Genomic DNA, 288,358 nt, shown 5'->3' with positions numbered 1-288,358 from the left:
TCTTTGTAGATTCTGGTTATTAATCCTTTATCTGTAGCATAGTTTGCGAATATTTTTTCCCATTCTGTCGGTTGCCTCTTCACTCTCCTGATTGTTTCTTTTGCAGTACAGAAACTTCTCAATTTGATGCAATCCCAATAGTTAATTTTGGCTTTGACTGCCTGCGCCTCCAGGGTCTTTTCCAGGCAGTCTTTGCCGGTGCCAATATCTTACTGAGTGAAATAAGCCAGCCCCAAAGGGACAAATATCATATGTTCTCCCTGATCGGTGACAACTAACCAAGCGCCAAAAAGGAAACCTGTTAAAGTGAAATGAACACTATGAGAAATGGTGACTTGATCAGCCCTTGCCCTGACTGTTGATGAACAACTTAATACGTTATCCCTCTTAGTATTTTTGTTTGTTTGTTCTACTTAATACTATTGGTTGAATTCTGTAATTAATACACAGTTATTCTTAAGTGTTGAAACTTAACTGAAAAGTAATCCCTGTTAAATATAAGAGTTGGAATAAGAGAGGGAAGAGATTACAATCTGGGACATGCTCAAGCTGACTTGCCCCAAATGGTAGAGTCAGAAACATACCAGGGGATTCCAATTCAATCCCATCAAGGTGGCATGTACCAATGCCATCTCACTAGTCCAAGTGATCAATTTCTGTTCACAGTTGATCATAATGATAGGACTAAGAGTCAAAGGGATCACATAAACAAGACTAGTGTCTGCAAATACTAGCTGATAGAATAAAAAAGGGAGAGAACGATCCAACATGGGAAGTGAGATACACAGCAGACTCATAAAATGGCGGATGTCCTAAACAGCACTCTGGCCTCAGAATCAGCCCTTAAGGCATGCAGATCATGAAAAGCCCATGAGAGTATTTCAGGCATGGAAAGCCAAGACACTCTGTCAAAAAAAAAAAAAAAAAAATGATCTAGTAACCCTGCTTAGAATTTCAATTCCATACCACCTCCAGCATGCATGCACGCTGTATGCACATCATACACACACACACACACACGTCTTTTTTTTTTTTAAGATTTATTTATTTGAAGTCAAAGTTGCAGAGAAGGGGGGGGGGAGAGACTTCTATCCACTGGTTCACTCCCCAAATAACTGCAACGGTTGTAGCTGGGCTAGGCCGAAGCCAGGAGCCAGGAGCTTCCTCTGGGTCTCCCATGTGGGTGCAGGGTCCCAAGGATTTGGTCCATCTCCCAATGCCTTCCCAGGCCATCAGCAGAGAGCTGGATTGGAAGAGGAGCATCCAGGACACAAACTGGTGCCCGTGTGGGATGCTGGCGCTGCAGGAGGAGGCTTAATTTCTGGGTTCACTTAAATAAATTGGCATTCTTTCTGTTTCTACTTTTAGACATATTTTCCAGCTCCTGCTGTTTATACTTGACCCATTTCTCTCATTTTATTTATTTACCTACATAGGTATTTTAGATTGAGTTAAACCACACACACACACATACACACACACACAATGACAACCGTAGAGGCCCATTAATGGCATCTACTGGAGCAGGCCAAGTTTTCACACTGGTTCTAAAGAATTACTTTCTGTCTCAAAAATTTATAAAATGAAAGTTTCTAAATTCAGTAGGTTCAGTAAATCTTCCAAACATCATTTTGCTTCATTCATTGTGGTGGTTGATTTTTTTAAATTATTTTTTAAAATTTTGTTTCTCTTATTCCTTAATTTCTCTTGATTTTAACAGGAAAGAGTGATGAGAAAGGAGATAGGTTGAAAAGAATACTTTCCCCTCCCATGACCTCATTCATTTGGGGTTCAAGGAGGGCTTCGTAACACTGAACTCCACTACTGTCTCGATCCCTGGCACAGTCCTCTGCAGTGGTCATGGAACCACTCAAGCCCTGCATTAAAAATGTGTGAACACTTGGGCTTATGTTTATCATATGTTATGGCTACTATATAACTCATGCGAAAGACTTCCCTCTGCTGGTTAATAAGCACCCAGCCTTCATCTGTATAGGAAAGTATGTAACCATCAGCCAATAGAAAAGACACAGAGAGCTACCTGAATGCCACTGACTTTCCATACTTGCTGCTTCGGATTGGAAGCAAAGAGATAAGGTGCAGGTTATCACTGGCTAGGCAATGACCTCCACAGGGGCAGATAGTATGTCTATTTTACCCACTGTTGTGTTCTTCATGTCTGGCTGTGTAGTTTGCAGAAAGTAGGATAAATGAGGAAAGGAGTGAATGGATTTAGACATTATAGTCATTGCAGAGAGATCAAGTTTTCAGATCTGGTGGGCACTTCCAGGGTTTCCTTGATGGAAGCAAATCTTACACAACAGTGACCTGGAAACGGGTCGTTAATATTCCTGTTCAGTTCAGAGACTTTGTTTTCAGTCATGATTTGCTCTCCCTGCATTTTGTTTGTCTCAAAATGAACAAAATATAAAGGGTACCTGCCTTCTCCTTTATATAGGCTTATCCTTTCCTGAACAGAGAAAACCAGAAATAGAATACAGCCCTTCATTATAGAAATGAATTCCATTTCAGCTCATACCAGAAACTGGTTAAACTGGACCTTCCTCTTTCCTCCTAATTTTAGACATCAGTCCTTAAACATCTGCTCTTTTGCCTCAGAGAATTTCCTCCTGGAGTGTTATATCAATTCCAATTTGAGTTATCTCTAGGCAGATGAGGCTTAGATTTATAGCTAACATAATCCTACAGCCCTGGTTACATACCTAGCATTGTCCATGGGCCAGCTCTCCTGAGCTGTCTTCAGTGTTGCCCCAACCTCATTATGGACTGCTGGATACTGTCTTTATCTTACCCAGTTGCCACAGATCTTTCCATGGAATCACCACTCCCTGACTTGCTTAGAAGATTAACTTTATGTTATCTTTGACTAGCTTTTCTCATTTATCCTTAATCAATAATCATCCTCTAAAATATCTCTGTTTAAAAATTTTTATTTATTTATTTGTTTATTTATTTATTTTTAAGGTGAACAAATTTCTTGTATTTCATATATACAGATTTAGGAGCATAGTGATACTTCTCACCATACCCTCCCTCTTCCTTCTTTTCTCATTTTTTTAAAGATTTCATTTATTTATTTGAGAGGTAGAGTTACAGACAGTGAGAGGAAGACACAGAGAGAAAGGTCTTCCACCTGATGGCTCACTCCCCAAATAGCCGCAACAGATGGAGCTGCACCGATCCGAAGCTGGGAGCCAGGAGCTTCTTCCAGATCTCCCACGCCTGTGCAGGGGCCCAAGGATCTGGGCCATCTTCTACTGCTTTCCCAGGCCATAGCAGAGAGGATTGGAAGAGGAGCAGCTGGGACTAGAACCGGCACCCATTTGGGATGCTGGCGCCACAGGTAGAATATTAACCTACTGCACCATGGCATCGGCCCCTCTCATTCTTTCTGTTAATTTTTACAATGATCTACTTTCAGTTTATTTTATACTCATAAGATTAACCATGCACTAAGTTAAGAATTCAACAAATAAGCAGAAAATAAAACTGTTCCTCAACAATACAGACAAGTGCTATAAATAATCATTGAATCTCAAAATGTCAATTTTGCTCATACACATTACATTTTCTGTACTCGGTTAGTTAACACAGATCAGGGAAACATGCTAACTGTCTTTTTTGAACTGCCTTATTTCAATAAGTAAAACTGTTTCTGGTTTCATCCATTTGTTTTTCTTTGCAAAAGACAAGATTTCATTCTTTTTTTTTTTTCACAGCTGATTTCATTTTCTTTAGGTAAATTCTCAGGAGTGAGATGCCTGGTAATATGGTACATATATTTTCAAATTTCTGAGGTATCCTATACTGTCTTCCATGACCAACAGTGGGAAAGTACCTTTTTCTCCACATCCTCGCCAGAATTTGTTGTTGATTCATTTCTATATGGGAGCCATTCTAACTGGGCTGAATGGTTTTTATTTGCATTTTGGTGATGCCTAGTGATCCTGAGCATTTTTTCATGTGTCTGTTGGCCATTTGAATTTCTTCCCTTGAAGAATGCCTGTTTAAGTCCTTTGCCCATTTCTTAACTGGGTTTCTTGTTTTGTTGTTGTTGAGTTTCTTGAGCTCTTTATAGATTCTAGATATTAATTCTTTACAAGTTGCATAGTTTGCAAATATTTTCTCCCATTCTGTCAGTTGCCTCTTCACTTTCTGAATATTTTCTTTGCAGTGCAGAAGCTTCTTATCTTGATATTATCACATTTGTTTATTTGGCTTTGATTGCCTGTGCTTCTGGGGTTTTTCCAAAAAGTTTTTGCCTATACCAATGTCTTGCAGAGTTTCCCATGTTCCTCTCTGGTAATTTGATGATATCAGGTCATAGATTTAGATCCTTGATCCATTTTGAGTTTATTTTTGTATAAGGTGTAAGGTAGGAATCTTGTTTCATACCTCTGCACCCAGAGATTCAATTTTCCCAACACCATTTGTTGAAGACTATCCTTTCTACAGGGATTGATTACAGCTCCTTTGTCAAAAATTAGTTGGTTATAGATATCTGGATAGATTTCTGGAGTTTCTATTCTATTCACTTGGTCTATATGTCTATTTTTGTGCCAGTTTCAGTTTGTTTTGATTAGAACTGCTCTGTAGTATGTCTTGAAATCTGGTATTGTGATGCCTCCAGCTTTGTTTTTGTTGTTTAAGATTGCTTTAGCTATCTGGGGTCACTTTTGTTTCCATATGAATTTTCAGGTCATTTTTCTAGATCTGAGAAGAATGTCACTGGTATTTTGATTGCAATCACATTAAATCTGTATATTGCTTTTGATATTATGGACATGTTGATGATGTTAATTCTTCCATTAGCAATGGTGAGAGTGGAAATCCTTGCCTGGTTCCAGATCTTAATGGAAATGCTTCCAAATGCTTCCCCATTCAGTATGATGCTGACTGTAGGTTTGTTGTATATTGCATTAATTATGTTGATGAGTGTTCCTTCTATACCCAATTTGCTTAAGGTTTTTGTATTTTATCAAAAGCTCTCTCTGGATCTATTGAGATAACCAAGTGTTTTTTTTTTAATTCATTTAACAGGTAGAGATATAGACAGGGAGAAAGGTCTTCCTTCCATTGGTTCACCCCCCAAATGGCCGCTACAGCCAGTGCTGTGCTGATCTGAAGCCAGGAGCCAGGTGCTTCCTCCTGGTCTCCCATGTGGGTTCAGGGGCCCAAGCACCTGGGCCATCTTCCACTGCCCTCCCAGGCCACAGCAGAGAGCTGGACTGGAAGAGGAGCAACTGGGATTAGAACCCGGCGCCCATATGGGATGCCAGTGCCGCAGGCAGAGGATTAACCAAGTGAGCCACGATGCCGGCCCCTGGTTTTTATTCTTTAATTTGTTAATGTAATGCATCACATTTATGACTTTTATACATTGAATCATCCTTGAATACCAGGGATAAATCTCACTCTGTCTGGGTGAATGATCTTTCTGATGTATTATTGGATTTGATTAGCAAGCATTTTGTTGAGGATTTCTGCATGTATGTTCATCATGGATATTGGTCTATAGTTATCTTTCTTTGTTGTATCTTTTTCTGATTTGTATTTAATCTTTAAATGTCTGGTAGAATTCAACAGCAAAGCCATCTGGTGCTGGGCTTTTCTTTGTTGAGATGGTCTTTATTAGTGATTCAGTATTTGTCTTGGTTATTAGTCCATTTAGGTTTTCTATGTCTTCATGACTCAATTTTGGTAGAGTGTATGTATCCAGGAGTCTATCCATTTCTTCTAGATGTTCCAGTTTTTTGATATGTAGCTGTTTATAGTAATTCCTGTTGATTCTTTTTATGTCTGTGATATCTGTTGTTACGTTTCCTTTTTTTTATCTCTGATTCTGTTGATTTGGGTCTTCTCTCTCTCTCTCTCTTTTTTTTTTCTTGGTTATTTGGGCCAATTGTGTATCAATTTAGTTTATTTTTTCAAAAAAAAAAGCTTTTATTCTCACTGATCTTTTGTATTGGTTTTTGGTTTCAATTTTGTTGATTTCTTTTCTAATTTTTTTCTTTCCTCCTACTAATTTGGGGTTTGATTTGTTGTTTTTTTAGGTGCTTGAGACACATTGATAGCCCACTTATTTGATGTGTTTCTGATTTCATGATGTAGGCACTAATTGCTATAACTTCCCTGTTAGCACTGCTTTTGCTATATCCCAAAAGTTTTGATATATTATGTTGTAATCTTCATTCATTTCCATGAATTTTTTATTTCCCTTTTGATTTCTTCTATGACCCACTATTTATTCGGGAGCATGTTTTTCAGTTTCCATGTGTTTATATATTTTCTAGAGATTCTTAAATTGTAATTTCCAGCATCATTCCATTGTGGTCAAAAAAGATACATAGTATAATTTCAGGTTTTTTTAATTGCTGAGACTTGCTTTATGTCCTAGCATATGTTCTATCTGAGAGAAAGTTCTATGCACTGATGAAAAGAATATGTATTTTTCAACTGTGAGATGAAATGTTCTGTAGATATCAGTTAGGTACATTAGGTCCATAGTGTAGATTAGCTCTGTTGTTTCTTTGCTGATTTTCTGTCTAGTTGATCTGTCCTTGAAGAAAGTGGGGGAGGTAGCTGAAGTCCTCCATTACTATTGTATTGGAGTCTATATCTCCTTTTAGATACATTAACATTCATTTTAAATAGCCAGGTGCCCTGGCATTGGGTGCATGTACATTTATTATAGACACATTTTCCTGTTGAATTGTTCCCTTAATCATTACATAATGCCTTTGTCTCTTTTAACAGTCTATTTTGTCTGATGTTAGGATGGCTACAACTGCTTGTTTTTGCTTTCCATTATAATAGAATATCTTTTTCCACACTTTCACTTTCAGACTTTGTGTATTTTTGTTGGTGAGGTGTGTTTCTCTTTTGTAAGCTTTTATTTATTTATTTGAGAGGCAGAGATACAGACAGAGAGGGAGAGAAAAAGAGAAAGGACTTCCATCCACTGGTTCACTCTCCAAATGTCTGCAGTGGCCAGACCTGGGCCAATCTGAAGCAAGAAACCAGGAGCTTCTTCTAGGTCTCCTACATGGGTTCATGGGCCCAAGCACTTTGGCCATCTTCCACTGCTTTCCCAGGCCATAAGCAGAGAGCTGGAGCAGAAGAGGAACAGCTGGGACACAAACTGGCACCCATTTGGGAAGGTAGCACCACAGATGGAGGCTTAGCCTACTATGCCAGAATGCCAGCCTGAGGTGTGTTTCTCATAGGCAGCAAATAGATGGGTCTTGTTTATTAGTCCATTCAGCTAGTCTGTATCTTTTAATTGGAGAATTTAGGTCATTTACATACAAGTTTATTATTGATAAGTAAGACTTGGCCCTGCCATTTTTCTGTCACTATTCCTATTGTTTGCTTTGGATTCCCTTTGACTTTTACTAGGAGATTTTCTGCCTTCACAGTCTTTCATAATGATGACTGTCTTTCAGTGTTTCTCTGTATAGCACATTCTTAAGCATCTTTTGTAAGACTGAGCAAGTTGTGACACATTCTTTCAATTTCTGTTCGTTGTGGAAGGTCTTTATTTTCACCTTCATTCATATATGATTACTTTGCAGGATACAGTTTTCTGGGTTGAAAATTTTTTCTCTTAAGATTTGGACTATGTCTCTCCATTCTTTCCTAGTCTCTAGGGTTTCTGATCAAAAGTCAGCTGTGAGTCTAGTTGGAGACCCTCTGAAAGTAATCTGACATTGCTCTCATGCACAATTTACAATCCATTCTTTATGTTTTACTGTAGAAAGGTTGACTACAAAGTGATATGGTGAAAATCTTTTCTGGTCTTATCTATTAGGCGTTCTATGTGCTTCCTATATTTGTATATCCCTTTCTTTCTCCAAATTAGGGACGTTTTCTGTTATTATTTCACTGACTAGGCCTTCTAGTCCATTCTCTCTTTCCATACCTTCAGGAACTCTTAAAACAGGTGTATGTTGGGTCATTTGATAGTATCCCATAAATCTCAAACAATGTTTTAAATTTTTCTAATTTTTTCTTTTTTGTGTCTGTGAGATATTTCCAAAGATTGTCTTCTAGTTCAGATATTCTTTCTTCTGCCTCGCCAAATCTGTTGTTAAGGCTTTGCACTGTATTTTTATTTGCCATGTTGAATTCATTTCTGATATTTCGGTTTGATTTCTCTTCAAAATCTCAAGCTCGTAGGAAAGGTTTTCTTTTTTTTTTTTATCTTTTTTTAAATTTATTTGACAGATAGAGTTAGACAGTGAGAGAGAGAGAGACAGAGAGAAAGGTCTTCCTTCCATTGGTTCACCCCCCAAATGGCTGCTACGGCCAGAGCTGCGCTGATCTGAAGCCAGGAGCCAGATGCTTCCTTCTGATCTTTCATGTGGGTGCAGGGGCCCAAGCACTTGGGCCATCCTCCACTGCCTTCCCAGGCCACAGCAGAGAGCTGGACTGGAAGAGGAGCAACTGGGACTAGAACCTGGCGCCCATATGGGATGCCGGCGCCCCAGGCAGAGGATTAACCAAGTGAGCCACGGCACCGGCCCCTCATAGGAAAGTTTTTCACCCATGCCATGTATGGATTTCTTTAACTCATGAAATTGCTTCTCATTGGTTCTGAGTAATCCTTTGATTGTTCTTTTGAATTCTTTTTCAGGCATTTCATCATTCTCTTCATCTTCATGTTCTAATATTGAAATGTTGAGCTTCTTTGGAGGAGTCATGTCTTTTTTGTTCTTGTTTCTTGTGTTTCTGCATTTATTTTTAGGCATTTGTGAAAATACTTTTGTTTTTTCCTCTGATTGATTTTATCATTGAGCTATATATACCTCTGTATCTTAGTGAATTGTCTGCACTTTCAGTGAATACCCAGAGGTGTGTTCTGGGCAGGCTGGGGGACTCTTGTCAATGCTTCAGGGTGGGACAAGAATCTAGAGTGATGTCCAGTTTGGGCATGGTAGATCTCCTCTGTTGTCAGCAGGGGAGAGGGTATAATCATGCCTGTTTTAATCACAACCTCATCTCCTGTCTTCCAAGGTGATCAGTGACTGGGATTAGCCCACAGTTGGTACAATCCCTATCCACACTGGTGCATGAACCACACAAAAGATCTGTGCAGACCTCAGTGTGAGCACAGAACTCTAGTGAACCCACACCAGCCTGACAGAGAGCTTTGAGCCTCTGTCACCAGACTCACTGATTGCCCAGAGACCCAGCTACACCCTGCACCCTGTCGTGCAGTCACATAATTCTCACAGTCACAGCTTGTAAGGCTCCCACAGTCACAGGGTACAGAGGATCTGTTCTGCCCCACTAGCCTGTCCTGTCCACCAAGAGAGTAGAGACATTCCCAGAGCCAACTTCCTGTGGGAGTCTACCTTGGCAGTTTGCACCCTGGAGCCTGCAATATCCTGAGAGGATTGGGGCACCTCGCAGTTCTAAGAGGGTGCCCAGCCCCCTGTCAACCCTCCCAGCCAGACTCAAAGTCAGTGGGGAATGCAGATTTTTTCCCCTCTAGTAAAATCCTCTGGTCATGTGTGCATATAAGAACCACCCACAGCCTCTACTGGTATCAAAAATGGTACCTTCCTCCTGCTGGTCGCCAGGCACCCTTGTTGGGGATGGAGAGAAAGAAATGTGCTTTTATTTCACTGGATTATATGGGTATCCTGCCCACCATGAGGGCTGTAGGCCAGACTCAATGTCTGTGTGGTCCACAGTGTTCTCGCTCAGGCAGCATCACCAGTGGCGCTGGCTGCCACTGTCTACGCTCACCTTGGGCTCAGATGCTGGCGTGTCCTCCAGCCCCCAGCTGTGGGAGTCCCACCTGTGGTGTCCCCACTCACTGTCCACTCCGCACCTTCCACACTGCTCCATAGCATCCCACTTCCTTTTCTAGAATTTCCACGGCAAACTCCTTTCCATCCCTCCCCTGGGAACACACGTCCTCTGATTTTATTCTGCTATTTTCCTCTGGGCGAAGTCAGCATGTCTTTTTCCTTTTCAGCCATCTTGGGATCCCTGAAATATCACTTAGGTTTGCGTTTTGCTCCCATTGCCCATTGCCACCAGCACAGGCCCAACGGTCATTGCTGCATATCTAGACCATAGTGTTGGGTTCCTAACTCTTCCTGTTTTCAGCCACTTTCTCCTCAGTGCCATTATTCTACCACCAGACTAATCTAAAATGGTTGATTTCATTTCCCACTCACTACTGATCAAATTTCCTGTGATTCTTTTTACATATGGGTGTTTTGTGCCATCTCTAACATTTCATTACACATGGTAACTATTTGCTTATTAAGTACTAAAAGTGACTGAAATAAGGAAGCTTTGTCATATGAATTCCCTGAAACTTCATTGGCTATCCTTTGGCCTAGGATATGGAGAATTAGCAGCTGATTCATATCTCTATTTAAAGAAAGGAGAACTTGACCAGAAATATTTTTATATTGTATCTGCAGATAAACAAAGAATTTTCATCCGGGTCTCAGTTTCTTTACCTTAAAATATAGAAAATGCTACTTATATATTGTACTTACTGGAAGAGTTAAATGTGATGTGTTAAGGCACACAGAGTAGGGCAACTAGTAGATGAAAAATAATTGGGACCCCCCCTCAGTTAGGTGTATTAACACATGTTATCTCATTTATTCTTTGAAGTAACCCCATGACACAGCAGAAATTTAGTTGAGGAAAGGAAAATGTGATACCCCGAATATGTTTATATACACCAGAATCAAGATGTGTCACTAAGATTTTTAATTCCAGATCTTTTTCCTTTACCAGGGACCATGCGCCTCAGATATTTTTCTTACAAGATTTTTATTTTTATTTATTTTCTTTAGGTTTGCACTGTTAAAAGGCTCATGACTTTACATTTTTTCTCTTTCATTGAAACATTTGATTCTCACCCTCTTTTATTCTCTGTATGCTTACTTTAAAATATATGGTGATGCCGGCGCCGTGGCTCACTAGGCTAATCCTCCGCCAGCGGCGCCAGCACCCCGGGTTCTAGTCTTGGTTGGAGCACTGGATTCTGTCCCGGTTGCTCCTCTTCCAGTCCAGCTCTCTGCTGTGGCCCAGGAAGGCAGTGGAGGATGGCCCAAGTGCTTGGGCCCTGCACCCGCATGGGAGACCAGGAGGAAGCACCTGGCTCCTGGCTTTGGATTAGCACAGCACGCTTGCGGTAGCAGCCATTTGGGGGGTGAACCAACAGAAGGAAGACCTTTCTCCCTGTCTCTCTCTCTCATTGTCTAACTCTGCCTGCCCCCCCCCCCCAAAAAAAACCCTATGGTGATATGTAGAGTCAAACATATTTGGGAAGCAGCAACAACATATCTCTTTACAAAAGTAGAGGAAATCTTGTATTTCCAGCATGGAGAGCAGAGGTAAGTGATACACATTCATCTTATCTTGCATCTGTTTCAAAGACTGCGTTAATGCAAATAGATTGTAAAATGTCAGTGAATATCTAGGGAGCTGTTGGAAGTTATAGGTAGATGAGTTTTCTACTTTTGTAATGGCTGCAGCCTGTATTGTTTGCTGAATTTCACCACTGAATACCTAGGAATACTATAGAGATAACATTTTTATGTGCGTGACATTTTATGAAAATAAAATTTGCAGCTATAAAGAACCCTTGTTCTTTTATAACTTACCCAGCAATAATAACTGTAATTAGCTTTTATTGCACTGTTATCAGAAAAGGGTGGTAACATTAGCATTAAACAGATGCAAAGTCAACTTTTATATGGGGACTGCATATTACCAATTCTCTAGAAGATCTGTCATGCTTAGAGAATGAATTATAGATTCATATTTCAGTGTCTGATGACTTTGGGTCATTGGTTTAAGCCTTTAAATGCCATATTGTGTATAGAGTCAGTTTGTTCTGTCACCTAATCAAATATGTGCTGTCTTCTGTGTGCAATGCACAGTGTTAGGTGCTGTGGTAGGTTGTAATTCCTGTATTCCATAAACTGACTTTTTGTTGGGAGACATATGTCACGACCCACCATGATGTGCATGTGCCGGCCCCTCTGCCTGAAATGCCCTTTGTCACTTCCTAACCTCCTTTCCTAGACATCTATACTCATACATTTCTCAAGGCCCTGCTGTACATCATTGTCTTGTTTTTTCTTTAATTGGGAACTAAAAGTCATAAAGATTTGTTGTGTACAATATTATATTTTATTGGGGCTGCCACCATGGCTTACTTAGTTAATCCTCCGCCTGTGGCACCAGCTTCCCATATGGGCGCCGGCTGTTCCTCTTCCAGTCCAGCTCTCTGCTGTGGCCCGGGAAGGCAGTGGAGGATGGCCCAAGTGCTTGGGCCCCTGCACCCGCATGGGAGACCAGGAGGAAGCACCTGGCTCCTGGCTTCAGATCGTTGCAGTTCCGGCCATAGCGGCCATTTGGGGAGTGAACTAATGGAAGGAAGACCTTTCTCTCTGTCTCTCTCTCATTGTCTATAACTCTACCTTTCAAATAAACAAAAAAAAATTTTTTTAAATATGATATTTTATGTTTGTGTTGTGGAATGGTTAAATAAAATACATCCATTATCTCACATACTTATTTTGTTTTTTTGTGGAGAGAGCATTTAAAATCTACTTCTTAGGAATTTTCAGGTATATAGTACATTATTATTAACTGTAGTCATCAAGCTGTGTAATAGATCTCTATAATTTAGCTTCAAGCCTACCTGAAATTTAATGCCCTGTGACCAACCTCTCCGCATTTCCTCTACTCCCTAGTCTCTAAATCTTCTCTGTTTCTACCAGTTCAACTTTTCTAGATTCCACACATGAGTGAGAACATTTGGTATCTGTCTCTCTGTACTTGGCTTATTTCACTTAGCATTATCTCCTCCAGGTACATCCATGTTGTTGCACATAATAGAATTTCTTTCTTTAGTAAAGCCGACAAGTCTTCCATTGTGTAGATATATCACATTACAGCTTCTTTATACATTCATCTATTGCTGGACTCTTGGTTATGCCATTTCTTATCTGTTATGAACATGCTGCAGTGAACACAGAGTGCAGATATCTCTTCAACATACTGATTTCATTGCCTTCACATACATTCCCAGAAATGGAATAGCTAGATCATATGGTAGTTCTATTGTTAATTTTTTGAGGAATCTTCTTACTGTTCTCCATATGGCTGTACTGATTTACATCCCACCAACAGAGTACAGAGGTTTATTTTTCTTTACATCCTCACATTTGTTATTTTCTGTCTTTTTTACATAGCCATCATAATGGATGTAAGATAATATCTCATTGTGATTCCAGCTACACATCTTCTAAGATTCCTTCCTGCCTGCCACTCACTCCCATTCTTTCTGGTACCCTATGCATCTTTGGACCACAGAGTTATTACAGGGCATTTTTAAAAAAGAGTATTTATTTATTTATTTATTTGAAAGGTAGAGTTGCAGACAGTGAGACGGAGAGACAGAGAAAAAGATCTTCCTTCCGTTGGTTCACTCCCCAAATGGCTGCAACGGCTGGAGCTGTGCCAATCCGAAGCTAGAATCCAGGAGCTTTTTCTGGGTCTCTCACGTGGGTGCTGGGGCCCAAGGACTTGGGCCATCTTCTACTGCTTCCCCAGGCCATAGCAGAGAGCTGGATTGGAAGAGGGGCAGCCAGGACTTGAACCGGCATTCATATGGGATGCCAGTGCCACAGGCGGAAGATTAATCTACTGTGCCACGGTGCTGGCCCCCATAGGAGTACGGTATTAGAATTGTTGGTATGTTTGGTATCTTCCTGGATTGCAAACTCCTTGAGTTTATGAGACTGGGTCATTTGGTTTTGTTTTCTTAAAGTCTGGAAACCTAATATGTATGTTCCTAATAAGTACTAAATGAATGAAGGTACTATAAACACATTCAGATATATAGTTATAAATACTGACAATGAAAGGTGGCATGCAAAAAACTGCCCAGCATGGCTTATAAACAAGTTCTGTAGTTATGAGACAAAGAAAGAATTGATTGGTGGTGAAGGAAGGCTTCTTGGTCAGGGTACCTTCATTGCTTACAGAGCCTGTGCTCAGAAGGACTTCACACTTGATTTAATGCTCTGCAATAAAAGTCAAGATCTAAACATTTCTTAAAGAATCTCGCATTTTCATTTTTCACTGAGGCCTAAGAATTATACAGTTTGTCCTATTCTTGGTTCTTGGAAAATGTTTCAGATTTATAGAGACAGGAAGTGGGAAGAGCAGGCAGGAACCTCATGAGCATAATGAGAAATGTTCAAGGTGTTTCTGAGGATTAAAGTCAGAATGGCATAAAGGCACTAGAGGGCTTCTGTTGTTAGTGTGAGGCTTGAAAGGTGGGTTGAAGCAGCCTTTGACTGTTATCCTGGAAGTGATGAGCAATTTTGGATGCATAGTGAGCAGGAAAGTTATGGAAAGAAAGTGTAGCTTATGAAGAGTAATGTGAAGCTGATATGCTGGGTGGTTGGAGTGGTGAGATAGGAAATCATGAAGTTAATCTAAATGTAACAAGGCAGAAGGGGCAAAGAAAGAACAAAATTGAGGAAGACTATCGGGAAAAAATAAATGTACTTGGACTATATGTAGTTACTTAGGAGAAAGCAGAAGCCAAGGAATACTCTAGCCCATCCTGGGTCAAAGATATGCTCCTGGCTGAACAAGGGAGGGAATGGATGGGGGAAGCTGCAGCTTACTTGTCAGAAAGACTGTGAATTCAGTTTTAGATATTTGAGATGATGGCGGGATTTCAAAAATAAAACGATCCATTTTCCACTTAAATATCAATTGTTGATGGAGAAAATAGTTTGGAAAAGGAAAGGATATTTAACAAGACCAAATGTTAAAGAAACGACATTGAAGATTGAGTGGAGATGAGTTTCAGAAGAGTGATGAGAGGAGCATCCCAATAAAGATTGTGTGGAAACTGATGAAATAAGGCAGCATTTCATAAATTCATAATGCTCCCCTCCAAACCTTCTGAGTTCCCTGTCTCATTGCACGGCTCCACTCGCCATTACCCAGTTTCCCATTCAGAAGTCGGTCATTCTTGACTGCTCCTTCTTTCTTATTCAAGCTCTTTCTCTATAGTCCTCCCTTCTTGTCTGCCTATTAAATGTCTCTTGAACCTACTCACCTTTTTGTCTCACTGCCACTGTTATCTTATCCCAGCTTAAGACAAAATCCTCTGAGATGGACTGGTCTTTATTCTCCCCATCCCTGCTCCAGTCCTTGCCATCTTATGATTCTCATTGGTGCTAAGGGGAGTCTTCTAAAACACAGGTCAGTTTGTGTCCCTTTCCGTTTATGACTAGTATGAGTTATATCCTGCCCAAAATGTTGAAGTCTTCAATCTCCTGCCTGTGGTTGTGCCCTTATTTGGAAATAGGGTCTTTGCAGATGTTCAGGGTAAGATGAGATCATTAGGCTATGCCCTAATGGCAGGCCTGTCTTCTTTTAAAAAGAGAAACTTCAGACACAGATATATGTGGATAGGAGGCAGAAATAGGGGTGTGGCCTAGGATGTTAAAGATTGCCAACAAACCCTCAGAAGCCAGAAGAGAGGGAAGGAACAAATTCTCTCACAACACTCAGGAGGAACCAGTTCTACCAGCACCTTAGTTTCAGACCTTTGGGATCCAAAATCGTGAAAAAATACATTTATTTTATTTTCAAACCACCCTCTTTGTGGTAGTTTATCGGATCAGCCCTGGAAATGAACACAAACCCTAAAATAGCTCCTTGTTACTCACAGTGTATGACGGTTAATTTTATGTGTTAACTTGACTAGACTATGAGAGACCCAGATATTTGTCCAAACATATTCTGGGTTTCTATGACAGTGTTTTTGGTGAAAGTAATGTATTTGCGAGACTGAGTAAAGAAAATGACCCTTTTCTAGATAGGCAATCCTCTTTCAATCTATTGAAGGCCAAAATAAAACGAAGTTTGACTCTCCTCCCAATAAAAGATCATTGTTTTCTGACTTGCTACTCTCAAACTGGCCCACTGACTTTTTTCTCTGTTCAGATTTAAACTGAAACTTTGGCTCTACGCCTTCAGACAAGAGCTAAACCATTGGCTCTTCTGGGTCTCCCTGCAGATTGTGGGACCTGCCAGTCTCCACCGTCACATGAACCAATTCCCTACCATAAATGCGTGTGTGTGTGTATGCATGCATGCACACATGTGTATACAACCTATTGTCCTGTTTTTCTGGAAAACTTTGACTAACAGGGTAAATCCCAAATTCCCTAATAGGGTTAAAAGATGACACCAGCACCTTTGAACAGGTAAATCTTCCTGCTTTGCCCTCTCTGCACTTACCCCCAACTTTGCACTCTTGACTGCAGTAGTTCCTTGCCCTTGTCAGGTTCTTGATGTACGTCGTTTTCTCTCACCCATAATCATTCACACATGCCATTCCCTGTGCTTAGAGCACATTTTCCCCTTTCCTTTCCATCTCACCCTTCAAGTCTCAGCTTAGACCGCTTCATTAATTTATTCAACAAATATTTTTGAAATACTGGGTACAGCATTTAAGAACTAACAAAACAAGCTCAACTCTGGCTTCATGGAGTTCCAAGTGAGTATTCCAAGGGCCAATATCAAATGAGGCAACAGTACACAAGAGATGGCAACAGATTCTTGGAGGCCATGAAGTAGATAGAAAATACTTTAGCGCACATGACCCATCTGAACCTCGAGCCTAGAGTGAAAAGAGCCAGCAAGAAGCAATGCGAACTCCACAATGAGGGCCCAGCAAAGCCCAGAATTCAGAGGTATTTAGATACCTTTGAAAGCAAAAGTGCAGAATAGAGCTAAAAGCAGGAGGATTGCAGAAAATTTATGTAAGAATCTGACCACTACCTTGCTATTAAAAAAAGCGGGGGGGGGGGGGGGGACATTCAGGAAAAAAAAGAGTTTTTGGCTATTGCTGTGATTAGACTATTTGTCTCCTCCAAAATTCATGTTGAAATTTAATTAAGGGATGGGCTTTTTACGATGTGATTCAGCTCTGATGAATTGCCATTATAAAAGGCAAGTTTGGTCGCCTTACTCCGGCCTTCCGGCAGCAACAAAGACCTTGCTAGATGCCAGCAGTTTGATATGGCTTCCCCATCTCCAGAACTGTGAGCCAATACATATCCAGGTTATTATAAATTACCTAGTCTTTGGTATTCTGTTACAGTGGCACAGAACAAAGAGAAATTTAAACGGTGATAACAGGAATTAAAAATTCAATAGGCATTTTGAAGAAAATGCTGAAAAAGTCTCTGACAGTAAAACTGGAAGGCCAAGAGATTAAAGAAAATTAGAGATCAACCCAAGAGGTACAACATGCAAAAAATGTAATCTCAGGGAAAGAGAACATAAAACTGAGGAAAGGAAGATAAAGACAAAGAATTTTCCAGAACTGGAAGACTGGAATGTCCAGGTTAAAAAAGACAACAAAGTGGCCAGCGCCGTGGCTCAATAGGCTAATCCTCCGCCTTGCGTCGCCGGTACACCGGGTTCTAGTCCCGGTCGGGGCGCCGGATTCTGTCCCGGTTGCCCCTCTTCCAGGCCAGCTCTCTGCTGTGGCCAGGGCCAGGGAGTGCAGTGGAGGATGGCCCAAGTGCTTGGGCCCTGCACCCCATGGGAGACCAGGAGAAGCACCTGACTCCTGCCATCGGATCAGCGCAGTGCGCCGGCTGCAGCGCACAGGCCGCGGCGGCCATTGGAGGGTGAAACAACGGCTAAAGGAAGACCTTTCTCTCTGTCTCTCTCTCTCACTGTCCACTCTGCCTGTCAAAAATAAAAAAAAAAATTAAAAAAAAAAAAAGACAACAAAGTACTTAGCACAATGAATGAAAACAGACAAAAGAACCAAAAAAGTTTCCAGAAAGAAAACAAAAATGGCACACAAAGGACCATAAGGTGGGATAGTATTGGACTTCTCACACTGGAAACCTAGAACATGCTGGAGTATTCTGAGAGAAACTAATTGCTAGGGTGCTTCCAAGAATGATGGAAGATACTACATGTTGTCAGTTGTAACATCTATCAGGAAATTTATGTCCTGCAGGGCTCTACAGGAGGATGTGTTTACTCAAACAAGGAAGTAGACCAAGAAAGTGGAAGGTGTGTGGTCCACCAATAGGCAGTCCAGCCCAGAAGGGGAAGTAGGGTCTCCAGGGTGACGATGGAAGAACCTTCTTAAGGGCAGCTGGGCAACATGGCCAGACAGGAGGACACAGGTGTTTTGTGATAAGATTTGACTTCCAGAACTATATACGGGTATTACTTTGATTACAAAACTGAGGAAATTATGTCCACACCAAAAAGTATAAGTAAATGTTCATAGTAGTATTATTCATAACATCAAAAAAGTAGAAACAGTCACAATGTCTGTCAACTGATGAATGGATAAATAAAACATGATATGTCCATACAAGGGAGAATCGTTTTTCTGTAAAAAGGAATGCAATACCGATATACTTACATCGTGAAAGCATGCTAAGTAAAAGAAACTAGTCACCAAAGACCTGGTGTTAGATGATTCCTTTTCTGTGCAATGTCCAGATTAGGCAAATCTATAGGAACAGAAAATAGACTAGTGGTTGCCTGTGGCTGGGGATTTGAGAAATGAGGGTAAAACAGAAGTAACTGCTAATGGGTACAGGGTTTCTTAGAATTATAAAGTGTAATGGTTGCATAATTATGTTACTACACTAAAAAACACTAAATTGCACTGATTTAAAAGATAAATGTTATGGTATGGGGCTCATATCTCAGTAAATATATTATTTAAAACTTGGCAGAGAAAAGCAAAAATAATACCTAATACATAGGATTGTTACACAGAATGAATGAAACAATGAGTGTGAAGGGTGTGCACCAGGTCAGCGCCTGGTATAAACATTAAAAGATTAGTTAACCTTTACACAGCATTTACCATGCTTCAGACACTCATTCCAAGTTCTCTGCTCGGCACTTGCAACAACTGTATAAACTGATGTACTACTGTGCTCCCTCTTGGGCCCCATGTCTGGGCTCTTCGCTTCTCATCTGCTATGGTTCTGAGAACACTCATTTGCCTTTTTACTTGTCTGTGTCCTTAACTATAGTTGACGTTCTACAAAGGCAGGCACTGGGCCCATCTAAATGAATCTTCCATATGTTGCATATGTTGATGGAGATGCTAGAAAAACGTGAGATACACATGCAGAAATCTACCAACAACAGATGCTGGCGAGGATGTGGGGAAAAAGGGACACTAACCCACTGTTGGTGGGAATGCAAACTGGTCAAGCCACTATGGAAGTCAGTCTGGAGATTCCTCAGAAACCTGAAGATAACCCTACCATTCGACCCAGCCATCCCACTCCTTGGAATTTACCCAAAGGAATTTAAATTGGCAAACAAAAAAGAGGTCTGCACCCTAATGTTTATTGCAGCTCAATTCACAATAGCTAAGACCTGGAACCAACCTAAATGCCCATCAACGATAGACTGGATAAAGAAATTATGGGATATGTACTCTTTAGAATACTATACCGCAGTAAGAAACAACGAAATCCAGTCATTTGCAACAAAATGGAGGAATCTGGAACACATCATGCTGAGTGAAATAAGCCAGTCCCAAAGGGACAAATACCATATGTTCTCCCTGATTGGTGACGACTGACTGAACACCAAGAGGAAAACCTGTTGGAGTGAGGTGGACACTATGGGAAATGGTGGCTTGATCAGCATAGCCCTGACTGTTAATGAACAACTAAATACATTATCCCTCTTAGTAGTTTTTTTATCTGTTCTACTTAATATGACTGGTTTAGATCTGTAATTGATGCACAGTTATTCTTAAGTGTTGAAAATTAACTGAAATGTGATCCCTGTTGAACATAAGAGTGGGAATAAGAGAGGGAAGAGATGTATAATTTGGGACATGCTCAGGCTGACTTGCCCCAAGTGGTGGAGTTGGAAGCATACCAGGGGATTCCAATTCAATCCCATCGAGGTGGCATGTACCAATGCCATCTCACTGTTCCAGGTGATCAGTTTCAGTTCACAGTTGGTCATGGTGAAGGGACTGGGAGTCAAAGGGAGCACATAGACAAGTCTAGTACCTGCTAACGCTAACTGATGGAGTAAATAAAGGGGAGAGTGATCCAACATGGGAAGTGAGATACTCAGCAGACTCATAGAATGGCAGATGTCCTAAATAGCACTCTGGCCTCAGAATCAGCCCTAAAGGCATTCGGAGCTGGCTGAAAAGCTCATGAGAGTATTTCAGGCATGGAAAGCCAAGACACTCTGGCAAAAGATCTCTGCGAGTGAGATGCCAGTGGAAAGAACAGGTCATCAAAGAAGGAGGTACCTTTCTCTGAAGGGAGGAGAGAACCTCCACTTTGACTATGACCTTGTCTAAACAAGATAAGAGTCGGAGAACTCAGAGGGCTTCCATAGCCTTGGAAACTCATGACTGGAGCATAGGGAGATTACTGATGCCATAGACAGGAGTGTCAATTGGTAAAGTCAACAACAGGAGTCACTGTGCACTTACTCCTCATGTAGGATCTCTATCCTTAATGTGCTGTACATTGAGATTTAATGCTATAACGAGTACTCAAACAATATATTTCACTTTGTGTTTCTATGGGGGTGCAAACTGTTGAAATCCTTACTTAATGCATACTAAACTGATCCTCTGTAAAAAAAAAAAAAAAGAAAAGAAATTATCAATTCCCAACTTGACTCTCACTGGGATTAAACATGACAATAGGTCTGATCTGATTTCATCATCATTTAAAAAAATCATCTATTATTTTTCACTTTATGTTTCTGTGTGGGAGCAAACTGTTGAAATCCATACTTAATGTATACTAAGCTGATCTTCTGTATATTAAGATAATCGAAAATGAATCTTGATGTGAATGGAAGGGGAGAGGGAGTGGGAAAGGGGAGGGTTGTGGGTGGGAGGGACGGTATGGGGGGGAAGCCATTGTAACCCATGAGTCGTACTTTGGAAATTTATATGCATTAAATAAAAGTTTAAAAAAAAAAAAAAAAGAAAAACGTGAGATAGTTGACGGGGCAAGGTATCTAAGGAAGCAGCAGAGAAGATTCAGACGGTACTGAGGAACCACAGAAGAAAGGACGCCTGCTCCTTTAAGACTGACCAGGCGGAAATGGTGAACCTGTGAGAGCAGAGAGTAGATGAGGAAGCTCCTTCCAAAGGACTCGGGTCATCACAGTAGATAGGGGACAGCAGAGGGATCTTGGGCCAGGAAAGGGTGTGCGATGGTGGAGTGAGAGGCTGAGGCAGGAGGAGAGACTTTAGAATAGATGCCCAACATTTGGGATCTGTGATATCTTCAATAAATTAATAATATGATGGATGTTTTTCAAAGAAGAAAGCACATACACTATTAGGAACCTAATTTTAGAGGCGTGTGGACCCTGGGCTGAGAATGCCTGTTCTCAGGACTTAAATTGAATGAAAGTATGAGAGGACTTCAAAGTGTGTGTGTGTGTGTGTGTGTGTGTGTCGGGGGAGGAAGGATGGGATTAAGTTTACTTTGGTGCAAATCATTTTAAATCCATTTAAAAAGTTTTTAAATTTTTGTTTTTGTCATTGTACACAGTTTCCATGAACTTCCTGCAGACGCTTCATGTTTCTGAGAAGTCACTGAAGTCAGGCAGCTTGAATGTCTAGCATTCCAAGTCTGTGTCTCTGTGACTTGGCTCAGCAGCCGTCAGAGAGGCCTGAGAGTAGCTGGGGCTCTGGTGTCACGGCCTGAGGCCCAGGGGCGAGATGAAGTCAGGGAGTGCTGGAGCACAGCACAGGCCAGTGAAGGCGTGGGAGAGGCAGCAGCGGAGGTGTGCAGAGGGTGGGGGCCTACAGAGGGTACATTGTCTGTTTTGACTGTAAAAACAGTGATAAAACCAGAAGCCACTCTTCTATTTATTTTTACAATGCACAAGCAATCCCAAACTCTGACAGTGATAAAAGTCTGCTCTCCAAAAATGTCTCAGTCTAAGACCCAAACAACTGCTTCCACCAGGGTAGACCTGGCCACTGAGCAGCAGATACAGAGTTTAAGACTGAGGGAGTAGGGCAGGACTTGAGATGGCCCAGGATGTGGCTAAGGGGGTGGTGGGTGGCTGACGTGGAGCCAGAGCTGATTCGGTGCTATCGTAGAAGAGGAATCTGCCAACTGGGTGCATGTAAGCTGTGCTTAATTCATTGGTTTCATCTTCTACAATCTGGATGTTGTCTGGAATCCTAAATTCTTGTTTTGACTTGACCCAGGTGCTAGACATAACTGCGCATATTTCTCTGTGTTCAAATGTCAGCTCTACTCAAATCTGCATCTGCTTCATGTTGCACTGCCTTTCCGCCCCCTGTGATAGATGCCATGTATCTAATTACGTGGGGAGAACCCCACTAGACTTTGAACTCCCTGACTCCCTGAGAGCGGTAATTGTGTCATTCCTTCTCAGTCACCAGCTCTGACAGTCACTCCCATACCTGTTGAACCAATGCACAAATACATTTTGCTCTCTGCTTTTCAGATTTCTCAGGTCCCAGATGAACAAGCACCGGTAGATCCACCATGTGTCTGTTCTTCTCCTTCTCTCAGGTAAAGGAACCCAATACTGGCTCCCCTTCAATCCATCCTGAAACCACAGGGATGTGGAACTGGACTGGGGAGAGCCACTGCCACTGCCACTGCCCATTTCACCTTGAAAACCGTGAGGACATTGTCCTGGAGTCCTCTGCGGGGACTCTTTCCACCCAAGTGGAGACCACTAGAACTTTGCTGCTTTGTAGTTTGCTCAGAACTGCAACAGCAATGCACAGATGGTCCTCAGGTGTCCTGAAAGAATTTAGGTGCTTCTTGAAACCTCTTGCGAAATACTGATTGGAAGTAATTATGCAATGGAAAAATCTTGGTGCAATTCACCCCTGGGGAATCACGATGGGGTTGGTGTTACTCTACGAGGTGAGCCATTTCTAGAATCTCTGACATCTCTTCCCATTCTTCTGCCCTCTTGCCTCCCCTGGATGTTCTCCTGTGGGCTGCTGACTAAGAAGCTGTTACACCACTGGCTAATGGAGTACATCAACCAGTAAACCAATTAAAATTTGAGGTTAGAAACAGGAACTTTCTAGAGGAGAAATCAAAGAAGCAAAGAAAGTATAAGGGTAGCTCTCCAACCAGTCAGAATCCTGCTACCCCTTAACAGCTCCACAGCCCCTAGCAAATTAGAAAGCACACGACATGATCAGATGTCCTCAGCTCACCGTCTCACCTGGGAGCACAATGATAGAATGTATCTTCATTTCTAAACGGCAGATTCACGACTGACTCACCACAAGTGGTCTCTGGGCAATGTGAGACCCTGTTTAATATTTAGTAAGTGTCACTCGGGGTGGGACACGTTCTTCACAGTTGCTGTGAGCATTTGAGGATGTTTCATTTGATGATGAGAATTCGCCCTCAAGTCAAGCATCTGGGCTTTGAGCATGGAACAGAACTCCCCCAACCTCTGCTAATTTTATAAAATACACATTTAAAAAAATCGGGTCTATCTGAAGGAATTAAGCTTCCATTTCACTATAGCAGCCACCTGTGTGTGCAACTGCTGCTTTTTATAGGAAACATCTAAATAATTGAAATCTTTAATTGGGTTAAAGAGATCCTTAGTATATAGGTGTTCTATAAATAAAAGAGTGCGTAAATAATATAGAAACCTTCCCTTTCATGTCTTTCTGTTCAAGAGATCATTTTGTTTTGTTTGCACCAATAAGATCATTGTTAGGGGACTCACAAAGGAGGTTTGCTTTCAGCTTGAGTGGGGCTCTCCCAAGGAAATCCTTATCAATTTGTTTCAGGTGCTACCATCTTTAGAGTTTTTTGCCTTTTTTTTTTTTTTTTTGGCCCTTTCACTAAAAGTGAGTAATTTGTTTACTTCTGCTGTATGCACATGGGTTTTGCCTTTGCAAATAGAATCAGACAAGTAAGTCAGGTAGCAGGCTGACCTTGCCTTGCTGTCTGCAGTCAGAAAGGTGTAAGAAGCCTGCCTACAGAGAGCAGGAGAAGGAAGAGAAGGAGAGCAAAAATGTTTCTTATAAAGAGGAAGTGGTAAGAGGCGTCTGCATTTCAGTGTGACCTGTTCTGTCAGGTGATTTTGGGGGGAGGAGGAGACATGAAAAAAAAAAGTTAAGTAAAATGTCCTTATAAAGACAAAATCTATTTCTTTCCTGGCTGATGATTTGTCATTCTAGTCACTTCCTGCCTTGTGACCACACACCCCAGCTTGACAGAGCTGTTCTGCAGATCAGAAGGAAGGAGGTTCCTGGTCCCACACCAGTCGCAGAACTGCCAAGGAGAGTTTTCTACAAGGTAACTTTGCTTCTTGTCTCTTGGTCCTGTCTCTGCACCTGTGATGCTCTTTGGCTCTGTTGGGATTGTAGATTTTGCTGCCCCGGGGACTTGACATCTGAGCACCTGTCACCTAAGCTTGCTGTGAGCCCTACTGCCATCCCACTAGCCAGGCGATCGGCACTCACCTTGGGTGCCCAGCCAGGAGGGAGCCCCTTGGCTTTCAGGATTGGGTTCTTCTTGACTTCTCCACAGTGATCGTGCCCCCAAAACTAAGATTTATTTTTTCTCTTTAAACCAAACTGCGTTCTGATTTATTTCTGTTGCTTTATTTCAGGAAGGCTATTTACTGTGATTTTATCTACTTTAAAATGTTTTCAGCAAAGTGCATATTGATCATTTAGATGGTGCTACTCATTGGCCTAATGGGGCTAGTTTAATTTTAGCTCCTGTGGTTCTATTTTTCTAAAAACTGCCTTATGGTACTTTAGTGGATATATTAACATCTCAAGTCATACGTTACTGGATGTGATACTGGTTTTTTTGAGTGGTTTTTGGCGCCAAGAGTCTTTAATGGGTGTGCTTAATAACCACATGGAATTTAAGACCTCTTTTTTTCCATTTAGTCTCTAAAAATAAAAGTGATCTGTGTTGCTTAATTGTACTGTTTTATAAAATTGTCTGAATTATTTTTTATGCTTATGACCATATAAATGAATGTTTTAGTTAAATTCCTGGGGAAAGACTTCTGTCTATAATACAAATTCTTACAAAGTTAATCTGGAATATTTATTCCAAAAACTTTGCCAAAATTGGAGACTTTGGATCTCATAGTATCTGGTTTGATTTTATTATTACAGCCAAACAATACTGTGATCCATCAAGAGTCATTTGGAGGGGAAAAGGAGACATTAATTGGCATATTTATTAAAGTCCATTTTTTTTCTTAATCAAATATTACTAACTTGTTTTCTAAATTACTCCCTCAGAACAACTATTTTAAAAACCCTCCATGGACAAATAAAGGAGGCTTATCTGTACCCTCTTGATTTATAATTTACACAAATTCATCATAATTGGTTTCCATTAAGTAAAAAGTGTTTAAAGAATGTCTGTGCCAGCATATTTGAATGGAATTAAGCATTACCTATAACTGTGAGTTTCTCAAATTTGCAAAGTGGATTCATCAATATTATTTTGTGCATCTCACCTGAATAGTTATAAAGTATCAAAAATGTGGAATCAGTGGAGAGAGACTTCAAGCCCAGAAAAGAACAAACTAAAAAATATGCTGTGTCTTATTTGCAGTAAACACTTGAAGAATAAAATGAACTAGAATGTGAAGGAATGGCAGTATTTTTTCTTAGCATTTGGGAAAGAAGAAAAAGGCATATGACAAAGCTACCTCAATGTTGAATAAAGTCATTTTGTAAAATCAAGTTTAGGTTGCCAAGGCGTCATCTGGCTCAGTCCCCAGGCCATCAGGGAAGAACTTTCTGGGCTGTGCTCTCTGAACCAGTGCCGCTGTGGTGGGAGGGAGTTGTGCTTAGGATGATGTCTCACTGCCAACCTCAGGGGCGATTTCCTTGTAGCCGTTTCAATTTTGTCTCCTTCATAAATTGTACCTGGAAACAATCAGTGATTTGGGAAATAATTCCAGCGTTTTACTTCATGTATAAATCTCTCTGAAATCTTTGGAGAAGGGAAGGCCAGCAATTAAAGAGGTATTGAAAGTTTCATAGAATAGTAGGATAAAGACCAATTTTCTTTTCATTACTATATGATTTTAGTAAAAAAAAAAAATTGCACCTTCATAAACTTGTTTCAGCTCACTTCCCCAACCTCGTTTCTTGTGACTTCCTTCTGGTCTCACCACCTGCCCATCCCCCACTCATTTACCCACTTTCTGGGTACACCAGACCACAAGCCACCAGAAAGTTCCATGCTCTTTCACTCCTTTTCATGCCAATTGCTCCTTTAACTGCTTTATTCTTTACTTGTAAAGCCTCTGGTCACTTTTCAAAACTAGCTTCCAGAAACATGCCCCTTCGGGCCTTCCCTGCTTCTCCCCATGCCCACTAACTGTTCCTTGGGTGTGTGTTAGCTTGATGCTTTGACCTTGGAGTGAGTGCAGCACTGATCATATTATTTTTCCTAGTAGTCCCTATTTGCTGGTAGACTTGAGCTCCTTCTCCATCTCTCCTGGCTCATAGTAGGTGCTAATTTATTTACAGAATTGAAAATTTGTCATGTGTTCTTTCTTAGTTCCTTGTTAACTGAAAACCTACTGATCTTTCATGGGGATTGATACCATGCTTCATCTTTGCCAAAGCCCTATTCTTCATTTTAATCTCAAATACCATAAGGACATTGACCTCAAGGAATCTGTGAAATTGTACAGTGACCTTAACATACCAGCAAAATGATAATCTCATTATTTCAGCCTAAATACATTCATTGAGCTATACCAAAACTATGTAACGGGCTTCTCTGATAACAGACAGCACAAGAATAAAAATCACTAGCTTTTATTTAGTCTCTTTGGGTTATTGCTAGAAAGTTCTCAAGTCAATTTCTTGTTACCTAAAGAGTATAGGACCCTCTGTGTATGCAGGAGAAATGGCAAACATGTTTTGTGATCAGATTAGGTAAAATAAAATTAAGAAATTTGCTCACCAAATTATATTTATGAAGTCAAAATTTGTAAAGGTAAATTACAAAGCCAGTGAATTTTATAGCTAGTAGCAGATTTTATTGCTGAGTGACATTAGTTTCATCTAATTTTCTTCCTAGGGTTTGTTGATTTGGTAGTTTCTCAACTCAAAAATATCAAATGAAATGATCCTATTCATTTACGTCCTGCATACTGCAGAAATAAAAATTGGAATTAGAGCCCATCAAAATATAAAACTAATCAGTGTCTGCAGATCTGAGAGTTTCCTGTCTGCCTATTATGCCAGTTGGCAATGCACTTCTTCAGTCAAAGTGACCTTGCTTCCCTAAGAAATTAGGATTAGATGTTCAGTCCTAGGCCATCTCCCTCCAGCTGCGGGAGCCTTGACTCTCCCCAGAGAGCATCTCCCTGTTGCTTTCCTCAGTTCCCTTCTGATCCCACTTCCTGTCTGACACTATTGACTGTTCTGTTGTTTTGCTTTGCCAATTCCAATCATTACATCAGTCTTCCCAGCAATTGCACAATCACCCCATCTTGTAAGATGTTGCAAGCAGCATAGGGAAGGGGAGAAGAGTTTCAGCTTAGTACCCTGATAATAACAGCTGCTAATTACATACTACTGTCTTTTAATTAGATATTTTTCTAAGTGCTTACTAGCCATATTAAAGCCTTTAATCATCACAAGATAGTTACTTACTATTGACAGGGGTTCATTCATTCACATATTTTATTTAATTTTCTACAATTGCATAAATGTGTTATATTAGCTGTCAAAGTCCAAGGTAAGCTCCAAGAATAAACAGGCAGCAAATGATGGTGCTTATTTGTACCAAAGCCCTCAAGTAGAGTTCTAGTAATCATTGTTTCCCCCGAACAAGAGCATTCATATTACGACTGCTTTTATGAAGCAGGCCAATCTGTGTCACCAACCAGCGTCATCAGGAGTATTTATTCAGCTTCTCTGCACACCTAAATGGGTAGCTGGTTGTTAGCAATTTAGAGACCTCTGCACGGATCACAAAGCATGATCTCTACTCTCAAAACCTTAAAAATGTTCTTAGTCTCAGAATTTTAGGATAATTTTCTTTCTTCAAGTGACCTTCACATTTTCTAGTCTGTTGTGATGGACACAAATAAATTTTAAAAATTAAGAACTTAGAGTCAAGTACATATATCTATAATTGTATCATAATGGTTAATGTAGATGTCCTAGAAACTGAAAGAATGAAAGATTGTTTTAGTTGTGAGTCAAAAGAACAAAGGTAAAAAATGACCCAGTTACTGAGTTAAAATAAGTTTGCTTAACTTCAGAGTCGTGGCTGTCAGCCCCACTTACAAGTTGCAAGGAGGCTGTTTCTCAAATATGGTCGGTTGGTTTTTCTAGCGGAAGGAAAAGCTAAGATGTTAAATTGAGGAACTAGCAAAGCCACAGTTTTGTGGGTGCAGCATTGATTCTCATTTTAGTCCAGCAGCAATAGGCATTCTCTCTCTCTTTCTCTCTCTGTCTCACACACACACCCCTTTTTGACTGCCTGAGCTGAAGTGAAAAGAGATTGCATTCTCCCCAGTAGGACACCAAATTCAGCAGGCAGATGAATTATGCATGGGAATTGCCATCTCCTAGATAATTTGTTTTTCTTTTTTCTCTGGTTGCATTTTCAAGAAGGAAGTGAATTGATGAAATAATTACCTTGTATTTTAATAATTACCCTGCATTTTGATTCCTCAATCTGGTGATAGCCACTAAAATGTATCCAAATGTATGAAATAAACAGATACCCAAATATATTGATACAAAATTTGCAAAATTTCCCTGTTCGCCATTCCTCAGGCAAGAGTTAGAGTTCGCTGTGCATTCTGTGAACCTCAGATGGAGCGTTGTAAAATACGGGTCCTTTATGCCTCAATCATGTCATCAGCCCATTTTCCTGCATCCTAAGGACCTGCTTAAAGAAAGAAGTTCCTAAAGGAGAAAGCTAAGTAATCGGTACAAAGTGAAAATTAGTAAAAACTGAAGAATATGTATGCAGTTTTGCATGGTTTGACACCCATTCTTCATCTTAAAAATGGAACTTGAATCTCTGTTGCTGTTTCCTACGCTGAATAGACACCTTACAGCTTTCCCTTTGGAAAGAGAGGAGGGTGGGCCCCTGGAGGATCTTTTCAGGCTTCACCCCCCCCCATTGTCTTTCATGTTGAGACTTTTCTTCAGATTATCACCAATTCCATCTCTCTCCTGCGACCACTGAGAGTGACAGTTGTGGCACCACCTGTGTGGTGATGATCACTCCGTTTCCTTCTCACCCCACACCCATCCTGTTGTCTTTCAGGGCCACCATTCTTCCTAGCACGTGTCAAGTTTTTTAAGCTTATACACCTTCTACTGTTACTTTCTCTCTCTCTCCCCCTTTCTTTTTTAAAGATTTATTTATTTATTTATTTATTTATTTATTTGAAATTCAGAGTTACAGAGAAAGAGAGACAGAGAGATCTTCCATCCACTGGTTCACTCCCCCAGATAGCTGCAATGACTGGGGTTGGGCAAGGCTGAAGCTGAGGAGCCAGGAGTTTCATCTGGGTCTCCCACGTGGGTGGCAGAGGTCCAAACACTTGGGGCCAACTTCTGCTACTTTTCCCAAGCCATTAGCTGGGAGCTGGATTGCAAGTAGAGCAGCCAGGACTTGAACTGGTGTCCTTATGGGATGCCAGCATTGCAGATGGAGGCTTCCTTGCTTGCTTGCTTTCTATACCTACCTTCCTTCCTTCCTTTCTTCCTTCCTTCCTTCCTTCCTTCCTTCCTTCCTTCCTTCCTTCCTTCCTTCCTTCCATTTGAGAGGTGGAGAGACAGAGAGCCTCATTCTTCTGGTTACCTCCCCAAATTCCCACAAAAGCTAGAATCAAACCAGGCCAAAGCCAGGAGCTGGAAACCCAATAAAGATCTCGCATGTGGGTACTTGAGCCATCTTCTGCCTCCCAGGGTGTGCATTAGCAGAAAGCTAGAGTCAAGAGTGGAGCCAGGACTCAAAGCCAGGAACTCCAGTGTGGGATACAACACTGTACCCGTAACTGGTGACTTAGCTGCTAGGCCAAGCACCCGCCGCTGCAGTCTCTTAAAGCAGACTGTCTGGCATTCCTCTGCATGAAAGGGGCAGACAAAGTATAAAGAAAGGGGAACAAATGTAGAGACAGATCTGGATGTACATCCTAGCCATTTGCCAAACGTGGAGACTTAGCAGTCCCTTGAGCCTCTGAAACTCGGTTTCTGCAGCTGTAGAACTTGGCAGGTTCTATCAGCTTAGTAGATATGGACCTGGGTTCATTGTTCCCTTTCATTTTCCCCTATTGTGCACCCATGTGTGTATCTGCCACACCTAACGTCGCAACGTGGGCATTGTGCCAGGCACTTGAATTAGAATTGCTCTTTTGAGTCTACAGATAGCTATGTAAAGTTAACGTTATTGTTCCCTTATTACAGATAGGCACACTGAGGTGGGGGCTGGGTAAAAAGACGTGTCTAAGGCCATAGAGCCTGTCAATGGCAGAATCAAGATACACACCTGCCTCTTTTCTCCTTTATGTGGGCAATTTCTTAAAGGTGTGAACCATGTCTGTTTACATTGCATTGTATTTGCTAATGTGATCCTTCATTTTTTTTCTGATAAGAAGTCTAAATATTTCTCTCTGTGATTGAGTACTGATTGGTTACTCCCAATGCCATATTTTCTATTGGGAGGAGATCCTCACTGGGTCTGGTGGTGTACCAAGCATACTTGAAAGACAAATATAGAAATACTTCAAGATATTATGGTACAAAGGCCTTAAGATAGCAGCTATGAAAGTATGAGATTAGACTGTTTAGCCATATAAAATTTTGATGAAAGAAATGTTACAGTGTAGCCCATTGTAAGTCAGTATTGGTAAGCTGTAAGTTTAAAAAAATGTGAAGATAAGTTTAACCCATCAAACTAATACAGATTTATTCCCTCTGTATTTTTTAAAAAAGATTGATTTTATTTATGTGAAAGACAGTTACAGAGAGAGGTAGAGTCAGGGAGATAGAGGTCTTCCATTCCACTGGTTCAATCCCCAAATGACCACAAAGGCCAGAGCTGAGCTGATCTGAAGCCAGGAGCCAGGATCTTCCTCCCCCAAGCACTTAGGCCATCTTCTACTGCTTTCCCAGGCCACAGCAAAGAGCTGGATCAGAAGAGGAGCAGCCAGGACTCGAACGGGTGCCCATATGGAGAGCCGCAGGCTAGGGCTTTAACCTGCTGTGCCACAGTGCCAGCCCTCCCTCTGTATTTATCTGTAACTCATCATTTTTTTGGTGTTATTTACTTTCTGAAAATGGGCTTGGCATTAGAGAGTTCAGAAGAACAATTCCAGGGATCCTATTGAAAATGAGATCACATTATTAAGAATAAATAAAAGCTTTTTCTGCTAATGCTCATATACAAATGTCTGCTGCACGCCATCTACCTGTTGTTAAGCTCAAATTGCAGTGGGGAAACTGCTGGAGAGTTAGAGAGCAAAGATTAGATAGAAATAGAATATGGGCTGGCTGAATCGATTCCTGGGCACCCATGACCCTGAGAAGGAGGAGGTGTTGCCCATCACAGATGCCCAAAGATCCCTTAGCTTTTCATGACTCACGATGGATGTGGCTGGGCTTCTCTTAAGATTGTTGCACATTTTTCTACTCTGGCCACACTTCCTCAACTATTAGAAGGTACTTTCTGCTGTCAGTACCTCAGACAGGCAAAGTCCATTGCTCTTGATCACTGAACGTGAGGGCAGCTAATACCCATGCTGTTGGCTTCTAGAGGCTATCATCTTACAGCTTTGCAGGACCTGTGGGAGTTGTGGATTCCAGGACTTTGGATGAGGAATCTGATGCAAGAGCCAAAACAAGCCAGGCTAAGAGAGAGCATGGATATGAAATCTGGATGTGCACTCATACACAAATGTGTACAGACATATGGTACACAATTAAGTGTGGCTTTTAGAGAGTGACTCTGTGTAGTATTTTATGTAATTCATAATAGAAATTGGGATTTATTCACCAAGATAACCTTGGAAAAAAAGAAATGGCCCCCTCCTTTCCTTGCTTCCTTCCTTCCTCCCTTCTTCTCTCCCTCCTCTGCCAGGCACCTTTGTGGGCACTTTAAGCCCTTTGTCTCACTCCTTTCTAACACAATGCTATGAAGTCAGCACTGTTGAATTATCGATATTCCATCTTTACAGACGAAGAAACGGAGACTCGGAAAACTTATGTAACATGCAAAAAACACACAGCAAGAAGCAGTTGAGTTGAATAATCCAGCATCTTTTCACCCTACCACGTTGCCTCTGGCTCATTTGCTTTTTCAGTATATTCTGATCCTAATTTCCTAAAGGCAAACAGGATCGTTAGTTTTTGAGTGTGGTTAATGGGAAGCCTGAAATGCCTTTACACTAGCTCAGACAGGGAGAGAGGCAGGCTGTGCTCTAGCATGGGTCATCTGAGGATTTACATCTTAGCTCCGTGTATCTGCAATGTAAAGTGTGGTTCATGAACTGTGCATCTGAAGATGTTTTTAAAAATCTTTTTGTTCTTTAAATGCTGCTTGATTTGTTTTTTTCCTTTGCCTTGGCTAAACCCAAAGTAAGAATCCTGTGGATTCTACTTCCCGTTCTGAACTAGTCAGTGGCTCACTTTGAGACTTCTGGAAGTAACTTCCCTCTCTAGGCCCCCATTTTCCCATTTCTAACATGTCTACTTCCCTCCTCGTTTTACAGTGGTTTTTTTTTTTTTTACTTATTTTTTGGTTATTATTTATTTGAAAGGCATACACACACACACACACACACACACACACACTTATGAGAGAGGGGGAAAGAGCACGTTCCCATTTGCAGGTTCACTCCCTAAATCTGCACAATGGCCAGACGGTGCTGAAAACAGAGCTGGGAGCTGAGAGCTCAATCCGGGTCCCATGTGGGTGGCAGTAACTCAGTCTGCTCAGCTATCACTCTCGCCTTCCAAGCTCCTAATTAACAGGAAACTGGAGTCTGGAATCACAGGAGGATACCTGCTCTACATCACAGGCCCCTTAATCAGCATCTTAACCACTAGGCCTTAAATGCCCACCACTATTTTGTAAGTAGAGGACAGTGGAATAAAGAGGGATCTGGATGCATACAAACCAAAATGGCCTCTAAACAGAATCATCTGGGTTTTTTGCATTCATAATACCTGCAGTAAGTATAGGAAGCACCATGACTGAAGATAACAAGTAGTATATTCCAGATCACTGAGGTTTTGCTTTTAGAAACAAGAGCTAGTGAGGAAGAAAACCACACTGGTACTGTCCCTACCTCCCACTCAGGCCATGAGATAGAAGGACAGGTTAATTCTGCTGCTACTATATGGCAACACTGCAAGGCATATGGGAAAAAACACAGTATGTGTACCTGTGTACATACATCCGTGTGTGTGTGCGCGCGTGTGTGTGTATATGTGTGCATGTGTGTCATTTGGTGCACTCTCAGTTTCAGGCATCCACTGGGGTCTTGGAATGTGGATAAGGCAGTGCTCTGTTCATCATGTGTGCCAGACACTGAGGTAGTGCTGTGAGCTCTTAGTCTCCTGAGTGCAATGGACTGGAAGCAGGGAGCACATTGCAGAAGTCGGAGTGTAAGCTCAGAGGAGGGAGGGCCCTCTGATTCCCACCTCCCACCAGGGAAACTGACTGCCTGAAACCATGAGGACTGCAGTTCTAAGTGCAACCGTATCATTGTAGTATTCATTTCTGAATTTGTCTTTTGGCTGTTTCATCTCATGTTGAGTCGTTTTGATCTGGTTTGCTTTTGGGTTGCTAAGGAAAATCAGAAGGCCTTTAATGCAAAGTCAAAAATCAATATACCGACAAAAGCAGGGAGCATTCACTCACCTTTAGGTGCCCTTGTGCATGGTATTTGTATACACAATTTGGCACATTACTTGCAGCCCATACCTAGAGGGAGCCTCTGCAATACCCAGATTCTGTTCCCCTTCATATGCAGGAAACGTAGATGAAATTGTAGTCATAGGATACTTGAAATCATGGGGCATTTTGTTCCCCTTGTGTTGGAAAGGTCTTTCTTAAAGACCAAAGGTCTATCTTAAGGTTTTAAAACTTACGATAGAGAAGAGAAAAAATTGGGTCCTGATCCTAGTCCCAGGCAGGACCCCAGTGTGTCCCGTGGGGCTTGGGAAGTCCTTTAACTTGGGTGTCGTTTCATGCTTTTGCAATAGGAGCATGGTCACATAGATAACCTCTGAGGTCCCTTCACCCCTGTATCATGTAACTGATACTTATTTTAATGGATTACTTATTTTGGAATAATGTAAGGAGTTAACAAAGAAGTTGAAAAGTTATGCACTTTTCCCTTAAACCCCTCACTCAATTTAATTTCCTCTATTGTTTTTTGTTTGGTTGGCTTGGTTCAGGAACTTTTTTCTTGGGCTTTTTTTCCCCACAAACTTTTAATTGACATATAAAGTTCTACATATTTATCATGTACAACATAATGTTTTGAAGTGTATATACATTGTAAAGTGTTAAGTGTGTTAACTAACAAGTGCATAATTTTGTGCAGTTCTCACTTCTGTGACAGAGCACATCACGTCTGCTGTCTTTCTTTTTTTCAAGTACACAATTTGTTGCTATTAACTGTGGTAACCTTTCTGTCCAATTGCTCCCTGGAACGTTTTCCTTCTAACAGTAATTATGACATCTCTCCAAACCCCTCAACCCTCCTCCAGCCCCGAGTAACCACCCTTCTACTCTGTACTTCTATGAGATCAACTTTTTTTTTTTTTAAGATTCCACATTCATATGAGTGAGATCATAGGTATTTATGCTGCTGTGCCTGGCTTATTTCACTTAACATAACACCCTCCAGTTTCAGCCACGTTTCTGGACATGACAGAATCTCATTCTTGTTTACTGCTGAATAGTATTCCATTTTGTACATATATCACATTGTCTTTATCCATTCATCCATCGTTGGACATTTAGGTTAATTCCATATCTTGGCTATTATGACTAATCTTCAGTAAACATAGGGGTACAGATATTTCTTTGACATACTGATTTCATTGCTTTGAATATATACCCTGTAATGGGATGGGTTATATGCTAGATCTATTTTTAATTGTTTGAGGAACTTCCATACTGTTTTCTATAATACTTGAAAAAGAACCAAGATGATACCAAAGAAAACTATTAAAGATTTATAAGAAAATAAGTCCTAAAAAAAAAAAAAGAGCAGGTTATAAGAATGAAAAAGAAAGACCTGATGCGGATACCACAGCATGTGATGGGATTTTTATGAATTGAACAGCTCCTGTAATTCCCTCTGAGACTCTAACCCAAGAAAGGGAAGCTTTAATCGTATCAGACAAGATTTAGGTTACCGGGTAGATATATGAGACACCAGGGAGGTTGTAGAGTTTCCTTATTTGGATATTTTTAAGAAAATAGTAGGTGGCTCTCTTTCTGGGACAGTTTGTGCGATGTTTTACCTGAAAACGCGAGTGAACTGGATCAGCATGTCTTACACTGTAAGTGAGGACCTCCCAGAAGACGGGCCCCGCGTGCTGCTCTGCTCATTTCCCGGTGCCGTGCTGAGCAGCAGAGCCTCAGAGCGCTGAGCAGCGGGCGTTTGCCGGGGTCAGCAAAGAGGATGCGTCTCAGAAAGCTCTACACGCCGCTGAGGTAAGGGCAGGAACAGAGGCCCCCAGCCTCTGGGAGCCAGGCTGGGCCAGGCCAGGCGTGCCCACTCCCCGGCTTGCTCATGTCACAGGCAGCACTTCCGGGCCCCAGCCGTGGCTTGCTGATGGTGTCACTTCCTATTTCTAGGCTCCTGTCAGTGCAGCCTAACCTGGCTTTCGTTAGCCCATACATATAGCAGCTCCGGAATAGAACTTTGGGGTTTTTAACAAGCAGGGACTTCACTTCTCAATGTACGGGTGAGGAAAGGGAGACTGAGAGGCCAAAGGGAGCCTGAAGTTGGCACAGATGGATCACACCCTAGGTCTCCTGCCTGCCAGGCTTGCTGCTGCTTCCCCTTTTCGGCCAGTTATTTCAGCCCTGGCTCCTTTGGAGGTGTTCGTGTATATTAATTGCCCCAGTGCCTTTATGCTTTAGATGCTTGATGTTTTCATTTTTTGATGTGCCTTGTGCTGATTTCTTACTTGTATCTGATTTTTTTTGTCACAACCCTGTCTAATCTTTTTACTTGTTCATTATTGATCTTCAGAAATTTTTTTCTTTTTAAAAAATGTATTTTAAAAATTTTATTTGAAAGGCAGAGAGACAGAGAAACAGAGCTCTACATCCATCTCCCACTCCCCAGATACTGAGAACAGCTAGGCCTGCTCTAGGTTGTAGCCAGGAAATGGTAATTCAATCCAGGTCTCCCACGGGGGTGCGAGGGACCCAACCACTTGACCCATTTCCTGTGGTCTTCCAGGGTACACATTATTAAGAAGCTGGAATTTGGAGGGGATTTTTTATTTACTTATTTATTTTCAGTTTATTTGAAAGGCAGAGAGATTAAGACAGAGGGAAGGGGTAAAGCGGGGAGAGAGAGAAAGAGATCCTCCATCTACTGGTTTATTCCCCTAGATGCCCATAACAGAGTCAGGCCAGGTTGAAACCAGGAGCCTGGGACTCCATCCACATCTCCCAGGTGGGTGGCAGGGACCCAAGCATCTGAGCTGTTAATCTGCTGCCTCCCAGAGCACACAACAGCAGGAAGCTGGACTGAAGGCAGAGGAACCAGGACTGGAACCAGGCCCTCCAACATGGGCTGTAGGCGTCCCAAGAGGCAACTTAACCCTGTACCAAATGCCTGCCTCCATAGGTGTTTTCATTGTATTAGCCATTTTGCAATAAAATAGCTGTGATCTCTGTGCTGCATTTGACATGCCACTTACCTGTAGACTTCATAAATCTCCAGTTTTTTGTCCCCCATGCTTGTGGCCCCCAGCCCATGCCCCAGCAACCAGAATGGGCCTTGCACAACACATGTAGGTGAAGTGAAAGAATGAATGTAGGACATTAGAAATTAAGATAACAATGCAATAGGGAATAACCAGCTAGTGCATACAATTAGCCAACTTTTTAGAAAAAAAGACGACGGATATTTTTCCTAGAGAAAAGTACCTATATGGAATTATAAATATAATTTGAGAGGTCCGTGTGCCTCAGAGTGAGAGTGCCTGGCCTCAAGAATAAAAGAAATTGAATTAAAGTATAAGAGGACTTCAAAAAGTTTGGGGAGGGGGCGAATATGGAATTAGAAGAGAAGTCTATTTTAGGACAAAACCTTGTGAAACCAATGCAGTGTTTTTCACAGTACACATTTTTTCATGAACTTTCTGCAGACCCCTCGTATTTCTCAGAAGTCACTGAAATCAAGCAGCCTGAATTCCTAGGGTTCCAGGTCGGTGTTTTTGTGACTTTTTCAGTGGCATTCAGAGGCCTCAGAGTAGCAGGTGATCTGGTGTCAGGGCCTGAGTCCGTGGGCCTCAGGGAGAAAATGCACTGGGGAGTCCCTGAGCCCTCAGTAGGGGCGAAGTCTGGATCGTAAAGTCCCTGTGGTCAAGCCCCAAATGGAGAGGGGCTGTGGATTTTCCAGATGTAGCATGGCGAGCATCACTGTCTACAGCCTAGGGAAGGAGAGAGGAGCTGAGTCACCGAGAAGCCCCAGCCTGGAGTGTCCCCTTTCTCACAAGAGCTTGGCTGTGTGTCACTAGGGCTGGTTATCAGGAATGGGGGAGGTATCAGAAATGTGGCTGGCAATGTCGGGGTCGGGGGGAGGTATCAGAGGGCAGGAGGCAAGGATGAGAACTCCGTGGTCGGTGAGGGGGCCCGCGCCTGTGTGCCTGACTCCACACGGCTTCAGGAGCCCCTCCGTGGAGTGCTCAATGCCACAGAGGCTCCCAGTGTAGTCCCGGGCTCATCAGGCTTGGAGCAACCAGCCGCTGGCTTCCCGTGAGTCTGCACCACCCGGAGGGTGTCCGAGGAGAATCTCTGTGCCCAGCCTTGTCTGCCCTTCCACGTGAGGCAGAGATTAGAAGGCTGCACTCTGGCACAGACCAGGGGAGAGCAGCACGCCCACAGGACGAGGAAGACAACCTAGAGGAGACCGTGGCTTCAGGAATGGCTCAGGAGTGTCCCTTTAGATGGCTGAGGCCACGTAAGGCCATTTGGTTTTTGAAAATGAGGTTATTTTTAAAATGTACTTTCAGAATCATCCTTTACCCAAAAGTCAGGCAACCCCGTATCCATCCGGGAAATGGTCTCCCGAGAATACAGAGTAAGCTACTGCGTATTCTCAAAGTCGGAGCCCCTCCTGCAGGCTGCTTTGTAACACGAAGAAGGTGGGATTAAGTGAAAGCAAAGATTTTTTTTTCCTTATTTGGTTGTATCTTGATGGCTTTCTATAAGAGTATATGGGTACTTTATTTTGCTTCCGAGTACTATATGTTTTATGTTTCATTTCTTTAGTCATCCTAGTCTAATGCTAAAGATTGCGATATTCGTGTTGTTCTAGATGCCATGGTGTTTTGGATTACTCATTAAGCCTTGAGGAGTTTGGAAGCTGGATAATTCCACTGTGCTGGATGTGTACTAAAAATATTGAGGTAGAGCTTCAGGAATTTGAGTCCTGAGTATCCAGTTTTACTTTAACCACCGAGTCAGGTTGCAGGAAAAGTGGGACACATTCAAAAGAGTTCCTTGGTGTTAGAAGGCCAGGTTACAGGTGCCTCCCTGATCCTGCCAGGTTATGTAACTGGGCATCTGTGTATTGAATCACAACATGGCCAGCACAGCACTGCCAGCTTCCAGGAGTGGTTGTCACCCGGGAGCATCTCACTCCTTTCTCTCTCCTTTCTTCTGTGTTCATGATCAGTTCTGAAACTCCTCAGAGAAATTCCAGTTACACTTTTACATGCACGTCAGAGGCTTCACTTCCTCCTGTAAATTCTGCAGCACTGCGTTCGATAATAAACTCCTGCAAGTAGTTTCTCTATTCAGACTTCAGGAACCTTGTGTCGAGTACTTTCATAATAACCATTCTCAGAAATTCCCTTTCACTGCCGATCTGGGAAGTACCAGCTCCCTTTAAGCAGAAACTCAAACTTTACTGTCCTAAGGGAATTGAAATTTTTTAAAATGATCTTATCAGTTTTTTTAAAAGTGAATGCTTGGTACATTCTTTGACCAAACGTCTTGGGGTCTACAGCTACTGGGTTTTTTTTAAGATTTTATTTATTTTTCTATTTATTTGAGAGGTGGAGTTAGAGAGAGAGAGAGGGAGAGAGGCAGAGAGAGAGGTCTTCCATCTGCTGGTTCACTCCCCAGATGGCTTCAGTGGCTGGAGCTAAGCCGATCTGAGCTTCCTCCAGTATCCCACACAGGTGCAGGGCCCAAGCGCTTGGGCCATCTTCTACTGCTTTCCCAGGCCATAGCAGAGAGCTGGATCAGAAGAGGCACAGCTACAGCTACTGATTTAATAAATGTAAGTGCTCACAGAAAGCACTCTAGCAACCAGACATGATGTGGATGGATGATCTGAGATTTGTCTTCTTAGATTTATGATGTCGGCATTAAGTCAGAAGCAGAGTTCCAAAATTTACCACTGATGCACAAGAGAACTTAAGATGTCAAACTTAGGGCAGGGCAAACTTAGACGATGCAGTCATTAAATAAGGGCCAGCGTGGATGCAGAGCAGTAAAGCAACTCTGAAAGAACTGCCTGCTCACGCCTTGGACGACCCGTGCCCTCTGCAGCCCTCTGCTCAGGCTCCCAACACCACACGTAACACTGCACGTGACCCATGACTGCAGTGGTCTCTCCAGTTTGCTGCCAATATAGTGCCAGCGATTTGCAAACTGTAGCTCTCACCAGTTATCCTTACTAATTTTACTAATGTTCTGGTAACTCACACCTTGAAATAAGCATGAATTAAATTGGATGCTTTTCCCCCAGGCAAAGGCAGACTATGTAACCAGTGTTTGTTTCTAACACCAACAGTATTCTTCGAAATGGCCTGACCTGCATGTTTTTTAAGTTAATTATGTTCTCTTCCTGTTGCTCTGCTTTCTGCAAATGCACATTCAGTTCAATTAGCTAAAGGGTCTCTTCTCTGTTGTGGACGTTAATGGCCCTGGGAATTCTATCCTTTCCCTGCTCTGCCCCTTTGCCACTGCCCGCCTGGCACTGCCTTAAGGAATGTGTGCATAGACAGCATCTCGTCTCATTGTACCTTTCATTTCCTTCTCTTATGAAAGGAGGGAGTTGAAATAAGTTATTCCTAAGCTTCCTTATGTTCCTAAAAGTTAGGTTGTGTTTCCATGACTCAATGCTCCTGGAATGGTAAAAAAAAAAAAAGACTCTACCCAGATACCTATTTGTGTTTGGGTCCAACAACAACAAACTGTGTCACAGCAACTTAGCCATTGGCCAGTCCTTCTCCAGTTCATCTTTTAAACTAATTCAATCCACTTCTCTTTTGCTTTAGCTGTTAAGTCAGTGAAGGGTTGGATTTTTGTGATTTGACATACTTCTCACTAGGTGGTTTCTGTCTGATGATCCTCCCCACTCACAAATGTGTTAGCAAAGTGTTGTTACAGATGCTGAAAATTTTGCATATTGACCTGTCTGCCATGGTTTAAAAACCACACGGTGGGGATGGCATTTAGTCTCAGGGTAAGATGCCCGTTAGGACACCCACTTCCCATATCAGTGCCTGGGTTCAAGTCCTGGCTCTGTTCTTGAATACAGTTTCCTGCTAATGTGCACCTGGGGAGCAGTAGTAATGGCTGAAACAGTTGAGTCCCTGCCTCTTATGTGGCAGAACTGGATGGAGTTGAAGGCTGTTGTCTTCAACCTGGCCCCATTGTGGGCATGTGGGGAGTGAACCAGCAGATGGGAGCCTACTCTCTCTCTGTTATTATCTCTCCCCCTCAAATAAATAAATTATAGATTCAAAGGACATGATTTTAAAATAACCTGTTTTTTTCTTCATCTGTTTTTATTTGAATGGGTCATACAATGTTGGTGTTAATGCTGAAATATTTGCTTTACTTTTTTCACTATACCATAATCTTTTTTAAATTTTTTAAAGATTTTCATTATTACCCAGCACTGCACTTCTTTTGTTTCTTCTCTGACCCTGCTCTTGACACTTAACAAATGGTTTCATTCCCTACTGGTGCTTCGCTTTCTCACCAGTCTCTTACAGGGCTCTAAAATCTAACATTCCTACACCAAAGGGCAGGGCAGGTTGAGATCCAGAGATTCTGTTTTTCCTCCTTGCTTCTAGGGTTACTAACTGACTCAGTATAGACTTGTTTCATGTTGAATGAAGAACAGTGCCTGCTTATAGTGGGTAGTCATAAAACGTGTTAATGAACAGATATATCTCATGGTCCCATGAACACCTAGGAATCAAGAGGTTAAGACACTGAATGTATGAAGTGCAAGCCAGCTGTAGGGTTTAGGCCAGATTTTACCACAAGATGTTCCTTCTGTTCATGGGGGAGCCTTCTGTTAATGCATTTGTGGAGCATGGGTGTAAGCGAGAGGCAAGTGAAATCAGTCACCAAAATTTAACAGCATACCCAGAATTGTACACTAATGTCTTCAACCAGAAGCCTGATCCCTTAGCCTATGAGTGCAGAAGGATCCTCAGTTGGAATGCTTAGGCTCATTACAGGTTATTTTTGAATTCTTCCATGGGGCCATACATACTCTAGACATTTAATGCATAATTGCTGAGTGAATGAAGGAGTGGGTAGAATGAGTGTCTAGTTTTGAATTTGAAGGTGTGGAAGCTGAGTAGATGGTGTAGGAGAGGAGTGAAGACTTGAGACTGGGTCCTGACTGTGCCTCTGCCCAGCTGTGTGATCTGAGATACAGATCTTAGCCCCTCCGAGCTTGTTTCCTACTCTATAAAATGAGAATATGCCATCATCCTACAGAGAGGGACATTATAAGAAAAACAAAGCTTTTGTTTATTGCACCCCCAGCATCCTCTTCTTAAAGCCTAGATGAAGATTTTGTTGTCAGACCTCAGTTCTGTTGCCTGAAGGAATGGGTTTGTTTGTCTCACACGGATGGAGGGAATCACAGAACTGATGACACTTTGCTCTTTGCATTAGCCCATGGAGAACCTGAGTTAGATTTTCAGCCTACGTCTGCCAAAGCATGCAGGATCTCTGTGTGTGTATTTTAAGTAAAGTCTCTCCCTGCCGTCATCTTATTTCACCTGCACACTACTTTCCTTTTCATCAGTTGCATCATTTAGTCAGCTTAACCCTTGGCTTTGGATATATCCTTGTGTCTTAGCTCAAAATTATTTGTAGATAAAGCCGAGAGAGAGTGAGAGAGGAGAGAGAGAGAAAGAAAGAAAGAAGACAGAAGGAAGGAGGGAGGGTAGGAAGGAAGGAGACAAAAACTGAACTAGTCAGTATCTGCCTCTGTGTTATTATAATATATAAATGAGATTTTGTTTATTTCTACAATTAAGATCTCAAAAATGTTTATTTTCCTTCAGATAACCCAATGGGTTACTATATTCTTAGATATATAAAGCAAATAATAAAAATAAAAATTGTATTGATAAAACATTGGATTTTAATTGAATTAATATATAGTTCTCGGGCCGGCGCCGCGGCTCAATAGGCTAATCCTCCACCTAGCGGCGCTGGCACACCGGGTTCTAGTCCCGGTCAGGGCGCCGGATTCTGTCCCGGTTGCCCCTCTTCCAGGCCAGCTCTCTGCTGTGGCCAGGGAGTGCAGTGGAGGATGGCCCAAGTACTTGGGCCCTGCACCCCATGGGAGACCAGGAGAAGCACCTGGCTCCTGCCTTCAGATCAGCGCGGTGCGCCGGCCGCGGCGGCCATTGGAGGGTGAACCAACGGCAAAGGAAGACCTTTCTCTCTGTCTCTCTCTCTCACTATCCACTCTGCCTGTAAAAAAAAAATATATATATATATATATATATATAGTTCTCATAGACCAATCAGGTAACAAGAAAATAAGATGAAGGGAGTGCCAAGGACATTTGTATTATTTTCAAACAAAGACTCTCAAAATTGCTGTTTTGTAAAGACTCAAAATTCCAGCTTTGTTGGCTTTATATCAATGTGACATTTTTGTCAATAAAGAGTTGCTTGGGGAAGCAAAAGTTTGAAAACACCAACATATGTATGCAGCAGGATAATAAGTTGGTGGATAATGGATGTGGATTTGTAAAATCGAGTGTCATATATTTGGGGTCTATAGGTTTCAGTGTTAAAAATGCTTCCTTTTTTGTGTGCTTGTAAGTTGCCATCAAGAACAAAACAACAATATAGAATGGTACAAAAATACCAAGATGAAATCAATTTAAAACAGCTTGTCACAAATTTAAAGTATTTGGAAAATCATTTCCACTAAAGTATCCACAAAATATAATTATAGATTGAAATACTCCATCCTCCACTCTCACCATTCCACTTAACTCTTCCCACCAGGAGATCCAATAAGCCTATTGGAAACCTGCAGGTGTGGATTAGCTAAGGGCCTGGGAAAGAGAATGTACTTTCTGTTTCATTCTCTTTCTCCCCACTAGAGGACAGCAATAATGCACACAGGGAAAAGGAACTTAGTCAAGGACCAGCATTGTCTGTCAGCAAGACTAGCTTTCTTCAAAGGAAACAAACAGTGCCCCCAAATGCAATATATGAATTATTAAAGGGTCAGATTCCCTTCATTCATCCATAAATATATAGACAACTGGCTCCATTTGAAGTTATAAAATGTACTTGTTGGCTTTGCTAAACATGTCATTTGTACTATGAATATGAAGACATTTATGTAAAAGTGTGTAAAAAAGACATGTATGTCAAAGTGTGTTAGTTGTGTATTGCTGTATGACAAACTACAAAAATATTTCTGTATTCTGATTGAGCACAGCTCAGTGGCTTTGCTGCTCCATGTGATGTTGGCTGGGACCATGGTTATTTAGGTCAGATGGGCTCTCAGGTGGCTGCTAGTTGATGCTGGCTGTCATCTGGGAGCTCAACAAGGACTGTCAATCAAAGCACCCAGTTCTCATTCATTGACTTCTTTGTGTGGCTTCAGCATCTCACAGCACAGCAGTGTGGTACCAAGAGGGAGTATCCTAATCCAAAAGGAAGGAGGCCAAGATTTCCAGTTTCAGATGTTCTTCACATCACCTGCTGTCAAAGCAACCGCAAGCCCAGCCCTTAACTGAGGGGAGAGGAATAAGCTGTAGCTCTTGATGTGAAAAGCAATGTGTATACATGGCGGGAGGGGGTAAATTGTTGAGGGTCATGCTCGGAGACCACCGCATGCAGGACTGAGAAAAAGCCTACCTCTGACTTACTTTCTTTTTTTAAAGATTTATTTATTTATTTGAAAGTGTTACACAGAGAGAGAAGGAGAGGCAGAGAGAGAGAGAGAGAAATCTTCCATCTGCTGCTTCACTCCCCAATTGGCCACAATGGCTAAAGCTGCACTGCCAGGAGCCAGGAGCTTCTTCCGGGTCTCCCACGTGGGTGCAGCAGCCCAAGTACTTGATTCATCTTCCACTGCTTTCCCAGGCCACAGCAGAGAGCTGGATTGGAAGTAGAGCAACTGGGACTTGAACCGGCGCCCATATGGGATACTGGCACTGCAGGTGGTGGCTTTACCCGCCATGTCACAGCGCTGGCCCCGAACTTACTTTTGCAAGGATACTTACACACCATGAGAGATGCAAAAGACTATTTCTCCATTAAGTAAACAGGAATCACCGCTTCGTGTGGTACTTTAGAATTAACTTGCACAGATCTCAATCCTGTATTCTCTTCCTCCCCAGTTAGGTTGCCTAAAGCAATAATTAAAAAAAAAAAAAATGGCCAGAGGATCAGTGTCCGATGAGGAGATGATGGAGCTCAGAGAGGCTTTTGCCAAAGTTGGTGAGTAGACCTGGTACCTCAAGTCGCAAAGTTCTCGTCTCTGTTAGCTTGGCACCTGGAATTCTTACTGAGGCCAGTGTCAGTGAGAGGATGCCATGAGCCAAATAGCATAGTTCTGGGAAACCAGTGTGGTATCGGATAAAGGAGCTGGAGAACCTATTTTTGAAAGATGATATAGACTCCTTCCCACCTGTATTTTTTTTTCCTGGAAATTACCCCCAATATATCTTCCTATGCTTGGTTTCCTTCTCTTACTCTTTATCACTACATCTGTGACTGACCCAGGAGCTTCTATAAGGAGTTCTTTCAGATTCAATTGCCAGAACCTCTGCTTTGAGATCAGAACTCTTCTGTGGAAGTTGGAAGTGATGCTAATGCCCATATCCAATAGCAACAGGCCTCTTGTGAAGTTCTGACTCTTTCATAGGGTCAGGCCATGGCCCCCTAGTGATTGCCTCCCCGTCCCCTCACCTGCTCGCTAGTGCCCCCTTGCCTCTGTGCGCTCAGCCTGAATGGTCCCACGGCTTCAGTGCGTCCTTTGCGTTACAGATACCGATGGCAATGGATATATCAGCTGCAATGAGTTGAATGATTTGTTCAAGGCTGCTTGCTTGCCTCTGCCTGGGTACAGAGTAAGAGAAATCACAGAAAACCTGATGGCCACAGGTGATCTGGACCAAGATGGGAAGATCAGCTTTGATGAGTTTATCAAGGTGAGTGTATTTGAATACAAGGAGATGCATTTGAAACTTAGAACTTAATTCAGTTTTGAGAAATATAGACATTCCTTCCTATTCTTCTTGCTTCAAAATTCTATACTCTTTCCTTTGTGATTTTCTTGATCCCTGCTTGGTTTTCTCAAGATTTATTGTATTTTGGCAGATTTTCCATGGCCTAAAAAGCACAGAGGTTGCCAAGACATTCAGAAAAGCAATCAATAAGAAAGAAGGGATTTGTGCAATTGGTGGTACTTCAGAACAGTCTAGCATTGGCACCCAGCATTCCTATTCAGGTAGGCTCTGTTGATGGGTGGGAATCGGGTGGAGAAGGTCTCGGGATGCTGACGGAGCTGAGGGTTGGAAGAGAGGGAAAGGGGTAGAGAGAGTCCATGCCTACAGGGATTGTAACTCTCAGCTTGGTATTCAAACATAAGGGAGGCAAGCAGTGACAGAAGCCAGCACCACTTCATGGCCTCCTACCTGTTTTCCTGTGTGTCAGGGGGTCAATTCTTGGCACATGATATAGGAGCAGTCCTTTTTCGATGTAGAATCTGATACTAGATAATCTCACCAGCACTTAGAAAATAAAAAAGGCTGCCAACATTCCTTCGTAAATTTTATGCACAAAATCGGCTGCTCAGGTTTCTGTCTTTAGACTTCATGATTGTTCTGGACACCTGCTGAGGGGTCAAAAAATTGTGTTTTTATCAATTTGGAAGAAGCTTGTATATTGATTCTGAAAGCTACCATCCAACAGCATTAATGGAAACTTCTAGTAGCTTAAGTAGTGTAGTAATCTCACATCTCCTAAACCGAATTCTTTAAAACAGGTAGTTGATCTGAGAGATACCTGCCTGTGGTGGCTAAGACAAAGTGTAGCTTTTTATTTATGGATACAGGAATTTCCAGAGCCTTTGTTCAGTCAGATGTCCATTATGAGTCTGTGTGACACTGAAACATAATGCAGTGTGACACAAGCTGATGACTCGGGCTTCTTCCAAAGGACACTCGTTTTTAGTGACACACAATTTGAGAAAGGCAGTGCTGGACTATAAGACACAGCTTGAGTTTGTGTTAAAGCTTCTAAGACCTACTCATGGCAGCTTTCCTGATAGGAAAGAAATGTAGTATCACAAATGATTTCATTTCATTGCAACTTCACTGGAATTATATAAAGAAGTTCAGAGATAACTCCAAGTATTATCCATATCATACAACATTTACATCAGCAAAGCTACAGGAAGAGCCCAGTGTTTTAGCCTGTATGCATTGGATCACAATTATATTTGGAGTATATCTCTAGCACAAGTATTTATTATATATACATATACATACAATATAAATATAACTAGGTATATATTTGCTTCTAAATGTAGTATATCTGCAAATATATTTTATATAGTTGTTGCTTTGTTCTAAATCTGTATGTTTTATGATCTAGAATTAACACAGATTTGTATCTATTTCCCAAGTGGTTTGAGATTTTTAAAAGCCAATAAATGTGAGACATTGAGATAATGGACTGGATAATCTTGTAACGCTTCTCCTGGGTATAAGAATCTGAGCTCCCTGTGGATAATTTTGTTTATTTGAAACTTTCACTTTGCCAATGAGTCTTTGTGATCATTTACCTGCAGAGGAAGAAAAGTATGCCTTTGTCAACTGGATAAACAAAGCCCTGGAACATGATCCCGACTGTCGGCATGTCATCCCCATGAATCCAAACACCGATGATCTCTTTAACGCTGTCGGGGATGGCATTGTCCTTTGGTAAATAGCACTCCCTTCTTGGTTTCCTAAGAACTGCCTGTTTTATGGAGGAGAGCATTAATGTGTTTATCCTGGACCAACTTCCTCCGCTGCTCCACTGCTCCTGGAATGTATTTTCTGGTCTTTCTCTTTCCAGGACCAAGAGATCAAACTGGTTTCCACAGCCATTTGTATTGAAAAATATAAAAGTGATACTGCTTGGGTGGAGAGGAGGGATACACAGAACCGATAAATGTAGACATAAATAAAGATGAAAGTAACACAAGGTCAAAAGCAATTGTTTGGGGGCCTTTTTGCCATTTTGCTTTGTCTGAGCAAGGCCTATCATGAAAGCAGATAGACTTGAGAGTAGCAGCCCCAGGGGAGCTGAAGCAGACCATCCCAGTGCAAGCTGCCGACCTTCAGCCAAGGGACTTCTGGGTGTCACAAAAATACCCAGCTCCAGTCTGGAGGGCACTGGAGAAAGGGCGCTGTCTCCTCAACAGGTCTCTGAACACAGGGCTGTCCCATCAGGATGGTGGGTTTGCAAAGGCCGCTGTAGCAGTTGCTTTAACAGCTTCCCCGCCACTGCAGGCCACAGTGATTGTGAGATGGGTGGACAAGACATCGACTCCCCCTCCTGTGCACTGATCAAGAGAAATGCTATTTTTAGTGTTTTACTGAGTAAATTTCATCATGAAATTTCATGTTTAAAAGATTCAGGTGCTAAAAAAAAAAAGAAAAAGAAAGACCAAGTTCTGAATTGTCAACCCCTGGTTCTCTCTCAATGTTCATCTAGTTTTGCTTCCAACACCCTGTAACTCTTGGGTATGCAGCCAAAGACTGCATGAGTGGCTGCTGAGGCACCAGCAAACACACTCTCTCTCCCCCATGCACAGTCTGCTTATAGCTTATAACTGTGGCATTTTTGCCTTTTAGTTTCCTTTATGAGAATGCCCTTCCCAGCCCTCCCTCTCCTTTCTATTTACCATGGAGTTTTCTGACCAACCCACGCCCTACCGCCTCTCCCTTCACTGACTTCTTAAAAATTATTTAACTTTTTTTGAAAGGCAGAGTGACAAATTAAGAGGGAAAGACAGAGAGAGAGAGAGAGACAGAGAGAGAGAGAGAGAGAGAGAGAGAGAGAGATCTTCTACCCATTGATCACTACCCAAGTGGCCACAACAGCCAGGTCTGGGCCAGGTCAAAGCCAGGAGCAGGCAGCTCCATCCTGATCTCCCACGTGGGTGGCAGGGACCCATGCACTTGTGTCATCTTCCCTGCCATTGCAGGCATATTTGCAAGGAGCTGGTCTGGAAGCAGGGCAGCCAGGACTCAAACCAGTGTTCCTATGAGAGGCCACCATTGCAGGTGGCAGCTTAACCTGCTGTGCTGACTTTTAAAGGACATATTATTTGTAATGCTTTGTGAATTATTATGTTTTACTTTGAACTGCTAGATAATTTTTTAGCTTTTTTATAGAAAGCTTTTATTCAATAAATATAAATTTCATAAGTTAGATAACTTTTCATATCCATATATTTTATCTCTCTAATTAGACTTTGCAAGATAGGGATACCTTGTGTTTTTTTCTTTTGTTTTGATTTGATTTAATATTTATTTATTTGAAAGGCAGAATTACAGAGAAAGAGAGAGAGAGAGAGAGGAAGAGTGAGGGAGGGGGAGAGAGAGAGAGAGAAATGTCTTCCGTCTGCTGATTCACTCCCCAAATGACCTCAACAGCCAGGGCTGGGCCAGGTTGAAGCCAGGAGCCAGGAACTGCATCTGGGTCTCCCATGTGGGTGCAGGGGTCCAAGTACTTCAGCCACAGTTTTTCCAGGCACATTAGCAGGGAACTGGATCAAAAGTGAAGCACCTAGAACTTGACCTGCTGCCTTTAACAACAACCTGCTGCACCCCAGCGCTGGCCCAGATACTTTATAGTTTTAAAATCAACTGATTTCCCTACATGTTCCAGAGCTGCTAATTTTCTACTAGTTTTATATTTTTTAGCTAGTGATTCAAGAGCTGGTTTTGCCTAAATTTCAGTAAAGTATGTTTTATTTTTTTATTTTATTTATTTATTTTTACAGGCAGAGTGGACAGTGAGAGAGAGACAGAGAGAAAGGTCTTCCTCTGCCGTTGGTTCACCCTCCAGTGGCCGCCGCAGCCAGCGTGCTGCGGCCGGCGCACCGCGGGGACCCGAAGGCAGGAGCCAGGTACTTCTCCTGGTCTCCCATGGGGTGCAGGGCCCAAGTGCTTGGGCCATCCTCCACTGCACTCCCTGGCCACAGCAGAGAGCTGGCCTGGAAGAGGGGCAACCGGGACAGAATCCGGCGCCCCGACCGGGACTAGAACCCGGTGTGCTGGTGCCGAAAGGCGGAGGATTAGCCTATTGAGCCGCGGTACCGGCTGTTTTATTTAAATATATGGACACATGAGAGCGTACACACACACACCAAAGTTATGGAAATACTTCTATAAAGAACACCTACCAAAAAGGGTAATTCTGAAAATTTTTAGGAAAAAAAGTCAATGCTGTTTCTTATTAAAAAAAAAAGAAATAGTCACAGTTAGGGCTTTTAGAGTTTGTTAGATATAATTTTTTAGATATAATTTTTAGATATAATTTTTCAACTTCATTTCTTTAAATAAGATGATAGTGATCTAAGGAAATTTTTATGTGTTCCAAAGATTAAAATAATACTAACTTGAATAAAATCAATTTTTCATAAAAAAAATCATTGCTTGCTCTGGATATCTGATCAATGTGTTGGATTCTTAAGTGGGGGAAACTTTTTAAAAAGTATTGATAAAATAATAACTATAGAAGGATTTAAAATTATATGAATAGCTAAAGACATACATTTTGATCAGGCTTTAAACAGAAATGTAGACATTACATAAGCCAAGGGAGTATAGTCTTTTGCGTAGAGGTAATAATTTTCATTGCTAGTAAAGTAAAAATGCTCATGGGAAATTTGCCTTAATATGCTAAGGAAACCAGAATAATTTTGCAACTCTTTAGGTGGGTGAACAGAGTCCTCATTTCCTACCCCAGTGTACCCCTGTGGGTTTAGAAACATTGACTTTTCCACACATAGTTTGGATCTAGTCAAAATTGTGTAACTGATTTTGTGGCTGGATGTGGGATTGCACAGCAGATGCTGTCCTGTTCAACTAGGGATGCTAGAATTTAAAGCTGTTGGAATAGACTCTTACTCAGAAGGCTGCTGTCTTTTCATTGTTTCTCTTTCAGTAAAATGATCAACCTGTCAGTGCCAGATACCATTGATGAAAGAACAATCAACAAAAAGAAACTCACGCCTTTCACCATTCAGGTATGTCTTCCTACCATTCCCTTAGTATCAGGTTTGCTTGCAGTCTGTGAGGACTGTAACTGTAGAGTCAGCCCTTTGCAGGTGCTCAGACATGATTCCCGAAATCCAGGCTTTTGGTTGGTGATTTATCACAACTAGTGGGGACCAAAGGAAATATTTCTGCTTTATCTTTTACTAATATGGCAGGGGGGGGAGGAAGTTTGGGGGGATTTTAGTGACTAAGAGAAGGGTTGTATATTTTGGACACTTAGGAGTAAATTTCACACTGGCTAAAGATTGAACTCAGATTTTCCCTAGCAAAGTACCTTTGAGCTGATGCCAAATATAGCATTTTAGCCGAAAAGATAGGCCTTTCTAAGAAGTGAGGGGCATGAAAAACGGGAAGCACTCTGGCAGCCTTCACAGTGATATTGGCCACAACTCTGAGTGTAATAAATAAAACTTGTTTTTATTCCTTCAATTTGCTGATTAACTGGAACAGTAGCCAGCGCTCCTAAGCTGTGTTTCTCTCTATACTCTAATATTTTAACATCATTGTGATTCACTTGCTCAGAACCATGTCTCAGTTCTGAAATCATGTATGACATATCATCATCTATTTAGATTTAAGCAGCCCTATGTACTTTAAAATGCAAGTAGTAATGAAATTGAGAACAGTGATTAACATATATGAATGCATTTTATGTTAAATTTCCTGGTAATCTTGGCCTTAAGTAGAAACAATGCTTTTCACTCATCATTTGGGTGCTAGGCCAAGAAAGATAGTTTCCTTCCCAACTGTTGGGTGGCTTTTGCTTGGTTTGTAATCTGTCATAAAAACAACATCTATGCATCTCTGACATGGCTATCTCCTCTTTTATGGGTCCAAGAATAGTCCATAGACTCTAGACTGAAAGCCTTGTAGACTATTTTCCAACTGTCCGTGAGTTACATTACATGCATTGTTGTTAGTGATAAGCACAAGTAATCTCTACATGCATGTGTGTGTGTGTGCATGTGTGCACTCAACTTCACTGTCTCTTACGGATACTCAGTGAGCTGTCTAGTATAAATTACTCCTTCTTTTCCAGGAATTGATTTATATCTTCTTCATTTTAATACTCAATCTGCAAATGGACAACCTATTCTGTTACTCTCTTTCATGACCTTAATTTACATCAACAGTTGTCTTACTAATGACAACCAGTGACAAAACAGTGGCTTCCCTCGAAGGTGCCGTTTATTTCTGGATCATGGAGATGTTGAGGGTGTTGGTTTCAGAAAGAGCAAGATGGAAAAACATAAGACTTAGCTTCATGCTGACCACGATGGGCTTTCAACCTGGGTGCTGGTTTGATTGGCTGGACCACTGGGTTTTCTGTTTTAGGTATTATATGCTGCTTTGCTCAGTGTTAACACTAGTGAGAACCATGTCTCTAGACCTGTGAACTTTCCAGAAGGAAAACATTGTTGTTTTTGCCAATCAGTAATAATCACTTGATATCTACAAAGTCAAAGAACAAAATGTGCATCCTTTTTCTCTCTCAGGAAAATTTGAACCTGGCTCTGAACTCTGCCTCAGCCATTGGCTGCCATGTTGTTAACATAGGAGCTGAAGACCTGAAGGAGGGGAAGCCATATCTGGTCCTGGGACTCTTGTGGCAAGTCATCAAGATTGGGTTGTTTGCCGACATTGAACTCAGCAGGAATGAAGGTAAGAGCAAAGTCCCAAATGCTGTTAATGGCATGGCTTTCCATTAATGCAATGTGTTGGGGACTCTACACAGAAGATATATGGAATGCTCAAGATGGTTTTTTTTTTATTTTATTTAAGGTGTACAAATTTCATGTATTTAATATTTACAGATTTAGGAATATAGTGATACTTCCCACCCTACCCTCCTGCCCACCCACACTCCCACCCTTCTTCCTCTTCTCTCTCCTGTTCTTACTCTTAATTTTTAACAAATTTCTATTTTCAGTTTAGATTAAGATTAACCCTACACTAAGTAAAGAGTTCAACAAGTCAAATTTTTTAAGCTTTATTTTATGTATTTGAAAGGCAGAAATATGGAGAGAAAGAGAAAGAAGTGGGGGCAGGAAGGAAGGGAGAGAGAGAGATCTTCCATCTACTAGTTTACTCCCCAAATGGACATAATGACCAGGGCTGGACCAAGCCAAAACCAAGAGCTGGGAGCTCATCCAGGTCTCCCACATGGGTTCAGGGAACCAAGGACTTGAGTCATCTTCTGCTGCTTTCCCACACACCATTATCAGGAAGCTGGATTGGAAGTGGAGCAGCCAGGACCCAAACTGGCACCCAGATGAGATGCTGGCATTGCAGATGGCAGCTTAATCCTTTATGCCAGTATGCTGGCCCCAGGAATTGTCAAGTTTTGAAAACTATGGTTTTACTGAATCCATAATATTAATGTAATAGATGCTATCCACATTGACCAGACTTTAATAAATGACAGAGCAAAAGCTTTTTAAGACCACAGACTAATAATAATGCTTGTTTAGGGCGTATAACTGTCTTACTGTCTGGGACACCAACCTCAAGAGGTTTTTTTCAGAGCTCATTTTCTCTTCAGACACTTCCTAACAAATACAGCTATTTTTAACTTCATTTTGTGAAGCACATCACGTAAATGTGCTGCACGTACCAGATTAACATAAACTTGGTCTGTTTCTTATCAAGACTACAGAGGAAAATGTAGGTCATAGGGTACAGCACCAAGGTTATACAGGAGCCCTAATGTACTACATGAGGTCCATAGTTAGTTAGTAATATTGTATTGTATATGGGTAATTTGCCAAGAAGTAGATTTTAGATACTCTTACTATGAAAGAAGGAAGGAAGGAGGGAGAAAGGGAGTGAGGGAGGGAGGGAGGAGTGAAGAAAGAAAACTATTTGAGATGATGGGCATGTTAATTTGCTTGACTTTAGTAATGACTTCACTATCTATATCAGATTAAAAAATTATGTTATACACATTAAATATATACAATAAAAAAGAAAGACAGTAAAAAATACATTTATTGGGTTTTGAAGTTCTCAACTAAATAGGTGACTGCTGGTCTTACTCTAGTCTCTCTCACCATTCTATCTGCATTTAAACAGTGGCAACCCAACTGCTTAGAGTAGTAGACCTTGATAAGTATCACACAAAACACAATATTATCCTTTAGTTTTCAGGTTCAGATCCTACCAATATGAAATCTGTAGTCAAACCTGATGCTCAGGCACATGCATTTATTTTTATTTAAATATCCAAATCACAATAACCAGTGATAAATCCTGAGGCAGTGTTTTTAAAATCAATCTATTAAGCATAATATAAGGGGGAAAAATAGAGATTTTAAAACTCGAAAGAAAGAATATTGATTTGCAAATAACAATCTCAACTAAATTTAAACTTTCTGACTGAGCAAAAAACATTTCTCCGACTGGGAAATCATAGAGGAGAGTTGATTACATTGTTGAATTCCTCCAATTTTGCAGATAAGCATTTGAAATATACAACACCTAAGGGAATAGACAAGAGAACGTTGTCTTTATTTCAGCATTGATCTTTTGAAAGCAAAAATGTTGTCCTGTCCTGCAGTGTGGTCTGACAGGCCCAGCCCAGCGTTCTGAATCAATAATCTTGGCCATTTTGGGGACTCTGCCCTGATGTTCTTAAGCATAGCATTGAGATTCCTTGGGTGTGGGGAGCAACTCGGACTAGACTAAGTTACTGGAATTAAGACTTATTCTATGCATCTGCTCTCCCACAATATGGCGCTGGGAGAGGAGTAAACAGCTTCTACACAGCTGCCTCTCACCAACTTGACAAGCTGCAGGAGCTGCTCCTAATTGGAGGAGAGCAGCGTGCTCGGCATGTGGGTAGCAGAGTTGGGATTGGTGGAAGAGGACTATAAAGGAGGGGAGAGACAACATGCACCAGGAACATCTATCTGAAGGAACACCTGAGCAGCCCCCGAGAGAGCCGACTGGTGGTGTGCCGCTCCCCCGCGGAAGTGGGGAAAGTGGCAGGGGGGCCCGCCCCTCCACGGAGGTGGAGGGACGGTAGCCAACCCGGGAAGGACCAGCAGCAAACCCGGGAAGGGCCGAGCAGACAAAAGAACAGCGCAGAGTCCTGTGTCATTCCTCCACGAAGAGGGGGAGCGACACTTGGGTGCCTTGTATTTTCCATCTGAAAAACGGGGCTGGTAAACCAACTCACAATAGCATACATTTCTTTCCCAGGAATAATAATAAGGTGATACCCTAGGGAGACTGGGCTGCTGTCTTTAGCTTTCCAACAGAGCTGCACAAAACTCATGAAAATTCCCCCACCCCCTGTATTTATTTTTCTTCCATTTTTGTACTTCTTCAGCTCTGATTGCTCTTTTGAGAGAAGGGGAGAGCCTGGAGGATCTGATGAAACTGTCTCCGGAAGACCTTCTGCTGAGGTGGGCTAACTACCACCTGGAGAATGCAGGCTGCAACAAAATCAGCAACTTCAGCACCGACATCAAGGTAGGGGATGGCGCCTGCACGGGACTGGATACAGCTGGGAGCAGGGATTAGGCGTTAGCAGAGAAAAGACAGGGACACCAGATCTGGGCTCCTCTGCAGCTCCAGGGCTGACTTAGGTGCCGCTTTGGAGCCACTTGCTGTCCTTCCAAACTATGTGCAGCTCTAAACCAGGCCCACACCCAGGACTATCCAAAGTCTGAGCACAGCATCAAATGAGATGGGTCTCATGTGGACTTTCAGTATCAGGCAGAGCAGAGAAAGCTGTGAGATGGAGGGAGAACAAGACTTTGCACTGCTTTTGGAGTAGCATTTATGTAGGGCTGTATTGTGTCTGCTTTTATAAACAGGGGCATTATTAAGTGGCGTTTCCTTTTAAAACTTGAGAGGATGACTTCTATTAACACTAATAGCAACCGTGGTGTCTGTTACCTACTAGGTATTGTATATGTGTATTGGTTCATTTACCTCTCTCACTGTGCAGGTAAGGGAACTGAGTAATGAAATCCACAAGGGGAAAAATTGAGAGAAGCATACCGTGTGGTGTCCAGGTGTATGGAAAGCCCCATGTCGAGGTGAAAGGCATCAGCTGTTGGTACTGATGACAGCTGGACTGAGATAGAAAGAGCAGTTAGGAACACCAGGAAGCAGTCCCCTGCAGGAAATGGTGTGCACTGCTGTCATACAATATGAGATCTCCACTAATCAAAAATCAAAGAAATTTTCTCCAAAGGGCAGGAGGAAGAGAGATCACCAGATGTCCACCCAGGCATATAAATCTTTGAGTAGCAGCTTCCTGCTGGCCATACATTATGGACTCAATGGCATTAAGAGTTCAGGATCTGGCAGGCACAGTTCAAGTTAGAGCACAGCTTCTGGGTGGGAAGCCCCACATTCCTTAGGCTCTAAGCCAAGTTCATTTTCTAGCCATCCCTCCCTCATTGGTTATGAACATCCTTCTGGTACCACCAACCGAAGTAAGGTTTTTGTGTTTTTAAAGATTTATTTATTTATTTGAAAGTCAAAGTTACACACAGAGAGGAGAGAGAGAGAGAGAGAGAGCGTGAGCTTTTATCCACTGGTTTAGTCCCCAATTGGCCACAATGGCCAGAGCTGCCGCAATCCAAAGCCAGGAGCCAGGATCTTCTTGTGGGTCTCCCACGCGGGTGCAGGGGCCCAAGGATTTGGGCCATCCTCTACTGCTTTCCCAGGCCGTAGCAGAGAGCTGGATTGCAAGTGAAGCAGCCGGGACTTGAACCAGTGCCCACATGGGATGTCTGCGCTGCAGGCAGCGGCTTTACCTGCTGCGCCACAGTGCCGGCCCCCCGAAGTAGGGTTTAATGGGAACTGGCCATCATCCCTCCTGGTACCCAGCAATGAAGCCTTGTACTTTTCTGCCCAGATTAGGCTACTGGATCACAGCCATAAATTTACCTGATTTTTCTATCACTAAAAGGCTGTGTTCTTTGGAATCATAACCACTTGGGACTTTGGGAGGAATGTGAGATACTGAGGCTCTGGCAAGCCCAGCATTTGGCAGTGCTGTGTCTGCTCTCGGAGGGCAGGGCATGCTCCTGAGGTCAGTGCTGTAGAGTGTGTGCCTGAGTAGCCTCCCCGCCCTCCCCCCCCGCCCCCCCGCAGATGTCTTCACATCACATGAAATCAGCAAAGATAGGAAAGTGCGTCTAGAGTGAGTGGGAAAGGTTTATGGGCTTCATGCAAGTCTCCCACGTAGGTGCAGGGACCCAAGCACTTGGGCCATCTTCCACTGCTTTCCCAAGAGCATTATCAGGGAGCAGGACTGGAAGAGTGGAGCAACGGTACTTGAACCAGTATCCGTATGGGATTCTGGCATCACAGGTGGTGGCTTTATCTGCGAAGTCACAGGGGTGGCCCCAGTAGGCAGATTTTACTGGTGCCTAACCTAACACCTGCGTGGGACTTTGACTTCAAAATAGCTGCAGCAAGCACTAGGAGGAGGGAGAGTAGAAGGATGAAAAGTGGTTGCTGCAGGTGCAGGATCCAGGGCTTACATTCTCTTGTTGCATCTTTCTGTGTATGCCTCTGCTCCACCCAGACCCCGCCTAGTTTTAAAGAAACTACTAAAAAAGTAACAGCTGACTTCTTAGACTTTAGAAGACATTAAGATACTTTTAAGTGATTTACATAAATGACCTTAAAAACCTAGGTGCTTTCAATGATGGACAAAAATTACATTTTTAAGAATATGATTATTTGAATTCTTTGATCAGTAAACATATTTCTGAAATAGAACTTGAGAATTGCATGCCTCTATCCAACTGCTGTAACTGAATGTGATAATTGTCCCTGGCTCCTAGATAGCCATAAAATGCACTTGTTCTCTTAATATTTCTCCTTTGACATAAGGACTGCTTGTTAATGCTTCAACCTTCTATCTTTGAAATCTTTTTCTTTTGCTGATTGTCCATTTAAATGTGTTTATAAACTCTGCTTTAAACTTCTGCTTCCTTTTTCTGTCACCTTTTTTTAAATTGAACCTTAGCTGACTGACTTCTACAGCAATATAAAGGTATATATAAATTTTCCTGTATATAATTTAATACATGTAAATAAATTGCTTTTCTCCCTTAAGGATAACAGAACAATATGTGCTTCTGTGGGTTGCTTTCTGTGTGTGTCCTATATTTTTTATTGTTACATTCACTTTAAAAAGAAAAGGCCAATATACTATGCAGACAGAATATTCAAATGAGTGAATGTTTCTAGCTTTGTTAATTAAGTTACATTCTTGAATGATAATGGAAGAGGAAATAAAATGTTTGCTTTTGGGAAATTGTCATTCTAAGTGTGTAATGAGCTGTGCTGTTTTTGAAGTTGTTATTTCTTAATTTCTCACAGGACTCAAAAGCTTACTACCACCTGCTTGAGCAGGTGGCTCCGAAAGGAGATGAGGAGGGTGTTCCTGCTGTGGTGATTGACATGTCAGGCCTGCGGGTAAGGTCACACCCCAGGTTGTGTTGGGAGAACAGAATGCTGCCCTCCTACTGGCTGACATGCCACCCCCACCTCTGACTCTGGAGCTCCACGAATGTGCATTCCTGCTTAGAGCCCCATTAAATTGGTTGAACTCTTGACAGTTTTTGGGTAATAGTTGTAGAAAACTAAATCTGGAAATCAAGCAGTAAAGAAAGAATGGAAGAATAATAATTCAGCGCCATTTACCATGCCAGGCACTTCTGAATGTGCTCATCACGTAATAGGTTCCCCACACCAGAATAGGACTGAATCTTCACTCTTGCCACCACTTGTTCTTGAGAACTTGCCTGGCCTGTTTCTGTGCCTAAGTTATCATCCCTGGAGATAAATCCAATTTGTTAAGATTGAAGTGAACTTGTTTCTGAAAGAGGAGTAACCTTTATGAAATATATAGTAGTATTATTTTAAAAAGCATCATCTTAATAATTCTAGTGTAAAATTCTGTTTTCTGAATATTGCTGGTCTCCTGGTCTTAAGGTAGTCTTAAGGACATGTCTTAAGGACATGCTGGTCTTAAGGACACTGGACCATGGAGCTTTAGCCTTGTTATGAGTTGACTTACAAATGCCTGGAGATTCCCTAGAATTACTTGAGCACGCAAAGTGGGTGGGCTCAATCTAAAGTCTACTACAGCTAAGTTAATGTTATATATTTATCAATGACAACAGCTCAGTTGATTAAATTTATTTCATTTGGACTGCAAGTATCCCAACTCAATGTAGAAAAAAATAGTTATACTAATCAGATGTTCCTTTGTGAATAGGAACTTTGAATCTAAATTATTGATAAATTAACATTTTGTAGACAAAAATCTCAAGAAATCTGTGCAAGAAAATAACTAAAAGGAAACTTACTGGTCGAGAATAATTAAGATCTAGTTAAATGATGAAATTGTGGAAGCTACCACATTGATTTAAAACAGGGCAACCAACCACTCATCTGAAATGGTTCTACTGGATAGGAATGAGCAGTCCCGATTACTGAACTTAAACAATTCCTGTCGCTTGTGGCTTTCCGATTTCCAAGCAAGCGCACATAGATAATAATATGCTATGAGTGTCTGCATGAGATACACACAAAGGATTCCACTGAGATTCTGGTTTCCTTTCCCCTGTTCCTACCTGGAGAGCCCTGACCCAGCCTTGACTGTCCTATTTCATTGCAGGAGAAGGATGACATCCAGAGGGCGGAGTGCATGCTGCAGCAGGCGGAGAGGCTAGGCTGCCGGCAGTTTGTCACAGCCACAGATGTTGTCCGAGGGAACCCCAAGTTGAATTTGGCTTTCATTGCCAACCTCTTTAACAGATACCCTGCCCTGCACAAACCAGAGAACCAGGACATCGACTGGGGGGCTCTTGAAGGTTGGTAACCAGTTGCTTAAGATGTTTGAAAAAACTTTTGCAATTCTAATTCAATGGCACATCAAAAATCACCTCCCAAGAAAATGCAAAGCCCTTACACCTCCAAAAGGCCATCAATTCTCTGGTACAACAAAGAGAATAAATACATTAATCAAGTCAATTACAGCCAAGCAGGAATAATCAAACACCATTATATTACACTCCTTTATATAGGCTTCATCCATTATCAGCATTAAATGTTTTATGGAAGACAATGCATTTAATTATTGGACGAAATAAATCCCGAGTTCTGAAAACATAATTTATGTACTTAATGGACTGTGTTAATTCCTAGAGGCAAAAAACTGCTGCCACTAGCCATCTAAAAATGATATTTAACTTATGCTAAAAAGTTCTTACTGAGTGTCTTGCTTATATAATACTTTTTTATTTGGATTATGGGGAATACAGAGAGGTATTTTGAAGAAGAATCCCTGAGAGCTGTATTTTGCAAGTTAATGCCCTGTAATGAGACAAAAGCATATAGCTCTAGTTGGGTTCTACCTGATAAAAGGGCCAGAGAAATTTATTATTCTTTCTTTTGTATTTTTCATCATGAACTAGTCCCAATGTCGAGACAAAAAAATAAAGTGTACATTAGTATTAAATGAATGTCACGAAAGCAAGGAGATCCAGATGTGAAGTGTCGGTTGACCCACTTCCAGAATGTTCTGCTCTAGCTGGGAAGGCAATGTGATCCCTGTCCAGCGCTGTGGCATTTGTATCACTTGATAAATCCTGGTCAGGGATCTGTGGAATTTGTTGATTCCCAAGTCTACCTATGAAGCCCACTAATCACTCATGTCTAGCCACCTCTGGGACATGTCTGATTGGATCTTTCTCTCTTTTGAAATGCAGCATAGCAAAACAGAATTGATCACTTCTCTTCCCTGCCTCATCGCTTTCCACCCCACCTTCAATCCCATCTGCTTCATTCCCATTAATCTTACTATTTGTTTTTCTTTAGTTTCCAAAACTGAAAACCTTGGGTTCTACTGTAATGTCTTTTTCTCCACCCCTAAATCTGTTCAGTTAGCAGATGCTAATAATTCTTCCATTACAATGTATTCTAAAATTGCTGTTTTTCCTTTCTGCTTGTCTGGTCTCTTATTAGCTCATACACCAATTATTTTAATAGGTCTTAGAAATCTATTCCTCCATTTATCAAACACTTGAATGTGCCCACATGTTAGTGCCAAACACTATCCCCTCGTGTGTTTAATTTAAATGCATATTGCCTTTCAGTAATTCTGCGTACTGCTGCCAGGCACATTCTGGTCTGCTTCCATTATATGTCTGTCTTGCTCAAGAATTTATTATAGTCATAAAAAGAAAGAACCCATAATGACTGGCACTATCTAATCTATCAGCCTAAATTTGCCACCTGTCATTCAGAGACCCCCGGTTCTTGTTGCAGCCTCTAAACAGCCTTATCTCTGTGACCCCTACAACAGCTCTCTGACGTACCAGTTCCTGGTGTTCTTAACCCATTAAACCCCACATTTTCAATTCTGCAAATATTCTAGCAATATAATATTTATTTCGAAGTATTCTAAGTTGTGTGTTTATTGTTCATTTTAAGTTTTCTTTAAGATTTATGTATTTATTTGAAAGTCAGAGTTAGAAAGAGAGAGGAGAGGCAGAGAGAGAAAGAGAGAGGTCTTCCATCTGATGGTTCACTCCCCATTTGGCCACAACAGCAGGAGCCGCACTGATCCAAAGCCAGGAGCCAGGAGCTTCCAGGTCTCTCACGTGGGTGCAGAGGCCCAAGGACTTGGTTCATCCTCTATTGCTTTCCTAGGCCATAGTAGAGAGCTGGATTGGAAGTGGTCTCGAATGGGCACCCACATGGGATGCCGGTGCTCCAGGCCAGGGCGTTAACCTGCTGAGCCACAGCGCCAGCCCCTCATTTTAAGTTTTGATAGGTGTCCTAAATATAGGATGATGGTACATAACAGGTTAATGATGATCGTGCCTATTTCTTCCTTTCTGTTCATATTTGCCCTATTTCCTGTTCCAACCCCTCACCATTCCTTCCAAATCTTCTACTCTTCCCTTGTTTCACTATTCTTAGAAGGTGAGGTTCTAATTCCCCACCGTCCAAATGTTCCTTATACTATATATTCTTTCCCTTGCCTCAACTCAATTACCAGATACATCTGCTTCACAGGCAAGTCTTCTGGCTTGTGTGATCTCTGTTTGATGCCTCAAGCTCTTGTTTTTTACAGCAAGCATGTGAGTGTAAGCCTTTGAGGGCCAACTCAACAGTTACCTTACACAGGGTACTGCACGTTACTAATAGATGCTGTAAAATGCTTGTTGGATTGAAATATAAAAAAAAAAAAAAAACCAGAATAGCAGACCTCATCCAAATTCAATAGTTCAATTAATTTATTTTTCATTCTATTTTTGGCTTTTATTGCAGCCTCTTTAGTTGAGCTTTGATCATAAAAAGGCATGTTTTCTAGGGGCCTAAAAGATAACCAGTCTTCATTAATCTAGGTGAGACGCGGGAAGAGCGGACATTTAGGAACTGGATGAACTCCCTCGGGGTCAATCCTCGGGTCAATCACTTGTACAGGTAAGAATATTTGGGAACTCATGCTTAATGTGAGACATACAGACCTCAAAAGCTGCTTAGGATTTCAAATGCTGTGTGTATTCTCTTCACGAAATGTGTGTATGTTGATGAGAAGGGGGAAAGTGCCAAACTGAGCTTTAGAGACAACTCCATGCACTATTCTTATTGTGGGTTTGATACAAAAATCCTGCCTCAGCAAAATGACAAATATGCTATGTGTCACAAGTTCATGATCTTCTCATGAGCAGGCAAAACAATAAATATTAACTTTGCCATTAAGTTGTATCCTATGCTGGTTGTTCAAGCCATATTTCTTTTCCTGGAGGCCACATCATTGGATGAAGTGGCATGGTGAGTCACCGTGGGAGAGAGTACATTCCTCAATTTCCCTGAGCTGTAGATTCTTTGTTCCAAAGATAGACCGACTCCTGCTAATTTTATAAGGTCATTGTGGTTGTTTCTGGAGCCAATATATAAGGAAGGGCCTGGCGCACTGTAGGCCCCAGGTAAATGGGTAAATGTTGGAGATCTGACAATTTTTTTGTGTTTGTTTTGTTTAGTGACTTATCAGATGCCCTGGTCATCTTCCAGCTCTATGAAAAGATTAAAGTCCCTGTTGACTGGAACAGAGTAAACAAACCACCATACCCCAAGCTGGGGGGCAACATGAAGAAGGTAAACAAGAACTGTTCTGGTGTTCCCATAGACTGGTGAAGTCACCAGTCTGCAAGAGCACTCTGAATACTTTATCAGGCAGCTAAACTTAGATAAGTAATGTTTATCAAGGACTGAATGATTGCATAGCAATCAGAAACCTGAACAGTTTTATTAAAGGGAGTTCACTATTTCAGTTGATTACTTATTTCTAATTCCATGTCGGGTGTCTTTAAACATTATCATGTAAAAATTCTAATGAACATAATTAGAGCAAGCAGACCCACAGGGATTTTTCTCCCAGCAGGATCCTTATTCTAATTTTCTAAAGAATCGGAGCCTTGTGCTGACAGCTTGACTTGTACAAATAGTTTGTCTACTGTCAACACAGTGGGAACATTGTTTTGTAACAACAGAGTTGGCAGAGCCATTTCTCACCATTTTGTGTCTCTGTGACTCTTAATGACCCATATGTAGTCAGAGGAATATCTGCCCTACTTATGTATCTACTAAAAGTGTGCATAGGATGGGTATCTCTAAATTTCCCATAGCACTCTCCATGAATTCAGCTGTTTTAGAAATAATGCAGGCAAGTAAATGAGGTCGGCTCTCTGTGTACTGTGTGACAGCCATGAAAATGTTCATAATCATGACTTCATTTTGACTTTGCCCTTATGGGTGCATTGTGAATATTTTTGGCAAAAGTGAGGAATACTATTAGGAAAGACAGAAATCTCTTTAACCAATGTCGAATCTTCAGACTGGAAGGCCAGCTGACATTTATGACATCATTCATTCTAACCATATTTATTTCATTTTCTGTGTTTTTATTGTTTTCTCTGGTATTTATCACAGTCAAGGTGATGAGGCTAAATTGTTTTCCTTCCTGTTCATTAACAGCTTGAGAATTGTAATTATGCAGTCGAACTGGGGAAGAATCAAGCCAAATTCTCCCTGGTTGGCATTGGTGGACAAGATCTCAATGAAGGAAACCGAACTCTAACACTGGCTTTGATTTGGCAGCTAATGAGAAGGTAGTGCCACTCATGGGAATGACTTTATCCAATGGTTATTCACCTAGGAATATACTAGCACATTTTTAAGAATGTAATTTAACCCATAAAACTATGTTTTCTGCCTAACTTAATAATCAAACAAGCATTTTTTATTTTACTACCATTTGCTTTCCTTTCGTTCAACCAGTTTTTGTTTTAGGTATTGTGAAAAATCTGTTATTGGGCTCAAAAACATTATAGATTATTGTCTCATATTAATGAACCGTACCTTTATCATAGTGGAGTGACTCTTTTATATATGATGTTTTTTTTCCCTCTGAAACCTGCTTTTTTCTCTTTTTATTTTTCTATTCAAGAGGCAGAAAGACAGACAGACAGACAAAGAGAGCTCCCATCCACTGAGTCACTCCTCAGATTCCCACAGTAGCCAGGACTGGGCCAGGCCGAAGCTGGGATCCAGGAACTCATTCCCAAAAGGGTGTCAGGGACCCAGACACTGGAGATACCACCTGCTGCCCTCCGTGGTCTGCATTGAAAGGGAGCTGGATTCAGGAGCTGGAGCCTGGAATCAGACCCAGGCGCTTCAGTGTGGGATGCGAGCATTTTTGATGCCATATTTCTGCCCCTGAAATCTGCTTTCTCTGATATTAGTGTAACAACTTCAGTTTCCTATTGGTTAGTGGGTAGCATGGAATATCTTTTTGCATCCATTTTCTTTTACCGATTTATGTAAATAGCAGTCTACTACCTTTCAAAGGGATTTAAAATAAGGGAAAATTACGTTGTATTTATAGTTATCATTGGTGGTGCACATGCTTCCATTGTATAGACACAGATTTCCATCTGGTGTCATTTTTCTTCTACCTGAAATACCTCTAATAGCGTAGCTCTGTAGGTGATGAATTATGTCAGCTTCTATATGTCAGAAAAAGTCTATTTCTTTTTCATTTTGAAAGATACTCTCTCTGAGTGTGTAATTGTAGGTTAATGTTTTTTGCTTTCATTAACTTAATGATATCTTTCAGTTTTCTGGCCTGCATTATTTCCAACAAAAAGTCCATTGTCATTCTCTTCTCTGTTCTTCTGTATCTAATATGTGTTTTTATTTCTGACTGCTTGTAAGATACAGTTTTATCGCTAGTTTTAAACTTTTGATTGTGACAGGTGGTGGTATTTCTTGTGCTTGAGGATTGCTGAGCTTATCGGACGTGCATGTTTATTTCCACCAAAGTTGAAAACCTTTTGGCTTTCATTGCTTCAAATCTATGTTGTGTACCCCACACACCCCTGTTCCGGGTGACGCTGAGTGTGTGTGTTCTGTTACTAAACTTGGTCCTGAACTTATTTCCCCTAGGATTCATGATTTCTGTGTTTCCTTTTGGATAATTTGTACTGTGTGTCTTCTAGTTCAGTAATCTCTCCCTCCCATTTCTATAGTTTCTAATGTTTCACTAACCCCAAACAGTGCCTATATTCTTTTATTTCTATACTACATGTCTAGAAATTTTGAGTCTTTTTCATAACTCCCATGTTTCTCCTTTCCTCTACCATGTTCTTCAATATAGAGAATAGAATTGTAATTACTGTTATTTCTGGATCTATTTCTTTTAATTTCTTTATATATTTATTAGGAGTAATAATTTCTGGCTTCTTTGTATGCTGCTAATTTTTTGTTGTTGCCAGATATTATGAATTGTACCTAGCTGAGTACTGGGTATTTCTGTATTTAAGAATTCTGTATTTAAAAATTCTTCAATTTATCCTATGAAATTAAGTCGCTTAAATACAGCTTGATCCTTTTGAGGCTTATGTTAAGTTTAATTAGTGTGGACCTCATTTTGCCTCTTAGCACTGAGATACTACCTTTCTGAGTTCTGTATTATGAACATTCTCTGCACCAGCTGGTGGGAACCAAATCATTTTGAGCCCTGCGTGATCTCCGGGCATTGCCCTGTCTGTTGCTGAGGGCTCCTTCTCCAGCCTCCAGTGGTGTCTTCACATGCATGCACTGAAGGAAGCCATGCAAGATGACTCTGGAACTTTATTTCCAGATTATCTAGATGATTCTTTTCTCTCTTTTCTAGTATTCTCTCCCACAGACTCTAGACCTCTTGGCTTCTTTGCATTCCCCCTCAATTCAGGGGGCATGGCTGTGCTGTTCATTCCTCCTCAATTAAGGGGGCGTGGCTGTGCTGTTTGGGTTTTCTCTCCCTGTACAGCAGCCCGGAAACTCTCTCCCTGCTGGGACAATATCTGGCTCCTCTTGTTTCTCTTTCTTCTGTCTTCCCACTGTCCTATACTTCCTGTTGTCCAGTGCCTGAACAAAAATGTTGCAAATGTTTGTCATTGTGTTTTGGGTATTTTGATCTGGTTCCTGTTACTCCAGAAGTAGAAATTCCTTTAATATAGCCGGCGCCGTGGCTCAATAGGCTAATCCTCCACCTTGCGGCGCCGGCACACCGGGTTCTAGTCCCGGTCGGGGCGCCGGATTCTGTCCCGGTTGCCCCTCTTCCAGGCCAGCTCTCTGCTATGGCCAGGGAGTGCAGTGGAGGATGGCCCAGGTGCTTGGGCCCTGCACCCCATGGGAGACCAGGAAAAGCACCTGGATCCTGGCTCCTGCCATCGGATCAGCGCGGTGCGCCGGCTGCAGCGGCGGCCATTGGAGGGTGAACCAACGGCAAAGGAAGACCTTTCTCTCTGTCTCTCTCTCTCACTGTCCACTCTGCCTGTCAAAAAAAAAAAAAAAAAAAAGAAATTCCTTTAATATGGACTTTAATGTTCTCTATTAAAGTTCATCTTTATCAAAGCTTTAATATAGAGTTATTATTTAATAGGGACCTTTTGATAACTTTTGGAGTTGCATATACATTTGTTTAATGTAAGAACTGTATGGTGATGTTAGTTAAATAATAGTGTATAATGTTGTATATGATAAAATATATTGTAAGATAAATAAACGGTTTTTGGTAAAGAAGCATGAGCCTGGTAAGATTTTAGAGAAATAGATTACTTTTAAATGTTTTCTGTTTCCCCTGCGCTGATAGTTCTGACCAGGCAAAAATTCACATATCTCCATTGGAGTTTATTAGTATAACTTAATTTATGTTTATACCTGGAAGGATGCCCCTGAAACCACATGTCTCATTTCATTCTGTCTAACAAGGTCATGGCAAAGACAAGATTTGCAGTATCCTTAGGTGCCTTAGCTTTATTCCAAGGCCTCTGTCTACAGATTCTAATATTCATGATTGGTTCTCGATATAATTATGTTAGTGTTTGCAGGGGAGATAGGAGAATCAGCAGTGATCATAATAGATTTGACCTGATTTACATTTGCTTTATCACAGGCAGAACCCCTTTACTCAGTTCTAAAACAAAGTCTCTTCATGATGGAGGCAGATGTCTTAAGACTCCTCTGGCGTAGAAAACTCCAGAACTACAGAAATGCCAACTCTATCTTCTATTTTACTGCATGTATCTGGAGCATCACTGGTAGTTACTAATACCCATTCTCACCAGTGTATTTCCAGAAACTACTTATATTTATTGTATTTCACACATGGCTTTACATTTTTTTTCTTAGCCAAAAGCCCAGGAAGCAGTGGATTTAATTCTTAATAGATTGGCTTTCAGTTCTGATTGCTTCAAAACTCAAAACGACAGTCCTTTTAGTTGTAACAGTTATATTCATTCACAGATTATACTACAAAATAATCTTTGGTATATTCTATTTAATGCCAAAAAAGAAAATCAGGCCAACTCTATTCACTTGTAAATTTCATAATATCTGGAAATCATTTTGTATTATGATCTTTGTTCTGGAAATCTTATAAAAATGTGGCCCAGAGCCCTACTTTGGGGCTAGTATTGATATATGTTACTGCTGCCTGCACCTGATTGATAGATCATATTTCTCATGAGTGTTTACTACACCAGAATTGTCAGAATAAGAAAGTGGTCAGAGAAAAACTTCATTGCTAGAGGAGAAGAAATGACTAGTAATTATGTAAATGAAACCAGAAGAAATGAAGGGATTATTTTTCTTTTTCCTCTGTGTGCCACATATTAACATACCTATTAAATTCACAGCCAGTCCAAGCTTAATTGTTCATTTACTCAGAATATAAATGGTGTGTCATTTTCCCCCCAGGAACAAATATTAGTTGGGGGCTTACATCCCTCTTATCCCATCAGCAAGCCTGGAGATCATTCTCAGGTTAGAGAACTGGCAGTAGTGTGAGTATATGAAGTGTCTTCAAAAAGTCCGTGGAAAATGTACATTATTGTTTAATTCCATCTTTCCACATACTTTTTAAAGTGCCTTCATCAACTTGGGGCACAAGCAGGCTGTCAGCCAATGAAAATGATGGCCAGACCCAAGCAAAGGAGATGAGTCTGAGACAGGCAAGTGAGTGTACTCACTCCACCTCAAACAGGCTACAGATAGTGGAGGCAGCAGAGTTGCTTGTTAGCGCCATGCCAAATGCTAGAGAAATAAAACACATGTTGGGAGGCAGGGAAGCAAACAGTAATCACTGCTTCTGTAGCCCCTCATCAGTCCCCTTTTGTTGAAGGTGGGCCTGGCTGGCACTGGGTCTCACGGTGCCATTTCATTTTGAACAAAGGATTTTTCAGTGTAGCACATTTCACAAATGCCAGTAACACTGAGATCTTGTCTAGGGGCTCCATTTAATGGCACAGTTGTCCCCAAACAGGTCTGGTGATATACAGTGATTATGTCACAAGGAGAAATATAGATCAACAAAGTCCAAACTTGTTTTTGTTTTAAATTTTGAATGAACATTTAGTTGAGGAGTTGCTTAGTGGACTGTCTAGGGTTGTAGCTCAAACCTATTTCCATCCATTATTCTATTTGTTTTCAATGGAATGTATAAGGTTCACATTCCTGTGAACCTCTGCATCTGCCTTGGTGTTCCCCAGAATACTGTGCTACTGTGAGGGACTGTTCTTAAACTCCAGAGTACAGCAGGCTGCCTCGCAGGTGTCTACACCTCTCTACAAGGGGCCCTGCTTTGTGGTGGCTGCTTTATTTTCATGGATGGCCTTTTTTTAAAGATTTATTTATTTATTTAAGAGGCAGAGTTACAGACAGAGAGAAGATGAGACCGAGAGAGGTCTTCCATCCACTGGTTCACTTACCAAATGGCTGCAATGGCTAGTGCTAGGCTGATCTGAAGACAGGAGCCAGGAGCAGCTTCTGAGTATCCCACATGGGTTCAGGGACCCAAAGACTTGGGCCATCTTCCTTTGCTTTCCCAGGCACATTAGTAGGGAGCTGGATCAAAAGTGGAGCAGCCAGAACTCGAACCAGCGTCCATATGGGATGCTGGCACCACTATGCTTAACCTGTTATGCCACAGCACCAGTCTCTAGGGATGGCCTTTTGTATAATGGTGGAATCCCCTCCATACTGTTCAGTTCCTAGCTCAAGTTGCTTCATTTCCCTCAACCCTGTCAACAAAGCAGAGCATTACAGCCCAAGTTCAAGGAAAACTGCTGGTGATTAAACTTAAGTCTATCAGATTACAGAGAGAGGACCTAGAGAAGCAAGCACTGGCCTACCATTTCTTATGAGAAGACAAATTCTTAAATGTTATGGTAAAGACTAATAGCTTAATACCCATGCTATCAGGAAACAAGAAGCCCGTTACCCTAAAGTCATAATCTTTGTGCACAGATCAACTGTAGAGTCTTTTTCAAACTAGGAATATTTTGAAAATTCACCGAGGATTTATCTCATTTGAGCTGATTACTCCTTAGCATTTTGGCCTCATCTCTGAGCTCCAATTAAGCGTTCTCATCTATGCTACCTTCTTGCTTTCCCTGGGAGAAAGGTGCTCTATTAATTTTTCCTGACTCTGCATTTTCATTACTTATGCCCAGAAGGCACTGGGCGTTCTGCTGACTCATGGAACACCATGATGAACAGAGTCCGTGGGGCCCTGTCCGAGGGGACACGGTGACAACAAGTCCACCAAAAGTTCTGGGGAACAGGCATGAGGCAGATGTGACAGTAATAGAGTATGTGGCTTAACAAGGTGATCCCTGAGCTGGGAATTGTTCAAAGCATTAGAAATTCACTTTAGGGGTAAGGCAGCCCAGGCAGAGAGAATGGAAGACTTGGAAGTAGGAGGCTGGGGAGGCGGGGAGGGCAGGGTGTGGCCAGGGAGCTGCCAATGGTTCTATGTAGTGGAATGTGTATGTGTGTGTGTGTGAGAGAGAGAGACAGAGAGACACACACACACACACACACACACAGAGAGACAGAGAGAGAGAGAGAGAGAGAGATGGGGCTGGGCAAGGAAGAGGGAAGGGGAGAAGGAAATGGGAGACACACTGGAAAAAGCCTTTGAGTCAAATTGTGAAGGGCTTCCTGTGGCCGCTCAGGCATTGAATGGCCTTCCTTGGGCCATGGAGTCACTGGAGATGACATGACCAGAACTGTACTGTGGGCAGGAAGTTCTGTGAAGAGGAGACGCAGAAGGATGAAGAGCCAGCTGATTGGAGGGAGATGTGGGGAGGAACCATTGAGAGGATGTTACTGCCAGTGTGCTAAATGTCATTTCTTTAAAGAATAAGTATGTATTATTTAAAAAGCAGAGTGATGAGGGGGTAGGAGATGGAGAGAGAGAGAGAGAGAGAGAGCGCGAGAGAGAGAGAGAGCGCGCGCGCGCTCATGGGTGGTAGGGTCCCAATTACTTGGGCCACCATCTTCTGACTTCCCAGGAGCATTAGCAGGGAGCTAGATTGGAAGCAAAACAGCCAGGGTTCAAACTGGCACTCAGATATGGGATGCCAGTGTCACAAGCTTAACTTACTATGCCACAACTGTGGCCCTGGTAAACGGGATTTTTTTATTATATAAAATTGCAAAAGCCATTTCCTCCCTATCTACTAGGAAAGGAAGGTTCTTTAATCTTAACAAAGGAAGGGCATCTTTCTTATTTGAGGTTAAACTTGCAAACCATGTGGAAAATCGTGGGAGAATTGTGCTTTGTACGGAAGTAGGGACTGGAAAAGATCCACACTCCACAGATTATGTAAGCGAAATCCTGAGACACCCAGGTGGAGGTGACCTCATTCAGGTCAGCCCTGCTGGGGGAGATTTAATCTCAGGACTCTTGAGTTTCCTTTGAGAAGCACTCTGTAATCCTAGCCCTGAAGGCCTCACATGTGTCACTTGACCTCGTCCTGCAAACCTGGTCAGGAGGTCACCACACCTGAGTGTTGTTCCACTGCCTGGCTTTCTTCCCTTTCAGACGGAGGCAGCTTTAGGGAATGGTGATTCTTCTCTGCTTCACAGAATTGCAAGGACTAGAAGCATCTTCTTAATAAATGCGTACTTCCCTGGCCCCGCCACATGAAAAACCCAACCAGTTCTCCTAAGTCAGTATCCAAGGTGACTCTTACCCCTAGACTAGATATTACCTTTGGTCACTGTCTTACTAACATTTCTACTTCAGTGGTATAAGAAAGAAGCTCTTTTCTACTTCATCATGTTGGCTACTGAGACTTTTTTTTAAAGAATTACTTTATTTATTTGAAAGACAGAGTTACAGAGAGAGGTAGAGTCAGAGAGAGAGAAATCTTCCATTCCGCTAATTCACTCGCCAAATGACCACAACGGCTGGAGCTGCACCGATCTGAAGCCAGGGGCCAGGAGCTTCTTCCGGGTCTCCCACATGGGTGCAGGGGCCCAAGGACTTGGGCCATCTTCTACTGCTTTCCCAGGCCATAGCAGAGAGCTGAACTGGAAGAGGAGCAACCAGGACTAGAACCGGTGCCCATTTTGGATGCCAGGGATACAGGCTAGGGCTTTAACCTACTGCACCACAGCGACAGCCCCAGCTACTGGGACTTTTCTAACACTGAGTAGTCAATGGTTGCAATCCTTTGCTTTTCGTTTCCTTTCTTCACATCTCTTCTGCTTTCTCTTCCTGTCTCAGCAATGACCATGCTTAGAAGCAGGTATTTGGCCGGCACCGTGGCTCAATAGGCTAATCCTCCACCTGCGGCGCCGGCACACTGGGTTCTAGTCCCGGTCTGGGCGCCGGATTCTGTCCTGGTTGCCCCTCTTCCAGGCCAGCTCTCTGCTGTGGCCAGGGAGTGCAGTGGAGGATGGCCCAAGTCCTTGGGCCCTGCACCCCATGGGAGACCAGGATAAGTACCTGGCTCCTGCCAGTGCGGTGCACCGGCCACGGCGGCCATTGGAAGGTGAACCAATGGCAAAGGAAGACCTTTCTCTCTCTGTGTCTCTCTCTCACTATCCACTCTGCCTGTCAAAAAAAAAAAAAAAAAAAGTCAAGAAGCAGGTATTCGCTTTGCATTTCTTTGTAACAACTATAAATTTACATTTTATTTTTTAAAAGAAATAATATCACTTTACATTCTTCTTTAAAAAGATTTATTTAGTTATTAAGTTTTCTTTTTTTCTTCCATTATAACAGCATCCAATATATCTATACTTGTATGACATAGCTTGAAGGAAAATAAAATTTCTACCCTTGGCTACTTTTTGTTACATGAAATTCTTTGGCAACTTTTCTCCAGAAGTCATTCTTGATTTTGCTCAGGTACACACTGAACATCCTTGAAGAAATTGGTGGTGGGCAGAAGGTCAACGATGACATTATTGTCAACTGGGTGAATGAAACGTTGAAGGAGGCGGAGAAAAGCTCGTCCATCTCTAGTTTCAAGGTAAACGCCTTAGTCTCTCACTGGAGGCACCAGAGCTCTGTGCTCATCTTTATTGTCTTCTTTACGTGTGGACGTGACCTTCGAGGCCAGGCATATGGAGCTCCCCCTCCCATTTTGATTTTGTTTAAATGCCCCATTATTGTTTTGATGTTCATCAGCCATTTCACTGACAAATTTCTTGTTCTTGTCATTTTATAGACATCATTTTAGGCATTTGTTCTTTCAAACTAACTCAAAATGTAAATATTTTTTAAAAATGCATACCTTCATGTTTCAGATTTTAACATTATAATGGTAAAATGCAGCATATTAAAACATCTCCCATGTGATTTTGTTTAAAAAAGCAATTGTGTACTTGTATCCAAATCCCATTTCTATTAATAACAGCATTATATTTTATTAAATTTCTTAACTCATGTTTCATACATTATCTGGCTTCTTCCTCAAGGGACCTGTGCACTTGATCCTTATTATACTAATGTCTGTGTTGTCATAACTACGTTTCTCTAGTTTAAAGGTCAGGATGTGAGTTGGAGGAGGGAACCCTTTGCAGGTGTGTTAACAGGGTTGCTGGGAGCAGTTTGACATGATATCAATTCTCTGTTTTAAAATCAAGGGAAAAAACCAGGAAGAGAGGTCTGAGTAGGCTGTACAAGGACTGTCCACCTGCTGTGAGCTTGTCACAGATGACAGCCACTTCTGCTCACCCCTGCCACTGGCCCACTGTTTGGTCTGCACAGTGGAGTTGAGGCTGGTGACTGAAGTGAGCAGAAACCTCCTGTTATTGGGGAGGCAGCAGGACAGACAGGGACAGAGATAGACAAAAAACTCCCATCTGCTGGTTCACTCCCCAGATGTCCACAGTGGCTCAGGCTGAACCAGGCCAAATCCAGAATTCAACCCAGGTCCCCCACGTGGGTGGCAGGACCCCCACCACTGGAGCCGTCATCTGCTGCTTCCCAGGAAGCTGGGATTGGGAGCTGCAGCCAGAACTTGAACTCGGGCACTCCAGTATGGAACGTGGGTTTCTTCAATGCTAGGCCAAATGCCCATGCACAGTACCACTCTGGAGTCACCATTTTGGAAATCATCCTGGCCCCCTCCTTATCTGCTTCGGCCAGTTGATGACTATTCTCAGCTCATCAGCACCTCTACAAGACTGTGGGCCAAGAGCAGGAAGGAAACAGAACTTGAATCTTTCCATTTACTTTCCTTGTGAGTTTTTTTTTTAATTTTTTAATTTTGTTTTTCTTTTTATTCCTTTTGCTTACTTTATTTTTTTAAATTTTATTTAAGTTATACAAGTTTCATGTATTTCATATATACAGATTTTGGAACATAGTGACACTTCCCTCTCTACCCTCCCTCCCTCCCATGCTCCAACCTTTCTTCCTCCTCCCTCTCCCATTCCCATTCTTAATTTTTTTTTTATTTGACAGGTAAAGTTATAGACAGAGAGAGAGACAGAGAGAAAGGTCTTCCTTCTGTTGGTTCACCACCCCCCAAATGGCCACTACGGCCAGCACTGAGCTGATCCGAAGCCAGGAGCCAGGTGCTTCTCCTGGTCTCACATGCGGGTGCAGGGCCCAAGCACCTGGGCCATCCTCCACTGCACTCCTGGGCCATAGCAGAGAGCTGGACCAGAAGAGGAGCAATTGGGACCAGAACCTGGTGCCCATATGGGATGCCGTTGCCGCAGGTGGAGGATTAACCAAGTGAGCCACGGCGCCGGCCCCTCCATTCTTAATTTTTACAAAGATCTATTTTCAGCTTACTTAATAATCATATAGTTAGCCCTATGCTAAGTAAAAGAGTTCAACAAATAATACGAAGAGAAAAAAATTACTGTTCCTCAACAGAAGAGACAAGGGCTGTAACAATTGTCGAATCTCAAGATGTCCATTTCACTCCAGTAAATTACATTTCAGGTATTCTATTAGCTACCTCAGATCAGGGAAAACACTTGACATCTGTCTTTTGGGGGTTGGCTTATTTCACTAAGTATAATCGTTTCCAGCTGCCATTATCTTGTTGCAAAAGACAGAATTTCATTTTTTTTTTTTTAGAGCTGAGTAGTACTCCATTGTGTGTATATATCATAATTTCTTTATCCAGTCAACAGTTGATGGACATCTAGGTGATTCCATATTGTAGCTATTATGAATTGTGCTGCAGTGAACATGGTGTACAGATAACTCTTTCAGATACTGATTTCTTTTGGTTTGGGTAAATTCCCAGGAGTGGGATGGCTGGATCACATGGTAGGTCTATATTCAGATTTCTGAGGTATCTCCACACTGTCTTCCACAGTGCCTGCACCAGTTTACATTCCCATCAGCAGTGGACCAGGGCACCTTTTTCCCCAAATCCTCGCCAGCGTTTGTCATTTGTTGATTTCTGTATGAGAACCCCTTGTGAGTCTTCACCAACAAGTTCTGTGGCAATAGAAGCCTTGGCTAATGATGGAAACTCTGTTGTGAGGCTCTACTGATTTTAATTTTATGGTGGTCCTTTTATTACTGGAGAGTAAATAAAAATGGACCTGTTGTGCTTTTAAAACCTCCTACAGGAAGATAGATGCTAGGGAACTAGCTTCTTCAGGAGTCCTAAGTCCTGTTTCTTGCTTGGAATTTATTCTGATTTGGACCCTTGCACACGAGGCTGTTGGACTTCACTGTCTGCGATGGTGACTCATGGCTGCACCTGCAGGTCCCCAGACTGTGCCCTCTTTTGGAGCAGTGGGAGAAGAGCAGAGATGGTGCAGAGTTCTGTGCATTTGTTTTGTGGGAGCATTCGCAGCCTTGGTGTGAACATCAGAATGTTTTCACACACCCAAGAGCGAGCCCAGGATCTGAAGTCAGAATTTCAAGTTCAAATCCCAACTTTATTCTTAGCAGCAGAAACTCCTTCTACTCATCTGTACGTTAAGATTAGGTGTGCATGTGGTGTTCTCACCACGACAACGATAACTATGTGGGCAGTCATTGTGCTGCAGCCAGTTTAGCTGCCACTTGGGACATCCATTTCAGAGTGCCTGGGATCCAGCCTCAACTCCAGTTCAGCTTCCTACTAACGTATATCCTGGGAAGCAGCAGATGATGGTCCAAGTTCTTAGGAACTCCAGATGGAGTTCCTGCCCCTGACTTCAGTCTGGTCCAGCATCAGCTGGTGAACCAGCAGATAGAAGATTCTCTCCCTCTCCCTCTCCTTCTCCCTCTCTCCCTCTCTCCCTCTCTCCCTCTCTCCCTCTCTCCCTCTCTCCCTCTCTCCCTCTCTCCCTCCTTCTCCCTCTCTCTCTCTCTTCACTCCCCTTCTCCCTCTTTCTCCCCTTCTCCCTCTCCCTCCCTGCCTCTTTCTGTCAGTCTTCTGTTCAAATAAATGAATAAATAAAATATTATGAAAATGATAACTATGTAATTCCTTTGCTAATCAACTAAATTTAACCATTCTACCATGTACATAGACTTTAAAACATTATGTTATGCATGATAAACACTCATACATATGATTTAATATATCAATTTAAAATAAGTTAAGTTGAAAAACTTTGAGCCAAGAGTTAAAAAAAAAATAAAAATGTGATGCCTCCACTTAATCAAGTAAGAACTTAGGAGAGAGTGTTGACCACACTGTGAGGCATCCATATATGCATTACTGTTATTGCATGTGTCACACAATTGCTGTTACTGTCTCCTGGGCAAGAGCTCATCTCTTTCCATGAGGTCTTCAAGAAGTGGGAATCCTTGGAAGCTCCTGTCCACCTGCACCCTCATCACTTTCCCTGCCACTCACCTCTGGGATGTCCCTTAAGAGAGACAGGGTTTCCCTAACATCTTCCCTCCTCTATTTTACTACTGAATTACTGGGACTTAAGTCAGTATTCTTAGGGCCGATGCTGTGGCGTAGTGGGTAGAGCTGCTGCCTGCAGTAATGGCATCCCATATGGGAGCCAGTTTGAGTTCCAGCTGCTCCACTTCTATCCAGCTCTCTGCTATGGCCTGGGAAAGCAGTGGAAGATGGCCCAAGTACCTGGGCCCCTTCACCTGCGTGGGAGACCTGGAATGAGCTCCTGGCTCCTGCCTTTGGATCAGCATAGCTGGATAGTGAACCAGGGATTGGAAGATCTCTCTCTACCTCTGCCTCTCTGCCTTTCAAATAAATACATCTTTAAAAGAAAAAACAACTGGCCGGCGCCACAGCTCACTAGGCTAATCCTCCGCCTGCAGCGCCGGCACCCCGGGTTCTAGTCCCACTTGGGGCGTCAGTTCTGTCCCAGTTGCTCCTCTTCCAATCCAGCTCTCTGCTGTGACCCAGGAAGGCAGTGGAGGATGGCCCAAGTCCTGGGGCCCTGCACCCGCATAGGAAACCAGGAGAAGCACCTGGCTCCTGGCTTCAGATCGGTTCAGTGCCAGCTGTGGTGGCCATTTTGTGGGGTGAACCAACAGAAGGAAGACCTTTCTCTCTGTCTCTCTCTCTCTCACTGTCTAGCTCTGCCTGTCCAAAAAAAAAAACAAAAAACAAAAAACAGTAATCTAGTTCTGTTCTTATGCTTTCTTCTGGTTGTGCTAACTTCTTCCTTTCATTGGTTGAGAATGACTCCCTGCCATGGGCAAGGAGTTTTCTGTAGATGCCCCTGCAGAAACTGTTTTTCATTTGAAAGCTGTATGGAACTTGGTAGCATTTGCTGACTGGGCTCTGTGCAGTCCATAAGGAAAAGAACTGAGCACTGCTTCCTTTGAGTTTTGGGAAGTAACTTTGGGATGTGCTGGTAATTCTTGCCCTTTCCCTCTGTGTAGGACCCAAAGATTAGCACAAGTCTCCCTGTTCTGGATCTCATCGATGCCATTCAACCAGGTTCCATTAACTATGACCTTCTGAAGACAGAAAACCTGGATGATGAAGAGAAGCTCAACAATGCAAAGTAGGTACCTCAACCTGAGATTGGGGCTGGGGCCCAACTGGCAACCGGATACTTGCAAAGTCTAATGTCCATGCCTTTGTGAAAACATGTTCAACATTTGATGCTTTTTCTTCTCCAGACTTATTGGAGTCTTATCATTACCTTAGATATGGCCCAATAGCAGTTTAGGGCTCCTAGTGTTGGAATGGAAACAAGACAAAGAACTAGAATATTCTTAGAACTGATGAGCGAGCGTATGGTTTGATAAAACCAATGGCTTAATCCTCATCCATGAGACTTCCAAAATAAAGTTTGTTCTTGGCAGGCCTCCTTCATGAATATCCGTAGCATGCTCAGGGGTGGGGTTCAACGCCAGGGTCTTCACCAGCCTGCGGGCCGCCGGCATCGCCTACACCACTCAGGCCACCTGCCAAACGATATTCTCCAAGAAGAGGGCCAGCAGACCACAGTCTCTGAGCCAGATCTGGCCTGTTGGCTGCTTTTGTAAATAAAGTTTTATTGGAACACTGTGCCTACAGGTGTACAGTGGGCGGTGTCTTCCCTGCAAAAGCAGAGTTGAGCAGTTGCAATGGAGCCTGCCAAGCCTAGGATGTTTCCCCTCTGGGCCTTCTCCGGGGTTGGCCAGGCCCTGCTCTGATCTCCCAGTGGCCATGTTGGTTTCCTGGGGCTGCCCTCACAACGCACCCCCCCATGCTGTGTGACTGGAAACAGCACAAGCTTAGCGGACAGAGGTGTAAAATCAAGAAGTTGGCAGGGCTGGTTCCTGCTGTGACGGCTGCCATCCTTGGCGTCCCTTGGCTGATAGATGCATGGCTCCATTTCACACGGGGCTCTCCCTGTACGTCTCTGACTTCATGTAGCCATCCTACCTCTCTCTGTATCCTTCCTCTTAGGACACTGGTCACACTGGATTAGGGCCCACCCTACTCCACATGACTTCATCTTAACTATGAGGCTCCATCTGTCCTCCAGTAAGCTCACAGCCTGAGGCAGTGGGTGTTAGGAATTCTACCTGTGAATTGGAGAGGGACACAATTAACCCATAATACCACAGGGCTGCAAGTCACAAGTGCCTAGTGCCCGGCGCTGATCCCAACAGTGCCCCTCCCTCTGCTCCCAGTTTGGGAAAGCAGAGACCCTGTGCTCTGGTAGGCTGATGTTTAGCACAGTCTAATGGAGAGAAGACTGGTAATTAAATGGCAGCTGCAATAGACTGTGAGGGGTGGTGTGGGAGGAGGTGTTCAGGGTGCTGTGGAGGGGACAGGAGGGGGAAATGGAACTATAGAGTACTCGGCACCTGCCGTGAGCTGGATTCAAAGGGCAGGTAAGGAGGGAGTGCATGGGGACAGGAGAGAAGAAAAGCATTCCAGAAGGTGGAAGAACACGTGAGAAAACCCAGAGATCTTTGAAACAAACAAACAAAAAAGCCTTGAGCGCAGATGTGATTGGGTCCTACAGGTGTTCAGTTGTGCAGCTGAGACTGAGTGCCTGACTTCAGAGCCCAGGCTTCCCAAGCACTCGCCACAAAGGCAAGATAGAAAATGACCTTGAAAAATGCTAAGAAGGGTTCAGCTATGGTGTCAAGATTGGAATTTTTTTAAGCTCCCTTCTGATTTTTAAACAATCTTCCCTCTATATTTAAAAATGGAAAAATTAGATTTTACTCATAATTAGTATAAAGGAAGTTATTGAGAGGAGAAAAAGGAGAAAGAATAGGAGCACTCCTGCCTGGTGCTCTTAATAATTTGATCAAAGCAGCAGCAGGGGCTGTGCTGTGGTGCAGCGGTGCAGCTGGTTAAGCCATCCCTTGTAACACTGGCATCCCATCTCAGAGTGCCGGTCCCAGTCTTGGCTGTGCTGCTTCTGATCCAGCTCCCTGCTAATGCACCCAGAAAAGGCAGCAGATGATGGCCCAAGTGCTTGGACCCCTGCCACCCACACGGGAGACTCAGAGGGAGTTCTGGATGTCTGGTATCCGCCTGGACTAGCCCCAGCCATTGCAGCCATTTGGAGAGTGAACTAGTGGATGGAAGATATCTCTCTCTTTCTCTCCCTCTCGCCCTCTTTCCCTCTTTTCTCCCCACCCCCATCTCTCTATTGCTCTGCATTTCAAATAAATAAATCCTTCTTAAAAGTTTATGAAACAAAGTAGTGGTAAAATATTTAGGAGCACAGGAGTGTACATAATGGGGCTTGGATGGAGTGAGATTCTCTGTAGTAACCATTGCAAGCAGTCACTAGATAATGAATTAGGTGAGTAATAGAACAGCCAGGTAGCAGTGAGGGCTCATTTGAAAATAGATTACAATGAATAAAATAATCTTCTTATCCTGTAAATAGAGCAAAAATGTTCTGATGCAACTATGGGAATTTAATGTGAAAAAAATACAGGTTGTAAAACTCCAGCTATTCTAACACTATAGTACCATAAATAAACACATGCATAAGAGAACAAAAAGAAGAAAGGAATAAAAGAACTGATGCGTAAGGTTGAGGTGTTATAGATGCATTAGTCATCTTTTCTCTCATAAAAATGTTTCTAAGGTTGAAGTGTCGTCTGCAGACTTTTCCCAGCACAACTCTTTGTTCAATTCTGTGACTTTTCTCTGCCATGCTCTGTAGCCTAAACACACACTCCCGGTATGGGTTTCAAAAGTGGCAGGAGCTAGGGAGGTCTCTAAGGACAAATCATACAAAGGAACCTCAGAAAGTATGCAGAAGAGGGATTTGAATGTAAGCCTACCTTGGTGCCCCAGATTTGAAATCCATACATAGTTTTTGCATAATATGCATTTCCACAGACTCTGAAAACCCTCCTGGGAACTTTGTTGAGCCAAGGTGTGTTTACGAAGGTGGAAGGGGCTGGTGACTGGCAGCAGTGAGTTCTGTCTTGACTGCATGCGGAGGGACTGAAATTCTGATCCTGGGGATGTCCTCACTTGTCCTGTTTTCTGCTTCTTAGGTATGCCATCTCCATGGCCCGAAAAATTGGAGCAAGAGTGTATGCCCTCCCAGAAGACCTGGTGGAAGTGAACCCCAAAATGGTCATGACGGTGTTTGCCTGTCTCATGGGGAAAGGAATGAAAAGGGTGTAAGGCCCAGGGGGGCGAGGTGAGAGGCAGCACACCCAATCCCGTCACCCAGGCAGCACCGGGGCCCGCCACTCCGGCATTGTCAGCTTGGTGACATACCAGATTCCAGAAAGCGCATCTTGGTTCAGCCAACATAATGCCTCTTTTGTATTTAACAAAAAGTACTTTCTTCTTTGCAGAAGACACAGTCTCCACAAACATTTTTTTTTAATTCTTGATCTATTTACTTCTTTGAAAATCTAGAAGGAAAAAAGGAAGTTATTTTCCAGGCAGTCTTCCTGCTCTTGCTATTAGTCAAGGATAGAAGCCTCAATATTATTAATTTGGATAGACTCAAGCCAATTTAATGCAGCTGCCTTTTCCTTTGTTCAAGACGAGAACCAGGAAGGGGGCTCAGCAAACCTGTCCTGATGCCTGTGAGTAGAGGCCTGCGAGTTAGGCCATAGGAAGCCTCTCTTCCTAGCTCGCTGTGACTGTGCTGCACCCCCTCTGAGAACCATGCCTGCTCTGTGGCCTTCTCTTCCAGCCAAGCATGTCTCTGAGTACTTGGAGCAAGTGACAGATCCGGCAGGCTGTTGGGTCCTAAGAATCTCTCACAGCCTGTAGAAGTAAGCCTCAGGACTGGAGTCTCACTGGTCATAAGGGTTCTTTTTATCTCAGCCAATAAAACAGCGATTTTTAACTCTAGAATCTAAACTCAAACCAGATCTAATATCTTGAATACTCTGCCCTCAAGTAGAGTCTCAACTCCTGGTGCAAGGTTGAAGCCAAGAAGGCTGTAATGGAGCATTGAACCACTAGGGGGCAGCATGGGGCTATACGTAAGCATCAGTAAGTTTATGGTGCTGCCTCTCCATGGTTTAGCCCCACGTGTTAGATCTAGTAATTGTGGTGTGGCTAAATATCTGGTGACATTTGAAAGCAATTCTGCTCAGCTTTCATTTTCTCTTAGAGCTCAGAATATCTGACTGCTGCCAGGCCTTATTATTAATGTTTACTTTGTTGTTACTGTAAAAGATTTTTTTTGCCACCCCTAACCCTCCAGGGGGCAATGTGTGCCAATAAATAGCTCCCCCACCCCACATGCACACGCATGCATGCACACACACGCACAGATACACACACGCCTAGCCAGATGTCAAAGGTAGAATGAATACATGCTGGATAAGAACTGGCTGAGTTGCCTTATAAAGAGACATTTAAATTATTCCAAAAGAAACCCGGAAGAACAGTATGGATGTGAGCAGCTCCAATAGATTAAGCAATTTCCATGCAAGCCAACACTAGACTCCTTTGTTTCCCAGAAAGGGCTCCTCGGGGAGGTATCTTCTAAGGGTGGGATGTAATGCAACTTGGCCACTCTTTTCCAAGCAGGTTGAAAGCATTGCACTGGCTCTTGTCCTTGTCAGTGGGTGCAGGGAGCTAAGATGTGGCTTCTCCCCACCCACAGCTGGTATTTCTGCTGCATCTTTATGCATGGTGGTTCGCTTTGACTTTAGTCTGAGCTTACTGTAGCCTCAGGTGATTATTCCCCCGTCTGCCTCCAGGAAGGAAGAATGTTACTGCCTTAATGGAAAATAAAGATGAAATAATGCTCAAGATCTTTCAAATAAAGTATTCCCTATACTGAGTGTCTCTGGATGTTTTCTTTGGAAAGTTCCGTCACCATGTACATCTCAATAGTTCGTGTAGCCAAGCTGCATTGAGTGCCTTGGACAAAGAGAACTTCAGGAAGTTTGTGGACAATTGCTTATTATGGAAAAGGTGTGCAGGGCTTTCAAAAATGTTTTGCACTAAAATAAACTTATCTTTGAATCTCATTTTCTTTGAAGTCCCCGCATATGCGCTGGGTGCTGTGCACATTTTAGGGACACACTCATAAATGAGGCAGGCGTTATGCACGGTTGATGGGGAAGGCAGGTGTTGAATTACAATGAGAGATGTGATAAGTCACAAAGAAGGGCAGGGTGAAATGCGAGTTTATGACTGCAGATTGGCAGTCTGAGGAGAAATGTTTTAGCTGAACATTGAAGAATAAGCTACAGCTGGTTAGGCAAAGAGGGGAATGAAATTGAAGTCAAGAAACAACCTCTTAAAAACACATTGAGCCTGGTCATAAGCAAGGTATACTTGGGCATGGGTGCAGAACGACCTCTGGAGTAAAGTGAGAAGGAATCCCTGGGGTTGGCAGTACCTGTGGGGGCTTTACTCGGCACTGGGCATTGGGGCAGGTCTGCAACCAGCTCCCCACGAGACAGAGAAGCGGGCCTGCCATGCGTCTGGCCTGGTCACACCTGCATTGCAGAGGAGCCTCTTTTGCTCAGCAGCTGGGAAGCTGGGCTTGTGTGCCACGTCCCCTGGAGCTGCTCCCTGGAGGTGGCTGTTTCCTGGCCTGGCCATCGCTGCAGCTCCCGTACTTCGGAAGTGGCCGCCTTGCCTGCAGAGCAACAGGCTGCTGTTAAGTGTTGTTTCTAGCTATGAGACGGGACTGGTTGTTCTCACGAATAGAAAGACTGAACAAGCCCAGGATAGAATAAGGACTGCAAGGAAGAAAAACTTAGACTGCATTAGAAAGGAAACATAGCCTAAGCATGATGGCTTTTCTAAATTTAAAATGCTATTGTTAGATTTTCAGGTGTCAACCCAAGTGTGGCATAAGACATTAAAATCATACCAAAGGATCTCCGGCAGGAGGGAGGCTGCCTTCCCACCCCTGTGCCTGGTGATGTGCTCCAAAACGGGCTCATAACTACTCCCTGCAGCCAACTGAATTTTGGGTGCTTATTGTTGAACCTTCATTATTGAAATTGGCCACAGTGGAAGTAGTAACCTCACAGAAATTGCCACATTGTACAAATAGAGTTCTTTCATCCCAAAAGAGCTAGGTACCAACCCACAAATACCTTTGTCCCTTAACTCCAGTTCCCTGCCTGATCATTAGCCACTCTTACCAATGTCTTTTGTATCTTTCTAGAAATATTTTATTAAAAATATTAGCATATCCCACATTCCCTTTTCTTAAGATTTTATTTATTTATTTAAGAGGTAGAGTTACAGACAATGAGAGGGAGAGACAGAAAGGTGTTCCATCGCTGGTTCACCCCATAAATGGCCCCAACAGCCAGAGCTGGCCTGATCCGATGCCTAGCGCCTGGAGCTTCTTCAGGGTTTCCCACGTGGGTACAGGATCCCAAGCACTTAAGCCATCTTCTACTGCTTTCTCAGGCCATACCAGAGAGCTGGAGCAGAAGAGGAGCAGCCGGAACTAGAATAGATGCCCAATATGGGATGCCGGCGCTGCAGGTGTAGGATTAACCTACTACGTCACAGCGCCAGCCCCATACACAGCATTGTGCATCTCACGTTTTTCAAGTAACACTATATGCTGTAGATTGTTCCACATTCCACATTGGTATATATAAATCTGTCTCAATCTTTTTAACAGGTGCATAGAATTATAATATCTGAGGGTACTTCAAAAAGTTCCTGGAAATGGAATTAAAGTTTATTTTGCCGTAAAAAAAAATTTGAATTCCATGCATAGCATTTTTTTGTAATATACATTTTCCATTAATTTTTCGAAGTATTCCCATGTGCATGGATTTCAAAATTGTTCTGCACCAAAATGAATTTCTTTAAAATCCATTTTTGCATGAACTCTTTGAAGTACCTCTGTATAGTTGTGCCAGATTGTTTAGCCAGTGGTCTGAAAATGGATATTTGGGTTGCTTCAGTCTTCTGACACAGCAGATAACGCCACAGTGACTATTGCACCCACTTTCTGAACACAGAATGTTCATTTCAATTCCACATATACCTATCAGGCTTCCAGTCCAGCAAACGTGTGGCACTCTGGATCCTCTAAAGTTTCCTCAAATTGTTTTACAAAGAACCCAAGCCAGGGTAGTGTTCAGTGGATCCTTGCTTCTCTGTTTTCCGTCTAAAGCAGCCTGTTAATCCGGTAAGATGCTAATGTGCATGCATCTATGCACACGCAAACCACAATAAAAAGCAGAACGTGATGCGGCGCTGTAATAAACTTGTAAATGAAGCATTATGGGAGCTCAAGGGGAAAATTAACGCCGAATGATCAGCGGAAGTCTGCAGAAGAGCTCGGCTCCAACAAATAAGCAGCAGGCAAGCACGGTGCCTTACATATGTTGAGATTTCCCTAGGGAGCCAGGCATGGCTCTCAGTTTTTAATATGAGCGCAATCTCTTTTTTAAAAGTTGATTTGTATGTACACAGACACATATTTCCTGACTGATTTGTATTAGTCATAAACAAATGTTTCCTGAGCAGAGAGAAGGAATTGTAAGAAAAGTTGTGAAACGGACTTACCTGGAAGTTTTTCTACGGGAATGGATTCCTGTCTGTCTGGAAATTCTGAGTTTCGAGTCTGTGTGATGCAATGCGCTAGATTGGATGGTCGTTTGAAGTCTCAGCCAACCTGGCGATTTTATGCACTGACATACACAGACGTGCGTGCGCCACCCCAGCGTGTCCGTGGAAGCACACGTATGGTCTCCACTGCAAATACTGGTTAAACTCTTGGCCTTCCTTATACCAGCCCATCTCAGCCTGCTGCCTAATGCAGGAGAGACGTTTGTATGGAGACGTTCTCCAGCCACACTGCCATACAGTTGCCGTCCCTGTTGCGCTGACCTTTGTCCATCCCAGTGCACCCAGAGGCTTGGAGTAAATGGCACTGGATGCCAGCAGGGCTGTCTTGGTGAACGTGACATTGTTTTGCTCAGCCTGTCCCTGTCACCTCACCATCCAGAAAGCACAGCTGAAGCTCAGAACAAGCAAGCAGCGTTGGTGGGTCCTCTTGTGAAATCCAGTGATTTTGACGATTTCCTAATAAAATTCCCAGAATTAAATTCTCAGCTGCCAAACATGGCTCTTTACTCAGTCCTTTCTTCCTCTTTCCAAAAGATAGAGTTCAGCAAGTGAGTCTGTGAATGGGTGGCAAAAACAGTTGTGTAAATGATGTCTTGTGGTTAAAGTTTACATAAAATCAATAATCATCCTCTATCAGGCACAAAAGCAGATCATCTCACCAATATCCACCGCCTCACCACAAGTCAGCATGGTAGCAGTGATTTTCTTTTTCTTTTTTTTTTCAACTTTTATTTAATAAATATAAATTTCCAAAGTACAACTTTTGGATTATAGTGTCTCCCCCCACCCCATAACCTCCCTTCCACCTGCAACCATCCCATCTCCTACTCCCTCTCCCATCCCATTCTTCATCAAGATTCACTTTCAATTATCTTTATATACAGAAGATCTACTTAGTATTTACTAAGTAAAGATTTCAACAGTTTGCACCCGCACAGGCACACAAAGTATAAAGTACTGTTTGAGTACTAGTTTTACCGTTAATTTGCATAGTACAACACATTAAGGACAGAGATCTTACATGGGGAGTAAGTGCAAGGTGACTCCTGTTGTTGATTTAACAGTTGACATTCTTATTTATGACGTCAGTAATCACCTGAGGCTCTTGTCATGAGCTGCCAAGGCTATGGAAGCCTTTTGAGTTCACAAACTCCAACCTTATTTAGACAAGGCCATAGTCAAAGTGGAAGTTCTTTCCTCCCTTCAGAGAAAGGTACCTCCTTCTTTGATGGCCCATTCTTTCCTCTGGAATCTCACTCACAGAGATCTTTTATTTAGGTCATTATTTTGCCACAGTGTCTTGGGTTTCCATGCCTGAGAAACTCTCATGGGCTTTTTAGCCAGATCCGAATGCCTTAGGGGCTGATTCTGAGGCCAGAGTGCTGTTTAGGACATCTGCCATTCTATGAGTCTGCTGTGTATCCCACTTCCCATATTGGATTGTTCTCTCCTTTTTAATTCTATCAGTTGTTATTAGCAGACACTGATCTTATTTATGATCAATTACGAACTATTATGAACTTAAATCAATCACTTTGACTAGTAAGATGGCATTGGTACATGCCACCTTGATGGGATTTGGAATCCCATGGCATGTTTCTAGCTCTACCATTAGGGGTAAGTCCGAGTGAGTGTGGGTAGCAGTGATTTTCATGTTATCTGCCATGTCAAAATTGGGGGGGGGGGGTCCATTTCAACCAGTATTTGCTTAAAGGAGAGCTATCATATGCCAATTTTGGGAGGGAAACCTTTAGAGAATTAGAATGCAAGCAAATATTTAATTCAAATGCTATATGGAAACACATGAGATTTTGACAATTTAGCAGGTATTTCTGGACTCTGCAGTACCATAGGCCCATCATTTACGAACCCCAACTATTCAAATCTACTTGCTGTATGTGTGATGCTTGGCCCAGAGGCACGTGGTGGAAGCTCTCAGCGGCACCCCTGACCCACTTCATCTGAATCAGTAGGTCTGATTTAATAAGATCCTCAGCGGATTCCTGCAGAGGTTTAAATGCTTGTCCTCCAGAACTTATGTGTCGGAAACTTAATCTCCAAGGTGATATGTTAATGGGATTGGGAGGTAAGACTTTGGGGAGGTGACTGGTCATGAGGGCTCTGCTGTCGTGAGCAAACTCATCATCCATTCACAGATTATAGGTTAATGGATAAGTGAAGGGGTAACTTTGCTATAAGCACAAGCTCTCTCTAGCAATTGTGATACTTTGAAACCAGAGAGAGTCCCCACCAACAAGAAGACCGTCACCAGCTATACAGCCCCTCTGCCTTCAGAATTATAAAAAACAAATGTCCGTATACCTAGTCTATGGAAAACAGACTAGGACAATTTGTATGCACATTAAAGTTTGAGAAGCAATGTCCTAAAAGGACAGAGTTCTCATTAAAAGATCTAGAGTTAATAGAAGACTAAATTAACCAAATTAAATTAATTACACTGTCCCAGATAAACTGGACTGAGAGATTTTCCATCACCAGTACTGGTTTGAGGTAGCTGGGTTCCCTGCACTTGGGTGTATCCCCTACTGCCCCCTTTATCATCTCTCCCCTCCTTCCCCATCTTGGTTCCTTCTGCACCCAGTTTGAAGAGCTGCATCCTCTGGTCCTCATGGGTACATTTAAGGTGTCTCTTGACACAACCCTCTCCTGCTAGGGGCCCAGGACACCCTTCTAATGCATCTGACCTGGTCCATGCAGCCTCACTCAGGGGTTCCCTTCCATCCCTGCACCACCCACATCAAATCTACTGGCTTTCCCCAGCATTCATGAGGCACTCTCTCTGTGATTTCCAGGGACTGCTAAGTAACTTAGTAGACCAAGACCCTCTACTGTCTACTCTCTTCTCCCCAAAAATATGCCCTTTGTCATGACTTTCTGGGGTTATAACCTCATCTTTGCTATTTCTACCAAATCCCTAATGACAAAGAAAGAAAGGAAATTGTCCTCCAAGAGGGGACTATTATAGGTAAAGGTCCTGTGGATGGGAGAAGCTCCATAAAACAAACTAAAAGACCAGTATGGCAGCTGATGGGGTGTGAGACCTGCCATGTCACAGGAGACAAATGGACTAATTAGACCCTTAGTGGGTTTAAGGCTTTAGGGTGTTTAAATATCATTTGAGAGCTTTGCACAGTGGCAGTATCATAGCCAATGACATTTAAAAAAGAATCATTTGGGGAACTTTTTTTTTTTTGACAGGCAGAGTGGACAGTGAGAGAGAGAGACAGAGAGAAAGGTCTTCCTTTGCCGTTGGTTCACCCTCCAATGGCCGCCGCGGCTGGTGCACTGCGGCCGGCAAACCGCGATGATCCGATGGCAGGAGCCAGGTACTTATCCTGGTCTCCCATGGGGTGCAGGGCCCAAGCACCTGGGCCATCCTCCACTGCACTCCCTGGCCACAGCAGAGAGCTGGCCTGGAAGAGGGCCAACAGGGACAGAATCCAGTGCCCCAACCGGGACTAGAACCTGGTGTGCCGGCGCCGCAAGGCGGAGGATTAGCCTAGTGAGCCGTGGTGCCAGCCTTGGGGAACTTTTAAAAACAAATTTCTGGCACACCTGGCTAAGCTGCCTCTGGGGACACTCACATCTCATATCAAAGTGCCTATTCAAGCCCTGGCTGCTCCATTTCCAATTTAGCTTCCTGCTAATGTGCCTGGGAAAGCATTAGATGATGGCCCAAGTACATAGGTTTCTGCTACCCACGTAGGAGACACACATGGAGTTCCTGGCTCCTGGGTTTGGCCTGGCTCAGCTCTGACAGTTGCAGGCATGTGAGGAGTAAACCAGTGAGTGGAAGAGCTCTCTCTCTCTCCCCTCCCCACCACCTTTCAAAAAAACCCAAATATATAAAATCTTTTAAAAAAATACAAATTTCCCAGATGCCACCTCACCTGGTTCACCCAGGAATATGCATTTTCCACAAACACCCTAGAAACTCCTACAGCGTGTGTCACAGATCACACTTGCGAAAGGACTGGCATGGACCAACTGTTCTCAACCTTGGCCACATATTGGAATCATCTCAAGATGATTATAAAAGATGGTGTTGTCTATGCCCCTCCCCACAACAGTTCTGATGTGATGGCTCTGGTGTGCATCCAGGACAGCCAGATATTTAAATGGTCCCCAAATAACTCTCATCGATAGTCACGTTTGGGAACCGCTGATGGATACCCTGGGGTACTGCTTCAGAGGACAGAGCTGGACAGACCCTTTTAACAAGTGGCAGAACAATGAAGGGGAGCACAGGTTCAGAAAGGAGTATGAAGGCTTAGAAATGCTCCAGAGATAAGCCTTGCTGTCTTCCCAGTCAACAAGCATTTGCCTGTCCCACTGCTACCAGATGTCTTCGATTCAGTCTTCGCCAGCCAAAGCAGGTAAGGCGGACCCAGGACCCAGTTCTCTGCCTTCAGGTCTCAAATTCTTTTTTTTTTTTTATGATTTATTTGTTTATTTATTTGAGAGGTATGATTACAGACAGTGAGTGGCAGAGACAGAGAAAAAGGTCTTCCATCTGCTGGGTCACTCCCCAATGGCCGCAACGGCCAGAGTTGCGCCGATCAAAAGCCAGGGGCCAGGAGCTTCTTCTGGGTCTCCCACATGGGTGCAGGGGCCCCAGGACTTGGGCCATCTTCTACTGCTTTCCCAGGCCATAGCAGAGAGCTGGATGGGAAGAGGAACAGCCGGGACTAGAACTGGCACCCATATGTGATGCCAGCACCGCAGGAGGAGGAGTAACCTACTGCACCACGGCGCCGGCCCCTCAAATTCTTTTTAAATAACTTCTGAGATAGCATCACCTTCTCTCTCCCTTAGAAATACAGGAGGCTACCTCCCCAGCCTCTGCATAATTATAATAGCAGCTCACTTTCCATGCATAAACATGAAGGATAGCGTGTGAAAGGACAACATTTATCAATTATGTGTCTCCTAAACCTCCCAGGATCACACAGCTTGAACGGCAGACTGATTTTGAAAGGCAAACTTGTAAATTGAACTGCATCTGAAAGCATAATTAAAAGTCATTAAATTAATTGGCTGTCTCAGTGCTTACCCAACAGGAAGCCTGACCCGCATATCCAAGTTGGGGCCAGCCAAGGCCACAGTAGCCTTTGCCCTGATTCTCAGATGTCTCCAATTTGAGAGAAAGTCAAGGCAGGACACACATCACAGGGGATGTTATCTTCACAGGTACACTTTTAATAAAGACAGAGGGTTAGGGGTCATCAAGAAATACTTGCCAGGTTATTTTTGGAACCTAATGTTCCAGGTTAGCTGGAGAACAAACTCACAAATGAGCCGGGCCCTAGGGGAGGGATGACTCAGGCAGATCCGCTAGAGCTGGATTGTTGACTGGGGTGGTGGCCTGACCCCTAACTCTCAGAAAGCAGCAGAGGAAGCAGACCAGCGGTTCCCAAAGTCATGAAGAGCTGCAGGAGCCTCCAGACAGAGCCCACTTGGCCTCTGCCCACCGCCTTCCTGGTCTACCCTTCAATGTAACCGAGACAGGTGGAACAGCTGTGATTGCCAGGGATTTGCAGATGCTACCACGTTGAACCCTCACAAGAGCCTTCCAAGGTAGCTCATTAGTAACCTCCTTTTTCAGAAGAAGGAGTTTCACTTCCAAAATCTAAGAGATCTGCCTGGAAATCCACAGCCAGGGTGAAGTCCATCTAATCCAACTTCTGTGTTCTTGTCAGTCCCCTCCAGAAGTGCCAAGATCAAGAGAAACATCTCAAGGAGAAAGGAAGAATGATAAAATAAATGGTGTTTCTTCCTCTTTCCATTCTTTCTTCCTCCCTCCCTCCCTTCCTCCCATTCTTTCATTCTTTCTTTTTACATACAATAAAATTCAACTTGTAAGTGTCATGTTTGAGGAATTTTGGCAGGATACAATGTGTCACTAACACAAAACACAACACAATCAAAAGACAGGATATTTCTACCTTCTCCCAAATTCCGTACCTTTTTTGTGTCCACAAAGGTTTAACAATACCTTCATTAAACTCCCCACAAATGACCACATTGAGTGCACCACCTTGCAGGGCTCACCAGGGAGTCGTCTTAGGTTCAACAAACACCCAGACTCCTGAGACCTTCCTCAGCCACGTGTGGCACCATTTGGGGTAGGCGGTACAGACCATGGAAGCCAAAGCTTGGCAGCAAGGCAATGTCAGGGGCTGCTCCTCCATGGGAGTGATTCTTAGAGCAGTCAATGCAGAAGACTCCACCGCTCCCCAGGCTCCAGAAATGATGCCTCCAGAATTAATTTCTGGCTACTCCCAATCCAGATATGAATTATCCAATGGGGGTTATTTCTGTTATAGGTAATGTGGCATCAGAACAGAGCTGACATTTTACCTTTCTCAAGTTCTCAGAGAAACAGTGAGAAAGGTAAGTGAAGGTTGAATTCTCAGGCCAAAAGAGACTCTGTCCCTCACCAGGACAGATGTCTTGTCTTGTCTATTTAAGCTATTATAGACAAATGGTGGTATGCTCAATTCTCCACCTGTGTTTTTATTTATTTCTCCTGGACATTGCTGTCATGCTGGGCTTCATATTTTAATATCTTTCTCAACTCATAAATTTAAGGACTGTTGTTTATTAATCCCAATTGATCTTTTCACAGTTCAATGCTTTTTCATTGCTTAATTTTGCCTTGTATTTATATATACATGCATATGTGTATATATATATGTATACACATACATGGAAAACGTTGATTGGAAAGTAGAGTGCCTACATCCCCTGCGCCCTCCTCACACACACCATTTCCCCCATGATTTACATTTTGTGTAAGAGTGGAATATTTATTATACGATGAGACAACATTGAGACACTATTATTATATTTATTTATTTATTTATTTTTGACAGGCAGAGTGGACAGTGAGAGAGAGAGACAGAGAGAAAGGTCTTCCTTTGCCATTGGTTCACCCTCCAATGGCCACCGCGGCCAGCGCACCGCGCTGGCAGGAGCCAGGTACTTATCCTGGTCTCCCATGGGGTGCAGGGCCCAAGCACATGGGCCATCCTCCACTGCACTCCCGGGCCACAGCAGAGAGCTGGCCTGGAAGAGGGGCAACCGGGTCAGAATCCAGCGCCCAGACCGGGACTAGAACCCGGGTGTGCCGGTGCCGCAAGGTGGAGGATTAGCCTAGTGAGCCGCGGTGCCAGCCGAGACACTATTATTATTAACTAAGGTCCTTAGTTTACATTAGAATTCACTTTGTTTGTATACAAGGAGACTTGGCACAGGTAATGGAAAAAAGAATTAAAAGATAACTTTATTGGGGTAGGTATTGTGGAGTAGCGTATTAAGGGGCCAGTTGAGATGCCTACATCCCATCATCAGAGTGCCTGCTTTGAGTCCTGGCTACTCCACTTCTGATTAAGCTTCCTGCTAATGCCCCTGGGAAGGCAGCCAATTTGGGCTCAAGTGCTTGTGTCCCTGCTAACTATGCCAGAGACCGCAATGGTATTCCTGGCTCCTGGCGTTGGCCTGGCTCAGTCTCTGCTGATGCAGACACTTGGGAAATGAGACAGATGGAAATCTCTCTCTTTCTCTCTCTCTCTGTCTCTCTCTCTCTCTCTCTGTCTCCCCCTCTCTGTCACTCTGCCTTTTGGATAAATAAAGATAGATGGATAGACAAATCAAGATACTTTATTTTGCTACAAAACTTTTGAAATTCATATATGAGTTTTTCATAATATACATGAATTTTTGAAGACACTATATTCTTTGGGCTTCAATGATTGTATAAGGAAAAATGTTCATTACTGCATCTCACAGTGTAGTTTCACTACCTCAAAAATGCTCTGTGCTCCACCCGTTCATCCCTTCCTCCCTCTCCCTGCACCCCTCTTCCAAGACGTCATGTGGTTAGAATCAACGGTTCGTAGCCCTTTCTGCTCGTTGCCTGCACTCAGCAATGTGTGTGCGAGGCCCCGCGTATCCATCTGTGCCTTGATAGCTCTTGTCTTTTTTATCTCCGCACCCTTGCTCTTGTTTCTGTCTTGTTGATGTCTCCTTCTAGAAGCATTCAATTTTTACCTTTCATAGATCATTGTGTTTTAGATGTATAAACTATCATAAAACATATAGAGTGCAGTAAAACATGATTTGAGAGTTTGGCTTTCAGTGGGAAGATTTCTATTTATTTTTGCCTTGTATATATTTCTGTTACATTACATCTGATCTTTCTCTCTGGGAAGTGAGGTACCAGAGTTGTGGCCTGGGGCTAAGAGTAATAGCCAGAAACAATAGTCATGGTGACCAGAGAAAGAGAGAAGAGAGAGAGCAAAGCAAGAGGAGAATACAACTAAGACCCCAGATGAAGGAGCAGTAACAACGACTACTTAAGACAGGTGGTGACTCAGGAAACTGGGGGTGGGATGGGAGGGGGAGAGATCTCTTTGTGTTGTTCTCTGGAAGGACATTCTGCAGAAGCAACTCAAATTCCAGCTCCATGTCTCCCACCCACCACCAAAATGATTTCATCTTCTACAGAGTATAATTGATCAAATGAATAATACTGACCATATATTTGTTTTTGATTGAGATGAATGAATAGAAATAAACAAGGGAAGAAAAAAGAGTGAAATACAAATAAAATTACCAAAAAAATGAAGTAGAAAGCAAGCTGCAGGAATAAATGCAAAGGAGAAAGAGCGATGAAAAGAAACAGCACATTTACCCTAATGAACAGATTCACACACAGTGCAGAGAAAGGGGCTTCCAGGTCAAGCCAACCCAAAGAGGTCATGGTTTAATAAGACTCTCCCTATCCCTCCTCTAACAACACAAAATAAGAGAAAATTATAAAAGGACAAAGCTCAAAAAGCCAGCAATTGAGAAACGACCTCAGATACAAAAAACGGAGCAGAAAAGCACAGGACTGGCAGGTGGTGATGGCATGAGGCCAGCAGTGGCACTCAGAGGGTGGCTGCTGTGGGTTACGGGGATGTGCAGGGACATCCGGGCCGGCAGGCTGCTTGGAGCCAGGGACCAAATACATTCTTTCCAAATCTTGGGGTGGGGGGAGGGAAGTAAAAATTGTTGTTGTACATTGGTTTCTGCTTTGGGTATAGAATTGCACATGAAGGTTGCTCCCACTTTAAGAAAGACAAGCTGGATAACCTCCAAACTCATAATTTTTACAGCCCAGCAAAGAGATGGTTCTGCAAAGGAAACAGTAACCAAAATTGGAGGAAGAAAAACAGAGCAGAGACCCTGTCTGAGGCCAGTCCTGGGGCCTGCCAAAGTCTGAAGGCACTGTAGGAGAACTGATAGCAGCCCTGCATTGGTCTGCGTTCTCCCAAGAAAGAGAGCCAACTTTTTCTTACTATTCTTACTTATTAAAAAAAGAAGTTTATGCAGCTCACAGTTTTGGAGGCTGAAAGTCCAAACAACTTAGCACAGGCTCTTGGGAGGACCCCTGCCCCCCAACACACACACACACATTGGCTGTGTACCATATTGGCATGTTGGTTCACAGATCAGTGAGGACCCATACCCCCAACACATACACACACACACACACACACACACACATTGGCTGTGTACCATATTGGCATGTTGGTTCACAGATCAGTGAGGACCCATACCCCCAACACATACACACACACACACACACACACACACACACACATATTGGCTGCATACCATGTTGGAGTGTTGGTTCACAGATCAGTGAGGACCCGTATGTCCCAACATATACACACATACACATACTCACACACACACACACACATTGGCTTTATACTATATTGGAGTGCTGGTTCACAGATCAGCTACTCTGCTTTCAATTCAGCTCCCTACTAATGAACCTGGGAAAGCAGTAGATGATGGCCCAAGTATTTGGGCTCCTGCCATCCATGTGGGAGACCTGAATGGAACCTTTCAAATAAATAAATGCTTTAAAAATTTTGTAAAAAAGAAAATAGAAATGTTCTAGTTATTATTCCTGTGAGAAAAAAATTACTACAAAGTTGGTGGCACAGATTCAGATATGCAGAGTCAAACGATTTTTCACAAAGATGACAAGACAATCCCATGTGGAAAGGAAAGTCGTTTCAGGAAATGGTGCTGGGGCAACTGGATATCCATAGGAAAATTAAAGGACCTCAATCCCTACCTCATACCATACACAAAAATCACAATGAGGTACATCATAAGCCTAAAAGTAAAAGCCAAAACTATAATGATTTGAGAATATTTTGCATTCTGTCCCTACTCACCCTCTGTAGGAAACCAATTTCACTGATTTCTAGTCTATTTTTCCTGTGTTTCTTTATCCACAAATGAGTAGATATACAATTTTTTTTTATTTTACCTTCTAAGGTATCCAAAACATAGTTTCAGTGGCAGTCACCTCGAGTTTTAAAATATGTCTCAATATCTTTGAATCTCCTAGGGAGAGGTTTGAAATATCAGTCCCTTCCCGCTCAGATGTCCAATGTGGGCAGAGTGATTTATTTTGCAAATGTTTTTATCCTGGGACCAGTGTTGTGGTGCAGCAGATTAAGCTGTCATCCCATATGGGCACCAATTCAAATCTCCCTGCTGGTTGTAGCTATTTGGGGAATGAACCAGCACATGGAAGATCTCTCTCTCTCTCTCTCTCTCTCTCTCTCTCTCTCTCTCTCTGGCTCTACCTCTCTTTGTAACTCTGTCTTCCAAATATATAAAATAAATTTGAAAAAATAGTCTATGGGTTCTTCAGTGAACCAGACAAGACTTTGCTACATTTCTGTCCTTTAGTTCTTGGCCTTGTCTTTCCGGAGGAGTTAAAGATTTTCTAGACAGCCTAAAAGAAGAACAACTCTCACTATAGTGTATTTTGGAGGGTCCAACCATCAAACAAAAACCTAGCAGATTTGTAGCTCTCCTCCGGGTAGTGGAATGGAAGCTAAGTTGATAATCCTTGGAGAAAACATGCTGTTACAGTTTAACCAGCGTGTAAAGAAGGCTCTGATGCAATCAGCTATCTGCGCCTTTCGCTTCAGAAGCTGTTGTTGTATAGCAAACTACTGTTGGGATGAAGCTTTTTGCAGTCTTTATTGCTCTCGTCCTCTGCTGTGAGCAGCATGTCTTCGCATTTCAGAGGTAACTGAGTAGAATAGCTGCACTGTGGTGAGATTTTTTCCTCATCTGTTAGCCTCTTACTGAATCAAGTCTATGCACTAGGCTGGGGAGCAAACTGTGAAAGTTTGAAGGCTGCCTCTTTCAGAAGCTTTCCAAGTAGCTATCACTAGAAACAGAATCTTTTTCTTTTCTCAGCCTAATTTCTGGGAGAACCCTGGATGGGACACATAGTCAGTGGCTGTGGAGACGAACGAAATGGAATCTTTAATAAAAGTAGTTATTCATCCCTTACCACACCACATGATTTATGTCCTCCTTGTCTTCGTGTATAAAGTATATTAGTGATGGATGATTTACTTTCCTCTTGAACGTGGAGCACAGGAGGGAGAAGGGAGAAGAGGAGAAAGGCATTAAACAGCAGGTTGGGCTGTGCATGGTTGCTCACCATGGAACATGAGAAGAAGAACAGCCATGTTATAGAGCTAATTCTTATTTTTTTCTTAGAAAAGTGATGACTTTGGGATTTTCTATTATAAACTACATATAGAACACAAAATAAGTTATGCAATAGCTATGGAGTGAATAGATGCACAGTATATGTACTATAATTAATCAACTATTCAGTGTTTAGTCTTTTTAAGACTAATGTCTCCTTTGCATTGTTGTGGTTTTTGCCTTTGTTTGGAATATGTGGTTGTTTTCTTCTCCAATTATCTTCGACACGGAGCCCTTTCTTCATACTAGCAAGTGGCAAAGAGAAAGAAAATGGACAATGAGACATTACAGGGACAGGGATAATTCTACCAAAAAAAAAAAAAAACTTATCTGACTCAAATAACCATAGGATAAAATTTCAGAAAGTCTATCTGGATGTGTGTGCCTAAACCTGTGCTTACATAAATTATTGAATTAACTATAATTGGTTGAGTCTTTTTTTAGTTCAATATGATTATCAAGTGTCAAGCAATAAATTTCATCCTCAAATAATAGTTGTTGTAGAATCAACACAGAGGTCAAAATTGCTGTAATAATTGATGACTTATAACTCTGTATTTTAACAATAAATTAGATAACCATGATTTCTAAGGTCCTTGCAAATTCTAACATTCTATCACTTGATGATTGGCTTTAAAGATAAGAAAAGTGGTCCGGCGCCACGGCTCAATAGGCTAATCCTCAGCCTGCGGCGCCGGCACCCTAGGTTCTAGTCCCAGTTGGGGTGCCGGATTCTGTCCTGGTTGCTCCTCTTCCAGTCCAGCTCTCTGCTGTGGCCAAGGAAGGCAGTGGAGGATGGCCTAAGTGCTTGGGCCCTGCACCCACATGGGAGACCAGGAGGAAGCACCTGGCTCCTGCCTTCTGATCGGCACAGCGCGCCAGCCATAGCAGCCATCTGGGGGGTGAACCAACAGAAGGAAGGCCTTTCTCTGTCTCTTGCTCTCTCTCACTGTCTAATTCTGCCTGTCAAAAAAAAAAAAAAAAAAAAAAAAAAGATAACAAAAGTGAAAACATGTTCAACTTGGTTACTATAGGAAAAGACAGTATCACTGACAATGATGGGAAAAGAGAGCAACTAAGGGTTATTTAGCTCCTGTGTCTGTCCCATGTGCGGGGCTAGGCCTTTAGCGAGGCTATCTCTTTAAACGCCGGCAATCCAACACTCGAGGAATCTTGGTCAGCATTTCATGGAAGAAGAAATTAAGCCTCAGGAAGAATAACTCATAAGATAGAACTAATTGCAGAGTTCGAATTTAAACCCTCTTTAACCCCACTTCACCTCTTTGTACTGTACAACAATGCCTCTAAACAAAATCTAGAAATTGCAAAAGTCAGTTTGAGGGGGGAGTCAGATGTAGTCACAATGGGTCTGAGGAGAAGACAGTTAAAGATACAGCCTGCAAGAAAGGCCTGGGGCCACAGGTCAGTCACCTATCGGGAGGGCCAACCATGGCCTCCACACTGCCCCTACTTTCGGCAGACCCAGCTCACTACCGCCATCTTGGTTGTAGCGTGAACTAAACTCCAGGATAGAGTAACCTTAACAAGATACACCAAAAGCAGGCCCACAGCTCCTCCTAATTGTAAATGTATAGCAGCTAGTGCGCTAAACGTAATGCACATAAAGGAAATAGATGAAATAGTGAAGAAATAAGTGAGAAACTCCCTCATGACTGGATTTTCTTACTATTTTTTTCTTCGATTAAAAAATCTGATTGATAGCTATGTTTGCTGAGAGGAATGAGACTCTGGCTGTATTTTAACCAGAGAATTTTGCATTGAGAGAGTTTAGCATTTGCTGTACATATACGCTACAATCTCTGTGTGAAGGGGTTATGGCTTTGTCAATTGATGCGTATCTGACACCTGGTTCCCACTCCTTCACTAGAAATAACGGCAACTCTTCTTTCTGTGAGTAAGAAAAATTCTTTAACCAAACGTGTCCGAGTTCTGCTTTTCCAGGAATGGCCTATTACTGAGGCTAAAAGGGAAGTCTCATTTCATTCCAAGTGACAGCCTGTGATGAATTATTTCTTGGGGTGAGAATGTAAACCTTTCTGAAAAGAACTAATGGCCTGGCTTTTCCCTAAAGCTGTGCTTTGTTATCGTTTCCTTGTCATGATCATTGTCCTAATAACAGTTTGTATTCAGGCAATCTCTTAGCAGCTGAATTGTAGGTGCATTTTGAGAAATCTCATCAGTAAAAGGCCCTGCAATGGCAACAACAACAAAAAGTTTCAGAGGCATAAATACCATATGGCAAAGAGAAAGGCAGCCAAAAAAGCCATCTCTCCATATTCACTTGCTTTTTAAAGGCCAAACACCATAAAGAGTAAAAATAAAATGCTAGCAAGAATCTTGTAAACAAGGTCATTAATTGTGCTGTGCAATGATTACCTAACTGTACCGTGCCGGCCAAGGCTATTTCTATGCAAAAAGTAAAAGTCAGGAAAAGAAGAAGTCAGGAAGAGAAGAAGAAAAGGAATTGGAGAGCGCAGGGGGGTTGATGAGAGAGGGATTCTGAATTATTAACCGTTCCAGGCAGTGTTTCTATCTTTGACTGCACATGCTTTCTAGCTACCTGGAGACCAGTTTGTTCTTTTTCACTTCTCTTCTACTGATACATTATTTTCATCTCAAAGAACATGCCTCCAGTGCCCTTAAAACACAGTGATGCATAGAACAAAATGGCAGCTTTGGGCTATGTTCCCTTGTTCAGTGGTATCTCACCAGGGGTTTAAATTCTAAATCATCTTTCAGAACTCTGATAAGTGTGAACCTTCCATGGTACAGCACATTAGGGGAGAGCTCTTGATGAATATAATCACGTTTTTAGAGGAGAAGGACCAGAGGACAAGCCTCCTAGGTATTCAAAACCTCAGGAGCTAGAGAGCTGAAGGGGAGCCCCAGCTCTACTCCTTACTAGCCACATAGCCCTGGACCATTAGATCATCCTCGCCTAGCCCACTTCACTTTCTGTGTAAAGAGAACTGCTATTTCAGATTGCTTATATTTTTCATTCTATTTTTGATGTACTGCTTTTGGCTCAAATAGTTATCGTGTCGATGCTACAACTGTATCACTTCAGGGATGCAATTATTAAAGTTAGAAAAATTCCATGGCTTTTCAGCCCATTATTAAGTCACCCACGGCCCTTGGGTTGTATTAATAAGCATCCTCAATTCTGAAATTAGAATGTCAGCTGTAACCATAGTATCATTCAAATATCTTGGTCTTCTCGTTACAAGAAAAATTTTAGCTGAATTAAACTTAACTGGGCAAAGAACAACGTCTGAATTGCGTGTCTCTTTAGAGCCAGAAGAGGATCAGAGAGCTCGGCGCAATTAGGGGCAGAAAACAGAGGTAGGAGCAGGAACGGTCTGATTGGCCACCGTTGAGTGTTTGCCGTCTCTGGGCGGAGGCTGGCCATTTGGCAGCCTCTGATTGGCTAAAACCCCACCGCAGTGATTGGCTCAGATTCAGGGAGTTGTTAGAAAAACCGAAACCAAATCCTCCTAGTTCGGCTTTCTGTTGATTTGTTTAGTAAACTGGGTCACAATTTGTTACCAGGAACTCAAGGAATGGAAGCATTTCTCAGGCCAGATTTAGTTGAATTTAACATTCTTGTGGGAAGACAGTCCTCCACCACGACCACATGCACACACATGCTTCTTTTACACATTAGCCCTTGCCTTGAATACTGATTTCCCAGAGCTTTAGGAGAGCCCTTTATGGAGGAATTCTCTCCACCAGGACTAATGTATCACTTTCCTGGTGGTCACTTGTGACTCCGCCCCTTACTCTTAGGAACTCTTGCTTTTTTTTTTTTTTTAACTTTTATTTAATGAATATAAATTTCCAAAGTACGACTTATGGATTACAATGGCTTCCCCCCCATACCGTCCCTCCCACCCGCAACCCTCCCCTTTCCCACTCCCTCTCCCCTTCCAAGGAACTCTTGCTTTTGATCTGGCCGCTGAGACCTGCCCTGGCCCCCTGGGTGGGTCTGCTGAGCTCCATCTATGTAACTTGAAGTGTTTCTTCTTCTTGACTGTGATTACGTCCTAGCCAACCAGCCACATGCAACATGCAGAGTTACCTTTCTTGAGAGCTACACAGGCAGCACTCCCTGTACCTCTATCCTGAAGACCCATCAAGCTCTCTCATGTTCCCAAAGGTCTTCCCTGCTAGGAAGGAGGGGGAGGAACATCCCCAAATTTAATCTCCTTTGAAGGGTGAGGCTGCAAAAGAACCACAACTTGCTCCAAAGAAATACCTTCAGATCCTCTCCCTGTCTCCACTCTGCTTTTGATAGTCTCTCTTTTTCTAAGGGGATGTCAGCATCCTGAAACTCATTTTCAGAAATTGTAAATTCTACATAGGATGATCTGAAGGACCCTCGTCTTGCTACCTTATTCTATCATATTGGCTCTTTGATCAAAATCAAGATAGGTGGAGGCATTTCTCCACAATTTAAAATTGGATGTAGCTATTTCTATATATATATATCTATCTATATATTAGTGTGTGAAACAAATCCATTTTTAAAAATTTTTACTAATACAAAGAGAAATATTTCATAGATATAATTCTAAGAAGTTAATCTTAATCTCTCCTCTTTCTTTTTCCCTTTAATTTTTGCAATTACATAATTTCAATTTACTTTATAACCGCAGGTTAAATGCACCACTAACTGTGATGTCCAACAAGTAAAAAGTAGAAATATATTTTATGGCAAATGTTTTACATTATAATTTTACTCCTCAACGTTTCCTAATTTATGTTTACATTTCCTTAAATTCTGTCTCCATAGGCTAGTGTTTGGCCTAGTGATTAAGATGTTGATTAAGATGCAACATCCCAAATCAGAATAGTTGGGTTAGATACCCAGCTGCAGTTGCTCCAACTCCAGGTTCTCACTAACGCAGACCCTGGAAGACCATGGTGATGCCTCAAATAATCGGGTTCCTGTCACTCACCCAGGAAGACCTGGATTGAATTCTAGTCTCACAGCTTTGGCCTGGCTCAGTCCCAACCATTGCAGGCATTTGGAGGAGTGAACCAGTCAATGGGAGCACTCTCTCTCCCTTTCAAACAAAAACATTTTTTAAAAATTCACCTTAAGGAAGAAGTTCATTTTGAAAATATATTTTTTACCTCTTCCTCCCGTTGACTAACTTTGGTAATTTCTGCTCCTTTAACACATCAGGTTTTTCCTTATTACTGTCTACTCAACATTCTTTGTTCATGATTTTCAATGTAACCACCTCCCTTATCATACAGCCTTGTTGTGAAGAATGTATAAAAGGGGCTGGCACTGTAGCACAGTAGGTTAATCTTCCACCTGTGGTGGCAGCATCCCATATGGGCGCCAGTTCTAGTCCTGGCTGCTCCTCTTCCCATCCTTCTCTCTGCAATGGCCTGGGAAAGCAGTGGAAGATGGCCCAAGCACTTTGACCCCTGTACCCATGTGGGAGACCCAGAAGAAGCTCCTAGCTCCTGGAATCCAATCAACCCAGCTCCAGCTGTTGTGGCCATTTTGGGAGTGAGCCAGCAAACGGGAAGACCTTTCTCTCTGTCTCTCCCTCTCACTGTCTATAACTCTACTTCTCAAATAAATAAATAATCTTTTAAAAAAAGACTATATAAGAATGTCCCTGAAGCACTTAGTACAAAATCCAAGTTAGTAAATATCAAAAAAAGAATATCCTATACATCATTTTTCTAATCAATGCAAGATTTCCTCTACATAGAATTGAAATTCAGCCTCTGTTCAACAAATGGAGAGCTCATTACTTAAAAAAAAAGATTTATTTTATTTTTTGAAAGGCAGAGTTGCAGAGAGAGAGAGAGAGACAGACAGAGAAGGGGAGAGAGAGAGAGAGAGAGAGAGAGAGAGAGAGAGAGATCGTCCATCCACTGGTTCACTCCCCAAATGGCTACAACAGCTGGAGTTGGGCCAATCCAAAGCTGAGAGCCAGGAGCTTCTTTCCAGTCTCCCACATGGGTGCAGGGGCCCAAGCACTTAGGCCATCTTTTACTGCATTCCCAGGCCATAGCAGAGAGATGGATCAGAAGAAGAGCAGTCAGGACTAGAACCAGCGCTTACATGGGATGCTGGCAGTACAGGCGGTGGCTTTACCCACTGCACCACAGCACCAGCCCCAGAGCTCATTACTTTGTAAGAGATCCCACTTCATTGTTAGCTCCACTTTTTAGACAGTTCATCTGAAAATCACAGTGATTTGGGTCAGGCTTATGGTGCAGTGACTGAGACTCTGCTGGGGATGCCACATCCCTGACTGGAGTGCCTAGATTCTAGCTCCAGCTGCACTCCTGATTCCAACTTCCTGTTAATGTGCATCCTGGGAGGCAGCAGGTGATGCCTCCAGTGAGTGGGTCCCTGTTCACCGTGTGGGAAACTTGGGTTGAGTGCCCAGCTCCTCGGTGTTTGGGCATCAGCCCACCCAGATACTCCAGCACAATCTTTCCAATCTTGAAATCTTTAACTTCCTTTTGCAAAAATCACTTGACCATGTAAGGTAACAGATTCATGGATTCTAGGGATTATGGCTTGGACATCCTTGGGGAGGGAGATGCTAATCTGCCTATCACAGTGAGTAGAACGGAACCCAGCTCATGCTGGGAAGATCTGGCCATGACCACCTGCTAGCCTATGGCCAGTCATTCCACTTTTTTCAGGGCTCAGTAACATGCCAGGAACTATAACCCCAAATAGTCTGCCAAGTCATATGGCCCAAAGGATAGGGCTTCCTGGACCACAGACTGACTCTTTCTGCTCTGGTTTTCTTATCAAAACTGGTAACTTTTCATAGCACCCAATATGTCACCTTAAGTAGTATGTCCCAGAAACACAAATCCAGAATCTGAGCCCTATTAAGACTTGTGCTCCTTTTGTTATCATGGGGGTATGAGATGCAATCATTTGTCTTTCATTTGTGTGAGTGTCCCAACCCTTCCCAGACCACTTGACCCTAAAAGCTTCCCCAATGTAGCAGGCCCTAAACCTTTGTATTTATAACCCACCCTTGGGAACATATGTGTCTTGCCATAGCCTCCAATGTTCTTGGCTCCTTCTTACTCATATAGCCCAAGATCAATGTCACTGATATGGTAAACTGCGATATTCAGGCTACTTCCCTTTGGACTATGATGTGACTGAGAATGGGAAAGTTAATTTAAGCAGAAACAAGACTGTAGATATGTATTTTCTGCCCATCCCAAGAAGATATTGAGTATTCCTGATGCTTTTTTTTTTCTTTTTTTTTTTTCTTTTTTTTTTTTTTTTTTTTTTTTTGACAGGCAGAGTGGACAGTGAGAGAGAGAGACAGAGAGAAAGGTCTTCCTTTGCTGTTGGTTCACCCTCCAATGGCTGCCGCGGCCAGCACGCTGCGGCCGGCGCACCGCGCTGATCCGATGGCAGGAGCCAGGAGCCAGGTGCTTTTCCTGGTCTCCCATGGGGTGCAGGGCCCAAGCACCTGGGCCATCCTCCACTGCACTCCCTGGCCACAGCAGAGAGCTGGCCTGGAAGAGGGGCAACCGGGACAGAATCCGGCGCCCCGACCGGGACTAGAACCCGGTGTGCCGGCGCCGCTAGGCGGAGGATTAGCCTAGTGAGCCGCGGCGCCGGCCCTGATGCTTTTTAAAAATAGAAATGGCCGGGGGCTGGCTCAGTGGCGCAGTAGGTTAATCCTCTGCCTGCAGTGCTGGCATCCCATGTGGGCGCCGGTTCTGGTCCCGGTTGCTCCTCTTCCGTTCCGGCTCTCTGCTGTGACCTGGGAGGTCAGTGGAGGATGGCCCAGGTGCTTGGGCCCCTGCACCCGCATGGGAGACCAGGAGGAAGCGCCTGGCTCCTGGCTTCGAATCAGTGTAGCTCCAGCTGTTGGGGCCATTTGGGGAGTGAACCAACGGAGGGAAGACCTCTCTCTGTCTCTCGCTCTCTCACTGTCTGTAACTCCACCTGTCAAATAAAAAAAAAATAGGAATGGCCAGCTAAATAGCTGAATATCATATATCTGAGGCTCTGCCCCAGCAAACACACCATACCAAGCATAGTGGCTACAACTAATGGAAGCCAGACTGGTTAATTCAGTGTGGATTTGATGGGAACCACCATCCCTAGGTCCTTTGGGTCCTTAAGGGTGATACTAATAAGTTACGTCCCCACTCCCATGACACATTTTGCCTTAAAATCTCCATATCTTGGTGGAGAGTCAGTTTCAGAGATTTCCTTTTGACTTTCTCCACTGTGTTAGCTCTTACCTTACCAGCAGGGAACTAATGTGGGGAGTCTTCTGGTTACCAGGTATATCCATTTCACATATGCATGTGAATATCCTTGGATCCCATGCAGACACTCTGAGCTGGACTTAAGCTAGGACCCCACATCCCCAGATTTCAATGTCAACATGGACCCTGCATGCTACAAATCTCAAAATGCTTCACTATCCCCCTCCCCAGTGTGCAGAGTTACCCAAGGGAATTGCCATAGGAAAGGACTGAGGGAGTCAGGACCATTGCAGGGTCTTGTGTGCATCTGACTCCCTCTTCAGACAAGAAATTCAAGGGTCTACAAACTGGCTTACATTGGAAACCGGGCAATGGATTATGACTTTTGATTGGAATGATTGCCCACAGTTTCTCATTAGTCATTCATGATTTATTTTTATGGCAAATCTTCCATAATACTTTTGCTGACCATTCATTCATCTTGTCCCTGAGAACTCCTATGTTCTGTCAATCAATTCTATAGCTTTCTGAGGGTTTTGTGGCTCTGGCTGCCACTCTGACCTTACTGCTCATTACAATAACTGTGCCCAACCTGTTACTGGTGGTTAAGCACTGCCACCTAGCTTCGATTGCACAGGGATCTTATTATGCCCATTGCTAGCTGGGAATGCAGTTCTACACTGGCATGTCCAGAGTCAGCCCTCAGGATCTATCCTCACCTCCCTTTTTGGCTCCCAAACCAATGAGTAGGGTAAAGTCACAACAGAACATGACTGTGGAAGTGCTGGGTGTATAAATAAAGGAAAGGGACTCTATCTCAAATCAGATGCACTTGCCCCTGGTCTAGGCCTTCCTAATTGCACCTTGAAAGGTGTACTAACATGCCACCAAAATGTTTTGGGGAAGCTTGCAGAAGGAATGGCTTGCACTGAGTGAACTTTAGAAATGTCAGAACTAACGTGGCAGATGGTGAACAAAAAGAATCAAAGGAGTCACAGAATGGGGAACATTTGCATAAAAAGACTGTGTGGGCTAGACAACTCCGTGACTGTGCTCACCATGGCTGGAGAAGACATTGGATTCGTTCATACAGTAAGGAAGGTGCTGTTGCAATGACAGGGTCACTTGCAGCATTAAGAAGCTCTGTAGTAGGTTTTTCACAGCCAAAGTGCCTTTTAAATATTTTTTTCTGGTTAAATAAAAGCATGACAGTTTTCTTGGTTCAAAAAATAGAAAATAAAGTGAAAAATCATAAAATTAAGGATAAAAAAATTACACCACCCTAAGAAAATATCTTTAACATTTTTGTGATCATCTTTTCATACATTTGCCACACATTTATATATCCCTGTGTGTAATTTTACATTCATTGCTATCATATTTCCTATCAGCATAATAGAGACCTTTATTTTTTAAAAAAACAACCTTATTTGGTCTCTCTCCCCTCTACCTACTCAATCCTTTCACCACTATTCCTCATCCTCCAAATCAATGTTCACATGTGTGGGTTGTCCTTACTTTTAACACACTTAGTTTCTTTTTCATTTCTAATGTATTTTTTCCAAAACAGGATCTTTTTTGTTTTATTACTTTTCCAAAGTTTTTTTATTAAAATTTTTTATTTATATAAATGGAACAAATTTCATGTGTCTCATACATACAGTTTTAAGAACACAATAACACCTTCCACCCCATCCTCCCTCCTTCCCTCACTCCCAGCCTTCTTTCTAATTCAACAGGATGATTTTTCATGGCTTCTCCACATTACATCTTGCTCCTCTCTCTTGATACATCACATACATCCCACCCTCCATGTTACCTGTTATAAATCAAACTCATTCTTTCTAATGAATGTAAAATGTTCTGGAGTAGGGAGACATCACAAACATTCAATAATTCTATTCCAGTCCAGCATTCCCATGGTTCCCAGTTTTTGTTACTATGAGCAATGCCACAATCCATATTCTTAAACACTGGTTGAATCCTTTATGCTAAACTTGTACCAGGGATTAGCATAAAATTCCTATGTCTGTAGCTTTTGTGAACTACTCTTTCCTTCTTCTGGTAATCAGCCTCCCTATTTCTGGAATCCTTTAATCAGGCTTCCCAAAATAAAACCATTCTCCACCTTGCAGTCAAAATGATTCTTGCAAACCACAACTCAAATGAAGTCAGTTCCCTAACTTCTGATTGCCTGTGCGATGAAGTCCAAATTTCTCAGCACGTATTCAAAACCTTCTCTAGGGGAGGAGTGGCAACTAACTTTCCAAACTCATTTCTGCTTCCCTGCCCTTTTTCTCTCACCCCACTCTTGGCAACAATGCACTGATTGCCATTTCCTTTGGCAAACTTTGCCAGTCCCTTTGGTCTGCTGCCATTGCACCTTCACGTATTTCTTAGACATTCGTACATGCCCAGTAGTTTCTTCTATGAAGCCTTGGCTGACAATCTGAAAACTCAACCCAGATCTCCCATGTGTGTGTCAGAACTCAATTACTTGAGCTAACACTGCTGCCTCCCAGGGTCTGTGTTAGCAGGAGGCCAAAGTCAAAGGATGGAGTCAGGTATTTGATAAAATCCAGGTCTCCGATTTGGGACAAGGGTGTTTTTTTAAAAAAACAAGATTTATTTTTTATTTATTTGAAATAGTTACAGAGAGAGAGGTAGAGACAGAGAGAGAGGTCTTACATCCACTGGTTCACTCCCCAGATGGCTGCAAAACCAGAGATGTGCCGATCCAAAGGCAGGAGCCAGGAACTTCTTCCAGGTCTCCCGTGTGGGTGCAGGGGTCAAAGTGCTTGGGCCATCTTGTACTGCTTTCCCAGGCCATAACAGAGAGCTGGGGCAGAAGAGAAACAGCTGGGACTAGAACCAGTGCCCATATGGGATGCCAGCGTTTCAAGCCAGGGCTTTAACCTGCTGCGCCACAGCACCAGCCCTGACGTAGGTATCTTAACTACTAGGCTTCTCTCTCCTGGATAAAAATTTTCTTTGGAATAGTTTTTGATCTACAGAAAAGCATCAAAAGTGACACAAAATGTTCCTCCATATCCCTAATCCAGTTTTCCTTACTGTTAACTTTTACATTACTGTGGTGTATTCCCTAAAACTGAGAAATCAACATCATCATATTACTACTAATTAGACTCTAGACTTTATTTTGATTTCCTGTGCTTTTCCACAAATATGCTTTCCCTGTTGAGAGCCCAGCTAACGGGTACCACAGGGGGTGCACCCATTCCGACACTGTCCAGTTTTGCAGTTGTTTCAGGCCAAAGGGCCCCTGCTTCTCCGCCGTAGCTGACAGTAAAGTCTAAGATTGGGTTTAAATAAGGCAAGGGCAAACATTTGTTTCTAACTGAAATAATATTTGACCTCACATTTCAAGGGCAATATTTGTCCAAAATAAGAGAAAAACCATGTCCAGTTCAAAAATGGGCTTCTGGGCCAGCATTGTGGTGCAGCAGGTTAGGCTTCCCCTTGTGATGCCAGCGTCTCATATTGAAGTGCCTATTCAGGCCCCAGCTGCTCTGCCTTTTTTTTTTTTTTTTTTTTTGACAGGCAGAGTGGACAGTGAGAGAGAGAGACAGAGAGAAAGGTCTTCCTTTGCTGTTGATTCACCCTCCAATGGCCACCGCGGCCGGTGTGCTGCAGCTGGCACACCACGCTGATCCGAAGGCAGGAGCCAGGTACTTCTCCTGGTCTCCCATGGGGTGCAGGGCCTAAGTACTTGGGCCATCCTCCACTGCAGAGAGCTGGCCTGGAAGAGGGGCAACCGGGACAGAATCCGGCGCCCCAATCGGGACTAGAACCCGGTGTGCCGGTGCCACAAGGCGGAGGATTAGCCTAGTGAGCCGCTGCGCTGGCCTGCTCTGCTTCTAATCCTGCTCCCTGCTAATGTGCCTGGGAAGGCAGCAGAAGATGGCCCAAATGCCTGGGCCCTGCAAGCCATATGAGAAACTTGGATGGAGCTCTGACTTGAAATTCAGCCTGGACTGGCCTTAGATGTTGTAGCTATGTAAGGAGTGAACCAGTAGATGGAAGATCTCTCTTTTTATGTCTCTCCTTTCTCTCTCTCTCTCTTTCTCTCTCTCTCTCTCTTCTTCCTTCTTTTTTATCTAAGTATCTGTCACCTGTAAAACTGGGTGGAGAGCTGCAGATATGAGCACATTTGCTAAGAAAGTCTTTCCTTTAAGAGTACGTGATATGAAAAGAAAGCAATTCCACCTTGAGTCATTAATCTATTGCCTTGGCTGTGCAAGAATCACTAAAGTTCCTTATGGTCCTAGCAAGAATTGCAAGGTGAAAATAGGAAAAAGCTAAGGTGAGAAAGCAAATTAAACCAAGCATCAGCTTTAATAACTCATCTGTTAATATAGCTCACTGTATTAAGAGATTAAAACAAAACTCATGTGCTCATCTCATATATGTGTAAAACACACACCTATTTTATTTGTGACAAAAAATTCATAGCAAAAAGTAGCAGGATTTTCTTTAAGCTAACAAAAGGAATCTATCAAAAAACCACAGCAACTATTCTAAAGGTGAAATATTGAGGCTTTCCTTAAATGTATGAATCACACATTCTTTCTCCACTTCTATTCAGCATTGTGCTGGAGTCCTAGCCAACAAAGGAAGACAAGAAGGAAAAAAAAAGCCCATAAGCACTGCCATGAAAAAAGCATAACAGGACTGGTGCTGCAGCTCACTAGGCTAATCCTCCGCCTGTGGCACCGGCACCCCAGGTTCTAGTCCCAGTTGGAGCGCCAGTTCTGTCCCGGTTGCTCCTCTTCCAGTCCAGCTCTCTGCTGTGGCCCGGGAGGGCAGTGGAGGATGGCCCAAGTGCTTGAGCCTTGCACCCACATGGGAAACCAGGATAAGTACCTGGCTCCTGGCTTCGGATGGGTGCAGCATGGCCATTTGGAGGGTGAACCAATGGAAGGAAGATCTGTCTCTCTCTCCCACTGTCTAACTCCACCTGTCAAAAAAAAAAAAAAAAAAAAAAGCAAAACAATGTGTGCAGTTGTTATGGTTGCTTGCAAAAGGAAAAGTCCCCAATATATCTACAGTAAAATTATCAAAACTACTAATGGAGCTAGATAGAAAATCAATATCCAAAAAGCATTTCCATTCCTTTATCTCAACAACAAAGAGATGAGAGAAATTATCATTTACAAGGACCAAGGATCTGAATAGACATTTCTCAAAGGAAAAAGTACAAATTGCTAACAAATACATGAAAAAATTGCTCAATATCAGTAGTCTTTAGGGAAACACTAATCAAAACCACAATCAGGTATCATCTCACTCCAGTGAGAATGGCTATTCTCAAAAAGATAAAAAAAAAAAAAATACAAATGCTGGCAAGGAGAAATGGGAACCTTTGTACACTATTGGTAAGAATGCAAATTAGTACAACAATTATGAAGAATAGTATGAAAGTTCCTCAAAAAACTAAAAATAGATCTACCACATGACTCAGCCATCCCACTTGTGAGTATATATCTGAAGCAAATGAAATCAGCATCTGAAAGAATTAGCCGCACTCCCTTGTTCATTGCAGCATTAGTCACGATAGCCAAGGTATAGAATCAGCCTAAGCATTCACCCTAGGTGAACGGATAAAGAAAATGTGGTATACATACACCATATATTATTTAGCCACCAAAAGAAATGAAATCCTAAAATTCTCAGCAACATGGATGAAACTAGAGATCATATGCTAAGAGACATAAGCCAGACAGAGAAAGACAAATGCCGTATGTTCTTTCTCATATATGAAAGTTAAAAAAAGTAGTTTATCTGAACTTAGAACATGGATTACTGGAGATGAGGAAGGTGAGGAAAAGAGATAGCAGGGTTGCATAACAGAAACAGAGAGAAGTTCAAGTTCCAGTGATCCATAGCACAGTGTACAACTACAATACACAATCACGCATCGTATACATTACAGTGAAAGAGAAGGAAGGAGTTGGCAGGCTACAAATGTGAAGAAAGGATAAGGAAGTGGAAAAGCTAGTTGCTTGTTTTCATTGATTTATGCTGTGCATATGTGTTGAAATATTGTACTGTGCACCATAAAAATATAGATAGTAAATTCTAATGAAAAATTTTTAATTAAAAATTTTTGAAAAAACATTGCCATTTACTAATGAAAAGGTGAATTTGTTAGAACAAAGATAATTTTTAAATGTGTAACATTTTTATGGATAAAATTATAGAACTTTTTGGAAGGTTATCAAGAAAGACTAAACAAATAGGCAAATCTTCACATAACTGCTAAGAGGACCCAAAATCATGGGTATATTAATTCTCCTTCAGATTACTAATGCGTAGATTCAACATAATTCTAATGAAAACCCCAAATTTTTTCATGGACAAAAGTTTAAAAAAAATACTGAGCAGAGCAGGAGGGAAGTAGGGGCTTGCTTGATAAAATATTAAGATTTGATATGAAGCGACAGGCACTAAGATGATGGATATGGGCTCAAGAATAGACACATAGGCCAGTAGAACATGAGCGAGCCCAGAAGTAGACCGACCACACCCTGCTGGTGAGGGTCATCCTGGCTTATGCTACAATGCCGGAATTCCTTCCAAATCCTGAAAGAGCTTGACTTCGCACAATAATAGGTTTATCCAGCTTAGTCCTTTTGGCTGCTGTAACAAAAATACCTTCAACTAGGTGGTTTATAAACAGCAAAGACTTATCTCTCACACTTCTGGAGGCTGTGAAGTCCAAGACCAAGTCGCTGGCATAGTCACTGCCTGGGAAGGGTCCTCTGCCCCATGGGCAGCACGTTCTCACTGCGCCCTCATGTGGCCGCCTCTCTGTAAAGCCCTAAGAGGACGCTGCCCCTTGACCTAATCACCTCCCAAGGCCTGACCCTGGGGATGAGGATTTCTTGTTATTTTTTAAAATATATATTTATTTATGTGTAAGGGAGAGTTATGGGAGGGGAGGAGAGAGAGAGAGAGATTTCATCCACTGGTTCACACTCCAAATGGCCATAATGGTCTGGGGCTGGGCCAGGCCAAAGCCAGGAGCCTGGAGGTTCATCTGGGTCTCCCACACATGTGGCAGAGGCTTCCAATTACTTGTTCCATCATCTTATGCTTTCCCAGGCACATTAACAGGGAGTTGGATTGGAAGTGGAGACTCAGAATGGGCACTCATATGGGATGCCAATGTCACATGCCATGGCTTAACCCATTGTGCCACAATGCTGGCCCTGGGACTAGGATTTCAACATATGAATCTGGTGGAAGGAGTATTAAAAACATTCATACCATAGAAACGCCTCACTCATATTGCCAATTAATGAAGGTCAATTGATGCCATTCTTCAACTTGGAGGTCTGGACTCCTTCCATTGTTCAACTTCACAGCTTAGGCTCTTGGCTTCCTGCTTTGGGATGAGAGAGAGTACCTGTACATGACAACATACCTGCTCTTTTTTTTTTTTTTTTTTTTTTTTTTTTGACAGGCAGAGTGGACAGTGAGAGAGAGAGAGACAGAGAGAAAGGTCTTCCTTTGCTGTTGGTTCACCCTCCAATGACTGCCATGCGGCTGGCGCACCGCGCTGATCCGAAGGCAGGAGCCAGGTGCTTCTCCTGGTCTCCCATGGGGTGCAGGGCCCAAGCACTTGGGCCATCCTCCACTGCACTCCCTGGCCACAGCAGAGAGCTGGCCTGGAAGAGGGGCAACCGGGACAGAATCCGGCGCCCCAATCGGGACTAGAACCCGGTGTGCCGGTGCTGCTAGGTGGAGGATTAGCCTATTGAGCCGCGGTGCCGTCCACACCTGCTCTTAACTGCCTTATCCCTCTCCTGCTCACATTCCCAGTGGAAAGAACTCAGCCATGCGGGTCTCAACATACCCACATGAGAGGCTGGGACTGCAATCTCCGTGTGCTCAGGGAGAGAAAATGATGAGATGAACCAGCATTTTCTCTGCCAAACTGTACGGAGACTTGAGCTGTGATAAAACCACCATAGCAGATCCCTAGGGGAAAAATCAGAGACTGCTAAATGATGCTAAGAAGGCAAACAAACAGTCCCCTCCTTCTGTGCACTGTGCACCAAGAAATACTTTCCAAATGTATTAAAAACTTAAAAAAGATAAGAGTTGTGTAGGAATTGGGGGCTGGCTTTGTGGTGTGATGGGTAGAGCTGCTGCCTATGTTGCCAGTGTCCCATTAGGGTGCTAATTTGAGTCCCAGCTACTCCACTTCCAATTCAGCGCCCTTCTAATGCATCTGGGAAAGCAGCAGAAGCTGGCTCAAGTGCTTGGGCCCCTGCACCCATGTGGGAGACCTGGAGGAGGCTTTGGGCTCCTGGCTTTGGCCCCACCCAGCCCGAGCCCCAGCTGTTGTGCCCATTTGGGGAGTGAACCAGTGGACTGAAGATCTCTCTCTCTCCCTCTTTCTCTGTAACTCTTTCAATAAATAATTCTTTTTTAAAAAGAACATCATTTATCACAAGGATTTGGAAAGAATCCTTAAACAAAACAAACCCAGAAGAAATGATAGATCAAAGTGACAAATGTAGGAAGAAATCATGGATAAAAATAAAGCATAAGAAGGAGAAAAGAAATTACAAGCTGGCAGAAGCTTGCAGTATATATAACTGACAAGGAAATGATACTAGTTGATTATTACAAAAATGCAAATAAATGGCCAGCGCCGTGGCTCAATAGGCTCATCCTCAGCCTGCGGCATCAGCACCCCAGGTTCTAGTCCCGGTCAGGGTACCGGATTCTGTCCTGGTTGCCCCTCTTCCAGTCCAGCTCTCTGCTGTGGCCCAAGAAGGCAGTGGAGGATGGCCCAAGTCCTTGGGCCCTGCACCCCATGGGAGACCAGGAGAAGCACCTGGCTCCTGGCTTTGGATCAGCGCGATGCGCCAGCCGCAGCGGCCATTGGGGGATGAACCAACGGAAAAAGGAAGACCTTTCTCTCTGTCTCTCTCTCTCACTGTCCACTCTGCCTGTCAAAAAAAATGCAAATAAATTAATAGAAAAAGTGACCTGGAAAAGCACAACATATAAGAGAAAATATTCATATGAATGGTTACTAAACAAATAGAAATAACAAGTGAAAAAGTTAACATTAGAATTAGGAGAATATTTCATTTCACAGCCATTTGATTGGACAGGTTAAAAAGGCCATCACTGTGGTACTAGCGTCCCATATCAGAGTGTGTGTTCCAGTCCCGACTGTTCCACTTGTTAACCAGCTTCTTTCTAGTGCACCTGGGAAGGCAGCAGAGGATGGCCCAAGTACTTGGGTCCCTACCAACCCTGTGAGAGACTCAGATGGAGTTCTTGTCTCCTGGTTTTGGCCTAGCCCAGACCTGACTATTGCAGCCATTTAGGGAGTGAACCAGTGGATGGAAAGTATATCTCTTGCTGTCTCTGCCTTTCAAATAAATAATAATTAAAAAAAAAAAAAAAAAGACAGTGACTGGCGCCACGGCTCACTAGGCTAATCCTCTACCTGCAGTGCCTGCACTCTGGGTTCTAATCCCAGTCGAGGCACCGGATTCTGTCCCTGTTGCTCCACTTCCAGTCCAGCTCTCTGCTGTGGCCCGAGAAGGCAGTGGAGGATGACCCAAGTCCTTGAGCCCTGCACCCCATGGGAGATCAGGAGGAAGTACCTGGCTCCTGGCTTCGGATCAACGCGGTGTGCCGGCCGCAGCGTACCAGCCGCAGCAGCCATTGGGGGGTGAACCAACTGAAAAAGAAGACCTTTCTCTCTGTCTCTCTCTCTCACTGTCCACTCCACCTGTAAAAAAAAAAAAAAAAAAAAAAAAAAAAAAAAAAAAAAAAAAAAACCGCATTATGTGTTGACAGTAGGACATCTCTACTACTTCTTAAAATATAAACTGATGCCAAAAAAAATTTAAGAACTAACAACACTATCCTGTGAAATTAAAATCATACACACCCAGGCCGGTGCTGTGGCTCACTTGGTTAATCCTCCGCCTGTGGCACTGGCATCCTATATAGCGCCGGGTTCTAGTCCCAGTTGCTCCTCTTCCAGTCCAGCTCTCTGCTGTGGCCCAGGAAGGCAGTGGAGGATGGCCCAAGTGCTTGGGCCCTGCACCCCATGGGAGACGAAGAAGAAGCACCTGGCTCCTGGCTTCGGATTGGCATGGCGCTGGCCATGGCAGCCATTTGTGGGGTGAACCAATGGAAAGAAGACCTTTCTCTCTCTCTCTCTCTCTCTCTCTCTCTCTCTCTCACTGAATATAACTCTACCTGTCAAATAAATTAAAAAAGAAAATCATACACACCCATGAAATAGTAGTTCCATATGTTGGGAACTATGGCTAGATGCTTCAACACAGATGATAATCTTGAAAACACAATGTTGAAATGGACATTTTCCTAGCAGCTAAGACACTGGTTGGAATATCTGCAACCCAAATTGGAGTGCCTGGTTTCAAATACCAGCTCTCGCCTGATTCCAGTTTTGTGGTTACATGGACCACAAGAAGCAGTGGTGATGGGTCAAGTGATTTGATTCCTGCCCCCAGTGTGGGAGACCCAGCTCCCAACTTTGTCCTGGCTCAGCCCTGCCTGGCCATTGCAGGCATTTGCAAAGTGAACCAGCAAATGGGAACTCTCTTTCTCTCTCCCTGTCAAAATGAATGAATGAATGAATGAATGAATAAATAAATAAATAAATAAAATGTTAAAAAATAAAATACAACATAGAGTGAAAAAAATTTAGAATACAAATAGTATACCATTTTTAAACCAAGATATTCTAAGTGTATTGTTTAAGAACGCACACATACAAGAACCTATATTGTCGCTCCCCCTCTTCGCGGAGGAACAACACTAGACCCTGCGCTGTTCTTTTGTCTGCTCGGCCCTTCCCGGGTTTGCTGCTGGTTCTTCCCGGGTTGGCTGCCGATCCCTTCCACCTCCGTGGAAGGGCGGCTCCCCCTGCCACTTTCCCCACTTCCGCGGGGGAGTGGCACACCGCTGGCCGGCTCTCTCGGGAGCTGCTCAGATGTTAACCGGATGCTCCCCTTAGATGTTCCTGGTGCATGTTGTCTCTCTCCTCCTTTATAGTCCTCTTCTACCAATCCCAACTCTGCTACCCACATGCCGAGTACGCTGCTCTCCTCCAATCAGGAGCAGGATCAGCTCCTGGAGGTTATTGGTCGAACTGGAGGCAGCTGTGTAGAAGTTGTTTACTCCTCTCCCAGCGCCACATTGTGGGAGAGCAGATGCATAGAATAAGTCTTAATTCCAGTAACTTAGTCTAGTCCGAGTTGCTCCCCACACTATATGTGTGTCAAGAATCCATACTATACAGAATAGCAAAGGAATGCACAAAAGTGAAAATGGAAGATAATGGATGTCTTTGGGGATGTGGTATGGGAGGAGGGCAGAATAGAGCGCATAGGAGCTTCAAGGAAGCAAATAAAATTAGATTTCTTAAGTGGGTTGATGGGTTTTAAAGCAATCACTTATTGTGTAATTAGAGTTAGTACAAATATCCTCTTGTGGATGGCCCAAGTGCTTGGGCCCTGCACCCCATGGGAGACCAGGAGGAAGCACCTGGCTCCTGGCTTCGGATCAGCACGGTGCGCCGGTTGCAACGCGCTGGCCATTGGAGGGTGAACCAACGGTAAAAGGAAGACCTTTCTCTCTGTCTCTCTCTCTCACTGTCCACTCTGCCTGTCAAAAAAATAAAAAAAAATCCTCTTGTGCATCAAATGTTTAATTTTTAAAATTAAAACACCTGGGCGGGTAGAGAAAGTAGATCCTCCACAAACTGACACCCATTCAAGGGAGCCGTTGATTTTGCAATTGCTTAGAAGCAGTGAGTATATTTTCTTCTTTACATGAGGTCTATGGGGAGATCCTCTGGGGAAATCCTCTGTCCTTTTAACATTTAACATTTTTCTTTTTCAAAATTACCTAAAAAGTCCTTCCAATATAACGTATGTCATTTTCACTTTTACTTCACATCAAAATTCCGTTTTATTGTTTTTCAGTGGCCAGGTTTTATCTGCTCTTCCTAGAACCTCTCGGCAAGTTCAAGTGCTGCAGAATCTTACTACCGTGTACGAGGTAATTTCTCTGTTGTTATGATGATTCTGCTTTGTCTTATTACGTGCCGTGTTCTCTCCTGTGTTTTGTCTGACTTTCACATTTCTGTGATGGGCTTGCGTTCCCACAGGTTTCTCTCCTTTCCCACCACTGCTTGATACTACTGGTTTTTTGGACAGTTTCATAGTAGGACCTAGGGACTGACAATGTGTACTTACAAAAATAGTAACAGAAGTTTGATAGAACATTGCTTATGAAACTATGGTTCTTAAACAAGAAATAAGCCCACAAGGGGAAATTTATGATGATTTTCATGCCTGGGACCCTTCCCTCGGAATGATTAAGGAGTAGAAAATTAACAACAGTTACTAAAATACAGCAGAAAATCGATGGATTCTTGTTTCTTAGTGTTCTCCGACACACAGCCTGAGAACAGATTGCAGGTACAATGATTAGGTGAATGACTGTGAAGGGTAAGCGGTGGGGAGCTGCAGGTGGCAGGGAGCATCTTTAGACACCCTCTGCAGGGAGGAGGATTTTGCATGGAGAGTCCCAGACTACAGGGCAGCTCTCCCAGGGGTTGGGCAGGGCCAGTGGTGAGTCCTGAAGCCAAAGTCCCATGTTACAGGCGCCTCAAATCTACTCAACTGCTAGTTGGCTGCAGCCCTGGGGGAGCATGGCCCCAGCCCCAGGTAGGACACCAGGGGTTGCGGCTGGGACCACCAGGAGGCTATTGCTTTGCATGGAAGAGCTGAGCAGTGCATTTGCAAGGCCACCACCCCACAGCAAAGAGGACATACCGGGAGAGGAAGTAGTCGAGATTTCAAATTTCAGTTCTTCCTGTTCTGCCACTTCTTGGGGTTTGACTTTAAACAAGGAAGCTATGAACCTTAGTTTCGTCACTGGGTAATGAAAATAGTAACGCTTGCATAGTCTATCTAAGTGCTGTTATGATGATATAAAAAAAAAAGAAAATGCTTTGGGAGAGTGCAGTAAAATAGAAAAAAATATAAATATTATTGGAAGGCTTCGCTCAAAGCCCATAATTAGACTCAAGAAGATGAATGGTGACATGATAATCATATCAAAGGCATGAAATTTTTATTAGATAAAATCAATGTTGAATCAACTTTCTTTCTAGACAAAAATTTCATTTGTTTAATGATTTATTTATTTATTTGAAAGGCACAGATACAGAGAGAGAGGGAAAGACAGAGAAAGAGAGCTCTTCCAACTGCTGGTTCACTCCCCGGATGGCCATAATGGTCGGAGCTGATCCAGGCAGAAGCTGGTAGCCTGGAACTCCATTCAGGTCTTGCATGTGGTTTGCAGGGGCTCAAGCACTTGGCCCATCATTCTGCTGCTTCCCCGGATCCATTAGCAGGTGGCTAGATCGGAAGCAGAGCAGTGGGGACTTGAATTGGTGCTCACACAGGATGCCTGCAGGGTCACAGCATAGTTTCACCCACGGTGCCCCAGCACGGGTCCCTCATTTTTCATTCAGAATTTCTGACTTAACATATCCAGTTTCACAGCAGAGATTGATATACTCATTTATTCATTCATTGTCTTACCAGATTTTATTGAATATCTGATATGTCACAGACCTTTCTTAGGCAAGTAAAATTATAGAGAAGAATGTTTAAGGCGCCTTACAATAAATGTCTATGTTACCACATGTGTGGAGTTCATTGGCCAGGAAATGTCTTTTTCATGTCCCTTACAGACACAGTATTTGTGGCTGTAGCTACAGATGAGAATCATGTGAATAACTCTGCTTTTCTTTTATCAATGTTTCCTCTTGAAACTGTAGATTGTTCTCTGGCAGCCGGTAACAGCTGAATTAATTGTGAAGCAGACAGAAGTCCATTTTTTTGTGAATGCGTCTGATGTAAGCACTGTAAAAGCCCATTTAAACATGAGCAGAGTTCCATTCAGGTAGGCATATTCTGAGTTGCTATCATAAATGCCTATGATGCACTTGACCAGGGGAACAGGGTCATGGCTTCCTGGAAAAATGCCATGCTTACACTGAACGTGGAAATCTCTGAAAGGGATTGTTGATCACACCCAAGGCCCAGCTTTGTGCCCCTGGGCCTGTGGTTTAACCTCTCGTGACCTTGGTCCTCCATCTGAAATGACTAGACACAGTGATCTGTAGCACTCTCTGTGGCCACTCTGTACCCAGACCGTGGGAACAAACTTGTCCTTCACCTTGGCCGGCTCTGTTGTGTCTCCTGGAGAAAGCCACGGCTGACGTGGCGCTGCTTTTCGTGGATTCTTCGTTCATAGGCTCAGTGATGTCGCCCTAAACTGGAAACGGTAGCAGTCTCTCTGCAGAAAACCTGGGCAAATCTGCCCCTGCCACATACCACCTATGTAACCTTGTGACCTTTACTAAACAGCCTGTGCCTCTGCTTAGTAACTTCTAGATGAAAATAGCACCTACCATCTGGACTAAGTGACTTCATGCATTTTTTTTTTATTTTTTATTTTTTGACAGGCAGAGTGGACAGTGAGAGAGAGAGATAGAAAAGTCTTCCTTTGCCGTTGGTTCACCCTCCAATGGCCACCACGGCCGGTGCGCTGCGGCCGGCGCACTGCGCTGATCCGAAGGCAGGAGCCAGGTACTTATCCTGGTCTCCCATGGAGTGCAGGGCCAAAGCACTCAGGCCATCCCCCACTGCACTCCCGGGCCACAGCAGAGAGCTGGCCTGGAAGAGGGGCAACCGGGACAGAATCCAGCGCCCCGACTGGACTAGAACCCGGGTGTGCCGGTGCCGCAAGGCGGAGGATTAGCCTAGTGAGCCTCAGCGCCGGTGTGACTTCATGCATTTTTAAAGTGTATCAGGTGAGGTTTCTGTTCAAAGGCCTTACCTTTTCCCTTTGCCTTCTCCTCTGGCCCCCCAGTATCCTGCTGCCCTAATGCCTTCCTTGAGACCGGGCCGTCTTTTTTGCATCAATAGGCAACATGCTGTGAGAATGACTAGTAAAGTATTATAACTGTTTACTACCTTCCAGCAACTGTGTTGGGCCTTTCTACACTTTATTTAACTCTGTGAGATAGATACTATCCCCAATAAGCAGATTTAAAAAATCTCACCTACAAAGCAAATTCTCAAGGTCAGCCAGCTAGAACAAAACAGAGCTGAACTCGAACTCAGACTTCTCTGATGTCAAAGGCTTAGCTTTTATCCTAAATAAAATAAATAAATGCACAATAAATAAAATGCACAGAGGTCTAAATACAAGTAAATAAACATTTAAATATGACAGCTAAATTAAAAATATCCATCCCATGTGATAGAATGCCTCAACTCAGTTAAAAGGCTTGCCTAGTTAATACATTGAACAAGATGCTTTTCCCACACTGACGTTTTCTCCATACTTCTGTTTCCCAAGAGATTTGATCATCTTTGGCCCTGCAGAGCTTCTGCTGTAGGTTGATAAGACGCGAAAAGAAAATCCTTTCTGCTTCTCCTTAATCTTTGAGTGGAAACAGAATAATGAATGTTGTTCTGGATTGAAGAAAGGTGACCATTAATCTCTAAGTTCCTATAAAAGACACTGAAGAATTACAATCAAGGAATGTTGATAATGGTGGAAAGGGTGAATTTCAGGAAGGTTCTGAAAACATACCTGGTGCCCAAGTAGGCTCTGCTGAGAGGGTTTGTGAATTCAGCTAACCATACAGTGCAGTGGTGGTTTGCTTTTTAATTTTTTTATTTATAGAAAGAGAACAAATTTCATTTATCTTACATGTGTACTTTAAAGAGCATGATGATACTTCCTATCCTACCCTCCTCCCTCCTTCTTCAATGACGGAATTTTACCTTCACGTACTGCTTATTAGATTTCTTGCGCATGCTCCCCATGCCCCTCGTTGTGCCTGCAAGGGGCCCCGTGGAAAGGTGAGTGCTCTCCCTGGAAACCAGCTCACCCTCTGTCTCATCACCTAGTGTCTTGATGGCAGATGTGGAGGACCTCATCCGACAGCAGACTTCCAACGACACTGTCAGCCCGCGGGCATCCTCGTTCTACTATGAGCAGTACCACTCGCTGAATGAAGTAAGTCACCACATGGTTCTCCAAAGTCTCTGTTCTCATGGAAATTAACAAAGTCATAGTCAGTGGAGGGCGGTGAAAAAAACGCACAGGTTGATTTTCTGGTGGTAATTCAGCCTTCTGTAGATCTCCTCCCTGATTACATGGTATCCGGGAGAATCCTTGGCACAGGATGTCTGTCCGCAGCTGAGAGTATCCCCAGCTGCTAGCAGCAACATTTCATCTTAAGGAATAACAGGAAATGAAGGATATGACCTTTTAATTGGAAAAGTCACAATACTTTAAAGATCAATATTTCTTACCTTTCTATATGTTTCTTACTAATTTTTCACTCTTCCTCTAAACCTTGACATTTACTAAAACCGCAACTGTATTGATTTTCCTATACAGTGAAAGAAGCAACCTGCCCCAAGTGTTTGAGTTTGTTCCTTCCACGTCCAAAGATCTTAGAGGAATCTCCTTGCTTTGAAGAAGGTGCCTGCTTCTTCTGGTGAAGAAATGCTTTGAACTTGCTCTGTGACTAACCACTGGTTTCCGTTCTGATAGATCTACTCTTGGATAGACCATATAACTGAGCGCTATCCTGATATGATTAAAAAAATTCACATTGGATCCTCGTTTGAGAAGCAACCACTTTATGTTTTAAAGGTATGTTGTAAGAGTCATTGTTATAACTTGGATTTTTTTTTCTTTGAGTTACGGAAATATTTGTATTATAGTTATTCCTTAACTTTTGTATCCAGTTATTAAAGGGTTGGCTATTACCTTTATTTTTTTCCTATAATAATGCAATGTCAGTGTAGAAATTCCAGTTCCAGAATCAACTCCGTTTATGTGGCAACAGAGAAACCATTTAACTCTCCTGGACTTTAGCACTCACGTTCATAAAATGAAGTAGCTAGTCTGGTGCGTTTTTCAAATACCTGTTCATACCATCACTTGGAACTACTGATTGACTTAGAGAAAAGAAGGAAGAAAGAAAGAAGAAAGAAAGAAGAAAGAAGAAAGAAAGAAGGAAGGAAGGAAGGAAGGAAGGAAGGAAGGAAGGAAAGGGAGGGAGGGAGAAAAGGAAGGAAGGAGGGAGGGAGGAAGGAAGGAGGAAGGAGGGAGGGAGGAAGGAAGGAGGAAGGAGGGATAAAAAGAGGGAGGAGAGAGGGAAGGAAGACAAGGAATCTATTATTGGAGAAAGAGTGGTTCAGCTTTTAGAACCAAAGTGAGAGAGAAATAACCAAACCTAAAGAAGAGTGGGAACCCAGTGACTGCAGGGGTTCTTGCCAGTAGGGCTCCTATAATGGTTTCTGTTCCAATTGGTGTCCATTTGGTTATTTATTTCATTTACAAAATATTATGGCAGAGAATATGAGAAATCTGTCTCAGGTCAGATATTTTCTTTTTATCAATTGGCCTTAGTAAAAGTCAATGAACAGCTGGCGCCGTGGCTCAATAGGCTAATCCTCCACCTAGCGGCACCGGCACACCGAGTTCTAGCCCCGGTCGGGGCACCGGATTCTATCCCGGTTGCCCCTCTTCCAGGCCAACTCTCTGCTATGGCCCGGGAGTGCAGTGGAGGAAGGCCCAAGTCTTTGGGCCCTGCACCCCATGGGAGACCAGGAGAAGCACCTGGCTCCTGCCTTCGGATCAGTGTGGCACCGGCTGCGGCGGCCATTGGAGGGTGAACCAAGGGCAAAAGGAAGACCTTTCTCTCTGTCTCTCTCTCACTCTCCACTCTGCCTGAGGTCAATGAACATCACCACTGGAAGAATTTCAGATTCTTTAGATTCTTAAGGATTTAGAATTTTGCACCAAATAATTACTTCTTGTTTAGTTCCTAATTCTGTAGCTTTTTTTTAACCACTCTCTTCCTTAAAAAGAAAAATTAAAAAGACACTCCAGAAAAAATGTAGAAAAATACATTTGATTTAATAATATGTCATTTATACGCAGTATCCCAATATTCACAAATTTAAAATAGACATTTTGGTCATCCAAAGACTTTAGGAGAGGATTTTTCAGTTTTAATCCATCCATAACAAGAAGAGTCTACTGCACAAACTCAAGACAGTCGCATGAAGTGCTGGGTCCTCTTGGTGTTTGAGTTGGTCAGCAAGATTAGATCCATGTCATTATGGCATATCCACTCATGACATTGGCCTTCAGCTATGTCATGTGTGCTTCTTGGAACATGTGACTCTGGAAACTGGATGTTCACATAGGAAAATCATGTAACCTGAGTGCTTTAGTCCTGCTCTTACTTGACCAAAATGTGCACATAATGGGAATCTCTGGGGTTTCTCCATCTTTCCAGGGTCAGAACCAGTGCCAAGAGTTTGTTCTGCCATTACAAAGGTCAAGAAAGGCATTCTACATTTTTTCTGGAGTGTCTTTTTAATTTTTCTTTTTAAGGAAGAGAGAATTAGGAACTAAACAAGAAGTAATTATTGTGGTGTAAAATTCTAAATCCTTAATGCCATTACAAAGGTCATGAAAGATCCTGACAACTCAGGATCTTCTTTATACTGAGTAGATTACATTGGCCACATATAGTTCTCTCTGACTATACAATTTGATCATTAGTGGTCATTAGCACCTGATTTTCTCACTTTATTATTGGATAGTGTTATCTCTTATCTATTTTTGTTAGCAAAAAGCATTTTGGAGTGGTATACATAGCAACCTCAATATTTAACGCTATTTTTCGCATGTTACATGGGAGTTGCTGGATTCAACTGTTGGCTCTGGCTCCTGATTCTAGTTCCCTGATAATGCAGACCCTGGAAAGTTGCAATGATGGCTCAAGTAATTGGGTTCCTGCCACCCTTTAGAGAGCCAGGATTGAGTTTCTGGCTTCTGGATTCAGCCTTCCAGTCATGTGGGCATTTGGGTAGTGAACCAGTGCACGGGATCTCTCTCTCTCCTCTCTCTCTTTCTCATCAAATAAATGAGCACGTAATCTATACATTTGACTCTGTTTTCCTTACTTTGGAATTGCAACTGTACATATTTGTTTAATTTTATGGGCTTCTTCCTTTCCTCCATAACTAATTTTGAAAGCAATTAAATTAGGATTAAGTCTGGAAGTGTTTTCAAGAATTCCTCTAGGGGCTGACACTGTGGCGCAGTGGGTTAACACCCTGGCCTGAAGTTCGCATCCCATATGGGCGCCGGTTTGAGACCCGGCTGCTCCATTTCCAATCCAGCTCTCTACTATGGCCTGGGAAAGCAGTGGAAGATGGCCCAAGTCCTTGGGCCCTGCTCCCATGTGGGAGACGTGGAAGAAGCTCCTGGCTCCTGGCTTCAGATCAGCGCAGCTCCAGCCGTTGTGGCCAATTGAGGAGTGAACCATTGGATGGAAGACCTCTCGCTCTCTTTCCCTCTCTGCCTTTCCTCTCTCTGTGTAACTCTGACTTTCAAATAAATAAATAAATTTAAAAAAAAAAAAAGAAAAAGCTAGTTTAAAAAGAATTCCTCTTAAGACCTCCAAGCAATCACCGAGGAAGGCTGAAAATCCTTTACTGGCCCACAGTACTGGAGTCAGCACAAGGCCTCTGTCCCTAGGTTTGTCCTTGGAAATCAGTTCTTTTGAAGTTGGATGCATGCTGCTTTTTCTGTGAAATGGGGAAATGGTCTATATATAAAAAGTGTGAGTTCTGGGAAAAATTGTGAGGGAAGCTCTGTTCCTGGTGTGTCTTCACACCCCTAGGGAGGGCTGCCCACTCAGCACACACCCATTTACCTGTAACTGAAGCATGAAGATACAGTTCTCTGTTCTCTTCTGCATTTCTACATACAGCTCTGGTATGATTAGGTGATTGTGGAGGGATAAAAAGAGCTTTAAATCAAGAGCGCTGGCTTCATGCCTCTAACCTAACTCACACCTGCAATGTGATCTTAGCTAGTGTCCCTGACCCTCACCAGCCTTCAACTTTTCCTTGAGAATTCTCAAAGGAATATAGAGAACAATGTGTATGTTATCTATTTGTCAAAGGGTCTAAATATAAGCACTTTATAAGTGGAAGCTATTATCCTGAGATGTTACTGGTTTTGCTGTTTTGGGATTTTTTTGGACAGGTTTCTGGACAAGGACAAAAAAACAAAAATGCCATATGGATTGACTGTGGAATCCATGCAAGAGAATGGATCTCTCCTGCTTTCTGCTTGTGGTTCATAGGCTATGTGAGTATCCACATTCCCTTACACCAGTGTTTCTCCTGATGGGGCCCAAGATCACCTGTGTCAGAACCAAGTGCATTTTCTCAGGTCACATCCCGGAATTCTAGACTGGATTCTTCTGGAAGTGAGGTTTGGGAAGTTTTGATATTCACAAGCTTTCCAAGTGTCTTTTATATATACTAAGTTTGAGAATCGTGATATTAAGCATTTAAATTACTCCAAAGATTGTTATTCTTTAATTCTTCCATTAATTTCTGGTCCTAACCATTGATAAATAACTAGAATTAACAGGCTAATTGTAATATGCTTACTACTTCATATGTTTCCAGTAGAAGAAAGGTCTGAATCAGTTATCTAGGTTGGGTCACAACCTCTTTGTGTTTTGGTCTGAATAGTCCAGACATCTCTGTCACATTCTGTCCTTGGAACATGATGCACACCCTTCCAGAGCAGCTATGTTTTCCCACATGTCACAGTACAGCATCTTGTCCCTGAAGAAGAGATCAGCATCCAAAAAAGACATGCATAGACAAGGAAACTGCCATCAAAGTAAACAAACTAATGACTATCAACTTCCATAATGCATGAAAGTAGTTAGAATTAAGTTTCAAATCCTATAAAATGGTAACACAAATTGTCCTCTACATAGAGTCATGCCACTGGAAGAAGAACTCAAAATATATGTCTAATAATGGTAATTGTCACCTTTCACTCAATTCATATTGGGTAAAGTTTTTTTCTTAATTCCTGTCCTTTTTTTGTGTGATACGTTTTCCCTCCTATTACACACCCTATCCTCTACCCCACCACCTGCTGAGTCTTTGTGAGAGAATTTACTCCACAAATATTTATAAATTGCTCATGAGTTTCCAGACTCTTGAGATAAAAAGGAAACAATATACAGCTGAAGGATCTTTTTTATTTTTTAAAAAAGATTTATTTATTTATTTGAAAGTCAGAGTTACACACAGAGAGAAGGAGAGGCAGAGAGAAAGAAGTCTTCCATCCGCTGGTTCACTCCCCAGCTGGCTGCAATGGCCAGAGCTTCCCACTCAGGTACAGGGGCCCAAGGACTTCCACTGCTTTCCCAGGCCATAGCAGAGAGCTGGATTGGAAGTGGAGCAGCCAGGACTCAAATCAGCGCCCATGTGGGATGCTGGCACTACAGGCGGCATCTTTACCTACTATGCCACAGTACCGCCCCCCACCCCCAGGATCTTACAGTCAAGTATTTTGCCCCAAAACAAGAACCAGATTTTTGTAGTCAATATGGTCAATAAGTTCTGCCTAATAAACATTGAAGAACTTCTATCCTCACCTGCCTGAAACTAATTCAGATCATCTCTCTGTGATTCAAACCACTGGAAGGGGAATTAGCTTTTTGAAAACTGCATGGTATATTTTATATTTAAAAAGCTAAGCACCCAAAGGCAAATTGAAAATTCAGCTTTTCAATCTTTCACTCTATTCTACAACTCAGTAAGGGTTTCCAAAATCATATCATTTGGTCTCAATTAAGGTAGTACAACACTGGGAAGATTGAAATCAATCTTTCCTTTCTGTGTGTTTCATTGTCTCTCAGGAGACCAAATTTGGCTGCATTTCATTTCTACACAGGCAGGGGCTAAGACTGACTTGTGTATATCTGTATGACTATAGTCAAAATCCCACTCAGCATCAGGCATGTCATAGGAGCCTAATGAACATGTGTTCATTTCTGTCTGAGTGCTGTGTTTCCAAAGCAGAGAATGCAATGCCCCTGAACTGAGCAGAAATCCTGAGATGAAAAAATGAAGAAGGAAGCTCCACAGAAGTGTAATCGAGTTTATTTAGGGCAGCTTCCATATGGGATTCCAGATGGAAATAAGAGCTAGGGCTGGACCAGGCTGAAGCCTAGAGCCTGGAACTCAAACCAGGTGTCCCATGTGAGTGGCAGGAATCCAAGCACATGAGCTATCATCTACTGCCTCCTAGGGTGTACAGTAGAAGGAACTGGATTAGAAGTGGGATAGCCAGGACTCAAACCACACACTCCACATACAGACAGCTCAAGAAGCGATTTAACTACTGTGCCACTTGCCCACCCCAGGCAAGATTTTATCCTTTTACAAATCACAAGGGAGCAAGGTATTTGAATTTATCATGCTACAACATCCCTTTAGCATTCTTTAGGAGCCCCTTAGGCATCATGTTGGGTTGTCCTATCTTATCAGAAAGGCTTCTAATAAACACATTTTTATGGCTGAAGAATGATGTCAATTAGGTGATGAGCTTCCTTCTGAGATAGAACAAGACTTACTATGGCATCACTACAGATTGCTGTCGCACACCATGCTTTGCTAGGTACCTTTTCCACAACTGGTTCTTCTCATTGCCAACCTCCCTCTCAACTTCTGCCCTGGAGAATGCTATCTACTTGCACACCATGGCATGCTCTAACCTCAGGGTCTTCCCAGAAGGACACTGCTTCATAGTAGCTTTATCAAGGAGAGGGGCTGCTGAATAGTATGCAGATTTTTTGTTTCCTTAAATATTTGTAGTGGACTTTTTGGCTTTAATCAGGAATTATTTTTGTTTTTTTGGAGGGAAGTTCAGAAATATTTATATTTTGTATCAATTACATAGGAAGATTGTTTGTACCCTGTGCAAGGCGTTTACCACCACCTGTAAAAGTACCTTGTGCTCAGCTCTTTTAAGGAATTAATATTTTCTTAAAGGTTACATCGACAAACCTAACCATGCCAAATGACTTTTTACAAAGGAACGAAAAACACATGAAAGAAGGCCGGCGCCGTGGCTCAATAGGCTAATCCTCCGCCTTGCGGCGCCGGCACACCGGGTTCTAGTCCCGGTCGGGGCGCCGGATTCTGTCCCGGTTGCCCCTCTTCCAGGCCAGCTCTCTGCTGTGGCCAGGGAGTGCAGTGGAGGATGGCCCAAGTGCTTGGGCCCTGCACCCCATGGGAGACCAGGAGAAGCACCTGGCTCCTGCCATCGGATCAGCGCGGTGCGCCAGCTGCAGCGGCGGCCATTGGAGGGTGAACCAACGGCAAAGGAAGACCTTTCTCTCTCTGTCTCTCTCTCTCACTGTCCACTCTGCCTGTCAAAAAAAATTAAAAAAATAAAAAAAAAATCTAAAAAAAAAAAAAAAAAAAAAAAAAAAGGCCGGCGCCGCGGCTCACTAGGCTAATCCTCCGCCTAGCGGCGCCGGCACACCGGGTTCTAGTCCCGGTTGGGGCGCCAGATTCTGTCCCGGTTGCCCCTCTTCCAGGCCAGCTCTCTGCTGTGGCCAGGGAGTGCAGTGGAGGATGGCCCAGGTGCTTGGGCCCTGCACCCCATGGGAGACCAGGAAAAGCACCTGGCTCCTGGCTCCTGCCATCGGATCAGCGTGGTGCGCCGGCCGCGGCGGCCATTGGAGGGTGAACCAACGGCAAAGGAAGACCTTTCTCTCTGTCTCTCTCTCTCACTGTCCACTCTGCCTGTCAAAAAAAAAAAAAAAAAAAAAAAAAAAAAAAAAAAAACATGAAAGAAACAGACCAAGGTTAGAAGGATTAAAATGAAATGCTTTTAAATGAACTTGGTTTATTTTGTAGGTAACTCAATTCTATGGGGAAGAAAGACTGCATAAAAGTCTTCTGAAGCATGTGGACTTCTATGTTATGCCAGTGATTAATGTGGATGGTTACGACTACACATGGAAAGAGGTAGGTGAAGGCAAAGAAGCAAAACAAAGCTTGCTTCCTTTGTGGATACAGGATACATAGGCTGAACTATTTAGACTACTGGATCTTGGCACAAAGGTCTTATGAAAAACTTGTAAATTTTTATTATGGAAAATTTAAACATACATAAAGTGGACATGATTATAAAGCAATCTCCTATGTACTCAACACACAGTCTCAACTACAATCAACCCATGGCCAACAATGTATCCTCCACCCACTTCTACCTTACCCATAGTATTTTAAAGCAAACCCCACGTACCACATGATTACATTAATAAATTTTCCATATGCATCTTGGAACGGACTCTGAAGAAAAAACAACCACAGTATAATTATATCTAAAAAGTCACAATAAATAGGGAAGAGCTGGCTGCATGGTTAAGATTCCAGCCGCCTGTACTGGAGTGCCTAGGCTGGATACCCACCTCTGGCTCCCGACTCCGATAATGCTCAGAAATGGAGCAGCCAGGAATAGAACAGGTATTTATATGGGATTGTGACATCGCAGGCAGTGGCCCAACCTACTGCACCACAATGCCAGTCCCCACTATATATTGCTAAATGAACAAATTATGTTTCAGAATAATATAGAATGACTCTTTGTATAGAAAAGGAAAGAAGGCAAAATAAAGGAACAGGCCGGCGCCGTGGCTCAATAGGCTAATCCTCCACCTTGCGGCGCCGGCACACCGGGTTCTAGTCCCGGTCGGGGCACCGGATTCTGTCCCGGTTGCCCCTCTTCCAGGCCAGCTCTCTGCTATGGCCAGGGAGTGCAGTGGAGGATGGCCCAGGTGCTTGGGCCCTGCACCCCATGGGAGACCAGGAAAAGCACCTGGATCCTGGCTCCTGCCATCGGATCAGCGCGGTGCGCCGGCTGCAGCGGCGGCCATTGGAGGGTGAACCAACGGCAAAGGAAGACCTTTCTCTCTCTGTCTCTCTCTCTCATTGTCCACTCTGCCTATCAAAAAAAAAAAAAAAAAGGAACAAAAAGCTACACTTTATACACATATACACACATATATATTTATTTGGATATTAAAAAAAGATTTTTTTCTTGGTGTATGACCATGCCTAACTTTCATAATTAACAAAAAGTATTAAAAATAGATTGTCATTATCTTTATATTTTAAAAAAGTGATGCCTTTCCTTGAGATACAAATGTGACTACCCTGGATATGTTGGTGTTGTGTTTATTCAGAATCGAATGTGGAGAAAGAACCGTTCTTCTCATGGGGGCAATCGTTGCGTTGGAACAGACTTGAACAGGAACTTTGCTTCCAGACACTGGTGTGGTAGGTGGCTTACTTTATTTCCAGCAATGTCTCTTCATTAAAAGGGTGATGAGAAAGACACTGAGCAAACTAATTACAGGGGAGGCCTAACTGAATTGGAGTACAATTTAAATACTAGACTTTTGGGATAAATGTAATACTAAGGATAGTGACTACTCAGCAAATTTTTCACCCCTCCACCCTGCTGTTTGTTTACCATTCAAATAAAGAGGTCAGGGGCCAGCTTTATAGTGCTGCCTGTGTCACTGGCATCCATATGAGTGTTGGTTCGAGTCCTGGTTACTCCATCTCAAATCCAGCTCCCTGCTAATGGTTGATGGCACAAGTATTTGGGCCCCTGCTACCCATGTGGAGAACCAATTGAAGTTCCTGTTGTGACCATTTGAGGAGTGAACCAGCAGATGGAAGGTCTCTCTTTCTTAGTAATGCTGTCTTTCAAATAAGTCAATTTTTAAAAAAATTAAAAATAAAATAAGGAGGTTTCTTAAAGTCGCTTCTAGTTTCAAAGCTCTAATATTCTATTATCCTAAGATAACATGGAAGGGACTGTTCAAGATCCTACTTTAATAAATAACATTTATCATTAAGATATCAAAAATCTCAGAGCCAAACCTTTCATTTTCTTTTTTTTTTAGCTTCTATTTCATGAATATAAATTTCCAAAGTACGACTTATGGATTACAATGGCTTCCCCCCCATACCGTCCCTCCCACCCGCAACCCTCCCCTTTCCCACTCCCTCTCCCCCTCCATTCACATCAAGATTCATTTTCGATTATCTTAATATACAGAAGATCAGCTTAGTATACATTAAGTAAAGATTTCAACAGTTTGCTCCCACATAGAAACATAAAGTGAAAAATAATAGATGATTTTCTTTAAATGATGATGAAATCAGATCAGACCAATTGTCATGTTTAATCCCAGTGAGAGTCAAGTTGGGAATTGATAATTTCTTTTTTTTTTTTCTTTACAGAAGATCAGTTTAGTATGCATTAAGTAAAGATTTCAACAGTTTGCACCCCCATAGAAACACAAAGTGAAATATACTGTTTGAGTACTCGTTATAGCATTAAATCTCAATGTACAGCACACTAAGGACAGAGATCCTAGATGAGGAGTAAGTGCACAGTGACTCCTGTTGTTGACTTTACCAATTGACACTCCTGTCTATGGCATCAGTAATCTCCCTATGCTCCAGTCATGAGTTTCCAAGGCTATGGAAGCCCTCTCAGTTCTCCGACTCTTATCTTGTTTAGACAAGGTCATAGTCAAAGTGGAGGTTCTCTCCTCCCTTCAGGGAAAGGTACCTCCTTCTTTGAAGACCTGTTCTTTCCACTGGGATCTCACTCACAGAGATCTTTTTGCCAGAGTGTCTTGGCTTTCCATGCCTGAAATACTCTCATGGGCTTTTCAGCCAGATCCGAATGGCTTTAGGGCTGATTCTGAGGCCAGAGTGCTATTTAGGACATCTGCCATTCTATGAGTCTGCTGAATATCTCGCTTCCCATGTTGGATCACTCTCCCCTTTATTTATTCTATCGGTTAGTGTTAGCAGGTACTAGACTTGTTTATGTGCTCCCTTTGACTCTTAGTCCTTTCATTATGATCAATTGTGAACTGAAATTGATCACTTGGAATAGTGAGATGGCATTGGCACATGCCACCTTGATGGGATTGAATTGGAATCCCCTGGTATGTTTCTAACTCTACCATTTGGGGCAAGTCAGCTTGAGCATGTCCCAAATTATACATCTCTTCCCTCTCTTATTCCCACTCTTATGTTTAACAGGGATCACATTTCAGTTAATTTTCAACACTCAAGAATAACTGTGTGATAATTACAGAATTAAACCAGTCATATTAAGTAGAACAGACAAAAAAAAAATACGAAGAGGGATAATGTATTAAGTTGTTCATTAACAGTCAGGGCTATGCTGATCAAGTCACCATTTCTCATAATGTCCATTTCACTTCAGGAGGTTTCCTTTTTGGTGTTCAGTCAGTTGTCACCAATCAGGGAGAACATATGGTATTTGTCCCTTTGGGACTGGCTTACTTCACTCAGCATGATGTGTTCCAGATTCCTCCATTTTGTTGCAAATGACTGGATTTCGTTGTTTCTTACTGCGGTATAGTATTCTAAAGAATACATATCCCATAATTTCTTTATCCAGTCTACCGTTGATGGCATGTAGGTTGGTTCCAGGTCTTGGCTATTGTGAATTGTGCTGCAATAAACATTAGGGTGCAGACCGCTTTTTTGTTTGCCAATTTAAATTCCTTTGGATAAATTCCAAGGAGTGGGATGGCTGGGTCGAATGGTAGGGTTATATTCAGGTTTCTGAGGAATCTCCAGACTGACTTCCATAGTGGCTTGACCAGTTTGCATTCCCACCAACAGTGGGTTAGTGTCCCTTTTTCCCCACATCCTCACCAGCATCTGTTGTTGGTAGATTTCTGTATGTGAGCCATTCTAACCGGGGTGAGATGAAACCTCATTGTGGTTTTGATTTGCATTTCCCTGATTACTAGTGATCTTGAACATTTTTTCATGTGCCTGTTGGCCATTTGGATTTCCTCTTTTGAAAAATGTCTATTGAGGTCCTTGGCCCATCTCTTAATTGGGTTGTTGGTTTTGTTTTTGTGGAGTTTCTTGATCTCTTTGTAGATTCTGGTTATTAACCCTTTATCTGTTGCATAGTTTGCAAATATTTTTTCCCATTCTGTCGGTTGTCTCTTCACTCTCCTGACTGTTTCTTTTGCAGTACAGAAACTTCTCAATTTGATGCAATCCCAATAGTTGATTTTGGCTTTGACTGCCTGTGCCTCCCGGGTCTTTTCCAGAAATTCTTTGCCTGTGCCAATATCTTGAAGGGTTTCTCCAATGTTCTCTAGTAACTTGATGGTGTCAGGTCGTAGATTTAGGTCTTTAATCCATGTTGAGTGGATTTTTGTGTAAGGTGTAAGGTAGGGGTCTTGCTTCATGCTTCTGCACGTGGAGATCCAGTTTTCCCAGCACCATTTATTGAATAGACTGTCCTTGCTCCAGGAATTAGTTTTAGATCCTTGATCAAATATAAGTTGGCTATAGATGTTTGGGTTGATTTCTGGTGTTTCAATTCTGTTCCATTGGTCTATCCATCTGTTTCTGTACCAGTACCATGCTGTTTTGATTACAACTGCCCTGTAGTATGTCCTGAAATCTGGTATTGAGATGCCTCCGGTTTTGTTTTTGTTGTACAAGATTGCTTTAGCTATTCGAGGTCTCTTTTGCCTCCATATGAATTTCAGCATAATTTTTTCTAGATCTGAGAAGAATGTCTTTGGTATCCTGATTGGAATTTCATTGAATCTATAAATTGCTTTTGGGAGAATGGACATTTTGATGATGTTCATTCTTCCAATCCATGAGCATGGAAGATTTTTCCATTTTTTGGTATCCTCTTCTATTTCTTTCTTTAAGATTTTGTAATTCTCATCGTAGAGATCTTTAACGTCCTTGGTTAAGTTTATTCCAAGGTATTTGATTGTTTTTGTAGCTATTGTGAATGGGATTGATCTTAGCAGTTCTTTCTCAGTCATGGCATTGCTTGTGTATACAAAGGCTGTTGATTTTTGTGCATTGATTTTATATCCTGCCACTTTGCCAAACACCTCTATGAGTTCCAATAGTCTCTTAGTAGAGTTCTTTGGATCCTCTAAGTAAAGAATCATATCATCTGCAAAGAGGGATAGTTTGACTTCTTCCTTCTCAATTTGTATTCCTTTGATTTCTTTTTCTTTTTCTTGTCTGATGGCTCTGGCTAAAACTTCCAGAACTATGTTAAATAGCAGTGGTGAGAGTGGGCATCCCTGCCTGGTGCCAGATCTCAGTGGAAATGCTTCCAACTTTTCCCCATTCAATAGGATGCTGGCCATGGGTTTTTTATAAATTGCTTTGATTATATTGAGGAATGTTCCTTCTATACCCAATTTGCTTAGAGTTTTCATCATGAAAGGGTGTTGAATTTTATTGAATGCTTTCTCTGCATCAATTGAGATAATCATATGGTTTTTCTTTTGCAGTCTGTTAATGTGGTGAATCACATTGATTGATTTGCGAATGTTGAACCATCCCTGCATACCAGGGATGAATCCTACTTGGTCTGGGTGGATGATTTTCCTGATGTGTTGTTGTACTCTATTGGCCAGAATTTTATTGAGGATTTTTGTGTCTATGTTCATCAGGGATATTGGTCTGTAATTTTCTTTCAGTGCTGCATCTTTCTCTGGCTTAGGGATTAAGGTGATGCTGGCTTCATAGAAAGAATTTGGGAGGATTCCCTCTTTTTCGATTGTTCTGAATAGTTTGAGAAGAAATGGGATTAGTTCTTCTTTAAATGTCTGGTAGAATTCAGCAGTGAATCCATCTGGTCCTGGGCTTTTCTTTGTTGGGAGGGCCTTTATTACTGTTTCAATTTCTGTTTCAGTTATGGGTCTATTTAGGTTTTCTATGTCTTCATGGTTCAATTTTGGTAGATTGCATGTGTCCAGGAATCTATCCATTTCTGATAGATTTTCCTGTTTGCTGGCCTACAGGTCCTTGTAGTAATTTCTGATGATTCTTTTTATTTCTGTGGTGTCTGTTGTTACGTTTCCTTTTTCATCTCTGATTTTATTGATTTGGGTCTTTTCTCTTCTTTTTTTAGTTAGTTGGGCTAATGGGGTGTCAATTTTGTTTATTTTTTCAAAAAACCAGCTTCTTGCTTGGCTGATTTTTTGTAGTGTTTTTTTGGATTCAATCCTGTTAATTTCTTCTCTGGTTTTAATTATTTCTCTTCTCCTACTAGATTTGGGTTTGGTTTGCTGCAGTTTTTCTAGGTCCTTGAGATGCACTGAAAGCTCATTTATTTGGTACCTTTCCAATTTTTTGATATAGGCACCTATTGCTATAAATTTGCCTCTCAATACTGCTTTTGCTGTATCCCATAAGTTTTGATATGTTGTGTTGTTATCTTCATTTACTTCCAGAAAGTTTTTGATTTCTCTTTTGATTTCTTGAATGACCCAGTGTTCATTCAGGAGCATGTTGTTCAGTCTCCATGTGTTTGCATACTTTCTGGGGTTTCCTGAGTTGCTAATTTCCAGCTTCATTCCGCTGTGGTCTGAGAAGCTGCATCAAACCTTTCATTTTCAATTGTGCAGGCAAATGTTTACTTCTGCAGTGATTGAAAAACATTTTTCTTTTTTTTTCACTATTCACTTTTTTTTTTTTTTTTTTTTTTGACAGAGTGGCCAGTGAGAGAGAGAGAGACAGAGAGAAAGGTCTTCCTTTTCTGTTGGTTCACCCCCTAATTGCCGTTGCGGCCAGCGCGCTACAGCCGGCACACCACGCTGATCCGATGGCAGGAGCCAGGTGCTTCTCCTGGTCTCCCATGGGGTGCAGGGCCCAAGGACTTGGGCCATCCTCCACTGCACTCCCGGGCCACAGCAGAGAGCTGGCCTGGAAGAGGGGCAACCGGGACAGAATCCAGTGCCCCGACCAGGACTACAACCTGGTGTGCTGGCGCTGCTAGGCAGAGGATTAGCCTATTGAACCATGGCGCCGGCCACTATTTACTTTCTTAACAATTTCTGTTTTCATGAATAATAAAGAAAATATAAACAGTAATATAAAGATAAACACAGTGGGACTGAATCATTTTTTGATTTGAATGAGCTGAAGCCCTCAGAGGGTACTGATTTAGCTATTCGAGAACATAGAACATAGTACTACACTTGAGATGCATTTGCAAAACAAAACAAATTGGAACAATGAGATTGCATCATTTATATTTCCAAATTAGGCACACATGGATGTGTGGGAGCTCCAAGGAGAGAAGCTCTTGTACTCAAAGAGGCACCCTCTTCTTCCCACACATTTGCTGTTCAGTCTTACATATGGGATCTTATCTATTTCCTCTGAAAGAAGTAAAAACGCATAATTTTGAACATTTCATCATTGTCCCAGAGTACACATGAAAACCGCACAAAAAAGTCCTTATCCTGTTTCTTTCCCCTCCGGGTTAGAAACTCCAGCAGGGCAGGGACCATCATTCATCATCCAGTGCAAGGCCTGGCATGTACAGGGTTCTCAGAAATGTGAATTAAATGAACCCGTGAGTGAATCACGTTGCTCTGAGATCTACAGATGCGGTAGGAACACAAAGGAAGGAACACGTGATCCTGACTTAGGGAACACTTAGTGGTTTCTCTCTAACAGTCATCCTGAAAGTTACTGCACCAAGGTCCACAGGCTGCTGTAGCACTGATAACCAGCCAGGGACTCAGGGGAGCAGCGCTAATGCCAAAAAGATCTGAATCAATTGGACTGACTAAGTGCCAAACAGTTTACGTATCATCTATATATCGTAGATGGAGAAACCCAGACTTTAAACTATTAGGTTCCTGGGGCCGGCACTCTGGTGTAGTAGGCTAAGCCTCCACCTGTGGCACTCGCATCCCAAATGGGTGCCAGTTCATGTCCTGGCTGCTCCTCTTCTGATCCAGCTCTCTTATGGCCTGCTTATGGAAAGCTGTAGAGGATGGCCCAAGTGATTGGCCCCCTGCACCCACATGGGAGACCAGGAAGGAGCTCCTGGCTCTTGGTTCTTGGCTTCAGATTGGCTCAGCTGCAGCTGTTCCGGCCATTTGTGGAGTGAACCAGAGGATGGAAGACCTTTCTTCCTGTCTCTCCCTCTCTCTGTAACTCTACCTCTCAAATAAATAAAATCTAAAAAGCAAAACAAAACAGTTAGTTTCCTTGCTCAGGTTCTCTGGCTAGTAAGTGGTAGAGCTAGTATATAAACCCAGGCCAACTGACTCCAAATTTATTGAAATTCTTCTTCGTCTGACAATAACTCTCCAACAAGCTCCCTTTTATAATTTCCCATTTTATCTTCAAGCTCTTTTGGTACTCAATTATAATTAATCATTTTCATAGTGATTTCATTATTATCTAGTTTAAATAGCTGAAGGATCAAAATGTAGTTTGTGATTTTCATCAAGAAATACCTCTGTCCCCTTGTAGGCATGGTACTTTTATTATTACATAATACAAGAGCTGGAAACAGAGGTAGCAAATATATAAGAAAGAAAGTATCAAACAAAACAAAAAAGAACTTCTTTTTTTTTTTTTTTTTTGCCAACTGTCCCAGCATCTCTTCATGACTATGTATGCAAAATTGTGTGAAAGCAGAATTGAATCTCATTTCTTGCTTGTCCCTGCAACAAGAAAGTGCCTTTATGTTGCTTTATACAAAGGTTCTAAAAGCAATTCACTGACAAACAGGAAGTGGCATGTCAAGCCGACTTACTCACTTTTTATGTCCCCCTTACCCTCCTTCTATACTAAAATCCCTTATTTCTTTTACTATGAGAAAGAGTGTTTATTAAAACTAATTTTTATTATGTAAAATATATGTAACATAAAATTTGCCTTTTTAATTTATCTTAAAATTTTTGAAGTCTATTTTATGTGAGAGGCAGAGAGAAAGTGTTTCTTTCTTTCTTCCTTTTTTTTTTTTTTTTTTTTTGACTGGCAGAGTTAGAGAGAGACAGAGAGAAAGGCCTTTCTTTCTGTTGGTTCACCCCCAAAACGGCTGCTACAGCCGGTGCGCTGCGCTCATCTGAAGCCAGGAGCCAGTGCTTCCTCCTGCAGCTGCAGGGACGCACGCACTTGGGCCATCCTCCACTGCCTTCCCGGGCCACAGCAGAGAGCTGGCCTGGAAGAGGAGCAACCAGGACAGAATCCGGCACCCCAACCAGGACTAGAACCTGGGGTGCCGGCGCCGCAGGCGGAGGATTAACCTAGTGAGCCGCGGCGCCAGCCGAGAAAGTGTTTCTATTGCTGGTTCACTCCCAAAGTGCGCACAATGTCCAGGACTAAGCCAGCCAAAGCCAGGTTCCAGGTCTCAGTCTAGGTCTCCCACATGGGTAGCAGGGACCCAATTACTTGAGCCATCACCCATGGCCTTCCAAAGTCTGCATTAGCAGGAAACTGGAGTGAGAAACTGGAACCAGGTATGGAATCCAGGCACTCTAATATGGAATGCAGACATCCTGTTAGGCAAAGTGCCCACTCCCATTTTCATGTTAGAATTGTAAACTCAAGTGGCATTACTTACATTGACAGTGTTATGACTACCTATTTCCAAAACTTCAATGTTATCCCAAACAGAAACTCTGTTAACTATTAAACAATGTCTCCTTATTCCCTGCCTTTTCCCCAGTCGCTGGTAATTTCTAATCTACTCTCTCTTTCTCTGTCTCTATGAATTTGCCTGGTCTAAATGATGCTTTTGATTCCATGTCTATAAGTAAAAGAATGCTTGAGCTTGTAAGAGCCTGATAGCCCCAAATCCCCAGGGAACAGACGTGACCCTCCTGAGACTCAGGGAGATGTAGCAGTTTGCTCACATTGACATGGCTGCTTAATAGTCAAGCAGAGTCTCACATGCAAGTTTTCTGGCTCTTCAGGGATCTTGCCACTAAAATGCCTGAAATCTCTAAAATGACAACCACAGAGTAAGAGTCAGAGACTGCCTTGCATTAACAACATGTTTATTGAGCACTTGAAATGTGGCTTGTCTGGTCTGAGACGTACTCCAAAATTCGAGTGTAAAAGTGACAGAGGGATGGGCATTTAGCCCAGGAGTGAAGATGCCAGTTCAGGCACTTGTATGCCACATTGGAGGCCCTGGGTTTGATACTTGGGTCTGGCTCCTGACTCCAGCTTCCTGCTAATGCAGATGCAGGAAGGCAGCAGTGATGGGTCAAGTAATTGGCCCCTTATCATCCATGTGGGAGCCCTGGGATGAATTCCTGCTCCAGGCCTTAGCCCCGTCCAGTCCTATATATTGAAGGCAGTTAGTTGGGGAATGAACAGTGAATGGAAATCTCTCTCCCTCTCAAATGAATAAACAACACATTTAAAACATTGTGTTAATAAAATTTGCATATTTTTGAATAATTTAATGTTGATTCCATTTGAGATGATGATACTTTGTACATACTGAGTTAAATGAAGTAGAATATTAAATTCATTTCACTTACTACTTTTTACTTTTATGAAAGTAGTTACTTGAAAATTTAAAATAAGTGTGTGACTTGCATTATGTTTCTATTGAACATCCCTGGTCTGTAGACTCATACTTGGGAACCACCTCTCCAGCTCTTTCATGCCCTCACCCACCTTTGTCTTCTGTACGTGTTTTCTGCAACTCTCCATGTTCTAGAACTATACACCAGGGAAAAAGAGGGTAAGAGTATCCAAAGGTGACTAAACTATCAAAAACAGTTTGTTCAATTATATTGCTGGTTAAAAATAAAAACAATTAAAATACTTGGAAAGGTATCTGGTGTTCAGCACATTTTCTTATGGGGAAATAACTGTTTAGTAAACATTATTTCTGTCCAAATAAAAGGAAAAAAACAGAGCAACCCTAAAAAACATAGGTGACTTTGTAAGGAGAGTGATGCAACTGGATTCAGAAACATACATAAACTGGACCTGGAGCACTGCACTGATTCCCTCCTCTCTCCACCTCATCTCCAGGGTACACGTAGCTTTCTGTGGGTTCCAGTGTACATGATGATGATAAGGATGGAAAGCAGCAAACTTAGGGAACCCACAGTGTATGCAGGCACTGTGCAGTTCTTTGTATGCATTAGCTAAGCCAATACTCAATCCCCAGTTAATGTAGAATTTTTAAATCTTGTAGATAAAGAAATTGAGCTTTAGATAGGTTTAAAAAATTACCCAAGGCCACATAGCTATTAAGTGGCAAAGCCAAGATTAAAACTGAGCGATTGGGTACTTAACAGTATGCTGTGTAGCCTCATACTGTGTAGGATGGTTACCACCAACAGCGTGAAATTTGCATCTCCTAACATAACAATATATACTTCCTAGGGTTGCTGTGAGGATTAAATGAGGAACTGCAGAAATCTTACCACAGCTCCCGACATAAGCCTGTACTCTGTGGGTGGGAGCTGCTGCTGTTATTATTATCTTTGTTCAAGAGAACAGCTGGACAGAAACTAGTCTTGCTTTCAAATTATCACTGGGAGAAACAAGACTGACAGCACAAATGAGTCCTACAACATTTCTAGGAGGGAGTAATCTCTTGAGTCACAGGTGGCTCTCTGGGGCTCTGTCACTGTGAATGAGGGACAGAGTAGAAGTGTTGGAAGGCAGGCCTTCATCTGAAATGATATATACCAAAATCTCTCCAAGGAATGAATAACACTATTCTGGCACCAAATGTCTGCAAGGTGTCCGGCGCATAACAAATCTTCCCAGGCAGACGAATCAATTAATTCACAGGCTTTTATTGGGGTTCCGCTCCCGGGTGAGGTTCCACGGCCCCAACAGAGCAACAGAGCGGGGGCTGTGGAAGTCACGCGTCAGAGATTGGGAGAGCTCCTTTTATAGATTCAGGGCATGGGGGTTAAAGGTTGAGGCGGGTCTGATCCTCACTGGTTGACCTTCAGGCACCCGCGGAGACCTTGACAAGGACTTTTCTTCCCTGGAAGTGCGGGTAGGGACTCTCCATTCCCGGAAGTGTAGGCCTTCCCTCCTTGCGGATCCCAAAGCTACTAATGTCACCACCCATTTTATTGGCTAAACCACTTTAGCAAGTGTTGAAAAGAGCTCTGAAGGCAGACCTGCAAATTCTGAGTCCTCAAGTGAGACTTTTCTTGTATGAGCTATAATGACAAGTAGTTTTTTACTATAAAAACCAGGAAAACCATATTTACAGTGGATTAAAGAAAATGAGGCTCATTTTTACATCACAGAACCAGATATTTGGACAGGGCTCTCATCTCCAAACTTCTCTTGGCTGCTTCCTCAAGGCTGCAAGATAGGCAGCAAGAGAGGGTGGGGTTAGGAGTAACTGTTAGGGGGTCTGCTCTGTGGGTTTGCGAATATTTGACTCCGAAGAGACATAAGCAATATTTAGCAGGCATCAGAAACACCTTCTTGGGATGGGCATTTGATATGGTTGTAAAGACATCGCTCAGGATGCACACATCCTACCTTACAGTGCTGGTTTGGGTCCCAGCAACTTTGCTTCTGATTCCAGCTTCCTACTAATGTGTACCCTGGAAGGCAGCAAATCATGGCTCAAGTGCCCATCTGAGAGACCTGGGTTGAATTATCTTATTTACTGACTCCAGCCTGGTTCAGCCCTGGCTGTTGCAGGCATTTGTGGAGTGAACTAGTGAATGAATGGTTTCTCTTTGTCTCTCTGTTTTTCCAATAAATAAAAAATGGATTTAAAAATAAAAAAAAAATGTTCTTTAAAGAGCACTACCTCACCCCCAGATATTGGGAGGACATCTCATCAGGGAAACACTATATTATGATGATACATGCATCTATTTTATCAATTCCATTTTATCAACCTTACTACAGAGGAAGGTGCCTCAAGTGTCTCATGTTCGGAAACCTACTGTGGACTTTATCCCGAGTCCGAGCCAGAGGTGAAGGCAGTGGCCAGCTTCCTGAGAAGAAATATCAACCACATTAAAGCTTACATCAGCATGCACTCTTACTCCCAGAAGATACTCTTCCCATATTCCTATAATAGAAGCAGAAGCAAAGACCATGAGGAGCTGGTAAGTACTAGTTTGTTATTATTCTCATTAACATTTCAGAAATAAAATCATACTTAGTTGAAGAATCAAAACCTGTGGGAAAATGTTCCTGTTCAGGACAGATGAATGAATGTTTCACACCATGGGTTCACTCTGTTAAAGGGTGGTCCTGAGGTCAAGGGTCACTACAGGAAGGTCATCAGTGGGCCTTACCCTGAGGACATGATCTTAATTCCAGCAGATGGACTTCCTAAGAAAATATCAAATTTCTATCAGCTCAGGAGGGAACTATTGCACCTGAACTGATCTGCACATGAAGCCACAGGAGCAAAGACAAGAGTCTCTGGAATGGCAGGACTACTGTGTGGTCTTAAGCCTCCTGCGGCAGCCTACCACAGATGAAGTCTCAGCCCCACCCTCCTCGTTTGGTGTTAACTGTGGTGACTGTGGATGCACTGAACCCTCCACCTCTTGAGTTTTGGTCCCATGAAAGTATTTCCACAATGAAGCCAACCTGTTTTGTCAGAATGTAGTGGACAATACCGAAAATTGAAAGAGGACCCATATAGTTTGCTAATCTCTCATCATGTTTTGGTATCAGATGTTCTATGCTTGGGTTGATGGATAAAAGGTAGCTGGTAAAGTTCTCATCCCAGGTGCTTTCCAGTCAATGGAAGTATCATGGCAACAATCTCATTCTTGGGGAAGGACTGATATTTATATAGTAGTTTGCATTTTACAGATTCATTATTTTTCTGCCTCTATTAACAGAATGAAATACAGTGACACTAGGAGTGCTAGCAATTGCTGATGACTAATATAAGTTCACTGCATTTTCTGAAAATAGCTCAATTAGAACACAAACACTTGATATTTCTGATTATTTTTTCTTCTCAAGTGGAAACTTTTAAAGAGATCTTTTTATTGGTGTTATCTTTGAACAAATGAAAAGATATTTATGCTGATTTGGAAAGTAAAATTAGTGGGATTGTCTCTTAGCTTGGATTACTCTCAGCACAAATATTTGTTGAGAATTATTATGTGTAAAATAATGTATCCAAAGAAGCATTAGGTAAGACCCCACTCTTTAAGATAATTCGCTATGATTAGGGAGTGAGACATAAGCAAATGTTACAAGTAGCTACACTGTGAAATAATGTTATGTCTACTACTACATAAGCGAGACTGATGGTAGAACTCACCTGTGGCTGGGACAGCAAGGGATGGCCTCATTAATTCATTCAGAGGGCAATGCTGAGGTAAGTGAGAGGCAAAGTAGTCCCTGTTCTTGAGGAATTCATTCTCTACTGAGAGGTAAAATACTGTAAAGAAACAACCTTAGTAAGTGCAACTGATAACAAAGAACAGGCAGTTGTCAGCCAGGCATTGGAAGAGGATTTCAATAGGTGACTAGAGAAAGGAGGACCTTTCAATCAGAGGAGAGGGCAGTTCTCATAGGAAAGATTTTCAGGGGACGCTGAGGGTGCAGAAGTGGAGCCTGACACCATCCGGAAGTGGAAGAGGTCAGCTCATGAAGGGGGTTGAATTTCAGAATAAATATGCATTGTATTATATAGACCATGGGGTTCCATAAAGCTTATTTTTCAAATAAATGGTGCAACATATTATCCATTGTTATTTCTCCACATTTTTCAAGAGAGTGACACGATGTTAATTCCAATCTCAGAAAAAAAAATTTTTGGAGGAACCTCAGAAGAGATCTCTGAAAGCTGAAACTCAATGCAGTCAAATGGGGGATTTAGTTATTATCTTGTCTCCTACAAGGGCATAATCTTTTGTATTTGATGAGGTTTTTGAAGTCACTAGACATTTTACAAAGGGATACAATTGAGTTTGTGAGAAGGAGGAGAAGCAATTCAGGTATTAGGTGCATGTATTTACGGAAGCTGGATATAAAGTTTGCTGAAATTTTGTGTAAGACTGAAATAACTCCACACTTTTGAAATATACTTCTACTTCACTTTACTAATAACAAGCTATATTTATGAAAAGTCTTGCAAGAATTATTTTTTCTGCAAATTGAGTAACATTTTTAAGGTATTGGAAGAGTTTGTTTAAGGCCATTTACTTCTGATTGTCATACAGTGAAAAATATGTTTTTAGTCAATTTATTCTTCTTCTTAATTTACCTTTAGGACAAATACATATTTTTCACATGCACAGTTTGGTTCAATTAATGTATGGTAGTTTCTTAGAAACCTACTTGTTGTGTTTCAAAGATATACTTCACTGAAATTTCATATCCTATTGCTCCCAGTCTCTAGTGGCCAGTGAAGCAGTTCGTGCTATTGAGAATATTAATAAAAACATCAGGTATACCCACGGCAGTGGCTCAGAGAGTTTATGTAAGTATTTCTTTTTAAGATCTTGCAAAACTGCAAATTTCTAAAGAAATACATGTTGGGTTTTACCATGTGGGTTTAATTTTTACAAACTGCATATTTAAACAGGGCCACATGCAAAAAACTAGCAACCATAACTGCTATGACAGAAGCTGAGGAAAATTATGTTAATGGGTGAATATACTAAAAAGAGTCTAAAATAATATTTAAAGTGTTATACTTAACACTATACAGAAGGGATTACAGAATTGGCATCATACTAGAGAGTCACAAAGGATCAAAAGAACGCATAAGAATCTCAGAACTACCTTGTAAGGCTGTGCAGGTGGTATGCTGCACAAATCTAGGAGATGTCATTTATTTGAGATGCTTTTTAGTGACAGCCTGTGCCACAGTGTATAGCACATGACACAACACAGCTGAATGTCTTTTGTGTATATCACACCAACAAGGAGTTATATGTGGTGAACTCTTTTTTTGATTTTTATTTTTTTAATTTATTAGAAAGGTAGAGTTGCAGACAGTGAGAGAGAGAGACAGAGAGACAGGTCTTCCTTCCATTGATTCACTCCCCAAATGGCCGCTACAGCCGGCGCTGCGCCCATCCGAAGACAGGAGCCAGGTGCTTCCTCCTAGTCTCCCATGCGGGTGCAGGGGCGCAAGTATTTGGGCCATCCTCCACTGTACTCCCTGGCCACAGCAGAGAGCTGGACTGGAAGAGGAGCAACCGGGACTAGAACCCGGCACCCATATGGGATGCTGGCGCCGCAGCCAGAGGATTAGCCATGTGAGCCACTGCGCTGGCCCCATGTGGTGAACTCTTAACGGAGAAAGAAATTGGCTTTGGTTTTTTGAAACTGGAGGGGAGATGGAGAAGAGGAACCGAAAATAAACAAGTTATATGTGTCAGCAAACTATGGCTCAAAGGCCAAATTGAGTCCACTGCTTGTTTTTATATAGCCCATGAACTACAAATGGTTTTTAATTTTTTCATGGCTGAAAAAAATCAAGAGAAGAATAAAATTTTGTGAGACGTGAAAAATTATGACATTCCTATTCGGGTGCACATAAATAAAGCTTTACTGGAACACAGGCAGGCTCATGTATTTGCATATCAGGCATGCTGGCTTTCGTGACAGAGACTATGTGACCCACAAAACCTCAAGTATTGTCTCTCTGGTTCTTTACAGAAAAAGCTCGCCAACTCTGGGGATAAACAATTACACAGTAAAATATAGCATAATCCCATTGATAAGTGCTTTGAAGAAAATAAAATAGGATTATAGGCTTGAGAATGAGGATAGGTGAAAGACACTACTTAGCTTAAGTGGCCTGGGAATGTCTTGGTCTGTAGGTAACACTTCTAGGAGACCACACTGGCAAGTGGCTAACAAGTGTGGAGGAAACCAGAGAGAGGGAGTAGCATTTCAAATGTGGAGTGGGCAGAGTGCAAAGTCCAAGAGTTTTCTTTAACAGGTAGGATCTATAAGGGTATAAAAACTCACATTCATATTATTTCCAATAAACTGCTTAAGCACCACATGCTCAGAACAAAGTCCAGAATTTCCTTCCTCCTGGTTCCAACCCTGCCCCACCCCCAAATGTCAGCCAATTGGTCCACACAGTGTTTGTCTCTAGTGTCCTTGATCCACTCTGCCTTTCCTGACCAAGGACCTTGCTTTGTTACAGAAGAACCTCATACTCATCTTCACTGACAAGAGGGTTCTTGGCCTCCATCCTCTTCTCTCTGGTCATTTGCCAGAACATTAACTGCAGTGCCTCAGGGCTGGAGGAGTTGATGAAGCAACCTTCTGCTATCATGAAATCAGCCCATCTTCACACATTCATTCCTCCAGCATGCATGTAGAAGTATAGGGAAATGGCTGGAAGAATAAATACCGGATGTTGAGCATGGTTTTCACAAACATTTGATGAATGAATCAATGAATGAGTGCCATACCTAATCCGCTGTTGATGGGATATTTTCCAATATTAATCACAAGCAATGCTTCAGTAAATAACCTTGTAAATCCATATATAGGTACAGTGAAGCAAAAATTGTCATTCTTTGCATATTACACAGTTGTCCACCTAGAAAAATGTAGAAAAGCAACCAAAAATATTAGTAACAATCAAAGAGGTGACTAAGGTAGCTCATTATAAAATACAGATAATTCTGTAACATTATATATAAAAATAGTAAGGTAGAAAATAAAGTAGATAGCATTGCCTGCATTAAATACATGTATACCTACAAGCACGTACACACATATGGATTAATTTTAAATTAATATGTGTGTATATATGTGCACACACAAAATAAACTTATAGCAGCTACATGAAAACTCTAGAAAATTTTAGTGGTGTATATAAAAGACAAAAGTAGAAACTGACCATGGCTTTGAGTGGGGAAACAATATACATTTTTTTCTAAAGTAATGTATGTATTCAATGCAATCCTGATGGATACTCAAATAATTCTGAAGTTAATTTGAAAGAATAAATTTGGGGCTGCCTACACTGTGCAGCAGGTTAAACCACCACCTGCGATGCTGGCAGCCTATACAGGCACCAGAGTTCATGTCCTGGCTGTTCCACTTCCGATCAGCTCCATGATAATGTATCTGGGAAAAGCAACAGAAGATGGCCCAAGTATTTGAGTCCCTGCCACCCATCTGGGAGACCAGGATGGAGTTTTAGGCACCTCTGGCTTCAGACTGGCCCAGCTGTAGCCTTTGCAGACATCTGGGGAGTGAATCAGTGATGGAAGCACTCTCTGTAATTCTTTCAAAGAAAAAAAGAAATCTTTAAAAGAGAAAGAATTTGTTAGATGAGTTTTTAAAGTTCTGAAAGGACTACTAAGAATATGTCTCCAATCAGATGTTGGCATGCATTATAAACCTGTAGTAATCAAGATAGTGTAACACTGAACTTGGAAGAGACAGATGAATAAAAATAATGAGTACATAAAGACACTGCGATAGATAAGGAGATCTGCTTATATCATAAAAAAGGCATTTTAGCCGGCGCCGTGGCTCACTAGGCTAGTCCTCTGCCTGCGGTGCTGGCACACCGGGTTCTAGTCCCGGTCGGGGCGTCGGATTCTGTCCCGGTTGCCCCTCTTTAGGCCAGCTCTCTGTTGTGGCCAGAGAGTGCAGTGGAGGATGGCCCAAGTGCTTGGGCCCTGCACCCCATGGGAGACCAGGAGAAGCACCTGGCTCCTGCCATTGGATCAGCGCAGTGCACCGGCTGCAGCATGATGGCCACGGCGGCCATTGGAGGGTGAACCAACGGCAAAAGGAAGACCTTTCTTTCTCTCTCTCACTGTCCACTCTGCCTGTCAAAAAAATAAATTAAATAAATAAATAAATAAATAAAAGGCATTTTAAACCAGTTAAGAATGTTGGAGGGGCTGGCGTTCTGGCGTAGTGGGTAAAGCTGCTGCCTGCAGTGCTGGCATCCCATATGGGCACCAGTTCAAGTCCCAGCTGCTCCACTTCCAATCCAGCTCTCTGCTATGGCCTGGGAAAGCAGTAGAAGATGGCCCAAGTCCTTGAGCCCCTGCATCCACGTGAGAGATCCAGAAGAAGCTCCTGTCCTGGCTTTGGATCCGCCCAGCTCTGGCCGTTGAGACCGAGTGAACCAGTGAATGGAAGCCCTCTCTCTCTCTCTCTCTCTCTCTGTGCCTCTGTCTCTCTGTAACCCTGCCTTTCAAATAACTAAATAAATCTTAAAAAAAAAAAACACACACAAAGAACGTTGGATAATTGAACAGTCAGAAATTAATTGAAACACCTGATAAGATATTTAGAAAAAAACTTCATCATATTAATCTTTCACAAAAATTCCAGATAGATTTTTTTTTAATTTTTTTTATTTTATTTTTTTGACAGGCAGAGTGGACAGTGAGAGAGAGAGAGAGAGAGAAAGGTCTTCCTTTTCTGTTGGTTCACTCTCCAATGGCTGCCGCAGCCGGCACACTGCAGCCAGTGCACTGCGCTGATCCGAAGGCTGGAGCCAGGTGCTTCTCCTGGTCTCCCACGCGGGTGCAGGGCCCAAGCACTTGGGCCATCCTCCACTGCACTCCCGGGCCACAGCAGAGAACTGGCCTGGAAGAGGGGCAACCAGGACAGAATCCGGTTGTGCCAGTGCCGCAAGGCGGAGGATTAGCCTATTGAGCCATGGCGCCGGCCCTCCAGATAGATCTATTATTTTAATATAAACACCCTCCCATAAACTAAGTTGAAAGCCAAAAACCAAATGAGACAAAAAATTTTCCACATATTATACAGGGCTAGTAACACCAACATTGATTTGGTAAGCAATCTTTAAAATAAACCACAGAAAAATGAGCAAGGATAATTGACAGAAAAATAAAGATGGATAATACTCAAAAAACAGTTCAACTCTGTGATAATGAAAGAAAGATAAGATAACGATATTATTTTTCACCCATAAAATTGCTGGAAAGGATAATTTCTGTGGATTGTGCTGGAAGGGGAAGGAGGCATACTCAGACCCTGCGAGTGGTAGCATAAATCGGCTCACTGCTTTTGAAACGTATCTGGGAACAAGTATGGTAAAGCCTAAAAGTGCTTACCCTTAATCTAGAAAGCCTACTGGAAAAGAATATTCTAAAGAAACAAAGCAGTTATGTGTCAACAAGGGTAGGTTGTAGTAAAATTGTTTATATTAGTAAAAAATTGCCTAAAATCTAATTATTTAAATTGATTATATCTAGCTTTATAATGCAATGCTACGAGATCATTAAAAATAAGGAAGCAGGGCCGGTGCCGCGGCTCAATAGGCTAATCCTCCGCCTGCAGTGCCTGTACACCGGTTTCTAGTCCTGGTCGGGGTGCCAGATTCTGTCCCGGTTGCCCCTCTTCCAGGCCCGCTCTCTGCTGTGGCCCGGGAGTGCAGTGAAAGATGGCCCAAGTACTTGGGCCCTGCACCCCATGGGAGACCAGGAGAAGCACCTGGCTCCTGGCTTAGGATCAGCACGGTGCGCTGGCTGCAGTGCGCTGACCGCAGAGGCCATTGGGGGGGTGAACCAACAGAAAAGGAAGACTTTTCTCTCTGTCTCTCTCTCTCACTGTCCACTCTGCCTGTAAAATAAATAAATAAATAAATAAATAAAAAATAAAAATAAGGAAGCAAATCTGAACTTATCAATTTAAAAATGTTACAATGATTGTACTTACAAACTGTATACATAGTGTGATCTTATATATTTAGTAAAAAAAAGAAAAAGAAAAAATCAGGGAGTCTGTACTGGGAGGAAAGCCGCACTAAAACATTACTGGTAAATATCATTGCTTGGTAGGATTACGACTAATTTTTGTTTTCTTCTTTCTCGTCTTTTTCTTTAGCCTTCATTTTGCTACAAGAAATTTATGTGACTTAATAATTTTAAAAAATATTTTTCATTAAAAAAAATCCTATTGCAAAACACCTATATCCCAAAAGACAATTTCCTTTTTCTTTCAGACCTAGCTCCTGGAGGTTCAGACGACTGGATCTACGACTTAGGCATCAAATACTCATTTACAATTGAGCTTCGAGACACTGGCAGATACGGATTCCTGCTGCCGGAGCGTTACATCAAGCCCACGTGCACAGAGGCCCTGGCCGCCGTCCTGAAAATAGCTCGGCACGTCATCAGGAACCTTGGAGGCCTCTGACGTGGTGGCTAGGCTTCCGTATTTTAATCCCCTGATCCCAGCAAGGCCAAACCATTGTCCAGTGTCTTTCTAAGCTATCAGTTTTGTGAAAATGTTTTCCCGGTCTGTGGTTTTGTCAAAGAACAAAATAAACGCTAATTTGAAATGAAGGCAGACAAAGGCCCAGGGGTATTTTTATCTTTTTGAAAAAATCTGGATATGGCTAGGTGCTGATTTTTTCCTTCAACTCCCACGCCTGACTAGCCATCTCAAGTAATTCTACTAACTAGCTTCCTGCAGATGACTGGATTCCAAGCATCAAAAGGAAATGAGGTCAGGAATACACGAACGATTTCTGTTCCTGGTTTCACTACATTTCTGCCTGCGCCTTTAAAAACACAACTCTGCATCCCTTGGGCTCCACAGTAACATGCGATGGCCCAGCAGGGGAGCGGTGCCATGAACAGAAAAATATCGCCTCTGGCTCCATCTCAGCGCCGCATAACCGAGTCGAACTTCCGGACATTCCACGTCTGTAGTTACTTTCGAGAGCAAATGTAGCACTTTGAGCACTTAAACAGGTGTTGCCTGTGAGAACTTATGCAACAGAAACAGCAAACACCTCTTAAATTCACCTGTCGGTGGGAAGGTCCCTAGTCCGGGATCTCCAGCGCCCAAGACGACTCCACAGCAGCCCACTGACGTCACGTCGAGGGGCGTGCCCAACGAGGGGGCGGTGCCTGAGCGCTGACGACTAATCTGGCGGCCGGAAGCGGCCTCGCTCTAAAGGAACAGGGCAAAACCCTGACTTCCGGCGGCATTTTGAGGCGGTCCTCCTAGCGGCCTGGTAGTGTTTTTGTTGCCTTTTCTTGCTCGCCAATGTCTTCATTCTTTTTCTTCCTGCTTTCCTGTGTCGCTTGATCTTGGCAAGGCGGCGGGCGGCTTTTGCTTTTCAGCCGCCCCGGGAGCCCCTCGCTAGGCGAGGGCCGGTTCCCGGGAGCCGCGCGTGCACCTCTTTCTCTTCATCGTAGTCCTCCCGGGGCCAGGCGCGGGGACAGAGTCGCCTTCCCCGCTCCCCGGAACGGAGGCGGCGGTGGCGCCCCCGGATTGCGCTTGTGAGGGGAGCTTGAGCAGCAGGTAGGCTCTTTGGGAATTGGTGTATCTGGGGAAAGTCCGTGAGCACACCAAGAATTGGGGGGCAGGCGGGGAGCGAGTTGGCCTTTTTCCCAGCTAGGGTCATGGGGGGATGTTGAGCACCCCACCTTTAACACTGCAACAGCTCCCTGTGCTGAGATTTCGTTTCTTGCTGTAGTTAGGATTCTGGCGATGGTCCAAGGAGGACAGTGCGACTGAGACAAAAGGCTGTGTCCCTCACTGCCATGTAATGTAGGCATGGAACTTTGCACCGTGTTTGGTTTCTGTGCAACGGAAGGGTGCAGCAGGATTAGATTCTTCCTCTTTGCGCATTCGAGACCTGTTAGAGAAAAAGGGGCCCGGCGTTCAAATGTGTTTTGTCTTGCGTGTCTCCCAGCAGCGTTAAAGACAGGTGCGGGGAGTTGAGGCGTGCTACTTTATGCTCAGGTTTCCCGGGTAGTTACTTTTTGGCAACTGTGTCTGGAACGGGGAAGGTGGAATCAAAGGAGAGTGACGTTTGGCATCATCTCTTCCTAATAGGGTAGCATAATTTATGCGGCTGAAAAGTTATTTGGAGCAGATAACGAAGGCTACGAGGCTTTCAGATGGCTTGACCTACTTTGAAAATTACGGGTCTGGGCAATCTCTTAAAGAACTACCTTAGAAAAGATCCTTACACCTCAAGTTTTCAAGTCCGTGATACTGTTGCAGCACATGTGTGTGTATATCGATAAATGGTTGTGCAGTATAGCCTGTATATATAGATGTAGATATACATGCAGATAAATCTGTATATATAGGGATGCTAGCTTTAATAGTTTCGCGACGTATTTGGGAGTTTCGTGGGCACAATCTTTAGATTTTTAAATAGACTCCAATTTCTTAGTGAAATATTCAGATTGTGGTAGATAACAGTTTCAACAACAGACTAAGAAAATTGTTGCCGGTATGTAGCGGTTTGTATCTATGAAAATAGGTCACGCCTTCGGGCGGCGCTTGCGGGCCTTTGGGGACTGAACCAGCGAATGAGAGCTCTGCCTCTCAAAAATAAATGTTGCATTGTGAAACTAAGACTGTGTGTGTATGTGATAGGATCCAGTTTTATCAAATACAACAGGAAATTGGTAGAAAAATTAAAGGAAGTTTATTTTGGTGCAAAATCTTATTGCAATTCATGTTTTTCATGATAGGCATTGTTCATGAATTTTTTGAAGACTCCTCATTTGTGCTCCTATTGCCTTTCTGATTGTTAGTGATTCAAATTTAGTATTGATTGCAAACTTCAGAATATGCAAACTTATCTGATTTTTCTGTCTCTACTATAAATTAAAAATACTAAAATCCAGCAAGTGGATGCTTTATTAATTTCTATATAATAGGCTATTAAATTTTGATGAGTAATCATTAGTTTACATTATAAAATGAATCATTTACATATAGAAGATGGAATTATATTTATTTGAAAAATTGACTTCAGTAGATGTTAGTCTCCCCCTTCCACAGGTGTGTACATGTGTACATGCATATGCATTTAAACTGTCTCATAGGTGAAACTATTTTGTTTTTTTTCACCAGATATTTAGTAGCAGGTGAAACATTAACTCCTGTTGATATATAAAGTCTCTTTTATTCTTTTTTTGGTAATTTTGTTATGTCACAGTTCTGTATACTTCACTTTATGGTAGTTGCCAGCATGGAATATTCTCTGTGAGCAGTCTTTTCAATAATTTTTCCCCCTGAACAGTGCTACAGTATTGCCTTGCTAGTACCTGTGTATTCAGTTTAGCTCTGCCTGTTTGCAATTGTCTGAAGTTTACAGGTGTGTAACCTGGAAGGTTGTTTTTAGAAAGTTCTTTTATTTTTTTCTAAGTATTGATTTATTTACTTGAAAGGCAGAGTTATAGAGAGGGAGAAAGAGACAGAGAGATAAAGAGACAAAGAGAGACAGAGATCTTCCATCCTCTGGTTCACTCCCCAAATGGCTGCAACAGCTGGAGCTGGGCCAGTCTGAAGCCAAGAGCCAGGAGCTCCTTCCTGGTCTCCCATGTGGGTGCAGGGGCCCAAGTACCCGGGCGCATTAGCAGGGAGCCTGATTGGAAGTGGAGGAGCCTGAACTAGGAATGGGGTCCATATCAGATGCCGTCACCGCAGGTGGTGACTTTACCCCCATGCCACAGTGCCAGCCCCTAGATAGCTCTCTTTAAAAAATGATCTCAAACTGCATCTGATAAATATAGCTTTTTTTCCTGTTAAGAATATGAAATACAAAAGTGAAGAGACTCTTATTTTTTATTTTTTTAAGAATTTTTCTATTTATTTGAAAGAGCTACAGAGAGAGGTAGAGCCAGAGAGAGAGGTGTTCCATTCTGCAATGGCCAGAGTTGAGCCATTCTGAAACCAGGAGCCAGGAGCTTCTTTCAGGTCTCCAATGAAGGCACAGGGGCCCAAGGACTTGGGCCATCTTCTACTGCTTTCCCAGGCCACAGCAGAGAGCCAGATTGGAAGAGGAGCAGCAGGAGACTCGAACTGGCGCCCTTATGGGGATGCTGGCACTGTAGGCTGGGGCTTTAACCTGCTGCGCCACAGCGCTGGCCCCTCTTATTTTTTTTTTTTAAAGTTTATTCAGAGATCTTATTTTCAATATAACCCTTTTAATCTTAAAATTCAGAGGATAGAAATTTATCTTACAACTAGTTAATACTATTATGTAGCTTTAGTTGCTTAATTGTTTGACAACTTTCTAATGTGTTGCTTTTCATTCAGATTAAAATAGTTTATGCTTCTGTTTTATGCTGGTAAGTGAGACTTTGGGAAGATGTAATTATAGATTGGAGTAAAAATACTAGAGCTGGTACATGTTTTATTGGCAAGATTTTAGTAGTTAGACTTCAGAATAAATTATTCAGAAAGGGGCACCTAAATAATTTTCTTATCAGCTGTATCCATAGTGAACCTGGGAGTATCTTGTAATACCTAAGATTCCCTGGGCCAGGGAGGAATTCCTATTTATTAAGACCCTCATGTTGTCATTATTAATAGACTCAAACTGTGCTGGCTTTTCTTTTCTTTTTTTTTTTTTTTAATTGAAAAAAGATTATAAAAACTTCAGGTATTTGTTTATTCTGCAAATGGAGAAGAGAAATAGGAAAATAATTTAACAGACTTTGACCAGTGACATGCTGGCCTTGGTAATTCTTATATTTGGGAAAGACATGGTGAAGTGCATGGAAATGTGATGCCAACTTAAACTGAGGAATAATTTGAAAGCAGAAATGGAGAAAAACTTTCAAAAAAGTGTAAATTATTAAGACCTCGGTGTATAGTCTTTGTGCTGAGGAAGACTTTAGTATTTACATTTTTATCTTATTTTTCCTAACTTTTCTCAAATAATTTGAAGCACTCATTGAAGCCTGTTCAAATGTAAGTTGAAAAGTTTCTCCCCCTTCAATGAAATCTATATTTTATTCTGATTTAGTATTCATCTTCTTTTGTGTATCCAAAATTCTAAATAATAATATATTGATGGATGGAGTTTGTTAGCAGTCATGGAGGGGAGGGCTGTTACCAGAAAGAGTTTCATGGGTTCTTTTTCTCAGCTCCATGTAGAAATAAAAAGCCAGGGCATCTGGTCTGAAAGGAGACCAGGTGGGGTGCTCAAATGGGACACTGGCTTTGAGGAAGTGCCCAGGGTTTTTAAGGCATTACTGTCTCTTCACTGGGTCACTCTATGGGGGTGCCCAATAGACGGGAGTTTGACATATGGTATGTTGTCTGGCTTTGGGCTCATGGAGATAGCAGAGTCTCTCGGAGAGAGCCCAATTCTCCTTAGGGGCTCAGCCCCCGCTTCTGCTATCTCTGGGTGGAAAGATTGCAACTAACTTGAAGATGTGATTTAGGACTGCAAGGTCACACATGCAGCACAAGAAGCCATAGTGAGGGAGATGCCGGCAGGTCTGGAGACAGGCTTTCCAGCCACATCTGGCAGCTTGCTTGTGAAGGACATTCTGCCTATGTCTGAGAGGCCCCCAGACCCCTAGCCCCACTGGAGGGCCTCAGAATTTTAAGTTATATATTGTGTACTTTACAAGCATAAAATGTTTTAGTTATATAAACTCATGAATGTCTAATGCTTAGGTAACTTTGTAGTGCTGGCTACTGATAGGATTCCTAGGTTAATGTCAGAAGATTTCTTTTTAATTAGAATTTTATATATATATATATGTGTGTGTGTGTGTGTATAATTATTGGTTCAGGCCCTCCTGTAACCTGATCTGGTGCTCATATACAGTGTCATTTTAGGGCAGTGTCTGACACCTGTGCTGTGAAAGAAGAAATAAAGTGTATCTTTATTTCTTTCACCCCCACCCTTTTAAATTGGAAGACTCAGCAGTAGTCACTGTGTAGGACATATTGAGTAGTAGTTCCTAATTTGTAAGTTTGTCTGAGGAACAACTATTTTAGCGTTGAAATTACAAGAGTGAGTGGTGTGAGCTTGGAGCGTTGATCTGCACTTGATTGTCTTTGGCATAGCAGTCGAAACCTTGTGAAATCTTCAGTTTGTGAGGGACTCTATAGGACTGGGAAGAAGCTGTGAGGCCAGTGCTTTTCAGCAGTAGGTCAGAGGAGCAGAGAAGGGCTGATCCAAAGAGCAAATGACAGAGAAGGGAAAATTAGTACCTGAAGATCTTAGAAAAACAAGAAAAGAGATGCTAGATGAACAGTGTTTCAACGTATAGTAATAAATAACTTATTGTCCTAAATGTGGATAAGCTACTTATTGTTTTTATTTTGGCAAAGTTTGGGGCGGGGTTGCTGGGGGTGTTGCAGGAGGGTGTGTTGGGAGTGGAGGCATATTGAGGCAGGTGTGTTGGGGCAACATTAACCCACTTCTGTAAGATAGTGGAAGGAAAAATGTAAGGTTTGGGTTAGTATCCTTGAGGTAGTGTAATGAGTTGATGTCCCTGTTTCACAAGTTCTAGATAGCTAGCTAATGAGGAAATTTTGAAATTCATTTAATTTTGTTTGCTAAAATGTTATAAAAATTGAATTGTTGAGGATTATGTCTTTATATTAATATTTATAGAAATAAATAATAAAACTTTAAAATGTGTTTTATTCCTCCCTGCCTTTTCCTATATATTTTGTGACACAATTTACTTTTTTTTATTTCTTTTTTAAAAGATTTATTTATTTATTTGAGAGGCAGAGTTGCAGAGTGGGAGAGACAGAGAGAGAAGTCTTCTGTCTGGTGGTTCACTCCCCAGATGGCAGCAACAGCAAGCTGAGCTGATCAGGAGCCAGGAGCTTCTGGGTGTCCCACATGGGTGCAGGGCCCAAGCACTTGGGCCATCTTCCGCTGCTTTCCCAGGTACATTAACAGGGAGCTGGATCAAAAGTGGAGCAGCTGGGACTTGAACTGGCGCCCATATGGGATTCTGGCACCACAAGTGGAGGCCTAACAGTCTACGCCACAGTGCCTGCCTGACACATTTATTTCTTACTATTGAGTCTTGCTTGGTTATAATGTTAAAAACAAAAAAAAAGTTTTTCTTAAAGGTCTACATTTTCCAGAAGGTCTTTCTTAGCTCCATTTCTCTTAGCTTTCAGTTCTTTATTTTCTTTTTTTAAAGATTTATTTATTTATTTGAAATTCAGAATTACACAGAGAGAGAGGGAGGGAGGGAGGGAGGGAGGGAGGTCGGTCTTCCATCCTCTGGTTCACTCCCCATTTGGCCACAACGGCCGGAGCTGTGCCAATCCGAAGCCAGGAGCCAGGAGCTTCTTCCAGGTCTCCCATGCGGGTGCAGGGGCCCAAGGACTTGGGCCATCTTCTGCTGCTTTCCCAGGCCATAGCAGAGAGCTGGATTGGAAGAGGAGCAGCCAGGACTAGAACCGGCGCCCATATGGGATGCCGGTGCTTCAGGCCAGGGTGTTAACTTGCTGTGCCACAGCGCCGGCCCCTCAGTTCTTTATTTTTAGTGAATCAAATGGACATAAAAATTTTGCCAATTTTTCATCTTGTAAGTTCACATTGCGCTGAAAATGAGCCCAAGAAAAATAAAATCTGCTGATACCTGTATGTAGAGCTGGTCCCCGTACATAAATGACTTTATTTTTAGCAGATTCTTCGTTTATTTGACACACTACACTAATTTTTAAAATTTGTAACTGCTTTATTCTCTGACTTCTTTGAATGATAAGAAAACTTGCCCGTGTTGAATATGGTTATATTTTATATTAAGGAGTAAGAAGAATATAAATATTTCTGTTTATAGGATGTTTTCCTTTTCTTGGTTCACCACCTTTTTTCACTCCTCAAATGTTGCCTTTATTCTGTGGGTCCTTTTTAAAATGTGACTTCAGTACCTAATTGAACCAAACATTGTTTATAATTTTTTACTTTTGATTTGATATTACTATGTCTCAGTTTCCTTTTAAGGGATATGTCTTTACTTTGAAGTCATATTAAAGACCGATTGTGATTGAACTTTTGCTTTTTTAGCTGCTCAGGTTCATTCTAGTAACTTTTGATTATTAAGACTTTAGCTAACATTCTGATTGCAATTTTTAAGTCTTTTCTTATTTCTTTTCCTTTTTTGTTATTTATATGAAAGGCAAAATTACAGAGAGAGGAGGGGAAATGGTGGTGGTGGGGGTAGTTAGGGAGAAAGAGGTATCTTCCATCTGCTAGTTTAGTTCCCAAATGGCCGTAATGGCTGGGGCTGGTCCAGGCTGAAGACGGGAGGGAGCCAGGAGCCAGGAGTTTCTTCTGGATCTCCCATATGTTTTGGACTGTACCCTGCTGCTTTCCCAGGCATTAGCAGGGAGCTGGATGAGAAGTAGAGCACCCAGATATCCAACCAGCGCTTGAGAAGGCCTGTGTTGTAGGCAGAGGCTTAACCTTCTACGCCACAAGTCCAGCTCCTATTTTTGTCATTTCTTACCAACTTCCCACAGGAGTATACTCTCTGGGTTATAGCTTCTTGATACAGAATTTATTGTTTTCTAACATATATTGTCATCATCTAATATTTTAATTGACACATCCAGTTACATGAGAGTACTTCAAAAAGCTGGTGGAAAATGGAATTTAAAAATATATTTATTTTGGGCTGGTGCCATGGCTCACTTGGTTAATCCTCCACCTGCTGCGCCAGCATCCCATATGGGCACCAGGTTCTAGTCCCGGTTGCTCCTCTTCTAGTTCAGCCCTCTGCTGTGGCCAGGGAGTGCAGTGGAGGATGGCCCAGGTGCTTGGGCCCTGCACCTGCATGGGAGACCGGGAGGAAGCACCTGGCTCCTGGCTTTGGATTGGTGCAGCGCCAGCTGTGGCGGCCATTTGGGGGGTGAACCAATGGAAGGAAGATCTCTCTCTCTGTCTCTCTCTCTCATTGTCTGTATGTAACTCTACCTATCAAATAAATAAATAAAATCTTTAAAAATATATGTATTTTGATGTAAAATCTAGGTTTTTTTTTGATACATGATTTCCATGATCTTTTTGAATAACATTCTGATAATTGGTTTAGTTTTCTATTATAGTTTTAATTTTGAAGATTTTATTTATTTTTCAAAAATTTTTTTACACCTTATTTTCTGTCCTTGCTGTCAATTATAGCTGATTGGTTACCTTTCCTATTTTGAAAGAAGGTTATTTTATCAACATTAAAGGGTTTTTTAATGTTTTTTGGTATTTTTGTAATAAATATCCTTGATCAGAATGCTTTATTCCTTTTTTACTTCTGGTAAGACAGTATTTTCTCCCAAGCTGATTTTTGAACCGTATCTACTATTGTCACTTTAACTGTAGAAAACAACTTATATTAACAACAAAATTTTCACTTATAACTATAACTATCTTAAGCAAAATTTTCACTTATAACTATAACTATTTTATTTTTGTAAATAACTTATAAATCAGTTTGTGTGTTTTTTGAGGTTGAATACTGTGAAAACTTTACTGTGTGCTTAGAATCATATCTGTTCACTTTGCATAAGAGGTACAATTTTAGCCAACAGATTTCATAGTTATTATATATTCAGTAATAAGACTTATTTTAGAAGATACCTTATCTGGTTTGCTTGTGACCTCTCCTATTCCTTTTTTTCTTCCCAGGAAAATCCTCTGCAATTTTATAGTGTTACCTACAGTTTTATCTGCTTCCAAATTATGGACCCAGTTATTTAAGTCTGAAGAATTTTACAGTTTTGCCTCTCTGTTTTTTGGTTAAAGTAATTCAAAATGTCAAAAATTAGAAGGAAGGTCACAGTGGAAAATACCAAGACCATCTCTGATAGCACATCCCGAAGACCTAGTGTATTTGAGAGGCTTGGACCCAGCACTGGCAGCACAGCAGAGGTGAGTTACCACTAGTGCAGTTGTGGGGTTTCCCTTAGAGTGCTATTACTGAAGTACTGATTTGTGTCATAAAGGTGAACAGATTGTTTTTTTTTTTTTAGGAATGTTGGTTTAGTAAGTTTTATTAAATGTGTTCTATAAAAAAGAGTGGAAAGATGATAGGGTTTATGGGCTTTTCATATTTCTCTGATGTTTTTATTATTGGGGATTGTACAGTGGAATTTTGGTAGCATTTGTTTTAATTTTGCCCCACTAGCATCGTTTTTCAAGAAATAAATATGAAATTAACTTAGTAATATCTGTCTCTTAGACACAGTGCCGTAACTGGCTGAAGACTGGCAACTGCCTCTATGGAAACACATGTAGGTTCATACATGGCCCTTCACCTCGTGGTAAAGGTTACAGCAGCAATTACAGAAGGTAACTTGAGAACTTTGAATTGTATACAAACTGTTACAAAATGGTATGTGTAATTTATCTAGTATAAAAATATAAAGTGCAATCATTTTTGGATAGATTTTCTGATTTTGGTGATAGTCTTAGCAACGTGTTTTGATAATCTTTCAAGTAATATGATATCTGTGCCCCCTGTTTATTATGTACTATGTATTATGTACTATGTATTAACTGCTTAAGACAGCAGAATTTTATGATCTCTGAACTTTTTTTTGTGAAGAAAGTATTTTTAACTCTTAAAACATTAAAATTTAAATAAGGTATAATTTTGACTTTGTAATATGTTCAAAATTCAAATCTTATACAAACTCTGGTTAAAGTAAATTTGTCAAATCCCTTATAACAGTCTTTTAGTGTAAACAAAAATGTGTATTTATTTTTATAAATAAATGGTAATAAAGATGCAAACTATTTAGAACATCAGTTTACTTTTGGTACATTCTTGGCCAATGTGAATTTGCTTAAAAGGTCCTTTTATTTTTCTTTTGGTTCCCTATGATTTTAGTACTTAAAGATGTAACATACATAAATATTGCTTGAACTTGATTGATAAATAATTTACCTACTGCTAAAATTGGCTACACTAGTTGCATTAACTACAGAAATAGTACAAATTGAACTGAGCGTTGGCAGTTAAACCTTTTTTTAATTGATGAATTTGTGTCAGAGGGCTGGCATAGATTTTGAAGTTTAGAAGACTTTAAAATGCAAAACTTTAATTTCCTGTTCAGTTAAGCAGTGTACATTTTAGTTTATTTATTATGCTTCATACTTTGTTTCATTTAGGTTGCCATTTATCACTTTCTGTTAATGTGGGGAAATTAGTCTTTATGGTAAATGTTTAATGAGCTCTTTATACATAAAACACATCTGGTCCGGCGCCGTGGCTTAATAGGCTAATCCTCCGCCTTGTGGCGCTGGCACACCGGGTTCTAGTCCCGGTTGGGGCGCCGGATTCTGTCCCGGTTGCCCCTCTTCCAGGCCAGCTCTCTGCTGTGACCAGGGAGTGCAGTGGAGGATGGCCCAAGTGCTTGGGCCCTGCACCCGCATGGGAGACCAGGAGAAGCACCTGGCTCCTGCCTTCGGATCAGTGCGGTGCGCCGGCCACGGCGGCCATTGGAGGGTGAACCAAGGGCAAAAGGAAGACCTTTCTCTCTGTCTCTCTCTCTCACTGTCCACTCTGCCTGTCAAAAAAAAAAAAAAAAAAAAAAAACAAACCACATCTGAGGAAATTATTTCAATAATTTTAATATTTTTTTATATTTTTACCTTACTTTTAATACAGTTTTTATTCATCTGGAGTTTATTATTAGCTGACAAAATTTTTGTGTATGATAGTTGTGAAGAAAATTTGTGCAGAATGAAAACAAGTAATGTCATTACAAGGCTTACAATAATGATTTGTTTTGGTTTTAATTTTTGCTATGCTGTGCGTGTTTTTCTGTTTGATAACTTCTTTGGTATGAATGTATTTTCCCTCCTTTTTTTGGTAAGAAAGAAAAATATAGTTGTTAATATGATTCAGAGTTGAAAAGAAAAGAAAATGTTTATTGATAAGACACTTAAGACATTGCACTCAGCATTCACTTTGTTAGATGCCATTTAGGGTGGAAACAGTTTCATGATAAACTATTTTGTTATATAAAGGAAACCAGGGTGCGTGGGATTTACATGTATGTCATATTTGGAATTGAGAGAGCATGTAAGTATTGTTTCTTTAAAAAGTTCCAGTTTTAAGTTCAGCTTTAACTGATAAAACATTTACTCTAAGTCTATTAAATATATAATGTGAATATTGAGATGCTTTTAAGTGAATTAACTAAAATTATTTTTTCACTAACCATCATATTAATGACCGATAAACTGAATCATTTAATTTGATCAGCAATCACCTAAAGTAGATGATTAAATTATGGCTTGAGTGAGATGTGTGGGCAGAGAGATGGATGGTACATTTTGGTGGTCAGAGGGACAGAGCATTCTGTAGATTAAGTTTCCCCCACCTTTTTTATAAAGTTGCTTCAAAAATTTATTTTATTTTATTGTTTTGAAAATTTTATTTTTTGAAAGAGTTACAGAGAGAGGTAGAGCCAAAGAGAGAGAGGTCTTCCATCTGCTGGTTCACTCTCCAAATGGCTGCAATGGCCAGAGCTGAGCTGATCTGAAGCCAGGAGGCTGGAGTCTCCTTCAAATCTCCCACGTGGGTGCAGAGGCCCAAGGACTTGGGCTATCTTCCACTGTTTTCCTAGGTCACAGCAGGGAGCTGGATCTAAAGTGGAGTAGCTAGGGTATGAACCAGCACCCATAATCCACTTTAACCTGCTGTGCCGCAGCACCATCCCCCAAAAATATTTTTTAAAGGCAGTATGTTTTCCATTTCTCTTGTGTTTCCCATTCAATAATAACGTGAAAGTAATAACATAGCCAAAAATTATCAAATTTCTAGTGTAAATTATGAAACCTTATAGTTGTCCAGTATGTTTTCTCCTTTCCATTAAAAAAAAATTTGTAGCAGAATATAAAATCACCGTTCAAAAATTTTGTTTTAAATCCTTGATTTTTGTTCTTCAGTGATTTAAAATTTAAGAAAAGTTGTAAGAATAGCACAAAACTCCTATATTTACTTTGATTCTTAAGGTGCATAAAATATTTTGTCAGATTATTGTTGCTGTATCCAACCACATACATATGTAGATTATGATGCTTTTTTCTCTAGATTAATTTTTCAATTGTGGGTTTAAAACTTTACTACCTTTTATTTCAGCATAACCATACTATATGTAGTTAATAGGAAAACAAGTCATGCTGTTAATTACATACTTGTTTTTATTAATTCACAAGTAGTTTCTTATGAATATCACCAGTACCCATAGCTTTTTAATATACACATTTTGTTTGGTATTCAGACAAAACTTGCAAATGTTGCTCATTTTTTATAAATAAAAAACTGAAACAAACTAATTATTTTACAGAAATTCAGGAGCCAAGGACAGTTAGAAAAACTATATTGAGATTTATGAGGTTGTGTTTGTGAATATATTCTTAAAACATGTTGTATAAAATATATATATTTTGTTTTGTTTTGTTTTTGTGTTTTGGTTCCAAGGTCACCAGAAAGACCCACAGGGGATCTCAGAGAAAGAATGAAAAACAAGCGCCAAGATGTGGACAGCGAGCCTCAGAAACGAAACGCAGAGGAGTCATCCTCACCTGTTAGGGTAGGAATTGATTTTCCAAAATAAATTAGAATTTCAGTAGTGATATCAGTTAAGTCTGATTGTAAGTATTATCTTATGTGCTAAATATTTGGGCTATGTATAGTATAGCGTTATAATCCTTATGGATAATGTAATTTATAAGGAAAAAAATCTTCTGGAAAATTGATTATTTCTGTTCCTCAAGGTAGTAGAGATGGAAAGGATTGTTTGTCATAACTTAAGCTGAACTTCATAGGATTTTTGTGCCTTTGTTGCGATTAGGAGTACCTAAATATACTTTTCTCTTTTTTTAAAAAGATTTATTTATTTATTTGAAAGAGTTACACAGAGAGAGGAGAGGCAGAGAGAGAGAGAGAGAGGTTTTCCATTTGCTGGTTCACTCCCCAGTTGGCCACAACGGCCGGAGCTGCGCCAATCCGAAGCCAGGAGCCACGAGCTTCTTCTGGGTCTCCCATGTGGGTGCAGGGGCCCAAGTCCCATCTTCTTCTGCTTTCCCAGGCCATAGCAGAGAGCTGAATCTGAAGTGGAGCAGCCGGGTCTCAAACCAGCGCCCATATGGGATGCCGGTGCTTCAGGCCAGGGTGTTAACCCACTGTGCCACAGTGCTGACCCCTAAATATATTGTTTATTTCAGGATTCAGCCAACCACTATATACTGTTTCCAAGAAAGATTGAAATGGCTTACAGTAAAACACTTACAAATGAGAACAATTACAGCAAAATGGAGGTGACAAAAACTGATCTAGAAAGTTTAAGTAAAGAAGGCACAGGGACCACAAAATGTAGCTGTGAATTTGTTGCTGTGCAGCCAGAAAGGGATATAACAGTTTGTAATGTAGTTCATTAAATAAAAGAAAAACGTGTTTGTCAGTAGTAGAAATCTTTCCCACAGTTAATTTTTTCAAGAAATTTTCTGACAGATTTAGATAAAATTCACATATCATATAAATCACCCATTTAATGTACACTTCAGGGTTTTTAGTATATTGTTATGCAGGCATCACCACAATCAATTGTGGGACTATTTTCATCACTCCAAAATGAAACTTCATGAACTGTAGCATTCACACTCCTATTGATGCCAAGATAGTCTACCATTAAGTCCCCTTTCTTTTTCTATAAATGTGTCTATCCTGGAGTTTACACATATATGGAATCAAACAGTATGTTTGTGGTTTTTTTGTGACTGGCTTCCCTCACTTGGCATGTTTTCAATGTTCATGAAACATGATAGGCTGTATTAGTATTTTATTCTTTGTTTTTACCAAATATTGATATAATCCATTGGTAGACACTGTTTTATTTATCCATTCATCAGTTGATGGATATTTGGGTTCTTCTCCAGTTTTTTCATGCTTGTGTGTACATGTTTTTGTTTGAATGTATGTTTTCATTTCTCTTGGATTTATGCCAGGGAGTAGAGTTGCAGTCATAGTAACTCTGTTTTTAACCTTTTGAGAAGTTGCTGGACTCTTTTCTTTATTGGCTGTACCAATTTACCTTTTTTTTAAAAATATACTTTTTAAATTGACATGTGCATATTATGTAGAATTGTGTATATTATGGGGTACAGTGATTCCATTCATATGTACAGTGTTGTAAAGATCAGTTCAGGGTAATGGACATATCTGTCACCTCAGACTTAATTTCTTTGAGAATGCCTCTGTTAGTTTTGAAATACTTAGTTGTTATTAACCTTAGTTATCCTACTTTGCTTTATAGTGTAAGAGGTTATTTGTTATTCCTCCTATCCAGCAGTACTCCTTAACCCATTAACCATCCTGTCTCCATCACTCCCCTTTCAATATTCTTGACAGCATAGTATGAGAGTTCCAGTTTTCCCACGTCTTTACCAACACTTACTATTTCACTATTTGATTATAGCCATTCTGGTAGACATAAAGTAGTAAGTCTAATTGTGGTTTTCAGATGCATTTCCCTGATATTTAATGATGTTAAACATCTTTCTGTGTGCTTTTGTACATTTTTGGAAATCCTTTATCCACTAAAATTTTTTAAAAATTATTATTGATTTGTGAGATACAAGTCCATTATACATATGACTTAAAAATATTTTATCCTGTTCTGTGGATTGTCTTCATGTTTTTGATCATGTCCTTTAAAGCCCAAGAGTTTTTAATTTGTTGAAATCCAACTTTTGGTAAGTTTTTTGTTGTTGCTTGTGATTTTGGTGTCATTTAAGAAACCACTGTCTGATCCAAGGTCACAAAACACCTATTTTCTTAAAAGAATTTTATAGTTTTACCTCCTATACATTTTATAGGATGTAATGTGTCTTTGATACATTTTGGACTAATTTTTATTTATGATTTGAGGTAAGGGTCCAACCTCATTCTTTTCATGTTGATATCCAGCTGTCCAATATTATAGTTTATTTTATGAATATTACTGAATTATATGAGCAACAACCAGTTTGATAATTTCAGATTTATAAGCTTTCTTTTTTTTTAAAGGTTTATTTATTTACTTGAAAATCAGAGTTACACAGAGAGAAGGAGAGGCAGAGAGAGAGAGAGAGAGCGCTAGGTCTTCTATCTGCTGGTTCACTCCCCATGTGGCCACAATGGCCAGAGCTGCGCCAATCTGAAGCCAGGAGCCAGGAGCTTCTTCCAGGTCTTCCATGCGGGTGCAGGGGCCCAAGGACTTGGGCCATCTTTGCTGCTTTCCCAGACCATAGCAGAGAGCTGGATTGGAAATGGAGCAGCTGGGTCTCGAACCGGTGCCCATATGGGAACCGGCTTTACCTGCTAGGCCACAGTGCCAGCTCGCAGATTTATAAGCTTTCTGTGACTTTTTTTTTCTTACCTGTGATAAAAAAGCTCTGCTAGTGTTACAGTATAATTAGTAAAGACTTATCTTTTGGTACTTGAAGTAATACAGTTTATATATGAGATTTTTAATGTCTTACATGATAAACTAATAAAATTTTAGAAATCTGAAGTAATGCTTTTCATCTCAAGATATTTTCCAACTTTCTGTAAGAAGGAAGATTTTTTTTTTTAAAGATTTATTTATTTATTTGAAAGGCAGAGTTACAGAGAGGCAGAGGCAGAGAGGGAGAAAGAGAAAGAGGTCTTCCATCCATTGGTTCACTCCCCAGATGGTTGCAACGGCCACAGCTGAGTTGATCCAAAGCCAGAAGCCAGGAGCTTCTTCTTGGTCTCCCAGTCAGGTGCAGGGGCCCAAGAACTTGGGCCATCTTCTACTGCTTTCTAAGTCATAGCACAGAACTGGATTGGAAGTGTAGTAGCTGGAACTCGAACTGGTGCCCATATGGGATGCCAGCATTGCAGGCAGTGGCTTTACCTGCTATGCCACATCACCAGCCCCAAGATGGAAGATCTTTTTTGAAGTATACACGTTGATATTCCACTCCTAATCTTCTGAATCAGAATTTCTGGATAGGTGTTAATTAAGTATGTAAATTGTATTTTGAAATAACCCACTGATTCAGAATAATTAATGATTGGACTCAATTTCTGATAAATGTTTAAAAACCACTCTAGAACAAAGCCATGTTTTGTAGCATTTGCAATTTTTTTTTGTAAATACTCAGCACTATGGCCAACTTCAAGTTAGCAAAGAAATATCACTGAATATATAATTGGAAGAGTTGCTAGGTATGCCATTTTATAGTATATATAGTTATTATATTGCTTTATTATTATATTGTTATGTGGTTCCCACTTAAGATATATTTTTAAAAATTTTAATTAGTTTTTAACCATTTCAATAGTTTATTGTTTGTAGATACAATTCTAAGAATATAATCATATTACCTTTCCCCTCCCTCTCCCTTTCTTTTTCTTTTGTTTTAGTTTTTGGGATAGCATCTTTTCAATTTATATTACTATAAAAAGGTGAAAAGCTTCCTCAGATAAGTTTAACAGGTAAAAAGCAAAAAGACCTTTCTATGAAGTAAATAAAGACAACAGCTATAAACAATAATTGAATGGACAAATGACCATTTCATCCATAAAAAGTAAATTTTAAAGTAATCACAGATCATTAAAGCTGTAATAGTAGAACATTCTGTGTAGAACATTCTGTATGTATTAAATATGAGTATGTTGTTTATCATAAAGAGTTTATATATTCATCAAATCAATACTAGACAGCACAGTTGACATTTTGTTAAGAAATTTAAAGCCTGATTCTTGCTTTCCGTAGACAAGAAGCAAGCATTGAGCTACTTGCATATCGAAGGGTAGAGTCACACATTTCAGGAGTGTTTGGGTTTTATAGAATTCACTGTCCAAACTTTCAGAAAACTGTTAATAAGCTAGGATACCAGATATTAACTATTTTGGGTACGTGTATGGCAGATTAACAAATACTTTTCATTTCTGTGTTGCTGTAAAACACATGTCTGTTGATCTTCATGTAATGAATCCTCATACCAAAATCTAGAGTTATTTTTGTTGAGGGCAGCTAGTATAGGTAGGTAACACTGGCATAACTAAAACAAAATGCATGTGATTTTCAGCAAATTAAATGTAATCCCAGCCCTTTATCGTTGTGAATATCAACTCATGTTTCTGAATTTTTGAGGTTGATAACTCCTGATCTTGTGGTTAGAAAAATTCACAGGTAGATAAATTACACTTCTTTTTTTTTTTTTTTTTTTTTTTTGACAGGCAGAGTTAGTGAGAGACAGAAAGGTCTTCCTTACATTGGTTCACCGCCCAAATGGCCGCCACAGCCACTCTTCCATACCCACTCTTCCACCTCTCTTCCTCCCTCTCCCATTCCCAGTCCCATTCTCCACTAAGATCCTTTTTTTTTTTTTTTTCCAGGCAGAGTGGACAGTGAGAGAGAGACAGAGAGAAAGGTCTTCCTTTTGCCGTTGGTTCACCCTCCAATGGCCGCCGCGGCCGGTGCACCGCGCTGATCCGAAGGCAGGAGCCAGGTGCTTCTCCTGGTCTCCCATGCGGATGCAGGGACTTGGGCCATCCTCCACTGCACTCCCGGGCCACAGCAGAGAGCTGGCCTGGAAGAGGGGCAACCGGGACTAGAACCTGGGGTGCCGGCACCACAGGCAGATGATTAGCCTAGTGAGCCACGGCGCTGGCCATAAATTACACTTCTATAGCATGTGGTAGTATTTCAGAGATAGGAGCCAAGCGTACAGTGGAGAGAATAAATACTGCTTAGAGAACTAGTGAACATTTCACAGTGTACTGTATGTTAAAGTATAGATGAGATGAAGGAGGGGATGGAAGAGGAAAGAATCAACACAGTAATCATGGAATTTTTTTTTTCCATTCTGGGTTTTATTACTGAAATACGGTTGTCCTACCCACCTCACCCACAATAAAAACCTCATCCAGGTCCCCTTCCTTTCCCTTCATTGCCCTGCCCACCCCAGCCCACACAAGTGCTCCAGGATCCTCTGCTGTTCTGGAAATGTGTCCATTGGGTAGCAATGTGGTAACCACCCAGGGCTTTCATGGAGGAGATGGAAGCCAGTGAGGGAGCCCCCAGCAGGGGCTTATTTCAGGGCCTTGGCCATTTGGTCGCAGGCAAGTTCAATCTCTTCATCATCTGGACAGGTGGAGACAAATTCTTCGCGAGCATAGGCGTTGCTCAAGTACCGGTGCATTCCTTGGAACACCTCTGGGATGGTGAATCCCCGGTATTTCTTACACACCACCTGTACTATGTGCAGCTTTGGCAACAGGTTACAGTCAGCCAGGGTGAGCTCATTGCCATCCAGAAACTTCCTCTGAGAGATACCCTCATCTTCAGCACTGGTCTCATCCACTTCTTCGGGAGCGGGGGGGGGGGTCAGGTAATTGTCTAAAATCTTCAAGGCTTTCAGGAGCCCCTTCTCCAGATTGTCATTGAGCACTGGGTTTGAATTCTTGATGTAGGCAGAAAATTTGGCAAATATGTCTACACCAGCCGTGTTGGACTCAGGGTTCAGAGCTGCCAGCTCTGGGTACTTGGGAGGGCACAGCACTGCCTCCAGAAATTCCTCGATTCTTGTTGATGTCTGTGTGGACTTCAGTGCCATACAACAGGAAGGGGAGCTGCCCTCCTGGGCACAGCTTCTGCACTGTCTCCGTCCATTTCTTGGTGTCAACAGTGGTGACATTGAAGGTGACTCCCTTGAGCCCATAGTACCATGAACAATCTCTGGGAGAAGGGGCAGCTTCTGATCTTGGCCCCATCACTGCCAGACTTCACGAACAGTTCGACCTGTGGTTGCTCTTCAGCCATGGTTGCGTCGAGGACCTAATCATGGAATTTTAAACAAGTAGTAAATTTGAGAAACTGGGAAGCTGTGTGCCTACGTTATAGGGATTATGGCATGTTATGTGAGATAAAGGCTGAAGATTAGGCCTATGTTTTGAATAGTCTTACACGTTGAACTCAAGAATTTGGCAATAGAGAAGGGAGACTTGTATGCTACGAGATTTTTCTTGTTCACCCATTTACTTCCAGATTGTAGCACTAGTAAGTTTACTTTCTGAATAAATGAAAGATTGTTTTGATGTTCACTCATGGTTGAGAATACCTGGTGGTTTAGGGTCTGTTTTGTCCAGTGTGGCTAGTCTGAATTGAGAAGTGCTATGTGTGTAGAATTCATGCCGAATTTCAGACTTTGTATGAAAAGATAGTAAAAAAAAAAATCACAATTTTTATGTTGGTTATAAGGTGAAAAGACCATATTTTGTATATATAGAATAAAATAGAATCTGTTACCTAAAAACTTTAATTTGGGACTGGCATGGTGGTGCAGCCACTGCCTGCAATGCTTCTGATCCAGCTCCCTGCTAATGTGCTTGGAAAAGTGAAAGATCGCCCAAGTATTTGGGCCCCTGCCATACATGTGGGAGACCCGGTTTCAGCCTGGCACAGTCCTGGCCATTGCTGTCATTTAGGGAGTGACCCAGTAGATGGATGTAGTCATTCTCTCTCTCTCTGCCATTCTGCCTTTCAAATCAATAAAATAAGTTTTCAAAAAACTTTATCTTTTTTTAATGTTGCAAAAAAAAAATCTAAAAATCTATACGTACTGACATTATATTTCTGTTGGAAAGGGCTGATCTGAATGATCTGAATTGACCTTAATACAGAGGATTTGAATTTAAATGAGATGCTTATTTAAAGTAGAGTCAATAGGAAATCTATACTTTTAACTAATCTATAGAACTTTTCAAATACACAAAGCATATTTGGAAAATATACTTAGGTAGATACCAAGGAGTATAGTTACTGAATTGTAGCATAACAGTATGTTTAATTTTGTAAAACACTAACATACTGTTTTTCAAACTGGCAGTACCATTTTATGTTCCTACCAACAATGAGTGAATTACTGTTATTCCCCATCCTTACCATCATTTGGTGCTATCAGTATATTAAGTTTTGTTCATACAAATGAATGTGTAGTGATACCTCATTGTTACCGTTTTCAGTTTATTTATTTGATAGAGGGACAGAGAGACACAGAGAATTCCCATCCACTTGTTCTCTGCTCAAATAATTGCAACAGCTCTGGGCTCGAGGCCAAAGCTGGGAGCTTGCATTCAATCCAGGCCTGTGTGTGTGGGTGGGTGGCCGGGTGTGCCAGGAACCCAATACTTGAGTCATCACTGCTGCCTTCCAGGGTCTACTTTGGTAAGAAGATGGAGTCAAGTGCTAGAGGCAGGTTTCAAACCAAGGCAGTCCAATGTGGGACATGGATATCCTAACCCCTAAGCTAAATGCCCACTTCTCATTGCTGTTTTAGTTTGCTAATGTCATGGATGTTGAACATCTTTTCATATGCTTATTTGCCATCTCAAGGTATCTTTTTTGGTGAAGAGTCTGTTTAGGTCTTTTGCCTTTTTTCTTTTGCCCATTTTTAAATCAGGTTGTTTTCTTATTGTTGAGTTTTAAGAGTTCTTTGTATATTCTGAATAAAAGTCCTTTATCAGATATGTCTTTTTTGATTACTTTTGTTCACTCTATGTCTTGTATTCTTGCTTTTTTTTTTTTTTTTTTAAGATTTATTTATTTATTTGAAAGGCAGAGGCATAGAGAGTGAGAGAGGGGTCTTTCATCTGCTGGTTCACTCCCTAAGTGGCTGTAATGGCCATAGCTGAGCTGATCCAAAGCCAGGAGCCAGGAGCTTCATGTGGGTCTCCCACATGAGTACAGAGCCCTAAGGATTTGGGCCATCTTCTACTGCTTTCCCAGGCCATAACAGAGAGCTGGCTCAGAAGTGGAGCAGCTGGGACTCGAACTGGTGCCCATATGGGATGCTGGCACTGCAAACGGCGTTTTTTTCCCACCAAGCCACAGCACCGGCCCCTTCTCTTTCTTTTGACAGTATTTTTCAGAGCAGACATCTTTAATTTTTATGAAGTCCTGCTTATCAGTTATTTCTTTGGATTATGCTTTTGATGTACTTAAAATGTCATTGTCATACCCAAGTTTGTCTAAATCTGTTCTGTGTTATCGTATAGTCTCTTGAGAGTTTTGAATTTTATGTTTAAATCTATGGTCTATTTTGAGTTTAATTTTTGTGTAGGATGTATGGTCTGTGTCTAGTTCATTCTTTTGCCTGTGAATCCCCAATAATTCCAGCAGCACTTGTTGGAGAGACTATCTTTTCTCCTTTGACTATTTTTCCTCCTTTGTCAAAGATCAGTTAACTGTATTTGTGTGGATCTATGCTCTCTGTTTTGTTCCACTGATTTTTTGGTCCATTCTTTGAACAGTACCGTGACTTCCTGGTTATTGTATCTTTGTAATAACTTACAGTGTCTGAGAGTCAATGGTGTCAATGGTGTTGATTATTTTGGGTCTCCATATAAACTTGAGAGTAAGTTTGTCAGTATTTACAAAATAACTTGCTGGGATTCTGCTAGGGATTGTGTTTAATATTAGAAAGATTTAAGAAAAACTGATACTGGGGCTGGAGCCGTGGCTCACTTGGTTAATCCTCCGCCTGTGGCGCCGGCATCCCATATGGGTGCTAGGTTCTAGTCCCGGTTGCTCCTCTTCCAGTCCAGCTTTCTGCTGTAGCCTGGGAGGGCAGTGGAGGATGGCCCAAGTGCTTGGGCCCCTGCACCCGTGTGGGAGACCAAGAAGAAGCACCTGGCTCCTGCCTTCAGATCAGCATAGCTCCGGCTGTGGCGGCCATTTGGGGAGTGAACCAACGAAGGAAGACCTTTGTCTGTCTCCTCACTGTCTAACTCTTATCTGTCAAATAAATTAAAAAAAGAAAAAAGAAAAACTGATACTTTGATTATGGACTCTTTCTGTCATGAGCATGGAATACTTCTCTATTTTTTTAGTTCTTTGATTTCTTACATCCAGTGTTTGGTGTTGTGCATATTTTATTTTCATACATTTTCATCCATTTTGGTGTTGTACATATTTTGTTGAATTTACCCTTAAGTACTTCAGGGTTTGTTTTTTTTTTTTTTGGTGCTCATGAATAGTATTGTATTTTTACTTTGAAATTCCACTTATTGGTTGCTTGTATATATAGGAAAGTGATTGACTTTTGTATATTACTTTGTGTCTTGCAACATTGCTGTAATTGCTTATTATTTCCAAGAGTTTTTTTTGACAGTTCTTTCAGCAAACACAATCTTGTTATCTGTGGACAAAGATACTAATTGCTTCCGTCCCAATCTGTATACTTTTCATTTCCTTTTCTTATTGTATTAGGTAGGAATTCCAGTAGGATATTAAAAGGCAGTGGTAAGAGAACATCCTGTCTTCTTCCTGATGCTAGCAAGAAAGCTTCCAGTTTCTCACCATTAGGTATGATTGTTAGCAGAAGGCTTTTTTGTAGATGATCTTGGTGAAATTGAGGAAGTTTAACCCTATTTTTAGTTTACCAGGGTGTTTATTCATGAGTGTGTTGGATTTTTATCAAATTCTTTATTATGATATTGAGATGGTAAGTTATGTTACTTGATTTTTTTCATTATTAAACCAGCTTTGCATACTTGGGATAAATTTCACTTGGGTATGGTAAATTTCTGTATATTCAGATTTGATTTGCTAATAATTTTTCTTTTTACTTTATATTTATTATATGTATTTAAGGTGTATAACATGAAATTTTGATACAAATATACATAGTAAAATGCAGTCAAGCCATTTGTATATTTATCATCTCACATGGTTATATTTTGATTTTTTTTAAGATTTATTTATTTATTTGAAAGTCAGAGTTACGGCAAGCGAGAGAGAGAGAGAGGTCTTCCATCCGCTGGTTCACTCCCCAGATGGCCGCAATGGCCAGAGCTGCACTGATCCAAAGCCAGGAGCCAGGAGTTTCTTCTGGGTCTCCCATATGGGTGCAGGGACCGAAGAACTTGGGCCATCTTCTACTGCTTTCCCAGGCCTCAGCAGAGGGCTGGATCAGAAGTAGAGCAGCCGGGTCTCGAACCAGTGCCCATATGATGCTGGCACTACAGGCCAGGGCTTTAATCTGCTGTGCCACAGCGCCGGCCCCATATTTTGATTTACTAATATTTTTGATGAGGATATTTGTTATCTATGTTGATAAAACATCCTGATCTATAGTTTTGTAATGTTTTGGGTTTGGTATAAGGGTAACACCTGATAGAATGGATTAGGAAATAGTTTATGCCTTCTCTGTGTAGAAGAGATTTAGAGAATTTGTGTGATTTCTTCCTTGAACATTTTATAAAATTTACCAGAGAACCCATTTAGTACTACTTTAGAAGATTAATAATTATTGATTCTATTTCTTCAATACATAATAGGCATATTCAGATTCTCAATTTCTTCTTTCAGAGTTAGGCCATTTCATCTAAGCTATCAGATTTGTGGATGTAGAGCTGTTCATAGTTCTTTCATTATTCTTTTACAGCTGGTGGTCATTATTCTTTTACAGCTGGTGGGCTCTGTAGTGATGTTCCCCCTTTTGTTTTTGATATTGTAATTTATGTCTTTTTTGTTAGCTAGTCTGGCTAGAAGCTTATTGATTTTATTGATATTTTCAATAAACCAGATTTTGGTTTGTTGATTTATCTCCATTGATTATTTTTTTCAATTTCATTGACATTTTTTATTGTAATTTTTAAAATTTTATTCCTTTTGCTTAGTTTGGATTTAATTAACTTTCCTAGTTTTCTAAAGTGAAAGCAGAGATTATTAATTTTTAGCCTTATGTATGTATTCACTATTATAAATTTCCTCTTTGTGCCACTTCCGATGTATAAAAAGTTATATTTCCTTTTAGTTCAAAATACTTTGAATTTTTCTTGATTTTTTTTTTTCTTTGACTTGTGTGCTTTTTAGAATTGTATTGTTTAGTCTACAGACACTTGGGGGGGTTTTCCAGCTATCTTTTTGTTTCTGATTTCTAGTTTAATTTCATTGTGATTTGAAAACATTGTGGGGCCAGAGTTGTGGCACAGTGGATTAAGCCCTGATTTGCAAAGCTGGCATCCCCTGAGTGCCCATTCAGCTCCCAGCTGTTCTGTTTCCTGTCCAGTTTCCTACTGATGAACCTAGAAAGGCAATGGAAGATGGCTCAGGTAATTGGACTCCTGACATCCATGTAGGAGACCAAGATGGTGTTCCTTGCTCCTGTTATCCTGGCCCAGACCTGGCTACTGCAGCCACTTGGGTAGTGAACCAGTGGAGGAAAGACACCTCCTCCCCAACCCGCCCCCATCTCTGCTTTTTTTTTTTAAAGATTTTATTTATTTTATTTGAGAGGTAGAGTTACAGACAGTGAGAGGGAGAGACAGAGAGGTCTTCCTTCCATTGGTTCACTCTCCAGTTGGCTGCAATGGCCAGAGCTTAGCTGATCTGAAGCCAGGAACCAGAAGCTTCCTCCAGATCTCCCACTTGGGTGTAGGGACCCAAGGACTTTGGCCATTTTCTACTGCTTTCCTTGGACATAACAGAGAGCTGGATTGGAAGAGGAGCAGCCGGGACTAGAACTGGCGCCCATGTGGGATGCTGGCACCGCAGGCAGAGGATTAACCTACTGTGCCATGGCGCCGGCCCCATCTCTGCCTTTTAAATAAGTAAATCATTAGAGAATATTTTTTTTGTTTGTTTTCAAGTTGAAAAAATGTACATAAAACATTAGTGATTTGTGTCTTTTATATTTTTATAATCTGTATCTCCTTGATCTACTTTGGTTTTGAAATTAGTGTGTTAAATAGTATGTTTCTATCTCATTCTGATTTTCTTTGCTGTTTTATAGAGTGCATACAGAGATGCAGCTTCTCATTGTAATTTTTAAAAATTAAGTTATCTGTTAAAGTTTATTTGAGTTTATGGTTGTAGTTTGTTTATTTGTGATTCTGGTTATTCTGAGACAAATGAATTTTTTCTTATAACTGTTTCAAATATCTGATAATCCTATTGGATTTTCTGTAGGATAGTATGAGCAAAATAAACTATAGTTCCCTAAGTGCAGGACTAAGTTTCTCTATTATCTGTGGTTCTATAATACTGAAAGGATATGAAATTGCAGATCAGTGAATAATTAGAATATCTTGAAAGGTGTCAAATTATATCTGTTCTGAAAGCTATCGACTAAGCAGGCTGTTGGGCTGAAAAACCAACACTGAGCTATTTTATAGATTAATGACATTTTTGGCCTTAATCAGATGTACCTGATTGTGAACTACATGAAATAATATATGGCAGTAAGTGACAAAGAAGAATAAATTGGATTAATATTAGTTCTAGAGCTGCTGAAAGAAAAGAATTTTCCAGTTGTGTGTTGTGAAACTAAAGTATATCTTTAGAGCAGTAGGATTTTGAAGCATTATCCTTTTTTTTTAAACTTTTATTTAATGAATATAAATTTCCAAAGTACAGCTTATGGATTACAATGGCTCCCCCCCCCCATAACTTCCCTCCCACCCGCAACCCTCCCCTTTCCCTCTCCCTCCCCCCTTCCATTCACATCAAGATTCATTTTCAATTCTCTTTATATACAGAAGATCAGTTTAGCATATAGTGTTTGAGTACTAGTTATAGCATTAAATCACAATGTACAGCACATTAAGGACAGAGATCCTACATGAGGAGTAAGTGCACAGTGACTCCTGTTGTTGACTTAACAAATTGACACTCTTGTTTATGGCATCAGTAATCACCCTAGGCTCTTGTCATGAGCTGCCAAGGCTATGGAAGCCCCCTGAGTTCACTGACTCTGATCATATTTAGACAAGGCCATGGTCAAAGTGGAAGTTCTCTCCTCCCTTCAGAGAAAGGTACCTCCTTCTTTGATGACCTGTTCTTTCCACTGGGATCTCACTCACGGAGATCTTTCATTTAGGTTTTTTTTTTTTTTTCCTCAGAGTATCTTGGCTTTCCATGCCTGTAATACTCTCATGGGCATTTCAGCCAGATCTGCGTGCCTTAAGAGCTGATTCTGAGGCCAGAGTGCTGTTTAGGACATCTGCCATTCTATGGGTCTGCTGTGTATCTCGCTTCCCATGTTGGATCGTTCTCTCCCTTTTTTATTCTATCAGCTAGTATTTGCAGACACTAGTCTTGTTTATGTGCTCTCTTTAGCTCTTAGTCCTATCATTATGATCAATTGTGAACAAAAATTGATCACCGGGACAAGTGAGATGGCATTGGTACATGCCACTTTGATGGGATTGAATTGGAATCCCCTGGTATGTTTCTAACTCTGCCATTTGAGGTAAGTCAGCTTGAGCATGTCCCAAATTGTACATCTCTTCCCTCTCTTACTCCCACTCTTATATTTAACAGCGATCATTTTTCAGTTAAGTTTCAACACTTGAGAATAACTGTGTATTGATTACAGTATTCAACCAAAAGTGTTAAGTAGAACAAATAAACAAAAAAAATACTAAGAGGGATAACGTATTAAGTTGTTCATCAACAGTCAGGGCAAGGGCTGATCAAGTCACCGTTTCCCATAGTGTTCATTTCACTTTAACAGGTTTCCTTTTTGGTGCTCAGTTAGTTGTCACCGATCAGGGAGAACATATGGTATTTGTCCCTTTGGGACTGGCTTATTTCACTCAGCATAATGTGAAGCATTATTCTTAAAAATAAGAGAAAGAAAACAGTTTTATGTGTAAAAGATTGAGTTCAAGTCCCATTTGCTCTGCTTCTGATCCAACTCCCTGCTAATGGCCCTGCCACCCACATGGAAAACCTGGTTGGAGTTCTAGGCTCCTGGTATTGGCTTGGACCAGTTCAGAGCCTTGCAGACATTTGGAGAGTAAACCAATGGATGGAATAGATCTGTCTCTCTCTCTCTAAGTTGAGCACATCTTTATTTGCCAGCAAAACTTGTTCTTACTTGAAAAGAACCTTGCTGTAGTTTTTACCCAGTTGATGAATGTTTTACTGAAATAATACTAGTATGTTTGATCAGAGACTCTTGCTGCAGACTTTATGACTAATATAGAATATATAAGTAATGAAAAGATCACACTTCTAATGAATATGTTTGAATTTAAGAAAGTATGGTGGTAAGTCATTCAGTTCAAGAATACAGGAAAGTGAAGAAAGCAGACCTGCCACAGTGCATGGGACAAATAATACTGGATTTTATATTTGAGTATGATGAGAGGGAAATAACTGTATTTGATAATGGAATAACATGCCTAAACAAGTTTTATATTGTTGAGGTAGGGCAAATGAGGAAATACTAATTTAAACTAGTTGGCCTTCATAGATGTTATAAAAATGATTTCCTATATTGTGGTCTGAGGTGGGATGATAAGTATTTTTCAAAAAACTCCATACTTGAAATTGTATTGTGGAGCCACATTCGGTCTCCAGTATTTAATAATAGAAGTTATATGAGTATATGATCTGAGTACCATAATTATACTGAAAAACAAACAACTCAAAAGTGACATAATTTCTGTATATACGGTAAATATGAAATATACTTAAGTCATTACTGATAAAATTGGTTGCTACCTTTACAGTTCCAAATCTGGTAAAACCAGTCTCTGTTACAAATTTACAGATTATTTTGTTTATTTCACAGTGCCAGCTCTATTGCTGTGCATTTCTTTTCAGTTATATTTGTAATTGGGTTATAAGATACTTTCAAGTAACAGCACAGAGTATGTTGGTCAATAATTTGGACATAACTTCCTATAAAATACTTCTGGAGTCATTATATATTGAGTGGGTTTAATCTACTGAATACTGAAAAGTTGCATAGGATATAGGATAGTTCCTTTTTTTTTTGACAGGCAGAGTGGACAGTGAGAGAGACAGAGGGAAAGGTCTTACTTTTCCGCTGGTTCACCCCCACAAATGGCTGCCACAGCCGGCACGCTGTGGCTGGCACACTGCTCTGATCCGAAGCCAGGAGCCAGGTGCTTCCCCCTGGTCTCCCATGCAGGTACAGGGCCCAAGCACTTGGGCCATCCTCCGCTGCCTTCCCGGACCACAGCAGAGAGCTGGCCTGGAAGAGAGGCAACCGGGACTAGAACCCGGGGTGCCAGCGCCGCAGCGGAGGATTCTTAGTGTTCCATGAGATATATTTTAAGAATCAAAATGGATTGTGTTCTTTTTATCTTCTATGGAAACAGGAGCCCATTTCTTCTTTCTTGACCCTTTACCAATTTTTTTTAAAAAAAGATTTATTTGAAAGGCTCAGTGAGAGAAAGAGAGAGATCTTCCCTTCATTGGTTTACTCCCCAAATTGACACACTGGCCTGGGCTCGGCCAAGGTGAAGCCAGGAGCCAGGAACTCCATCCAGGTTTCCTACATGGGTAGCAGGGCTCAGGTAATCTGGCCATTTGCTTTTCCAGGTGCAGTAGCAGGTACCTAGATTGGAAGCAGAGCAGCTGGGACTTGAATCCGCACTCCCATAGGAGATGCCAGTGCTGTGGTCCACAGCTTAACTCACTGTGTCACAATGCTGGCCCCTCATAGATTCTTTTAATGGTTTTTGTCAATCTTCAATGTTTTAGCAACAATCATACATATTAATCTTTTTAAAAAAGATTTATTTATTTATTTGAAAGTCAGAGTTACACAGAGAGAGGATAGGCAGAGAGAGAGAGAGAGAGGTCTTCCATCCGATGGTTCATTCCCCAGTTGGCTGCAATGGCCGGAGCTGTGCCAATCCGAAGCTAGGGGCCAGGAGCTTCTTCTGGGTCTGCCACACGGGTGCAGGGGCCCAAGGACTTGGGCCATCCTCTATTGCTTTCCCAGGGCATAGCATAGAGCTGGATTGGAAGTGAAGCAGCCGGGTCTCGAACCAGCGCCCATATGGGATGCTGGCCCTTCAGGCCAGGGCATTAACCTGCTGCGCCACAGCGCCGGCCCCCATATTAGTCATTTTGCAAGTTTTACATCATTACTTTATGCCTAAATATGTAAACTTTGGGGCAATTATAATATATAGCAGAGTTCTTTAAGAGGACTTCAAAGAGTAGTTTGTATTTTAAGGAAACAAATCATATGGCTGGTAATACTCAGAAAGAACTTTGAGCACTTAATGTCTTCATGGTTTAGTGTCTTATATAATTAGTAGTGTTAATAAAGAGAATTTCATTGTGGTGGAAAAATAATTATGTGACACTGGTTATTCTCTTTTCTTGCCATGCAGTAAAATGTAGTTTGGGTCTTATGTAATAAAATGTTTAATTTTATAAACTGAATTACTGTTCTATTTTGTGTATAGGCTATTGTTATATCTGAAATGAGATGTAAAACCTGATTTTTAGCTACAGAAGGACCAATTTACTAATGATTTCAGCTACCATTTGGTTTTATCACAATAGATAAAATCTGTTTTTTAAAAAGCACTCAAAATTATTAAATGAGTCCAAGTTGATCTTCAGATGTGTAGGAAAATGACTATTATTTCAGTTAATGATGAGTCTTAGATTAATTTTGAGATTCTACTATGAATGAATTAGCCTTTATTTATTTATTTTTAATTTGAGAGACAATTTTTTTTTTTTTATTTGAGAGGCAGAGTTACACAGAGTGGTCTCTCTCTCTCTCTCTCTCTCTCTCTTTTTTTTTTTTTTAATTTGACAGGCAGAGTTAGACAGTGAGAGAGAGAGACAGAGAGAAAGGCCTTCCTTCCGTTGGTTCACTCCCCAAATGGCCACTATGGCCGGAGCATTGCGCTGATCTGAAGCCAGGAGCCAGCTGCTTTTCTCCTGGTCTCCCATGCGGGTGCAGGGCCCAAGTACTTGGGCCATCCTCCACTGCCTTCCCGAGCCACAGCAGAGAGCTGGAGTGGAAGAGGAGCAACCGGGACTAGAACCTAGCACCCATATGGGATGCCGGCGCCTCAGGCGGAGGATTACCAAGTGAGCCAGGGTGCTGACCAGAGATACAGTGATCTTAATCCACTGGTTCACTCCGCAAAAGGCCACCATGGCCAGAGCTGGGTCAATCCAAAGCCAGGAGCTGGGAGCTTCTTCCAGGTCTTCCACTTGAGTGCAAGGGCCCAAGGACTTGGGCCACCTTCCACAGCTTTCCCAGGCCATTAGCAGGGAGCTGGATCAGAAGTGGAGCATCTGGGACTCACACTGGTACACAAATGGGATGCCTGCACTGCAGGTGGAGGCTTAAACTATGCCACAGCACTGGTCCCAACTTAGTTATTTTTATATATGGCCACTTAAAACTTCTTCTATCATATTTTATTCATTTTACTTCGTTTTTTCTCCAGTGATTTTCACATAGAAACTCAGTATGTAGCAGGATATCAAGTGCCTAATAAATTACTAGATTTGCATTATATATATTAAAATCTTAACTACTCTACCAACTACTGTTCTTAAGTAGCATAGATACAGTATATACTTTTCATTGGGGTGCTGCAGTAGAACCTGTCATTTCACCTACTTATGGATAAGGCACTATTTATAAAACCAGGTCTTTGATAAATTATAGATGAAGGAAATTCAAATGTTTTGTATTGCAGTACCTATCTTGGGGAGTTTTTAAAAAATATACTAAATATGTATGTATGTATATACTTTTTAGAAAGAATCTTCAAGAGGGAGACATAGGGAAAAGGAAGACATAAAAATCACTAAGGAGAGAACTCCAGAAAGTGAAGAAGAAAATGTAGAATGGGAAACTAATAGAGATGGTGAGTTTCTTTCTTTCTTTTTTATTTATATAAGGTGAACAGATTTCATGTATTTCATATATAGAGATTGTGAGGTTCAAAATCTTTGCTTATATAGACAGTCTTCCTTTCACTTACAGACTTTTTGTGGCCTTCAAAACACCTTTCAAATATCATCTCCTGATTGTTTCAGTCATCTTACTGATTTATTCGTATCTTACTGACTTATAAGGCAGAAATAGACATGTAGTAGCAGTACAAAGGCAGAGAAAGCAGTTTGTGCTGCATATGTTAACTTCCCCATCTGTCCTCCCCTCCCATGAAACTTATCACAGTTCTTTGGAATTTTATTACCTTTGTAAATTTTAAAATTCCTTAATACTAATACTTAAATCAATGTTTATTATTTCACGTAAATTCTAAAAGTAAGATTATTTTAGCCTTTTGGACTTGGGAAAATTAGTTCCAAAAATGTTGGCTTTCCTTTTTAGCAAAAATTGAAGTCAGATAATTAAACCCTGGTATTTATTCATAAAAAGTCAACAAAATCATCTTTGAATCGTTATCTTAACAAATAAATAATTGTTTTCACTCCATAAATGTTCTTTCTACCTCTTTGGAGGTAGAGTGTTCTAGGAGGTGAGCACTGTAACATTAGATTACCAAATGTGGAGAAAGGGAACTGTTGAATGCATTGGATATGCTAGACATGTAATTATCTCAGTATTGTAATAGCTTTGTTACTCTTACAAATGACAAAACAGTTTAGGAATTTAAGCAACTCTCCATGTAGGAACCTGAAAACTTAGAATAGGGATTAGAAAATTACCTGTTGTGGGCCAGTCACCTGTTTTTCCAAATGAAGTTGTATTGGAACACACCCATGCCCATTTGGTTACACATTGTGAGTGGCAGTTGAGGTATAGCGACTGAGGTGAATCCTTGTAATAGGGAAATAAAGACCTGTAAACCTGAAGTATTTACTCTAAATCTTTTTTTAAAGAGTTATTTATTTATTTGAAAGTCAGAATTACACAACGAGAGGAGAGGCAGAGAGAGAGAGGGAGGGAGGTGTCTTCCATCCGCTGGTTCACTCCCCAGTGAGAGAGAGAGAGAGAGAGGTGTCTTCTATCCGCTGGTTCACTCCCCAGTTTGCTGCAATGGCCGGATCTGTGCCAATCTGAAGCCAGGAGCAAGGAGCTTCTTCCAGGTCTCCCCATGTGGGTGCAGGGGCCCAAGGACTTGGGCCATCCATCCTCTATTGCTTTCCCAGGGCATAGCATAGAGCTGGATCAGAAGTGGAGCAGCCGGGTATCAAACCAGAGCTTTAGGCCAGGGCATTCACCCACTGCACCACAGCACTGGCCCTTACTCTAAATCTTAGAATGAATGCAAAGACTTAAAGATTAAGACCCTCAATGTCTCTTCAGTATTGGAACATCAGACTTATTAAGGAAATCTGTTCCATCTTTGGGTAGTGTGATAGGTCGAAAAGTCCTTCTGATTAGTTTTTTAGAGATTTCATAGTCCCAACTTAATCCCTCTTCTACAAATACTGGCAACTAGCATCCCATTGTGGTTGACTGATTAGTTAATATATTGAAATAAACCACTACATATAATGACTTCAAGGTGGGATAGCTAACTTTTCCTAAATACTAAGGGATTAACTGTTCACACGTCAGATGTCTCTTATTTCAATTTCAGTTATTTTTGGTGAAAAACATCTTTTTATTTTAATTATTTTGCATGAAAACATTTTAAAATGTATCAGATACTTTAAGAATAAAAATTTACATTTTCTCATTATAATAATGTTTGTCAGTTTTTGAAAATTTAAGATTTAGAAAGGCCTCCTTGTTTTCATAGTAGCTGTGTCTGATCCTTTCCTTAAGTCTTTGTCTCTTTGATTCCTCTTTCTTGAATCTACTACACAGAGATAATGGAACTGTATATCCTGGATGTCCCTCAACTTCTTGCTACCTCATTACCACATACACAAACTAGTGTTTTATTCTTGTCTAAACTGTTGTACTTCTGTCATATTCTGGCAGAGGCCTTCCTTCTGTATAAGGTTAATACATTGCTTGTATACTAAAGCTTTAACATCTATTTTCTCTTCTCCCCATATATTACTTTTGGGTACCAACATGATTAATTATTCTCACTTAAGAACTCATTCTTAAAATAGTTCTACACCTTACTCTCTCTCCTTTTTCAACTTGATACTTAGTAGTCTTTGGACCCAGTTCAACTAAAACAGTTCTTCAAGGTCACTAGTAATCACCAAATTGCTGAATAAATGGAGATATTCTTATCTCTGTCTCATACAGCCTTTTGCAACATTTTACATCTCCAAGTGGTCTTTTCTTCTGGAAAAAATGTTTCCCCTTGGCTTTCATCTATCACTCTTCAATTGTTAGTTTTCTTATTCAAGTCCTTTAGTCGTACACATAAGAAAACTTCAAAAAGTTCATGGAAAAGTAGTATTGAATGGCAAGTTTATTTTTGTATAAAAAAATTCTCTAAATCCATGCAGTTTTCTTCCCAATCAGCATTTTCTGTGAACTTTTTGAAAGCCCTTCACAAAGGCTCCTTCTTTTCTAGCATTCTGTCTCTTAAATGTTGATTTACAAGACTTTCTATTTTTCTTAAGAAAAATCTAATGTAATAAAATGATTTTATTACAAGAACCTTTTATAAAGAAGACTTTTTTTTTTTTGATTTTGATTTTTTATTTTTTTGACAGGCAGAGTGGACAGTGAGAGAGAGAGACAGAGAGAAAGGTCTTCCTTTGTCGTTGGTTCACCCTCCAATGGCCGCCGTGGCTGGCGCGCTGCGGCCGGCGCACCGTGCTGATCCGATGGCAGGAGCCAGGTGCTTCTCCTGGTCTCCCATGGGGTGCAGGGCCCAAGGACATGGGCCATCCTCCACTGCCTTCCCAGGCCACAGCAGAGAGCTGGCCTGGAAGAGGGGCAACCGGGACAGAATCCGGAGTGCCGGCGCTGCAAGGCGGAGGATTAGTCTAGTGAGCTGCGGCGCTGGCCAAGAAGACTCTTAAAAGTAGAATAGAAATGCCTTCAATAGTAGTTTACATACGAAACATTCATGTGATAATTTCTTATGTTTTCCCTTAATTGAAGCTCACAGGCTTTGTTAATTGTGTATACCTATGTATATCTCTGTGATGTAAAAGTATTTATGAAAAAATAGTGAAGTCTGGGATTAGTTGCCTCAGTCCCCATAGAGTGAGACTAAATTCGCTTAACAGAGTTACTTTTGCGTTGTCAGTGCAGTATGATGTACAATTTTGACTAGACTCAGATGATACTGATACATAGCAGTGTTTCTCAAACTTTCATTTTGGGATACTTTTGTACTCTTTTTAAGCACCCAAAGACCTTTTATCTCTGGATTATGTTTTAATAATTGCCATATTGAACATTGAATCTGAAAAATTTTAAAATACTAACTCATTTAACATTGACAGAAATAAACTCAATATATACTTTTTATGAAAAATAACCAAAATTTTTAAGAGATATAAAGATTTAAATGTTTCTGCAGATCATTTTAATATCTGACTTAATGGAATATAATTAGATTTTCCTATCTGCTTCTGCCTTCAGTTGGTTAACAATCTCATATCTTCTGGAAAACTCCACTGTGTACTCATGAGAGATTTAGTAAATCTAGAAAATAATGTAATATTATAGAAATAGTTTTGATCTTGGGTCCAGTGTTGTGGCACAGGAGATTAAGCCACCATTTGCCAGGTTGGCTTCCCATATCAGAGTGCTCATTTAAGTCCCAGCCATCCTGCTTCCCATCCAGCTTCCTGTTAATGCACCTGGGAAGGCAGCAGAAGATGGTTGAAAGGCAGAGAGAGGCAGAAGCAGAGAAAGAGAGGGGTCTTCCATCTGCTGGTGTACCCCTCAAACGGCCAAAATGACCAAAGCTGAACTGATCTGAAGTCAGGAGCCAGGAGCTTCTTCTGAGTCTCCCACACGGATGCAGGGAGCCAAGGACTTGGACCATCTTCTACTGCTTTCCCAGGCCATAGCAGAGAGCTGGATCAGAAGCGGAACAGCCAAGGCTTGAACTGGTGCCCATATGGGGTGCTGGCATTGCAGGTGGCGTCTTTACCCGCTACACCACAGCACCAGCCCCAAGCTATATTTTTATACCCTATAAGAAACCTCTTTCAATCCCTTCTTATGCCCCTACACTTCCCAGCCTCTGGCAGTCCCTGTTCTATTCTCTGTATCTGTGAAGTCAACTTTTTTTTTTTCCCCAAAGATGTATTTATTTATTTGAAAGAGTTACAGAAAGGAAGGGAAAGACACACAGAGAGATCCTTCATCTGCTGATTCAACTGCCCAAATGGCCACAACAGCCAGGGCTGGGCCAGGCCGAAGCCAGGAGCCAGGAACTTCAACCAGGTCTCCCATGTGGGTAGTACAAGCCCAGAGACTTGGGTCATCTACCACTGCTTTTCCCAACCATTAGCAGGGAGTTGGATGGGAAGTGGAACATCTGGGACATGAACTGGCACCCATAGGGGACTGGTATTCCAGGTGGTGGCTTTACTTCTATATCATAACATCAGTCCCAAATTCAACTTTTTAAACTTCCAGATATGAATGAAAATATGCAGTCTTTGACTATGCTTGGCTCATTTGTACTTAACATAATGTCCTGTAATTAATTGTGATTTTCATCCTTTACAGAAATGGTACCTATTCCTTTTACCTTTAGAAGTTTGTTACTCTCATTCAAGAATCTGCCATTTTATTTCTATAAAAATAGTTGAAAATTTTTATAGTTTTTGGTACAGATAATTGTGATTGTTTCTGACAATCCATGGGCTTTTTTATTTTAAAGATTCTGACAATGGAGATATTAATTATGATTATGTTCATGAGTTATCACTGGAAATGAAACGTCAGAAAATTCAGAGGGAATTAATGAAGCTGGAACAAGAAAACATGGAGAAGAGAGAAGAAATTATCATTAAAAAGGAGGTATGCTTCCACCTTGCGGCGCCGGCACACCGGGTTCTAGTCCCGGTTGGGGCGCCGGATTCTGTCCCGGTTGCCCCTCTTCCAGGCCAGCCCTCTGCTGTGGCCAGGGAGTGCAGTGGAGGATGGCCCAGGTGCTTGGGCCCTGCACCCCATGGGAGACCAGGAAAAGCACCTGGCTCTTGGCTCCTGCCAGGATCAGCGCGGTGCGCCGGCTGCAGCGGCGGCCATTGGAGGGTGAACCAACGGCAAAGGAAGACCTTTCTCTCTGTCTCTCTCTCTCTCACTGTCCACTCTGCCTGTCAAAAAAAAAAAAAAAAAGGAGGTATGCCATTTATTACAATAAATATGTTAGTAATTAATGTAAACATGCACATTGATGAGAAAAATCAAAGCTTACTGCATCTTAAGTTATACTAGGATATTAATATATTGATCCACTCAGTGTACATCAGCTGTTTCTGTTAATCATTTAATCTTCACAATCCCTTAGATAAATAGGAATTATTTTTGCTTTTGAACAAGTGGGCAAAACTGTTGGAGATAGACATCAGCTAATGGGAAATGGAGTTTGAGTCTATGTGTCTGCCTTGTTTCTTTTTTAAATTTTATTGTTTATTTATTTATTTTATTTATTTAAAAGACAGATGGAGAGAAAGGGAGAGAGTGTGCTCTCTCTCCTAGTCCCCAAGTGTCAGCAATAGCCAAAACTGAGCCTTACCAAAGCTAGGAAACAGGAGCTCAATCCAGGTTTCCTGTGTAAATGGCAGGGGCTTAATTACTTGAACCATCACCTGCTACCTCCCAGGATGCATATTGCCAGGACACTGGAATCGGGTGTGAGCTTTTACTTTAACCCAGGCACTCTGATATGGTATACGAATGTCTCAAATGGCATCTTAACTGCTAGGCCAAAAGCCAGCCCTTCTTATTTCTTTTTTAAAGAATAGAGATATAATTCATTTGAATATAATTTATGATTTTTCTGAGGTTATTTTGAAATTCATAGTTATAATTTGTTTTATTGGTATTAGTGTATGTTAAGGGAGTTAATTATCGTATTGGCTAAAAGCATGGGTTCAGGAGTCTAATATCAGTACATGATGCCCATAATGATAATTTTTAATCTGATATTTTAAAATACATGCTTTTTTTGAACAATGAGTAGAGAAGTTCCTCAGTTAACTTACTGATTTTTATTTTGAAAGGTTTCACCGGATGTGATTAGATCAAAATTGTCTCCATCACCTTCTCTAGGAAAGTCTGGTAAATCTCCAAAGCGGAAATCAAGCCCCAAGTCGTCATCTTCAGCTAACAAGAAAGACAGGAAGACATCTGCAGTATCTTCTCCCCTGTTGGACCAGCAGAGGTCAGTAGGGATAATTATTGCTGGAATAAAAGAGCTTTTTCTCAAGTGAGATTACAAAGAACTAGAAGGTTATAAAACGGTATTTTTAAATACTTGGTGTATATTTTCCTCTAAAAATGTGAAATGTTTTGGTGAAAAGAAAATGATAGAGAACTATAAAAGAAAGGCATGTCATGTTCACATATGTGTCAGAGCTTTTCATTTTCTAAGAAATATAAACAATACATTGATGTTTATGATACTTGTGCATGTGTTTGTACTTTCAATTATATGTATTATAATATTTCTTTCATCTGTTTCATCATATTACAGATATATCATTGTAACTTTCCTTCTACAACTTGCTTTTTCAGTTACTTTTTTTTTGCATTTATCCATATTGTTATGTATAGTCTTAGTTCATTCATTTTAGTATTTAGACTTTGTATTTATGTACTTTTCTGTTGAACAGTTTATGTGATTTCCAGCTTCTAGTTTATTAACTTTCTTCTTTGTTTACATGATTAAGCAACTAAATTCTTTATGATATATACCTAAGAGCATGAGTGTATTATTTGGAATTATTTTAGTAGCCATTTGAATAAATAAAAATAGAAATAGAATAAAAAAATAAAAATCTAGATGATTAAATATTACCACATTGAGAGACTACATAGGAGACTTTTTTCATTTAATATCACTTTGTATATTTAATTTTTTTAATTTATAAAATTTTTATTAATATAAAGGTAGGAGATTTCATGTATTTCATTGATACAGTTCTGAGAAGATAACCATATTTATCTCTCTTCCTCCCTCCCTAAAGCTACAATTACTGCCAAATTAAAATTCACACTTTTCCTTGAAAGGTGGCATTTTCCTTTGGCATTAATTGTGTGATATAGTCTGATGGTAAGATTTATCCTGATAAGTGAGATACATTGTGATTTAAAACCATATATTATCTGTTTTGTCTGTGTGTATTTTTCATTTTTTTTTAAACTTTTATTTAATGAATATAAATTTCCAAAGTACGACTTATGGATTACAATTGTGTGCATTTTTAATCTTAGCTTTTATTAGGTAAGCTAAATTTTTCTTTATAGTTTTTTTACATAAAGGAATATGAGATATAGTTAAGGTCTTTTATCTTTTTTTTCTTTAATTTTTGCAATACTTTCAATTTACTTTATAATCAAAGGCTTAATACAGCACTAACCATAATGTTCAGGAAGTAAAACATAGAAGAGCACAGTTCCACAAGAACACAGATAGGGGCTATAAACAATAATCAGATCCAAAGATGTCAGTTTTATTCTTAATTTTTTTGTATTTTCTACATAACAGAAAACATGAAACTTAATAAATTTTATTTAATTAAAGTGCATATGCTCATTTTATTTAAACAAAAAACTGACCTAAAATTCTCTTCCCTCCCAATATTTGATCAGCTGGAAAACCCTGTCTGTATGAACTCTTAATGAAATTCATATTTATCTCCTTGTTTCTAGAGATTCTCACTCTATTTCAGACTCCAGCTACTTTTTAATTAAGTTATTATATCACCCTACTATTTACTTTATGTAATATCTACCCCTGGACAAAGATACACATTTTCATTCATTTACTCCAACCCATTCATTTTATAGTTGCTGTCAGAGAAATCTTAAAAGAAAAATTTCAGTCAAGTTATCATTCCATTGAAAAACTCAGTGGTTTTCCATTCTATATAATGAAATTCAGATTCATTAGCATGGCAGTCATACTTTGATCTTTCTGTCTTAACCAATATTCTTGTCTGTTTTCCTACTACCTTTTTCTATCCTGAATCTTTGAATCTCTAGCTCAAATTCTGTATTTCCCATTAAATTTCCCCACTTCTCACTTAACATAAATTCTTTTACCTTTATGTACCTATCAGGTTTTGTATATGCCTTCCTGTTAATAGTAATTGCCTTTTGCATTATATTTCAGCTGTGGCATGTGTGTTTTACAACTTCTATTAAGTTTAAGCTCCTTGAAGATTGAGATCTCAGTGGTTCATTGTCCTGTCTTCCCCTAGCACTTACTTTATATAGAGCTTTGCATTGTAATAAGGCATTCACTAAAATTGACTTGATCCTTTCCTTACTAGGACTGAGTAAATATTGCAGAGGGAAAAGGAAGAGATTGAACTGTAGAGTGATGCAATCTACCCTACTTGCTCTTTGATTTCATCCTCTTCGTATAACCTCTCTACTTTGTTAGTAACTCGTTCTTTGATAAATATTTCTCATGAATAACATTGATTTAACTACTGTATTTCCTGGATTCTACTATATTGTTAACTTTAAAATGTACCATTAACTTCATAATAGGAGCAAAAGAGCCTGGAAAAGAGTTCCATTAAAAGTACAAAGAAAACATTGATTTAAATATACAATTTCTTCAGCTGTGCAGTTTATATTGCCTAGAGTATGTCAAGTAATCAACTTCTAATTTCATTGCTAATTCTTACTATAAGCTGTTTGTAGACATATAAGGTATGCGTATGGATTAGCATTTCAGGTAGAATTCAGTGGAGTATTTCATTCCATGTAAGTAAATTAGCTGAGGTGACAATCAGATAAACTCCATGGTCTTACTAGGTTATCATATTGAATAGAAGATACAATTACTGCCAAATTAAAATTCACACTTTTCCTTGAAAGGTGGCATTTTCCTTTAGCATTAATTGTGTGATATAGTCTGATGGTAAGATTTATCCCAATAAGTGAGATACGTTGTGATTTAAAGCCATATATTACATGTTTTGTCTATGTGCATTTTTAATCTTAGTTTTTATTGAGTAAGCTAAATTTTTCTTTATAGTTTTTTTATATAAAGGAGTCTGAGATATGTCAAAAGCTGTTCAGAAGCAGTGATTTTGGAGAGAAATAAAGTATCTAAAACTGATGGAAGTAGGGAAATGGGGTCAGTTGTTCATCTTTTGCTTTCTGGTTTTTTTTTTTTTTTTTTTTTTTTTTTTTTACAGGCAGAGTGGACAGTGAGAGATAGAGAGAGAGAGAAAGGTCTTCCTTTGCCTCTGGTTCACCCTCCAAAGGCTGGCGCACTGCAGCCGGTGCACTGCGCTGATCCGAAGGCAGGAGCCAGGTGTTTCTCCTGGTCTCCCATGGGTGCAGGGCCCAAGCACTTGGGCCATCCTCCACTGCACTCCAGGCCGCAGCAGAGAGCTGGCCTGGAAGAGGGGCAACCGGGACAGAATCCGGCGCCCCGACCAGCACTGGAACCCAGAGTGCCAGCGCCACAAGGTGGAGGATTAGCCTATTGAGCCACGGTGCTGGCCTTTTGTTTTAGGCTTTTAAGATTTATTTGAAAGTTAGAACTACAGAGGGAGAGGGAAAGACAGAGAGATAGCTCTTCCATCTGCTGATTTACTCCCCAGAATGGCTGCAACATCTGGGGCTGGACCAGGCTGAAGCCAGGAGCCTGGAAGGATCCAAGTGTCCCATGGGGGTGACAGGGACCCATATATTCAATCTGTCTTGTGCTGTTTTTCCCAGGAGCATTAACAGGGAGCTGGATCCCAAGTGGAACCAGTGCTCTTATGGGATTCTGCCCTTGTGCATGGTGACTTAACCTGCTACGCCACAACGTTGTCCCCTTGCCTTAGCTTTTAGCCACTGGTTAGGGTGCCTACAGGCCATATTAAAGTGTCTGTGTTCAAATCCTAGCTCTGCTCCCAATTCAAGCTTCCTACTAGAATGCACCTTAGGAGGCCACAGATGATGGCCCAAGTAATTTGGTTCCTGCCACCTGTGTGGGAGACCTGGATTGAGTTCCTGGCTCTTAGCTTTGGCCTGGCCCATTCCTGACCATTGCGGGCTTGTAGGCAAGTGGACTCTGTCACAAACAGACTCTGTACCACTAATCAGTTGACTAAAAAAAAAAATTGAAAAATATTATTAACTTCAGAATACACAAAACCAATTTTGGCCCCTTCTATTTGAAAGCAGTGTAACACAATTGTTTTCCAACCATGTATATTTTTGAAGGTAATGTGAAAAAATTCTGTACTTTAGTGTGTTAGGATAGTCCATGGAATAATAGCTGAGTCCCCAAATATCAGTGGTTCAGCGCAATAGAAGTTTATTTCTCCAGTGAGGTGAAACTGGGTGTCTCTGATTAACAGGTTGCTGTCTCATACATGGAAGTTTGGTAACCCAGGCTTCTTTTGACCATGGCTTCATTTTCTTATACTTTTAAGGGATCCAAAGAATGGAATGTACAAAGAAAAATATGGATTACTGTGTTTATTCAGCACTATATTTATGATTGCCTGTTAGAACCCTTTGAGAGGCAGGCCTGAAAATGGTATTCATCACTTCCAATCAACATTCCTTTTGCCGGATCTTGATCAATTGGCCATACCTGATTTGGAAAAAAATGTAATACAGTATGGTTCAGCACTGTGCCCCAGAGGAAAGTTTGGTAAACATCCAACTGGTTTATATCACAGGCAGTTATGTGAAAATGCAGTTTGTGTTAATTCCTCCATCATTTTATCTTGAAAATTTAAAACTTGTTTCCTTTCAGATGCTAACTGCTGATTAATTTTCATTAATTTAAAAATGTGGCTAATATGGTTGTTGGCAGATGGCAATCTTTGAGAAAGGATATAGGGGAAGAAAAATGATTCTGACTGAAAATATCAGAATAACGAGATTAATATTAGAATTATTAATAATTAGGAATATAGTACAATGGTTGCTATTCAAAGAATTACTGAATTTGAAGAAAAATTTTAAGATAGGGAAAGCAGCAGGAGAATTGGGGATGACAGATTAATTTTGACAAGAGATGCAGTAACTATAATAAAGAGAAAGATGTCTGTGCTATGTCTATGTTCAATACGAAAAGTTTTATAAAATACTGTAATAGGATATTCTGTGAGTGTCTGGTATATGAAAAAGAAAAAAAGGGAGAGATTACCAGCCATTTCCAGTGATTAGAAAATAGAGAATAATTGGGACCTCCTAGAATATGATTTGTAAAAGTTTTCTTTCTTTTTTTTTTTTTTAAAGATTTATTTTTTGAAAGGCAGAGTTACAGAGAGGTAGAGGCAGGGAGAGTAAGAGAGCGATCTTCCATCTGCTGGTTCACTCCCCAGTTGTCTGCAATGGCTGGAGCTGTGCTGATCTGGGGCTAGGAGCTTCTTCTGGGTCTCCCACGTGGGTGTAGTGGCCCAAGCACTTGGGCCATCATCTGCTGCTTTCCCAGGCACATTAACAGGAAGCTGAATCAGAAGTAGAGCATCTGGGCCTCAAACTGGTGCCCATATGGGATGTTGGGACTGCAGGCAGCAGCTTTACGTGCTGTGCCACAGCGCCGGTCCTTGCAAATGTTTTCTCATGTTTTGTAGGTTAGCTCACACTGTTGATTGTATCCTTTGACACAAAAATTTTCAAATTTGATTTAGTCCTATTTGTTTAGTTTTGATTTTGTTACCTGTGTCTTAGGTGTCATAGCTAAGAAATCACTGACATGTTGGATATCGTGAATCTTTTTCTCTGTATTTTCTTCTAGGAGTTTTATAGTTTCAGATTTTACATTTAGATCTTTAATCCATTTTCACTTAGTTGTTGTATATGGTACAAGGTAAAGGTCCAACTTCATTCTTACACATGCAGCTATCCAATTTTAAATGAGTAGATAAGGAAAGAGACATGGAAAAAGTGTGGAAGTATATCAAAAGTGTTAACAATAGTTATTCTTAGGTAGTACAAAATAGGGGATTTTTATTTCATTTGCTTTTCTATATACCATTTTAAAAAATGCAGCTCAAGCACTTTCATTTTGTAATATTATTTCCTTTCCTAGAGTTCTTTTCCACTTCAACCCTACCTTTTCCCTGAAATCTACCTTTCAAATTATATAATAATAAGCAGTATTAGCAAAATAAGTAGCAAGTACATTAATACTCTGCTCATTCCTTTGATTTGTTCTCTGTATATGGGTTACTAGTATACATATAGTAAAAGGCAAGTAATTGGAAGTAAAGCCAACATTTTTAAAAAGTGCTTAAAAATGTTTCCATTTCGAAATATTTGTACCTCTAATGATAGGTTTATGTTATCTTCAGGAATTCAAAAAGCAACCAAAGTAAAAAGAAAGGACCACGTACTCCTAGTCCACCTCCTCCGATACCAGAAGATATTGCTCTGGGGAAAAAATACAAAGAGAAGTATAAAGTAAAAGATAGGATAGAAGAAAAGCCAAGAGATGGAAAAGACAGAGGACGAGATTTTGAAAGACAGAGAGAAAAACGAGACAAGCCCAGGTAAGTAGGCTTGTATGTTTTTACATTATTACTCTGTAGAATCTAGATTATTTACTTTTCAGAAGGTTTTAGGCATTAGTGTAATGTATTTTTTTATTTTGTGTTTAATCATATATATATGTGCAGTTATTCCCATAATGTGTCATGGAAAGTTCAATAAACATTAAAACTTTATTTTTGAAGTGTTTAATTGTGATGGAAGCATAAAATTTATTATGTTAATCATTTTAAGTAGCTCACTAGTATTTAATGAATTGATGTTGTTAAACAGAGCTCTAGAACTTTTTGATATTGAATAGCTGACTTCTGTACCCATCCAACAATAGCTCGTTTTTTTCCTCCCTTTCCCTAGCCATGGTAACCATCATTCTGCTTTGTGCTTCCATGAATTTGACTGCTTTAGCTATCTCATATAAGTACAATCATAGAATACCAGGCTTTTTGTGACTACCTTATTTCCCTTAGCATAATGCCCTCAGTGTTCATCCATATTGTTGTATTTGACTGAAGTTCCTTCCATTTTAAAGCTGAATAATATTTCATGTGGTATCTGTCACATTTTATTTATCCATTTGTCCCTAATGCACATTTGGGTTGCTTCTACCTCTTGGTTATCGTGTTAGTGCTGCTGTGTGCATGGGTGTGCAAATATCTTTGAGACCCTGCTCTCAGTTCCTTTGGATACTTGAAGAGGTTTTAAAAAGTTTGTGGAAAATAGAATTAAAAGATGATACAGATGTTCCATCAACTTTTTTTTTTTTTATTTGAAAGGCAGAATTACAGAGAGGCAGAGAGAGAAAGGGGGAGAAGTCCTCCAAGCACTGGTTCACTCCCCAAATGGCTGGAGCTGTTCCAGTCTGAAGCCAGGAGCCAGGAGCTTCTTCAGGTCTCCCATGTGGGTACAGGGGCCCATGGACTTGGGCCATCTTCTACTGCTTTCCCAGGCCACACATAGCAGAGAGCTAGATTGGAAGTAGAGAATCCAGGACTTGAACCTGTGCCCAGATGGGATGCTGGTGCTGCGGGTGGCAGCTTTATCCACTACTCCTCAGCACTGACCCCTCCATCAACATTTGAAGCCTCTTCATACACCCAGAAGTGAGATCACTGCATCATACAGTTTTGTTTTTAATTTTTTTAAAGAACCTGCATACTGTTTTATAATATCAACAGTACACAAGAGTTCTAATTTCTCCATATCCCAGCAACACTTTGATTTTCAGTTATTTTGATAGTAACCATCCTTATAAGTGTGAGCAGACGTATCATTGTGGTTTTGGTTTACATTTCTGTGGTTATTAGTGATGTGAATATATTTTCATATTTTTGTTGGCCATCTGTATGTCATCTTTGGAGAAGTATCTATTCAATTCCTTTGCTTATTTTTTAAAAATTGGATTATTTGCTCTTTTTTTCCTGCGGTTGAGTTGTAGAAGTTCTTTATACATTCTGGATACTGATTCTTTGTCAGAGATAAGATTTGCAAATATTTTCTCCCATTGTATACATTGCCTTTTCACTTTTTTATCATGGCCTTTAACACAAAATATTTAAGTTTGATATAGCCCCGTTTGTCTGTCTATATCTATATCTTTGATGTCATTGATAGGTTTATGTTTTTTCAACCGTCTTTTTTTTCTTTTTTCTTTTTTAAGACTTATTTATTTATTTATTTGAAAGAGTTATACAAGAGAGAAGGAGAGGCATAGAGAGAGACAGGTCTTCCATCCGCTGGTTCACTCCCCAATTGGCTGCAATGGCCAGAGCTTTGCTGATCCGAAGCCAGGAACCAAGAGCTTCCTGCGGGTCTTCCCATGTGGGTGCAGGGGCCCAAGGACTTGGATCATCTTGTACTGTTCTCCCAGGCCATAGCAGAGAGCTGGATCAGAAGTGGAGCAGCCAGATCTCAAGCCATCACACATATGGGATGCCGGCACAGCAGGTGGCGGCTTTACCCGCTACACCACAGCATCAGCCCCCAACTGTCTTTTTGAAGAGAGTTTTACAGTGAGATACAATTTTCCCAGCACTATTTGTTGAAGAGACTGTCCTTTCTCCAGTTATTAATTTTAGCTCCTTTGTCAAAGATTAATTGGTTATAGATGGGTGGATTGATTTCTGGAGTTTTTATTCTGTTGGTTTACATCCACAGCCAGCATCACTGAATGGAGAAAAGTTAGAAGCATTTCCACTAAGATCCAGAACCAGACAAGAATCCCCACACTCACCATTGGTATATTCACCATATATATTCAATATAGTCCTGGAAGTTTTAGCCAGAGCCATTAGGCAAGAAAAACCAAAGGGATACAAATTGAAAAGGTGGAAGTCATATTATCCCTATTTGCAGATCACTTGACCCTATATATAGGGAAACCAAAAGACTCCACTAAGAGACTATTGGAACTCATAAAAGAGTTTGGTGAAGTTGCAGGATATAAAATTAATATAAAAACCAGTAGCTTTTTTGTGTACAGACAGTGCATGGCTGAGAGAGAACAACTTCTTCTTTTTTAAGATTTATTTATTTATTTGAAGGCTGCGTTACCAAGAGGCAAAGAGAGAGATCTTCCATCCGCTGTTTCACTCCCCAAGTGGTCGCATCAGCTGGAGCTGGGCCAATCTGAAGCCCAGGAGCTTCTTCCAGGTCTCCCTACTACTACTCCACAGCACTGACCTTGTACACAGGTACAAGGGCCTAAGCACTTGGGCTGTCTTCTACTGCTTTTCCAGGCCATAGCAGAGACATGGATCAGAAGAGGAGCAGCTGGATCTAGAACCAGTGCCCATATGGGATGCTGACACTGCAGGCTGAAGCTTTACCTGCCATGCCACAGTGCTGGCCCCCAGAAAGACCTTAAGATCAATCTCTTCTCCCCTGCACACATGTGGGAGACCCAGAAGAAGCTCCTGGCATCTGGTTCAGCCTAGTTCTGCCTGGCAATTTGGGGAGTGAACCAGCAGATGAAAAACTTCTTTCTCTCTTTGTGTCTCCTCTTTCTGTAACTCTCTCAAATAAAAAAAAAATATGTTAAAAAAAAGAAAATATATTCTTTTCCCATTATATTGTATGAGTATTGTTTAGGGAATGAGAACCAAGATAAGCTTGTGTGTTTGGTACATATGCAATTTTATTTTCTAAAATTTTTTTTCTGTGGTGTCTTGAATCTGAATATGGTGGGCTGACTGTGAGTGTATATGGACATTTATCTAAGGTACCAACTCATGCATTTATGAGGCTGAAGAGTTCCATGATCTACTGTCTATAAGCTGGTGGTCCAAGAATGCCAACAGCTGAATATCAGTGTTCAGTGCAAGCACTTGGGTAAAAAGAATTCAGCTTTCCTTCCCCTATTTATTCCATTCAGGCCCTCAGGGGATTGGATAATTCCCACCCTAATGCGTATACACCTTCTGGTTTGCTCAGCTCACCAGTATCAATTCCAAATTCTTCTAGAAAAGCATTGCAGACACACTAAAAAATAATGTTTATTCAGATATCAGGACACACTGTGACCCAGTGAAGTTGACAGATAAAATAACCCATTATATTATCTAATAAGGTTGTCATAGAGATTGAATAAGTTAATATATAAAAGCTATTAAAACAGTGTCATGTACATAGTAGCAATATGTTACCTGTTATTATCATCAACATTATTATGATGTTAGTGGTTTTGTCTATGTTCTTCATGTCTCTATCCTAGCATCAAACAATACTTGGAATGTGGTATGTACTCATTAATGTTTGTTGAGCAAATTAAAATGATTTATTTTAATAAATATGATAATTGTACAACCTAATTGTTTTCTACAAATGAAATGTGTATTGTATTACATTTTTTAAAAATGATTTTATTTATTTATTTGAAAGAGTTACAGAGAGAGGTAGAGACAGAGAGAGAGGTCTTCCATCTGCTGGTTCACTCCCCAGATGGCCATAATGGCCGGAGCTACGCCAGGAGCCAGGAGCTTCTTATGTGTCTCCCATGCGGGTGCAGGGGCCCAAGGACTTGGGCCATCTTCTACTGCTTTCCCAGGCCACAGCAGAGAGCTGGATCAGAAGAGGGGCAGCTGGGACTAGAACTGGCGCCCATATATATGGGATGCCGGCACTGCAGGCAGAGTAACCTAGTGTGCCACAGTGTTGGCCTCCATATTACATTTTATCAAGAGAACAAAATCTGAGTTTCCAATTACCCATAGTACTTTTTTTTTTTTTTTTTTTTTTTTTGACAGGCAGTGTGGATAGTGAGAGAGAGAGAGACAGAGAGAAAGGTCTTCCTTTTGCCGTTGGTTCACCCTCCAATGGCCGCCGCAGCCGGCACGCTGCGGCCGGCACACCGCACTGATCCGAAGGCGGGAGCCAGGTGCTTCTCTTGGTCTCCCATGGGTTGCAGGGCCCAAGGACATGGGCGATCTTTCACTGCACTCCCGGGCCATAGCAGAGAGCTGGCCTGGAAGAGGGGCAACTGGGACAGAATCTGGCGCCCCGACTGGGACTAGAACCTGGTGTGCCGGTGCCACTAGGCGGAGGATTAGCCTGTTGAGCCACGGCGCCGGCCAGTACATTTCATTTTTTAAAAGTATATATTTTGCATAATGATTTTAAAGATTAAAGTATAAGTATTACATTATGTAAACATTTTTGTATTTGAGGAATAGACAACTATTGAGAAAAATCGATATTCTATTTTTAGGAAAATACAGGTTTGCAGGTGAAATTATTTGTATTTTGAATGTTTTCTTTTTTATTTTCACATTTCCCTCCAAAATGATATGTAACTTGAATATCCTCATATCACATCACATCCTTTATTATAGCAGCATTAAAAATTTTTGGTTGGAATATGGTCAGGCTAAAGATCATCTTTCCCAAAGTGCTATAAATTACAGTGCTGTTGTTGATGTTATAGATTTCATTTTTAAGGTATTGAACTCTTCTTCATTCAGTATCCTTTTTGCTTTATTTGAATTTAAACTATCACCTATTTTTTTTCCCGCAAGTAAGAAATCAGCCAAAGTAAAGTTGTTGGTGTTCTAAGGGTACTTATATATCTCTGTTTTATAATCTATAGCTAAAGTACTAGTAATTCTGACCAAATTTCGAGAAAGTTTCATTACCTAGAGACAGACCTTCTATATATGCAGAAATGAGATGGGGCCAGGTCCCAGTGGGTTCACATCTATGGTTTGACCCATCTTTTTTTAGTAACCAGAGGCGTCTTTTTTTTAGTAACTGGGTCTTCTCTCTTCACTATTCATAGTCAACATACTTTTAAAAGAGTAATAACACAGAGGAAAATGTAAAGATGCCAAATTAATTCAACAGTATTCTGAAACATTTTTTCCCCTGAACGGTAAGTAAGAAAAAAGTATGATTAAAATGCTAAAAAGCCATTACTTGACAGTGTTCTGGCCTTACTATGATAACTTGATTGTCCTAAGTTTGGACTGAATTTTTTTTTCCATGCTGTAGATACCAAGTTTAAATAGAAAGGTAATTGGACTGTAATGTGGTTTCTTTTTTTTTTTTTTAAGATAGTATGTATAAAACATCTCATTTTTTCATGTTCTACTTTGAACTAATCACCAAATGCTATTATAAACATCCTTTAAACAATTTTAAGTCTATACCCCAGAAATAAACTCAAAGATAACCAAAATGTCTGTTTAGTGGAAAGCTGTTCTTTATTTTATTAAATTAAATGTTTCTAAATTAACTGGAACCTGATGACATTGAAATTGAAAAGCACCAGATGACAAATGATATGTGTTCTCTAGGATGCATTTGAATGACCATTTGTCATAAATAATTTTCTAAATCTGGCTAGGATTTACTGAGCATATCTCTTAGTACCTGTAAGTAAATAAATTTTATTTAGAGTCAATTAAGTTTTAGTGACTTAGGACTTTTCTATTAGAAAAGAAAAACAATTTTGATTGAAAGTATAAACCTTTAATAGAATTACAGATAATTAGATGTTTACATTGTGGGGAGCAACCCGGACTAGACTAAGTTACTGGAATTAAGACTTACTCTATGCATCTGCTCTCCCACAATATGGCGCTGGGAGAGGAGAAAACAGCTTCTACACAGCTGCCTCCAGTTCAACCAATAAACTGTAGGACTTGCTCCTGATTGGAGGAGAGCAGCGTACTCGGCGTGTGGGCAGCCGAGTTGGGATTGGTGGAGGAGGACTATAAAGGAGGAGAGAGACAACATGCACCAGGAACATCTAAGGGGAACATCTATCTGAAGGAACACCTGTGCAGCCCCCGAGAGAGCCGGCCGGCGGTGTGCCGCTCCCCCGCGGAAGTGGGGAATGTGGCAGGGGGAACTGCCCTTCCACGGAGGTGGAAGGGACGGTAGCCAACCCGGGAAGAACCAGCAGCAAACCCGGGGAGGGCCAAGCAGACGAAAGAACAGCGCAGGGTCCTGTGTCGTTCCTCCACGAAGAGGGGGAGCGACATAATGGTGCCGTGACTCGGATATGAATCCTAGGCAGGGTTTAGTGTCGTTCCTCCATGAAGAGGGGGAGCGACATACATGAATGTAGTGTTCTAGTTAGCATACTTTTATTTTTTAGTCAACTGTTACCCAAAAAAGTGTTTTATTTGCCTAAATTCTTATTCCACATTCTTTCTTAGGTCACTTTCCTAACTTACCAACATGTTTAAATCTTTTATTGATAAAAGGTCTAAGTGGGCATAATTTTTAATCTGCATGGCTTAGGGTGGTTATTCTCAACTATGGGTGATTTTTGCCTCCTAGGGAACATTTGGTAATGTTTGGAGTAATTTTTTGTTGTCACAGCGTGATGGGAGATGGTCTTGGCATCTAGTGAGTATTGGTCAGGGATGCTGCTAAACATCCAGCAATGAACAAGACAACTACTCTTCCCAACCCCCACCCCCCGCCTCCCCAGCCCCTGGCCCCCTAAGAATTAACCAGGACAAAATGTGAGTAGGGTTAGTACCAAGGTTGAGAAACCGTGATTTGGAGCTAATGGCTTTGCCACTATTGCAGATATGAAAAAATACAGTTATCACAAATACTGAAGGCAGTTCTACAATATGTTGACTAGAACATCAGAATTTTAAAAAATAAGCATCTAGTCCCTGAAATGATTGCTTTGAGGAATATGATACTTACCTATCTAGACATGTGATCTTTAGAATGTTATTTTGAACATTAATCCCTAGCGGGTTAAGCACGCCCTGCAGCACCAGCATCCCACATAAGCATAGATCGAGTCCCAGCTGATAATCGAGCTCCCTGCTAATGCGCCTAGGAAAGGCAGCAGAAGATGGCCCAAGTGCTTGGACCCTTGTCGCCAAAGGGGCTTCAGCCTGGCCCAGCACCAGCTGTTGTGGCCATCTGGGCAGTGAATCAGCAGATGGAAGATTGATCTCTATCTCTCCCTTTCTCCTTCTCTATCTATAACTCTGCCTTTTAAGTAAATAAAGTAAATTTTTACAAAGCAAAACAAAAACAAAAGCAGTCCTGTTCCTTTTTAGTTATTGCACAAGTATGTATAATCCAACTCTCCCTTCACACACACATTATATATATTCAACAGACCAGGAGTTATTGAGACGTGCTTTGTGTGGTTTTAAGTTGTTTCTCTGGTAGCAATGAAAGGTGATTTGAAGGGAATAGAGGAAACCTTGCTTAAACCAAGAATTGTGAACTAAATCTCAATTTTTTCTGCTAATAAATAAAGGCAAATTTAGATAGACAGTATATAGGGCCCGGTATTATGGCATAGCGGGTAAAGCCACCACCTGCAGTGCCGGCATCCCATGTTGGCACCAGTTCAAGTCCTGGCTAATCCACTTCTGATCCAGCTCTCTGATGTAGCCTGGGAAAGCAGTGGAAGATGGCCCAAGTCCTCAGACCTTCTGCGTCCACATGGGAGACCCAGAAAAGGCTTCTGGCTCCTGGCTTCGGATCAGCTCTGCTCCGGCCCTTGCGGCATCTGGGCAGTGAACCAGCGGATAAAAGACGCTTCTCTATTTCTCTCTGCCTCTGCCTCTCTGTAACTCTCTGCCTTTCAAATAAATAAATAAATCTTAAAAAAAAAAAAAAAAGACAGTATATATATATACTCTGTTAAGGAAAGGTCCTTAAGCCCAGAAATCTTTCATAATCCTAAATGTCAAGTGAGGCAGCAGAGACTTTTTGTTTGGCTTAGCTAGTGAGAGTTTCCATTTTTCCAAAGCCTTGAATTTACAGGCTTTCTCACAGCCACTTTCTAGCTAGAGCTCACTAATATATTTTCTCAATAGCTGTTGGTGAGTCCCTCCCTGCCCCTGCCACGTACTTACTTACACTATCAGATTATCAGAGTGAGTTCTGTACTTCATGTTAGGGTAAATGTTAGGTCTGTGCTGTAGGGAGAATGTTGCTTGAGAAAAAGGCAATGTGCCTTGACACTAATTCTTGGGAGAAATGCCCTGCATAACTCTTCTACAACTGCTGGTTCCAGTTGACTTGAAAATTGGTCACATCTTGCTCTTGCTACATTCTGGTGTTGTTCCATTCTGGTATTGGAGATTTACCAACAGCGCGAGTCAAGAAAAGTTAGTCAGACTTCAGGCTCAGGTGTGGATAGGGGGCTAGAGAACAGCTTGCAGAAAGAAGGTAGTAATAGAACAGCTTCAGCTGATGACAGTTTTAGAGTTCTTTCAAAAAGCCGGCTGTGAATAATATAGCTGGTATTGAAGAGGCGAACATGATTAAAGATGGTGGGACAGTTACTCATTTCAACAATCCAAAAGTCTGAGCTTCCCTCTCAGCTAACACCTTGGCAGTTACTGTTCATGCAGAAGCCAAGCCAATCACACAAATGCTTCCTGGAATATTAATTCCACTTGTGCTGATAGCTTAACTAAGTCTTGAGAAGTTAGCAGGACAGTTCCCATGGCAAGTGTTGGGTAGCAAAGCATCAATACCAGAAGACATTGATGAGGAAGATGATGATGTTTCAGATCTTGTAGAAAATTTTGATGAAGCATTAAAGAGTGAAGTTAACTAAATTCGCTCTTGGTTCCAAAGTTTTACAGACACAGAGAACATCACTTGTTACTAGTTCAGTAATATATTTTGTATATTAATAATGCTGTTTGTTTAGCATTGTTCCATCATTTGATTTCACATTTTGTGTTTCCTCCCAGGATCTATTCTTTTGGTCAAAATATGAAGTATTTTGACCAAAACACTCAAAGGTTCAGTTTGAGTGTTTTGGGTTTTAATTCTTGTTTTGTTTTTTTTTTTCTTTTTTTTTTGTTTTGGGGGTATTTTCGGGTATGTGTATGTGTGTATGTATATGCATGTGAGTATTTTGTTTACAGTGGAGAGCAAATTGGAAAACAGATCTTTTCATTTGTCCTCCCCACCCCGAAAAAAAAAATTGGTCACATCTTTATAAGGCAGTTTATTATTTTACATTTGAATTAAAATTTATCCTGAGGTTTTTTTTTACACTTGTAGCTTTAATTTTTGGTTTTTAAAGAAATGAAAGCTCCTGAACACATTTTTTGCTGTGTTTTCCTTTTAGGTCTACTTCCCCTTCAGGACATCATTCTCCTATATCTTCTAGACATCACTCATCTTCCTCACAATCAGGATCCTCTATCCAAAGACATTCTCCTTCTCCTCGTCGAAAAAGGACTCCTTCCCCATCTTACCAGCGGACCCTGACTCCACCTTTACGACGTTCTGCTTCTCCTTATGCTTCGCATTCTTTGTCCTCTCCTCAGAGAAAGCAGAGTCCCCCAAGACATCGCTCCCCAATGCGAGAGAAGGGGAGGCATGATCATGAACGAACTTCGCAGTCTCATGATCGGCGTCATGAAAGGAGGGAAGGTATGCACTGTCCCGGAGCTTGATTTTTTTTTTTTTTTAAGATTTTATTTATTTCTTTGAGAGAGAGAGAGTTAGAGAGAAAGGGAGAGACAGAGAGAAAGGTCTTCTGTCCACTGGTTCACTCTCCAAATGGCTGCAACAGCAGGAGCTGGGGCGAAGTCAGGAGCCAGGAGCTCCTTCTGGGTCTCCCACGCAGGTGCAGGGGCCCAAACACTTGGGCCATCTTCCACTGCCTTCCCAGGCCGTCAGCAGAGAGCTCGATTGGAGGAGTAGCTGCCGGCCATATGAAATGCGAGCATCGTAGGTGGAGGTTTAACCTTCTACACCACAGTCCTGGCTCCTGAAGCTTGATTTTTTAAAGAGTTCTTTTACTTAAATAATTTTCTGTGTTAAAAAATTTTACACAGATTTATTGCTATAATAAGAGATGGGGGAGGACTGTGCTGTATTAAGTCTTAGGTAACAAAAAGACAAGTTATTGTGGGCACCTGGAAATGCTTAACAACAAAGAAATACAACCCAATAAGTACACACATGGGACCATTTATAGGTGTGCTAAGTCGGTGTTTTCTTTAATTAAGATGCTTTACTAAGTACCCTTGAGTTTAGAAATTTTTGGCCATGGGATTCCTAGATTATCCTTTTCAGTGAGTCACTGCTATCTGTGATGGATGCCAGCATCCTAAATGGGTGCAGTTGGGGTCCTGACTGCTCCAGTTCTGATCCAGCTTCTTGCTGCTGCACCTGGGAAAGCAGTAGAAGATGGCCCAAGTGCTTGGGCCCCTATCACCCATGTGGAAGACCCGATGTAGTTACTGACTCCTAGCTTTGTCCTAGCCCAGCCCCTGTTGTTGTAGCCATTTGGGGAGTGAACCAGCAGATGAAAGATTTCTCTCTGTCTCTACCTTTGTGTAACTCTGCCTCTCAAATATGTAAATAAATCTTTACAAAAAAAAAAAGAAGAAGTAAAAGGAAGAGAAGAAGCAGATCAGGGAGCTGAGCTTAAATGAATCAGAAGTGTGTAATAAAAGGGTAAAGCCTGAAGGAAACTTTCAGAAAGTCAGTGTAAACCAAATAATTGGATTTCTGGGTATAACTCATAAAAAAGAAGTATACAAAGCAGTTTTGCTTTCTAGATTCCTGGGAATTAAGTTAACTTTGGATTTGTTGAGATATTTCCTGGCAGTATGTCCTAATAACACTCACCCCTTTCTGTACGTTTCTTGTCCTTATTTATTTAGCACATCTTTTTCCTAGCATCTCCTGAATTTGTTGTTGAGCATATACTTGCTTACTTACAATAAATTTCTGTTCAATTTTCATTTTAAAAGTCTCTTTGTGAGTACAGTACAGTGATCTCCTATAATGTATGTTGAACTTAGTTATTCTCTTTATCAACAGTGCAAGCAATAATTAATCAGTTTCTTTTATTCAAGAAAATGATTAATGTTGAGATAGGGCTTGGAAAAAGCACCTGTTTTATATAATTATTCCTTGTATATATGCTTTTGAATATGTTATGGATCACTTGCTAAAAATGTCAGCCCAATATTTATGCAACATTGATAAAATGGGAAAATTCTCTTATACTTACCTATTAATTTTAAACAGTATTTAACAACTAGACTTTACTCATTTTTAGTGATTACTTTTTGAATGAAAACTATTGTTAAACACAGTAGTGAAGGGGAAATAGTATTCACTTGAGTCTGAACAAGTGCTTTTTTGTGATATGCAGTGCTTATGTTACAGGAAGGATCCTTTCTAAGGAGGATGGTTCATTGACCTTCCAGCAGGTGTTTTGTCCTATGTTTAGAGGTCATTTTCTGAAATAAGAATCATTTCAGTGGAAGGATGGACAGGTGGATAAAGAAAAACACATAGTAACTAGATGTATTTGTAAAGACAGGTGGAAGTGTTATGAAAAAAAGGATCTGATGTTTGGGTTCTTGAAAAGTAAATGGACCTAGTTACTACAGGCAAAGAGAAAGTAAGGTAAAGTCAGAATGTTTTAGGCATCAGGTTGCTATAGTTGCTTAAGTAGCATCAGATTGAGACAATTCCAGATGTTAAGAGCAACTTGCAGAAGAATCTAATCAAAAAGGACAGGTTTCAGACATGGAAAGCCAAGACACTGGCAAAAAGTATCCTACATGAAGGACTTGGTGGGTAAGACCCCAGTGGAAAGAAGTGGTCATCAGAGAAGGATGTACTTTTCTATGAAGGGAGGAGAAAACTTCTACTTTGCTTATGGCCTTGTCTAGTTATTAAAGGAATTTGTGGATTCAAAAGGCTACCATAACCGACGCAGGTCATGTCAAGAGTCTTGGGTGATCACTGACATCATACATAAGAGTGTTAATTGTTTAATTAACAACAGGAGTCTCTGTGCACTAACTTCCCATGCAAGACCTCTGTCCTCAAAGAGTTGTATTATGAGAGTTAATAGTAAAACTTGTTCTCAAAGATCTATTTCATTTTAGTATATTAAATGGAGGGTATTCTTATGTCTCATAAGTTATAGTTATGTCTAAGTGCTCACAAAATATGTATCATTCTTGGGTTCTTCTTTAAAGTTAGTTAAGTTTCTCAAAAAAAAAGCTTAAAAAAAAAGAAATGAAATTATTTTGGAAATGTCATGACTTTGAACAGCCCTTGTCTCAACTGTTGGGGAACAGTTTTTTTTTTTTTTTTTTTTACATACATTTTGTTGAACTTTTTACTTAGTATAGAGTTAATCTTCTGTGTATAAATTTAATTCAAAATAGTTCTTTGTTAAAAATAAGACTGGGAATAAGAGGGAGGAGGAAGAGGGGTGGAAGTGTGAGTGGGTGGGCAGGTACAGTTGAAGAATCACTATGTTTCTAAAGTTGTATTTATGAAATGCATGAACTTTGTATTCCTTAAATAAAAGGCTCTTTGTGGGGAAAAAAAAGAAAGCTATCTAGGAAGAAAAAAAAAGACAGGAATTATTCTTTGATGTTCTGTTGTTACTTCTTTAACTTCATTTTATGTTTATGTTATAATCAATTTGTGTATTTTCTAGGCACCTAAAGAGTGGTTTCTTGTCGCTCCCCGTCTTCGTGGAGGAACGACACTAAGCCCTGCGCTGTTCTTTCGTCTGCTCGGCCCTCCCCGGGTTGGCTACTATCCCTTCCACCTCCGTGGAAGGGCAGTTCCCCCTGGCCGCATTCCCCACTTCCGCAGGGGAGCGGCACACCGCCGGCCGGCTTTCTCGGGGGCTGCACAGGTGTTCCTTCAGATAGATGTTCCCCCTTAGATGTTCCTGGTGCATGCCGTCTCTCTCCTCCTTTATAGTCCTCCTCCGCCAATCCTAACTCGGCTGCCCACACGCCGAGTACGCTGCTCTCCTCCAATCAGGAGCAAGTCCTACAGTTTATTGGTTGAACTGGAGGCAGCTGTGTAGAAGCTGTTTACTTCTCTCCCAGCGCCATATTGTGGGAGAGCAGATGCATAGAATAAGTCTTAATTCCAGTAACTCAGTCTAGTCCGGATTGCTCCCCACAGATCCCCCTTTCTTTTTATTTTTAGCGTTGATACGCGCCTGTCTTCGGTGCCCCGTGGCACACACTCTGCTCTGCTTGCTAGAGTTGCCACAGGTTCTTACAAGTCCTATCAATCAGGAAAACCGAATCCGGGTCCTCTCTTCGCCATGTTGTGAGGAGGTTTTTTAGGCGCTGATGCGTGCCTGTGTTCGGTGACCTGCAGCGCATGCTCTGCTCTGCCCGCAGGGGCTTACAAGCCCTATCAGGCAAACCGAATCCAAGCCTTCTCATTGCCTTTTTGTGGGGAGGCCTTACTGATGTTAATTCGTGCCTGACTTCGGTGACCTGCGGCGCATAAGCTGCTAGCTGCCGCAGGTGCTCATCGTGCTCATCGCCTCACTTAATCAGGCAGACCGAATCCAAGCTCTCTCACTGCCATGTTGAGGGGAGGCCTTTCTATTTCTCTATTTTTCTATCTCCGGGCATTCCTATTTCTCCCATTTTACTTCTATCTTCCAGCATTCCTATTTCTCTCACTTTGCTTCTAAACTTCTATTTCTCTTATCCCTGCAGCTTCCTGGTGCCTCGCCCTGCCGGCAGGCTCCGCCCCGAGGCTATTTCTCCGCGGCTTTCCGGCTGAGCCGCTTCAGCCCGCGCCTCTCTCATCTGCGCAGCTTCCCGGCTTTGCGCGCACACTCCGCAGTCTCGCACTTAACCCTTTCGCGTCTGAACCACGGCCTCGCGCCAGCCCCGTTCCCTATCTATTCACGCCCCGTGCTCTCTCTGCACGCGGCGGCTTCCGCGAGTCACACAGCGTAGCTTACGTGTCCGCCACTAGCATTCAATCTAAGTTCCCCGGGCTAGCCTGGCGAATTCAACCCAGCTTACGTCTCCGCCCCACGATCTGGCTTCCCGTCCTTTGCTCCCCGGGCTAATCAGACGGATCCCAATCTGGCTTACGTTTCAGCTTCTGGTTTCAACCTTTCGCCCCCTATTCCCGGGCTAACTTGAGAATCCCAAAATGGCTTCCGTTTCCGCCTTGGCCTGCCCCCCGCGGCTTCAATTTCCCTAACATTTTTCTCTACCCGGTATGTTTCCCCAAGCTTTCCTCCAACAATATTCCTCCCTCATTTCTCCTGGCCTCTCCCCACAGTCCGTATCCGAGTCTGTTTGCTCTAGCTTTCACTTTCGCTTTCGACCTTAGAGATTTCTCCCAGCTTCCCCCCGTAGTCCGTATCTGAGTCTATGCCTAGGCTTTCAATAGCTTCTTCCGGCACCTTTCTCGTCCGGCTTTTCCCTAGGCTGTTTGCTAGTCTCTCTCTCTGATATTTTCCCTAGGCTGTTTGCTAGTCTCTCTCTCCGATATTTTCCCAGTTCTTCCCGTTTCTTCCCTCCTAAGTTTCCTATCCGTCCTAGGTTTCCTATCCGAGTCAGGTTTCCTATCCGAGTCACGGCACCATTATGTCGCTCCCCGTCTTCATGGAGGAACGACACTAAGCCCTGCGCTGTTCTTTCGTCTGCTCGGCCCTCCCCGGGTTTGCTGCTGGTTCTTCCCGGGTTGGCTACTATCCCTTCCACCTCCGTGGAAGGGCAGTTCCCCCTGGCCGCATTCCCCACTTCCGCAGGGGAGCGGCACACCGCCGGCCGGCTTTCTCGGGGGCTGCACAGGTGTTCCTTCAGATAGATGTTCCCCCTTAGATGTTCCTGGTGCATGCCGTCTCTCTCCTCCTTTATAGTCCTCCTCCGCCAATCCTAACTCGGCTGCCCACACGCCGAGTACGCTGCTCTCCTCCAATCAGGAGCAAGTCCTACAGTTTATTGGTTGAACTGGAGGCAGCTGTGTAGAAGCTGTTTACTTCTCTCCCAGCGCCATATTGTGGGAGAGCAGATGCATAGAATAAGTCTTAATTCCAGTAACTCAGTCTAGTCCGGATTGCTCCCCACAGTTTCTAACGTTTGTAAATTGATTTTAGGCCTTTTTCTTCGTATGAGAAAATGTCATGGTTGGTTAGATCATCAGTGATGTTCATTCTGGCTTTTTAAACAATGAAATTTGGTTTTGGTAATATGATAGGAATTGCTTTAAGTAGAGAAAGTTTTAGAAACTGTTGCTTACATGAATGTGATACCATTAAGTGTCAGGAAAAGGGTGAATAACAGTATTTCTTTGTCAGCCAACCTGAAAACTGTAGGCTACTCTCAAGTGTTTAAGTACATTTGAGGTGGTTACATGCGGTCTACTCTAACCCAAAACTTAGTAGAACTGATTAAAGGTATTGTGCCTCTTGATCTAAAAGTGATTTCTAAAGCATCAGCCATCAATGATCCAAGACCAACTTACTTATTTTAGTTATTTTTAGGATCTGTGTGGATGAGTATATTGGGGCAGGAGTCATTCATGTTCAGTTTGTGTAACCAGAAACATGGTTATCAAGTATTATTAAAATTACCTTTTGAATTTCAGCTTACAAATGCTTTTAATTTTCTTATTTACCATAGTTTTCTTCCCTTATTCTGAAAAGAAAGTTGTAATACAATTCTTAAAACTGTATATTTAATATTGAAAATTTGTAAAAGGAATTACAGTTTATTCCCAAAATTGTGTTACAGACACTAGAGGCAAAAGGGATAGAGAAAAGGATACAAGAGAAGAACGAGAGTATGAGCAAGATCAGAGCTCTTCTAGAGACCACAGGGAAGACAGAGAACCTCGAGATGGTCGTGATCGAAGAGATACCAGAGAGCGAAGGGAACTGAGAGACTCCAGAGACATTCGGGACTCCAGGGAGATGAGGGATTACGGCCGAGAAACCAAAGAGAGCCGCGATCCCAGAGATTCTCGGTCTACTCGCGATGCCCATGAGTACAGAGACCGTGAAGGTCGAGATAATCATCGAAAAGAGGATGCATACCAGGAAGAATCCCGGAATTATGGCAGAAACCATTTGAGAGAAGAAAGTTCTCGTACTGAGATAAGGAATGATTCTAGAAATGAGTCTCGAAGTGAAATTAGGAATGACCGAATGGGCAGAAGTAGGGGGAGAGGTCCAGAGTTACCTGAAAAGGGTAAGGTTTATGATTTGTCAGTGAACTGTATCTTGAATGCTCATATAGATGTATTCAATCTACTAAGGTTTCTTATATTTGTTATCATTTTGTCAAAATAATTTTTAATTCATTGAATTTTTTATTGTCCCTATAAATTCAGAATCAGAATTACTGAAGTAGCAAAACATAAATGGGGCTTCACCTAGACCTTCTTTTTGATTATATTCAGTCATACTTCCCATCGTAACTGATATGAAACACCTAGAAAATTGCTGTAAGGCCAAAAAGTAGAATCACAAGGAAGTATTTTCTTTTTCTTTCTTTTTTTTTTTTTTTTTTTTCACGTTTGAGAAATCTTTTATTAGAAGACGTCCCAGAAGGCAACATTTTAAAATCAGAAATCAGGTAATCAGTAACCACAACTAAATACAAAATTTCAGTTAAACTTATACAAGGAAGTATTTTCAAATGTTCATTTTAGTGCAAAAAAATTTTGAAATCTGTGCTGGAGAGGGGATCTTCAAAAGGTTCGTGAAAATGCATCTTATAAACAACTATGTGTGGATTTCAGAGACTTTGCATAAAAAAAAGTTTTTTATTCCATTTTCCGTGACCTTTTTGAAGTAACTTCATGCAAAATAATTATACAATTTAAATGGTAGATTTTCAAAATTACAATGCATTTCTGACTGTTCAAGCTGTTCAAACAATTAGCTTTGATCTTTCTCTTTACTGTCACCCCAGGCACTGCTGCAAAGCTGATCACTTTTTTGTTTTGGTTTCTTGGTCTGTGCCTAGTCAATATTATAGCTTCACATTTTTCTACTTCTTCATAGTTGTTTTGGCTTTCATTGTTCTTGATGCCTTGCTTTTTTCATGTAAATTTTAGAAATAGTTTTTAACTTCATGAAAAACTGTTAAGTTTTTATTTCAAATGAATTGAGTTTATTAGTTTATAATTTTTCCCATTAAGGTTTTATACATACTCTGGGTATCCTCTATTTTTGTTGCCATTGTAGGTAGTACTTAAAAATTTTCTGTAAGATGCATTCATGTCAGGGCAGCACCGTGACAGGTTAAGCCACCTCCTGCAGTGCCTGCATCCCATATAGCTGCTGGTTCAACTCCCTGCCACTCCACTTTTGATTCAGCTCCCCAGTGATAGCCTGGGAAGAGCAGTGGAAGATAGTTCAAATGCACAGACTGGGAAGAGCAGTGGAAGACAGCTCAAATCCACAGACTCCTGCCACCCACATGGGAGACCTGAAAGAAACTCTTGGCTCCTGGCTTTGGCCTGGCCCAACCCTGGCTCTTGTAGCCATTTGGAGAGTGAAAAAGTGGATGGAAATCTCTCTCCCTCTCTCATTGTAACTCTGTCTTTCAAATAAATAAATGAATAAATCCTTAAAAAAATGCATTCACATGGTTCAAAATTTCAAAGGTGCAAAAAGATGTATATTGAAAAGCCTTCCTTCTACCCTTGACCACCACTCTTTGGCTAGTTTTTAATGTATCCTCAAAAACTACACACAAGCAAATATGTATATCCATTTTTCCCTTCTAGATTTACTAAAGTAGTTTTAAAAAACTTTTAGTTAAAGGAAAAAACTGTACAATGTCCTACATTCCACTGCTTTCACTCCTGAAATTCACTCCATCATAAGCAACTACTTCCTTCTTTTGACACAGAGTATTTGTTATAGGTTATACTGTAAAGTTAACAAGTCCTGTAATTGATGAAACGCTTAGGTTTTTCCAATGTTCTACCCTCTTGAACAGTGCTTTAGTGAATAATTATGTACTTATGTCACTAAAATGGTGCCTTTTAAAGTGTTACTTTTTTTAAATGCTTCACTGCTGGTACATGGAAGTGGCAATTGATATTTGTAAGTTAGTCTTACAGTTAAGTGATTTTGCTATATTTTCTTCAGAGATCTAATTAGATTCCCTTAACAAATATATCTGGAAACAGATTTGGCTCTTTTTTTCTGATTATTATTTTTTTTTCTACTTGCTTACCTGCTGAGCATCAGCATCAATACAATGTGTGAAGATAAGAGGAATGGATTTCTTTGCTTTGTTTCAGATATTAAAGGATTATGACTGCCATTTCACTATTAAATGTGGTATTTGCAGGCCTTTGCAAGTACTTCCTATTATTTTAAAGGGTTCTACTAATTTTCACAGTTTAGTTTTTATCACGGCTCATTTTTCTCTATCTTGAGAAGATCATGTAGTTTGTCTCTGTTACCATGTTACTTATGTTGATGTTTTTTTTTTTCTTTTAAAGATTTATTTATTTATTTGAAAGTTAGAGTTACACAGAGAGAAGGAGAGGCAGAGTGAAAGAGAGAGGTCTTCCATCTGCTGGTTCAGTCCCCAGTTGGCCGCAATGGCCGGAGCTGCACCAATCCGAAACCAGGAGCTTATTCTGGGTCGCCATTGTAAGTGCAGGGGCCCAAGGAATTGGACCATCTTCTGCTGCTTTCCCAGCCATAGCAGAGAGCTGGATCAGAAGTGGAGCAGCGCCACTTTGAACTGGTGCCCATATGGGTTGCCAGCACTGCAGGCGGCCGGTGGCTTTACCCACTACTACACCACTGCGCCAGCCCCACGTTGATGTTATGTTTTAAGTTTAAAGCTATCTTTGCATTCCTGGGATAATGCAATTTTTAAATATTTTATAGCTTTTGAATAAGATGTTAAATTTTAATTTTTTATTTTATTTTTAATTGAGATTGACAAGCAAAGGTACAGTGATAAATGTTATATAACTGACTTTAGGAAAAAAGTTCTGACTTTGATTTTTTGGTGATTTCCATGGTATAACTAGCTCCTATCACAGCAAATGTAAAACTGCTAATGTGATGTCAGTCAATACGGGTTTGAGAATGGTGCCCGCAGTTGGCTCTTGCAAGCCAGAGTTAACAGTTCTAGTATGCCACAACATTCTTGTCATTTTTGAAAGAGTATTCTACCTCAGTTTGAGAATCAAAGTTATACTAGCCATATAAAATGTGTTGATTCTCTGGAACAATTTGTAAGTGATTAATAATCTGTTCTTTGAATGCTTATCTCTAGTAGCTCTGAGTTAGATGTGTGTAGATTTTCTGTTTCTTCTTGAAATAGTTCTAGTAGGTTATATTTTCCCAGGAAATTTTTTTTCAAATTCATTATAAAAAGATGTTACCGAATTTCTTTTTTGTTGTGTCTGATGTATCTGTAGTTACATTCCCATATTTTTTACTTGATCAGCCTTGCAAGAGAGCTGTCTGTTTTGAATCTTCAAAGAAGTAATCTTGGGTTTTGTTTTTTTTTTTTTTTTTTGTATCTCTTTTGTTGTGATTCATTAATTTCTTTTTTTTTTTTTTATTTGACAGGCAGAGTTAGATAATGAGAGAGATAGAGAAAAAGGTCTTCCTTTCGTTGGTTCACTCCCCAAATGTCCACTATGGCTGGCGCGCTGCACTGATTCAAAGCCAGAACCCAGGTCCTTCCTCCTGGTCTCCCATGGGGTGCAGGGCCCAAGCACCTGGGCCATCCTCCACTGCCTTCCCAGGCCATAGCAGAGAGCTGGACTGGAAGAGCAGCAACCAGGACTAGAACCCGGCGCCCATGTGGGAGGCTGGTGCTGCAAGCAGAGGATTAACCAAGTGAGCCACGGCGCCAGCCTCTGACTCATTAATTTCTACTCTTGAATTTTACGCTTGTGAAATATTTAGTATATGTATTGGTTAATACTCATTTTAATTTTTATATGATTTCTCCTTAGATTCATGAATTATGAAGAAATGAAATTTTTGATTTCCAACTACATTCTTAAAAATAAGTCACCTCCTTCCATTTTAACTGCTGTTAGAGAATAAGCTATTCAAAGTCAGTTCTTTGACATGTGTATTTATTAAATCTTACTTTGTGAATCAGTAGTCAATTTTTATGTTTTCTACATATGCTGGTAAAGGTGTGTGTGTGCTTTTTTTTTTTTTTTTTAATTTATTTGAAAGGCAGAGTTACAGAGAGGCAGAGGTAGAGAGAGAGGGAGTCTTCCATCCACCTGTTCACTTCCCAAGTGGCCACAATGGCTAGACCTGTACCGTTCCGAAGCCAGGAGTCTCCTCCAGGTCTCCCATGTGGGTATTGGGGCCCAAGGACCCGGCCATCTCCACTGCTTTCCCAGGACACAGCAGAGAGCTGGATCAGAAGTGGAGCAGCCGGGACATGAACTGGTGCCCACATGGGATGCCGGCACTCCAGGCAGCGGCTTTACCCGCCACACTACAGTGCCATTCCCAGGAGTTTTATTTAAAATGGTTGAATGCAGAGTGTCTCTAAGATCAGTTTTGTTAACTGTCCTTTCAAATCTACATCTAATTTTTTTTTTTTAAAGATTTATTTTATTTATTTGAAAGAATTACAGAGCAAGGTAGAGCCAGAGAGAGAGAGAGAGAGAGGTCTTCCATCCGTTGGTTCACTCCCCAAATACCCACTTGGCCAGAGCTGAGCTGATCCAAAGCCAGGAGCCAGGAGCTTCTTCCAGGTCTCCCATGTGGGTGCAGGTGCCCAAGGACCTGGGCCATCTTCTGCTGCTTTCCCAGGCCATAGCAGAAAACTGGAGCAGAAGTGGAACAGCTGGTACTCGAACCGACGCCCATTTGGGATGCCAGCACTGCAGGCCGTGGCTTTAGCCTGCTGTGCCACAGCACCGGCCCAACATCTAATTTTTTTAGACTGCTTGTTCTGTATTTACAGAAGGGTGAAATTATGGAAATTGTGCATCTTTCAATTTCTTTTTATAGACTGATAAATTTTGATAGATACCTGTAAGGTGAATTACAAGTGATCTTCAAAAGTTCTTGGAAAATGATTCTTATGAAAAAACTGCATGTGGCCTTCTATTTTTTCCAAAAAATAAACTTATCTTTTAATTCTGTTTTTTCACAAACTTTTGAAGTACCCTTTTATTAATGTTTTTTATCACTATTTTATTACTTCATCCCTGATAGTGCTTTACTTTTTTTTTTTTCTGCAGCGTTTGGCTAATATGTTTTTGATACATCTTTTTCCATCCTTTCCTTTATGTATCCTTTTATTTTAAATGTACCTGTGAACAGCATGTAGTTACTAGACATAGCCTGAATCTCCTCATTGCATCTCTCTTGATTCTTAACTTGCCTTTATACAGTTTTTATATTTATATTTTCTTTCTGAGTCAGATCTTCAGACTTGAATCTTACTTTTCCTTTAGCTGCATCTAATCTGATGTTTAACCTTTTCATTTTTAAAAAATATTTATTTATTTATTTGAGAGGCAGAGTTACAGAGAGGCAGAAAAAGAGATCTTCTATCCGCTGGTCCATTCCCCAATGGCTGCAATAGCCAGAGCTAGGCCTATCTGAAGCCCGGAGCCAGGAGCTTCTTGCATGTCTCCCAGGCAGGTGCAGGGGCCCAAGGACTCAGGCCATCTTCTACTGCTCTCCAATAACAGAGAGCAGAATCTGAAGAGAAGCAGCCAGGACTCAAACTGGCACCCATACGGGCTGCTGGCACTGCAGGCAGTGGCTTTACCTACTACGCCACAGCGCCAGCCTCGCATTTTCTTCTGAGAATGTTGTGATGGCAATATGAACTCCAGTCTGTCTGTGGTCCACAGGAGGATGGCTATTTGTTTGATCAGGGCCTGGGGTTCCTGTGAAGTATCTCAAAAGGGAGCTTAGCAATAGTATGTCAACTATACAGGTGACCATTGAATTCTGAATCCTGTGGTCTGGGGTCTGTGGGATCAACCTAAGCCATGCATCACTCCTTTAATCTAAGTGAATGAATCTTAGCTGCTATGCCACAGCACTGGCTCCTGACCTTTTCGTTCTTACATGTTAACTGTATATACCTTGATGAAACAAAGACATAAGCCTCAGCTATTCTTGCTCATTGCCCAAAAGATAAACATTGAAATGTATTCCTTGCCCTTGAGTCTCAGGCGGGTCTCACACCCCATGTTCTTTCCCAGGTTCCCAAGCTCTGCATGGCCACCTGAAAGGCCAAGTTGCTCTGCCACCTGAAAGACCAGTTCCAGGAGTTCTCCTGCTGCTGCCTGCTACCTTCACCCCCATTCCTAACCCCCTAAAATATAAGAAGGCCCAGCCCCTGGGTCGGGCCTTCTGACACGTGTTCCGTCAGTGTGTACACTGGCAGTTGGTCACCCACCTCTATGAATTTATTTTCTCTGAATAAATTTGGTTTGGCTGTAGATTCGTATACTGCCTCCTCTCTATTCTGCACCTCTTTTCCTAACCTTTGTAGTGCCCTTGGTGTGAAGAAGCATCAATTGTGCCTCTTTTCCTAACATATCTCTTGTCATCTTTTGAAATCTTAAATTTCTTCTTCTTGATCTTTATTACAATATTCTTTAGAGATATTTACATTATTAAAGTGTCCCGTTACAGTACTTAGAATTATGCTATAATTATTTTAGGGCTCAAAGCCCATTACACATAAGTTCTTGGTGGGGTGTTTTTTGGTTTTATTTTTACCCTTGGAGATGTACCTTCCTATTCTTACTGTAGGTGGGTAGGTTTCTCATGTATTCTTTTTGAGTTTGGAGTGAATTCATCTTCATAAGGATTTATCTATAGTAACTTTAAGGGGTTGAGGACAGAGTTCACCAGAGTTCTTGCCTTTATTTTTGCTGGCTTTCCTAGGTTATGACAGCCCCTGTTTTGCTTCTTTCCCCTTACCCTTACCTCCCATACTCCAGAAATTTAAGAGAACAGTTTTTTTTCCAAGTAATTAAGGATTCATAGGAGATTGGAATGAAATGTACAAGGAAGCTCAGTGTACTGTTCTCTGCTTTCCCAATGATAACATCTTACACATCTAGAGTATGCCATCAAAACCAAGAAATTAACACTGCTGTACTCTATAGATCTCATTCAGGTTTTACAGTTATATATATTTTTTGTGTGTGCATGTGTATTTAGCTCTAGGCAGTTTTATCACATATGTAGCCTGGTATTAGCCCTACAATCAGATATTTAATTGTAACATCATAAGATTTGCTGGTGTTACTACATCCATCCCCTCTTCTATCACAGACCCCTGGCAATCTCTAATATGTCCTGCATCTTAAGATTATGTTATTTCAGGACTGTTTCCTAAGTGGAATCATACAGCAAGTATACTGCTGAGATGGGCTTTTTCATTCAGCATAATTTTCTTGAAGTTCATCCAAGTTGTTGCATGTATCAGTAGAGTCTTCCTTGTTACTGCTGCATAGGACTCCGTTATATAAATGTATCATGATTTGTTTATTCATTCACCCATTGAAAGATAATTGAATACTTTGCAGTTTTTGGCTAGCAGAAATAAAGCTACCATGAACATTCATTTCTCACATCTTTTTTTTTCTTTCTTTAAGATTTATTTATTTATTTGAAAGAGTTACAGAGATACCTTCCAACTGCTCATTCACTCCCCACATGGCCAGAGTGGACAGGGCTGGACCAGGTCATTGCCAGGAACTTCATCCAGGTCTCCCACATGAGTGACAGGCCCAAACACCTGTGCCATCCTCCTCTGCCCCACAAGCCATCAACAGAGAACTGGATTGCAAGTGAAGCGGCCAGGACACAAACTCGCACCCACATGGGACGCTGGCGTTGCAGGCAGTGACTTTACCCACTATGCCCCCACACTGGCCCTAATTTCCCACATCTTTTAATAAAAATGTTTAGATACATTTAATGTTGCCAAATTACTTTCGTCATTCTATATTCGAGTGCTTTCAGTATAAACTGTGATTGAGTCAATACTACATATCCATATTTCTCATTATTTTCATGTGGTTTCTGTGGATGAGATATGAAGAAGCATTTTTAAATTTTTGTTTTGTTGTTCGGGGGGTATTTTAAATGAGTCTTCTTGCTTTCCGATTCCATTATTACTTTTTTTATAGATGGAGAAAACTGGAACTTAGCTTCCTCAAGTCAGTCATAGCAGAGCTGTGTGTTCTCAGCGGTGCTTAATATTCTTTTCAACAGTGATTACCGCACTTGGAATACCAAAGCAAATTAGTGTTTTCTAGGAGGAAAGATTGTGACTGATGAAACTTGTTGAATAAAGTGTTCTGTGTTAAACAACTGTATGAATATCCTTTGTTTAGGAAGCCGAGGCACAAGAGGTTCTCAAATTGATAGTCACAGTAGTAATAGCAACTATCATGACAACTGGGAAACTCGAAGTAGCTATCCTGAAAGAGACAGATACCCTGAAAGAGACAACAGAGATCAAGCAAGGGATTCTTCGTTTGAGAGAAGACATGGAGAGAGAGACCGGCGTGACAACCGAGAAAGAGGTTTGTCAAACAAAATTTTATTAAATAGTACCAACATTAAATTGAGGATTGCTTTTTAAAAGTTACCAATTTGCTTTTTAATATAAAGTATATTTTAAGACTAAGCTTGATGACAATGTTTGATTGAAACTCTTATACTCTTTGTTCATTAGTTTAGGAAGGTTTATGTAAGTAGCTAGCTACCTGTAACTACCAGCAGCAGAGTACAAGAACTGTGCTGTCCTGCTGTGTGTCTGCCATCCTAACTGGGTAGCTCACAACCCTTTCAAGATGCCATCCCAGGCAATTCAGGAAATAATGGAAGCCTTCTCATGAGTATTATCCTGGCTACTCTCTTTTTAGCCATGAACAATAGAGTATTTTATGGGCTACCAGAGAAGAGCAAGGCTAGGGATTGTTCGAGAAACATTTTACTCATATTCTGGCCTGAGAATATATAATTTTGTATTCTTGTATGTGTTAAGCTAAAAGTTTTCTGTTTATCTATTAGATAATCTTATAAAAGTAACTTTTGAAGTAAGATTGCTAGGAAACACTTTATTCTAAGAATTTTCTTTGAAAAGTTTGTATTGTCTGTATTTAAACATTTAAAATCAGTCTTATCAAAGTCTTTCTAACCTTGGCTGATTTCTGAAGTAAGATTCACTATAATACTGAACTTTGAATAGTATGAAACTTGATGGAGCAGGAAATTGAATGTTGATGCTTTTAGTGTGGGCTGAATCAAAAAGATAAAACTATATCTTGATGTGGGTAGTAATAGGAGTAAAACCAAGTTTCTAAGACACCATATATATTTGAGAGAATAGAGAAGATCAAAGATAGGACAGTCGGTTGGGTTAAGTTCATTAAGGTAAGCCAACTGCATTTGGGTTTAAAAAGGTGAGGACTTCCCCAGTTATAAGTAGGGGTAAAGTTTATTCAGTGTTAATATCTGAAATTATTTCTTCCAGCATTTGATTTATCTCTCTTTAATACTGCATCCTGGTAATGCTTTATTTATGTGTATATATATATGTGTGTGTGTGTTTGTGTGTGTGTGTGTTGTATGTATATTACTTTTCTTCCTTTTTTTCTATTTTCTTATCCTAGAACAGGTTTCTCTGAATTCATGCCTCAATTCGGTAGTAACATTTGGTTTTATTCCTCTATTTAATTCAACCTAGGTGCCGAGAAGTTCAGTAGTTGTTTTACATATATTCTGTGACTTAACTTTTACAATATCCCAATAAGTATAGGTATTATAAAGTAATCCATGTTTCACAGCTTAGACAATTAGATTTAATTGAAGTTAGTTCCAGAACTGGATTCAAACTCAGGTCTTCTGACAACGGATCTAGTTCTCTTTAACTACTTCAGTAAATATCAGTTGAATGATCAAAATATAGCAATATATTTTTGAGGCTAGTGATATATTCTACCCATGCTAGGCACTTTGCTAGGTACTTGGAGTACAACAGTTCTTGTCCATGGGTTTCTATAAAGAAACTGATGGAAAAGGAAACACCTCCTACTTCCCCCCATAAAAAGAGAAATGATTATTGTTATCAAGAAAACAAAGGACCTAGATAGAATAAAGAATAAGAGAGGCATCTACTTGAGCGTTTGAATGGAAAATTTGAAGAGATATTTACACAGAGGTGTAAATGCAAGAGAAGAAGGTAGCTTTACAGAGATTGAGAGTAAAAGCATTCTGTGCAGAGGAAAGGTTATGTACAAATTATTTGAGATAGAAAGAAGCCTAGTAAGTCTAGGATTTGAGAGAAGATTGATGTGGGTAGGGGATGGTAAACAGTAGGGAGAATGATAGAGGTTGAGAGTAGAGATGTGTCTGGGCACCTTATTCTATGCTTGAGGGTTTAAATCTTTCTTTTAGTTTTCCATAGTCTAATAGTGGTGCAGATAGAGCTGAAGTATGATAAATGCTGCTATAAAAGTACTGTGAGGAGACAAAGGAGCAAACACAATTCTGAGGAACTCCCAGAGAGCTGCCTAAAGAGGTGACATCTGAATGAGGGCCTGGAAATACATAAGTTTGTGAATAGGAACAATGAAGAAGCACTTTTCAAGGAGAGTGTGCGCATGTGCAAACACACAGGGCTGAAAGAAAGCCAAACAGTGAAGGAGTGATGAATTATGTTATGACATTGGAATAGTATGATGTAATTAGCAAGGAAGGAAAGAAGAGGGGCAGGACTGATGAGAGACCAAAGGCCAGATTGTAAATGACCTAGGAAATCAGACTGGAAATTTTGATTTTAATATCCCTTCAGAGCCTACAGGATAACTGCCTTTAAGCAGCTGGAAGAAATGGAGTTTTTATCAAAAACACTAAAAATCAAGTGGAAGACTGAAAACAAACATACCTAGCAATTTAACCGTTGATGACATAGGCATCTAAAAGCTGATCAAGATCTAAGTTAATATTTTAACTGAAGAGATGAGGACAAGAAAATAAATAAATAAATATTTTGGGAGTGAAATTGATGATACTTAGTAGATAACTCAGAGATTGCCAGCTTTCATGAATAGATATGTCATTCAATAAGATAAAGAAATAACTGAAGAAAGCACATCTTTGAAGAATATATTTTGAGGCAAGGAAAGGGGAGATAGTTTAGATATTAAAGTGGTGTTGTTATTTCCTTTTTCCTTTGAAGTAAGGAGCATTGTCTTTTTAGGAAAATAGAGCTAAAAGAGTCAGGAGAGTAGACTATTCCCTGATATTATTATAATAATCAGAAATTTGAAGAATGTATTCCTGTTAGTTGCAGTGTTGAATGTGTTTCACGTTATTTTGTAACCATTGAGATTCTAGTATGACTCCCAAACTGGAAGTGCAGTTAATCTAAAACATGGGTAAATAGCATTCTGGAAATCCACTATGGTGCCATTTTAAATTTAAATTTAAGGTAGTTTCAGCTAAAATAAAAAGATTTGAGAAAATTGATCTCTAATCTTGTTGCACTAATGGGTCTACCATCTCTGACTTTAGTAAGTCAACCTCTAGACCAGAATTTCTATGTCTTCAAGAAGGAAGAGTAGGAGAAAGGACTGGAAACGGTTCTGTCTTACTTTAGCTTTAAAATTCGATGAACTTTTCTATCTGTATCTTTTGAATAAATGCTTAAAATTTTCAACAGTGGTAAGGAAGGGAACTTCAAGTTACTATATTGATCCCTTCCCTAGAAACATCCTAAAAGTATTCTACTTAATAAGTTGATGTTGGCTGTTATACTTAACAGCGTGTTGGCCATATTGTTATCTGACTTTTATTGATTAACCGATATGCATTATTAGATAGTATGAAAATTAAAACATCACAGTAGCCTAGATTGTAACCTCAGTAGTTACTTTCAAAGCTGTCTCTCTGGAAAATCCCATGCCATTCTCTTACACCTTTTAAGATCCCAGACTAATTTCCTGCTCAACTGGCTATTTGAGCAGCATGCATTCATTTTCTCTGTGTTTATGTGATTTGTGTGTAGATTGGGGGAAAAAAATTATAAAATGTGATGAGATTATCAGTTAACATTTATATGATTAAATAAAAATTTATTTGTAGGTAGTTTTTAATTATAAATATATATCACTAATATGAAACACTTTATTTTGAGATTGGTAGATATTAATACCCTTAATATTCTAGTTTATGATAAAAGATTGATATTGCAGCAACAAATTTTGACATGTTTTGTTCTATATTTTCCTCACATAATAGCTGCACTTTGATGTGTATATATTTTGGCCTGAAATTAGAGGTGTGACTTACGAGGGAAATTTTTTTTTTCCTTCAGCTCCTATGTTCTACACCTCCTGCTGCCCCTATCCTTTGCCACCAGTGTTCTCAGGTCCTGCTGGGGGGACAGAGAAGATCAGAGGTGAAGGGTAGAGATGGCAGAAAGTGGGGTTGGAGCAGCGGGCTGGAGGTAGGGTAGGGAGCATGCAGAGAAAGATCAAAGGTGGATCAGTGGGAGGGGGGATGGGGGCCGGTGGGGAGCAGAAAAATTGATAGTTAGAAGGCATATAAAATTATCTTTAAGAAAAAATATTTTTAAAAGGTTTAAGGGTGATTGCATTGTTGATGATTAAATTAAAGTAAATGTAGTATCTGGTTTTATGATTCATTGCCAGTGTGACCCTATACACAGATAAAATTAAGATTTGCCATGTTGTTTTTCCAATGGGTTATCTGTCAAATTAATCACTGAAAAAACTTGATTTTCATTGTAGATCAAAGACCAAGCTCACCAATTCGACATCAGGGAAGGAATGACGAGCTTGAGCGTGATGAAAGAAGAGAGGAACGAAGAGTAGACAGAGTGGATGATAGAAGAGATGACCGAGCTAGAGAGAGAGACCGGGAACGAGAACGAGACAGGGAGCGGGAAAGGGAGCGGGAGCGTGAGCGGGAGCGGGAAAGAGAAAAAGAACGGGAACTGGAAAGAGAGAGAGCGAGGGAACGGGAGAGAGAGAGGGAAAGAGAAAAAGAGAGGGAACGTGAAAGAGACAGAGAGCGTGAACATGATCGAGAGAGGGAGCGAGAGAGGGAGCGAGACAGGGAGAAGGAGCGGGAGCGAGAGCGAGAAGAAAGGGAGAGGGAGAGAGAGCGAGAACGGGAGCGAGAGCGAGAACGGGAAAGGGAACGAGAAAGAGCGAGAGAAAGGGACAAAGAGCGAGAACGCCAGAGGGATTGGGAAGACAAAGACAAGGGACGAGAGGACCGCAGAGAAAAGCGGGAAGATATCCGAGAAGAGAGGAATCCAAGAGATGGCCATGATGAGAGGAAATCCAAGTAAGGGTGATGACTCATTTCAGTAAAGAAGGCAGAAGTTTCCTTTAATACTTTTACGTGTGTCCCTTAATTTATTGTTAAAGCTCTCTTCTCAACCTTTTCCTATATTTCAACTATGTTGAATGCTTAAAGTGACCTTAATTTTCTAGAAAAAATAATTTTTCGGTTGTGTTTTTTTTTTTTGCATCCAGCAAACGTAATTAATCTTTTTTGTTATCTGTGCATTTTTGGTGGCACATAGGCTTACTTACCTGCTGCAGATGTTATTTTTAACAAGAATCCAACACAGAGTGATAGCATCAATGAACTTGTGTTGACTGGTCTCCAGGAGATGTTTCCTTGTCGTTCCTGATACTCATTCATGAGCTTGAGGTGCTTACTAAGAATGGAGTTACCATCCCTGTGCTACAAGAGCATTCACAGTAGCTTACAAATGAGGGAATCCCCGTAAGCACTGAGTGGCTAGCAGAAAATGAGAGATAAGGAATTGTCTTCTCTTGTGCTATGTGCTATTACAGTAGGTTCTTGGGGGCAAAAGACATGTCCTTGGACTCTCATATAATATATCTGAACACATTTTCTTTATTTATTTTTCTTAAACCAAAAAGAACTCAGTTTACCCAGGTATCTGGGAAGTCAAGGATTAACTTTTGCTTGTGCTGATGTGACTATCCAAATTCTCAGGCACAATATCTGAAATGATATCTAATCTCTCCTCTATTTTCCTTTGTGTCAGTTCCAGTCTCAGAATGGTTGCTAACACTTTATTGTTATACCTAAGAATTTAACAGCTTCTCTGTGTTAGGGTGCTCATTAGTTGAGAAACAGTGATTGGCTGAGTCAGTATCTGGCCATGAGAATCCTGAACTAACTGGTCAGTTTTGAGGTTTTAAAGGCATGAAAGCCAAACTTTCTAGCGGTAACTATGTTTTTATATACCAACTAGGATAATGCCATGGTTAAGTTTGCTAAAGCAGAGGGAATAATTTATGTATCTTTAATTTCCTTGCTACATGTCGGTTCTTTACCTGGGGTTGATTACCAGTTCCCTGATTTAGGCTTGTTTCACCATCACTAGGCTATTGTTATAAATAAACAACTTAGCACAGAGTCTTAGTGGAGCCTTATTCCACTAGGACTTGGCTGCTCCTTAATCTGCTACCATGATATTCTGTAATAGAGCTAAAAAGGGGAAGAAGCTAATATTTACAGTACAGTATCTATCCCCATAATGTGCCTGGCCCTGGGCTTCTGACACAATTTATTCTTCATTGCTGTTTTACGAGAAGAACTTTGATTTTCCTCCCATTTTCAGATGAGGAAGCTCAGGTTCAGTGACTTCAAAAAACTTAAAGTTGCATAGTAAGTAGTAGTGTGGCTATGAGTTGAACTCAAAGCTTTTGACTCCAAAGTCAGGACAAAATTCTCTTACTCAGTTTTCCAGTATAAGGTATTTCTGTGTCATAAGAATGTAAAATTGATGAGTGTTTGTATTAGAGGTACTTTAATATATTGGTTTCTCAGCTGCATGCAGTATTTGAATCTGGAAGTTTTCAGTTGAGTGATTCTACATGTATATGGAAGAAAGAAAGGTGGCCATGTTAAGTCCACAACTGTAAGTCTTAGCAAATGAAGTGTAGAATTTTTATTAAAGATGCTGAAAACCTTTTGTTTGACAGTGTCATTTTCCTGCCATTACATGTTCTAATTGTAATTAAAAAGTGCTAGTAAAAAACATAGTGAAGAAATCTCTCCTTTACTCCTTGGAGTTTTATAATCGCGTTTGCTTGCCCAATTTAGGAAACGCTATCGAAATGAAGGAAGCCCTAGCCCACGGCAGTCACCTAAGCGCCGGCGTGAACATTCTCCCGATAGTGACACCTACAACAGTGGTGATGATAAAAGTAGGCAGAGTTTCTTTTCCATTTCTCTATATTCATATATTTGTTTGTAACCATGAAACCATACTTCGCCATTAGTTGTAACTCAAGAGTTAAGATTTTCAAAGGTTTTCTTGCTCTGTTGCTTCTAAATATCTCATGTGACTAAAAAATACACATTTTATCTCAGTGTCAGTGTTGTTTCCTGCTATTAATGCTAAAGCTATATTGTTTTCAATTGAAATCGTTGCCACTTAAAAACCTTAAAACGAAGTGAGAGATTGGCTTATTATGATGTGTACATAACATGCAGTGTTTGTTAACCTGGTGAACATGTGATTACTTTTGTCTTTCTGTCCAGATGAAAAACATAGACTCTTGAGTCAGGTTGTACGACCACAAGAATCGCGTTCTCTCAGTCCATCACACCTCACAGAAGACAGGCAGGGTAGATGGAAAGAAGAGGATCGCAAGCCAGAGAGAAAAGAGAGTTCAAGGCGCTATGAAGAGCAAGAACTCAAAGAGAAAATTTCTTCTGTAGATAAACAGAGAGAACAGATAGAAGTCCTAGAAAGCTCAAGAACACGTTCACAGGACATTATAGGACATCACCAGTCTGAAGATCGAGATATATCTGATCGAGTTCATGATGAAAATAAGAAAAAAGCAAAAATTCAGAAGAAACCTATTAAGAAAAAGAAAGACGATGATGTTGGAATAGAGAGAGGTAACCTAGAGACAGCATCTGAAGATGGTCAAGTATTTTCACCAAAAAAAGGACAGAAGAAGAAAAGTATTGAAAAGAAGCGTAAAAGATCCAAAGGTGATTCTGATATTTCTGATGAAGAAGCCGCCCAGCAAAGTAAGAAGAAAAGAGGCCCACGGACTCCCCCCATAACAGTTAAAGAGGAGTTGGTTGAACTTTCCACTGATAAGGATGGCATTCTAGAGGATCTTCAGAAAAAAGAAGATACAGCTTTCAGTGATTGGTCTGATGAGGATGTGCCTGATCGTACCGAGGTGACAGAAACAGAGCACACGGCTACCACTGTCACTCCTGGTGGTACCCCCTCTCCTCTGTCCTCTCTTCTTCCTCCTCCACCTCCTATGGCTACTGCCACTGCGATGGCTACTCCTGCTCTTGCCCCCACTGCTACTGCCAACTCCTCCACCACGATTTCCACCTCTGCCAATACCACCAGTACTTTTGCCAATGAGGATTCACATAGAAAATGCCACAGAACACGAGTGGAAAAAGTTGAGGTGTGTCATGTTACTATAGAGGACACCCCACATCGCAAGCCAGTGGATCAGAAGAGGAGTAGCAGCCTTGGGAGCAATCGGAGTAATCGCAGTCATACATCTGGTCGTCTGCGCTCACCATCCAATGACTCTGCCCATCGAAGTGGGGATGACCAAAGTGGTCGAAAGAGAGTACTGCATAGTGGCTCAAGGGACAGAGAAAAAACAAAAAGCCTGGAAATCACAGGAGAGAGAAAATCGAGGATTGATCAGTTAAAGCGTGGAGAGCCCAGTCGAAGTACTTCTTCAGGTAAGAAAACTGAATTATGATCTAGTCAGTATTTCCTATGATAGTCATGTTTTATACAAGTTATAATTTCAAGGTAATGATAAATTGATTATTTTATTTGCTGCCTTGAATTTTACAGAATTAAAAGATTTAGCTGTCCATTAAAATGTTAGTTGGTACCACTTTAATTCCTATATTAAAATAGAAGTATATTCAATGCTATTAATCATTTTAATATCAAGATTTTAGTAGTATATGTTAGTATATGTGTAGTAGTATATGTTAGAGCTTATATATTCAATTCCCTAATCACTGCCCACAATTTTATCCTTCCTGCTATGCCTCCTTTAGCTAATGCTGCCTCTTTTGACCATAGAAAATAAGAGATTAGGGAGAAATCAAGTAATGAAAATGATCAGTTCTGTTACTGCCTTACCATTTAATGTACTCATTTCTTTGAATATAGCTTGTAACTGTAATGGAAATAGACAAGGAAACATGATATTTTTTAACATATTACTTAGTGCTTTATTTGAGAAAGTTTTTTTTCCTTAAAATTTGACTTCCATATATATATAAATAATATGTAAAATAGAGAAGTACATAGAATATATAGAAAGAATAAAGAATATAGAAAAATGCATAGAATAGACAAGAAAATCAATTATAAGTTTTAAAGAACCCCAAATTAAGTGTTTTGTTCCTGTTTTATCATGTGTTAACTCTTTGTATATGGTATGTTTATTTTTAGATCGCCAAGATTCAAGAAGCCATAGCTCAAGAAGGAGTTCTCCTGAGTCAGATCGACAGGTCCACTCAAGGTCCGGGTCATTTGACAGCAGAGATAGGCTTCAAGATCGAGATCGATATGAACATGATAGAGAGCGAGAGAGAGAGAGGAGGGACACAAGGCAGAGAGAATGGGACCGGGATGCCGAGAAAGATTGGCCACGGAACAGGGAAAGAGATAGATTGCGGGAACGAGAAAGAGAAAGAGACAAAAGGAGAGACTTGGACAGGGAAAGAGAGAGACTAGTTCCTGATTCCATTGAAAGGGATAGGGACAGAGACAGAACTTTTGAGAGTTCTTCTCAAATAGAATCTGTAAAACGCAGTGAAGCAAAACTGGACAATGAACATGAAAGAGATCCAGACGGTAGTTCACGGGACCCTGTAGCTTTGGATAAAGAAAGAATGGATAAAGACCTGGGATCTGTGCAGGGGTTCGAAGATACCAGTAAAGCTGAGAGAACTGAGACTGTCGAAGGTGAGTGCCACACCTTTTTGTGTGTTATGCTGTTCCATTCCTTTTCAAATTTCCTGTGAAACAAGTATTTTCTTTTGCTAGGTCATCACTAGTAGATACATTGACTCCATTCTTTTATAGGGGAAGTAAATTTCATGAGAAAAAGGCCTGTAAACATATTTAAAAAAAAAAGTGCTTCCTTGAATAATACTATCATGGCAGATTTGCTTCAAATAGCCTAAATAGATTGTTTAGATGCAGTATCTATAGCTGTGAAAGAATAAGCATCACTTACAAAAATTGAACTCACTTATTATTAATGACACCTGTTCAAGCTAGTTGAAGAAAAATATCTGAAAAATAATACTATCTGAAACTGTATTTAATATCAGTTAATTCTAGACCTGTACAGGTTCTCCCTACTCCTAGAGTCAGAACACTGAGACTTCCCAACAACGCTTTGACCCACTCAGAGCCAGCCTTGCTTGTGGAAGCTCTCTTGCCTCTGCTCTCCACCCTTCAACTCCAATCTGGTAGACAAACTGGTACCTGTAATAGCTAAGGGACACTGACTCCAATTAAGAAAGTGCTATTTTACAATGACTAGTTCAGTTATATTCGGGTATACCCCAGGATTGTACTTCTGCTAGAACTAGGGCTCTTGATTTGATTCTATTTATACTCAAAATAGAGATGAAAATGTAATATAAAGTTAGTTGAGGTACAAGTAACAAGATGGCATATTTATTTGATAGGCAGTGTTACAGAGAGACAGGAGCTTCTTCCAAGGTCTCCCACGTGGGTCCAGGGCTCCAAGCACTTGAGCCATCCTATGCTGTGTCCTCATGCACATTAGCAGGAAGCCGAATCAGAAGTGGAGCAGTGGGGACTTGAACTAGGATGCCAATGCCATGAGTGGCAGCTTAACCCACTATGTCATGATGCTTGTCCCAATAAAATAAATCTTTTAGAAAAAGGATTTTACTTTTGGCTCTAGTGCTATCAATATGGCAAATTAAAAAATGATACAATATTACTGCTTATATCCTAAGTATCCCATATTTCATCCCCAATCCATTAAACACAATGATTTACACCTTTTTATTCTCTAGCTCTTCTTTGTACCTGCTCTTCATTGCTTGCAAGATCTTTTCTTTTTTGTTTTTTCTTTTTTACTTAAACTTCTGAGTCCCAGCTTATGCATTATTTTCTCTTTAAAGACTTTTCGGCTAAAGGCACTTGCTTTCAAATTCTCATAGAACCGTGTTTGTATATCTTATCATATCCCCACATTGTATTATTTTCCTGTGAGTTTTTCTCCCCCATACTATGTGCCTTTGTTATGACTGTTGCCTTTTTCATCATTTATTTTCATGACTACATCATAAGGACACAAAAAATGGCTTTTGAGTGAAGATATATTCTGTTTATACATGATGCCCCTCACATCTTAACTCCTTTGTAAATTATGGCCTACATTAACAAAAACAATAGCTTCCCTGAGAATTCTCCTGGAAATTTTGCTTCTTTGGGACTGTCTAGTCTGGTGTCTAGTACTGACACTGTTTTCCTGACCTAGTTATCTACAATAAGTGTCTGACATGATTATTATTTTTATTTGCAGTGGGCCCATTGATAAAAATCCAATGGTTTTTATACACAGATCCTAACATGTTTTGGTTATGGGATTACATATCTCCATATGCCATCTTGTTACATACTTTTTCTATTTGACTTGACAAAAATTATTGTACTTTGACTTTCTTCACTTTATAATTTCATCTCAATTTTGAGGAAAAATAGCATCAGATCTTGAGCCCTGGTTCTGATGGAAGTACAACCTTGGGCTATAATTGAGTACAATTGAACCAGTCACTGTAGTAGTTCTCTTGTGATTGGAGGCAATGTCCTTTGGCCCTAACATATATCATTTGCTAGTTGTTATTACAGATAATATACCATAGAAATTTATAGTTGAATCATCTGCTGTGTAATGTGAAGATCTTTATTTACTTGAAGTAGGAAAATGAGTGGATATAGTTGAAAATTTAAAATTCCCATATTGTGCATTCATATTTAAATGTATCCTTATATGGCAGTGTTATTAAAATTGATCATCTTAGAGGTGAAATGGTGGGAATATAGGGAAGTTAATGTAGAATTTAGTAGAACAGAAGAGTATTAGAATGATTAGAATTATGTCATTGTTTCATATATTTTATTTGCCCCAAATTCCTGTTGATAAAGCATCTGTTGCAACTTGAAAACTAGTGTTGTAGACTTGGTAAGGTATATGAAAAACTAGTGATTAGAAATACTAAATTTATCTGGTTTTATGATTAAGTTCATGACAAACTCATCTCAGGAGACGAGAAAAACTAATCAAATAATTAGAATTATGCCAAGGGGTGGTATCAGGAATATTTTTGAAATATAATAAATCATTGTTCTGGAAGTTGTATTCATACACTAAAGGAAAACATTGGGAAAAAGCAGAGAAATTCAGGAGGTAGAGAGAATTAATGGCACATTTGTGTTTTTACCTTGCTCCAATAAAATTCTTCATATGACAAGCTAAATCATATGAACTGAGATTTAACTTTCAAAATTTTAGAATAACTTTGTAGACTTTAAAAAAGTTACTCTTATGTTAGGTATAAAACTTATTATAACCTTTTGAAGTTGGGTTTATCTGACTTAAAAGTTTTATTATCCAAACTGAACATAATATACATAGTCAGCTAGTTAGCACTCATGTTAATAGTAGATTTTATTTTTTCTATTTTAATTATAATCTTAAGATCTGTTCTGATATTACTGTTAACATATTTTTGCTATTAAAATTAAATTATTAATTTTTTTTTGACAGGCAGAGTTAGACAATGAGAGAGAGAGAGACAGAGAGAAAGGTCTTCCTTCCATTGGTTCACCCCCCAAATCGCCGATCCGAAGCCAAGAGCCAGGTGCTTCCTCCTGGTCTCCCAAGCGGGTACAGGGCCCAAGCACTTGGGCCATCCTCCACTGCCTTCCCGGGCCACAGCAGAGAGCTGGACTGGAATAGGAGCAACCAGGACAGAATCCGGCGCTCCAACTGGGACTAGAACCCAGGGTGCCAGCACTACAGGCAGAGGATTAGCCAAGGGAGCCGCGGCACCGGCCAAATTATTAAATTTCTATTTTTCAGCTTTCTTTTGAAATTATCATCTGTTTGAACAATTAAGAAATAATAGTTTTCTGATGAAAAAATACCTTTCACATTGTTTTAGTGTGTACAGCTTTTACTTATTGACCTAGGCATCCTTTCTTTTTAATGTTCTCTTTGACGTGAAATTAATTTGTCTTTTCAGCTGGAGAAGATGAGTCCAAGTTAGACGATGCACATTCCTTAGGTTCTGGTGCTGGAGAAGGATACGAGCCAATCAGTGATGATGAACTGGATGAAATTCTGGCAGGGGATGCAGAAAAGAGGGAAGATCAACAAGATGAGGAGAAGATGCCAGGTAAGCGTTTGCAGATGTAGTTAGACGTAAAAATTACGTGACTTCTGGTGTTAAAGTATTCTTTCTTCCCTGTCATGCTGTAAAAATCTATTTAACACACTTAACATTTTCTGTTTTTTATTTTAGTTAAGGTTGAAAGGTCAGGAAAATGAAAATTATATGCCTGTGCATTTTTTAAAAAAATATTTATTTATTTGAAAGAGAAGGAAATGCTCCATCTACTGGTTAACTCACCAAGTGGCTGCAATGACCGGGGCTGGGCCAGGTCTAAGCCAGGAGCTAAGAGCTTCATCCAAGTCTCCCACATGTGAACAGAGACCCAAGTACTTAGGCTAACTTCTGCTGCTTTCCCAGGCCATTGTAGGAAGCTGGATCGGAAGTGGAGTAGCTGGGACTCGAACTGGTGCTGCAGGTGGCTGTTTAACCTGCTACACCACAGTGCCAGACCCTTAGTAACTAATTCTTAAAGGAGTTTTTTTAAAAAAGATTTATTTATTTTACTTGCTACGTGGAGTTACAGGGTGGCAGAGAGAGAGATCTCCCATTCGCAGGTTCACTTCCCAAATGGCCGTGATGCTTGGAGCTGGGCCAGTCAGAAGCCAAGAGCCAGGAGCTTCTTCCAGGTCTCCCATGTGGGTGTAAGGGCCCAAGCACTTGGACCATCTTCTGCTGCTTTCCCAGGCACATTAACAGAGAGCTGGATCAGAGTAGAGCAGCCAAGACTTGAACTGGTGCCCACGTGGGATGCTGGCAGTTCAGGCATCAGCTTAACTCACTCCACTAAAGCGGCGATCCCTCTTAAAGGAATTTTATAATGAATTAGTTGTTTTTAAAAATTTATTTTTGTGTGTGTTATGTGCATTTGTGCACACATGTAAACTAAATAAGCTCCTTGTTTTAATTCCATGAAATAATTCTGATACCAAGTTTTAAAACATCAAACATCTAATCTTAGTGAAATTAGAGAGTTCCTTCACTGGGCATCCTATGTAAATTAGTCATTTGTAGGGATGGATTAGCTTGCCTGTTTTCTTTTGGTAGGATGACTTTGGGGTCCTTAGTCTATAAGTATTAGTGTTTATGGAAAAGCTTTGATTTTAAGCATATGACATTTTGTAAGGGCTGGCGCCATGGCTCAATAGGCTAATCTTCCGCCTGTGGCACCAGCACCCCGGGTTCTAGTCCCGGTCTGGGTGCCGGATTCTGTCCTGGTTGCCCCTCTTCCAGGCCAGCTCTCTGCTGTGGCCCAGGAGTGCAGTGGAGGATGACCCAGGTCCTTGGGCCCTGCACCCACATGGGAGACCAGGAGAAGCACCTGGCCGCGGCGGCCATTGGAGGGTGAACCAATGGCAAAAGGAAGACCTTTCTCTCTGTCTCTCTCTCTCTCACTGTCTAACTCTGCCTGTCAAAAAAAAAAAAAAAAAAAGACCTTTTTTGTTGTTTAATATTTTCTCTATTTTGCTTGATTTATATTTTTTTGTGGATAATAAAACTGCTGTTTCTTGATGTGAAAAATAATCCTATACTATACTTCAACTTCCTACAGATCCACTAGATGTAATTGATGTAGACTGGTCTGGTCTTATGCCAAAGCATCCAAAAGAACCACGAGAACCTGGGGCTGCACTCCTAAAATTCACACCTGGAGCTGTTATGCTGAGAGTTGGAATTTCTAAAAAGTTGGCGGGTTCTGAACTTTTTACCAAAGTCAAAGAAACATGCCAGAGACTTTTAGAAAAGCCCAAAGGTAATTCCATTTTACTTTTTGTAATTATTGCCTATTAAAACTGTTAAGATGCACTTGTAAAGAATTGTCTTCTGTTCTCATGTTGCATTGACACAATAGGAACTATTTCTTGAGGAATCATATTCATATCTATTTAAAACGCAGAACAACAGAGAGTATCTTCCTTTTGCTGGCTTACTCCCTAACTGCCCACAACAGCCAGGGCTGGGCCAGGCTGAAGCCAGGAGCTAGAATCCCTTCCAGCTCTCCTTTGTGAGTGGCAGGGGCCCAAACTCTTGAGCCATCATGTGCTACCTCTCAGGATGCATTAGCGGGAGCTGGGTGTGAAGTTGAGTAACTAGGACTTGGGATATGGGTGTCTTAAGAGGTGGCTTAACCCTCTGTATCACAATACCTACCCCCTTAAAGTTGTTTTCAGAAAAACTTAATCCCACAGAAAAGTTGCAAAAGTTGCACAATAAATTTTCTGTATTAAAATTACTGTTAACAGGTAAGTTCCCATGTCAAAATGCTCAATGATTTATTCAGGGCTAAATGAAGCAGAGCCTGGGAAACTGGACTAGATATTTTACATGCCTTTTAAGCAAATTTGGTGTCTTAGGAACCATTTCCCGTGGGAAATGGGAAATGGAAAATTCTACCCAAATGCAGTTGTCTGTGTTGAGCTTTCAACAGAGTAGTTAAGAGCTTGTTGTGGGGCCCATGCTGTGGTGTAGAGGGTAAAGCCACTGCCTGCAGTGCCGGCATCCCATCTGGGCACCAGTTCGAGTCCTGGCTGCTCTACTTCTGATCTATGTCTCTGCTATGGCCTGGGAAAGCAGTAGAAGATGGCCCAAGTCCTTGGGCCCCTGCACCAGCGTGGGAGACCTAGAGAAACTCCTGGCTCCTGGCTTCGGATCGGTGCAGCTCCAACCATTGCAGTGGTTGAGAACCAGCAGATGGAAGACCTCTCTCTCTCTGTGTCTCTACCTCTCTCTGTAACTTCATCTTTCAAATAAAAAAAAACAAATCTTGATGTGTAGAGCCCGATGGTCTGTATTCCAGTGTGTACACTGCTTACTAGCCATTATCTTATGTCTCTGTGTTGAAGTCATCATCTGCAAGCTGGGAATAATTAAACCAGTGACTTCTGTGGTTGTTGTGAGGAACAAATGAGTTGTTAAAGGTAACACAGAGAGCTTAGTTCCTGGAGGGCTGGCGCTGTGGCGCTGCGGGTTAACTCCCTGGCCTGCAGTGCCGGCATCCCATATGGGCACCGGTTTGAGACCGATCCAACTTTCTGCTATGGCCTGGGAAATCAGTGGAAGATGGCCCAAGTCTTTGGGCCCTGCACCCGTGTGGGAGACCCAGAAGAATCTCCTGGCTCATGGCTTTGGATCGGCACAGCTCTGACCATAATGGGCAGTTGGGGAGTGAACCAAGAGATGGAAGATATCTCTCTCTCTCTCTCTCTCTTTCTCCACCTCTCTTCTTTCTGTGTAACTCTTTCAAATAAATAAATAAATATTCAAAAAAAAGAACTTAGTTCCTGGTACATAGAAATACTCAATAAATACTAACTGCTACTTTTTAGTTAGGAAATATTTTTAAGAGATTGACTTTTGTACCTTATTGCAACCAATTTTAATTATTTCAAAATAACTTTGTTTAGTTTATAGATTTGTTTTTCTTTTCTGCTTCTTTTATTGGGTATATATCTTAATGTATTTTGTAGCTTAATACCTTTGTTATCAGAGAGTTAAGAGTAGGTGCTAAGATTAAGAAAAGGAGTAAGTCCAAGTGAGCATGTGCCAAACTGTACATCTCCTCCCTCTCTTATTCCCACTCTTATATTTAACAGGGATCACTTTTCAGTTAAATTTAAACAACTAGGAATAATTGTGTGTTAATTAAAGAGTCCAGTGGTATTAAATAGAACAAAAAAGAAATGTGCCAGGGGATTCCAATTCAGTCCCATCAAGGTGGCATGTACCAATGCCATCTTACAAGTCAGAGTGATCAGTTTAAGTTCATAATTGACCGTACTGATAGGGTTAAGTGTCAAAGAGATCACATAAACAAGACTAGTGTCTGCTAATACTAACTGATAGAATTAAAAAGGAGAGATCGATCCAACATGGGAAGCGGGATACACAGCAGACTCATAGAATGGCAGATGTCCTAAACAGCACTCTGGCCTCAGAATCAGCCCTTAAGGCATTTGGATCTGGCTTAAACAGCCCACGAGAGTTCCTCAGGCATGGAAAGCCAAGACACTGTGGCAAAAAAAAAAAAAGGCTTAAGTGAAATATCTCAGTATCTCTGTGAGTGAGATCCCAGTGGAAAGAACGGGTCATCAAAGAAGGAGGTACCTTTCTCTGAAGGGAGGAGAGACCTTCCACTTTGACTATGGCCTTGTCTAAATAAGGTGGGAGTTGGTGAACTCAAGAGGCTTCCATACCTTTGGAAGAGCCTCGGGTGATTACTGACGTCATAAATAAGAATGTCAATTGTTAAATCAACAACAGGAGTCACTGTGCAACTACTCCCCATGTAGGACGTCTGTCCTTAATGTGTTGTACTATGCGAATTAACGGTAAAACTAGTACTCAAACAGTACTTTATACTTTGTGTATCTGTGTGGGTGCAGTTTTATGAAATCCTTACTTAATATATACCAAGTTGATCTTCTGTATTTAAAGATAATTGAAAATGAATCTTGATGAAGAATGGAATAAGAGAGGGCGGAGAGATGGGATGGCTGTGGATGGGAGGGAGGTTATGGGGGGAAAAGCTGTTATAATTCAAAAGTTGTACTTTGGAAATTTATATTTATTAAATAAAAGTTGAAAAATCAGGTTTTATAAGAATGGAAAAAAATAAAAGATTAAGGAAAGTAAAGTAAAGGTGAAAGCAACATTATTTAACAATTTTATGTCATGTCCCTGACAATAAAAAAATTTCGTTAAAAGAATTGAGTTTTTTGAGCCGAGCATTTGCATAGCAGTTAAGGGACCACTTGGGAGACCCACAGCCAATATTGGAGCACCTGGGTTCAAGTCCCAGTTCTGCTCCTGACCCCAGCTTCATGTCAATGTGCACTTGGGAGGCAACAGTTAACAGCTCAAGTGGTTGTACCACCTACTCATGTGAGACCTGAATTAAGTTCTTGGTCCTCGGGAGTGAATCAGTTGAAGTAGAGAATTGATAATATGATGTTAAATATGTTTCATATGGAATGGGGCTTGGTTTTGTTTACTGCTGTATCTAGTGTCTAATTATCTATTATTGCTAATTATGCCCTTGCCCAGAACAGTGCCTGACACATAGTAGGCATTCACTAAATATTTATGAAATAATTGATAATGAATTTTCTATTCCATTGGGTTTAGTCCAGTCCTCCATCAGTGAAGAGAGTATACCTCGCCTCTTAAGGATAATTCACAACAACAAGAACTAAGGCTTAAAACAATACACTTAACTGTGTACTAAAACTGAAATTTTTTTCTAGGTTTTCTAATTACAATATAGTTAAGTCCTAGTGAGCTAAACTTTTCTAGTTTTTTTATTCCTTCATTTTACTTGTTCTTGAGTATGTATTTAGTCTGTCTTTGGAGTAATTTGGTACTGATCAATTTAAAACCATGAAGAGACTTGAAGTTCAGCCATGTTGTACTCTCTAAGGAGGTTTGCAAGTGTGTATTTTGTATCCTTTTAAAACCAGAAGAAGAAAAAAAGATTCCGTAAAAAGAAAGTTAGTCCTAAAGTGCAATTTTCATGGAAGAGCTTATGTTCAAGGCAAATTTCTTCTGTAATTATATATGTAATAAAATAGTATTTGATGCTCTTTTTATTTTTTTGGATAGGTTTTTTTTTTTTTTAAGATTTTTTTTAATTTGGAAGGCAGTTATAGAGAGAGATGGAGAGAGGAGCAGGGGTAAGTGAGTGGGATCTTCCATCTGCTGGCTCACTCCTCAAACGGCCACAATGGCTAAGGCTGGACCAGGTCAAAGCCAAGAGCCTGAAATTACATTCAAGTCTCCCACATGGGTAGTAGTGGCCCAAGCACTTGGGCCATCTTCTGCTGTTTTCCCAGGTGCATTAGCAGGGAGCTAGATTGGAAGTGGAGCAGGCAGGACTTGAAACTGGCACACCTATCTGATGCTGGCGATGTAAGCAGTGACTTGACCTGGTACGCCACGCTGCCCCTGACTTCAGTGATTCTCAACCTGAACTTTACTTCTTGGTCATAGTGCATAATCAATGCCTAAATCCTGTTTCCCAAGTCTACTTTTCTTATATCTTAAACAAATTTAAAATGACTGTCACAATTCTTAATTTTGTTTAAGACTAATAATATAACTGAATGGTGAAGGTCCTTCACAGAGGAAATATTGCCTTTAATATGAAATAATTTTCACCATTGTTGCTAACTTTGATAAAGTGTAGACTTTATGCAGTATTCACTTGAATCATTGGTAACATCTTCTATTTTAGGAAAACTTAATGTGTGCTTATGTTTGTTGAAAGATGCAGATAATCTCTTTGAACATGAATTGGGGGCTCTCAACATGGCTGCATTGTTACGAAAAGAAGAAAGAGCAAGTCTCCTTAGTAATCTCGGACCGTGCTGTAAAGCTCTGTGCTTCAGGCGAGACTCTGCCATCCGCAAGCAGCTGGTTAAAAATGAGAAGGTACAGTGATTTCCTTGGAAAACATGTGAAGTGAATAATGTGAATGGCATATTTTCCATTTGATTGCTTTAAAGAATCACAGCCTTACCTGTTTTTATGAGTTTGGTTTACTAGTCTTATACACATGTGAAAAAAAGAGTTCTGTTAAAGTTTGTGATATTTTTATCTTATTTCAATCATATTAATGAATAATTGTTTTAGATAACAGTTACTTGTTAGAAAAAGTCATGCACTTAAAAATGTGTAAAATATTCTATTTCTATGAAATTAATTTGTGAAAAGCTTCTGTAGATAAGTAAACGTTATTAGAAATTTATTTAAGTTGAATATAAAAAGAAACATTTTCTGGAGTTGTGAGGGTAGTGGAGTGTTGGTTTTTTTTTTTTTTCTTTTTTTTTTTTTTGACAGGCAGAGTGGACATTGAGAGAGAGAGACAGAGAGAAAGGTCTTCCTTTGCCGTTGGTTCACCCTCCAATGGCTGCCGCGGCCGGCGCACCACGCTGATCCGATGGCAGGAGCCAGGTACTTATCCTGGTCTCCCATGGGGTGCAGGGCCCAAGCACTTGGGCCATCCTCCACTGCACTCCTTGGCCACAGCAGAGAGCTGGCCTGGAAGAGGGGCAACTGGGACAGAATCCAGCGCCCCGACCAGGACTAGAACCCGGTGTGCCGGCGCCGCAGGCGGAGGATTAGCCTAGTGAGCCACGGCGCCAGGCGATAGTGGAGTTTTTTGAGGGATTTGTTTATTTATTTTTAAAGGCAGAGTTACAGAGAGGGAGATCGTCTATCTGCTGGTTTACTCCACAGATAGCCACAATAGCCAGCGCTGGGCCAGACTGAAGCCAGGAGTTGGGAGCTTCATCTAGGTCTCCTTCTGGCGTGGCAGGGGCCCAAACACTTAGGCTATCATCTGCTGCTTTTCCCAGGCATTTTAGCAGGGAACTGAATCGAAAGTAGAGCAACCAGGACATGAACTGGAGAATGAACCAGCAGGTGGAAGATCTCTTTCTCTCTGTCCTTCTCTCTGTGTCACTCTGCCTCTCAAAAAATAAATTAATCATTATAAAAAAAAGAAAAAAGAAAAAAGAAAACTGATCCTAAAAGGTTAGAAAAACATTAACCTACTAGCTTTTTACTAGAGGCCATTAAGAAAACAGAATTGTCTTTGGATATATAACAATGCTGAAGTAACTGATACTTCATTTATGAAAACTACTCAGATGCAGAGGATTAAATTTATACAAACAAGAAGAATTCATCTCCAAAGATTAAAATGGAAATGGCTATGAGGCATGGGAGACTTATAAAAATATCAAGTCTTAGGTTTATAACCACCAAATCTACCTTGCTCAAAATTACTGATGACAAAATTGCTAAGGTCGTCCTCCTTTGCTTCTCTCATTTCATTTGTATTTCTCCTTATTCTGTTGCCTACATACTCATCTCTCCTTACATCCTTTCTCACCTAGACATTTCTCTGAGAGAACTAAGCTCCCAGTATCCTAAACATGTATATAATGAATCACCTTCTCTTTTATGTATCTAGAATCGTTCCAGATATCACCATCCTGACTATTAAATTGAAAAATATTCATTCAAATCATTTTCTGTTTGGTTCATATAAGAAATCTCAGTTGAAAAGGACTGCATAATTTCTAATCTCATAAAAATTCTAACCTCCTTTTTAACAGTAATAGATTATAAAATACCCTGATTCTTCCTCTATTGTACCATGGTGCCCCTTTAAAATTGTGACAAACAAAAGCCTTGAAAATTTCTCATTGAGCACCATTGTTCAGAACCTTATAATCTTCCAGTGTAAGTCATAGACCATTAACATTCAGTAAGTTTTAATAGCACATTGTAATGTCTTAAACAATCCATCTGAAGAAAGTATCATAAGCTTTCTGATTATTCTGTTAAAAACATCAGCACAAAAGAGGAAAAAGACACAATTAGGCTGGCGCTGTGGCTCACTTGGTTAATCCTCTGCCTGCGGTGCAGGCACCCCGGGTTCTAGTCCCGGTTGGGGCGCCGGGTACTAGTCCTGGTTGCTCCTCTTTCAGTCCAGCTCTTTGCTGTGGCCCGGGAGGGCAGTGGAGTGTCGCGTCCCTCGACCAGCAAGGAAGACACGACCCGAACTCTTCTTCAAGCAGTTTATTCAGGAACCTTGAACAAGCTTCTTCTCCCGCCTCCTTCCCTCTCCCATCCCTCTTATAGCCATCAGCACACCAATCAAAAGCAGCCAAGTGGCAAGCATTGATTGGTACAGCAATGCGGAAGCTGGAAGGGAGCTCAGACATCTCCTTATTAGGAGATGTTTGTTTCTCGCCAGTCCTTCCGGGGGAAAGGAGCCGGCGCCATCTTTAGGGCGCCGTGCAATGGCTCCCCACAGTTCCCCCTTTTTGTTTTAGAACCAGGCATCTAAGGATTACAGGAGAAGGTAGAGGTCTGTCCCCCACTGCCAGGCATCCACCTGGAACAGCATCCTTTTCGCGGGGGTGGGATCTGGGATGCCAACCCACATGCAGACAGACTTGCCTTCCAGAGAACGTAATGGCTCGTTCTCTCTGCAGTGCTTTGCCTCGCACCCTGCACCCATGCCTAGCATTCAAGGAAGGCCAGCCATGCTTGCGGCGATTGTCCAGCCTCAAGGGCATAAAAGGCTTGAGCTATCATGGCCAATTCCCGCCAATGAGCTGTCCTCATCCTGCACAAACACCACAGGCAAAATAACACAACAAGTAACAGCAACCCCGTCAAAGCTCCAAGTCCCACCCACTCCTTCAGGTTGGAGACGGCTGTGCGGATCCAGGATGACAATCCAGATGTGAAGGAGACATCCACACATGTGGAGTTCATGGTGACCACGGCAAGGCACAGTTGCTTCAAGGTGTAGTCAAATTCTGCGGACCAATTCTGCAAGAGCATCTGAGACAACTGTTTAGAGTAATTTGCTGCCTGAGTCATGTTATCGTACTGAACAGAGGTCACACACAACCCTGAAAATTTCCACTCACATCCTAGCTGAGCAAGCTGCCAGAGAGTATCCACCTGCTCCTGTACCAAATCCACACGCTGATTAACAATCATCAAACCTCCCTTTATATGTACATTTAAGGATGTCTGAGTATCCAAAGCAGCAGCCAAGGAGGCCGTTAAATTATTCAGGGTATTAGCAGTTTGAACTGTCCCTGTGAGCGCTATAGCAGCTGTTGTAGCGCCCACAGCTGCAATGGAAATGGCGGTTATAACGGCTGCAGTAACGATCCCAATCAGCAATGTTATCATAATGAAGATCGAGGGGCTGCTTTGTGACATTGTCTGTTTGCCGCACCAGTCGCTCAGGTAACCATCGAGAATATAGAAACATGTCCACGTCCCCATATTAAAACAGGGTCAGGTCCATACCATTGAGCAGTTAGAGGGTCTTTCTACTTCACATAGACTTGTTGTCTTTTGGTTTCAGGATGCCAGTGACGATCAGCTGCAGTTTTCCCTTGATTATCCAGTATTAGAAAATTTAAAATGAAAAGAGCATGTGATAGCCATTTTTGTGGGGAATATGCCATGGTCCCGTATTCCCCCTTTTTTATTTTTTGTAAATAATTTTTTAATGTGGCATGTGCTCGTTCCACAATACCTTGTCCCTGGGGATTATAAGGAATCCCGGTGATGAGAGATGTGGAAGTTAGTACAGAAGTGCTTAAAAGAGTTGGAAGTATACGCTGGGCCATTATTAGTTTTTATCTGTATAGGGGTTCCTAGAACAGCAAAGGCCTGAAGGCAATGAGAGATGTTTGGCAGCCTCGCCGCATTGCGGGGTGGCAAAAACAAAACCTGAACATGTATCTAAAGAAACATGTATGTATTTTAGTTTACCAAATTCAGAAAAATGGGTAACATCCATCTGCCAAAGCTTAAGGTTTGGACATTGAGGTGATGCAAATCATGACCATGGGATGCTTCTTAGACTTTGTCAGTCCCTCTTTAAAGGATCTGGCTTCTGAGCCAGAGACTGGAGCAGCTAGAAAGAAACACGTTTATAGCTGAAGTTTAGCATCATTTCACATCTTGGCACCACTTTTAATCTAAACAGCCCGATTGGTTATTATCTCTGCAAGATGAGAGATATATCTTTTGACATCTCCAGGGGCCCTCTGGAGATACCAAAAGTCCAGAGAATTTAGAACTTTGATTTTCAGAAAGTCTGTTAAAGGTGCCAAGAGAACTTAGAGTATCTGGTCAAAATAGAATTCCTTAACATTTAGTCAGGGCGATTTTAACACTTTTAGACCACATCTGATCATAATAATATTTAACATAACTTTTTAAGACAATACTTTTTATCAATCATAACTTAACAGACAGTAGAGTACACATTTACTTGGCAGAACATGAATTTTTAGGTAAACCAGAAATACAAAAACCTTGAACATAAGAGTTAGCACATGAAATTATCACGTAACTCAGAACTATTTAACAGAGTTAAAAAGAGCTTACACGACCTAACTTTAGAAATGGCAGAGTAACTGATTAAGCAGACACTGTTAAAAAGAGACGTTACAGTTTTTGCAACAACAGATTTTAAGATTTACAATTGAGACCATTTCCAGATAATTAATAACATTAGTACACATTTTAAAAAAATCCCATGGTTATAACAGAAGATCAGACTTCAACTTTAGGTTAGTGTAATTTTGGCATTAACATTTAACTTATAGAAAACTCTGTAAACAATGTTTTAAAATCGTAAACTTTTTACAACTTTTCATGACTTGCTCACACCTTCTGAAACTTTATACCTGTAGTTACTTTTACAGTCTTGAATTATCATGTATGGACAACCTATGAGAATACATGCTGGCAAACTTAAAAGTCTCTCTTATCAAATTTAAGATGTTAAAAGTACACATAATACGTTTTCCATATTTTACTTAGCACCGATGCCTGGATAACTTAAAACACTGAGCTATTAATGAATACCACACCATTATCTGAATTAAAAGTCAAAATTACATTTTCATGCTTTTAAGTAACATAAGGATAACACCACTTGGGCAGCAACAGTCACTAGTGCATATTTACAACTTTGAAAAGATCTTCATCCTTAAGAGAAACAAGTTTAAAGCATATCAAAGACATGTAAATGTAAAACTGAGCAAGTGAACCAAAGGGCGTTTGCATTAACCCAATTTTCTGAACCAATCTGTATTGGCTTACTTGAGTTAACAACATAAAGGCTTGTATACACAGAATTTACTCTCATTTTTATAAGACTACTCTAGCTGAAAAGCAAAAACATGAATACAACATAGATTTGACATCATTTACTACATTTTAATACACTTTGTATAATTTGAATTGACTCAAACAGCTGTTACTTTAACAAATTTAGAGTCCCATCCTTTGAGAGTTCCAGGGATCCAACTGGAAGCCCCAAAGTTGAAAGACTCGGTTTAGAATTTAAACTATCAGAGAGTCAAACCATTTTAGTCAAAAATTAGTACGTTTAACCAAGGCTGTGGACTAGATCTAATCAGAGTTAGGTACTCACTCAAACCTTAAAGATATAACGTAAACAGCTTCATGATGCAGTTTTTCCAATCAAGACTCATACTGGCAATAGAAAATTGTGAAACCTTCAAGACACATGAAAACTCTCATTAGATAAGTTAGCTACAGCAGCACAGAAAAGAATTGATTATCAGCGTATGAGCCCATTGCTTAAGTTTTTATTAACTGTAAAGAGAAAAACCCATCAAGTTGGAAAGGGTTATCGAATTAAGACTTTTCTCTAGGTCAAGATACCTGTGGAATTTTTCCTCTCTCTTTCTCCTGGCCTGTCGTGCCCCCCTTTTTGTTTTAAAAGATATTCTTTCAGTGTGCGGTGTGCTCGCTCAATTATGCCCTGGCCCTGAGGATTGTACGGCAATTCATGGACAAGTTGAACCTCCATTTTTTGGCAAAAGGTGGTAAAGGTTTGAGATGTATAGGCCAGGCCATTATCAGTTTTTAGCACCTGGGGTCTCCCCCAGGCGGCCCATGCATCCAGACAATGAGCAATCACCTGACATTAGGGATACAATTGGGCTAGAAGGTTTAATCGGTCCTGCGGTTTCCAATATCTTTAATGCGTTCACCACGTATAAGGAATCTGACAACAAGTTAAAGGCAAAAGAGCACTGCTTAAGGACTTCAATAACTATTTTTAATTCCACAACTTGAGGTGAGCCTGGCTGAAACTGATGAAATACAGGGTCATTACCCTCTACCATATAAACCCCACAGCCTGTTTTTGACCCATCCGTAAATATATTTGGAGCACCTGGTAATGGCTCAGCGGCTGTAATTTTTGGAAATCCTCATTTGCCGATTCAATTCCCGTACTTGCTTTATACCAGACTCTTTGTTATCACCACACTCTTCAGACTCACTGCTGCTTTCTGAGCTACTTTCTGCACTAGTACTACTTACTGAGGAGGGGCTGCGCAACTCGGAAAGATCAGGGTACAGTTTTTTCCTAGTTCTTTTCTGACTCTCCTTCAAAGTTTTCCCTTTTTCACTGGCAGCTCTCTCGGAGCGCTCTTCCTGAAGCTCCTCCAAGGCAGCTTGACCGCTCAGAATAGCTTCACTACACTGCTCATCCTCGAGGCATGCTCGCACTAACTTCCATATTGGTCTCACTCCCCTTTCGAGATTACCCTTTTCGAATGCAAAATCCAAATCCCTGCCTAGTTTGTCCCATGAAGGGATAGTAAGGCTTCCCGAAACCACATACCAGGGTGCAATGGTATCACAGTTACGTAAAAACCTATGCAATGTACTAGGCTTAAGTTTCAAACCGTTTTCTCAAAGCAGCGCATTCAGCGCCAGAAAAATTGGATGGGACTGTGAATTACCCACCGTCAAATATTGTACTCTTTCCCTGGCCACGGGTCAGAGCTCCTTCTGCTTTTGTCGCAGAACTTCCTCTGCTTTAATCGCAGAGCTATCCTCCCGCTATTGTCGCAGGACTTCCCGCTCTTATCGCGGATCCCCACCTTATTTTCCTGGGGGACTTACCAGCGCTGCCCTGACTGCAGGAAGTTCTGAGTTCGCGTTTGAGATGGTTCCCCGTACGGGCCACCAGTTGTCGCGTCCCTCGACCAGCAAGGAAGACACGACCCGAACTCTTCTTCAAGCAGTTTATTCAGGAACCTTGAACAAGCTTCTTCTCCCGCCTCCTTCCCTCTCCCATCCCTCTTATAGCCATCAGCACACCAATCAAAAGCAGCCAAGTGGCAAGCATTGATTGGTACAGCAATGCGGAAGCTGGAAGGGAGCTCAGACATCTCCTTATTAGGAGATGTTTGTTTCTCGCCAGTCCTTCCGGGGGAAAGGAGCCGGCGCCATCTTTAGGGCGCCGTGCAATGGCTCCCCACAGTGGAGGATGGCCCAAGTGCTTGGGCCCTGCACCCACATGAGAGACCAGGAGAAAGCACCCGGCTCTTAGCTTCGGATAGGTATAGCACTGGCCGTAGCGGCCTTTAGGGGAATGAACCAACAGAAGGAAGACCTTTCTCTCTGTCTGTCTCTCACTGTCTATAACTCTGTCAAAAATAAATAAATAAATAAAGAGAGGACACACACACACTACATAGGAAATCCTCTGAGAAATGCTCTTAGAGGCTACGCATAAAAAAAAAGGATACAATTAAAGAAGAGTAATTTCAGATGCTAGACAGCCTCATGAAATATCCTAGGAAAACCAAATAGAAGCATTTAAGTTATATATGGCTATAAAAGAAAAGTCCAAAAAGGGGTCATGCATTGGGCTAATTGGTAGATTTTTTTTTTAAGAGGTTTTTATTTTATTATTTATTTGAGAGGTAGTTACAGACAGTGAGAGAGAGACAAAGAGAAAGGTCTTCCATCCACTGGTTCACTGCTGGAGCTTGACCGATTGGATGCCAGGAGCCAGGAGCTTCCTCCAGGTCTCCCACGCAGGTGCTGGGGCCTAAGCACTTGGGCCCTCCTCTACTGGTTTCCCAGGCCATAGCCGAGAGCTGGATTGGAAGAGGAGCAGCCAGGGCTCAAATCTGTGCCAGATGGGATGCTGGTGCATAGATGGAGGATTAATCTGCACCACAGCACCAGCCCCCTAGACTCTTAGCAAGTGACAAAAAATGGAAAATCATTCAACCTACCCATTGAGATTGTGTCTGTTTAGGAGAATGATTTTTAAATATAGAAACTATAGTCCATATCACAAGAAATAGGTGAAGGATATTAAGAGAACACTTAAAAGCTTTAAATGTGCAAACTAAAAGAAGGCAATTATAAAGAGCAGAAATCAATGAAATTAAAAATAGGGAAACATTAGAGAAAAGTAGTGTCACCAACTGCTGGTTCCTTGAAGAGATGAATAAAATTGAGAACTCCCTAATCAGACTAACCAAAAAAAAAAAACAAAAAAAAAAAAAAACACAAATTGTGGGAATATCATTACAGATCTCACAAGTAATAAAAAAGAAAATAAGGGGATATGAATAACTTAATAAACATGAATTTGGCTGGCAAGTTAGAAGAAATAGATAAATTCTTCTAAAACCACAGACTACCAAAACTTAATGAGTAAGTAATGAAGTAATGAGCAACCTGAAGAGTCATCTCTATTTTTTAAATATAAAACTGTAGTCCCAGGTGATTGCACTGCCAAGATCTACCAAAAAAACATTTAAAGAAAAAATAACACCAATTCTCTGCTATTTCTTCCAGAAAATTAAAGTGGCAGAATCATTTCCCAACTTATTTTATGAGGCCAGAATTGCAAACACCTGACTAGATTTAAACTGGTATCTCTCATGAAACTAGGCATAAAAATGCTCAAAAATGTTAATAAATCAAGTTCAGTGATACATTTTTAGCCTAGGATTAAAGGAATGCCTCAGTATGCTAGAATTATAATCAACCATATTAACAGAAGTAAGAAAGACAAATATATTGATCATATCAATTGATGGAAAAAGCATTTGAGAAAATTCAACGTTCCTTTGTAATAACTCTTAGCAAGCTAGAATTAGAAGAGGTCTTTACGAAGGACATGTACATAAGACCCTCAGCTAACATCTTAGGTAATAATGAAAGTTTGAATGTTTTGTCCCTGAAGTTGGGAACAAGAAAGGATGTCCAGTCTCACTGCCCCTATTCAGCCTCATACTGGAACTTCTAGCCAGTTTGATTAGGCAAGAGAAAGGAATTGCATATATATAGATTGGAATGGAAGAAATAAAACTGTGTGTCTTCTCAGGTGACATGATTGCCTGCATAAAAGGTTTTAAGGAATTTGCCAAAAAATTCCTAGATCTAGTAAGAGTTTAGCAAAGTTACAAAATACAAGGTCAGCCTATAAAAAAAGTAGTTGTATGTTTGTATACCAGCGGTGAGCATCTGGATACTAAAATGTTAGGAAGCAATACTCCAGCTTCCCCACAAATGAAGTACTTAGGTATTAAAGAAACAAGAAAAAGAATCTTGCAAGATCTAGTTGTTGGATACTCAAAACAGTGATGAAAAAAACCAAGGACCTAAATAACTGAAGATTGAGACATCATATTCATGGAGTTGGAGACTCAATATAGTTAAAATTATGCTTCTCCCTCACATAAATCTGCAGAGTTAACACAATTTTTAGTAAAAAACTAAAGAGGATTTTTTTTCTATAGACAAGCTGAATCTAAAATTTGTGTGAGGTCTAAAGGAACTAGCAAAGCCAAAATAATTTTTACAAAAGAAGAATAAAGTTGGAAGATTTGTACTACTCAGTATCAAGACTTACTGCAAAACTATAGTATGTAAGATAGTACAGTGTTAGTAAAGGAGTAGAAATTCAGATGAGTGGAACAGAAAAGGGTCCAGAAGTAGACCCACACAGATACGATCTGTCAGCTCAAGGGGTTGGTGTGGGGAGCTATACAAATTGTTTCTTTTAATTAAGTTTTCATTTTGAGATAATTGTTCTTTGTCAAAATTTAAAACATATTCTCTAAAGTATACTGGTAAGGGAATGAAAATACAGGCATAGTAGAAATATTTGAAATTCACATTTTTTTTTTAAATTTACTGATTCATTTGTAAGGCAGAGTGACAGAGAGGGAGAGGCAGAGAGCAAGACAGATATGGTTTTTCTACTGGTTCACTCCCCAAACGCCCGTTGCATCCAGGACTGGGCCAAGCCAAAGCCAGGGGACAGGGAACTCCATTCAGGTCTCCCACATGGGTGCAGAAACTCAAATACTTGGGCTTTCTGCGCTGTCTTCCAGGCACATTACCAGGAAGCTGAATCAGGAACAGGCGGGATTCTATCTCAGGCCCTCCATGTGGGATGCAGGCGTTCCAGGCAGTGCCTTAACCTGCTATATCATAATACCTACATACAGATCACATTTTTGAAAAAGGACTTGTAGCTAAAATATTTAAAAATACTCTCAAATTTTAGCAGTAAGAAAACCAGCAGCCCAGTTTTTAAGACTTAAACAGACATTTCACCCAAGGGATACAGCTAATAAGTACATGAAACAAAATGTTTAACATAATACAAATTAAAGCTGCAATGAGATGCCTTTTGTCATTTACCTCAATAGTTAAAATATAAGCAACAGACAAAAAAACTTAACAGTATCAAATGTTTATGAAGATACACACCAATGAAAACTCCTATATTTATTGCTAGTAAGAATGCAAAATAGTAGAGCCACTGTGAAAACTGGTTATTTCTTAAAGTAAAGATGCATACTTACTATATGACCCAACAATTTCCTTACTAGACATTTAACTTAGAAAATAAAAACTAATGCTTATCTAAAAGCCCATGCACAGATGTGTAGAGCAGCTGTATTCTTAATCTCCAAAAACTGAAAACAACTCCAGTGTTCTTCAGCTGCCTAATAAACTGGAATATGAATGCATTTATCAACAAGAAAAAGTAACCAAATTATTAATACTGTTAGTAACAAAAAAAAAAATCAAAGACATTATGCTGAGTGAAAGAAACTAGTCTCAAAAAGATTGTATACTTATTTAATTGATAGTCTGGTGAAGGTAAAAACATAGTGGAAAACTTACCAGTCATTGCCAAGGGTTAGAAGAGAGAAGAGGATGTGAGTACAATGGACCAGAAAAGGGAATTTTTTTGAGTGATGACAAACTTCTCTGTCCTGATTGTAGCCATGGTTATGTGAATCTATATTTAATAAAATGCTTAGAACTACACATAAAAAGTCTATTTACTGTATCACAGCCTAGGAAATAAAGCAGTTCTTAAAAAGAATGCAGATATGATCAAGGAACTGCTGTTATTTATGTATGTTATATCCCAGAAAAGAAAAAAAAGATGCTGGAGGTATTAAAATATTACCCTTATTTCATTGTTCACATGATTAGAGAACTTTTAACACAAGTTTATGTATAGTAACTTTCAAAGATACTAATGTAGCTTTAAGTTACAATAGTAGAGATACACATTTTAGTACAAAAGAGGTAGTAGTTCTATTATGATCAGTTGTCTTCTAGAGAATTTATTCAGTTCTAGAACTCACATTTTTTGAGACTTGAACAGACCAGTGAAAAGTATGGGATGGGGGCCAGTGTTGCACAGCGGGTTAAGCCACCCCTTACAATGCCGCATCCCCTATCAGAGTGCTGGTTTAAGTCTCAGCTGTTGCAATTTCCTGCTAATGTGCCTGGAGGAGCAGCAGATGGTGGCCCAAGTACTGGCTGATGACACCCATGTGGAAGACCAGTTGAAGGTCCTGGAATCCTGGCTTCAGTCTGGCTAATGTGGCCATCTGGGAAGTGAACCAACAGATGGAAAATCTCTTTCTTTCTCTTTGTTGTGCTACCTTTCAAATACATAGATAAATCTTAAAAAAAAAAAAAATGTAGAATATTTGGCTTGCAAAAGAAAAAAAAATAAGGAAGTAATGATGCTTCTGTACATTAAAATTTAACAGTTGTCAAGTAAAAAAAATAGGATTGAATTAGCTCTCATAGAAGAGATTTTATTTTATCACATGGAAAAAGTACTGCCATTCAAAAATCGAAAATATGGTGTTTTGTTTTACTAGTACAAATGATGAAGTTAAAACTGGTTGATTACCAGTCAGGTACTGTTGAGAAGATAACTACTTTAAGCAACAGGTTTCCTGTTTACTAGGTACCCTGTGAAGTTTCTCTTCTAAGATTGATTGAATCTGAACAAATTTCCTAATTAGATGCAAAAAAGTTAATTTAATATCCATACAAAATTAAATACTCTTACAACTTTGATATTTTTGATAGAGGTTAGCCTTGTGATGTTTCCTATTGTCAACTAAAAATACACATTGTTTTAATTTGTTTTTTCCAATAGGGTACTGTGAAACAAGCTTACACAAATGCTCCAATGGTAGACAATGAATTATTACGATTGAGTCTTCGATTATTTAAACGGAAGACTGCTTGCCATGCCCCAGGACACGAAAAGACTGAAGATAATAAACTGTCACAGCCCAATATCCAACAGGAACTGTGTGTATCTTAAGACTGAAATTCAGTATATTTTTGGTACTACCCTCCTGCAGCAGTGCACATTACTTTTCAGAGTTCTTTGATTTGACAAACTTTGTTGTGACAAAGGCAAAGAAGATTTATCAGCTGTGCTAAAAGAGGGAAGAAATTTGATCTCTAGAGACTCTAGTTTTGGCTAACTTGGGATTTTACATTAATTTTTACACAGTACTTGCTACTTATGAAAAATAATGTGAAAGCATCTGGATTTAGTGGTCTATTCTGTATGTTGTGTTAACACTGAAGATTTTGGACAAAGATTGTCACTGCTCTTCCAGCCTATTAATGTTTTTTTATGAAATGGAGCCACTGATTTATGTTCTGGATCATCTATACAAAAACTGCATTTTATTCAGAAACAATGTATTCATCACCGTAATTGCACATATTGTGCAATACCATGTTGTACAGAACATTTGAAAGGGAATACTGGGCCAGCATGGTATGTCTGTAGGCTAATCTCCAGCAGGAGGGAGCCAAGATACTTTTTCCTTTTGAAAATTCTAAAAATATTATTTCATGAGTCTTTGCTTTTTAAAATATGTATGCGTTGTTACAGTATATATTGAATGCCTTTGGACCCTAAACGTTTGTTTGTTATCAGAGACTGTACTATTTTTATTTTTAATAAATGTACCTTCCCTTCCTGGTTCTAGATTTACTTGCTCTTTATTCATTTTAATGCTGATGTTCTGAAATATTTGTCATCAACATTACGTTTTGCACTTCAGATATTTTACTGCTTCTATCCTTATCCTTATTATTGGACAGCTATAAATAGTATGATAAGCACCAAAGATGTACTTCAAACATAGCTTAGTTACACTTGAAGCAGACCAAGAGTTAACAAACCTATGTATTCAGAGGTTTAAAACTACCATCGTATTTTCCAGTTACATTCTTTGATTATGTTTAACTGTCTCCAGCTTATGCTATGTAAAATATTACTTTTTAAAACTTTTACCTGCTTTACTCTGTATCTACGTGTCTAAATCATGTAGTAGATTCTTAGAAGGACTTGAAATGGACTGCGAGCTGCAGAGAATTTGGTATACAGTAGTAATAAGAACAATAATAAAGGAAACCAATCTCAATTGTAATTTGATGATGGCCTGTCACAGGCTTCTGTTAAATCTGTAACCCTTTGTTACCCGTCTTGTAGTTTTGTATCCCCTATATAAAGGTAATACAAGGATATTTCAGAAAGTTCATGGAAAAAAGGAATTTAAAGATGATGCAGATTTTCAAGGAACATTTTGAAGACCCCTTTGTGACACTGGTGTAAAGTTCCTATTCATTTTAGGAAATACTTAATATTCAGTTAATTTATATGAGAAACTTACCTAGCAAAGGGCATGGCCATAGTTTCAAATGGCTTTGAAAACATGTATTAGAAAATTACGGACAGGATGGAGGCAGGTAATAATTTTCCCAGTGACCTTTTTCTTTACTAAATGTTTTGAATGAAGAAAAAAAGAGAATTCTTTCTGAGTCCTGGGATTGAATTCACTTTAGGGAAACCACTTCCTAATCATAGTGGAAAATAATATTCTCTATGGCATAAAGGTTTAAAATTCTAGAATTTCTAACTCCTAGAATATTTGAATACAAGAAAAATAATAGTGCCTCCATTTTGTCCCGATTTGAGGAGTAGTTCACAAGTTACTCACTTATAGAAGGAAAACTTCGTAGTTAGGTCTGCTATTTAATTGAATATCTTGTCTTTGAAAAAAAGGATTTGTTTTTATTTATTTGAAAGTCAAAAGTTCAGAGAGAGGGAGAACGACAGAGATCTTCAATCTGCTGACTGAAGCCAGGAACCAGGAGCTTCATCCAGGTCTGCACGTGGGTGCAGGGCCCCAGCCACTTGGGTCATCTTCTGTTGCTTTTCTCAGGCCATTGGCAGTGGAGCATCCAATATAATGAACTGGCGCCCGTATGGGATGCTGATGTTGCAGGCTACAGCTTTACCAGCTACACCAAAATGCTGGCCTCAAATCTGTTCTTTTAAGTTTTGAATATCTTTATGTTGCAAAAGAAAATCTTAGAACTGTTACTTTGTACGCTTGATCATAGTATTCAGAGCTTTATGCTCCCAATGAAAATAGATTGTTAAGTCTCATAACATTTTTTAATTCAACCATTCTCAGTATTTCTAACCATATACCTGTAAAGTTCTTCTAAAGACTTTTTATTAAATATTCCATAAAAATTCATAATTATAGTGTTGATTAAACCAGTTTCCTTGAAAATATCATCCAGTCTGTTAGTGATTTGCTAGTATGTTAAAGGTCTTGTATCTGAGAACTGACGGACTCCAAGTTTGTCCGTGGTCGTAATTGCACAGCTGAATTCTAGCTGCTCTATGGAGGCATCTGGTGGAGAAAGGGCAAGAGCAGGTGTGCAGTTCAAAGTAGAATTAGCATTTCAGGCATGGAAAGCCAAGACACTGTGGCTTAAGATGTCCTACTCGAAAGACCTTGGTGGGTGAGACCCCAGTGAAAAGAAGTCATGGAAAAAGGAGGTACTTTTCTCTGAACAGAGGAGAGAACTTCTGCTTTGCTCATGGTCTTAGCTAAATATTTAAGGAGTGTGTGGATTCAGAAGGCTTCTATAGCCTAGGCAGCTCATGTGAAGAGCCTCAAGTGATCACTGATGTCGTATATAGGAGTGTTAACTACAGGAGTCACTGTGCACTAACTTCCCATGCAGGACCTCTGTCCTCAAAGAGTTGTATTATGAGGGTTAATAGTAAAACTTGTTCTCAAAGATCTACTTTGTTTTAGTGTATTAAGTGGAGGGTAATTTTATGTCTTAAAAGTTTTAGATAAGCCTAAGTGCCCAACTCCATTGCCTGTTCCTTAGGTGCTGCTTCAGTTAATGATAAAACTTGTTCTCAAAGGGAGAAAAAAATATTATTATAAAAATTAAAAGAAAAATAAGAAAGGAAGCAGGAGGAAGGGTGGGAGGGAGGGAGGGAGGTGGGGTGGGAAGTGTCATTATGTACTTAAAACTGTATGTATGAAATACATGAAATTTGTTCCATTTATGTAAATAAAAATTTTTTAAAAATTAAAAAGTTAAAGGAGAGTTAACATATGATTAGATAACTGAGTCAGTGTTTAATTGCTTTGTGGCAGCTATTCTCACTGTTTAGTAAAGGATTATATTAACTGACAACAGCTACCATTTTACTTCACAAAGAATTGTGAATATACACAATTATTCACTTATGCTGAAAAATCTAACCTGTCACTTCTTTTATTCTGAGTTGTGATTGCAGATTATCTTCCTCGTCCTACTCCAAGACTACAGTAGGATTTTACAGCTTTCTAACTTGAAAATTTCTGACATCAGCAGAATCTCCCACTTTGTTCCTTACTGTCCAGCTGGGTAAAGATGAACACGCATAGTAACTCTACTGCTGACGCCGTTACACCTCAGAAAGAAGAGCCAGCTCCTGGAGCTCAGCGTGCTGTGCAGAAAGGTATTTGGACTCCTCCCACCTTCAGGATACGTACCCTTCCCTGACTTCCCTAGCTCAAATTACAGACCATCTTTCTAAAAGTTTTATTTCATTTTCAACTCAGACTTGGCCTTATTTCTCTTTAAAAATCTATAGAATAAACTTACGTTATTCATTGGTTTTCTTGGCCTTTCTAGTTGAATGTTTTGAATACAATGGCATATTCTTGAGGAATATGCACGTTTTAAAAGTGATGTAAGAGGCCGGCGCCATGGCTCACTAGGCTAATCCTCCACCTAGCGGCGCCGGCACACCGGGTTCTAGTCCCAGTCGGGGTGCCAGATTCTATCCCGGTTGCCCCTCTTCCAGGCCAGCTCTCTGCTGTGGCCCTGGAAGGCAGTGGAGGATGGCCCAGGTGCTTGGGCCCTGCACCCGCATGGGAGACCAGGAGAAGCACCTGGCTCCTGCCATCGGATCAGCGCGGTGCACCAGCCGCAGCGTGCTGGCCGCGGTGGCCATTGGAGGGTGAACCAACGGCAAAAGGAAGACCTTTCTTTCTGTCTCTCTCTCTCACTATCCACTCTGCCTGTCCAAAAAAAAAAAAAAAAAGTGATGTAAGATTTCATGTTTTCTGTCATGTTGTCTTGGCATTCATTTTATATGGACGTTGTCATTTTGAATTATTTAAACACATTTTTTTCTGTATTAAAGCTCTTTTAAGGTAAGATAGAAATAAAATTGGAGTTGTTTAGGCAAAGATGGGAATTAAACAGACATAAATGAAATAATTCTAACTGTACTGAAAGGAAAAACCAAAGGACTAAGATAAAAAATAATAATAATGGAAGGGTACTGTTTCAGATTGTCAGAGAAGGTTTTATGTAGGAGATGAAACCTAAAAATTGAAAAGCTGCTAACAAGGCAGTGAAAAAGCATTTCAAGCAGAGGGATTGGAATATGCGAAGGCCTGAACTCAGCCTGATCCAGCTCCAGTCATTGTGGCCATTTGGAGAGTGAACCAGCAGATGGAAGACCTCTCTTTGCCTCTGCCTCTTTCTCTCTCTGTAACTCTGGCTTTCAAATAAATAAATCTTTAAAAAAAAAAAAAAAAAAAAAAAAGAAAGGGAGAAAAAGCTTTGGTACATTTTGAGGCTGAACTTCTAGAGTGACTCAGCATTGGGGGATGAAGAGTATTGGGTTGCTAGAGTGTAGCAACAGTGCTCCTCAACACAGTGTGCACCCTGCAATGATGTTCTCTAAGTGTACTTCCCAGTGTAATTCCCAGTGACCTGGAATGACCATTAAACACTTGAACTGTAGCCACTGTGACTGAAAACTGAGTTTTCAAATTTTTGTTTAAATAAATAGAAATGCTATTTATGGCTAGTAGTACCATCAAGAGCAGTGTGGACTAGACCATAGCAAAGCCTTTTTTTTTTTTTTTTTTTTTTTGACAGGCAGAGTGGACAGTGAGAGAGACAGAGAGAAAGGTCTTCCGTTGCCGTTGGTTCACCCTCCAATGGCCGCCGCGCCCGGCGCGCCGCGGCCAGCGCACCGCGCTGATCCGATGGCAGGAGCCAGGAGCCAGGTGCTTTTCCTGGTCTCCCATGGGGTGCAGGGCCCAAGCACCTGGGCCATCCTCCACTGCACTCTCTGGCCACAGCAGAGGGCTGGCCTGGAAGAGGGGCAACCGGGACAGAATCCGGCGCCCCGACCGGGACTAGAACCCGGTGTGCCGGCACCGCTAGGCGGAGGATTAGCCTAGTGAGCCGCGGCGCTGGCCAGCAAAGCCTTTTGAAATATGAAAGTGTTTCCCAAAGTGATGTATAAAATGCCCCTTTGTGTTATAACTCTTTTTTTTTTTTTTTGACAGGCAGAGTGGACAGTGAGAGAGGGAGACAGAGAGAGAAAGGTCTTCCTTTGCCGTTGGTTCACCCTCCAATGGCCACCGCTGCAGCCGGCGCACCGCGCTGATCCGATGGCAGGAGCCAGGATCCAGGTGCTTTTTCCTGGTCTCCCATGGGGTGTAGGGCCCAAGCACCTGGGCCATCCTCCACTGCACTCCCTGGCCATAGCAGAGAGCTGGCCTGGAAGAGGGGCAACCGGGACAGAATCCGGCGCCCCAACCGGGTCTAGAACCCGGTGTGCCGGCGCCGCAAGGTGGAGGATTAGCCTATTGAGCCACGGCGCCGGCTTATAACTCTTTTAATATTACAGTTACTTTCTGTTTGTAGCTAGTACTGATTTTTTTAATGTAGAGATGTGACATTTCCTTTTACAATAACGACAAAACAGGTAGACCAGTTAGTATAGAGGTAAGACAAAAATTACTAGTGCTCAAATAACTGAAGTTCGGAATTTACAGGCCATGTATGAAGTTTAAAGCAGAAATAATAGGGATAAAGAAATGATAACTGCATCTAAAAAAAGCAAGCAGGAGAGAAAAAGGCATGTGGAACAGATGGAACAAATAGAATGTGCAGATATGTAAGCCCAAACATACTCACCAACTATATTCTTAAACAGCAAGAAAGTAACTACATTCTACTTATAAGAGATTGACCGGGGCCGGCGCAGTGACGCAGCGGGTTAACGCCCTGGCCTGGAGCGCCAGCATCCCATGTGGGCCCTGGTTCTAGTCCAGACTGCTCCTTTTCTGATTCAGCTCTCTGCTGTGGCTTGGGAAAGCAGTAGAAGATGGCCCAAGTCCTTGGGCCCCTACAGCCACATGGAAGACCTGGAAGAAGCTCCTGGCTCTTGGCTTCTTATCAGCACAGCTATGGCCATTGTGGCAAATTGGGGAGTGAACCAGTGGATCCAGTGGATGGAAGACCTCTCTCTCTCTCTCTCTCTGCCTCTCCTCTCTCTGTGTAACTCTGACTTTCAAGTAAATAAAATCTTAAAAAGAAAATAGATTGAACCAAAGAATTTTGGTTCAATTTACTTTGAAAATAAAAGGATGAAAGAAGGACTATTTAAACGTCAAGAGAAAGCTAGCTAAGATTAATTAGTTATCCCTCTATACTTCACGTTTATTGCTCTGATGGTTGCTCACATGGTCATTTTATAATTCTATCATTTCTTTTACATTTATTGTAAGGAACAGCACTTCCCATTTTTCCTCCACTTATTCATTTATTCATGTCAATATGAACACCTAAATTTTTTTTATCATTTCATGAGTTGAAATTCTTTCCCACCGTTGCTTTTTTGTTCAGAATGTCCAAGTTTTAGACTTGTTAACTTTTTTTTTTTTAAGATTTTTCTCCACCATCTTAGAGGCTTTCCAATATCCAATAGAAGTTTTTAAGTAAGTGTTTTGCCCAGCTTGTCTACTTCTCAGTGTGAGGGTTGATCTGAATTATCTAGTCTCCTGTTACCAGAAAGACAGTTTAATTTTGTAATTTCTGTTTCATTTGGATTCTCGGATTCTTTTTCTCCACCTGTGTCCCATTTAGTTTCCCACAGTGTGTATTTTTTCTGTAATCTCTTTTCCGAACATCGTGGGTTTTTTTTCCTGATGTTATTGTGACGTCTCTTCCTTGATGTCTTAAATTTTTTGTAGACTTTTATGAAGGCAACTGAATCATGAGATTTTGATATTAATGGAATAATTAGATTTAATATTAATTGTAATTTAATAGTAATTCATCTGTTCTGCAAATTTTTTCAGATGGTGAATAAACAATGTTTGTTAATTTTTGCTAATCCACACTTTTTAATTTCGATTTACATATTTAAACATACAAAGCACAGTATGATAATCAATACATATGTAGAACATATAATGACCAAATCAAGGTAATTAGTAATTAGTATCTCAAAACATTTATCATTTGTACATGTTGGGAACCTTTAGACTCTCCTGGTTATTTTGAAACATACATTATTCTAGACTATATTACTGTATTGTGCTATAGACTACTAGAAATAATTCTTCCTTTCTAACTATATTTTGGTACCCATTATCTAACCTCTCTCTATACCTCCTCCTACGTTTCTAAGTCTCTGGTAACCACTAGTCTGCTCTGTTCTGTAAGATCATATTTTGGGCTTCAGTTGTGGTACAGTGGGTTGAGCCATTGCCTGTGACAGTGGTAATCCATATCCGAGCACTGGTTCCATCAGAGACCTGGATGGAATTCTTGGCTCCTGGCTTCATCCTGACCTACACCCAGGCCGAGCTGTTGTGACCATTTGGGAAGTAAACCAGCAGATGGAAGATCTCTGTTTCTTCCTCTCTCTGTTGCCCTGCCTTTCAAATAAATAAAACAAATCTTTAATAGTAAAAAACAAAAAATTAATAAATCAGGTATTACTAGTTTTCACAATATGTGGTATTTTGTCTTTTTGTACCTGGCTTATTTTGCTTAACCTGTTATCCTTCAGTTCCATCCATTTTGCCACAAATGGCAGGATTTTTTTGTTCTTTTATGAATGTACTCCATTGTATACACATACATTTGCTTTATCCATTCATTTGTTAATGGGGCACCCTGGTTCCATATGTTGGCTGTTGTGAATAATGCTGCAGTAAACATGGGAGTACAGGTATCTCTTTGATAAGTTGATTTATTTTCCTGTGATATACACCCAATAGTGGACTTGCTGGCTGAGTCATAAAGTAATTTTTGTTTTTTTTGAAGAATATATACTGTTTTCCATAATGATTATATTGATTTATATTTCTGTTAACCATGTATAAGAGTTCCCCTTTCTCCATATCACCAGAATTGTTACTTTTTGTCTTTTGGATAATAGCCAATCTAACTGGTATTTTTTTTTTTTTTTTTTTTTTTTTTGGACAGGCAGAGTGGACAGTGAGAGAGAGAGACAGAGAGAAAGGTCTTCCTTTTGCTGTTGGTTCACCCTCCAATGGCTGCCGCGGCCGGCGCGCTGCGGCCGGCACACCGTTCTGATCCGAAGCCAGGAGCCAGGTGCTTCTCCTGGTCTCCCATGCGGGTGCAGGGCCCAAGCACTTGGGCCATCCTCCACTGCACTCCCGGGCCACAGCAGAGAGCTGGCCTGGAAGGGGGGCAACCGGGACAGAATTCGGTGCCCCGACCAGGACTAGAACCCGGTGTGCCGGCGCCGCAAGGCAGAGAATTAGCCTAGTGAGCCCAGCGCCAGCCCTAACTGGATTAAATGATATCTCATTGTAGCTTTAATTTGTCTTTCCCTAATGAGTGAAATTGACCATTTGTCTTGAGAAATGTCTATACAGATCATTTGCCCTTTTTATTCAGACTTGCTTTTTACTCTTAAATTGTTTGAGTTCCTTATCTGGATATTAATCCCTTATAGGATTATAGTTTTTACAATTTCAGGTCTGTAGTTTATGTCTTTGATCCATTTTTAGTTGACTTTTATACATGCTGAGAAGTAACAGTCTGATTTCATTCTTCTACATGAGTATGAATATCCAGTTTTCCCAATAACATTTATTGAAGAGACTTTTCTTTCTCTAATGTGTATTCTAGGCTCCCTTGTCAAAAATAAGTTTGTGAAACATACAAGGATTAATTTCTGGATTTTTTATTCCAATCTATTGATCTATGTGGCAGTTTTTATACCACTACTATGCTGTTTTGATTCCTATAGCTTTGTAGTATTTTTTTAAAATATTTTATTTATTTATTCAAGAAGCAGAGTTACATACAGAAAGGTAAAGACAGAGAGACATTCCATCCACTGGCTCACTCCCCAAATGGCCACAATGGCTGGAGCTGGGCTGATCTAAAGCCAGGAGCCAGGGGCTTCTTCCGGGTCTCCTTGTGGGTTCAGGGGCCATCCTCTACTGCTTTCCCAGGCCATAGCAGGGAGCTGGATTGGAAGTGGAGCAGCCAGAACATGAACCAGTACCCATATGGGATGCCAGTGCCACAGGCGAAGGCTTAGCCTACCACACTTCAGCGTTGGCCCCTTGTAGTATGTTTTGAAGTTAGGTGTCATAATGCCTCCAGCTTTGTTCTGTTTCCTCAAGATTGCTTTGGTTGTTTGGGTTCTTTGCAATTCCATATGAATATTAGGATTTTTTTTTTTAATTTCTGTCATTGATATTTTGATGAAGTGTGGGGAGCAACTGAGACTAGACTAAATTACTGGAACTAAGACTACTTCTATGCATCTGATCTCCCACCATATGGCGCTGAGAAGGAGTAAACAACTTCTATACAGCTGCCTCACCAATTCGACTGATAAGCTACAGGAGCTGATCCTGCTTCTGATTGGAGGAGAGCAGTGTGCTCAGCGTGTGGGCAGCAGAGTTGGGATTGGTGGAAGAGGACTATAAAGGAGGAGAGAAACAACATGTACCAGGAACATCTGAGCAACCCCTGAGAGAGCAGGCCGGCGGTGTGCCACTCCTCCGCAGAAGCGGGGAAATCGGCGGGGGTGCCGCCCCTCTGCGGAGGCGGGGCGGGGGCGGGCAGCAAACCCAGGAAGGGCCGGGCAAAGAGAACAGCGCAGGGTCTAGTGTCGTTCCTCTGCGAGAGGGGGAGCAACAATGAAGATTGCATTGAATCTGTACATCACTTAGGGTAATAATGGGCATTCAAAAATACTAATTCCCATTTTTTAACATGGAAGGTCTTCCCCATGTTCTATGTCCTCTTTAATTTTTTCATCAGTGCTTTATAATTTTCATTGTAGAGCTCTTTCACTTCCTTGGTTAAATTTACTTTTTTAAAAAGAATTATTTTATTTATTTGAAAGAGAGAGGCAGAGACAGAGAGAGAGAGGTCTTCCATCCGCCGGTTTACTCCCCAGATGGCCGCAACAGCCGGAGTTGAGCCGATCCGAAGCCAGGAGCTTCTTTCCGGTCTCCCACACGGGTGCAGGGGCCCAAGGACTTGGGCCATCTTCTACTGCTTTCCCAGGCCATAGCAGAGAGCTGAATCAGAAGAGGAGCAGCTGGGATTGGAACCAACACCCATATGGGATGCTGACACTTCAGGCCAGGGCTTTAACCTGCTGCGCCACAGCGCCGGCCCCTACTTTTTTAAAAAGATTTATTTATTTGAAAGTCAGAGCTACACAGAGAGAGAAGGAGAGGCAGAGAGAGAGAGAGGTCTTTCATCTGCTGTTCAGTCTCCCATTGGCCACAATGGCTGGAGCTGCACCAATCTGAAGCCAGGAGCCTCTTCCGGGTCTCCCACCCGGATGCAGGGGCCCAAGGAGTTGGGCCATCTTCTACTGCTTTCCCAGGCCATAGCAGAGTGCTGGATCAGAAGTGGAGCAGCTGGGACTTGAACCGGCACCCATGTGGGACGCAGGCACTGCAGGCTGTGGCTTTACCCGCTATGCCACAGCACCAGCCCCCTAAATTTACTTCTATATGTTTTATTTTTCTTCTGCTTGTTTTGAATGAGATTTCTTTCTTGATGTCTTTTTCAATAATCTTTTTGTTGATGTGTAAAAATGCTAATTTTTTGTATGTTGCTTTTTTGTCCTGAATCTTTACTGAATTCATTTATCAGTGGGATTTCTAATTTTTTCTGTAATAAAACCATGTCACCTGCAAACAGGAATAATTTTACTTTCTTCATTCTATCCACTTGGATGTCATTTCCTTCTTTCTCTTTTCTAATGACTCTGGCTATCACTTCTAATACTACATTGAATTGGAGTGGTGAAAATGGAATTTTTGTCTTGTTCCAGATCTTAAAGGTAAAGTTTTCAGGTTTTTTTTCTGTTCAGTATAATACTGGCTGTCATTTTGTCTTTTATGATTAAGTATGCCCACTGTATTTCTAATTTATTGAGAAATTTTACCATAGAGGGAAGTTGAATCTTATCAAATGCTTTTTCTGCATACACTGAAATCATGTAGTTTTTGGTCTTCATTCTATTGATGTGATGTGTTTACTGGTTTGCATACATTGAGCCATCCTTGCATCCCCAGGATAAATCCTACTTGATCATAATTTATAATCTTGTTCTGTTGGATTTGACTTGCCAGTATTTGAGGTGAAAATTTTTGTTCATTTTAATATTTCTTTTACTATAATGCCTTGATAGATAAAAATATCCATCTCTTCTCTCAGCTGTTTTTTGACGTGAATACCAATTATAATTTATTAATGTTTTCAGCCAATTAGTTTCCATCCACAGCAAAGGCCTCTGCTCTTTTAACCTCTGTGGCATCCTTCTCAATAGTCTGACTCTCAAGGCTGCTGATCTAAGCAAGCCGGCCCACTTATATTCAGGATTCTGGTCGTATTCTGATTAAGCAACATTCAAGCTCCTGAAATAAATGTATATTTTTGAAATATATATTTCACCTCATTGTACTTTAATGCAATACTCCAATTTATAAGATTGTGTTCCCTTTCTGACAGCACATATCAATGTGATACAATAAGGGAGAATATATTAAAGAATAGCATAAGACAAAGCACAAAATTATTTTCTGTAGCATTAAAATAACGTAAAAGGAAAAAATATTCAAATTTTTGATGTGTTTTTTTTAATTTGTTTAAAGAAATTCTTTAGTGGCCAGCATTGTTGTGGAGCAGTTTAAGCCACCGCCTCTGACACCAGCACCCCATATGAGCACTGGTTCAAGTCCTGCCTGCTCCACTTCCAATCCATTTTCTGCTAATGCACCTGGGAAAGCAGCAGAAGATGGCCCAAGTGTTTGGGCCCCTGGCACCAATGTGGGACACCTGAAGGAAGCTCCTGGCTCCTGTCTTTGACCTGGCCCAGGCCTGGCTTTTGTGGCCATTTGGGGAGTGTCCCAGTGATGAAAGATCTCTCCCATTCTCTCTGTAATTCTTTCAAATAAATAAATATTTTTTTTAAAGTTCTTTTAGGGGCTGGTGCTGTAGTGTAGCAGGTAAAGCCACTGCCTGCAGTGCCGATATCCCATATGGGTGCCGGTTGGCATCCCATCTGTTCCACTTCCAATCCAGCTCTCTGCTATGGCCTGAGAAAGTAGTGGAAGGTGGCCTTAGTTCTTGGGCCCCTGCACCTATGTGGGAGACCCGAAGGAAGCTCCTGGCACCTGGCTTCAGATCGGCCCAGCTGTAGCCATTTGGGGAGTGAACCAGCTGATGGAAGACCTCTCTCTCTTCTGCCTCTGCCTCTGCCTCTCTAACTCTACCTTTCAAATGAATAGATAATTTTTTTAAAAAAATTCTTTTTTTTTTTTAAATATCCCTTTTAATTTCTTTAGTGACCCATTGGTTGTTCAAGAGCATGTTTTGATTTCCTTTTTTATTTTATATGGTTTCCATTGTCTTACTGTTAATTTCTACTTTTACTCTCATAATCAAAGAAGATATATGAGACAATTTCTTAGTTTTTAATTTATTGATACTTGTTTTGTGGACAAGCACAGAGTCTGTTCTGAAGAATGTACTATGTGCTGATGAGAAGAATGTGTATCTGCAGCTGTTGGATACAATATTCTCTAGGCATCTGTTGGTCCATTTGGTCTATTGATGTTTCATTGCTGATTTTCTGTCTGGATGATCTGTCTGTTGTTGAAGGTGGAGTGCTGGTGTCTCTAGCTATTGTATTGGTGTCTAGGACTATTCCTCTGTTTAGAGCCAATAATATTTGCTTTATATATTTAAGTACTCTGCTACTGGGAATGGAGATAGTTATAAATTCTGCATATATCGTCTAACTGAATTGATCCCCTAGTCATGATATATTGTTCTTTGTCACTTTTTTTTTTTAAAGATTTATTTATTTGAAAGAGTTACACAGAGAAAGGAGAGGCAGAGAGAGAGAGAAAGGTCTTCCATCCGATGGTTGACTCCCCAGTTGGCCGCAATGGCCGGAGCTGTGCCGATCCGAAGCAAGGAGCCAGCTGTTTCTTCTAGGTCTCCCACGTAGGTGCAGGGGCCCAAGGACTTGGGCAGTCTTGTATTGCTTTCCCAGGCCATAGCAGAGATTGGAAGAGGAGCAGCCGGGACTAGAACCAGCACCCATATTAGATGCTGGCACTTCAGGCCAGGGCATTAACCCACTGCGCCACCGCGTAGGCCCCTCTCTGTCACTTTTTACAGATTTTTACTCAGAGTCTATTTCATCAGTTGCAAGTGTAGCTACTCCTGCTTACTTTTGGTTTCTCTTTGTCTAGACTTTATTTTTTCCATCTTTTCACTTTCCATCTTTGTGTGTTTTTACCAGTAAAGTGAGTTTCTTATGGGCAGCATATATTTGGCTCTTGTTTTGTTTATCCATTTGTATCTTTTGACTGGAGAATTTAATTTATGTACTATCCTAGTTACTGTTGATTGGTTAGAACATATTCTTGACATTTTTATTTTTTTAAAGATTTGTTTATTTATTTGAAAGGCAGAGTTACAGATAGGCAGAGAGAGAGAGAGAGAGAGAAAGAGAGAGAGAGAGGTCTTCCATCTACTGTTTCACTGCCCAGATGACCGCAACAGTCAGAGCTGTATCCATCTGAAGCCAGGAGTTTCCTCCAGGTTTCCCACACGAGTGCAGGGGCCCAAGCACTTGGGCCATCTTCTACCACTTTCTCAGGCCACAGCAGAGAGCTGGATTGGAAGTGGAGCAGCCGGGACTTGGAGCGGTGCCCATATGGGATGCCAGTACTGCAGGCGGCAGCTTTACCCGCTACGCCATAGCACCGACCCCAACATTTTTAAAAAATTGTTTAGGGTATTCGTTCTTCCTAACACCTCCCCCACCCCCCTTTATTGTTTATCTTTGTGATTTGGTAGTTTTCTGTAGTCACAAGGCTGGATTCTTTTCTCTTTTTCATTTGTTTAATTTGTTCACCAGTGAAGTGGTTTTTTTTTTATGCTTTTTTTTTAATTTAATCCCCCCCCCCAAAGAAACCTTTTATTTAAGGAATAAAGACTTCATGCATTTCTTAAGTACAGCTTTAGGAATATAGTGATTTCTTCCCACCATACCCACTCTTCCACCTCTCTTCCTCCCCTCTTCCTCCCTCTCCCATTCCCAGTCCCATTCTCCACTAAGATCCATTTTCAAGTAACTTTATACACAGAAGAGCAACTCTGTACTAAGCAAAGAGTTCAACAATTTGCATGAAAAAAAAAAAAAACTGTTCCTCAACAGTTGAGACAATGGCTGTTCAAAGTCATTGCATCTTGAGGTTAATTTTGCCTTTTTTTTTTTTTTAGAAACTTCATTAACTTTAAAGAAGCACTCAAGAATGATACATCTTTTGGGAGCACTTTAGACATAATTATAATACAACTCTTTGAGGACAGAGGTCCTGCATGGGAAGAAGGTCCTGCAGTGACTCTTGTTAATTTAACAATTAACACTTATATATGACGTCAGTGATCACCTGAGGCTCTTGACATGAGCTGCCAAAGCTATGGAAGCCTTTTGAATGCACAAACTCCATCAGTATTTAGAAATCCCATAAGCAAAGTAGAAATTCTCGCCCCCCCTTCAAAGAGAAGTACCTTCTTCTTTGATGACCACTTCTTTCCACTGGGATCTCACCCACTGAGGTCTATGACGTAGGCCATTTTTTGCCATAGTGTCTCGGCTTTCCATGTCTGAAATGCTTTCATGGGCTTTTCAGCCAGACCAGAATGCCTTAAGTGCTGATTTTCACCAGTGAGTGTTATCCTTTGCCTGTTTTTCACAGTCATTTCACTTCTAGCTATAAGACTCCTTTAGCATTTCTTATAATTCTTAGTTTTTGCTTGTGAGGAAGACTTTCTCTTTCATTTGTGGAAGTTAGCTTTGCTTGGTATAGTGTTCTTGATTGGCAGAAATTTTTCTTTCAGAATTTTGAATATATCATCCCACTCTCTTCAGGTCTATAAAGTTTCTGAAGAGAATTCTGCTTTTAGCTTGATGGGGCTCCCTTAAATGTGGCTTGAGTCTTTTCTTTTGCTGCTTTTAGAATTCTCTCCTGTATTTGACTTTTCACAGTTTGACTATATTATGCCTTGTAGATGTGTTGATTTGGTTTAATTGGGTTGAGTCTACCTACATAGGTTCCTTTCCCTTCTCTTCTAGAATCCCCATTATGCAAAATAATAATAATAATAATGATAATAAATAAGGTTTGCTTTTTCCTTTCTTTCCTCCCACCTGCCTGCCTGCCTTTGTTTTCCTTTCTTCCTCCCTCCTTTCCTTTGCTAAATGGGTTATTTCAAGATGCCTGTCTTCCAAGTTCAGAAACTCTTCTGTTTGATCTACCCTGTTGTTGAACCTCTCAGTTGTATTTTTCACATCATTTACTGAATCCTTCAGCTTCAATATTTACATTTGTTTTTAATTATTTTTATATCTGTTGAATTTCTCATACAGATAATTTTTTCTCATATTTTTTAAATAAACTTATCTTTTTTTAAAAAAAGATTTGTTTATTTACCTGAAAGTCAGAGTTACACAGAGAGAGGAGAGGCAGAGAGAGAGAGAGAGAGGTCTTCCATCTGATGGTTCACTCCCCAGATGGCCACAACCACCAGAGCTGCACCGATCTGAAGCCAGGAGCCAGGAGCTTCCTCCACGTCGCCCATGCGGGAGCAAGGACCCAAAGACTTGGGCCATCTTCTACTACTTTCCCAGGCCATAGCAGAGAGCTGGATCAGAAGTGGAGCAGCTTGGCTGGCGCCGTGGCTCAATAGGCTAATCCTCCGCCTTGCGGCACCGGCACACCGGCTTCTAGTCCCGGTCGGGACACCAGATTCTGTCCTGGTTGCCCCTCTTCCAGGCCAGCTCTCTGCTATGGCCCGGGAATGCAGTGGAGGATGGCCCAAGTCCTTGGGCCCTGCACCCGCATGGGAGACCAGGAGAAACACCTGGCTCCTGGCTTAGGATCAGCGTGATGCGCCAGCCGCAGCGCGCCGGCCGCAGCGACCATTGGAGGGTGAACCAACGGCAAAAGGAAGATCTTTCTCTCTCTCTCTCTCTCTCTCACTGTCCACTCTGCCTGTCAAAAAAAAAAAAAAAAAAAAAAGTGGAGCAGCTGGGACTTGAACCAACATCCATGTGGGATGCCGGCACTGCAGGCAGCAGTTTTACCTGCTACACCACAGCACTGGCCCCTCTCATATGATTAAGTTGTCTATTCTCTGACATCTTCCTGAGTTTCTTCAGGATAGTTATTTTGAATTCCTTTTCAGTCATTTCATAGGTATCCTTAATTTTGTGTGTGTTTATTTGGAGATGTCACGCTTTCTTGCTTTGTCATGCTCCTTGTGTACCCATCAGCCCCCAGTGTTGCATGACCACAGACCCTGCTGAGGTGAGTACTGCTGGCAGTGGTGGGGTGCTGTCTGCAGAACAGAGTGTCTTCAGGAAGCACAAGGTATGATGATGGGAACTACTGCAGTTTTGCAGCTACCCCATGTCCCAACAATGTGAGCTCTGGCTGTGGAGCTGTGGTCACATTTGCAGTGTGCTTTGTTCCTCTATGCTGCCATTGCAAGTCTCCGTGTGGTTTAGGGGTCCCATCACTCCCTTGCTAAGTTCCAGTGTTCTCTGTCAGCCACTGTCTTAGAAATACATCATTCCCACTTTGCACTGGTTCTTCTGTGGAAAAGGCAAGTGCTGGACACCCTTGTTTGGCCATCTTGGATTCCCTTGAGGCAGCCGTATTTTTTATGAATACCTTGCATCAGTCTTGCAGCAATTCCTTTGTCTTAATTACTTGATATTGAATTATATGTGTCATCATTTGCAAGAAATCCAGGCCATGGTAGCCTTCAAGACTTCACAGTTGTGTTTCTTCTGCTGATGAAGATGTGTGTGCTGCCTCAGGTAAGTGTGGTTCCTTCCTATGATTCCTTGCATAGCCCTCTTTTCACTTTCCCTGAAACAAACTAAGTTCCAAGAGTCTTCACAGCCAATCTTGCTCTTCTCTGTCTTTGATTGATTTTACAAAAAAGACCTGCTTTTGCTTTTCAGGTGAGCAACCATTGACATTCAAAAGTGGTACTTCTTTTGCTGAGATCTGCTATCGTCAGGTCCCTCCTGACTCACTGCACCACCAGCTTCCTTCACTTGCCCACACTGCTTCTGCTAAATCTCAGCTCTTTGGGCAGCCCTTCTGTCTTGGCGTCTGAAGATTATCTTTCTCCTCATTCCACTGGATATAGAATTCATGGAGTTGTTTTTGCAATCCTTTTGTTGCTTGTATGCGATTTATAGGCGAAAATCGGGAACAGATTTAGCAGCATGTTCCTACTGAAGACCTCCTCAGACTAAAACGTAATTCAGTGGTCACATTAATTTTCAGCTTGTGTAATTTTGTCAGGATGCATTCTACTTGAGATGAACACCCATAATGAATTAATACCCAGAATTCTGATTTCAATAGAGACCTAACGATAAAGGTTAATTAATTTATTTGATGTCATTCTGGTAGATAGGAATCATATTCTGTCTCTTTGTTCACATTTCCTTTGCCATCACTGTCTCACATGACCACCTCTAAAAGCAAGGGAGGCTAGGAAATTAAGTATTTAGCTTTCTAGCTATTTCCCTATTAGAAGTGGCCTGAGATGAGGTTTGCTAACCTAAATTGTAGTACGGTGAAGTCATACCAATTCAGATACCAGTTCAGGCCTGTTAAAGCCAGCTACATAAAACTGAACGATAGTCCAGAATATGCAACAATGTGCTCTAATCCTACCTGTGCTGCACACTGGCGATATAACCTCAAGCAAGCCATGGTGCCTTGCCTTCCTCGTCTATCGAGTGAGCAAATGGCTGACAATCATAGGATTCAAACAGAAAGCTGACATAGAATAACTCAGAGACTGGCCAAAGATGTGTGTTTGCTTGCCAGGAGCTGAGAGCACTATTTAAGGTACAGAGTAGAAAATATCTCATTTAACAAGGAGAGTGAGAAAAAAGACAGGATTTCAACTAAGAAAATCTTCTAATGCTTCTCAAACTTCTGTATCATAAACTTGTAACACAGAATAGTACTTGCAGGTCAAAATTTTCTCCTGATAGTAATATCACACACACACACACAAACACACATACTTAGGGCCTTCTCCTTGAATACGGGCTAAACTTGATGACCCACTTATAAGAAGCAGAGTGTGATAGCGGTAAAGACGTGTGACTTCTGGGCCTACATCATAAAAGGCATTGCGGCTCTTATTGCTCTCTTGGAACGTTCACCCTGGGGAAACCCAGCTGCCATGTCTTGAGAACTATTCACACCCCTCTGTAGCCAGGTTTATGTGTTGAGAAACCAATGCCTTCTGTCCATGTTCCTTTGAGTGAACATCTTGGAAATGACCCCTCCAGTCCCGTTCCAGCCTTCTCATTCTTTTTTTTTTTTAATCCTGGATTCTTCCTCAGAAAAGATAAGTATATGACATTGAAATCATACTTTTGATAATCAGATAGTTATGTATAAACCTCTAAGCTGAATCAAAAGAATAGCTTAAAGTTGAAGATTACTGTAATGTAACTTGAGCATCTTCTAAGTTATCCAAGATTTTTTATGTAGATGCAGCCATATCCAAGAAAACTTTGGCCCAAATAACAAGTCTTTTCAAATTAAATGAGATGACATGTAAAATTGCTGGGTAAATTGTAAAGTACTGTATAAATGCAAAATGCCTGAAACCATTATTTTTTAAAAGATTTTATTTATTTATTTGAGAGGTAGAATTATAGACAGTGAGAGGGAGAGACAGAAAGGTCTTCCTTCCATTGGTTCACTTCCCAGGTGGCCACAACGGCCGGAGCTGCACCAATCCGAAGCCAGGAACCAGGTGCTTCTTCCCAGACTCCCGTGCAGGTGCAGGGGCCAAGCATTTGGGCCATTTTCTACTGCTTTCCCAGGCCATAGCAACAGCTGGATTGGAAGAGGGGTAGCTGGGACTAGAACTGGCGCCTATATGGGATGCCAGTGCCACAGGCAGAGGATTATCCTATTGTGCCACTTCGTGGGCCCCCCATTATTTCATTTTACCCATACATTATAGAGCAGAACTGAACTGTGTTCCCCCCCTCCAAACTCATTTGTTAAAGTCCTAATCCCCAGTACCTCAGAAAGTAGCTGTGTTTGGAAATAGAATCTTTATAGAGCTGATTAAGCTAAATGAGCCCATTTTGGACGGGGCACTAATCAATATGGCTAGTGTCCTAAAAGGAAAGGTAAGAGTAGGCACTTGGCATAGCAGTTAAAACAATGCCTAGGACACGCACTTCCACATCCAGAGTGTCTGGGTTCACAGCCCAGCTCTGCTTCTCTGGCAGGCAGCAGATGATGACTCCAGTACTTGAGTCCCTGTCCCCATGTGGAAGAGCTGGACTGAGTTCCCAACTCCCGGCTTTGACCTGGCCTGGTCCCAGCTGTTGCAAGCATTTGAGGCATAAACCAACAGGTGGAAGAACTCTCTCTCACCATTCAAATGAATAAAATTTAAAAAATTTTTTTCTTCTAAGAAAGGAATAACACCAGAGGCACACTGTGTACTGAGGGACTACCACGTGAAGAAAAAGCAGAGTGGTATTTGCAAGCTCAGGAGAAAGGCCTTAGGGGAACGTCGTACCTACCAACACCCTGATCTTGTATTTCCAGCTTCTGAAACTGTGAGAAAATAAGTTTCGGTCATTTGAGCCACCCAAGTGTGGCCAGCCTTGTGGTGCAGCAGGTTAATCCTCCGCTTGCGTTTCCAGCGTCCCATATCAGCACTGGTTGGAGTCCCAGCTGCTGTGTTCCCAGTCTAGCTTCTTGCTGATGGAATTCCAGGCTCCTGACTTTGGCCATTGAGACCATTTGGAGATTGAAGCAGCAGATGGAGGATCTTTCTCTCTGTCTCTCCATCTCTCTATAACTCTGCCTTTCCAATAAATAAAGTCTGAAGCCATGCAGGCTATGGCATTCTTGTTTTAGCAGCCCTAGCAAACTAACAAAGGGGACTTCTAGTGCTGTCACTTCTCCAGTGTGTACATTCTCACAACCACAGTTCAAGTATCATTGCACCATTTTTGTAATACTCAAAATAATCTTATTAAGCATTGCAAATTGCATTCAGTAGCCTTTAAATATACCTAACACCACAATCTGATCTACAATTAATTAAATGCAACCGTATGTATTCTTGCATAATTAATAAGTCAAAACAAAATACCTTTTTAATTTAGGATCAAGGATGTAGGAATCTGCTTGGCACTCGTAGGCAGGAAATAGGAAATTACACCTTTTTTCTGACTGCTAGACTGTTAAAATAACATCAGAATTTTGTGAAAATGAATATGAGTAACAATTCTGATTTTAGAGTACATTTAGTTTGGAAACTAAGGGGGAAAAAAGTCAAAGTGACAGAAAAATACCCATTAGTACTAACTGTTAACTATCATTTCTTTGTTTGGACCATGATGGCCTCCTGGCTGTTACGTGCTACTTGGACTCGTTCCCTTAGCCCCATCTTCCTAATCCATTCTTTACACTGCCACCAGAATAACCTTTTAAATTACCCTAAAATACAGATGTGATTGACCTGGTTTCTGGCTGAAGGCTCTGCCACTGTCAAGTTATATAAACTTCAACAAGTCACATAACCTCTGTATCATTCTCTCCATCTGTAATGGAAGGGGCTTGTTGAAGGTTTCCAGGACTCTGTCACTTCTCTGCTTAACAATCTGTGATTGCTTCATATTTTCCATGGAACAAACTGCAAACACACAGCTTAGTCTGTGAGGGCCTCACCCGACAAGGGACCTGCTAATCTCCCCACCCCCACACCACCTCTGCCCATCATGGCTGTCTGTCCTTGCACTCAGTATACCTTCATGGCTTTGTGCACTTGTCCATGTTTGTGAGACTGAGCGCTCCTGTCTTTTTGCATCTTAGCCACCATTGTGTATCCATTGTAAGGCACAGCATGTGGCTCACTAATAGTTTCCTTATGGATCTTGGATATTGCTTGCTCTGGCTTGAATACCACTTTAGTCTCACCAGTCCCCCACCCCTATGCCTCTTTAACCTATTAAATATGTACTTACCCATCAGATACATTCAAATACCACTTCTTTGATGAAACTTTTCCCATCCCAAATTAACTGTTCTCTTCTCCACACTTTGCACTTTGGCTAATATAGCACCCCCTCAGCTACGGTGTTACAGACACTAACATGTCTTCTGTATTCAGACTCTAGTTGGTTGTCCATGTGTACAGTTCATCTTCCAAATTATTGTTTAAAAAATGAACTTTCACACATTAAAATTAAAAGAATATATTTGGGGGCCTGTGTTGTGGCATAGTAGACCAAGCCTCCACTTGCAGTGCCCACATCCCATATTGGCGCCAGTTCGTGTCCCGGCTGCTCCACTTCCAATCCAGCTCTCTGCTATGGCCTAGGAAAGCAGTGGAAGATGGCCCAAGTGCTTGGGCCCCTGCACCCATGTGGGAGACCCAGAAGAAGCTTCTGGCTCCTGGCTTGAGATCAGCCTGGCTCCAGCCGTTGCAGCCATTTGAGGAGTGAAACGGCAGGTGGAAGACCTTTCTCTGTCTCCCTCCCTCCCTCTCTCTCTCTCTCTAGTTCTACCTCTCAAATGAATAAACAAAAATCTTAAAAATATATATATATATATATATATATTTGTGCAAACAGCAATTCATGAATCAGGCAGCTCCTAACCAGGAGTGTTTAGGGCACCACCTAAAACAGTCGAAGGGGAAGCCTTTATAAAGGAAGTCATTGCTTCATTTGAACTATCCCAGTGGGACATTCAAGACAATTTAACTAAATGCCTGTGATGGTCTGCGCTTAAGTGTCAGTTCTTTGGAAATTCTGAGTTAAGTTTCAATTTGTTTTTCTGGGAATCAGGGAAGTAAGACCATCTCCCTCCAGTGACCTCCCATATAATTTGTTTTTAACTGTCTGAACTACTTGAGTTCAGAAACCATTCTTTTCATCCCTGTCCCCTCCCTGTTCCAGCACAATCCACAGCTTTCTCATTTGAGCATGGTGAATGTGAAAATGTTTACTAAACCAAGTCATGGGGTAAGTAAAATTTGCTTACTATGTAGTATAATTTATGGCACAGTTTCCCTTTTAAGTAAGAGCAGAGGGAGAGGTTGTAACAGAATAATTGTAATTGATTAGGTTCTACTTGAGTCCACTTAAAACTTTCATCCTTTTAATATAGCTTATTTTTTTTTTATACTAAGACATAACATAGGTCTGATTTTCCGGCCTCATTAATTTTTACTCTCTTTTCCGAGACTCCTGTTCTCTGCATGCTTTTCCATGTCAATTAAGCTTCATGGGGGGAAAGGGACAAAACTATTATAAATAACAATAAAGCTATTTTTAAATTGAAATTGTAATACAGTTTGTACATTTGTGGCTGCAGTCACATCTCCATGGTTACCTTCATTCTTGGTCTCAGATGCCCCACAAGTAAACCCAGTTCTTCCCATCTGCCCTGCTGTCTGCAGAACAGTGTTTGTGAGTTCATTCCAACTATTACTAATCATCCAGGGCAATTGAAGGCAACGATAAGCTTGTCAGAATGTTAGCATGGCTAACCAGCTGCCCAGAACATCCACCGCTGCAGATTTAGCTTAAGGAAGTTAACTCACATACCCGTTACCAACTACCATGAGCAGCCCTAAAGAGATGATTGCTTAATTAATCTTTGCATTGTGCTAATGAGAGTGTTAAATGTGCTCATCCTTGAATCAGATTGTTCACGGAGTGTGTGAATCCCTAAAGGGCAGACGCGGACAGTTTTCGTATTAAAATTAGCCATCTGACCATGAAGCTCTGTTCGTCAATTTGAAGTTAAAAGGGCTAACAGATCATTTGCAACTAACCTGATGACATTTCTAGTGGCTACAAGTGAGATATTATTACCATTTCTCCTGAAGTTCTTTGCTGCTTCCTTTGGAAAAGAATCCCAAGTTACATTTCTTAAATAGATACTGGCTTTTATTTTCTATCAAGACTCCTCAGGGTGCAGCATAAATTAAACTTCTAGCACTTATCTGTAACAAGCAGACTTTGGTGGGGGTGGGAAATAGTACATGCCAATAGTATCACTGTTCAATCAAGAATCCATTATGTTCAAAAAAATTTCCTTCCAAAACTATATAATTAAATCAGAGCAAGAGCGTGGTAGCTAGGGTGTGTGTGTGTATGTGTCTAGTTTGTATTCTTTGTGTTTGTGTATGTGTGTGTGTGTGTGTGAATAAGTTCAGGAGTTCTGTTTACTTTGCACTGACCTATCCTGTGGGCTTCATGGAGACATCATGACCCAGACCTTGGCTGGTCAAAGTCTGGACCAGTACTCCATGGATACTGGCAGCTACTTAATTTTTATGTGTGTCCCAGGACCTTTTTGCTGCCTTTCTTTCCCTTGTGAAAGTGAAATATTCCAAATACTTACAGAAACACGGAAGGACTATTGTTTGGGTAGGGGTATGTACGAGGAAGGAGACTATGATTCACTGCATTGAAAGGAACAGTAGAGGGGCTGGCGTTGTGGCTCAACAGATGAAATTGCCACTTGTGATGCCTGTGATGCCCATATGAGCGCTGGTTCAAGTCCAGGCTGCTCTGCTTCTCATCCAGCTATGTGCCAATGCAGTGGAAAGCAGCAGAAGATGGCCCAAGTGCTGGGGCCCCTGCCAACCATGTGGGAGACCTGGATGGAGTTCCAGACTCTTGGTTTCAGCCTTGCCCAAACCCAGCTGTTGGAGCCATCTGGGGAGTGAGCAGGTAGATCGAAGATTCTCTCTCTCTCTCTCTCCCTTTCAAATAAATAAATGATCTTTTTTAGAAAAAGAAATAGTGGGTTTTCTGCTCTTTGAGAAATTGAGTCTGCTTCCTTCCATTGTTGAGGCACAGGGGAGGCACAGTGCCTATTTTTGGAGTGACTAATAAGTGCTGGCCATTAACACCATTCTCCTCTCTCTCCCACTCACACTCCAGAAACCATCCATGTGGAAATGTCTTTCTTTCTACTCTCTCTCTCTGTGTGAGAAGAGAAAATCCCTCTGTGTATGATACACAGGGTGGGTAGGAGGCATTTCCTTGATCATGAATGTGTTTTGTATACATAAACTGAAAGTTACTTCAATTAGGAAAATGTTTTTTCCTGCTGTTGGTGTATAATGTTGAGTGAGCCTTTTTGGTGTTTTAGCTGTGAGAACAGTTGAAATACCAAGAATTGAAATGAACCTGCTGAGCACAAGTAATAACTGACTTTAATGACTTTAACAACAGGTTTATAAAACACATTAAAATATGTTTAAATAACGAACTCTCTGAAATGTAAGTACGTACATATTTACATGGCAAATGAGCTGGTTTAAGACTTACTCAGTTGGAAATGGTTTCTAACATTGAAAATTGTGAACTAAAAACATCCATATTGAACCAAAAAGTCTTCAGCCTAATTTATCCATAAGTAAGCTCAAATTATAATTTTATTTGAATAAAAACCCCAAATGCCAAGGGCTTTGAATAACAGTGAAACATAACTCATTAGTTATTTCATAGTTGTGCAGATATTATTGTCCTATACAAGATATGGTTTCTCTTGGAAGAAACCTATATAATACTTAGAGAGATAAACCACTCTGTCTAAACTTAGCACTTTATGTATTACAGTAGATTAGAGAAATGGAAATTAGCATGTGGTATCAATTGACCATTGTTAGCAGACCCGAGGGGTTCATCCACTTGAGACTCGGCTGAGTAGTGAGCCTCAAACAGGAGGAAAGACAAGCTGTACCTCCCTGTGATGAGTGGAGGAGACAGGGGGAAGAGATTCCCTGAGAAGCAGCTTGCCAGGGCTTTTCCAGCAAGGGTTAGGGCGATGTCCAGGATGTGGAAAAGGAGAAGGAGGAGGGCCCTTCCTGCACAAGCAGCATACATCTTCATGCACGGTGTGTTCAAACTCTGCCTCAGCATCTAGCCCCTTCCAAGTACAGGCTTGCAAGGTAAACCTCCCTGGAACATTCCGGGAATAACAATAGCTCGCATGAGTACACTTCCAGATTCTCTGCCTCTGACCTACACCCCTCCTTGTGCCTAAATCCCACACTGTTGGTTACTCTAGATACAGACGTCATGCTTCCTATTATAGTCATTTATGTAATTTTAGATAATCAGTCAACAAGGCTGAAATTTACCCAGCTCTCACCCTTTTATGTTTCAAAAATAACTTCAGAGAACCTCCCCCCCCCTTACAACTTAGCTTAGCCTCATGCAGAACCCCCTTGTTTATCTGTGACACCAGAAACACACCTTGCAAATTTTCCTCATATGTGATTGGCTGAACATTTTGTTCTATTGAAAGACAAACTTAGGCGTGTTAAAATTTTCAAGTTTATTTGAGCTGATAGTGATTATGAATTGGGCCGCACCAGTGCTGTTAATATATCCTATATTATTCTGTATATAAAGCAGTTACACCATCTCTGGCCAATGGATACCTTTTCAAATTGACTCCTCAACTTTTTTCTTTGATACAACCTTGATCTTAAAAAACAAAAACAAAAAAAAAAAAAAAGAGAAAAAGTCTTTCCTATTTTCTACTAAAAGATATTTCAGAATCATTTTGTACAATTCTCGCCCAAGACCTAGAATCAGCCGTGTCTCCAAAATTTCTGCTGCGTGTGGTGAGAAATGGTATTTAGACACAGTGATCTTATTTCTGGTCCCTTTCAGTGGTCAGAACTAGGAGATACATTTGTTTGTCTGGAAGATAAAGCCAGTATGAGTTCACATTGATACAACTGACACAATTCAATTCAGACTTGCCAGCTTTTACTTAACCTCTTCTACCCTACGAGTATCTTCTTTCTTCCACATTAAAAATTCTGCTTCCCAACAGTCTATCTGTAACTCCTCATTTACTTAAGCTCACAATAGCTCATATAACGTCAGAACAGGGATATCAACACTACTTCTGATAATGTGCTTACTGATAATTGTAATATTTTCCGGTGTTGAGCCTTCCATTTTGGCAGCCATCTGACTCTCTTTGTTTTAGATGATATTCTTGAATGCAGCATGATTTCCTACTTTCCTTTGTTAGCCAGTCTGAAACTGTTTTTATTTTTGTTGGTAAATTAAGCTCACTGACTTTTATTGGTATGATGGATATATGTCAGTTCTTTTTTAAATTATGTGACCTCCTGTTTTGTTCTTTCTGATACATCTTTTATGCTTCGGGAAGTTTTGTATTTTTTTGTCTGGTATGTACTTTTCTATGACTGTTCCCTCTTAACAGCCTCAGTGCCTATGTTTTGGATATCATCCATCAGTTCCCTGCCTTGAGAAATCTGACAGTAGCAAATTCCTCTCCCTGCCCTGTCCTCTAGCCTCTGGTTTGAAACAATATTGTTTTACTCTCAGTTAACACTCTAAAGCCATAAAGTTAACTTTTAGCTATGCCCTGTATTTTCTACCTCCTCTCCACATTTTGATGGTTGGGCCAAATATTCGTTTTCTGAGCATATAATTACACTACACAGCCTCCCATAGTTCCATCATGCAGTAGTGGCTCTGTAGGTAGGTTTATATGTAACTCTCACCATCACATCCTCATGCCTGTGTCTCACCAGTTATTTTGCTCAGTTGAAGCTTGTTCTTGGGTCAGTTCCTCAGGAAGGGCTCAGGGGATGTGCTCTGAGTTCATAACAATTTGTGAACTTCATTCCTGAAGGTCAGTTTGTTTGCATTTTTGCCTCACATTTTCTCTCCTGGAGGGTCTTAAATTCATTACCCCTTACCTTCTGGCATAAAATGTTGGTGTTCCATAGTCTGATATTAGTCGTATGTTCTTTCCTTTCAAAGGGATATGGTTGCAAGTCTCCGGTCAGGGGACTTTTCAAAGTAGCACTGCCTTTGCAAGCCTGACAGACCAGGCTTCCATCCTTGCTCCTCTGGGTTAAAGGTGTGTGGAGTAAAGTATGTAACTTCTCTGTGCCTCCTCCGTAAAATGAGGATACAGGTACCTAGCAAGATTATTGTGAGACTTGGATTAGGTCACGTTTGTAGAGGACCCCGGTCTTTCTATTGGAGACAACTTTAGCAGGTTTCTTTGAAACAGTACTTTTCTTTTTTTGTAGAGAGAAGAAAATGTGAATCTGAAGTTTTGGGAACCACAGAAAAGTGAATATCAACACTAGTGATTCACATTTTAATAACTTTATAAAATGCTTTTGTGACTGGAAGGAATTCAAAGAGCATCTAGTTTAATATTGAAGAAAATAGCAACTCTCCTGTTTTTGTATAGTTTCTGTTTTTCACTACACTATATTTTGTGCATTGCTGCTTTCAACTCTTGTGACCTTCTCCACACTGAGAAAAGACATCTTAATTAGCCCAGTCCCTGAGTCCCTTGAATAATGCCAATCAAATGATCAATATTCAGCCAGCTTTATCAGTCCTTTGGACAGACCATTAACTAATGGAGATAGCCTGGTAGCATAAAGAGTGGCTCGGTATCCAGGAATTTGTTTGCTGGATTCTGTCCTCCCTCCTGTGATTTCTTGCCAGTTATCTACATTTTCAATCAAAACACTTTGTTGGGATGTTCCCTAAGGATACATTTCCATAAGTCATGACAAGAATAATCTCAAAATGTGTGTTTGGTGAGTCGGGCTTCTGTTGCTGGGAAGAGAGGAAGCACTTCTGGGAACTGACAGCAGACACTGGCAGCTCAGCAGAGCTTCTGGGCTTCTGCAGGAAGCGGACTGGTGACCTCGCCAGCCTCTTCGGAGGCCGGTGCTGGGAAAGAGGGAGAGAAGAGGCCTGGTTCCTAGAGGATGTCGGCCACCTCTCCCTCTGCGCCATGTTTCTATCTCTCTCCAGACAATCTTTTGGAAGGTCTCAGTGGGGCTGATTATTGGATCAGGCCAGGCACTGACTTGCCACATGGCTTGCAGAGAGACTGTGCCAATTATCTGTTTCGTGCCCTTAGCCCTGCAGCCACACAGGAGTAAACAAACTCACATGTCTGCCCGGGCCCATATGTGAGCCCTGCACATGTGTAGCTGGTCCTGATTCTAATGACAGAAACCTTTGCATTCCCCTGTCTTTAATTATCCAAAAGGCATAATAGGGCTCTCTGCTCCCTCTTAAGGTATTTGTTGTCCTGTGTGCTATGTGAACATGTAGAGGTTACCCAGACATTCTGTGCAAAGCTTCTTTGTCAGACAGGGGCTCTGACATTAGAGATCCCCAGCAGAGACCCCTCCATTGTGAAAGGGGTGAATTGTGTGCACACAGGCCCCTTCAGACTCACACTTTTTCCCCAGGTGAGACTCCAGCTCCTTCAGTTCCTGAAAGGCCAAGAAATGTGACTTGAGCATTTTCTCTCATCTCTAACTTCTACTTCATTCTTATGGAAATCTTTATCACCAATTCTCACTCCAGGGATTGCTTGATATTTGGGGCACTTGTGAACTCTCCCAGCGTAAGCAAAATGAAAATCCTGCTCCTGACCAGGGCATTCATGGGTCAGCAGGTCTGGACTGCAGACCTGGGACAACCGGTCTTCTCCGACTCACCAGAACCAGCCCCAATCCCCAGGCAGCACCTCTGCAACCAGGATGCTATGGACTGAATGTCCGTGTCACCCCAAAATTCTTATGTTGAAACCCTAACCTCCACCTCAATGGTGTTTGGAGGTGGGTCCTTTGGGAGAAAATGAGGTCATGATAGCAGAGCCCTTGTGAGTGCACCTAGTGCCCTGATGGAAAGCGGGAGAGACACAGGCACTCTCTTGTACCTCCCCTCTCTCTCAACACACACTCCCAAAAAAGACCAAGTGAGGACATAACTAGGAAGGGGGCTCTCACCAGAACCCAACCATGCTGGCGCCTTGATCTCAGACTACCAGCCTCCAGAACCGTGAGAAATAACTTTTTGTTGTGTAAATCATCCAATCTATGATATTTGCTCTAACAGCCTGAATTAAGACAAAAGACAGCAGCTAGTCTTTCATTTTCATTGTTTTTGTATACATATGTGATCTACCTTTGTGAAAATCTTGCAACTTCAACTTCTGTCTTTTTTGAATGAAAAATAAGAAAATGGGGTGGTCAGTGGGCTTTTGTGGGGGATCTGAGGGACTGGGAAAAGTAGAGCCAAAAAGTGGCTAGGATGTGAAAGGAATAGCAGAAGTAAAGAATCAGTGAAACGCATGAGGAAGGAAGGGATACCAAGCATGGAATGGGGGAGAGGGGAGGCAGTGAGGGCTTTGCAAAGCAAAGTGTAGGCTGATTTAAATCAGCAAAACTCTTTTAATGCCATCCTAAGATACAAAATAAGCTAAAAATTTTAATCTGATATGTTAAGTTTTGCATAAGGGGCTATATTAGCTTTTTATTACTACAGGAAATATATGAGAGAAGCTTCTTAGGAAGGTGTATTTTGGCTAATGATTTTGGAGGTTCACAGTCCAAGATCAGACTGCCTAGAGACTAAGCCCTCAGCACTTGGGTCTTTTGGAGGAAACTCAAACAATGACCTAAACTGTTACGGGGATCCTGGGATGCAGATTCAACTGTCCATGTCCATGGCAGTGTCAGGAGAGATGTTTTGGCCCAAGCCACTGCCAGAGACTCCATAGTCTCAGCAGCCTACAGAGGTGGGACTTTGCAATGAAACCAGCCTCTCTCATCTTGTGGAGACAGCAAGTTACCTTCTATGAAAACCCACCTCAGTCGTTTCCTTTACTAGACCAAAAGAGTGTGGCAGAAGCTTCTAGGTTTTTATTGCTTCATTCTGTTTTCTCATGGTGTAGCAGACACTGCCCTTCCTTGGCTTGCAGACCTTTGGGAACGGAGTTAAGGGTGAAGTTGAAGAGGAAACCAGAGGTCCTCTCGAGAGTCAAGGAACAGATTTACCCACCTCTTCTTTCAGATACTGGAAGTTAGGAAAACCCACAGCAAGAAGGACCACAGCTGCCCAGGCCAGACTCTGTGGCCATCAGCACTGCCTGACCCAAGGGGACACCACTGGCATTGCACACCCCCCAGGACACTGATGACTGCAGGACCCAAGAGTCCCCTGCCCCATCTATGCACAGACTTCCTCTGCACCCCTTTCATCTCAGTGGCCAGCAATCCCCTTCATCTACCTGCGTTTAATCTCTCCACTTGTGACTTGAGTCCCAGGCCTTTCTGCTTTCTCAGGACTCCTACACTGTAGTTATCCCTTCTCTCTCCTCAAACCTTTAGTACCGCCTATATCCCACTCTCAAAAGCTCACCTTTATCCACAAAATAATAAATCCACAAAAATAATCTCCCCTTTAAAGTGGACCCCTACACTCCTGTGCTGAGACTATAGACTTGATCTATGCCAGCAGAAGGGACCTAAAAGATAGCCCCCTGACTAATGCAGATGAATTTTGGTTCATAGATGGAAGCAGCTTTGTCAGACGGGACCTGCTTCTCAGGGTATGCAACAGTTATGGCATGGCACGTTATTGAAGCGTGCTCTGCCCCCAGGAACTTTTGCTCAGTTAGCAGAACTGATTGCCTTAAGCAGAGCTCTAGATCACACAAGGGATTTGTAAGGCATCTTCACTCTGCATGGAGACCTCAGTCTTCTGGTAAGGTAGGAAGAGCCAACCAGGCTCTATGGAAAACATCACAAGTATAGAAATGTGTGCTTGGTAAGAAAGAGTGTTGTTGGTAAGAAGGGTTAAAAAGGAAAGGAGCTTTTTAAATAAGGAAAGGACATGGTTTGTAAGAATCCTAATGGCTAGTTTACTCTAGACTGGAATGGAAATGATGGAATGTTTCAAGTAAGTTGAAGAGCGTGTGTGGAAGTCACAAAAGGTTATGAAAGAAAGAAATAATTGGACATGCTAACTGCTGCTCCGGGGGGTATCTGTGCCATGTTCCAGGAAGAATGTTGTCTCTGGGTCAATCAGACTAGACAGGTACAATTCGTACTTTTCCTGGACAAAGCCAAACAGCTCCAGGACCAGGCCAAGCAGGGCTGGGATTTCTAGCCTGACATCTGGTCATGGAAATCCTGGCTATTTCCTCTCCTTGGCTCAATAACTTCTGTAATCTTGATGCTTCTCTTTGGACCGTGTGTTTTTATTGCCCTTGTTCTTTTTTGTCTCTAACAGACTAAAAGCTGTCAAACTCCAAATGGTCATCAGAAAAGGCTTCCAGCCCATTCCACTGGACAACCTGGGCAGCCCTCTGGACTGAGCAGCACAGTCTTTCCAAGGCCACTGTTGCACACCATAAGACAGATAGCAAGAGGAAATACCCAAATCCCCCTCGACGCCAATATGCCAGCTTTGAAGAAGTTACAGAAAATGGAACTCCATCCATAATCCCAAAGAAGAATTTTGGGTATTGCCTCTTCAGGGGGGAATGTCAGGTAGGAAGTCAGTTATGAGCTTATGTGTGTGCGACATAAAGGCCTAAAGAGAAGACATCTATGTCCAGCATATGCTGCATCTCAAGGTCATCCCAATTTCAGGGGCAGCCCAGTATTCACATCCTGCCCTGCCCTGCCCCCTTCGACCTGATAACCTGCCAGGTGGAGGTCCCCACCCCTTCTGCCTGACAAATCTTCCACAATCTCCCAGGTGCAGCCCAGTATCTGCATCTCAAACACCCTGCTCCCTTCCTCCTGTCTGATAACATTTGCCAGACCTTCAAGAGACATTTGCATCCATAAAGTCCTTTGTTTCAGCCATAAAGTCCTTTGTTTCAGGAGGAAGTGTGTGAAGCAAGACCCATCTCCTTAAAAACCCTCGGCCTCAACCGGACTGCGCATTCAGCCCTCTGCCTCTCTGCTGGGCCGCCTGCCTGGTCTGGCCAGGCGTAATCTCTCCACTCAACCTTGCTCCCCCCCACCCAGTCCGAGCAACTGCATTCTCTCTCAGATCCTGTCTGGAGAGGTGCCCATCCATTCTTGCGGATGTCCCTACCCTGATAAACTTTGCTACTTTTACTTTCCAAAAAAAAATAATAATGATCTCCCCTTATCCACAAAATAGGAGCCCTGCTTGCCCCACCAGCATTTACCATGAGCACCGTCTGTGTTTTCCAGAATTGTACAGTGGCAGGGTCAGCGCAGTGGTGCAGCAGGTTAATGCCCTAGCCTGAAGTGCCGGCATCCCATATGGGTGCCGGTTCGAGACCCAGCTGCTCCACTTCCCATCCAGCTCCCTGCTATGGCCTGGGAAAGCAGTAGAAGATGGCCCAAGTCGTTGGCCCTTGCACCTGCATGGGAGACCTGGAAGAAGCTCCTGGCTCCTGGCTTCTGATAGGCACAGCTCCGGCTGTTGCAGCCAATTGGGGGTGAACCAGCAAATGGAAGACCTCTCTTTCTCTCTGCCTCTCCTCTCTCTCTTTGTAACTATGACTTTCAAATAAATAAATCTTTAAAAAAATAAATAATTATAGAGTGGCTTTTGTGTCTCCAGTCCTCCCAGACAACCCCTACCAACTGCCAGAATAACCCTTTTCACACCCAATTCTCAATGTCACTTTCTGTCTACTTCCCCCTGGTGGTTCTGCACAGCTCTCAGACCCAATTCAGTCCTGGACTTGACACCCTAGGCCCTCAGGCCATGACTTTGCCCTTGACATACTCCCACGTGTGCCTTCCCCACAGAGGACGCTTCCTCTGCTCATCCCCTAAATGTGTCATGCTGCCCCTCTCTTGGCTCTGTGATGTGTTCCCACACACTGCCCCTCTGCCTGGCACCACTTCCCTTCCCGAAGAATCTTATTCTTAAAAATGCACCACATCCAAGACGCCTTTTGGGATCACTACCCCTGCTCCAGTTTGTAGATGCCAACTTTCTGTACTGTTGGAGCATCTGTGACATTTTTGACATGTTTAGCTTCAACGTGTAAGGATGAGCAATGAAGTGTGGAGGGGCCCAGGAGCTGGGTACAGATACGCATTTTTGATCTGTCGCAGAGACCTTCTTGGTGTGCTGGCAGTTCACAATGATCCACACACATCCCCTGGGCGAATGCTGTCAGGAAGACGATGGCTGCCGCCTGCCCAGGGGAAATGGGTGCTGCACTCCAGGCTCCCTTCCATTGTGGGGAATTAAGGGCAGGCTGGTGCCAGCCATAAAGGACCCTCACGCTGTAGTAGGAGATGCTCCGGGCGGAGGGGGTTGCCAGTGAAGAGGCAGCAGCTCTGCTTTTATAACCTGGAGAATCCAGGCCTGGCTGGATCCAGGAGCTCAAGAAATGCTCTCAGGGTTTGCTATCTCCATACCACTCCATCTTCCCACCCTGCCCCCAGTCGCCTGTGGTCTGTTTGTGTTTGTTCTCTGGGTGTGTTTGAATTAATCAACTTTCCCTTACTACAACGAAATGCATGACAAGCCACTTATGGAGGAAGGAGGCTTATTTTGGCTCACACTTTTGGAGGTCATACTCCAAGAACGGGTGACCCCATTGGTTCAGCATCTGGTGAGGAGCTGGTGGAGGGAAATGGCAGAGCACTTGCCAAAGATGGCTCACGTGGCCAGCCAGGAAGCAGAGGATTGGCTCAATGCTGCTTCTATATCCAGCCCCTCACAGGAACTGTTTTCCAAGGGCACATTGCCATTAACTAGGAAGCTCCCACTAGGCGCCCTCCTACACACCATAACTAGGCTAAGTTTCCACCATCTTAGTGCTGGTAACTTATGACTGGGGATGAAACACGGGCATGAGCTTGGGAGTCGTATCCTGTTCAGCCCACAGCAGCGCTCTGGCTCGTCCTTGCTATGTCCTTGTCCTCTCCAGGCTGCAGGCGGGCAGCCTTCGAAGCCTCAGGCTTATGCTTGATTTAGCCATCCCCGTAGGAAACCAACATCCCTGCCCGGAAGTCCACAAATCACAGGCAGGAAAGCTTTTCCGCAGCGTGTCCTCTGTGTTGGGCACGGGATAGAGCCACGAGGAGGGGAGAAGTTAAGCGATCTCAGAACGAGGTTGGGAGGGAGCAGCTCACTGCCCGTGTGTGAAACTCCCGGGCCACCATGGAGCGGTGGCCAAGTGTGCTGAGGTCACGTGGCTCAGCAGCGCTTCCTTGCATAAGACTCACAAAAAGCAGAGATGAAGCTATTTATAAATTGACATTTCCCCACATAGGTAAGGAAACGGCGAAGATTTGAGGACCCAAAGCACAATGAGGAGGAGCGTTATCTCAAGCCCAGTGAGGAAGACGCCCTGTACCAACCGCCCAAAAGGGGGGCCCGATTGAGCCAGGTCCCTGGGCTCATTGTTTAATTTCTCAAGGCCTCTAGGGTCTTTCAGGAGAGACTTTATTTTTGAAATCATTTAAGATAATAAGTAAGAAATCAATAATTTTAATAATTCTTTTGTAAAATTCTTTTTACAACAATTCTTTTGTAAAAGAAGCCACAAAAATAAAGGGTTCCCATGTGCCCTTCACGGAACTTTGCCCCCAGTGACAATGTCTGTCCCAACCATGGTGCATTTTCAAAACCAGGAATTCCACATACTTCAGTTAAACAGATCTAACTCAACTTTCACTACTTTTAATGTGTGTGTGTGTGTGTGTGTGTGTACCACTAATGGGGATGCAGAACTGTGATGAGATGCTGTAGAATGGATTGTCTAACTGGAACTAGGTGCTCAGCAAACAGACTGAAAGAGCCTGGGAGCCCTGCCCTGCTCCCGTCCTGGTTGCTAAGAACTGAGAGGAACCTACCTGGCAGTTGAGCAGGGAGGATCATTTCCCACCAATCCAGGGAGGCCTTAGCCTTGCTGTCGCTGTCTGGGTCCAAGATGGCTGTCAAGCAGGGGTGCAGACACCAAATGCAGGGGTGCAGTTCTGGGGCTCTTAGGAACTGCTATTCCTCAGGCTCGCGACCCTCTCTGTGGATAATGGCAGGAAAGCTGACCCAGGCCCACGCAGTCGGGTCATCCGTGCACCAGCGCCCCGGCCCACCCAGTCAAGCTGGGGAGGAGCTCACAGGCTGCGAGGGAGACCACGATGTCCCCTGCCCCACAGTGGCCAACTACAAGGGTGAAACTGACACTGAGAAAGTTGAGGCTTCCTCTGGAGCATTGCCTGAGCCCCCGTAGGCTGCTGAGGGCTTTTTTATCCTTTCTTGAAGGGGAGATCAATACCCTAGAGTCTGCCTTTTGTGAAGGAACCTGGATTGTCCCCAAAGCACTGACAAGGTGCAGTCGTGCTTCTTCACAAAAAATTGGCTCAACTCTCAACCCCACACGAGGGTACTTCTGAGAACCATTTAACGAAAGAGAGCCCAGGGGGCCTTCAGTGAGAGGCAGCCTGGTGATGGGAAGGAAGGCACGCTGGGGCCTTGGGGGATCTGAATGGTGGAGGCCACGCCTCCTCCCAGGGCTGTTTCCTGCGCAGGGCAGCCCAGGCCAATGGAATGAGGGGTCGCCTGTCTCCTAGGTTTCCTATCCGAGTCATGGCACCATTATGTCGCTCCCTCTCTTTGCGGAGGAACGACACAGGACCCTGCGCTGTTCTTTTGTCTGCTCAGCCCTTCCCGGGTTTGCTGCTTGTCCTTCCCGGGTTGGCTGCCGACCCTCCCACCCCCGCAGAAGTGGGGAAAGTGGCAGGGGGAACCGCCCTTCCATGGAGGTGGGAGGGTCGGCAGCCAACCCGGGAAGGACCAGCAGCAAACCCGGGAAGGGCTGAGCAGACAAAAGAACAGCGCAGGGTCCTGTGTCGTTCCTCCGCGAAATGGGGGAGCGACAGTTGTCCGTGAACCCTCTCCCTGTTGGCAGTGAAGGGGAGGTGCTGTCTGTCCCCTACAGCCTCTCCCCCTCTTCAGTCTCTCAGGACATGTGGTGACTGCATCAGATCAGCCAGGAGCCAAGCCTTGATGCCAGAGTCTTGTTAGGTGAGACACTGGGACCCTCGACTCATCTCAGCCACAGAGCTTTTCTGGGGCCTCGAGTCTAAGTGAGAAGCCACCTTGCTTCTTCCTCTGGAGGTTTTGGCCTTAAAACATGCAGCATTCCTGGGAGGAGCATGCTGGGAGATGTCTGAAGTCGTCATCACCAGCCACTGCGCATGCTCTCACGCAAGGTCCTGAGAACTAGCAGTAGAAGGCAAAGGATGAGTGTTTCAGAAGTCCCTGCTGCGTGTTGAGCCCTGTCCTAGGTGCTGTGCTTGTTACACCATGGCCTTCTCATGAGGTCCCAATGGGTGCTCCTACCCCGACTCCCTACCCAAGCCAGTGCAGACTCACTGAAAACGCATGCCCAAGGCTCCCAGCTAGTAAGTGGGAGAAACCAAATGTGAACCTGTACCCTCTGACTGCACAGACTGCATGTTGGCCCCTGCAGAATACCAGCTCCTGATGAACCACATCAGGTGGGAAAGGAAAGCATCAGAGGCCAGCCCAAATCTCTGCTTTCAATTTTCCTCTTGTGTTTCCTCCCCAAAGCCTTCAGTTTGCCTGGGCACTGGCCAGGAGCTCAGACTTTGATTTTAGCCAGAAGAGCCTCTTCTCAGCCTCCCTCTGGGCCCCAAGGTGCCCCTCTCTCCTCTCTTGCTCCTCCTCCCCTCCTCTGAATGCCCAGCCTTGCAGTGACCTTCGGATTTGAACTATTGAATGTCCCCAAAGGGTATTGCCATTGACATTGAACATGCTGCTGTGTGGAGCTCGGCTATAAAAGGGGGAAATTAACAGACATTTAAATTCTGAAATTAATGATGAGAGGTCAGAGTCTTCGGAACATCTGTTTCCAGCGTTTGCAAGGGGGCCTTCAATTTGCAGCCAGCGCTCAGCTATGAGTGGTTGCTGGCAGTCGGTGTTGACTTCCAGCAGCTCTGTGACCCGGAGCTGGGAGTTGAGTGTTGGAACTCAGCCCCTGCCGCACGTGCTTTGGGGAGTGCTCTGACCGGGTTGCCCTGCATTTCAGGGCCTGGCCCCATGGGCAGGTTGCCATACACCTGTCTAGAAAACTTGAGTCTGCATTTCCCCAGGTGTAAGAGTTCTGGGGTCAGGGCCAGCGCCATGGCTCACTTGGTTAATCCTCCGCCAGCAGCACCAGCATCCCATATAAGCACTGGATTCTAGTCCCGGTTGCTCCTCTTCCAGTCCAGCTCTCTGCTGTGGCCCAGAATGGCAGTGGAGGATGGCCCAAGTGCTTGGGCCCCTGCACCCACATGGGAGACCAGGAGAAGCATCTGGCTCCTGGCTTCGGATTGGTGCAGTGCCAGCCCTAGTGGCCACTTGGGGAGTGAACCAATGGAAGGAAGACCTTTCTCTCTGTCTCTCCCTCTCACTGTCTGTAACTCTACCTATCAAATAAATTTTAAAAATTTAAAAAATTAAAAAAAGAGTTC

At 41.4% G+C, this 288,358-nt stretch overlaps 3 protein-coding genes, 3 long non-coding RNA genes and 2 pseudogenes across 14 annotated transcripts; 4 read left to right on the top strand and 4 right to left on the bottom strand.

Moving 5' to 3' along the window:
* The first annotated feature begins 24,341 nt into the window (after positions 1-24,341).
* On the top strand, positions 24,342-82,398 carry LCP1 (lymphocyte cytosolic protein 1). 5 transcript variants are annotated; one of them, XM_089303664.1, is made up of 16 exons: positions 24,342-24,404; positions 44,967-45,062; positions 45,612-45,775; positions 45,945-46,074; positions 47,419-47,551; positions 50,790-50,871; positions 52,399-52,564; positions 55,233-55,375; positions 58,253-58,348; positions 59,556-59,751; positions 62,293-62,371; positions 62,932-63,046; positions 63,926-64,059; positions 72,636-72,759; positions 77,556-77,680; positions 80,643-82,398. In XM_089303664.1, the coding sequence occupies exons 2-16, from the start codon at positions 44,999-45,001 to the stop codon at positions 80,773-80,775; spliced, it is 1,884 nt and encodes a 627-aa protein (XP_089159790.1). In that variant the 5' UTR covers positions 24,342-24,404; positions 44,967-44,998; the 3' UTR covers positions 80,776-82,398. The 5 variants fall into 5 exon arrangements, with proteins under 5 accessions (XP_089159790.1, XP_089159789.1, XP_089159791.1 ...); XM_089303663.1 differs by having other exon boundaries at positions 44,963-45,062; XM_089303665.1 differs by lacking the exons at positions 77,556-77,680; positions 80,643-82,398 and having other exon boundaries at positions 44,963-45,062; positions 64,398-72,652.
* LOC149124586 (uncharacterized) lies at positions 35,075-44,971 on the bottom strand. Its single transcript, XR_016212913.1, has 2 exons — positions 44,846-44,971; positions 35,075-44,719 (listed from the first exon to the last, which is right to left on the bottom strand). It is a non-coding gene; the product is annotated as an uncharacterized LOC149124586 (long non-coding RNA).
* Positions 82,399-83,780: 1,382 nt separating the features above from the next.
* On the bottom strand, positions 83,781-85,678 carry LOC138843798 (uncharacterized). Its single transcript, XR_011378797.2, has 2 exons — positions 85,114-85,678; positions 83,781-84,037 (listed from the first exon to the last, which is right to left on the bottom strand). It is a non-coding gene; the product is annotated as an uncharacterized LOC138843798 (long non-coding RNA).
* A 10,511-nt stretch (positions 85,679-96,189) lies between these two features.
* CPB2 (carboxypeptidase B2) lies at positions 96,190-150,160 on the top strand. Its single transcript, XM_008259991.5, has 11 exons — positions 96,190-96,303; positions 117,039-117,114; positions 118,907-119,031; positions 121,053-121,161; positions 121,705-121,806; positions 125,227-125,331; positions 128,919-129,029; positions 130,250-130,343; positions 141,783-141,985; positions 144,243-144,330; positions 149,818-150,160. Exons 1-11 carry the CDS (start codon positions 96,236-96,238, stop codon positions 150,009-150,011), a joined length of 1,275 nt encoding a protein of 424 aa, XP_008258213.1. The 5' UTR covers positions 96,190-96,235; the 3' UTR covers positions 150,012-150,160.
* Positions 143,167-150,751, bottom strand: LOC103349055 (uncharacterized). 2 transcript variants are annotated; one of them, XR_016212912.1, is made up of 4 exons: positions 150,626-150,751; positions 146,288-146,418; positions 146,044-146,210; positions 143,167-143,286 (listed from the first exon to the last, which is right to left on the bottom strand). It is a non-coding gene; the product is annotated as an uncharacterized LOC103349055 (long non-coding RNA). The 2 variants fall into 2 exon arrangements; XR_007920977.3 differs by lacking the exon at positions 143,167-143,286 and having other exon boundaries at positions 145,351-146,210.
* ZC3H13 (zinc finger CCCH-type containing 13) lies at positions 150,737-251,305 on the top strand. 3 transcript variants are annotated; one of them, XM_008259990.5, is made up of 20 exons: positions 150,737-151,127; positions 159,241-159,483; positions 159,794-159,903; positions 163,046-163,157; positions 181,138-181,246; positions 186,110-186,249; positions 187,455-187,615; positions 193,716-193,913; positions 203,477-203,784; positions 209,901-210,356; positions 218,497-218,688; positions 222,486-222,539; positions 222,922-223,483; positions 225,284-225,387; positions 225,725-226,915; positions 227,646-228,161; positions 231,488-231,640; positions 233,187-233,387; positions 237,897-238,060; positions 250,452-251,305. In XM_008259990.5, the coding sequence occupies exons 2-20, from the start codon at positions 159,367-159,369 to the stop codon at positions 250,620-250,622; spliced, it is 5,019 nt and encodes a 1,672-aa protein (XP_008258212.3). In that variant the 5' UTR covers positions 150,737-151,127; positions 159,241-159,366; the 3' UTR covers positions 250,623-251,305. The 3 variants fall into 3 exon arrangements, with proteins under 3 accessions (XP_008258212.3, XP_008258211.3, XP_002712999.3); XM_008259989.5 differs by having other exon boundaries at positions 222,486-222,569; XM_002712953.6 differs by lacking the exon at positions 222,486-222,539.
* On the bottom strand, positions 168,549-169,538 carry LOC100359293 (chloride intracellular channel protein 1 pseudogene; annotated as a pseudogene).
* LOC149124585 (transcription factor BTF3 homolog 4 pseudogene) lies at positions 202,515-203,568 on the top strand (annotated as a pseudogene). Its single transcript, XR_016212911.1, has 2 exons — positions 202,515-203,007; positions 203,477-203,568. The product of XR_016212911.1 is annotated as a transcription factor BTF3 homolog 4 pseudogene (transcript).
* Positions 251,306-288,358: the final 37,053 nt, after the last annotated feature.

This window comes from Oryctolagus cuniculus, chromosome 9 (genome assembly GCF_051225735.1).
Source record: "Oryctolagus cuniculus isolate XC-2025 breed Fujian yellow rabbit chromosome 9, ASM5122573v1, whole genome shotgun sequence".
NCBI classification, from domain to species: Eukaryota; Metazoa; Chordata; class Mammalia; order Lagomorpha; family Leporidae; genus Oryctolagus; species Oryctolagus cuniculus.
Note: the sequence above shows the minus strand (reverse complement) of the source record. Positions and strands in the feature narration are given on the sequence as shown.

Bases quoted from the DNA above. Each gene is read 5' to 3' on its own strand.
- LCP1 (XM_089303664.1), top strand. From the start codon at position 44,999: ATGGCCAGAGGATCAGTGTCCGATGAGGAGATGATGGAGCTCAGAGAG. The intron at 45,776-45,944 runs GTGAGTGTATTT...GTATTTTGGCAG, and splicing joins GCTTTGATGAGTTTATCAAG to ATTTTCCATGGCCTAAAAAG. The intron at 62,372-62,931 runs GTAAGAATATTT...TGTTTTGTTTAG, and splicing joins CGGGTCAATCACTTGTACAG to TGACTTATCAGATGCCCTGG.
- CPB2 (XM_008259991.5), top strand. From the start codon at position 96,236: ATGAAGCTTTTTGCAGTCTTTATTGCTCTCGTCCTCTGCTGTGAGCAG. The intron at 96,304-117,038 runs GTAACTGAGTAG...ATTGTTTTTCAG, and splicing joins CATGTCTTCGCATTTCAGAG to TGGCCAGGTTTTATCTGCTC. The intron at 125,332-128,918 runs GTGAGTATCCAC...TTTATTTTGTAG, and splicing joins GCTTGTGGTTCATAGGCTAT to GTAACTCAATTCTATGGGGA.
- ZC3H13 (XM_008259989.5), top strand. From the start codon at position 159,367: ATGTCAAAAATTAGAAGGAAGGTCACAGTGGAAAATACCAAGACCATC. The intron at 203,785-209,900 runs GTATGCACTGTC...ATTGTGTTACAG, and splicing joins GCGTCATGAAAGGAGGGAAG to ACACTAGAGGCAAAAGGGAT. The intron at 225,388-225,724 runs GTAGGCAGAGTT...CTTTCTGTCCAG, and splicing joins CAACAGTGGTGATGATAAAA to ATGAAAAACATAGACTCTTG.